This window comes from Bos grunniens, chromosome 1, assembly GCF_055505025.1.
Source record: "Bos grunniens cultivar Pamir isolate PY7600 chromosome 1, Bosgru_T2T1.0, whole genome shotgun sequence".
Lineage (NCBI taxonomy): Eukaryota > Metazoa > Chordata > Mammalia > Artiodactyla > Bovidae > Bos > Bos grunniens.
The window spans coordinates 156,388,494-156,600,000 of NC_141165.1; the positions used below are offsets into that span (position 1 = coordinate 156,388,494).

Below are 211,507 nucleotides of genomic sequence, written 5' to 3' on the forward strand. Positions count from 1 at the left end.
TAGAGTTCAGAACATCAAGTTCTTGAAGAGGAGACACAACATCATAACGATATCCATTTCCCCTAAGATAATCTATACAAATTAACATGATTGCAATAAAAACATCAATAGGATTTCTTTGTGAAATAAACAAGCTATGCATACTGAAAAAGCAACTGTCAAGACTAATTAGGAGACCTCTGAAAGGAAGAGTTGAAATGAGTGGAAATTAGTCTAGCAAGAAATCTAAAACTAGCTAGCCAGAAAAATAAGTTTACTGTTTTTTTGAACGAACAAGCGCTTTATTTGCCCACAGTCCAGCTGGGGCTTACTGGGCTTTGCAAAGGGCATGAGGGGCTCTTCCAAACCAGGTGCAACTTTTCCTTGAAAAGTCTTCCCTGTAAAACTACAATAACTCAAACAGTGCGACAAGATACATAGACTGGCAGAGCAAACAGAGTAAAACATCAGTAGAGTAGGAATCGGAATTTGGTAGATAAAGGGGCATTTGTGATCAGGAGAGAAAAGATGGAGTTTTCAATAAATAGCATTAAAACAAGATAATAATGAATCTACATCTCTCACCTCATCTCTCTCACCCAAAACAGTCCAGATAAATGAAAGATTTTAATATTTTAAAAATTTAATATTAAAAATAGTTTAAAAGTTTTAATAATAAAAACAATTTTAATACTAGAAAATAACATGGTAGATTTTTCCCCCTTATCATCTCTTGAGGGCTTCCTATGTAGCTCAGTTGGTAAAGCATATGCCCAGAGCGTGGGAGACCTGGGTTCAATTCCTAGTTAGGGAAGTCCCCCTGGAGAAGGAGATGGCAGCCCACTCCAGTACTCTTGCGTGGAGAATCCCATGGACAGAGGAGCCTGTTCACATGACAGCTCATGGGGTCGCAAGAGTCGGACACGACTGAGCACTAAGCTTATCATCTCAGAGTGGGACATCCCTTTCTAAGCATAACACAAAAATTCAGAGGTGGAAAAAAAGGAGAAAGAAAATGTTAACTCCAATTACACAAAAAAATTTAAATGATGGCATACAAAAGACAAATGACAAACTAGAAAAAATAGATACTTACGCCAGTGAACTTCTTCATAAGCTTCAGTTCTATAAGAAAAAGTACAAAACCTCAGTACAAAACTATGCAAAGGATATGGACAATTAGTTCAGGAAAAGAAATGGACCTTGAACATAAGAAAAGCTTCTCAGTAACACTCATAATAGGAGAAATGCAAATTAAAACTACAGCAAGGTAATATTTTGTTATTTATCAGGTTTGCAAATTCATGATGTCTCAGAAGACAGTCTAGATATGTCCATGGGGCTGTCAGGCTTTTGCTTAATGACTGGTGAGAGTGTAAATTTACACAACCAATATGGAGGGCACATTGACAAGATCTGTTGATATTAGTCGGAGAAGGCGATGGCACCCCACTCCAGCACTCTTGCCTGGAACATCCCATAGATGGAGGACCCTGGTGGGCTGCAGTCCATGGGGTCGCTAAGAGTCGGACACAACTGAGCGACTTCACTTTCATTTTTCACTTTTATGCACTGGGGAAGGAAATAGCAACCCACTCCGGTGTTCTTGCCTGGAGAATCCCAGGGACGGGGGAGCCTGGTGGGCTGCCGTCTATGGGGTCGCAGAGTCGGACACGACTGAAGCGACTTAGCATTGACATTAGTAACACGTTTACCTTTGACCCGGTGATTCTACCTGTAGAAATTTATCCTAAAAATATGCCAGAACAAGTCCAAAACAATGTATATTTACGATTAGTCCTTGTAGCACTCTTGTGATGACTAACGTTTTAAGAACAGCCTGAATAGAGTCAACTTGGAGATGGTTTAATCCATTTTGGAAATTCCATGCAATGGGATACAATGCAGCCAAAAAAAAAGTAACAAAGAGCTTTCTTGTGCTAAATTGTAACAAATGAAAAAAAATCCTACATATAAAGTGGGCTGTGCTATTTGCTTGAAACTTGAGCATATTTAAAATACCACTGGGAGAATACAGAAGGAATTGGTGTCTAGGGTTGCCCATGGGGAGGAGAACTGGGGGAAGGAGGTGTACATTTCACCGAAGCCCTTTCATACATTTTGTACCATGGGTATTTATTTTCAAAAAGAAATTAATTAAAAAATGGAAGCGTGCAAGTGGGCACTTTTCTGGTCTCCTTGGTGAAGTGCCCCTGGGTGAGGACACTGTGTGCCCTTCTAAGGCCAGAAGATTAAGATCTTAATTGCTGTTTACCTCAAAACTGTTTTCTCTACTAGGAGAGCTGGTGAAAATGCAATGATAAAGTCAGAGAAGTAGTACCTAATCCTGTGAGACATTTTCCAGCTGAGCTTTATAGGTTCACATTCTCATTTCTTGCTCTATGTGCATATAGATGTGTCCAGACATGTCATAGGATAAATCCCATCATCTGCTGAGGACCCCAAAGGCGCTGCATTAAGTGTTTTCTATTTCATATCTGCTTGTTAATTCATTTTGCTAATGCAAAGCTCAGGGAGACCAGTATTTTTTTTTATTATAATTAACTGTTGAATGAATGAATGATCTTATTACTTTGAGATTAGGGAGAACATTTAAAAATAACTGTGCAAACCACATGTGACAAAGTCCCAATTAACAAATTTCATTATATAAAATTGGTCACTCATAAGAAACAGTACAGTGATCAGGAATTTTCCTACTGCTGTTGATAACATGGTTTGAGAACTTAAATAAGGAAGAGAAAAATGTTCCCATAATTATTAAAAACAAATCAACTCAACAAGAACATCATAAACTTTAATTAGAGTAAGAGAACTTGCTTAAACTTGGAATACATGGATAAACTCATAGACCTTTCTGTGAATTGTTGCAGAATGACGTGCTATGTTCAAATATATATAAAACAAAGCCAAGAACAACAGAGCATAAAATTATTTGAAAACCAGTCCATTTGTCACATGAAAGGTTTTCACTATATTAATTAAGGCAGTACATTGTTCTTTACCTTTTAAAAAAACAGGGAAGAATAAATTAGATGGTATCTTCTATATCCTGTAGAAGAGACCAAGCTTTTCATCAATAATGTGAAACATGTAAGATATCCTAGAACTGCTCATCCTTGTGTCGGAGCAGAATACTCACATTCCATGAGGTGGTGTTTTTCTTGACCCTTAGGGAGGCAAGTTTAAACATCTGCCATGGAAAGAGGGCAACTTCTTTTTGCAAATGATCACAGTCTTTCTGAAGTCAACACTGAGGTTTCAAGAGCAGAGAGTAACTTGATATCCGAAGACTCTTGGGCAGCATCTAATAGAAGTTTAGCAGAGAGAAACTGGACTCATTTTGTCTCATTCGATGAATCAGAGAATCAAAAGTTGATCTGTCTTCTATCGGCACAGAATAAAAAGCACCTCCTGCTGTTGGCCTGTTGAGAAGATCTGTTTAGACACACGCTAGTACCAAGGACACGGCGGCTCCTGCAGGTCCCATCTGGGGCTGCGGGGGCAGGAAGCTCTCCGAGGCTGGCTTAGAGCCTGGATGGTTCCTGAAATTCCCTGTTCTGCACCTGTAGCCAGTATGCTCATGGCCAGGTGTGGCAGAGACCCACTGTCAAGGGCCAGAGGAAGTCACCAGCTTCCTCTTGGACTGTCCTGGATGCAGAAACCCAGACAGGAATGAGTCTGTGCAGGAGGACACAGCTGAGAGCCGGGGTTCCCTCAGGATCAGTGGGTGATGGACTCATGAGCCAGGCCATGAGGAATGGGGCTGCTCTTTCCCACACCCCTGAGTCATGGACCACTTTGAAATTAAAGTTAACTGGAAAAGAGGAGAAGTGTCTAGGAGAAACAGGAACACCAGGAGGAAAGGTTAAAAGACTTGGGCAGGTTCTCTGATGCTGCCACTGTTCCTGAATCCTCACTAACGTGGCCCTGACCTGCCTAATTCGTGAGGCTCGCTGGCTTTTAAGATGTAATTTTATCATATTTTCATCAATAGGGGACTAGATAAGTCAGTTTAGAAATAAGCCATGAAATGAAGTCGCTCAGTCGTGTCCGACTCTTTGCGACCCTGCGGACTGTAGCCCACCAGGCTCCTCCGTCCGTGGGTCCTCCAGGCAAGAATGCTGGAGTGGGTTGCCATTTCCTTCCCCAGAAATAAGCCATAGAACCCAGCAATTCCACTTCTAGGTGTATATTCAGGATAAACATAAATGTACATCCAGACAAAAAAAAAAACTTGCATATGGATGCACAAAGCAACATGACTCAAAATAGCTAAAAAGTGGAAACTGTCCAAATGTCCAACTGGTGAACAGAAAAATAAAATGTGATCTATCTGTGCCATGAAATATTATTTGGCAATAAAAAGGAACGAAGTACTGACACATGCTGCAACAGCAACGAACCGTGAAAGCACCACGCCAAATGAAGGAAAACAGCTACAAAGGACGGGTCACACAACTCTGTGCATCTGAAATGTCAAGAACAGGCAAATCTACAAAGGAAGAAAGGAGATTAGTGGTTGCCTTGGGTTGATGTAGGGGACTGCTGCTGCTGCTGCTAAGTCGCTTCAGTCCTGTCCGACTCTGTGAGACCCCATAGACAGCAGCCCACCAGGCTCCCCCGTCCCTGGGATTCTCCAGGCAAGAACAATGGAGTGGGTTGCCATTTCCTTCTCCAATGCATGAAAGTGAAAAGTGAAAGGGAAGTCGCTCAGTCATGTCCGACTCTTAGTAGACCCCATGGACTGCAGCCCACCAGGCTCTGCCGTCCATGGGATTTTCCAGGCAAGAGTACTGGAGTGGGGTGCCATCGCCTTCTCCGATGTAGGGGACTGGGGCATGATAATTAAGGGATAGCTTATTTGGGGGTGATAAAAGTGTTTTATAGTTGATTGTAGTGATATTTGTGAAAATCTGTAAACATACTAAAATCCACTGAACCCTGGACTTTAAGTGAGTGAATTTTGTGGGATATGAATTGCATTTTAATACTATAATATAGGTAAACAATGGAATACTATGCATCTGTGAAACAGAATGAGGAAGCTATTTGTGTTGTTGTTGTTGAGTCACTAAGTCATATCTGACTCTTTGAGATGCCCACGGACTGTAGCCCGCCAGGCTCCTCTGTCCAAGGGATTCTCCAGGCAAGAATACTGGAGTGGGTTGCCATTTCCTCCTCCAGGGGATCTTCCTGGCCCAGGAATCAAACCTGCATCTCCTGCATCTCCTGCATTTGCAGGCAGATTTTTTTTTTTTTAAACCACTGAGTCCCTGGGAAGCTGAAGCACTCCAAGATGCTTTGCTGAATGAAAACAGCCAAGAAGAGAGTATGTTACCACCTATGTAACAAAGTAGGAGGAAAAATCATGCAGTTTTTTTGTTGTTGTTCATATGGGCATTGAAGAGCCCCTTTAAGGATGCCTGAGAAAGTAAGAGCAGGAGGAAATTGCGGAGCTGAGAACTGGCTAGAGGGAGGGCAGGTTGGGAAGAATTCTTACTATATATTCCTTATGAATATAAAGAAGTTCAGGGGGCACAAGTGGTAAAGAATCCTGCCAATGAAGGAGACTCGGGTTTGATCCCTGGGCCAGGAAGAGCCCCTGGCAACCTACTTCAGTGTTTCTTGCCTGGAGAATTCCATGAACAGAGGAGCCTGGCAGGCTGCAGTCCATGGAGTCACAAAGAGTTGGACACAACTGAATGACTAAGCACACACACGCACTTTCCAACTGTGTTAAACACACCCATTCATGTAAATCTGAGGCTTCCCTCATAGCTCAGTTGGTAAAAGAATCCACCTGCAATGAGGGAGACTCCAGTTCAATTCCTGGGCCAGGAAGATCCGCTGAAGAACGAATGGGCTACCCAGTCCAGTATTCTTGGGCTTCCCTGGTGGTTCAGCTGGTAAAGAATCCACCTGCGATGCGGGAGACCCTGGGTTCGATCCCTGGGTTGGGAAGATCGCCTGGAGAAGGGAACGGCTACCCACTCCAGTCATTCTGGCCTGGAGAATCCCATGGACTATACAGTCCATGGGGTCACAAAGAGTCGGACACGACTGAGCGACTTTCATTTCAGTTCATGTAAATCTTGGTCAAAGTTCTGCTCTTGCTGTCCTGGCTGTGGGATGCCTGGACCCTGGCACCTCCAACTTTGCCCCAGAGTTCGGGGTTTTTAACACCGACCATGAGAGGTGAGAAGGGGCTGGAGATCCTTCATGATCAAGGGCTAATGGCAGTGACGAGGGATGTAAGTCAGTGCTCTGGTCCCCGATGCACCCTTGTGTAACCCTGGGCAAGTCCCCACCCACCCTGTAGATTACTCACCTGCAAGGTGGAGAATCAGCAGGATCAATAACCTCTGATCCCAGGGAGACAGGGAGGAAGCCCAGGGCGTAGGGAAGAGCTACTCCTCCTGGAGGTGTCTGAACAGGAAGGCTGCCAGCACCGGCTGCCCCAGGACAGGGAGGACACATCCAGGCCCCTGGAGCCCAAGAGGTGGAGGCTTGGGAGCGTGCATCAGCTGGGAAGTCAGAAGTTTTGGCAGGATGTCGGCATGGGATGTGGGAAGAAATGAACTCCGGAAAAATAGGGGAGGTGCAAGGAAAGGGGGGCTTTGGTCTCATCCATGCCATCAAGGGGCACTTACATTAGGAAACAGCTCTGTGCCAGGCAACTCATTGGAAAAGACCCTGATGCTAGGAAAGATTGAAGGCAAGAGGAGAAGGGGACAGCAGAGGATGAGATGGTTGGATGGCATCACCAACTCGACGGACATGAGTTTGAACAAACTCTGGGAGATAGTGAAGGACAGGGAGGCCTGGCCTGCTGCAGTCCATGGGGTTGCAAAGAACTGGACAGGATTGAGCAACTGAACAACATGCACTTTCCTCCTGAGTCCCCCTCTTAGAACCCATGAGAGGCAGGAGTACCATCCTCATTTAAAGGGGCTCAGAGAAGAGACCTGCCTGATGTTACACAGCTCCTGAGTGCCAGAGGTGGGTAGTCTGGCATCAAAGGAATCTCCTTCCACACCCTGAATCCCACCTTCAAGCTGGACCCAGAGTCCCAAGAATTCTCCTGATTGCTTGCCGTATAGGTTGAATTGTAGATGGTCCCTGCTGAGATATAACCATGACCTTGAAGCCCTCCCATAGTTAGCTGAAATTAAACTATGATGTTAAAAGTCAAGGTAATGTATATCCTTCAGTAAAGGTGACTAGAGGGGGCAGAAAGGGAGCTCTAAAGTGCTGGCCATGTCCTGGTTTCAGGGGTTTATTCGATTTGGGACACTTCCTAGAACTGAGTTCACTTTTCAGTATGTATGTTATATTGTTGTTGTTCAGTCACTCAGTCGTGTCCACCTCTTTGCAACCCCATGGACTGCAGCACGCCAGGCTTCCCTGTCCGTCATCATCTCCCGGAGTTTGCTCAAATTCATGTCCATGTTTGTTATACTTCATTGCAAACCTCACCTTGCTGTTTAACATGGAAAGCCTTTATAGGCGATGCGAAAATAAAGTTGAAAGTTTTGAAGGTTTACCTAGAAAAATGCAAATGCTGTTTTTTAAAAAGGGTTCTATATTCCATTATGGCTATGGGCACATGATACCATCTAAGGAAAAAGTGCCCTGTGCCTGGGGGCAGGGGGTGGTCAAGATCACGGTCACAGGGTCTGGGCAGTGTTTGTCATTCCCAAATGCTTACATAACAGCAAAACGTACCCCAACGTGGGCCAAGAATTTCCTTCCCTCTTGGGTCTGTCTCCTCTGGCCTTCTGGTTCAGTCTAGCTGAATACTGACCTCAAGGCAATCAAGTGAAACCACTCACCCAGTAAATGTTTATCTGAGCTACAGATCTGGGGAGAAGGACCCCGGTACCCTCTAGCTCTTTTGACATTAGAATCTGAACTCTCTCAGTGGGCCATGACTTTTTATTTTTGTCCCTCACAGAACCCGTCAGATCAGAGGATGGCTAAATTGGGAGCCAAGGTGGCGGTGACATGTATTTGACTCTCCAAAATAAAAAGAAAACAAACCAATGCTTTTGCATTTCAGGGGACCAGAAGGAGAATTTAAAAGTGTCATTAAATAAACACCCATATCCACACTTGACCTTCTTTCTGAGGAGTATTTTCTGAGGGTGTAAAGAAGAGCCCACCAACCAGTTCTGACATCCAGCACCACCAGAGAACATTAAAACTGATGCCTGAGTTCAATGGCCAAGAACACAGATTCCAGACGTGTCTGCCTTTTCAGGGGGTACAGCCTCCCAGAGAATTTTAAAAAGATGTTTTGCGTGTTTCTAAAAAATCTTGAATGTATAGGTCACTCCTGCATTTCCTTTCACCTTCACTGGTGTCTTCTAGCATGGAGGTCACTGCTGTGTCCAGGGAGATGCAGAGACGAGCTCAAAGCCTTTGGAATTGGAGGACCCAGGTTCTAGCTGGGGCTTTGTCACTTACTAACTGAGGGACTCCGGGCAAGTTACTTCATTGCCCTGAACCTCGGTTGTAAACAAAGGATGATAAATTGTGATGCCATGAGGGACTCCAAGGGGCAAATACAGTCCCATCTCATCTTCTCCCAGTTAATTCCTTCAGTCCTCAACTGCTTGGTTCACAGCAACTCCCATATTTCTTTCCCGCTTAAGGCCTCCCAGGTTGACCAGGAGTCCCAGGAACTTTGTCCAGAGTAGGGAGAGGGCAGCCTGACTTCCTCCACCAAGCCCAGAGGACCCGGAAACAACCTCTGCTGCTGTTGCCTCCAGCTGCCACATGGCGCCGCTGTTGAACACAGTCCTGGCATAGTTATAGAAGACCATGAGCAAATCTTCAAAGACAAAAAAAAAAATGAACCCAAGGGATTTCCTGGTGCTCCAATGGCTAAGACCTTGGGCTCAGAATGCAAGGGGGCCTGGGTTTGATCCCTGGTCAGGGAAACTGTGATAGAATCTACATGCCCCAACTAAGAGTTCACATGTACTAAGTCACTTCAGTCGTGTCCCACTCTTTATGACCCCAGGAGCCCACCAGGCTCCTCTGTCCATGGGATTCTCCAGGCAAGAATACTGGAGTGGGTTTCCATTTTCTTCTCCAGGGAAGAGTTCACACGCTGCAGCAAAAAAATGATCTGTCGTGCTCCAAATCCCACACCGGAAAACTGACACTTAAGACTGCTCTCCTCTGCTCCCACTCTTGTTCCTTAGCTTCAGGCCTGCTGAGGTCAGACGCCACCGTCACAAGCCGAGAAGAGAAGCGGAAGAGATGTGATGGGGGGAAGAAGGCCGCCCCACTTTCCCACCGCAGTTCTCCTGCGCCTGCAGCCTGAGCTGGAGCCGGGGGAGCCCCAACCTGAGAGCGAGCTCAGAATTTTGATTATGACATGAGACTGCACATCGTAATTACTGAATCAAGACTGTTTCCCCAACCTGAATACAGGGCAGGGAAATCAAGCCCCACCCTGCATTAGAGCTCACAGAGAAGAATTAAAGAAGAAAATAGGACAAATTTAAAAACAAAATGAAAAAACGACCCAGAGGGATGGTATGGGGAGGGAGGAGGGAGGAGGGTTCAGGATGGGGAACACATGTATACCTATGGCGGATTCATTTTGATATTTGGCAAAACTAATACAATTATGTAAAGTTTAAAAATAAAATAAAAGAAAAGAAAAAAAAAACATTAACAACAAAAAAGCATGATCTAAAACCAGATAATAAACCAAGACTAAATATACTTGTCCTATCTATATATTGCACATAGAAAAAAAAGAATCAACACAAACAATAGCCAATTATATTCCTATTCAGAGATACAAAAGGGCTTTGTTTTTATTTTTTATTTTTGGCAAACAATTGGCACTTGCTACATGCTAGGCATGTTCGCAGCCAGCTTCCAGTTATTAACTAATCTAAATCACTTAATTATATCAAAAGACAAAGAATGGGCATAGCCACACAAAGAAAATGCAAATGTAAAGGCAGAAATATCCCTGTTCATATCATTTGTATTGAATGCAATGCACAGAATTGTATAAACTTACCAATAAGTGTTGGTGAGGATGTGGAGAAAAGGAAACCTTTGTGAACTGTTGATGGGAATTAATTTGGTGCAGCCGCTGTGGAAAACAGTATGGAGGTTCCTCAAAAAATTACCATACAATCCAGCAATTCCACTGGATTTGGCCACAGGATACTTGGCCACCTGATGCGAAGAGCTGACTCTTTGGAAAAGACCCTGATGCTGGGAAAGACTGAAGGCAGGAGGAGAAGGGGACGACAGAGGATGAGATGGCTGGATGGCATCACCGACTCAATGGACATGAATTTGAGTAAGCTCCGGGAGTTGGTGATGGACAGGGAGGCCTGGCGTGCTGCAGTGCATGGGGTCACGAAGAGTCGGACACGACTGAGTGACTGAACTGAACAATCCAGCAATTCCACTGGATATTTATCCAAAGAAAATGAAAACACTAATTTGAAAGATATATGCACTTCTGTGTTCACTGTAGCACTGTTTACAACTGCCAAGATATGGAGGCAACCTAAGTGCACACTAACTGATGAGTGGATAAAGAAGATGTGATCACATACATACACAGAGGAGTATATTTGTGCCATAAAAGGGATGAAATCTTTCTATTTTTGTGACAAAATAGACAGACTTGTAGGGTATTATTCTAAGTAAAATAAGTCAGAGAAAGAAAAAACTGTATGATTTGATTATATGCAGAATCTAGGAAACAAAACAAATGAACAAACATAATAAAACAGAACCAGAGTCATAGATACAGAGGACAGACAAGTGTTTTCCAGAGGGGAGGGGGATACGGAGACGAGGGAATTGTGGACAGAAGATTAAGAGGTACAAACTTCCAATTACAAAATAAGCAAGTCATGGGTATGAAAACCACAGTGTGGGTAATAGAGTCAATAATACATAACAGCTTTGTATGGTGATAGATTGCAGCTAAACTTATCATGGTGATCATTTTGAAATATAGAGAAATTAAATCACTATTTTCTGGATCAGGAACTAAAATAGTCACAGGCCAATTATGCTTCAAGAACAAATTCAGAAAAAGAGATCAGATTTGTGATTACCAGAGGTGGGGGGGAAGGCAAAATGGATGAAGACAGTCAAAAGGTACAAAATTACAATTCTAAGGTAAGTAAGTACTATGAATGCAATGTACAATGTGATAAATATAATAAACACCGATACTTTAATATGTTGTATATGAAAGTTTAGAGTAAATCCTAAGAGTTTTCATCACAAGGAAAAATTTTTTCTTTTATTTTGAATTTATATAACATGATGGATGTTCCCTAAACTTACTGTGGTAATCATGTCATGATGTGAGTGAAATTTGCTCATTCGTGTCCAACTCTTTGCAACCCCATGGACTATGCAGTCCATGGAATTCTCCAGGCAGAATACTGGAGTGGGTAGCCTTTCCCTTCTCCAGGGGATCTTCCCAACCCAGGGATCAAACCCAGGTCTCCTGCATTGTAGGTGGATTCTTTACCAGCTGAGCCACAAGGGAAGCCCAAGAATACTGGAGTGGGTAGCCTATCCCTTCTCCAGGGGATTTTCCCAACACAGGAATTGAACCAGGGTCTCCTGCATTGCAGGCGGATTCTTTACCAACTGAGCTATCGGGAAGCCCATGATGATTTTATGATGTCAGTCTAATTATTACACTGTACACCTGAAACTTACATAATACATCAATTATACCTGAATAAAACTGAAAGGAGAAAAAGACATCAGTTCAGTCACTCAGTCATGTCCAAGTCTTTGTGACTCTGTGGGCTGCAGGATGCCAGGCCTCCCTGTCCATCACAAACTCCAGGAGCTTGCTCAAATGCATGTCCATTGAGTCAGTGATGCCATCCAACCATCTCAACCTCTGTTGTCCCCTCCTCCTGCCTTCAGTCTTTCCTAGCAGTAGGGTCTTTTCCAATGAGTCAGTTCTTCACATCAGATGGCCAAAGTATTGTAGCATCAGCTTCAGCATCATTCCTTCCAATGAATATTCAGGACTGATTTCCTTTAGGATGGACTAGTTGTATCTCCTTGCAGACCAAGGGACTCTCAAGAATCTTCTCCACCACCACAGTTTAAAAGCATCAATTCTTCAGTGCTCAGCTTTCTTTATGGTCCAATTCTTACATCTATTCATGACTACTGGAAAAAACATAGCTTTGACTATAGAGACCTTTGTCAGTAAAGTAATCTCTGCTTTTTTTTTTTAGATTTTGACATTTTAACTTCTTTTGAATACAAGTCACTTTTTGCAAGCTAGAAGGCAGATCAAGCTAAGGCAGTCCAGTCCTCCAGAGATCCAGGTCAATTCTTAAAATCTTCAGCAGAATTACATCATAAAACAAGGTGCTAAAATAGGGTTATAAACTCTAAATATTAACCATTCATCTACATTTTTTCCTTCAGATCAGATCAGTCGCTCAGTCATGTCCGACTCGTCGCAACCCCATGAATTGCAGCACGCCAGGCCTTCCTGTCCATCACCAACTCCCGGAGTTCACTCAGGCTCACATCCATCGAGTCAGTGATGCCATCCAGCCATCTCATCCTCTGGCGTCCCCTTCTCCTCTTGCCCCCAATCCCTCCCAGCATCAGAGTCTTTTCCAATGAGTCAACTCCTCGCATGAGGTGGCCAAAGTACTGGAGTTTCAGCTTTAGCATCATTCCTTCCAAAGAAATCCCAGGGCTGATCTCCTTCAGAATGGACTGGTTGGATCAGTCCAAGGGACTCTCAAGAGTCTTCTCCAACACCACAGTTCAAAAGCATCAATTCTTCGGCACTCAGCCTTCTTCACAGTCCAACTCTCACATCCATACATGACCACAGGAAAAACCTAGCCTTGACTAGACGAACCTTTGTTGGCAAAGTAATGTCTCTGCTTATTTTTTCCTTAGGAAACAGCTAAAAGTCTAGTCCGTAAAGGTATGATATATAGAACTTCTTGATCTACACAGGACAAAATGATCCAAATTATATGCTGGCCAACCTATCAGTGAGCCACATCAGAGCTGGCCAAGGATTGGTGAACAGAGAAAAGTGTTTACATTTTGAAAATTTGCTCTGAGGTTTAAAAAATTCCTGGTTGTTGTTATAAGAAAGCAAGTAGGAAATATTATAGATGCACCACTCTATATTTGATTGTGCCAAGGTCTTCCACTAGAACACAAAGTTAGAATATGGAGATAAGACACTTAGATATTTTCAAAATAAATTACTTAGTAATAAGAAATCTGGCATATTCATATGGAAAAACTTGTCAGGAGATTTTTCCAGGGCCAAGAAATTAAAAATAGAGAATGCCCTAATGACAGTTACTTGTGAGCTTAGTTAACATCTTTTAGGATGAACCCATAAAATCTGGCCACTGTTTCATTAAACATCTGCAAACTGGAGAACTCCTTAGCCCTTAGTCATAGTTTCTGCTCAATGTCTTAAAGCTGGGCTCAGTTCCATCTGTGACTCTTTTCTTCAGGGCTGGGGTGAATGCTAGTCATCAAAGTCTGGAACATCATTGTAGGAGTATCCCCAGTAGCAGGGGTAAAATCCTGGCAGGAACACCAGGATGCCAATGATCAGGACAGGAAAGGCCCAGTCTGCTCCCTCTTTGCCGATACACCCCGCCAGCAGGAGGGAGCCTATAATAATGAGAAAGGCACCAATGAAAAACAGCACTGTAGCAAGCGCAATGGCCTTATATGGGATCTTTGGCGGGCTTTTCTTAAACTGAAGGTCAATGTAGCCATCATCTGTACAAGAGAGTCTTGAGTATTTCACTTTGCTACTGGGAATTCCAGTAGCCAGGTTGGTGTGAGACGGCATCATAACACACTGACTCAGCTGGAGAATCCCCATGGACAGAGGAGCCTGGCAGGCTACAGTCCGTAGGGCTGCAAAGAGTGCAACACGACTGAAGTTACGGAGCGTGAATACACTGCTTCACCCCAAGCACTGAAAGGAGCAATTTCACTTTCCAGGTTACTTCTTCACCAGAGTCCGGGTGAAGCAGGCTGCTTGCCGACAGCTCGCTCATGGTTTTTTAATATGCTGCTGAGGTTGGTCATAGCTTTTCTTCCAAGGAGCAAGTGTCTTTTGATTTCATGGCTGCAGTCACCATCGGCAGTGATTTTGGAGCCCAAAAGATAACGTCCGCCACTGTTTCCATTGTTTCCCCATCTATTTGCCGTGAAGTGATGGGACAAGACGCCATGGTCTTTGTTTTTTGAATGTTGAGTTTTAAGCCAGCTTTCTCACTCTCATCTTTCATTTTCATCAAGAGGCTCTTTAGTTCCTCTTCGCTTTCTGCCATAAGGGTGGTGTCATCTGCATATCTGGGGTTATTGATATTTCTCCTGACAATTTTGATTCCAGCTTGTGCTTCATCCAGCTTGGCATTTCAAATGATGTACTCTGCATATATAGTCTGCCTGCAATGCGGGAGACCTGGGTTCAATCCCTGGGTCTGGAAGATCCCTTGGAGAAGGGAATGGCAACCCACTCCAATATTCTTGCCTGGAGAATCCCATGGACAGAAGAGCACTGTGGGCCACAGTCTATGGCCCACAAACAGTTGTGGACAAACAGTCAGACACGACTGAGATACTAACACACACACACTCTGCATGTAAGTTAAATAAGCAAGGTGACAATATACAGCCTTGATGTACTCCTTTCCAATCACCCATTATCACCACTGTCATTTAATATTATGCTGGAAGAATTATTCAATTCAATTAGATAAGAGGTACTAAAAGTGGAAAAGAAAAGACAAAAAATTATCATTGATTGTATGATTGGAAAAATAAAAAGAATCAATTGCAAAGCTGTTGGAAACAGGAGGATAATTCAATAAGTTGAGTGGGCATGAGATAAATTCTAAAATAGTCAATATCTGAGAGTTTATGTTAACAGCAGTAACTTTGTAAATATAACAGAAGAAAAGATTCTACTTACAATTGGAATCAAAAAAGATAAAACACCCATGAATAGAATGAATGTGGAAGATTCATACAGACAAAATCTTTGAAAAGAAAGACAAAAAGGAAGATTTGACTAAATGCAAATACTGCTTATCCTTAGAAAGACTGACGTGCAAAGATGACAATTCTTTTCTAATTCGTCTGTTGTTTTTGTTGTTCAGTCACTAAGTGGTGTCTGACTCTTGGCGACTCCATGAACTGCAGCATGTCAGACTTCCCTGTCCTTCACTACCTCCTGGAGTTTGCTCAAACTCATGTCCATCGAGTCGGTGATGCCAGCCAACCATCTCATCCTCTGTCATCCCCTTCTCTTCATGCCTTCAATCTTTCCCAGCATCAGGGTCTTTTCTAATGAGTCGACTCTTCTGTAGATTTAGTATAATCCCAGCAAAATATCAATGGACATTTCTGGGTTTTTGTTGTTCTTGTTTTGTTTTCCAGAACTAAACTGAATGCCAAGTTTTCAGAGCCCTACTTCCTTTGTTAATGATCTTTTTCTTCTCTTTTCTTTTCCAATGATATATTTCATGTTTTCAGGCCCATCATTTTTTTCAGCGTCAATGAATGGAATTTCAGCTTTTTGGCCTGAAAAAAATCACAGCAAAATCTCAGCAAAATCTAAAGGAGCAAACGGTCCTTCATCCCCTGCAGCTGGAGAGAACAGCAGAGAGCATCCTTCATCCTCAACACACATCCTTGCAGGGATCATTGCAACAAAGGAACAGACGAATCACCTGTATTCCCAAAGTTGCCTCTGTGCCCTGAGAAAAGTAAACTCGATTTCCCAAAGGCTATAATTCAAGCTGGTCATTTTACTTAACTTATGTCGACACTGGCAAAGATGAAAATGGATAACTGTTTCCTCAAAAGTGTCGCTATAAGCATTGTTATCTTTCTTTCTTTGGATTTCCTCTTCTTCCACCTGAAGCATAAGATAAACAAATCCACTAAATTTCTTATGTAAACAAAGACTTTGAGAGGCTTGCTACATTCAAATTCACGCAGATAAGTTAAGGCTAAATTTTATACAGAAAATTGAGCATGCTAGCATAGCCAAGAATTTTCTAGTGGAAAAAAAGTAATGAAACATCCCTGCAATATGTTAAAGCATATTGTGAGCTTGCAAGCTAAGTCCCTTCAGTCGTGTCCAACTCTTTGTGACCCCATGGACTATAGCCCGCCAGGCTCCTCCGTCCATGGGATTCTCCAGGCAAGAACACTGGAGTGGGTTGCCAGGCCCTTCTCCAGGGAATCTTCCTGACCCAGGGATCAAACCCACACGTCATATGTCTCCTGCATTGCAGGCGTGTTCTTTACCACATCTGCTACCTGGGAAAACAAAACAAATTGTAAAACCACAGAAATTAAAAGTGCTTGATTCTAGCACATAAACAGGCAGACAGACAAGAGGAATAGAAGAAATTCCAGAAACAGACTCAAAAACTTTCAGGAAAAGAGTATAAAATAGAGAGGAAGTTTCAGACCAGTGGAGAAGAGATCAGTTATTTCATAAATGCTTGGGATAACTGGGTAAACATCTGGGAAAGAGTAAAATTGGATCTTTAGTATATCAAAATAAATTCCAGATGGAGTTAAATTATGATTTTTAAAAATAAAGCTATAAAAGAGCTGGAACAAACATGGGAGATTTATTTTTGTAATCCCAGATTGTGACAATCTTTCCAAACATGACACAAAAGTCAAAATTCACAAAAGAAAAGACTGATAAATCCAACTACATAAGAACTGAAATTTTCTTTGTGGCTAAAAAAAAATACTATCAACCAAGTCAAGACAAAAAAGTAAATGATAAACTTGGGGGAAGCATTAGCAACATACAAGGTAATATATCAAACTTCTTAACATTTAAAAGGTTTCTCACATTAAAAACAGAGGTCAACAGTTCAACAGAAAGATGGTCAAAGGACACAGACAGCTATTCACAGAAAAAGAAATACAAAAAAAAAAAGATTTAAAAATATACAAAGAAAAACAAATGCAAATGACTTAGTAGAAAAAATATACTCGTTCTTACTTATAATAATATCGATGCAAATTCAAATTATAAAGTGATCTCATTTACCTCTAGTAGAAGAGGAAAGGGCTTCCCAGGGGTTGCTGGTGGTAAAGAACCTGGCTGCCAATGTCAGGAGATGTAAGAGATGCAGGTTCAACCTCTGGATCAGGAAGATCCCTTGGAGGAGGGCATGGTAACCCACTCCAGTATTCTTGCCTTGAGAATCCCATGGACAAGGGAGCCTGGCAGCTCATAGTGTTGCAAAGAGTTGGACATAACTGAAGCAACTTAGCACACAGGAGAGTAAAAACCACTTGTAAAGTGGGTCTATCCACAGTGTGTTCACTACAGTATACAAAACCGTCTGAATGGTGTCTGACTCCCAGTGACAGATCATAGAAGTCAGTTATTATTACTATCATTATTGAGGATAAAGGGTGCTATTCACATTTTATGACATAAATTTTATAAAATATAAATACAAAATTTTATAAACTTCTGACCACTCAGTTATCTTCCAGAAAGTTCGGGGGACTTAGGTGTGATTTGAGAGTATTTCCAGGACATACGTGCAGGTCTGGTCATTGCAAGCAAGAGACTGGGACCCATCTAAATGTCCACCAAGAGAGGAGGGGTAAAAATGGTACGGGCTGCGTTGTCGTACAGCAGAAACCAATGCAATACTGTAAAGCAATTTTCCCCCAATTAAAAATAAACTTAAAAAAAAGATGGTATGGAAATCCACACAATGGGGGATCCTAGTCAAGGAATGAGGCAGATGTTTGTATATGAAACATCTTGATATGTAGGAAGAAAATAAGCAAGAGGCTGATTGGCAGGCTGATTAGCTGTTCACCATTTGTATATAAAAGCTGGATATTCTTGTATATGCAAAGAATATTTCTGAAAAGACCTAAGAATCCTGGTATTGTCCTCTAGGCAGTTTCTTTTTAAAATACTTTTTTTTCCCCACTATGTTTCTATTATCGATTAAAAAGGCAAATCCATTTTTTAAGAGTGGAGAATTTTCAGTGAACATATTAACTCGTTACAGTGAAGCAGCCATTTCTGTGCTACAGATGTTTGAAATTCTAGCCTTCAAACATTTTAAAATCGAATGCCTTAGACGTCCATCTATGCCCTTGATTTCCATCTTCTTGTAGAAACATCCCACTGTGTAAGAGAAACAGCCTGCCTCACGGGAGGGAGACTCAGAAGAGGGATGAAAAGTCAGGTTGCCCTGACTTTATTGCAAAGGCCCTTTGAAATGCAGTAATTCATTCTCCCTCTGACTCGGCACCGTCAGTAACTGCTGATTCAGTAGTTCAGTGTCAGCTCTCCTGACCTGACCACCGCCAGCTCTCTCCAAGGGCACTCTTGGAGAGGCCCCTGAGGACTCTGGACTCAGGGGTTCTTGCGGGCCAGGGCTCCAGGGTACCCATGGATGCTCTGCCACCTTGTGCTGAGAGGCTGCTATAGCAACCAGACCATCCCCGCAAAGTGAAAGTGAAGTCGCTCAGTCATGTCCGACTCTTTGTGACCCCGTGGACTGTAACCCACCAGGCCCCTCCATCCACGGGATTCTCCAGGCAAGAATACCGGAGTGGGTTACCATTTCCTTCTCCAGGGGATCTTCTCAACCCAGGGATTGAACCTAGGTCTCCTGCATTGCTGGCAGACGCTTTAACCTCTGAGCCACCAGGGAAGCCCACCGTCCAAAAAGGATTCTCTGGGTGGCAGGCCCGAGGGTTTTCAACAGAGGCCACTGATGAGACAGCCCTGTTCACTGTGGGGCCTGCTCCATGCTTTCTAGAACAATGGTTAGATATGTGAATTTTACACATGACGTGTACAAAAGCACTCAAAAAAATTGTGAAGTGCATAATTCAACAGTCACTGTGTGTGTGTCCTTAGCTGCTCCTTGAATTCACACATCCCTAACAGGGAGGGGGTCAGTCCTGCCAGCTCTGAAGGGGTTGTTTAACAGCTGAAACTTTGGAGTTTTCTTTTCTTTTTTTCCTTTTGTCCACAAATATCAGAAGGGCCACCATTTACTTTAGTAAAGCAGGCAAGAAGTTTCACCTAGTATATATCCAGCATGGAGCCTCTGACATCCAAGGAATAGTCCCCATGTGGAGAAGGCAATGGCACCCCACTCCAGTACTCTTGCCTGGAAAATCCCATGGACGGAGGAGCCTGGTGGGCTGCAGTCCATGGGGTCGCCAAGAGTCAGACACGACTGAGCGACTTCACTTCCACTTTTCACTTTCATGCATTGGAGAAGGAAATGGCAACCCACTCCAGTGTTCTTGCCTGGAGAATCCTGGAGACGGGGGAGCCTGGTGGGCTGCCGTCTATGGGGTCGCACAGAGTTGGACGTGACTGAAGCCACTTAGCAGCAGCAGCAGCAGCAGCAGCAGTCCACATGGGTCAGTTTACATTTTAGCCCCAAATAATCAATCTTCCCTCCAATTCCCTGTGTCAGGCAGCCTGTGTGAGGATTGACAGGGCAATCACCTTCCAAGAAGAGACAGGGTACTCTTTCTGGTTGCTGGCTGCTGCGTGCTGTTAATACCTCCTTGTTTTCTCAGTCTCTTTTCCCATTTTCACCTTTTTCAGTTCTTCCACACCTGCTTAACCACTTCTTCCCATTAATTTCTCTGCCAAAACAAACAGTAGGGTTTCTCTTTTCCTGATTGGACCCTGACTGATCAGACACAAATAAGTGATAAGGCCCATGGTGGAGGAAGGAAAATATGCAGTGATAACATCACTGGACAAAAATCACACCTGGGTTTATAGTAGCACCTTTCAGCTGGTGAAAACAGGTGATACTGACACATGCTGAGAGTTTTTTATGTCCTAGGGCTGCCGTCTACGGGGTCGCACAGAGTCGGACACAACTGAAGTGACTTAGCAGCAGCAGCAGCAGCAGGCACTGTCTACACCCATGGCCTCGAATCACTGTGAAAGTGCAAAGTGAAAGTGTTAGTTGCTCAGTCGTGTCTGACTGTTTTCGACCCCACGGACTGTAGCTCACCAGGCTCTTCTGTCCATGGGATTCTCCAGGCAAGAATGGGTAGCCATTCCCTTCTCCAGGGGATCTACCCGACCTAGGGGTCAAACCTGAATCTCCTGCATTGCAGGCAGATTCTTTACCATCTGAGCCACCAGGGAAGCCCAGAATCACTACAGTGGATTGAGTAAAATGCATGTCTACCCAGAATCTCAAAATATGCCCTTATTTTGCAATCGGGTCATTACAGGTGTAATTAAGGTAAGGAACTAAATGAGATCATCTTGGAAGAAGGTGGTGTCCTTATAGGAGGAGGGGTGGGTACACACAGAGCAGAAGGCCAAGTGAGAGAGAGACAGAGGCTGGAGTGGTGTGACCACAAGCCAAGGACGCACCAGAACTGCAGGAGGCAGGAACGGTCCTCCCCGAGAGCCCCAGAGGGAGCAGGGCCCTGCCAACACCAGATTTTGGATTCTGGACTCTAGAACCATGAGGGGATACATTTATGTTGTTTCAAGATGCAATTCTGTGGCCATTGTTCACGGCAGCCACAGGAAGTTACATGACGGTTCCCTGAATTCTCCCAGAAAAGCTATCTTTAAAAAGCAGTGAGGGGGACTCCCCTGGCTGTCCAGTGGCTAAGACTCTGTGCTTCTACTGCAGGGGCTGTGGGTTCAGTCCCTGGTCAGGGGACTAAGGTCCTGCATGCTTTGCAGTGCAGACAAAAACATAAAAAATTAATTAATTTGCAAACAACTGTCTAATTGGAAAAGGCCCTGATGTGGGGAAAGATTGAGGGCAGGAGGAGAAGGGGACGACAGAGGATGAGAAGGTTGGATGGCATCATTGACACAAGTTTGACCGTTTGGACATGAGTTTGAGTGAACTCCGGGAGCTAGTGAAGGACAGGGAAGCCTGGCATGCTGCCGTCCATGGGGTCGCAAAGAGTTGGACACGACGGAGCGACTGAACAACAACAAAGTTTTAAAAATCAGTCAGGAGACCTGGGTTCCTTCCTATGGATCTCCTGGCTTGTCCCCAAAGAAGCCACATTCTCCATTCTTCATGCTTCCTTAAGGTCTTTCATCGCCAGGTTACCCCAGAGCTCTTCTCATCCTGGGGGAAGCCCCCTGCCCCGCCCCGGGGTGAGCCCAGCCCCCCAGACCCGACCTCCTCGCACTCCCTCCCAGTTTGTACTCTGAGAGGAGCTGCTTCTGGGGACTGTCGGGAGTGAGAGGATAATGCCCAGTGAGGGTAGCGGGGTGGGCGAGCAGTGCGGGGTCCTAGACAAGCAGCCACTTTCCCCGTCCCCCTCCCCCACCGTGAGAGTGTCTGAACCAGTCACCTGGGTGACTGGCACCCACATTTGCTCTGCATCTTTATCGAAGACCAGCGGCCACAGGCCTGGACCATTAAAAGGCCTTAGGTCTGGATGAGAGGTGGTTCCAAAGGGCTGGAAAAGACGTGATGTGATTGTGGGAGAGGAGGAGTGGGTGAAGTTCTAGCACCAAGGAAGGGAGAAGTGGGTCTTAGCGGCTTCTCAGGATTCTGGGTCCCCAGGCCCCTGCTCGGAAAGCCCTTCCAGAGGCTGGCTTCTGTCTCTCTCCCTCTTGTTTCATAATAATGACCACGGTGGGCCCGTCCCGCTGGACTTGACAAGTGAGTGGACATCTAGCTTCCTGCAGATGTCTAAAAGCCCACCTGGAGGACCTCAGCGGGCCCCAAGCTGGCCCCCAACCTGGCTCCCGGCGCTCAGGGATCCCGGTGCGTTGAGAAATTCTCAAGGCGTCCACCAGGGGGCAGCCACACCCAGAGCGCCCTCCTCCACGGCCCGCAGACAAAACCCAGCATTTCTGGAAATAACTGGGATACCTGTGGCCTTAAGTAGACACAACCAAGGAAACAGAGGGCCCAGTGACTCTAACTCCCTGACTCCTTTTGGTATTTGCATTTAGATTTGTATATCCAAGGAATCAGTTAAAGAATTTACCAGTTTACCCATTATTAATCCATCCTTCACTTTCGGTACGTTTCTTCTCTTCTCAAATCCTCATAGCCTTTGGTTACCTCCCTTAATCTGACTTAGTATTTATGTCTCATTTTTTTTTTTTTCCAGCATTTGTGCGCCCAGAGCGAACCCATCTACTGATGTGGATTTAAGACCTGGCGTCCCCCGGGAGAGAGTCACAGCCATTAACCTGTTCCCCACACAGCCTTGCCTGGAGATTCAAAGACTGTGGAATCCATAACAATTTTCTCTGCCTGTCAGCTTCTAATTCTTGTGATGGCTGCTATCGAATTACTATAGTATCCTCAGGGGAGGCTGAAGTTCAAAGCCAGTGCAAAGATAATATTTCAAGTCATATTATCAGAATTTGCAATTGCCTTCTTTGGGGCTCAGTCTGCTTTTTTTTTTTTTTTTAATGTCCCAACCCACATGCTGGACTATATTCTGTCTTGTCTAAGCAGACCTTTAGGTATACTGTACAGATGGTATTGGGGTTATTTTTGAGAGTAAATTGTCTCATATTACCAAATGATATCTCATAAAGAAATGATAGAGTAGAGTTAGTGTATATAAAAGAATAAAGTCAGAGGCTCCTCTTTCCTTCCGCATCTCACAGGCTCCTAGGAGCCCTTGACTGGTCAGCGAGGGCAGAAGTTAAGAAAGCACACACCTCCTGCTGGCCTTGGTGTGTCCTTGAACCTCGCTGAGGCTCGGTTTCCCCAGCATGGAAGTGAGAGCTGTGGTCCAGTTAAGCCCCAGGGAGCTTGTTCTCCGAAGCCGACTGTCCAGTGAACCACACGTCATACCTAATGTGGGGCCATTTGCCCAGCCAGACTGGGTGCCCCCTGCAGAGGTGAGATGCCCTGCCATTCTTTGAGTTGGCTAGTGCAGCCCAGCTCACGGTCAGTCCTCAGTCCTGTAGGAGGCTCACGAGCCTGAATTGTCTGCTCATAGAGTGGGTCCACTTCTTCAGGGCGAATTCCACAACTGGTTCCGAGTCTACAGAGCAAAGCTGGAGATCATGCCCTCTTCTATACAGAAGAGTGGAGAAGGAAATGGCCACCCACTCCAGTATGCTTTCCTGGAGAATCCCACGGACAGAGGAACCTGGCAGGTTACAGTCCATGGGGTCACAAGAGTCGGACATGACTTAGTGACTAAACCACCACCATATACCAAAGAGAGTGAGGGTCCTGGCATCCGAATGGGAGGTGTCAGTGAAGACAGCTCGATGCAGTGTCCCTCATCATGGGGACCGGGCTCTGAGGGTCCATGGCCAGGACCACGCCTCGTCAGCTGCCGCCAGTGATCCTGCCTGCCTCTGCCACCCAGGCGGGCAGCCCTGCAGAGGCAGGATAGTCTCCTTGACTCAGCTTTCTATCAAGTGTGCTGTGAGGCTGGCCTGGGGCTATTCTTGCTCCTCAAAGCAGAGGTTGTACGTCAGCGGGTCTTTGAGCAGAATCAGTTCAAGGGCACATTTTGTTCGGCCTACACATTTTTTTAAAAAAATTGAATTAGTTGCCAACCTTTACAAATCAGGAGATTTCAAATAGTATCCAGATTTCCAACTTCTCTTAAAAACCAGCTAGTCCACCAAGACTCTGCCCAAAACTCATACACAAAGCTATAATTCAAAAAGACCCATTCACCCCTGTGTTCATAACAGCTCTATTCACAAGAGCCAAGACATGGAAACAAGCTAAATGTCTACCAACAAATGAACAGATAAAGATTTGGTACATATATACAATGGAACACTACTCAATCACTAAAAAGAAATTAAGCGGCATTCTTTCATTCCATGTAGCAACACGGAGGTACCCAAAGATTATCATACTAAATGAAGTCAGGAAGAGAAAGACAAATACTCTGTGATATCACTTATTATATGAAATCTAAAAATGAAACTAATGAAGTTTTTTACAAAACAGAAGCAGACTCACAGATGTAGATATCAGACTTGTGGTTTTCAAGGGGCAAGGAGGGTGGGAGAGGGATGGACTGGGAGTTTGGGGTTAGCAGAGGCAAACTCTTATATATAGAATGGATAAGCAACAAGGCCCTACTATAGATGCAGGGAGCTATATTCAACATCCTGGGATAAACCATAATGGAAAACAACATGTGAACGAATGTCTGTGCTGTGCTGTGTTTAGTCGCTCAGTCGTGTCCAATTCTTTGCAACCACATGGACTACAGCCCACCAGGCTTCCCTGTCCATGGGATTCTCCAGGCCAGAAACTGGATTGGGTTGCCATGCCCTTCTCCAGGGGATCTTCCCAACCCAGGGATTGAACCCAGGTCTCCTGCATTGCAGGCGGATTCTTTACCAGCTGAGCTACCAGGGAAGTCCAAAAGAATGTCTATATGTATGTATGTATATATATATATATATATATATAAACACTGAATCACTTTGCTGTACAACAAAATTAACACAACATTATAAATCAACTACAATAAGAAAAGAAAGAGAGAGAGACTCTGCCTGAATTTCTGGCTGGCTGAGAATACCTGGGACCCAGTGACAGCCTCAACCCTCCCTTCAAAGGAGTCTTCCACCTGGGACTTTACTCCTTTGCTTTCTCGCTGTAGGATCAGGGGTGTCGATGGGAATTTATCCATAGGCAATCACACTTCCTTATTCCAGAGCCCCTGAGCTGCCTGGGCAGAGACCCCCAAGAACCCACATTGACTTTTTAAAAAGTATCAGAATGCTATTAACAGAACACACACCACAGATCATGCTAAAAGACTAATTTTTTTAAAAGATGTTGTTATCACAAAACACCTGTTGTCCTATCCAATGGACACATCAACTATTGCATATGAAACACTGAGATTCTGGTTTTAAAGAGCTCAGAACAGTGCCTGGCTCATAGTTAGCACTCCATGCATGTTAAAGCAAAATTTTAAATTTGGTAACAAGCATTTGAACACGGTGTGGCTTATAAGAGGTTTGATGGACATGGGGAAGTGAGTTAAACGCCTGGTCCTTCAAGGACGGGGAGGACTATAGCTCATGGGGTAGGAATCCTGCCTTAAATGGGGCAGGAATCTCAGTTGGGGAACGTGAACCGGTGATAAACAACTATTCTGTGTGCCTGGAATCCCCGAGTCTGCCTGCCGCTGAGGGTCACATTGTGGACCACGTGCGCTCTGGGTCCCTCTCCAAACCTGCACACTCAGCCTGCTTTCCTGCACTAGGGGTCATCTGTGTCTGTCACAGCAGGGCGGTCACATGGGGCTGGAGATACCAGCCATCACAGGTGGGCTTCCAGCAGCCCAAGAACCCCAAGATGGTGGGTAAAAATGTGTCTGTGTGCAACTTGGCGGGGGGGTGGGGAGGGGGGTGATCATGGTTTTCATTAGATTTTCAAAGTACTCTGATGCAAATAACCACTCCTCTTGGAGACTAGTAACCTTGCCAGGCTTCCGCCTCAGAGATGCTCCGTCAGGAACCCCACCTTCAAGCTCACGAAGAAATCACTGTCTATTACATGAAGCAAGGACTGGGTACCAATGGTCTATCTGAGGATGACCTGCAGTCCTTGGGTATTGCTTCGAATTTATACTATGTGCATTTATTTATTTTTATTATAACATAAATATTTATATTATTTTTATTATTTTATATGCAGGTTTCTAACAAGTATGTTTTCTGTAAGGATTCCATCCTCTTTATGCCCAGGCAGGCAAGTATTCAGGATGGGGCAGGTGACCCAGGACCTCTGGGGAAGAGGGCTGAGACCAAGGGTGTATGTCCTGTGAATTTCTCAGCTAGGCTCATGAGTATCTTTCTGCTGCCATGAGCAAGTCCCTGGAACCATCTGCCCCTACCCCTGAATTCCTTCCCTATCCTCCAGTTGGGAGGGAAGTGTCCAAGGGAATCTCTGTCTTGTGAAGAGCCAAGAGGAACACGCTATCCCGAGCTGGGGTGGCTGCTGGAACAAACTAACCCCACCTAAGGGGCTTCAATCAGTACAAACCCCTTGTTTTTGCAGTTCTGGAAGCCTGAAGTGTGAAAGCACAGTGTCTAGGGGCCACGTTTACCCTAGAAGCTGTCTGGGAGAGTCCTTCCATGCCCAGGTTCTGGGCATGACCCTCAGTCCTTGGCTGTCCTTGGTTTGCTGCTGCATCACCCAGTCTCTGCTTGAATTTCCCTCTTCTTATAAGGACATCGAAAACTTCCCTGGTGGCTCAGAGGGGAAAGCATCTGCCTACGATGCAGGAGACCCAGGTTCAATCTCTGGGTTGGGAAGATCTCCTGGAGAAGGAAATGGCAACCCACTCCAGTTCTCTTGCCTGGAAAATCCCATGGACGGAGGAGCCTGGTAGGCTACAGTCCATGGCGTTGCAAAGAGTCAGACATGACTGAGTGACTTCATTTCATTTCACTTTATAAGGCATCAGCCATATTGGATTAGGGTCCACCTGGTGGCTCTGCAGTAAAGAATCTGCCTCCCAATGCAGAGAGAAGGGTGCAATCCCTGGGTTGAGGAAGATTCTATAGAGAAAATAGCAACCCACTCGAGTATTCTTGCCTGGAAAAGCTCATGGACAGAGGAGCCTGGAAGGCTATAGTCTGTGGGGGTTGCAAAGCCATACACGACTTAGTGATGAAGCAACAATGACCATACCTTCCTTGATCACATCTGCAAAGGCCTTATTTCTAGGTACGGTCTCATTCACAGGTGCAGGGGTTATGACTTGAAGGTGTCTTTGGAGGGGGGAGGGGGACACAATTCAACTGTGGTGGGCACATCATCTCAAAAGGCCCTGCCACCCCAGTCCCCTGGGTTGCCCCCTGCCCACACCCACACCTTCCCCCGGGTCTTTTTTTTTTTTTCATTTCTTTATTTGGCTTCTCTGGGTCTTAGCTGTGGCATGTGGGATCTAGTTGCCTGACCAGGGAGTGAACTCCAGCCCCCTACCTTGGGAATGCAGAGTCTTAGCCACTGGATGACCAGGGAAGTCCCTCCCAGGGATCTTGAGGTGGTAGGTGCCACCATCCCTCCTACCATGATACCTGAGAACCTTCCCCCTTGGTACACATTCTGAAGTGGGATTATTTTTTTTCCTGCATCTCAATCCTGCAGCACTGAGATTGAGTTACGTGAGTAGGAAATGTGTGTGTGTGTGTGTCCTTATGTATCTGTGTGTGTTTCTGTGTGCATGTGTGTGCCTGTGGGTGTGAGCCTGTGTCTGTGTGTTTTGGAAGGGGGTTGTGTGCGTGTAGGATGGTCATAAGGGAGGAGTGGGAAGCAGGAAAGCATAGAGAGGATGGAGCCTCTGTAGTGAGGGTACAAGTAAAAAGGGAAAAGGATGTCCTGTAACAAGGGGGAAAGCATGCTTGTGACAAATATGGAAATGTTATGCCTTTGGTCTCAGTTCCATAAGAAAGGTGTGTTCATCAGGATGTTGATTCTGTTACTTGTGTGTGCATGCTAAGTTGCTTCAGTCATATCCCACTCTTTGCCATGGACTGTAGCCCACCAGGTTGCTCTGTCCATGGAATTTTCCAGGTAAGAATACTGTAGTGGATTTCCATGCCCTTCTCCAGGGGATCTTCCCAACCCAGGGACTAAACCTGCATCTCCTGAAGCTCCTGCACTGCAGGCAGATTCTTTACCACTGAACCACTAGGGAAGCTCATTCTGTTACTTTAACAGAAACCAAAATGACAGTGGCTAAGGAAGATCAGAGTTGGTTTCCCATTCTTGTGAAGTTTGAGCTGGTGATTGACCAGACCCTGGCCCATGCCATTACCCAGGGACCCAGACTCCTGTTGCTCTGCCATCTGTGAAAACACAGTCCTTTTCCAGACTCAAAGCTGGCTCACCACCTCATCCATGTCCCAGCCAGTGGTAAAGGAGAAAGGGGGCTGGGGGACATATCCTTTCCTTTTCAAGGCTCACCGGGAAACTGCACTCATCACTCCCCCTTCTGCTGGCCAGAATTTCATACACATGACCTTGCTAGCTGCAAGGGAGTCAGGGAAATATGGCTTTTATTCTCAGAGGCCATGATTGCAGGGATTTTGCTGCAATTAACAAGGCAGTCACGGATACTGGGGGATGACTGACAATCTATTATAGAAGGAATGTGATTTTAGAAATATAGTGACATTAAATCACCCTTTCACCCCTTATGATAGACAAAAACCCCAATTATACTCATACAATAAAGAAAAAAGGAACATGTGATTAGAAAAATCAGCTCATCAGGGAGGCTCTGTCCAGTTTTGACTGGTCCTGGGGTCAGGACGACCGCTTCATCTCGGGAAGGTATGCACTGGGTCGCTCCACAGCCAGCTGGTTCTCAATGACGTAACATGCCCTGCAGCTCTCCAGAATCCGGGCCTGAAAGTACGCCTTGTCCTGCTCCTGCCAAGTGTCGGACTCAATGTACACGTTGTATGGGTCATGGGAGTGCTCCAGTTTCTTGGAGCGGATGTAACTCAGCATGATGCCCAGGGTGAAGAAGCCGAAAAAGCCGAGGACCATGAGGATGTAGAGGGCTGCCAGCTTGCCGTCCTCATGGCCCGGGAACCTGCGGGCCAGCCCAGTCATGTTGCTGCCCTGTTGAACCGTCCCCTGCCATAACTTGGTCAGCACAGGTGTCACGGCTGTGGCGTTAGACAGGATCATCCTGAGAGTCAGGTTTCACTCCGGGAGGGTGAACTTCCCAGGAAAACTGTCTTAAAGAAAAGTGCAACCTGAAATCACAAAATATGGACTGGCCCCAAACCCACCCCACCAGCCACCACCACCACACACACACCACACAGATTTTTTAAAAATCCCAGTGACGGCGTACCCTAACCACACGCATCTGTTATGGGATGTGCCACCTGGGATCTGCACAGTGCCCTCTCTTGATGGGTCAAACGATTAATTGATTCACATTTATTTCTATTCACCATTTCCAGCCCCTGTCACTGCAGGTGATCAGCAGGAAGAGCTCCTTGAATGCACATATTTTGTGATAGGTGTATCTTTTAGTTTATGTGCTATGGACCAAACTGTGTCCCCCTCAATTCATATATTCAAGCTGCAACCCCTAATGTGGCTGGAGGTAGGGTCTTTAGGAGCTAATTAAGGTTGTGCATGTATGCTCAGTCACTCAGTTGTGTCCGACTCTTTGCAACCCCATGGACTACAGCTGGCCAGGCACCTCTGTCCATGAAATTTTCCAAGCAAGAATACTGGAGCGGGTTGCCATTTCCCACTCCAGGGGATTGTCCCAACCCAGGGGTCAAACTTGCGTCTCCTGGGTTTCTTGCATTGGCAGGTGGAATCTTTACCACTGAAGCACCTAGGTATGGTCCTGAAGGTAAGGCCCTAATCTGACAAGGCAGTGGCCTTGTAAAGAAGAGAAAGAGAGACCCTTGGCCTGGGTTCCTGTCTGGCACTGCGACTTTTCCAAACTTCCCAGGTGATCCTACTTGGTAGTCGTGACTGAGAACCCTAACCCTTAGGAAACTGACCAATCAGTGTATTGTGCTCCCTGAATACCTGGAAGAACTTTCTAAGAAGAGAAATAGAAATTTCATAGCATAATTTTCTAATCTTGTTTGCTTTTCAGATTTTCTTTTTCAGTCTTGTGCATCCATCATACAACCTGAACAGGAGTTTTGGAGAAAAATTCCTAAGTCATCACCGTGACCTCAGCTGCCCCCATCTGAACTCACGCTGGCATCTCTGCTGAGCCTGTCAGAACTTGGTGGCAAACCAGAAAAGCCAAGTGAATTAACTGCCTTTCAAATAACAATGCTGTTATTTTTAACGAAAAGTCTCTTCTGACTTTACACTTATTGTATCACTTTTGCTAAATGCATTCTGTGCCCCCAAGGCTTGCCTGCTGAGTCTCATGGTGTGTTTGCATAATGAGTCACACGATGAGCTTGGCAACATCCTCTAATAATCAGCACGGTACAAATGACACAGAACCTAATCTGCACGACAGCTGGGGGCTGTGGCCCATTCCCTAAGTTCACATCCATTATAATGCCAAAGCACTGCCTGGTGGCCACAGTTAAGACTGCTGGACTCCAGTGGATTTGGAGACCAGCTGATTCAACGACCTTAACTTTATAGAAAACTGGGCTGGATAGAGGTGAGCTGACTTGCTTGAAGTCATGTCTCCTATTAAAAATGCACCCATAAACTTTAATCTTTTAGCCATGGACTCACATTTTATTAGCACAGAAAAGGGAGTTATCCAGATCTTGCAGAGAGACGGTGGATCTGTATTTAGGCTCAAAGAAACTGAGAAGCCAGCCACTTGTATCAGATAAAACTGGGTCTACCCAAGTGGGGACTGGCTTCTGATCTAAATAGGCAACAGATGAACCCTCTCCTGGACCAGGGAGAACCACAGCTTTTTGTATCTCGCTCAGGGAATATGGGGCTGGAGGAGGCAGAAGCAGCAGGAAGCAGGAAGCAGGAAGCAGGAATCAACTCCAAACACAACCAGCTTGATGCTCAGCTTGTGCTGAACATTTTCAAACTGGCCTTATTGGGCCCAGAAAGAGGGGAGGGTTGGTTCCAGAAGTTTCTGCTTCTGCTTGGGTTTGAGACCTTTCATAGGGTCTCACTGCCCCTAATCAAGGTTTGTTGTTCAGTTGCTAAGTCATGTCTAACTCTTTGAGACCCCATGGACTACAGCATGTCAGCCTTCCCTGCCCATCACCATCTCCTGAAGTTTGCCCAAAGTCATGTCCATCGTGTCGGTGATGCCATCCAACATCCGATCCTGTCACCCCCTTCTCCTCCTGCCTTCAATCTTTCCCAGCATCAGGGTCTTTTCCAATGAGTCAGCTCTTCTCATTAGGTGCCAAAGTATTGGAGCTTCAGTTTCAGCATCAGTCCTTCCAATGAATATTCAGGGTTGATTTCCTTTAGGATGGACTGGCTGGATCTCCTTGCTGTCCAGTTAAGGTTAGTGCAATTTTTTTTTTCAAAGCTTAGTCCCAGGGCTTCTGGTCCACTGACTCACTCAGGATTCATGACTGTGGGCTGCTGGGATGAGCTGAACAGTTGCAAATGGAGACCAAGCAGGCCTCCGGCACTGCCCCCCTGTAGCAGGGGGAAGCGGGGGCAGCAAGTGATGTCACTGTATTCCCAGCACAGGCCTCACCTTCTGCATTTTTCCCTGGAGTTCCGGCTCTGTCACATATCAGCACTGATAACAGGCTTTTAGAGCAGTTTTCCCAGCACTGCACCTCTCACCCTTTCCTACGCGTTTACTGAAAGGGCTTTTGTGGCTGACTCCAAGCTCTCTGCTGAAAGGGCCAGATTCTGGGGTGGAGTCCAGGAAGGAGGAAGGTCAGGGATACAAATTCCAGCCCTGGCTCAGTTCTAGTGAAACCAGGAGGCTCCCGGGGACCATAGCGGTGGGATGGGGGTGACATTCCCGTCACGCTTGACAGCATTCCCTAAGCCTTTCCTAGAAAGAGCAACCAGTTTTGAAATCAATATTATTTGCTTCAGGAAGCAGAACTAGGGACAAACAATTATGGATAAGCTTCATTTGGGTGAACAGGATCTTACTGAGTCAAGAATTCGGTGAGAAATTTCCAATTTTCCTTGGAAGTAACTGTCAACTGTTTTCATCTTTATCACAACACTATGTTCAAGGAGATCAAACCAGTCCATCCTAAAGGAAATCAACCCTGCATATTCATTGGAAGGACTGATGCTGAAACTGAGGCTCCAATACTCTCGCCACTTGATGCGAAGAGCTGACTCATTGGAAAAGACCCTGATGCTGGGAAAGATTGAGGCCAGGAGGAGAAGAGGGTGGCAAAGGATGAGATGGTTAGATGGCATCACCAACTCAATGAACATGAATTTGAGCAAATTCCAGGAGATAGTGAAGGACAGAGAAGCCTGGCATTCTGGAGTCTATAGGGGTCACAAAGAGTCAGACATGACTGGGTGGCTGAACACGGAATGTCCAAATTGCCTCTCGGCAGCAAAGAAGCCAACAGGGGCTCAGACCCTTCCAGGCAGTCAGCTGGCTTTGTTTTGGGCTTTTTACCTCCTTCCCTCGCATAGTCTCAAAAAATCAGGATGAAACCTGTACAGAGGCATGACATCCGACTGCCCTCAAAGATCGGAAAAGGACTCCCTGCTGGCTCTTGAGTCTGGTCGTAGGACCAAGAGCTTCTCAGACCTCTCTGTGGGTTACAGAGAGGAACTCTGAGGTGTGAAGGGTGGAGATGGGAACCAGGGAGCTGATGAGAGGGACTGGGTCAAACTCTGTGTGTGAAAAAGACAAGCCTTTTGGCATGGAGAATGGAAGGGCATTCTCTGGGAGGACACATGAAGTCACAGAGAAGGAAGAATCTTACCTGCAGCAAATTAAATGAACTCGGGGAGCCCCAATTTCCTCATCTGAAAACTGAGGTTAATGGGATTCTCCCTGACTGTACTACAGGGTTTAAAGGAGGCATGGAATGAGCCCACAGCTTTCCTGTCTTTTACTTTTGCTGGTTTCTCTGCAAAAAAGGTGAGACCCCCGTGTTTGATTGTCAAAATTCCATGAGTCCACCATAAGCGCATGTCTGAGCCAACTGGTGAAGCCCCTTTAAGAAGTCCCCTCCTCTACTCTGGGCCCTTACAGTGCTCTGTCTCTACTGCCCAGATTCTAAGTTGTGTTGCAATCCTTTGTAGACATTTCTGTGCATTTCCAGGGGGCTCAGTAAGGTCAGAGACTGTCTTGTTTACCTTGACCTCACTCACATCTCCAGAATGACTCAGTAAGGGTTTGCTGAATTAAATAGGAAAGTGCAATCAACTACGACATGAATGTGAAGAGCAAATAATCAATAAAGTAGAATTCACACTGGAAAGAGCTTAGTGGGTAACCCAATGAAAACCTCTTTCAATGTAGTCTGTTTTTATGTAATAAAATTTAAATTATTTTTATGTATAGTTAGTTAGCATTATTTATTTTATATATTAAACTTTATGTTAATATAGTTGTATCTTATATTATATATGGCATGCATTATATATAATATTAATATAGCTTTATATATATATATATATGCAACTCTTCTTTTCCTAAAAAGGTTTAAGACCATCAGTAATTGTCAATACAGCAAAATTTTTACTCCTCCCTTCCATTTCCCGTAACTTACTCTGCCTTTTTCCATAGCACTTATCTACTGCACTCAGTATAGTTTTCTGGTTTCTTGTGTTCATTGTTCATCATTTGTCTTCCCTATCTTTGGAGGGCTTTGGAGGGCCAGGATCTTTGCCTGTCTTGTTCCCATGTACCCCAAAGACTAGAACGATGTCTGGCATACGGCAGGAACAGAGTAAATATTCACAGATGCAGGCATGCATGTGTGAATACCTGCGTAAGTAAATGTCACATTCAACTCCCAGAAAGCCCCAAACACACAGAAACTGTCTCACCAGCTCTGCCTTCAGAGACTTGAGATGACAAAAGCGAGTCCCTTAGAGGTCTTCACGGTGTACTTTATTTTCAAAACAATCCACTTCCTAAGAACCTATCAAAAGCCAGAGATAACCTGAATATTCTGGAAACCAAGGTTGACTTCCTCAGACCCAACCTCAGCTCATCTCTGATGGGCAGCATGAAACAGACCAGAGCAAGCCGAAGGGTTTTGCACCCCGGTTAGAAGCCCATAGATCAGAGTCCACTGCACCTGCTGGCAATTTATTGATCACATGATTTAAAGCAGTGGCCGACCACAGCAAAGTTCCCCATCATCCTGACCATAAGTAACAGCTGTGGTTATTGACAAGCCCTTCCTTTATGGAGCTGGAAGCTCTTTATTAACCTGAAAGGGGACTCAAACGGTCAGTTCAGGTACAGCAGTCTAAAAAAATCGAGGGTGGAGCTTGGGAGTGATGGGGATTGGGTGGGTGGGTTAGCACCTGATAGCCTGGGCACATAACAGGTGATTGGTACCAGGTCAACTTTCTTCTAAAAGTTCCAGGCTTCCCCCACTTAAAATCAAGATCAGATACCAGTAATGTTCTCCGTGTCCCATGCCTTTTCCCTGGGGACATGCCAAGGCCCAAGAACTTTTCTGGTCCCCCAAAAGGAAAAAGTCCCCTTTGAGGCCGGTGTGTATGCGTCTTGCCTGATCTGGAGGTCTCTGAACCCAAGCGGGGGCTAAGATCGTGGGCGGTTTTAGTTTTCTTTGGATGTCTTTAAGTATTTCCCCAACTTTCTACAGGAACGACTGTCATTTAATAATAACGGGGGAAAGTTGTTATTTGGCCCTGAGATGATTTTTCTCTGCATGCGTTCTAGAAGTGAAGAGGACAGAGGGGAAGAAGGCATGAGCCAGGGTCATCTACTCTGCCTTCCAAGGGGGTCGCTGTGCCCCCTGCCTGGGGCACCAGCAGCAGCCCAGAGGGGCTGAGACCCTGTGCCTGGACTCTCCCCTCAGGGTCGCCCGATTTAGGGCATCGCGCGCCGCCAGGCGAGAAATCGGGAGGCAAGAGCCCTTGACTTACCGGGTCTGGGGCGCGGAGAGAGCCGGGTCCGCAGCGGAGTCCGCGCAAGACGAGCGCAGGGCACAGAAAACCGCGCGGCAGGCAGCGCGCTCGGCCAGGGAGCGCGTGGCGGGGCGGGCGGGGCCTTCGGAGTCACAGGGCGCCCCGCCCCATCCCCCGAGCGTCCCGGCCAAGCCCGCGGCCCCCAGGACACCTCGGTCCAGCCCCGGGGTCACCCCGATTCTCCTCACCCTGCGTTTAGCCCCGGCAAATGCTCTGGCACTCGGAGTAGGCGCAGAGTCCGCCGAGAGTTTGTATTAGAACTGCCAGCCAGCAGGACAGCCAGACGGCTATACCTTCCTGGGGGTGGGAGGTTGGGGGTGGAGTTGGCAAACAAGAAACCAAGAAACCGCAGTGGCCAAGAGAAGTCAGTCCCAGAGACCCCCCCTACTCTCGGCCAGGCACTCACTAAACTCCTTTGCAAACAGCTCCAAACAATCACTTCAAGGACGCTTTTCAAAACTCCAGCTGATCCTTGTTAACTGTACCCAGTCAGTTCACTCAGTCGTGTCTGACTCTTTGCGACCCCATGGACTACAGCACGCTAAGCCTCCCTGTCCATCACAAACTCCCCAGAGCCTACTCAAACTCATGTCCATCGAGTCGGTGATGCCATCCAGCCATCTCATCCACTGTCATCCCCTTCTCCTCCTGCCTTCAATCTTTCCCAGCATCAGGGTCTTTTCCAAGGAGTCAGCTCTTCACATGAGGTGGCCAAAGTACTGGAGTTTCAGCTTTAGCATCATTCCTTCCAAAGAAATCCCAGGGCTGAGCTCCTTCAGAATGGACTGGTTGGATCTCCTTGCAGTCCAAGGGACTCTCAAGAGTCTTCTCCAACACCACAGTTCAAAAGCATCAGTTGAAACCCACTAGTGGCCATGCACCTATTCAGCAAGCTTTTATTGAGCACCCACTGACCAGGTGTCCTGTCCTGAGTTCGGGGTGCAGCTGTGGATCAGACAGATGGGAGGAGGGCAGTGTAGGAGGGTGCACAGGTGTGACTGGAGCCATCCATGCCTTGGCAGCCCAGACCCAAAGTTCCTGAGGTGGTGGGCAACAGACTTTAGGGCCATCAGGGGCAAAAACTAAGCCACGGCCCCAGTAACCTCCAGGCAAATCTTCCAGCAGCTGCCCACTAGCCTGGAGGTGGTGGGGGAGACCAGCTTGAGAGGGGCAGTTCCTAAATAACAGTCCCTTGAAAGTGCTAGGGAACAAGGTCCAGGCTTGCAGTCTGCAGGCAGGAAGCAGAGAAATTTGATTCTTGACCTAGAGATACAAGACATTTTCTCCTGCGCCTAAAGCCTTCAGGGATGCCAGTCACTTCTTGTGCCTCCACCTGGGAATTCTCTTGGGAAGGACCCCATTGAAGGCTCTGGTAAGCGGTCCAATGGGTGTGGCACCTTAGGATGCAGCCCAGTGGGTACAAGTGAAGCTGGCACTACCCTGCACCATGGTTGCTAGTCTAAACCCATACAGCCACTCTGGAAAGTCCTCAAGGGTCCATGGCCTTGATGTGCACTTATATTGTGTGAAATCTATTCTATGGTGGGAATCTGAATTGTAGAATAGCTTTATGCTTAGAAAAGTTCTTTGCAGTTTTACTTTAAATAACTAGAATCTAAATGTCTCAAAATAGAAAAGTGGTTGCATTATGGTAGGTATTTTAGAATGTTATCCTACACACTGGAATATTGTATGTGGTCATTAGCATAATACTTACAAATAGCTGGTAACAACGTGGGGGACAATGTTTACAAATAGTTTGTACTGTTAAGTGAAAAATGCAAACCCTAAATGGTACATTGAGCCCATCTTTGCATGAAATGTTCCTTTGGTATCTCCAGTTTTCTTAAAGAAATCTCTAGTCTTTCCCATTCTATTGTTTTCCTTTGTTTCTTTGCATTGTTCATTCAAGAAGGTTTTCTTATTTCTCCTTGATATTTCAGCTGGCCATATCTCTCTGTTTTTTCTTTGCCTTTCACTTGTCTTCATAGCTGTTTGTGAGGTCTCATCACAAATCCATTTTGCCTTCTTGAATTTCTTTTTCTATGAATGCTTTGGTCACCACCTCCTGTACAGTGTTACAAACCTCTGTCCATAGTCCTTCAGGCGCTCAGTCTACCAGATATAGTCCCTTGAATCTATTCATCACCTCCATGGTATAACCATAAAGGATTTGATTTAGGTCATACCTGAATGGTCTAGTGGTTTTCCCTACTTTCTTTGCATTATTTCAAAAGACTGTAAGATAGCATACCACAATCTTATTATCTGCTACTGATGGCTTCCATTGGATTCATTTTCATATTTATACCATTCTGTATTTTCCTTTCCTTTTTTTTTGTAGCAACTATATTCTTTAATATTTAGAAAAAAACATAAACTATATCTGAAAATTCCCTAGATTCTACTCCCTCAAGGTCATGCTGTATGTATGTAGTATTTTTTTTTTTTTTTTTGCTTACCTTTTCACAAAGAACTCCATACTAAGAAGGAAAAAAATGGATCATTGAAGCAAAACTCTTCGTCCTCTTGAACTTACATGCTCCCCTTTTCAGTAATAACCTGGGGACCAGGTAAGCATGCATGGATGGAGCACCCCAGAACATCTACAGAGACCCCTCCTTGTCAGGGATTGGGGTGATGTCTCAACCTTTGACAGTATTATCAGCAATAAAGTAATTCCTCACACGTGGGATGGAATCAGAGAGAGAAATAAGAACATCCCCACTCATTAGGACCCTGTGCTTGCTTCCACTGCAGGGAGCCCAAGTTCAATTCCTGGTGGAGGATCTAAGATCCTGCATGCTGAGAGTCGTGGGAAAAAAAATATTGCCATTCACAGAATACCTTTTTGAAGACACTTCCAAACATACAAATATAGAGTCTGCACAGTAGCTGGGTGATGGGTGAGTTCTCTCTGCTGCACAGTAGGCTCCGCTGTGTGTGGAGGCAAGCGCAGAGTTCTAATGAATGCTGACGTCCTTATTTCTCACTCCGATTCTCTCCATCCCACCTGTGATGAGTCATTTTATTGCTGGTGATGCTGTTGCTGTCATTTCCTGCTTGTAATGATAAAACATGATTATGGATGAGAAAGAGTGTCTTTTGTCGCCTTTGGCGAACTTGAAGTGGCTTCTTTTCTTTCCTTCTTCTTTTACGCTCTCATTTTTGCCTCTTCCCATTTAACAGGTGTGACTGGCCTTAAACAATCTTAACAACAGAGCTGCAGAGTCTTTGAGTCATTTCGTTATTTTTTTTCCTCTGGCTCTTCACCTCCTCCCTTCTTCTTGGTCTCAGGAAGAAGGTCTACAGACTTGAGCCTTCTCCTTTCAGTGGGTTTATTCCTCTTCTTCCTGCATTCCACCTCAATGCAGAGGACATCCGAGGCCAGAGCTCCGGCCACTTCTCATTCTTTCTGAGCAAGATCACAGCTTGGAGAGCCTGGTCACATTCCCAACACTTTCCACACACTGCCACCCTCACCAGAGAGGACCGTCTTCGTTGGAACTCACCCTGGATACACATATGGAGCCTGGCATCATGCAGACAGCTCTGTTCCCCCTGGCTGCAGTCCCATGGGCATCCAGATGCCCCGGCATTAACCTGGGGACATTCCCTCCCCTGAGGCCCCCTTCCTTCTTGCTTTTTGACCCTTCCCCCAGGGCTGCTACTATCCCCAGGTGCAGCTCTCACCTCTCAATAAGAACGCCTGGAAAGCCAGCAACTTTTCTTGAGCAGCTGCAGGGCATAACCTGGGTGCTGCATTGTGCTGAAATTGTAATACTTCCTCCCCCCAAGAAGGACAAGGAGGAGGAGGAGGACATTGAAGTCCCTCTCCTGCCTCTGGTGACAGGTGGGGAGATGCAGAATGGTGGAAGAGAGCCTGGTGATGCCATCTGGGACCTGACACCACCCCCCCCACCCACCCAGTGCTGCTCCAGCCATGTCAGCATCCCTCACAGATGAGTGAACCTGTTCGTGTCTCCTCTGCGGGCCACTAGACGCTCACATCTTATCTGTCCCTCTTCCTGTAGCCGACATCTCCCATCTGATTCATCTGGTCACAGGAGGCCAGCTTCAGTTTTCCCCTGGGGTTCCTCTTTGGGAGTCCTGCCCATAAGATGCATCTTTCCCAATGGCAGCATTTTCCTAACACCCTCTCAAGGGATGCTCCTGGTCCAAAAAGAAACCATCCCCAGCCTGCTTGGGGCCTACAGGCCATTGCAGCTCCCCAACCTCATGTCCCACATCTCTGCTCCTCTGAGCTCCTGGAGCAGCAGATGTGGCCCCTCTGTGCATGGCCCATCTTTTCCCCTGCCTCACACCCTTCCTCGGGTTCAGCCCTCTGCTTCCAGCTTCCCAAACCACAGGTCGATGATCATCCTCCAACTGGGGTTCAGGACTTGGTCAAATCCCAGATCTTCTGCAAAGGCCTTAGAGGAGGGAATGCAGGCCAGTTCAAGCCTCCAGGCAGAGGGTCTGTTTGTTTGCTTTAATTTTGAATTGGTTTTTCAAATTAAAAAAATTGAGAGCTCTTATACTAAAGATCTAGACGTTTGGCTTCTCTCATCAAACCCAATGGATCTAGAAACTTCATGCCCGTATTTATCAGAACCTCAAGTGACAGGAGTTAATGGCACAGCCCCTTTCCAGAAAAATGCAAACTCTGTGTTCTCCCTGAGGCTTCCTTGGTGGCTCAGACAGTAAAGAATCTGCCTGCAATGCAGGAGACCCGGGTTCGATCCCTAAGTCAGGAAGATCCACTGGAGAAGAGAATGGCTACCCACTCCAGTATTCTTGCCTGGAGAATTCCATGGACAGAGGTGCCTGGAGGGTTACAGTCCATGGGGTCTCAAGGAGTCAGACATGAACTGACTAACACTTTAACTAACAAGGACACTTAGCAGGCCTGCCTGCTTCCAGGACATTATGGAATGTCCTGCCTGGTTCTGTGGGTATTCAGTTTGTCTCTTCTGTTCTAGGTCCTTCCAGAACAAAGTTTCTGCAAAAGCCTTTTCTCTGGCTGTTCCTTGGAAAAGACCCTGATGCTGGGAAAGACTGAAGGCCGGAGGAGAAGGGGACGACAGAGGATGAGCTGGTTGGATGGCCTCATCGATGCGATGAACATGAGTTTGAGTAAACTCCGGGAGTTGGTGATGGACATGAGGCCTGGTGTGCTGCAGTCCATGGGGTTGCAGAGTTGGACACAACTGAGTGACTGAACTGAACTGAACTGATGTGTATGTTCTGTTTATCCTTTCAGAGCAATGGTTCTTGAATTTTCATGATTCTTTTGGGAATCTGAGAAAAGCTATGACTCTCCCCAACCCTCACCCCAAAGGCACACATGGGCAATATTTTCCCTATACCTCTGCAGACCTATGGACCCCTGATATGCTGGGTGATTCGTGGCTGTTACATTAGGATTTAGAGCAGGGACTGCCTCTCCCATAAAACAAATTCAATTCTATAGCATTAATTCTATGGGGTGGTACTGTGACTGGTTCCACTGAATGTTGCCTGATGGGTGGATGGCAAGATCGTCCACTAAAACACTCACTAAGCTGCAGCTGTCCAGGTCTTGGGGCACCTGCACTAATTTTTGTCACCCTTGAGTCATCCAAACAGGACGACACGTCTGGCTACAGACCCACGAATCCAGGCAGCACAGCTGCCCTTGCATTTGACAAATAATGACCTTCACCTCATTATGACAAGAACACAAGTCCAATTAAGAAAGCTTTTCCAAAAGAAATAACAGTATTGGTTTACCCCCCACCCCCACTCCGCCTTTCTCCACCCCTTTATGCCCTGGAATAATGCTGGGCTGATAGGAACATGGATAAATTAATTACAGCCTGGAATGTTATTTATGGCTAAGAAAGAGCACTAAATCGACACATAAAGTGTTTGACATTTGAATACAAACATTTCCCTCGTGTTTATTTTTTTTTAAGACTCCGTCCATCCAGTTTACACTGACATATGTCTAATCCTTTTAAATGTTGTGGATTTAAGATCACAAAGGTAGCAATGTGCTGGCTGCTTTACTCAGCCAAAGAACAAGGAGATGCAGGAGAGAGATTAGCATCTCTTCAGTTCTTTGCCTGTCAGAGATTATTTTGGTGTACCTCCAATTCCTGATAACACAGAAGCACTCTTGTGGCCAAAGTGCCTGAAATGGAAGGGCATTGGCAAGCCTGAATTTAAAATCAGCATAGGCAGCCTTTCTGGGGATGTGTGTGAAGGTCACTGTTTTAGAAGTGATCTGTCCTTTCTAACACAGCCATTGTCATGGTTTCTGTGTTATTTCAACCGGGACCTCAGCCTGGAAGTCTAGATTCATGTGGGTTTCTGTGGGTCCTCCATGGGAATTGAAGGAATAAGTGAAGAAGTCAAGAGTGGTATCTGGCATGACTCAAAGGGGAATGAGAGGGAAAATATTCAAAGGAAATCTTTAGAAAGGCAAATTCCAAAATACCTTTAAGTGCAAGCTTTGTAAACAGTGAAAAGATTTGGATAGCAATCTTTCATTTATTAACTTTTAAACTTTTTGTTCATTTTATTTAAAATATTTTTTATTGCAGTAAAGTCAATTTATATTATGCTAGTTTCAAGTATACAGCACAGTGATTCAGTTGTATTTATATATTATTTTTCAGATTCTTTTCTCTTTATAGGTTATTACAAAACATTGAGTATGGCTCCCTGTGGTGTATAGTAGGTCCTTGTTGGTTGATAACAATCTTGATCTTGAAACTGAATCATTATTCTAAGTTATGTCCTAGTCTGAACTCAGACTCCTTTCCTTACAATTTTTATCAATAACCAAATCTTCTCCTTGGATGACTAGTCAGTTCAATTCAGTATTTACTGAGTTCCTCTATGGGTAGGTTGAAGGGCATTCAGTCAACGGTATGTTCAGATCCACTCACCTTGCAGATTAGAGTGAAAATATCCTTTCTCTTGCTAACCTTCCCCACATCCCCCCCAAACACACAGAAAGACTTCCCAGCAGAAACAGTCTTCTCTCCTTGCTGAGGATGGCTTTGAAGGTTCCAGCAGCAACAGAGCATCACCTCTGACCATGGTCCTCCACCCTCTTAATGATCTCGGGACTGTTTTTTTCTCCTTTCATTTCTGAAGCCTCTACCAAAGGCCAGCCTGTATCAACTTTTACCGGGAATCTCGCAAGAGTTTCTGGGCTGATCTCCTGGTCGAATCTGACCCCTCTTCCTTTGTCCTTGCAAGGTCCACTTTGCCACTTGTCATTTTCTGCCTCACTCATCAGTAATCAATGACCTTACCAGTTCTCTTCCAGCAACAAGCTCCAGAAGGATGGGCTCTCCCGATGGACTTGCCTTTCTGTTCTCTACTGCAACCAGCAAGGAGCTTGGCATGTGGAAGAGGGATGCCTAGATAATTCTTGAATGGATAACTGGTTGCTCATCTATTTGTGGACTCGATATTCATCTATTCACGGGCTCAGTGGACATGAATTTGAGCAAATTCTGGGAGATGGTGAAGGACAGGGAAGCCCGGCGTGCTGCAGTCCATGGGGCCACAAAGAGTCGGACACCACTTAGTGACTGAACATCAACATCTATCCATGATTTGGGGGATGTCTCTTTCTGGGCCAGTCACAGACCAGACCATATCACCTGGTAGTATTTGAGCATGACAGAGCTTCAGTGAACATTTGCTGAATTGAATGGAATAGAAGAGAATTTTGGAGCGTGGAAATTCAGACAAGACAGATAAATGGGTGGAGTAAGTGGAAATGACAGTATCTAAATTAAAATCCAGTGCTGTGACAGCAGCTGGGATGTTTTCCCCTCTGATACTACTCTTGAAATCACAAAATGCTCAAGGTATCAAAGCTTTGAGAAATCGGTCAGGGGAGTTGTCTTTAATGAATGCCGTGATTGTTCAGTGTTCTCCTTCTCTTGGTAGCAAGAGTGATAGAAAGTATTGATAAAATGTGATGCACAGGCTCACAGGTAACCATCCGTTCACTCAACCTGAAGTGAAGCACTTGAACTCTGTTTCTTGCTTTGCTCATTTGTCATTCAAGGTGATAAGAATACCTGACTCATTGCATTGGTGTCATGAAATCAAATAGCTTCTTTAAATTCCTAGGCCACAAGACAGTAAATTGAAAGTAAGAAAGATAGGGAAGAGTGTTTTGAACAGGACAGCTCAATGAGCTCTTGCTTTGATCCATCCTTTTGCTCTGAACACAGAGCCATGACAGATAAGGTGTAAAAATAGAAAGCTAAAAAGAGATGTCTGGCTCAACAGAGGCAGAAGAAAACTGTCAGAAGCCTCTGACTCACTGGGCTCTTTGTCTAAAATCAACAAGACAAACTGATGGGGCAAACCCTGGGGGACAAACACAAGACAAACACACCCAAGAGGGCAGACAGGAACCAGGCACATGGCTTAAGTCAGGAACTCCGGGGAGCCCTGAAAAAAGAAATCATGGATTACACTCTCTGGAGCCCAAGATTTTAGAAGAATGAGGGTCTGGGGCAATGAGGCTGAAGACTCGAACCCTAGCTAAAAACTAAGCATAGTCATATACTGGTCTCACGATGGTGCAAATGTCTACAATCTCTTGGGTCAGAAACCCCAAACTACCTTGATAAAATCCAGGATGAAGTCCCAGAGTCCAGGGAAAAGCTATCACAGAATGATCATCAGGGAGAGCCTCGTTGGATGGGGTGGAGGCACGTGGGCAGAAAAATGAAAAGAATAAAAACAAACCTAAAAATCAAAACTCTGAAACATGTAAAGAAATCTCAAATGAAGAACAGTCAAAAATCCTCAACTCAACTCATTTTATGAACCTCGAATATTCTAATGCCAAACCACATGGAAAAAGGGACTAAAGGAAAAAAGAAAATCACAACCAATATTACTTCTGAAAATAGATGTAGAAATGCTAGGTGAAATATTAGCAAATGGAATCCAGCAATTCTAAAATAAGCACTGTATCATAATAGAGGTAGGTTTATTCCAGGAATGCCAGGTTGGTTTAACACAGTATAATATAAGAAAATCAGTGGGTATAATTAACATATTAGTATATATTAACATTATGATGTGGTGGTTAATTTTTTGCCTCTTAAATGCATATTGCTAAGTAAAGGAAGTCTGTATAAAAAGAGTGCACAGAGTATGCTTCCAGTTATATGGCATTCTGGAAAATGTAAAACTGTAGACACAGTAAGTGATCAGTGGGTACCAGGGTTCAGGAGCAAGAGGGGAAGGGTGAATACCATGGGGGGCGGTTTAGGGCAATAAAATTGTTGTAATGTAAGCTTTTAGGGCAATGGCACCCCACTCCAGTACTCTTGCCTGGAAAATCCCATGGACGGAGGAGCCTGGTGGGCTGCAGTCCATGGGGTCGCTAAGAGTTGGACACGACTGCGCGCCTTCACTTTCACTTTTCACTTTCATGCATTGGAGGAGGAAATGGCAACCCACTCCAGTGTTCTTGCCTGGAGAATCCCAGGGACGGCGGGGCCTGGTGGGCTGCCGTCTCTGGGGTCGCACAGAGTCGGACACGACTGAAGTGACTTAGCAGCAGCAGCAGCAAGCTTTTAGGGCAATAAAATGACTGTAATGGTGGATACAAGATAGTATGCATTTGTCAAAAGCTATGGAACAAAGAGAAATTTAATGACTGCAAGTTTTTAAAAAATCATTTTAGAAGTTGGGGGAAATCTAAAAGGAATGCAGACTGTGACAAGAGAAATTAACTGTATTCAAAACATATAAAACAACCTCACTGAAAGGGTTGGATGGATAGGTGAGGCAGGGGGAGGTGTAACCCTAAGTGTCTGTGGAAATGGGTGAGATCTCTAAGACGACAGGTGAAAGGAACTCTGTACCCTAGTTGATAAAGTTGTTTCCTTTGGGGTATTGGTTAACAATTCTGATACTGTTACATATATACCCTGGATTGGAACATTCACGCCAATGGATGGCCGGTGTCTCACTATTGGAGTGGGAGTTTATAACAAGGGTAGGATCTATGTAGTAATGGATTTGAGATATTCATATGAACTCATGTTTGGCTTAAAATAGATACAGATGGTTTACATATACACATGTTTATAGCTAAGTATATGTACACTGCTTAGTACAAACACATATATTTTTTGCTCTGTCATCTGAGAAGTCTTATAAAAAATGACACCCCAGTATCAACAAGCTTAGTCTAGTAGCCAGGTTTTTGTTTGTAACACCATTTTCTATTAAGACGAATGAATCAAGGCTCCTTGGAAAAATGGATGATTCTAAGACTGGGGCAGGAAATATACAAGATGAGCCTGGATAACCTCGTAGTCCCTGAAAGTAAGGAAGAGCTCAGAACAAAGCATTGATGGGTGTGTCAAAGGCCAAAGGACCACCAGAGACGATCGAAAGAGTTCCCAGGGGTCAAAGCTGGAACTTCTGGGCAACAAAATAAAATAGTATTGGATTGTAACCCAGAATATATAAAGTAAATGTCTACAAGTCCATATTGACGTGGATAAGTGATTGAATAAATTAATAAATGAGGAAGGAGACAGCTCTTCCATACAGAAGAATTCCAAGGAATTTATGTAGATATTCTGTTTCCAAGGAGAGGGAATGAACTCCTCACTCTGTAGGTGAAGGCTGTGCAGAATGACCTTCTTCCAAACCGTACAACACACAGGGAGAGAAAAGGAGTCACTTTACAAGTGAGAAACCTGACAAACGCTACTTCAGGCAGGAGACTAAAGCCACCATCCGCAGTCATCAGTCGTATTGGCAGTACGTGTGCTGGGTATGGTGTCACGAGAAGAGCACTTCACCTCCTGGTCTGCCTCCCAGCAACCTAGACCCCAGTCTTATCAGGAGAAAAACACAAGACAAATCCCAATAGTGAGGCACTCCACAAAATACCTGAGCAGTTCTCACAGAAACGCTCAAGAGCATCAAAAAAGGAAATGTCTGAGAAACTGCCACGCCAACCAGGAGCCTAAAGAGACCTGACAACTGAACGTCACACAGGACCCTGGAACAGGGAAAAAAAGGACATTAGGCAGAGACTAACAATATCTAAATAAATCACAAACTTTTAAAATAAGGTATCGATATGGCTTCATTGAATGTACATACTAATCTCAGAGGTTAGTAACAAGGGAAACTGAACCAGGTATATAGGGACTCTCTATACTATCTCTCCAATTTTTCTGACAGTCTAACATGGTTCTAAAAACAAACTCTACTAAAGGGAAAATTTTAAATGGACAAACTACTGCTATGCAAAAACATAGATGAATTTTTTAAATACAAAGTTGAGCCAAAGAAGTCACACACAAGGCTATATAGACTCTGATTCCTTCCATATAAAGTTCTTTTCAAAAAATATTTTATTTGGTTGCACTGGGTCTTAGTTGCATCACTTGGGATCTTTTAGTTGCAGCAATGCAGGGTCTTGTTCCATAACCAGGGATCAGACCTAGGTCCTTTATACTGGGAGCAAGGGGTCGTAGCCCCTGGACCACCAGGGAAGTCCCCAGATAGAGTTTTTGAACAGCTGACTCACTGGAAAAGACTCTGATGCGGGGAGGGATTGGGGGCAGGAGGAGAAGGGGAAGACAGAGGATGAGATGGCTGGATGGCATCACTGACTCAATGGACGTGAGTCTGGGCAAACTCCGGGAGTTGGTGATGGACAGGGAGGCCTGGCGTGCTGCGATTCATGGGGTCGCAAAGAGTCGGACACGACTGAGCGACTGATCTGATCTGATGGCATGAGAACTTAAAAATGTGTTTCCGTTGGGGAAGTTCAGCAGATGATGGCTACATGAGATCATGTGTGGGCTTCTGGGGTGCAATTAACATTTTATTTCTTCATCCAGTTTGTGGTTACATGGATATGTTCCCTTTACGTAAATTGATTGAGCTGGTGTTCATTATTTATCTACTTTTCTGTACAAGTCAATAAACCTCAATGATGGAAAGAAAACAGGGATGCATAAAGAATGACTCGGAATATATTTCCACATGGGTAAACATAAGAAACAATTTGAATTTGAAAAGTAATCTGCCAAATAATACCTAAAATATACCAATTTTAGAAATATACCAACAGTAAAACAAATTATATCTTACAGACATAAAATGTAATCTGAGTATACAAACACACATGAAATTATAAGTAGCAAACTCACGATAGCAGTTGCCTCTACAGAGAGAGGCAAGGAAATAGAATCAAGTTGGGGGTGTAGGGGGTTTTTATAATATTTTATAAATATGAAACATCAGGAATACATGTTGCAAGATGTAAAGTTGTCATATAGTTGGGTTCAGTTATGTGGTTAATCATAACTTTATTCTTTTTCCTAGTAACACACACATATATGTACATATGTATACAGAGAGAAAGTTCTATAAGAACAAGCAACCCATACCATATAGAACAATAATAACCTAGGAGAATTAATAAGTGTTTTATGATCAGTCCTTGGCCTTGGTGTTTCTACGGAGGAATGGATGCATAGAACCTTTGCAATATGGAAATTTTTGGCTTCTTTTTTATCGAGAGTTCCAACTCAAAGATTAGTTACCTTGACATTTCACCAACCCCTTGTTAATATCACATCTTTCATGAAATGTAATCACAAATTTTCCTGGAAGATAAATTACATCTGCTGACAAGGCTCTTTAGAACCCCTGGGGACAGTCAGATACTGGAGGTCAGTGAGAGACCAACCCGGTTACTTGTTCCTTCACTCAACACCATGGGCCATGTGAGATACGGTGAGGTCTGAACTGGGCTTGTAGCAGAGGAGACAGAGAAGGGTGGGGACACTAAATAAATAGAAACATTCCGAGGCTGACCTGCCAGAAGTCACTGAATGGTTCTAAATAAAGTGGCGGAGCCCAAGAGTCCAAGAAGTGAGAAAAGGAACTTAAGATAGTTGGGGTAGCAGCAAAGGCTGAGTGGCTGTGTCTCATTAACTGAGATGAGGAAGATGGGAAAGAATTTGTCTTTTGAACATGAGAGTTAGGGATGCCTTTCAAAGTCCAAGTCTAGAAGCGGGCACTTGTGTATTGAGTGTGGAGCTCAGAGATATACACTCTGGGATGTCATTAGTATTCCAACAATGCTTCATGTCAGGGGACTTGCTGAGACCGTCCCCGCCCCCGCCGCCCCCGGAGGAAGGGTAGCTAGAGAAGAGAGGTCTGCTGTTCAAGTCTGGAGACACTCCAGGGATTCGAGTTTCACAGTGTGTTAGTCAGTCATATCTGACTCGTTGGGACCCCCATGGACTATAGCCCTCCGGGTTCCTCTGTCCATGGAATTCTTCAGACAAGAATATTGGAATGGGTTGTCATTTCCTACTCCAGGGGCTCTTCCCAACCCAGGGGTTGAACCTGGGTATCCTGCATTGTAGGCAGATTCTTAACCATCTGAGCTACTCAGAGGAGTGTGGAAATGAATGAGGACCAACCAGATGAGAAAAGCAAAGGTTATTTACTCAGAGCTTTCTGCAGCAAGAGAGTTGGCCACCATCACTTGCACTTTGGCAGAGATTCAAAGGCAGGCCAAAGACCTCAAAAACCTCATAGTGGTAAAAATGAAGGCTTCAGTGTGCCCTAATCTGGGGCTATGGGCTTAGGAGAGCTATGGGGGCATGTGTGTGTGGGGGTAATTATTATTTTTAAAATATTTTATTCATTTATTTGACTGTGCTGGGTCTTAGTTGGGGTATGTGTGATCTTTTAGTTACAGCATGTGAGATCTAATTCCCTGACCAGGGATTGAACCTGGGACCCCTGCATTGGGAGCATGGAGTCTTAGCCACTGGGCCACCAAGGAAGTACCTGGTTATCATTGCTGTTTAGTCACTAAGTTGTGTCTGACTCCTTTGCGGCCTCACGGACTGTAGCCTCCCAGGCTCTGTCCATGGGATTCTTCAGGCAAGAATACTGGAGCGGATTGCCATTTCCTTCTCCTGGGGATCTTCCCAGCCCAGGGATCTATCAAACCCAAGTCTCGTACATTGGCAAGTGGATTGTTTACCTCTGAGCCACTAAGGACTTGATGGACAGGAGTTTGAGCAGACTCCAGGAGTTGGTGATGGACAGGGAGGCCTGATGTGCTGCAGTCCATGGGGTCGCAAAGAGTCGGACACAACTGAGCGACTGAACTAAACTGAGCCACTAAGGAAGCCAGAAGTACCTGGGCGGGGAATGGTGGTGATTACAGCAGGGCCTCCTATGTGAATGCTTAGGGTGTATACTTGGCTTTCTCTGGTTGACCTTAAGTTGGAAGTGGGGCAAAAATTGGAAAGCTGTCAGTTATTAAGTCCCAGCTATTTGGGGCCCATTGTTGCTGAAGTTATCAATGAGCTTACTGTATCGTTAGTGGAGATGGCCGTCTGACTGCCTACATGTCTGACCGACAGTGGGCTGGCTTCCTGGGCTGGTTACTGTAGACAAGGGGTTGGCTTTCTGGACAGGTTGCTCAGGCTGTGAATCAGGGTTCTCTTTTTATACGTGATCTGACTACTGTTCATTGTATATTCAGTCTCTCTGGAGGAGAAAGAGGAAAGCAAGAGAGGAGACTGAGAGGGAACCGCAAGAGGTAGGAGGAAGAGCGAGAAAGAGTACCATCCTCAGAGTCATGAAAATAAAACATCTCAAGACGGAGCAGGTGGTTAACTGGCAAGTGTTGCTAAAATGTCCGATAAGACAAAGATGCAAGAGTAAATCAAGGTTTTCCAGGTTAAAAAGAAATGCAACCATCATTCTTGCTGAATTCTCACACATGAGAAACATTTTTTATGGCAGTGGTTGGAAACAGAAAGTAGGAGGATGAATTAGAAAGAGAAGATACTGTCCATCCCTGCAGGGGGGCATCTCACATCCTAGTGGATGTAAGGATGCAAGGAGGACTGAGCAGCAAACACTTCCCCCTACTGGCCAGAAAAAAACTGGTATTGGAGAAGACTTGAGAGTCCCTTGGACTGCAAGGAGATCCAACCAGTACATCCTAAAGGAAATCAGTCCTGAGTGTTCATTGGAAGGACTGATGCTGAAGCTGAAACGTCAATCCTTTGGCCACCTGATGCGGAGAACTGACTCCTTGGAAAAGACCTCAATGCTGGGAAAGACTGAAGGCAGGAGGAGAAGGTGACGACAGAGGATGAGATGGTTGGATGGCATCACCGATTCAATGGATATGAGTTTGAGTAAGCTCCGGGAATTGGTGATGGACAGGGAGGCCTAGCGTGCTGCCGTCCATGGGGTCGCAAAGAGTTGGACATGACTGAGTGACTGGACTGAACTGAATTAGCCAGAAATAGTGATTGATTAGATTATACTTGCGATTTCCATGAACCTCAACAGGCACCCAAGACTTAAACACCACACTAAATGACAACTTACTCCAGGATTCTTGCCTGGAGAATTCCACGGACAGAAGAGCCTGGCGAACTACAGTCTCAGGGGTTACAAAGAGTTGGCCACGACTGAGGGACTGAGCACAAAGCCTCTATTATTCCATTTTAGAAAATTTCACTGACAAGTAGGTTGGGAAACTGGTCCTTTTCCTTCACAGACTGTTGGAAACAAGGTGAAGAAAACTGAAGACAGCAATCCTGGATTTGATTCCAAGCATCCCATCCCAGGAACTTCAAATCTGCCACAATAATGTTAACCACAAGCAGAAATAGTTTAATGATGCTCTTTACTGTCATAAATCTGGTTTTCCTTTAGCCACGTGATGTAACCATGTTACAAAAATGGGTACAGATAAAATTATCCAGAATCTCTCACTCCTACCATTGTGCTGTTAGAATCACCTTGTACTTGAATTTGATGGATGACCAAAGCAGATATTTCTGCCCTTTCTTGAGGGGACATTTGCCTCACCTCTTGATGTGCACGCTAACTCCTATTCTGGAAACTGACTTAGAGGCTGCAGAAATCTAAGAGTAGAAAGACAGGGTAAGAATGAGCTTGAGCAAGGTCAAAGCCCTCTTCAGTCCTTCTCTGACTCTTCCTCCTGGTCCTGCTGCTCCAACCCAAGCCCAGGCTCAGACAACTCTCACCAGGATCATCCACCAGTCTCCTACCTGGTCCCTGACCTGTTCTTCTCCTGGGTACCCTCCCCAGGATGCCCAGAGAGACAGATACTGCCGAGCGTCTTTTCAAGTCTCCAATCTACTATCCTTCTCCCTTCTCAAAGGGTCCAGTCTGCACTCCCTACTAATACACAAACATCCTTCCACGTTGTTTCTCCGTCAGTGGTTTTCAACTGACACTTTGGCTACACTTTAGAATCCTGGAGAGCTTTAAAAACCACCCAGTGATTGGTTTAATCAGCCTGGGCAGGGTCCCAGGTATCTGGATTTTAGTTCATTTCCCCAGGACCTGGTGACACTTTCTGGAATTTGCAGATGCCAGTGGCTCAAAAATAAGAAAGACTTTTGTGTTTCCAAGGTCACTCCATGTGGTCTACGGTATGTTTCAGATGAAGAGAAGAGAGTGGAGATGAGGAAAGGAAAATGTGGGAACGTGGATCGGTGAGGCAGTTGTGAGACAAGAGGTCCCAGGACTGGCCAGTGGCCTGAGAATGAAGGCAGCCAGCCAACAGGAAAAGGAGGGCCAGCCCACTGGAGCCCCCATGTCTAAGGGGCACTTCCAGCTGGGGAACCATCCTCCCAGGCAGCTGTGCCCCCTCAGTGGATCCTCTCTGCTCCTGACATCCCTGGGCAGCATAATCGTGACTACAAATGAAAGGAAAAGATTTTCCCTGATGCCAGAAGAGAAAGAGAACTCTCTCCCTCCCTCCCTTTCTTAGGGTATTTCCTTTAGAATCCTTTCTCTGGGGACTTCCCAAGTGGTCCAGTGGCTAAGACTCTGGGCTCCCAGTGCAGGAGGCCCAGGTTTGATCCCTGGTCAGGGAACAAGATTGTGCTATGCCACAGCTAAGACCCAGTGCAGACAAATAAAATACATAGATATAAAATAAAATAAAAAACTACAATACAATACAAATTTTATTTTATAAAATAAAATTTAAAAATAAAATAAAATACATAGATTTAAAAAAATAATAATCTTTTATCTGTCTCTTTGAGATGTATGTAATCTTTTTAAAAAAACTAAACAAGCTCTTTACCAATTTGGCATCCTGCAAGCATCTTTCTTGGGGACTTGGAAATGTGAACAGTGAAGTAGATGGTACCCAGAGTCTGGGTCTCTTTTGGAAGTGAGCCTGGGTGCCTGACTCCCAAGTTGTAACTTCCTGCTTTCACTAAGATATGAGAATTATAAGTTTCCTTAAAATGAGGTGTCACCTGCCAAATTGCCCTTTGGAGCAGATGAGGAAGGTGACATGCTATGGGACATGGCTCCAGGTCAGTTGACCACAGCCTAAAGCTACAGGACTCGCCTTGGTTGGTCACTGCTGAGTTTTGGAGACACGGACTGTAGACAAGGAGGAATACGCATGTGTGAATGCCAGGTAAGGAGCTGCACCACCATGGAAAGTGGATGGCCCAGGAAGCACACAGGAGCTGACCGATGGAGGCCACCCCAAATACAGAAGGGGGATTGGGAACTCATGTACATATCACAGTGGAGAGTGGGACTAGGCACATCAAAGTTATCTGATATAGTAAGTTGCTGCCCAAAGAAAAAGTGATCAAAAAAGGGTCCCCATATGCTGAAACACAGAAGTTGCCTGCTCCAAACAGAAGATATGAGCGACTACCATCAAGATAGAACTTGATGACTGCTGCTCATGGCTCTTCTGGGAATGGAGACAGGGTTCCTAGGATGGAAGTGGGGACAAGCATTTGTTGGTCTGGAAGGACGTGCCCAGGACTCCACTCTTGTTATTGTCCTGGAGGTAGATACTCAACCGTTTGAGAGAGATGAGGTCATGAGACCTTGCAGGTTTCAGGCCCTACAAAATAGGTTTCAGGACCCAGAGGGCTGGGTGGAGGTGAATGAGAAGGGTTAGACAGTCTTTGGGTCCAAGAGGTGTGGTCGGTGAGAACATGGGAGTATTAAAGAGTCATTAGAGCCTGAAGTGTAAAGGCAGGTACACAGAAGAAAGCTATGGGTTCATAGGCCCCATGCCAGTGCCCCAGGAACAAGCCCAGATAGGAGGACCCACCCCTGAATGATGAGCTCATTCCCAGCACTTGGAGTGTCCGTGATTTGTACAAGCTAATGACGGCCAGCACCCGTTACTCTCTGGTCAAGGTACATTTCAGCTGCACTCTGAACTCCAGAGACAGTGAGCTCAACAGTAACCCAGAACCTCTGTAAGCCTTGGGGTGCACTGGATCCCAAGGTGGGCTTTGACTTGGGGTTATCACCAATCACGGGTGTAGACCTGGAAGTCGCATACCTCAGTAAGGGTGTGAATGTTGATGTCCTGGGAACTGGGAACAGACAGGATTAAACACTCCACTGCTATGAGTTCGCTGTTGTGCCAACCATCTAAAATACCTTTCCTTTTTTTGATCCATATGGCAGTCCTTCCTATGTGCCAAGTGTCACCATTAGCATCAAGCCGCTGCAGGAATCTTTCCTGGGTCCTCTCAGGTCAAATGGACCAACCCTTCCTCTTGCATTCAGTCCTTGCTGATGAACCCAAGTTTGTGTGTCTGATGGACAGGGAGGCCAAACAAACCAAAACGTAGGAGTTTGAGGCAGAGAAAGGCTTATTGCTAGGTCGAGCAAGAATAGACAGATCATGCTTGAAAAGCCCAAAGTCCCCAACAATTTTGGAGGAAAAGACTTTTTTTTTTTCCTTTTTCTTGGCCATGCCACGCAGCATGTGGATCCTTGTCCTCTGATCAGGAATGGAATCCATGCCCCCTACACTGGAAGCATGGAGTCTTGACCACTGGACTGCTGGGGAAGTCCTGGGGGAAGAGTTTTAATAGGCAAAATTTGGGTGGGGGTGGTGAGCTGCAGGGTATGTGACCTTCCTCTGATTGGTGGGTGGTGAAGTAATAGGGTGATGTTCAGCGTTCTGATCCCAACCAGTTTGGAGTCCTCTTCCTATGTGGGGGCCTTGGTTCCTGTAGAAGAACTCAGAGATATATCATGAAGTATATCTTTCAGGAGGAACTAGGGCTGATACTGAAAACTCAGCTTCTCTGTACACCGGTGCCAAAGTGAATCTCAAAGACAGATTTTGGGTGAAGTGGAAAAGGACAACCTTGTTACTTTGCTAGGCAAAGGGGGTCACAGTGAGCTATTGACCTTAAAACCATGTGTCTCAACTTGGGGAAGAGAGTGAGAAGTTTTATAGTAATTGTTAAAAGAGGGTGTGATCAGCTCGTGGACGTTCTTCTGGGAGTTGGCAGTGAGGTAAGTAGGCAACCTTCAGGTCCAACTGGTCTACGGTCTACATCCTCGTGGGCAGCATACCACAAAACAGCTCAAAGACATTGTTGTGTGTATCCACTGATGGAAACAGAACCTTGCCCCAAGGCTGCTCTTAGCTGTTTCTTCCTGGTCTCTCATCCCCTCCCTTCCCTAATTAACAACTGCTTGAGTCTGCCCACTGGAACTCAGGGCAGGTCACAGAGGCTCAGTGAAGGCTGTTTCCTATGATCAAAGAGATGGGGGGCATGGAAAGGTTTGTGGAGCCCTGCTCAGCATCAGGACCCTGCCCTGTTGTTTCTTGATTGCCTATCTTTTGTTTCTGCCTTACCTCATTCCTCTAACCAGTAACCGTTTCAATCTGGCCTTTGGGACTCAGGGGAGGTCTAGGAGGCTGAAACCATTTTCCTACAGAGAAGAAATGGGGGACACAGAAAAGCTTTTGCACTCAGAAGAGCCCCACAGTGTCCTGGTTGGTTTCCTCCTGGCTAGATAGTAAGGATTTAGATTCATCGCTCTAGCTCCATCATTTTGCCCCGTATCAGGCACCAAGCAGGTGTCAATAGCTTCAGAGATGAATGACTGAATGAATTCAACAGGTGAAGAAACTGGCCTAAGGGTGGTTTGCCCATTTGAGCAAGTCACCCAGCTTGTTAGTTTCTCATCTCTTTGCACCAACCAGGAATAAACACCAAAACTCAGATTGACTTTTTCATTTCAGGGTGAAATATCATTTCATTTCATTATTCCATTTCATTTCAGGCCCTATCCTTCACACTGGTATAAACATACCATGGAGTTTTTGTTGGTGGTTACTCCTATTGTTAAATAGGAGTTTATTATTGAATAAACCCTAGTGCTTCCTGGATGGAGCTCATATTATTCGAAGAGAAGGAAAGCCCATGCCCCACCCCATCCCACCCCCTGCACTCAAGTCACCTGACCCCACCTGACAACTCTGTCTCTCCTTCAGTCAACAAGAGTGCATTGAGGACATGCTGTCGACTTTTTGCTACCAAGACAGGTGAAATGCTGAGTCGTTCAGGGCACAGGTCCGAGGCTGGGACAGAGCCAAAGCTCGTCAGATGAGCACGTGATCAGAGGCCACAATACTCCTTATTAAGCCACGGCTGTTTCTCTTAAGAGGCGCGGCTCTAGAATTTCTGAGCTTTCCACACAAATCTCACCATGGCCACCATCAGGCAGGGGTGAGTTCTTGTCTTCCAAAATCTCCTTCTTTAGAAAAACCACCTGCTTTACTCTAAGGGAAGTACATACTTAGGAAAAGCAAGTTCTTTGAGGGTCTAACATTTCAACATATGCCACCAAACTCTTTTCTTCCTTCTGACATTTTGGAATAGCTCCTCTCCTTGTGAACTAGTCACATTCCAACTTTATACATGCACACATTTGAGCCCATGTCAATACTAAGAGTTATCTCCTAGTGATCTCCCTCCCATAGTCTAGTTACACAGATACAAGAAAACGGAGGGATGTTCATCTAAGCCACGGATGTCAGGAGTCCTCCCTTTGTCAGGAGAGCCCACTGTGGCAGGCTCTGAGTCCTGGCCCTTGTGTTGACTGGAAAGGGGCTTTCAGAGGAAGAGGATGTCACTCCATGTAGTCTGGACCTAGGTGAGCATTTAGGGTGAGTGGGATTCAGGAGGATACAGGCTGAGGAAGGGGGCAGGGAGAGTGAGGTGGAAGATGAGGCCCTCCCACCTCCTCTCGAGTCAAAATGTATGGCCAATTAAGTACAGGAGAAGATGCTCAGCACCACTGGCCATCAGGGACAGGCAAACATGCCACGATGAGATGCCACTTCGTACCTGCCAGGATGACCAGAAGGAAAGAGTTAGGTAACAATAAACAATGCGTTTTGGCAAGGACTTGCAGACTCTGGAACGTTCACATGCTCCTGGTGGGTGTGTAGAATGGTTCAGCTGCTCTGGAACACAGAAAGGCAGCTCTTCAATGATTAAACATGGAGTGACCATATGACCTGGCCATTCTAGGCTTGGTATCTTTCCAAGAAAAATAAAAACTTTGTCCACGTAAAACTGAACGTTTTACTGCACGTTTTCACTTTGTCTGTGTAAAACTGCTACCATGTTCACAGCAATGAAACAGAGCAGGACCATATGGTCCTTGCCCCTCTCCCCCAACCACATCCTTTGCCTGCCTTTTGCCTGTGGAAAACCTTAGTCAAGGAGTAAGTTTAATCAGAGAAGTGAGAAACATGGAAACAACGGAAGCAGTCAAAGGAAACTAAATGATAACAATGTAGTCATTAAGCGCAGTCAAGGACCTTTAGTTCCCTCTCAAGGGCTGTAGATAATATTCTGTGCCACATCCTGGGAGCTGTATTATAGACACCAAAACACCAGGTGGGGAAGCTAACTACATGACCAGACGGTACCCAGGAGACGAGCTGCCGCGATTCTAGGAACTGATCGCATCGTAAAGAAATGGGGACAAGTGCACCCTGGAACTGAAGATTAACTGCACCTGAAACGAGCTGATGCTGGTGAGACCACTGGTGACCGATTTAAAGGTGACTGCTAGAGACGACTGTGTGTTTCTGCACGTAGCCCCCTGCCCCCTCTGTCTATAAGAGCTCTCGCTTCCTGCTTCTCAGGATGGGGGAGTGGGCCTTTGAACAGATGTCTGCCACTGTCTCCTGACCCCAGTTGCTGGCACTGGAAATAAAGCAAACTTTTCCTTTCACCAACCTGGCCTGTTTATGGGCTTTTGAGTAGCGAGCAGCAGGACCCCCACACACAGACTCTTTCAGTAGCAGCAACACTATTCATAAGAGCAGGAAAATAGCCCAAATGTCCATTAGCCAATGAACGGATGCACAGAATGCTATATATGCACACAATGAAATAGTCGTTGGCCATAAAAAGGAACAGAGTGCTGATACGTATTACAACGTGGGAGACTCATAAATATTACACTGTGTGAAAGAAGCTGGTCAGAAAGGACCACATATATGATTCTGTCCCTGTGAAGCTCCTGCATAGGGAAATCTGTACAAACAGAAAGTAGATCCCTGCTTGCTTGGGCTGGGCAGGGGGCAGGGCAGGGGAAGGATGAGATAAGGGAGGTGATATTAAAGGGCTTGGGATTTCTTTTTGAAGTGATGAAAATGCTCTAAAATTGACTGTGGTGATATGCCAAGAGCCACCGAACTGTACCCATTAAATGGGTGAATTGTACATCTGTATATCTCATAAAAGGGCTTCCCTGTGTCTCAGGTGGTAGAAAAATGTCTCAGGTGGTAAAGAATCCGCCTGCCAATGCAGGAGATGTGGGTTCGATTCCTGAGCCACGAAGATCTGGAGGAGGAAATGTCAACCCACTCCAGGATTCTTGCCTGGGAAATCCCATGGACAGAGGAGCTTGGTGGGCGACCGTCCATGACGTCACAAAAGTCAGACGCGACTGAGTGACTGATAGCAAACACATTTAAAACAAACAAGCAAAACAAAATCAAAGACCTTCTTTCCGCCCTTTTGGTTTCTTTGGGCAGCTGATGACTGAGGCACACTTTGTGACCTAGGAGGTGTGGATCCAAAGAGAGGCAGAGGTGGATGTGGAGAGAGTAAGACTGGAAGCCGCAGGCATCATGTAAGGCTCAGGGTTTCCTAAGTTATGGAGCTGGGGGTTGACCTCTCCGGGGTCTTAGAGATTCAAGCAGGACCAGTTGACATGTGAGGATGCAAACCTGTCCTCTAATCTACACCGCAACTCCTAGGAGCTGGGAGTGGACTGGTTTCCTTGTACTCATTTTGCTGATGTGTCCTGAGTACTACTCAGCATCACCATACAGATTCTTCATCTCCCCTCTGTTCTGATAAAAAGTCCAGTGCATGCAAACACTCGCACTGGTTACTCCAGCTTAAAAGAGGCCAGACTACACCCCTGCAAAGGCCCCGGCTTGGGGTGTCTCCTAGTCATTTCCACACCCAGTTTCCACCTCCAAGTTGGTAGAAATTCCCGTTTCTTGAGCTTCATGAGACAAGACAGAAGTTTCTAGGGGAAAGAAAAAAAGTTTTTAATGGGAGTAATTTTTTAATGGAACATTGTTTAGAAGTCATTTCAACATATACTCTTTGTCAGTTGAATTGTAGAATGATTGTATGTAAGATGCCTTATGCTTGGAGATTATTTTGTTTTCAGGTGCTACAGAGAATTCCTCAGGAATGAATCACTATTTTAGGTTCAGAATTATATGGTTGCAATGGTTCACCAACACAATGGACATGAATTTGGGCAAACTCTGGGAGACGGTGAAGGACAGGGGAGCCTGGCATGCTGCAGTCCATAGGGTCACAGAATTGGATGTGACCAATCAACTGAACAGTGGTTCCATATTGCAGGTCAGGATCAAAGATGCAGGGACATCCCTTCTGTCCCAACTCTTCATGGTTGGCTCTATAGATCCCAAGGGGAAAACCTTTCAGAAAACTGCTGAGCATCTAGACTAATCATGTTTTCTCATCACTCAGTGATTTCTTGCTTTAGCTTAACTCTGCTGGTTGGATCGATCGGGCAGATAATAATATGAACACAGCCACGGGGTGAGGAGATGGGAACTGGCCTCTCTTGGATACAGCTGGGGAAAGCCAGGCCTGTGTTTCCATGTTGGCACACAGGCTGCATTGAGAAAACACCTGTGTGAAATGTTCATATTCATTAGGTTCTACCCCCCAACATGGCTTTCTCAATTGTGTTTGCGGGACCTGCCTCCATTTAGAGTCCAAGAAAAAGGAATGCAGGACCACAAAGCCTTTGATCTGCTGCACTTAATTCTTTTCCTTTCCCTGTTAACAGCTGAGATGCTGTGGCCGTGCAGAACTACACCAACCGAAGCTCCAGCCTCCACTTCCTGGACCATGGCATCGCCTTGAGTTGCTGCATGAACAAGTAAAAAGTAACTGTTAGTTGCTCAGTCGTGTCTGACTCTTTGTGAACCCAAGGGCTGTGGCCTGCCGGGCTTCTCTATCCATGAGTTTCTCCAGGTAAGAACACTGGAGTGGGTTTCCATTTCCTTCTCCAGGGGATCTTCCTGACCCAGAGCTCGAACCCGGTTCTTCTACACTGCAGGCAGATTCTTTACTGTCTGAGCCACCAGGGGAGCCCTATGAACTGCTGTATGAACAAAATTGATTATAATCCCCAGCATCTACACAACCTCACCATGGCTGCCACTAACGTGAACCAGACGGTTGTTATGATTGGGTGACCAGTTTCCTGTAGACCAAGATGGGAATCATCGCTGAAGTGACTTTTGGAATCACATTCCTTCAGCGGATTGGCATGCTGCTGGCCTGCTGTCTGTTCCAGTTCCTCACAGCCAACCCTTATGAAACGGTGTAAAGGGTCTTTCAAGACTGATGGAATAAGGGACTTCCCTGGTGGTCCAGTGGCTGGGACTCTGCACTCCCAGTGCAGGGGGCCCAGGTTCAATCCCTTATCAGGAAACTAGATCCCACGTGCCTCAATGAAGACTGGAGATCTCGCATGCTGCAACTAAGACCCAGCGTGGCCAAATAAATAAATGTTTAAAATGGGTAAAAATTAAAAAGAAAAAAAAAAAACAAGAATGATGGAATAAGAAACTTGTTTTCATAAGGACCTGCAGTGATCTTTCAAAGACTTCCAAAGAATCTTAGAGCACAGTACATAACACGCCCATCCTCACCTCCCTCCCTGCCCACAGCTGGCACTCCTGCCTCTGCACCACCTTCAGCCTGCATTGCATGTAGCGTTCCACTGTGTGGAGCCCCGTTGTGCCAGAGTGTAGCCAGGTGGCTCGCATTTGTCCTAGGGGTCTCCCCTGCCCCGAGGCTCTGTGCCTGCCAGCTCCTCTCTTGGTATTTGCTGTCTCTTACCCAACAGCTGGCTGCCAAGAGGGCAGAAACAGAGGCTGCCAGGCCTTCTGAGGGTCAGAATGGGCAGAGGGTCACTCCCCCCATGTTCTGTTGGTTAAACCAAGTCTTGGGGGCCAGTGCAGACTCAGTGTGCGAGAGGACATCGCCAGAACACGGATGCTGGCAGCTGTGGCTCCTTGGGGGCCGGCTTTGCACACCGGCTGCCGTGGCTCACTGTGGAGGAGGGAAGTGCAGTGAGATGGTTAGAACTGCAGCTCTGGAGGCAGGTTAATATGGGTTGAAATCTTGACTTGACCACTTCTTGCTGAGAGTACCAGATGTGACCATGTGGTGTAAGACATAAAATGAGACTCGCGATTATGTGATCTTGCCATCTGATGAAACTAGAAGCCCTCTTATGACCCAAATGCAAATTCCCCTCCCCACTCTGCTCCTGTGGCTAAAGTCCCCCAACTAAACACCAGTCCCTCATCAAACAGACAGGGCTCAGTTTCTGCTTACCCCCTGAGCAGTGGGCTTCATTGCCCTCCAGGCTGGTAGAAGTACCAAACAAGGCCATTACATCTTCCCATGGGAACCAGGGGCCACTGCACTCTCATGTCACTACAGAGCCTGCATCCCACAGCCCAGCTTTTTCATCCTGTTCTGTGTGATCCCCACGTGCTCTTGCCTAGTAAGCAGTGATCCCCTCTCCTGGGCCGTGAGTGTAGTGTGTGTCAATCACTCAGTCATGTCCAACTCTTTTCGACCCTATGGACTATAGCCTCCCGGCTCTTCTGTCCTAGGGATTCTCCAGGCAAGAATACTGGAGTGGGTTGCCATGCCCTCTGCCCGGAGATCTTCCCAACCCAGGGATTGAACCTGGGTCTCCTGCATTGCAGGCAGATTCTTGACCATCTGAGCCACCAGGGAAGCCTGGGCTGTGAATTTTTGTGATTGATAAACCTCTTTTCATCTCATCTGTCCTATGTTGGGTGTGGTGTGTTTATCCATCGCCATAACCCTGGGGCAGGAATCTCTCCTTCGTGAATGGTGTGACGGGGAGGTGGTTAAAACAGATGATAAAAGCAAAGGGCTAGAGTAACACATATTATTGTCACTATATATTGTCACACTGCTTATTTAACTTATATGCAAAGTACATCATGGGAAATGAAGCACTGAATGAGCACAAGCTGGAATCAAGATTTCTGGGAGAAATATCGATAACCTCAGATACGTAGATGACACCAACCTTATGGCAGAAAGCAAAGAACTAAAGAGCCTCTTGATGAAAGTGAAAGAGGAGAGTGAAAAAGTTGGCTTAAAACTCAACATTCAGAAAACGAAGATCATGGCATCCGGTCCCATCACTTCATGGCAAATAGAAAAAGAAACAATGGAAACAGTGACAGATTTATTTTCTTGGACTCCAAAATCACTACAGATAGTGACTATAGCCATGAAATTAAAAGATGCTTGCTCCTTGGAAGAAAAGTTATGACCAACCTAGATAGCATGTTAAAAAGCAGAGACATTACTTTGCTGACAAAGGTCTGTCTAGTTAAAGCTATGGTTTTTCCAGGAGTCATGTATGGATGTGAGAGTTGGACAATAAAGAAAGCTGAGTGCTGAAGAATTGATGCTTTTGAACTGTGGTGTTGGTGAAGACTCTTGAGAGTCCCTTGGACTTCAAGGAGATCCAACCAGTCTATCCTAAAGGAAATCAGTCCTTTATATTCTTTGGAAGGGCTGATGCTAAAGCTGATGCTAAAGCCTTTGGCCAATCCTTTGGCCACCTGATGCGAAGAACTGACTCATTTGAAAAGACCCTGATGCTGGAAAAGATTGAAGGCGGGAGGAGAAGGGGATGACAGAGGGTGACATGGTTGGATGGCACCACCAACTCTATGGACATGAGTTTGAGTAAGCTCCAGGAGTTGGTGATGGACAGGGAAGCCTGGCGTGCTGCAGTCCTTGGGGTTGCAAGGAGTCGGACACGACTGAGTGCCTGAACTGAACTGAGAGTGACACAAAGAAGGGGTCATGAGCCAATGAATGCTGTTGGCCTCTGGAAGCTGAAGAAGGCGAGGATTCTCCTCTTGAACTTCCAGAAACAATGTAGTCCTGGGACACCTTGATTTTAGAAATCTGATCTCTAGAGCTGTAAGATAATAAGTTGGTGTGGTGTCAAGGGACTACATGCTCAGTTACTCAGTCATGTCCTACTCTTTGCAATCCTTTGGACTGAACACCTCCAAGCTCCTCTATCCATGGGATTTTTCAGGCAAGAATACTAGAGTGGGTTGTCATTTCCTTCTCCAGGAGATATTCCCAAACCAGGGATCAAGCCCGCATCTCCTGCATTGCAGGTGGATTCTTTACCAATGAGCCACCAGACTGCATTCGTGGTAATTTGTTACCAGCTGCCATAGAGAACAAAAATATCATGTTTATCTTCCAGGCATCTCTCCTATCTGGTTATTTAATTAATTTATTTATACATTTATTGTCTAGTTCCTCTTACCAAGTTCTGTGAGAGTGGGCTCTGTGTTTGGTCTCTATCACCTCATCTCCAGCGCCTGGAATATCTGGGTGCTGGATAAATCCCTGCTGAATGAGCCTTGAGTGAAACATGATAATAGTGCAACGGCCTGTGTGTGGCCTTCTCTGGGCTTTTACCCTTCCACTGGTTCTGATAATCATGGGAAGCTTGATTCTTAAGATCATAGTAGCATTATTTGGCACAGTTTATAACAATGCTTTGTACTGAGAATATTGTATTCTTGGGGAAAAAATTTTTTTTGCAAAATTGCTTAGAAAAGTGCTTAATGTAACTATTACAATATATTTACAAATGCATCATTATAAAGGAGACAAGAAGTCAGTGTTGAAGTCAACATGGGCTGCTGCATTCAGTGAGGGGATGGTCTGGGGAGAGTTCAGGTCCATAGCGGCTTCCAGCTCACAGGTCTCCCCCAGAGATGCCGGCCTTGAACATGCCGTGTGGCGCTGTGCATCTAGCCAAATGGAGACATCACACCTCATCTCTGAGGTTACATCCTACACCTCTGTATTAGCCTTCTATCACTGCACAATGCATTGCTACCAGCATGGACGTTTTAGACAACACATTCATCACCTTATGGTTTCAGTGGATCAGGATCCAGGACTGTAACAGCTGGGACCTCTGCTCAGGGCCTCTCCCCAGGTGAGACCCCCTTGGCGTGAAGGTGTTAGCCACGGCTGCCGTCTCACCTGAGGCTCAAGAGTCCTCCTCCAAACTCATGCAGTTGTTGGCAGAAGTCATCTCCTCGCAGCTGTAGAACTGACATCCCCTTTCCAGCTGGCTGTTGTTGGTCAGGGACTGCTCTCAGCTTCTAGAAGCTGTCCCCAGGTGCCTGGCACATGGCCCTCCTCTCACACCTTGCATCTTCCTGGCCAGTAGAAGAGCCCAGCTGAGGCTCTCGATGCCTTTCAGGACTCGCCCGATTAGGCCAGACCCACCTGGGAGGAGAATCTTCCTTTGGATTAACTCAAAGTCAACTGAGTTGGGTACTGAGTTCTAGCTGCGAAATCCCTTTTGCCATAACAAGTGATTATCATCATGGGGGTGATGGCCATCATAGTAAATATTTTGGGCCCTGTAAATGCACAGGCAAAAATAAGAACGTTGTGGAGGCAGTAATATAACAAAAGGAAAAAACAAATTTACACACTTTTTACAAAATTCAGAAACTACTGAGTATATTTTTTGTAATAGAGGTCTGCCAATGGAATTCTCTCCTTTTGAAGGAGGGATAACATTTCACTTAAGTGGAATTCAAAGTTAGTATACCCTACAATAAAAATCAGTTGCAAATGTTCATCTGTTAATGCTGATTTGTACTGAGATTTTACCAATTTCATCTTTAAAAATGCCCTTTCACATAGATAGATATTGTCAAGTACTGATACTAATTCATGGGCACATAATTTTAATTGTGGATATTCACCAATTGGAGGACATTTATAATGTCACAGGTCTTGCCCAGACTCATGGGGAGGGGGTTGTTCCCCTGGGGTGGGGGTGGGGGATGGGCTTGGACTCCTGCGGGCCGATTTGGCCAGTCTGCCAACCACAACCCCTCCACCCAGATTCATAGCTGCATTCTCACCGATTCCATTCTTTCTAAACCCAGGAGGCACAGTCTCTGCCGGACTTCTGCTAAGCTCCAGGAACTCTCTTCATGACTGGGACAAAGCAATGTCTCATCAGAGCAGAGGTGGCCTCTCTGATGAGGCCACCTGCCTGCCCGGGTTCCTTCTCTCCTCCCCTCCTCTCCTCCTTGTCAGTTCAGTTCAGTCGCTTAGTTGTGTCCGACTCTTTGCGACTCCATGGACTGCAGCACGCCAGGCCTCCCTGTCCATCACCAACCCCCAGAGTCCACCCAAACCCATGTCCATTGAGTCGGTGATGCCATCCAACCATCTCATCTTCTGTCGTTCCCTTCTCCTCCCGCCTTCAGTCTTTCCCAGCATCAGGGTCTTTTCATATGAGTAGGTTCTTTGCATCATGTGGCCAAAGTATTGGAGTTTCAGCTTGAGCATCAGTCCTTCCAATGAATATTCAGGACTTATTTCCTTTAGGACGGACTGGTTGGATCTCCTTGCAGTCCAAGGGACTCTCAAGAGTCTTCACCAACACCACAGTTCAAAAGCATCAATTCTTCGGCGCTCAGCTTTCCTTATAGTCCAACTCTCATATCCATACATGACCACTGGAAAAGCCACATCCTTGAAGGTCCTAGACGGACCTTTGTTGGCAAAGTAATGTCTCTGCTTTTTAATATGCTGTCTAGGTTGGTCATAACTTTTCTTCCAAGGAGCAAGTGTCTTTTAATTTCATGGCTGCAGTCACCATCTGCAGTGATTTTGGAGCCCCAGAATAAAGTCTCTCGCTGTTTCCACTGTTTCCCCATCTATTTGCCATGAAGTGATGGGACCGGATGCCATGATCTTAGTTTTCTGAATGCTGCGTTTTAAGCCAACTTCTGCTAAGCTCTGGGAACTCTCTTCACGACTGGGGACAATGCAGATGTCTCATCAGAGCAGGGGTGGCCTCTCGCTGGGCACCCTGCCTGCCTGGGTTCCTTCTCTGCCTCCGCTCCTCTCCTCGTCAGACCTCATCATTTCCTGTCCGCACTGGTTGTGGTCTCTCTGCTCCCTACTCCCGGAGTGTGTACAGCTCAATACGGGCAGCAGGGGGCGCTGCTGGCCTTGGCTGGAGGGCAGCTCCAGAAGTCGGGGGTGTCAGCCACCCAAGCCCACCGCATCTCGCTGAGTGCCACCTCCCGGCTCTCTGCGCAGAGAGGCGGGTTGTGCTCTGGGCCCGGGAGATAAGGAACACGGGAGGAGGGACAGGTCTAAGGGTTCTGTGTGGAAATTAAGAGAAAAAAATAAAGTGAAACTCTGGATTGGGGCACATTGTTGGATGGCATCACCAACTCAATGGACATGAGTTTGAGTAAACTCCGGGAGTTGGTGATGGACAGGGAAACCTGGCATGCTGCAGTCCATGGGGTTGCAAAGAGTCGGACACAACTGAATGACTGAAAATAATGGAAAAAACCCCAGACACCCCAAGAACAGGGTAAAAGGAAACTCACTCAGGACGTTGCCTTCAGAGGTTGGCTGGCACATCAGTGGAGGTCAGTGCTGGGGGCTCTTTGGGTGAACACAGGAAACCTGAGGCTCTGCCTACACCTACCCCATCCCTACCCCTGCCCGCTGTGCCATGGGAGAGTCTAGTCCTTTCTCTGCAGGGGCGACCCCTGCCCTTGCTCCTGGGCGTGCACAGCCCAGGTAAAGAAGAGGCTCCTAAAGTGGGAGCCGTCATTGACTCCCAGTCTTGCCAAGTTTAGCTTCACACTTGGAGCTAAAACCCTCACCAGGATGAGCCAAGCTCTTCCAGTGTCAGCTCTCTCCTTTTGTAGCCCCTTCTGTTTCTCCCACCCCAACTCCAACCAGTTGTGCCCCCTCCCAGCTCTGAGCACAGACTCTTCACTCTGGCTCTTTTCTCAGACACTGGAAGCTTGACCACCAGGAAGCCCTTGATCTTTCAGAGACGGGATCTCCAGACCCCAGGACCCCAGGAGATCCTGTTGACATCATCTAGGGGCTCATGGAGCCCAGGGTTAGGAGCACATTATCCTGGTTCAACACTTTGGAAGGGGAAATTCTTCCCATAGTTTTCCTAATAAGCCTACAGGGGTTTAAAAAAACAAGGAAAAAACATCCATGCAAAGGATAACTTCTCAATAGGTTATGACACTAGACTCAGTGAAGTTATATTGCATAACTTCGGGGAACATGTGACATCCGCTTTGGTGAGGCCACAAACAGTATGAGGGTTAAATCCATCAAGAATCTGGAATCAGGTCTCAACAAAACTGAAAGGCAAATCATTTATGAAATTCAGCAGAGAGAACTTGAAGTAACTGACTGGAAGCTGAAGCCACTTAGGGTCTAGATGCTGCCCAGTTAGAGTTAGGGAGACAGTAGATGGGCAGTCAGATCCAAATGAAAATACACCACATCTTGGGGTGGCTTTTAAGACCCCTTTCCTGTCTGTCCCTGGTGGCTCAGCTGGCAAGGAATCCGCCTGCAATGCAGGAGACCCCGGTTTGATTCCTGCGTCGGAAAGATCCTCTGGAGAAGGGATGGGCTACCCACTCCAGTATTCTTTGGTTTCCCTGGTGGCTCAGCTGGTAAAGAATCTGCCTGAAATGCTGGATATCTGGGTTTGATTCCTGGGTTGGGAAGATCCCCTGGAGAAGGGAATGGCTACCCACTCCAGTATTTTGGCCTGGAGAATTCCATGGACTGTATAGTCCGTGGGGTCGCAAAGAGTTGGAGACGACTGAGCGACTTTTGCTTCCTCTCTATCTATCTCCTGGATTTGGCAGGACTGTATGTATTCTGCTGGGTTTCCCAAATGGCCCCAGTGCTGAAGAACCTGCCTGCCAATGCAGGAGACATAAGAGACACTGGTTAGATTCCTGGGTTGGGAAGATCCCCTGGAGGAGGGCATGGCAACCCACTCCAGTATTCTTGCCTGGAGAATCCCCATGGACAAAGGAGCCTGGTGGGCTACAGTCCATGGGGTAACAAAGAGTTGAACACGACTGAAGCAAGTTAGCTGCACGTAGGCGTGTGGGCTTTCTGCTACAGACAGCACGTATGCACCTACTTGTTAGTACCTCTGCCACCAAAGAGCTGCTAGAAGGACAAAAAACTGAAGCTGGGACTAATTTTGCCTCATTAGTTGAAGCACACTTTCAAGTTAACACAGTTAAGAGAAGTGTTTTGGCATTTGGACTAATTTGCCTCATTAGTTGAAGCACACCTTCAAGTTAACACAGTTAAGAGGAGTTGTTTGGCAACTTATCCTATAATAAAACTGCATAATATGACAAAAGCCACTACTTGTAATGGTTGTTGAGGATCTTCTATAGCTTTTTAAAGTTATTTCTCTAATACTCACAGTGCTTAAAATTTTGTTAATGACAAATGGGCTTCTCAAGTTCACCAAGTATTTTTTTCTTTGTTTTGTAGTATTTATTTTTGTGAATTTGACTGCATGCAAACTCTTAGTTGCAGCTTGTGGGGTCTAATACCCTGATCAGGGATCGAACCCAGGCATAGGAAGTGCAGAGTCTTAGCCACTGGACCACCAAGGAAGTCTCGTGGTGCTTAACTGTTTTTATAAGAAGAAGAATGATGCACATTTTGTATAATTTGCAGGAGAAATGTTTTAGAAGCTTCAGAAAGAAAGTTGACCTTGCAGAAACATACTGGGTTTCGTTTTTGTTGTTGCTACTTTGCTTCTTTTTCTAATAGCTCATTATTTTCAGATGCATCATTGTGGAAGTATTTTCCTGGTCCAGTATGTCACTCCTACCTGAGGCCTGATGAGACTGTACACTGACATTCAGTTCAGTTCAGTTCAGTCGCTCAGTCGTGTCCAACTCTTTGCGACCCCATGAATGCAGGACGCCAGGCCTCCCTGTCCATCACCAACTCCAGAGTTCATTCAAACTCATGTCCATCGAGTCGGTGATGCCATCCAGCCATCTCATCCTCTGTCGTCCCCTTCTCCTCCTGCCCCCAATCCCTCCCAGCATCAGGGTCTTTTCCAGTGAGTCAACTCTTCTCATGAAGTGGCCAAAGTATTGGAGTTTCAGCTTTAGCATCAGTCCTTCCAATGAACACCCAGGACTGATCTCCTTTAGAATGGACTGGTTGGATCTCCTTGCAGTCTAAGGGACTCTCAAGAGTTTTCTCCAACACCACAGTTCAAAAGCATCAATTCTTCGGCACTCAGCTTTCTTCACAGTCCAACTCTCACATCCATACATGAATTAGAGACCTGCTAAAATGAATTTCGTATACCACTGGTTACTTGTGGATGCTTATATTCTTGAAGAAGCAATTGGTTGGTTCTGAACAGATGAAAAATTAGTCATTTATTAAACTTTAAGAAATATGACCCAAGTTGATTTTTAAAGTTAACAGATTGTCGTGGACATATCAAGTTCTTCTAGGAAAGCTTAATCAGAATGCACATACTCTAATTTGGGAAGCTGCTTTGCCTTGTTCTGTGTTTAAGAATGTTGCTGTTGTTGTTTAATTGCTAAGTTCTGTCCAACTTTGTGACCCCATGGGGTGTAATCCTCCAGTATCCTCTCTCCTTGGGATTTCCTAGGCAAGAATACTGGAGAGGGTTGCCATTTCCTTCTCCAGGGGATCTTCCTGACCCAGGGATCAAACCCATGTCTCTTGCATTGGCAGGCGGATTCTTTACCACTGAGCCACCAGGGAAGCCCTGAGTATGTTACCAAAGCATTACACACTTGAAAAATGACAAAGATATGGTGAACATTAAGGCCTTCCCCTAACTTTTGTCCGTTGTCTTAAGATTTAAAAATTTTTTCCTTAAGATTTTGTCTTAAGATTTAAAAATTTTTAAAAAGTAAATTAACTTTGAGACATGCTTTACATAAAACGAAACACACCCATTTTAAGTCTGCAGTTCTTGATGAGTTTTGGACAAATGCATGTACTTGCTTTACAACTACTGGGCTGTTGTTACTGCTTCTGTTGCTGCACTGCTCCATCCAGATAGAGATCCTTTTCATTGTCCTGAAAAGTTCTTTCATGATTCAGTCACTCACCCTATTTTGAAAAGAAATTTTAAAAACAATTTTTTTTCTTTTCTCATCTATGGATCTACCCCAACACACTTGTGTCTCCTTTTCTTTCCTTTTGATTATTGCTGCTCTAGCAGTCTGCCAGTTTGTTGGATTCAAACAGGGATCTGCTTATTGGCTCTACTGACTAGGCAGAGGGGAATATGCCTTATTATTTTTCTATTTTGTTCTCAGTGACCTCTCACACATCCTCTGAAATCTCCATCCATCCATCCATCCCACCTCCCACCAGCCACCTATCCATTGATCCCTCCCCTACACACTCAGCTATCCATCCATCCAACTTTTTGTTGAATGTCTACCATGAGCCATGGGTCACCAGGAATCCCACCTCCACTTAATTTCTGTTCTAACAGGGAAGCCAGACAATTTAACAACTATGCTGAGAAGGCCATACATTGGAAGTATGGGGCACAATGGGTGACATAGCAGGAATGGCTGGGAATGATTCTCGGAGAGAGGGAGACATTAATAATGGAGAGGAGGGCAAGGACGGTTGAGTTGGTTAATTATTTCAGGCCTATTTATTGAGCCCTGCAGGCTGGGCCTGGTGGTAGCTGCGAGAGACTCAGACACAGGTGAGTAGGGAAGACATGGGACCGGTCTCATGGGATTCACATCACTGTGGGGTTAGCCCAGGTGGGGCTGGGCCGTGGAGTGATGTTTTAGGAGACACACTCAGTGGAGCACAGGGAAGAGAGGAAGGACAGAGCAAGTTAGAAACACTGCAAATTCCACATGACCAGAGCATGAAAGTCAATCAGGAAGTACAACTTTGAGCAGGGGGTATAGCAATCACTGGGCTCTCAGTTGCTGTGTAGAACGGTATCTAATCTCTAATCAGAATCTTTAAACAGAGACGAGGACTGTAGGCGCCTCATCTCAATCACTTGCAAATAATCTTCTCTGTCTTTCACAAGCATAGTCATGATTAAAATGACCTTTCACGAACAGTGGGGAGGGAGTGCTGAAGAAAATGAGGTATGTGAGAATAAAATCCATCTACCTGATTGCCATGTAACGTTTGGTGAGTCACAAAAGTGAGAATTTCAGATGTGAATTAAGATTGCCAAAAGCACTGGCATATTTGAAATTCCCTGTGTCCTACTTTAGAATCAGAAGACAGGAGAACTGGGAAAGAAAAAAAAAATGTATTTCTTATTTGTATTCTAACTGCTCAAATCATTTTAATGTAAATTATTTATGTAGTTTCCATCTGAATTATTGACCTTTAGATGAACTTTATTTGATAGGCACTTGGAGCAAATATTCCACAGGATTCTTTAAATGCTATAAAATAGGACATACCCCAGCTGCTGATTCAATTTTGGTCATAACATGGCCATAGAGTGTATTTGATCCTTTGCAACATTTGAGAAGATGTATTTAGTTAGTGATGAGGTCTGTACAATTTCACGTAAAATTAAAGCTCTGCAAAAAAGCAAACCTCCTCTGGGCACTAAATCTCACAATATTCTGGAAATGACAAATCCTAAAATGCTCGCTGACTGCAAATCAATGTTTTTAGCCTGAGTATTAATAGCTGCATGAAATGTTATACTTCTCTCATCATTTACCACCCTTTGTTTGGATTTAGCACACATTTTGAGTATGCTGATTTTCTTTTCTGGGATGGATGGCTCTAAGCTACTTACCATCAGATGAGAAATGTATTCTATCAAAATCTATTTAAGGAACACATCCAATCAATGGCAAAGGATGCGCTCTGCACGACTCTGCCTGTTTGGTGTCTGTCCTTTTGCCTTTTACTGAGCCCACTCACTAGGAGGGCTACAGAGATGCTTGAGTCCTGGGCACGTTCATGATTTAGGGGCCTTTGCTGAAGAACTGATGCTTTTGAACTGTGGTGCTGGAGAAGACTCTTGAGAGTCCCTTGGACTGCATGGAGATCAAACCCATCCATCCTAAAGGAAATCAGTCCTGAATATTCCTTGGAAGGACTGATGCTGAAGCTGAAGCTCCAATACTTTGGCTACCTGATGCAAAGAGTCCATTCATTGGAAAAGATCGTGATGCTGGGAAAGATTGAGGGCAGGAGGAGAACGGGGTGGCACAGGATGAGACGGTTGGATGGCATCACCAACTCAATGGACATGAGGGTGAACAAACTCCGGGAGATAGTGGAGGACAGAGGAGCCTGGCGTGCTGCAGTTCATGGGGTCGCAAAGAGTTGGACACAACTTAGCGACTGAACAATAACAACATAGCCATCTGCCTGGAGACTAGACTGTGAGCACTCTTAGCTTTGGGATTTGAGCTGAGGCCACCACAGTTACCTGAACTCAGAACCATTCATCAGACATCGTCCATCAGAAGTGAGGCTCTTTGTTGATGTGTGGATTTCTACTCTAGGATCTGAAGGCTTCCCGGGCAATGGGACCAGCCACCCATATTTCTCCAGTTATATGTAAGGGGACCCACTGGAAATCTGAGTTAACTGACAACACAATTCGACTTTATTCCAGGGTTATTTATGAAACAGGACTCTGGACCAGCACACTTCCCAATCCAGTTCTGCTCTGCAGTGGCTCCTAGTTATTCAACAAGATGACAATAAACAGCCTCACCCTCCTTCCCTGGTGGTTAATTAGTGAATCTTCTCAACAGTCAGATTCAACCAACTTGATGCAAATGAGGATTTTCCTACACACTTAGACCTCTAACATACATAAATTTAAAATATGCACGTGCTCTTGAGGAATGACAGAATGAGGCTGCTCTTCAACGGAAAACAGAGGAGCACGTGAATTTCTATGGAAAAATGCCTGATGTTCATCTTGAAAAAGCAGATATCATTCGCAAATAAGAGTGTGAAAGTGGAATTCACTCTGTCGTGTCCGACTCTTTGCGACCCCATGGACTGTAGCCCGCCAGGCTCCTCTGTCCATGGAATTCTCTAGGGCAGAATACTGGAGTGGGTAGCCACTTCCTTCTCCAGGGGATCTTCCCAACCCAGGGATCAAACCCAGGTCTCTCGCATTGTTGATGGATTCTTTTACCGTCTGAGCCCAAAAGATATATATATGTATGTGTACACACACATATATATCATTTGCAAATAAACACGACATTATTTAGACCTTTGAGGGCTGGCCAGGAGCACACCACCATTTTTGATCAGACTTCCAGATGAAATTCAAATAGGAGGCTTACAGATAGACTTTCTGAACATAACTGGCCTTTGCAACTTAGTATGTTCCACAGGCATATTTTCTACAGGAAAGAAAATTCCTCAAATTAACAATCAGAAACATTGTTTAGAGGGGTGTGTGTATGTGTGTGTGGGCATGTACTCAGTCATGTCCGACTCTTTGCCACCATGTGGATTATGGACTGCCAGACTCCTCTGGTCGTGGAATCTTCCAGGCAAGAATACTGGAATGAGTTGCTATTTCCTACTCCAGGGGAATCTTCCCGACCCAGGGATGGAACCCGCCTGTGTCTCCTGTGCCTCCTGCATTGGCAGGTGGGTTCTTTACCACTCCCCCACCCAGGAAGCCATTGTTTAGCCGAGCTGATAGCAAAAGGGATGTTCATCTCAGCATCCTCTCCCTGGACAAAGGAAACACTCCAGACTTCTGATTTCAGTTTTATCCATTTTCCTCTCTGCTACGTGATGCCCCATTAGTGTGGCCGGCAGCCAGTGAACAGTGGCAAGGAACTGGGAGTTTTCAAACCCAGACTGATAAAGGACTGCATCCTTCTGAGACTGCAGAAGTCAAAGGGCTCACAGGCTGACCCTTAGAAATAAAACAACGGAAAGCTTTTCCATAAAGAGCATATTGTGTCGATTTATTAGAGAATGCAGTTAAAAAAAATATCTTGAGGTTAGCCTCTCCAGTTTAAAAGCACTGAACTAGGAACACTTGAACGGCTATGCAAGCGTCTCTTGCTCATTTGTCCCCTACGCCTCACCAGGTCCTGTAAACAGGGTTTGGAGACCGTTCAGTCAGTTTCTTGACAGAAACAGCCAAATGCCTTTGCTTCTTAAAGAAAGCCCTCTTCCCCTTTTCCAAAGCATGCACTGTCACTTGGCATTAGGTATTTCAAAAGGACAAACACTGTTACAGTATCGTAAGGCCAAAAGGGAGTACCCATCGACCAGACATACACAGGACACTAGAAAAAAATTACAAACGTTAACCTAGTGTGACGACTCCACCAGGAATTAATGGGAAAGGCACTGCACCCTTCTTATACCCACTATCCACTTCACGTGCTTTGAATTCAAGTCCCACCAAACATCTGAAAGGCGTTTTCTACAACATACAATTCACGGGGAGGTTAACACATCTGACACTAGTCTTCCATGGCCATATATGTCTCACCCAAGTGCACAACAGGTGTGAATATATACTATCGGCTTTATTTACAAGTTTATCTTGATTTTTTAGTGGGGGTAAAAAAATTAATGATCTCAACTGACTATTCCCCCCGAAAAGGGTTTTGGCTATGATTCATGTTATATAAACTACCACGTCAAAGAAAGAAATGAAACCCACGTATTGTCTGATCTAAAACATCTAAACTAAAATTTCTCACCCACTATAAGTTGGCAGTGAAAGTGCTATTTTCTGAATTTTATAAGCGAAATGCTACACAGGAATTTCAGATCGACTTCTTTTGCAAAAGCACAAGTTGTTGGTTGCATCGGACAGGATGTGGAATGGTGTGTGTATTCCGTGTAGAATCCCCTCCACCCTGTCGTGGGTGCCCTTCCAAAGACAGTCATGAATCTGGAAAGGTGACAGACTTCGCAGATGCCTTCTTATCTCCCCGAAAGATGTAAAACAGCAATGGCGCAACTCTACATAGGAACGAAGGTTAGTTCTGAGAAATCAGTAATATACATGCACAAACATCAGAACATGAAGGGGGAAAATGAAACGCTACAGTTTCCACGTTGCAGTGTTGCTCTCACAACCTTTCTGCACCAGATGCCTTGTGGCTTCGCGTGGTGCCTTTTCCCACCAGGAGAGAGAGTGAGTCTACCTTGTAGACTGATCAGACACAAAGACTCTCCCCGGGGCCCACGGATCAATCTGCCCCTGGCCAAGACAGAACCTACCAGAAGAGAACAAGTACAAAACACTATCGTTACTGGTTTTCTCTCGATGCTCCCAGATGTCCTTGTGCGATCACCCCAGACTCAGTGATTGGCTTGGGGCATGGCCAGGAGCCACGAACACTGACTGAGGCGCAGCGTTAGAACCAGGGGACGAAGCCTCGATTCTCTTCTGAGCAACGTGAACTGGAATTTCCGCCACAGCGGTCACGGCTGCCGCCTCCAAAGCTGTGACCGGCTGCTTCCACAGTAAAAGATGCCTTCTTGCGAGCATGGTTTGGAGCACGTCTTTGTCCGGGCGCCGGTTCAGCTTAAGTGGATGGGTGTGTACTCTGGCCTCCTGGTCTGGATAATTTTGGGCTTCGGTCTCTTCATTCTTTCCATCTCGTCTTCTTCCTCGTTCTCCTGATCACTCTCACAGACATGGACCACCACGCTGGGGGTGGTGTCGGTGGCTGCGTGCAGTTCATACTTTTCCCCTGGAGAAAGAGAATAATTGCAGGGTAACTCAGGCAAGGAGGTAAGGGCCAAAAAAAGCAAGAGCAAAGGGATGTGCAGGCAGGAGTCCGCTCGACCAAGCTTCTGTGCGACATCCACTGGGGACCAAAGGACACGGCTAGACACACTCTGGATTGGTATTTCTTTGGTGGCTCCTTGGCTCAGGGGTAAAGAAAGCATCTGCCTGCAGTGCAGGAGACCCGGGTTCAGTCCCTGAGTCAGGAAGATCCGCTGGAGAAGGAAATGGCAAACCACTCCAGTACTCTTGTCTGGAAAATTCCACGGACTGAGGAGCCTGGTAGGCTACAGTCCATGGGGTCTCAAAGAGTCGGACACGCCTGAGCGACTTCAATTTCACTTTCTTTACACATCTCAACACTGCAAATGACTCTGTTTTCAAACACTCTGAGTCCAGGCATATGAAAGGCATGGGAGGAATGTGTATTTAATTACTCTTTGCATGCATGGGCTTCCCTGGTGGCTCAGAGGGTAGAGAATCTCCCTGCAGTGCTGGAAACCCAGGTTCGATCCCTGAGTTGGGAAAATCCTCTAGAGAAGGAATGGTAACCCACTCCAGTATTCTTGCCTGGAGAATTCCATGGATAGAATTCCATGGATAGAGGAGCCTGGCAGGCCACAGTCCACGGGGTCGCAAAGAGTCGGACACAATCCAGCAACTAACACTTTCACTTTTTTTAGCGTGTACACTAGACTGCCTCTAAACTACCCAGGGGACTTCCCTGGTACGGTGAAAGTGGCACCTGTTCAGGAAAAGATGGTGTATGAATAAAGGCATCAGGTAAGGCCCTCTTGGGCATCTCTCCCCACCGAAGGCTTTCACTGAAGTTCACAGCCCAGGCTAGAGACGGGAAGCATGGGGAAGCCTCTTTGCCCAAAAGAAACAGATGCGAGTTCTGAGCCAGGTGCTCCAAAAGCATTTTTGATCACAGCATCCTTTTTCACACAATTATCAACCCCCTCAAACCAGGAGTGTTCTGCTGTTGTACGGCAGCCTGAAATTTATCAGGCTCAGTCAAGGGGCTTTTACTCATAAACAAAGTGTTGCCTCTTCTCAAGCCCACACGGGAGACTGGAATGTTATTGTAACTGCCCCTGAAAGGGCTTTCCTTGTGGCTCAGCTGGTAAAGAATTCTCCTGCAAGGCAGGAGACCTGGGTTCAATCCCGGGGTCAGGAAGATCCCCTGGAGAAGGGCATGGCTACCCACTCCAGTATTCTGGCCTGGAGAATTCCATGGACTGTATTAGTCCATGGGGTCACAAAGAGTCAGACACGACTGAGCAACTTTCATTTCACTGAATGGGTGAGGGCTTCCCGGATGGCCCAGTGGTAAGGAATCTGCCTGCCAATGCAGAAGACATAAGAGAGGGCTTCGATCCCTGGGTCAGGAAGACCCCTAAGAGAGGGCTTCGATCCCTGGGTCAGGAAGACCCCCTGGAGGAGGAAATGGCAACCCACTCTAGTATTGTTGCCTGGGGAATCCCATGGACAGAGGAGCCTGGTGGGCTACATACAGTCCATGGGGTTGCAAAGAGTTGAACGTGACTGAGTGACTGAGTACTGAAAGGGTGAACGAGCTTCAATATTCTCAGGGGGCAGAAAGTTAAAGCAGAGGGTCAGATATATCACTCAAAATCTTGGTCATGATCCTCTTTACAAATCTTTATCTCCTGCCAAGGAGGCATAATCCAGAAAGCAAGGGGACGGGATCACATTTGCAAAATCTTTGCAGTCTGGTTGGCTGAAAAGCACAGCTGAAATATGAATTACTATTCAAGCTCATTGTTGGGTAAACTGAAAGCAAATTGATGTCTATTCTCTAAAAGGGCTTCTCAAACAAGACGTCTGTAAAAAAAAGTGGTAGGTTCTAGAGTGTAAAGAATGTTCATTAACAGCACTTCCTGCCCCTGGGACAGTGTGAGTCCTTTCTCTAGGAGGACTTTTCCCCTCTCTAACATTCCAGAAGTTTCCAACCCTGGGCTCTGCTAATGCACCTTAGCCTGGAGCTGCTCTGAGGAACACTGGCACTTCCAACTTGAACTTAATGCCACGGTGAGCAGTGGGTAATGTGATCTTTGCTTCTACCATAGCGGGAGTTTTCTGTCTGAGAGGTGTTAACAGCAGTGTCACCTTTTTCATATGAAACTGCTGATGGTCCAGGAAAACAAAACTCTCCACTCAGAGGAACACCAGTCAGATTATTGGTCAAGGAGAAAGCTGATGGCCTCAGTGTTTATTGCATTTGCCCCATGGATAGGGCAGAAGTGGGGCTCAAACCTGGTCACCCCAAGACTCCTGCCTGCACCTTCCAGCTCACCCAAACCCTATCGATAGGATGGGAACCACCAACATTTTACTGTTTCCAGAAAACAGGTATTGAGCTCTGCCGATGAGCCAGGCATTGTATGAAGTGCTTTTTACATGATGATCTTGTATATTGCTCACAACTCTACCAGGGAATACCCATTTTCTGGATGAGAAGCCTGAGGCCAGAGTACCTTTCTTCCCAAATGCTCACGCCTTTGTCCCCTCAGAGGCACAGAATCTCTTCTCCACCTCCCCCCCGACCCCTCCCTCCCTGGCAAGCTCAGCGGGCGAGCACCCCTGACTATGGGCCTGTGTGTCTGGGGCTCCTTCTCCTCTTGTGACCTCTGGGTCTCTGACTGCTCACACCTTCAAATGGGCAGGTGAGGACCAGGTTGATGAACAAAATTCCCTTGACTAAAAAAAACTTAACGGAAGTGGGGAAAGGCCCATTTTCCCCTTTCCAAAGTCCAACAGCTCATCCCCGCTTGGAGCGACAGGACCTCTGAGGGGGGGTCATGGGCTGTGCTCGGTGGGTGAGGGGACGGAGTCACGTGATGAGATGCAGAGAGATTACGGTGATGGGTCCCCAGGGCCAGCTTGCCCCTCTTCCTAAGGGAAGAGGCCGGAGATGGGCGGGTGTGCACGCTCCCCGGCAATGGGTGACCCTGATGCAGAGGCCGAAAGCCAAACAGAGACAATTCACAGCACGCGCTGGCATCCATCTGGTGACGGGGTGAGAGGGGTGCTCTGATGGACGCCCTGGGCAAACCTCTGCATGTGTCCTCACCTCCCCCCACCCCCAGTCCTTACCCGAGGGCACGGCTTACCTGGCCCTAGCTTGGAGATAGCGTATAAAAGGTCATAGTTTATGACGGGAGTAGCGTCTTCCACTTGTTTCCAGCCGACCGGCGGCGAGGCGGGAGGAGAGATGAGGAACTGTTTGTCTGGATTCGGAGGGGCCAGGTGCGAGCTGCCTATGTGTAAAGTCTGGAAGAGAGAGGGAGGAGATGTTTCTCGAAGGGGGAAGGACTGAGGCAGCGTGAGGGCACCTCACGACCGCCTGCGGAAGACAGCGCTCAGGGACGCAACCGCGTCCACAGGCTCAGTCCGGGGTGAACCGCCAAACGGCTCACAAGCGGCGGAGAGAGGGAACTTAGATCACCGTGCAAACGTGAGCAGAGCGCCCTCCCGGGGTAGGGACTCATAGGCACCGTGGACCACGAGGAAGGATGCTTGACCTGGACTTACGGGAAAAGACCCTGATGCTGGGAAAGACTGAAGGCGGGAGAAGGGAACGACAGATGAGATGGTTGGATGGCATCACCGACTCAATGGACATGAGTTTGAGTAAACTCTGCGACTGGGTGATGGACAGGGAGGCCGGGCGTGCTTCAGTCCATGGGGTTGCAAAGAGCTGGACACACAACTGAGTGACTGAACTGAACTGAGACTGATAGAAAATATATACAGGTAATTTTAGTACAGATGGAAAAAAAATAAAGCGCTGTGGCCAAGATCAGAAGGGATCTCAGAACCAATTGCCTGCAGCTCCTCGTGTTACGGAGGCATTACAACATATCACAGACGCTCCAAAGGCTAAGCAACACCTCCAGGACCAACATCAGTTTTCAGGGGGACAAAGCAGGGATGGGGTCTTGCCATGCTCTCAGGCTTCCCTCCCCCTTTGGGGCTCTGAATCAGATGCCAAAAGGGAGGAAGGAAAAAATAAATGCACCTTCTAGGATGTGTGCGTGCCTGCTAAGGTGCATCAGCCGTGTATGACTCTTTGCGACCCCATGGACTATAGCCAGCCTGACTCCTGTGTCCATGGGGATTCTCCAGGGAAGAATACTGGAGTGGGTTGCCATGTCCACCTCCCGGGGAATCTTCCCGACCCAGGGATCAAATCATATCTCTTCTGTCTCCTGCATTGGTAGGCAGTTTCTTTACCACTAGCACCACCTGGGAAGCCCAGCTTCCAGGATACATATTTTAAGAAAAAAAATAATGATAAGGGACAATAACCAAGATCCTGGTTCTGGGGGCTTAAAAGTTATGCCAGTGAATGGAGGGCTGTTCGAGTCATCTTACATTCAAATCTGGCCACTTTGTATTTTCTTTGTTCTTTAGTATCCCGCCCCTCCTCCACCCCCCACCTAAAAATTTCACAATGAACATGTCTTTAATAAACCAGAAAAGGTCGTGGGAGGGTCTAAGCAATCACTTATATGGAATGGTACCAAATGCAGAAGGGCATTTGTTCCCAAGGATCCGAGGTCTAAGGCTTGGATCCACCAGGGGGCAGGGCATCCGGCTCCAATTTACCCAGGCAGGGCTGGCAAGTTCCCCTTCCCCGCAGGGTCCGGAAGCCCCTCCACACGGTCTGCCCCGAGAACTCAGGGCCCCCAAGGGGGTCTCTTTCACCAGGGAGCAGGAGCTGAAGGGCTTTTGCCCTCTTGCCAAGCTGTTAAGACGTCTATAACATCGTCAAGTGGAAATTTATGAGCTGCCTGGAAGATGGGTGGTCTACCATCAAGGAGGGGAGGGGGCAGGAAGGAGGTGATGGGCAGGAGGAAAAGCAAACCTGCTCTGGAGCCCCCCACCCCACCTGGGACTGCCCTGGCACGCAGACCCCCGCTTACCAGAAGGATTTCTTCCTAAAAGGATTTCTTACCATTTTGCTACCTGCCTAATGAACCCATTTCTTTCCCCTGTTTCAGACTGGACCTGGCAGCCCCCATGTTGATGTGCAGGGCGGGTTTGCAGATACAGGCTCTCCAGAAGTAAGTGGGCTACTGAGTCCTGCTCAGAACCTGCATAAAGCCAGAACCTCTCTAGTCTGGGGTTCTAGCAAAGTCACGTCTACCACCCTGTGGTCCTCTACCTTCCAGAGTCAGGAAAAGACTCTTTTTCCCATCATCACTCAACTCAAGAAGGTCATCTATGAGGTCAGGGATCAACTATACCCCGCTATCTCAAAATTGGGGATGTGATACATTTATAGTATGAATTTTGCCCCTCTGAAGACGATTTCTTGGCGTTTTCAATCAACATATAGGTAATGGGTGTCTAGGAACCTCCCTGGTGGCTCAGTGGTAAAGAATCCACCCACGATGCAGCACACCCAAGTTCGATCCCTGGGTCGGGAAGATTCTCTGGAAAAAGAAATGGCAACCCACTCCAGGATTCTTGCCTGGGAAATCCCATGGACAGAGGAGCCTGCTGGGCTACAGTCCATGGGGTCACAAAAGAGTCGGACACAACTTAGTGACGGTAACAACAACAATGGATATATACTCTGTTTTATGGGAAAGCTGGTGGCTCAGATGGTAAAGTGTCTGCCTGCAATGCGGGAGACTTGGGTTTGATCCCTGGGTCAGGAAGATCTCCTGGAGAAGGAAATGGCAACCAACTCCAGTATTCTTCCCTGGAAAATCCCATGGATGGAGGAACCTGGTAGGCTAAAGTCCACGGGGCTGCAAAGAGTCAGACACAACTGAGCGACTTCACTTTCTTTCACTTTAAGGGTGAGAGGGAGAAGGGGGAAGTGTGGGTATCAGTGAAATCCACTCACCTGAGCAAAATATAATTTCATTTCCTTTCCAAGAAATTCAGTCTTATGTAGCTGGAGTCTGGCATCTGCTGCAGATAAGGGGTTGCTGAAGTTTATTCTGACCCGTTTGAAGCTTTTAAAATACTGAAAGGTGATATCTTTGTCATAAGTCCTAAAGAGGGATTCAAATTTGGCCTGAAAAATAAAAAATGAAAGGAATTGGAATCTACCTGCACATGACCTTTGACTGGATGGCTTCATTACTATTCTTATGGAGAAACTGAATCATTCATTGTTTCAAGAACTTCCAACTTCAGATCTTATTGTTCCATGATCCTCCCCAATCCAGCGAACTTCAGTCCCACCACTCTGCTTAGGACAATGCCCTGTCCATCAAATATTACTTAGGGCTTTCAAACACTGGAGCTAGTTTGAAAAAAAAAATTTTTTTAATTGAATTGGGAAACAATAAAGTTAATTTTAAAAGGCTTGCATTTCTCATTTTTTTTTCTGCCCTATGGGTGGTAAAGGTACATTTTACCTATGGTTGTTTGCCTTTTTTTATGTTTTTTTTTTTTTTTAAATTAGAGGATAATTACTTAACAATATGCGATGTTTTTTGCCATACATCAACATGAATTGGCCGTAAATATGTTCCTTCCTTCTTGAAGCTCTTCCCACCTTCCTCCCCATCCCACCCCTCTAGGTTGTCACAGAGCACTGACTGTGGGCTCCCTGTGCCTTACATCAACCTCCCACTGGCTATCTAGTTTACATATGGTAATGTATAGGTTTCAATGCTGTTCCCTCAAATCATCACATCCTCTTCTTCCCCCACTATGTCCACAAGTCTGTTCTTTATGTCTGTGTCTCCTTTACTGCCCTGCAAATCGGATCGTCAGTACTATTTTTCTAGATTTTATACATATGCGTTAATATATGATATTTGTCTTTCTCTTTCTGACTTACTTCACTCTGTATAAAAAGGCCTTGCATTTCTTACCATAAAGGAAGCAGTTTAAAAAAAAAAAAATTCCCAGTGGTATTTTCTCAGTCTGTCATTTTTTAACTCTCTAAAATAATACTGGTTTTTAAAAATGAATGTACTGTCAAAGAACCTGTTTCTATACACTGGCTTTAATACACGTATGCATTTAGCTCGAGTGTTTAAGAACTAGTGAACATTGTGAAGCAGCATGAGATCTTAGAACTGAAATGCCTGAGTTCAATGATTAAAAGCCTAGATTCAGGAGAATGTTTCATCAGATCCTGGGAAAAGTTCTGCAGAAGCAACCCCCACCGCCACCACCACAGGGTTGGGTCCTGAATGGGGTGTGGTTTTGGGGAACTGGGAGACCACTGCCATCTTTTCCAACCAGAGGGGAAGGTGTTGATGGACAGTCTTGAAATTTGTAGGAAGATTGTGCAGGGGCTGTCAGTTACCAGATTTCTGAATCTTTTTTGCAGACTAAACTCTGGGGATGGTGAGAGGCCGATGGGGTTGGCTGAGAGCGGGGCTGGGACAGACAGCGTGTCCTCTACCCAGGTGACTGGCGAGATGAGGAGGCCTGGAAGGACCCTGGAAATCTATAGAGAGCATGCTGTTTCTGCAAAGTGGAGAGAGGATTCCAGCAGAAGAGGAGAACGTCCCTGAGACTTTTTGGTGCTAGGGAGTGGAGGAGAGGATGGTCCTCCGGATGGATGCATGGTTGGTCAGGGCCTGCCTTCCCTCCTGGCTGGCATCTCTACCAGGTGAGTGGGAAGAGCTCACAGAGTTTCTCTCTTCCAGTTCCTTGGCTTTTCTTTAGTTGATGTAAAAGCCTGTGACTTTCCCACGAGAGGTGTCGCAGAGAAACAGAAGGACAGCGAATGCGCAGCAGATGGTCCAGCTTCGAGTTTATCTGGCCGTGCAGTGACTTGGTTGGTCTCTGCCCCTCTGCGGAGCACGGGTAAGTCCGGGGCGTGAGGGTGTCTGTGCGGATTTGGAATTTCACACGACCTCATCTGTAGGCATTGTGACCAACTGTTTCGAGTTATGATTCATAACTTAAGAGATATGACTTTGATGGATATTTTTAGACGGCAAGTCAGGGCTGAGGACCAGAGTGCAAGAGAATCCACACTACCTTGTTAATTTCGTATTGCTCTCCTACCGTTCTTTTATAAAATAATCTTATTTGTTATTCCAGTTGTTGGGTGGCATCTCTACTGAAATGAGTAAAAAGTGATTTTACTCACATAAGGCTAATATTAAATACATAGATTTTGTAGAACGTTTACACATAGATTGGGCTTCCCAGGTGTGCTAGTGATAAAGAACCCATCTGCCAATGCAGGAGACTTAAGAGACGTTGGTTTGATCCCTGGGTCGGGAAGTTCCCCTGGAGGAGGGCATGGCAACCCACTCCAGTATTGTTGCCTGGAGAATCCCATGGACAGAGGAGCCTGGCAGGCTACATACAGTCCATAGGGTTGCAAAGAGTTGGACAAGACTGAAGCAACTTAACAAGCACCCACGTACACATAGACTATTCTCTAATATCTAGTTAAAAAACTACGATTCTGGCTTGTAAGCAGACTACATGATTAGGGAGTTAAATTTGATTTAAAAAAAAGAAAGAAAACTTCCCAAGACTCAGTATAGCTTTAGGCATAAGAATATAACATGATCACTGCCCCCTAAAGAGAACACACAGAATTCATTCATATACAGTCTTGTTTTAGAGATCAGTTAGATAGCTTCATAGCTACTGATGGAAATCTTGGCATTTTAATCAAATGAAGAAGTAAAGCATGGTAGTTAAAATCACTAGTTATATTAATAACCATTGATGACAGCTGCTTTCCAGGAGGTAGGATATTTAACTTATCTATTTATTATTTGCTATGGGTGCATTTTCTCCACCTGGAAAAACCTACAAAGTTGAAGATAGGCCCTTATAATTACTTCAAACATTCAAATATCTCTACAATAGTGATTTCCTAAGATACAATCAAAGTATCCTGAACTCGAGATGTCAAAGTGAAACATTCTGTGCACTGTAAGAAAAGTCCTCCCTCCAAAAGTTTACTTACAATCTACACAGAATGAAACAAACAAACAAACACCATGCTGAACCCTGCCTTACTAATTGGCCAAGAGACAGAGACATTTTTAAATACTGAGCTTTAAAAAATTCTTTCAGAGGTAATTCCTCAGGCAATACCTTTTGATTCTGAAGGCTCAAAGCATTCTGGATGCATTTCAAAAACCCCCCCAAACCCGCAGAGAACCACACATCCCCACCAACTATCTCAGCTAATAGTACCAAATAACATCATGCTTTGAAAACTCTCTAAAAAAAAAAAAAAATTACATTATATCAGAAGCCTTACCCTGGTTTCACTTTCGCTGAAGATCTCACTGTTTGCCACACAGGCAATCAGGGAGCTAAAACTGTAGTTAAAATTTCTAAAGTGCATCTTGCTTTCTTACAGTGACAGCTACAGCGACTCCCGCAGTCGAGCCCCAAGTGGATGGAGTTCCTTTACCAGAAGCTGTCAGGTTCTTTCTCGAGCTGGCGCTTATAAAGCAATGAGGTCTGGCTCCCCCCGCCCCTGCCCCAACCCTGGGGTAAAAAAAAGCACTGCTTCCAGGGCATCCTGTTTGGACACCAAATTCCTGAGTCAAGCCCTGCTTGACTTGCAGGCGGACAGGGACAGAGTGTAAGTTTCTACTGGAAATAGGTGACGTCAACACCTTAGTCATTTTCCCTATGCTAATTAACTTCGCTTGGGGAGGATGGAAAAAACGGCCGAGGTTTGCTTTGCAGCTGTTTTATCTCTCCCTCTTGCAGCATAGTTTCCACTGGTAGTAATTCCATTCAGCCACTCAGTCACCAGGCTCCGCCGCTGAATGGGACGACCCTTCTTAGGATGGAAAATGTTACAGACAGAAGCAGGAAGGGCTACAGCAGTAAATAGTAATTAGCCTGCAGGGAACTTTCAAGGCTTGGAGAAACCTGGAAACCGAAGTCTTGGGGAATGGTTTGATCCCTGTAATTTCCTGAACACTTAAATCAAAGTTTCATATACTGGGATATTAGAGAAAACATTTGGAAATCTGTCTTGGTCAATGACCTCTGTTTTTTTAAGAAAAAAAATAGAATTCGTTACGAAATGTGCCCCGTCCCCACCCCCCCTTTTTTTTTCTGATGAAACTTTATTGGATCAATGTCCTAATTCTCACTAGTATTTCATAGTGAGAATGTGGGAAGCGGTCCTAGGATTTTCGTTGGAAAACTTTGTAATTGGACAACTAGGAATAGGTAGCTCTTTGATCATTTCCTAACGCCTACTGAATTCGGAAAAAAGATACGAAAACATTTTAGAGTAATCTGAACCTCTGAAGCTGAGAAAGAAAACATTAAGAGGCTGTCTGCTTGGAGACTCAGAGGCTGTTTTTGGTTTTGTTTTAAATAGGAAAGGATGAAGAAATAGAAAGAATGGATAGCACAATTGAAAAGCTAGTTCAGTTGGCCTTTTTGCAGGTAAGAGGTCTGGTCTAGAAGCACACTGGAATAGCAGGGTACCAGTTTTTTGAAAAGGCTGCAACTTCCCCCAAGTTTTCATTTTACTATTATTTTTTTAATTGAAGTACAGTTGATTTACACTGTTGTGTAAGTTTCAGGTGTATAGCAAAGTGACTCAGTTATACGTGTATGTGTATCTATTCTTCTTCAGGTTCCTTTCTCATATCAGTTATTACAGGATGTTGACTATAGTTCCCTGTGCTATACAGCAGGTCCTTGTTGCTTATCTCTCTTAAATGTTATTGTTGTTTACTCACTAAGTTGTGTCCAACTCTTTGCAACCTCATGAACTGTAGCCCACCAGGCTCTTCTGTCCATGGGATTTCCCAGGGAAGAATACTGGAGTGGGGTGCCAGTTGTTTCTCCAGGGGAATCTTCCTGACCCAGGGACCAAACCCGAGTCTCCTACATTGACAGGCCAATTCTTTACCGCTGAGCCACCAGGGAAGCCCTTACTCCCATTAAAATGCTGCAACTCTTTGAACTCCAAGTACTTTGTCAGTTTAGGTCCCTATGGCGGTCTGAGTGCTAGGTTCTTCCCACTCTCTCCAATTTCATTATCGCCTAAACGCAGTCACGTTATTTATGAAAAACATTCTCTAGTCTAGAGGCACATGTGGACACCTCTTAAGCTTCCAAAAGTTAAGTGGAATCCTGCTGTTCACATGTAAAAATTAACTTCAAAGATTCATTAAAGTCAGCCAATAATGAAAAGAATATATGCAACAGGAAAGAGCAAGCTGAGTATTTATTCCTCCATAAAAGGAAACGCAAAGTCTTCCTGGATGAGTGAGGGTTGCTTAGTCTCCATGCGTGGTTCCCTGCTGCCAGTTGTAGGGTTATGTAAGAGACCAGTTATGGTGTTTGCTTTGCCAAATTACCTGTAACTCCCAACCCAGGAGATTTAAATGCAAAAGATCTAGAAATGTTTTGAATGCTGTAAAATTGTGTGTGTGTGTGTGTGTGTGTGTCTGCTCAGTTGTGTCCAACTCTTTGCCACCCCATGGACTATAGCCCACCAGGCTTCTCTGTCCATGGGATTTTCCAGGCAAGAATACTGGAGTGGATTGCCATCTCTTCCTCCAGGGGATCTTCCTAACCCAGGGATCAAATCTGTGTCTCCTGTGTCTCCTGCATTAGCAGGCAGGTTCTTTATGGGATGCATCAAACACCAAGAGGACAGGGCCACGTTGGGTGGCGCTTGGTTCCAGGGGCCGTGCACTTGGACTGGCTGCATTTTCAGCGCAGAGGCCGCAGGGGGGCCTGGGGGCACATGAAGGCTTTGGTGGCAGTGTGGGTATGGGAGGCGTTGGTGGAGGGAGGCAACGGGGAAAAGGGACAAGGAGGTAGAAGACACAGGTGCACTCTACTCTCCCAGTGCGCCTGTCCTTCCTCTCCTCTCTCTCCTGGAGTCTGCCTCGGTGAACAAGAGCTACAGGGGGATCAGAGGAGAAAGAAGAGGTTCATTTCTCCATCTCCTTCTCACTCGCCTCCCCGTCCTATTAAAAGTCATGACATGAAGCTCCAGCTCAATTGTGTGGGCAAACCTGGAACGTTTCTGTTCATCTGAGACAACAGCACTGAACTCACTCAAATTTATAACTGTGGTTTCACGGCATGCGTAGTCAGGGGTGTCTGACCCTTTGCAGCCTTTTGAATTGTAGCCCCGCCAGGCTCCTTTGTCAATGGGATTTTTCAGGCAAGAATACTGGAGTGGGTGGCCATGCCCTCCTCCAAGGGATCTTCCCCACCCTGGGATTGAACCCACATCTCCAGTGTCTCCTGCATTGCAGGGAAAAATTCCTTACCCTCTGAGCTATGGGGGTGGGGAGTGGGGGAAGTCCATGGTTTCATTATATGGATGGAAAAAAAAAGTTCTCGTGAGGTATTTGAAGATGGTAACTGTCTTTGCTCAAAGAAATCAGTGCTAAGTGATAGATTTTTCATTAGGCCGTCCCTAAAGTCTGTTAACACATGCCATTCTGTACCTGCCTTTGAATTGATAGTGAGCTCCATCTGAATTTCAGACAGTAAAGAAAGAATCTGCCTGCAATGCAGGAGACCCAGGTTTGATCCCTGGGTGGGGAAGGTCCCCTGGAGAAAGGAATGACTACCCACTCCAGGATTCTTGCCTGGAGAATTCCATGGACAGAGGAGCCTGGCAGGCTGCATATAGTCCATGAGGTCGCAAAGAGTTGGACATGCATGACTGAACGACCAACACTTTCACTTCCATCTGAATCATATTTAGGGAACTTGAGTGCTTCCATTCCTAGATCAGGGAAACGGGCTCAAAGTGGCACTGACTGTAGGAAGGCTGGACTGGATGCTGGCAAAAATCACGGGGTCACAAAGTGTCCCTGAGCCCTGACCCAGGAGAGAAGCCACCTAGAGTCCAGTAGCACAAGTGCCCCATGGTATGAGAGGTACAGAGCATGTACCCTCGTGCTGTTCTGAAGCCCCAGCTGGCACTTCATTTGCTCACCTGAAAGTTCTTGTTAGGAATGCCCATCTTGGACTGTATGTCTGTTACACACAAACTTGCATTTCTAAATGTCCTATGATATTTGTATGAGCTCCCTGTTGGTTCAGATAATAAAGAATCTGCCTGCAACACAGGAGACCTGGGTTTGATCCTTGGGTTGGGAAGATCCCCTGGAGAAGGGAATGGCAACCGACTCCAGTATTCTTGCCTGGACAATTCCATGGACAGAGGCTACAGTCCATGGGGTTGCAAAGCGTTGGACATGAGTGACTAATACACATGGTATTTGTATATTTCTTGTGGTTGGAAACTCAACTACCTTCTTAATTCTTGTTTTCAAGTTGGATGTAAGTGATTTGAAGTAAACAGTGCCCACTGAAATGTCTCATTAAAACTCTCGAAAAGCATGCTAAAAATTGCACTTAAAATAGTAAAACTGCAACCAGAAGTTAGAGAAGCACAATGAAATGCTTTTGTCTACTGAACGCTTTAGATGGTTTGCATTTCTTCCATTCATACCGTTCAAAATTTGAAATGAAGCTCTTCAACCTGCATTTCTGGCTCCAAGCAGTCAGAACATATTTTCATTAAGAAGTTTCTATTTTCAGCGAGGAAAAAAATGAGGTTTATGTTGAAATTCATCATTCCCATTACAGCACGCCTAAAGCCGAGTGAAAATGACCTCATCACACCTGTTACACACCCCAAGGGGTTCACAACCACGCCAAGAATGTACCACCTGCGAAGCCTTCCACGGGATGACCAGAGAGAGAAACTGAGTTCTGACTGTGTTTCACAAAGCAGAGCAGAGCAGAGGATGAAGACATTTGCCAAAGATCTCCTGGGAGAGAAAATGACACACCCAACTGAGATCAAAGATATCAGAGTGTATATCTTGAATGGCAAGGAAACTCACATTTTAGTGGCGCCTTCAGCTTCTGAGATAATGGACTAGTTCACTGTTTAATATTCACAGTCCTTCTGACTATGCTGTGAAGCATGGTTCCCCCAACTTAAGTTATTGGGCAAAACAAAAGCACAGCGGCCGGTGACTCATCTTAATCACTCCCCAGTCTAAGAGGTGTTATTCACCAAAGGGACGTTCTTGTGCTCACCTTGTCAACCAGGTTCATGTCAAACTCCAAGTGGCTGTGAAGACTGAACCGTGTGACATAGGCAGAGAGCCCAGGACAGTGCCCAAAACACTATCAGTGGCTGATGTGTTGAGCTTCTAGCTCCTGTCTCATCCACAATGATCCTGAGGTTCAGAGGGGCTCACTGTGCTGGGGAGAGTCAGGACTCGCCCTGATCCTCTGACAGCGGAGTCTCTGCTTGTTCATGGAACCACTCCTGCACTGCAGCCTTGCCCCTTGGTATTTCCCCATCTACGTTCTCTAAGTCTCTGGCATCTTGCATGGCTTCCTCTCCTAGGTGCCCTGCTGGCCAGGGGAGATTTCTCTAGGTTTTCTGGACCACCCCCTGCCCCAATTTGGCCCTCCTGCACCCCGCTTCAGGCAGCCCTCCTCAACCTCGGTAGCTTTCTAACTGGCCTCGCTGTGGCCAATTTCTTACTACTCCCAGATAGTGTGTAATTCCCACAACAAAAAACTTCCCGAAGCTGAGCTTGTTCACGTTCCTCTCCTACTAAGACTATAGAGATTTCAGTGACTTCCTGTTGCTCTGTAGGTTAAAGGTAAGATTTTCGCTTGGTATTCATCTGTTCCATCTACCAATATTTTATCCAAGCACAGTTCCAGGTACTGGGGGTTCAAAGGTGAAGACAGACAAAACTCTCTCCCCTCATGAAGCTTATATTCTAGATGAAAAAAAAGAGAAAGAAATGAGATAAAGGGGTAAAATACATAGTGTGTTTCGATAGTGGTAAGAGGAATAATTAAAGTTGAGAAAGGGAGAAAGAAAGTGAGGAGTGTGAAAGAAGTGGGGAGGATGGAAGGAAGGAAGGAAGGAAGGAAGAAAGAGAAAACAGACAGACTCCCCAGGAAAGGCATTCCTGAGAAGATGGCAGGTGGGTACATCAAGACTTAAAGGAAGTAGTGGAGTGAAGTGGTGGAATGCTTGGAGCAGTATTCCAGGCTGAGAGAACAGAAGGCACAAAGTCCCCTGACACATTCCAGACCCAGCAGGAGCCTCAGGGTGGGCCACAGAGGAGGAATGTGGACAAAGTGGTTGGGAGTGAGGCCACGTGAGAATTTAGGCACTGGAAGGTCTCTGGCTTGCATGGTGATATCAGAAGGATTTGAGCAGAGGAGAGGCATGAAGGGACTTCCGTGCCACAAAACCACTCCAGTGTCTGGGTTCAGAAAATGTAGGCTGGGGGGCAAAGTTGCCCCTAAGGCACGAGGCCTTCTCTGATTGCGGAGCTCATGACTCCTCTAGGCAGCCCTCAGCTTTGCCTGCTTTCCTCGGGTCCCTCAGTGAGCTCCTCCCTCGTCTCTTCTCTGCCTACCAATTCCTATTTATCCTTCAAAGCCCATCATTGAACACCCCTTCTCTAGGAGGTGCCCCTCCAGGGCTCATGTTCTCTCCCACCTTTAATCCTCGTGATGCCCCTGCCCCACAACAGGCACCCCATGCAGTCAGCCTGATACTCTAGTTATATTCTTACCTGGCAGCCCTACAAGACTTCACCAGGGATGGTCCATCTGAGACAAGCAAAGAGCCAGCATCCAGCAGCCATCAAAAAGCCACAGCCATCTGTGTTCCTAACTGGAGGGTGTCCCGTGTCTTTGGTTTAAACAAAGACCATGCCATCCCTTTTCACTGCAGGAGGTGGTAAAGGCACATTTGCTCAGTGGGTGTCGCTCACATTCTGGGGTGCTCTTCCTCCCTCCTTGCAGCTTAGTGGCTCGTGGGTGTCTGGGCTAGGGGCTGCACCACCAGCTCACCACCAGCTCTAGACTGAGGCCCCTGCATAGACACTCCCAGAGGCATGTGACTCTCCTTAGGGGTCTACAGACAGGGTCTCACCAACCCTTTGTCATTTGGGTGGAAAGTGAATAATTTAATAGATGTTCACTTGTCTTTTTTAAAATGTCAGTTTTTAGGGTGTGTTTTGTTAAGGTATACAGTGTAGAGTAGAATTTGTCTAGAATTTACAAATTAAATGCTTTTACTGGCAGTTGCACTCAAAAATTTTTATCAAAAAAAAATCTTTTATCTACAAGGTTCATGATCAAAAATGTTTGGAGACCTATTGTCTCCACGTAGTGTGGTTAAATTCCCAACCTGCTTTTTTTGTGATGATCACATGTGAAAAAGAGAACAAAAACTTCTCTTCTTTCCATTTTTGTTATCTCTGAGGGGTAATGGGGGGGATGGGTAGGGGAGGGGGGAGGAGCCAGATGCGGCTCAGAAATTTATTGCTCATGGAATTGCTTTGTGACTGGTAAGATCTGCTTGGCCACAGCGAGGGGCCTTTGCGTGAAAGGAAATGTAAGACAGAGCTGATACTGATAGCCTTTTTTGTGATGGACTTGGAAGGCTCTAACCAGAACCCCTTAGGCAAGAGAACTTACTCTATGGCTCACTGGGTAAAGAATCAGCCTGCAATGCGGGAGACATGGGAACATGGGTTTGATCCTTGAGTCAGGAAGATCCCCTGGAGAAGGAAATGGCACCCCGCTCCAGTGGTCTTGCTGGGGAAATCCCATGGACAGAGGAGCCCTGAGGGCTACAGTCCATGGGGTCACACAGAGTCGGACATGACTGAGTGACCGAGGACACACACACACACAGACAGAAACCCTTAGACCAGAGGGTGTGCTCGCCTCCCTCTGCAGAGGATGACACCTATGAATTCTAAATCTGGGCCAAGAAAACCCTCTTTAATGAAAATCATCTTCATGTTTCATAACCATTAATCTTCTGAATCTGTACGACAACACGAAGAAACAATAACACATTATTGACTGGAGATGCGTTCACACCACAGGTGTTAGTTTCTGCCAAAATCCCCCAGTCAGTAATGTGTTAAAACTAAATTTCAGCTTTGGTCATTTTTGATACTTTGGGAAAAAACTGGAAAAGCCTGAAATATCATTTGATGCTCTTCATAGATTAGTATAAGATAGTGTACAAATAAATTGTATTTCTGGGATGTCATAGAACTTCTTATTCTTTTTAGCCAAAAGTGACGGCTGCAGTGGTGAAAATGCTAGAGGTGTGTTTTAGCCAAACAGCAATCATGCTCTGTTAAAGTTTATGTGGAAATAAAGAAAAGCATGCAGTCACCCCTTCCCCAAAAAAAGAAAGAAAGGAAAGACATAAAGTAAAATAAAATAACCGAGGGGAAAAGTAGACAGAAGCATGTTCAAACCTATACCTTAAAAGACAGGTCACAGTTCATCCCAGATTTCATTTTGCTTGTTAAATTCCATGTGCACTTGAAATCCCATTAACTTTTTCCCTTATGACCTCAATCTTTCCTTAGCATTAAGACGTGAAGATTAACCACCCCTCTGTTATTTCTTGGAAACTTACTGTTTGCAATTCTTGAGATGGAGAAATAGCCATAGGCAAATCTAAACTACACTTGATGACTTGGATTAAGGGAGGTAGCGTTTATTTGGAGATGACTGGGGCCCAAGCCACACTAACTAATCATTCCTTATTTGCTCTCTTTAGTCTGTTCCTTTCCAGACACACCTTGCTTTAATGATTGATTTTCACTTTTGCTTTGAGGCTGTTCTCAAGCCAGGGCACAACCCCGTGGTGACAGAAACCTGGACAGAACAGTTGTGCAGGGGTGGGCTGGCGACAGGCTGCTCTTGTGTCCATCAGTCACCATGCGTGTGTGCTCAGTCGCTGAGTTGTGTCCGACTCTTTTGTGACCCCTTGGAATGCAGACTGCCAGGCTCCTCTGTCCAGGGGTTTTCCCAGCAAGAATACTGGAGTGGGTTGCTATTTCCTCCTCCAGGGGATGGATCTCCCTGACCCAGGGATCAAACTTGCATCTCCTGCATTTGCTGGTGGATTCTTTACCACTGAGCCACCCGGGAAGCCTTCTTCAGTCCCCAGGACCTGGTTTTTTTTTTTTTCCATTCCAGCTCCAAATGGCTTTTACAACCTTAGACTACTTCATTCCCACCCAGTAAATCCCTTTACATTCAAATGATGAGTTTGACGCTGTCGTGTGAATGCTGGTGGAAAAGCCTTGTTTGTCTCATTCTATGTTCCACACTCATCTTGGAAGAACTGACACAGCTCAAACTCTGGCTGGTAAGTACGCTGCCTCAAGGCCGGCCCGGATCCTGTTCTGGTTCTGGTAAGTTCTCCCAGGGTACCTGGCACAGGTCTGCGGGCCCACAGACACCCCATCAGTACTGGGTGATTGACTGGCTGAATCAAAGGTCAAGAGAGACTAAGGGGGAAGGAATGAGGTCAGACCGAAATCTGTCAATCTTTAACAACAGAGACAAAACTCAGTTTTCAATAACTTGGCTTCGCAGAACTTGTATCCGCACCTGGTTTTAAATCTCAGGATCTCAGCTCAGAAATCATGTTTTGCCAAGTGAGGGAGAAGAGAAAAGCATTATGTGTTCTTATCTACTCTTTCCATTACCACCCACAGGCCCCATTTCCACGACTTTGTTGGGAAGTTACCCAGGAGACCACAGAGCATGCTGTCTTTTCACACTTCGCATTTTCATCATCGAGGATTATTTTAAAATCTGACGATAAGTCGCCTGTGGAAGTCTATCCTGTCACCTCCGTGTGGGTATCACAATGATTCGAAACAGACTTCACAACAATAAACACAGGACAAACAAGACATCGCATCTTGGTTATTGCCAGTCACCATGAAAAAACAAGGACAGTCATGCCAACCTTGTTCATTAGGAAGGCTGGGGTGTTTATGTCAAGTGACTTGAAATGTGCACACCCCTCTACACCAGAGCATCTGAAAAGAGCTGCTTTTTCTCCTTCAGGTTAGTTTGCTGGTTGTGAACTGGCAGTGCCCTTCCCCCAAATAAAACTATTAGTTGCCAATATTAAAAAATTGGGAGTTTTCACAGAGATATATAATTTCTTTTTTGGGGGGGGATTAAAAAAAAAGAAAGATGGATACATGTATATGTATGTCTGATTCCCTTCACTGTTCACCTGAAACGATTACAACATTGTCAATTGGCTATACTCAACACAAAATGTTTTTGGTATTAAAAAAATAAAAAACAACATTTTTGTTTTTAAAAAAAGGAAGATGTGGCAATTCAGAGCCCAGACACTCATGCAGCAATGGCCGAACCCGTGGCAAAGCCCCTGCTCTTCAAATACCAATGGCTCCATGCTCCAGACCCCAGAGGCATGAGTTTTTGGCTTCTGGCTTAATTTAGTAAGTCATCAAAATAGATTAGTCACCTGCTTTGAGCCAGACACTGAGAGGTAGGGACACACAAAGCAGCTTACCCGTCCACATCCCCAGGCTCAAAATGTTCTATGTCAAATAATTACTCCAAATAATACACAGTGAGAACACGTCCCTTCCTCCTTATACAGCAATTCTTTATTTTTTACTGACACATATCGCATTTCTAGGCGTGACTCCCTGGGCATTTGCAGTATGTTCTCTTCACTCCTGAAATTATACTCTTATGCAAGTGAATGGTGGGGATGCTAGTATGGAGATGACCTAGATTCCGCGCAAACGTTTACAAACCACAGTTGGTTTCTTTAGCAATTGTTAGGGAAGACAGGATTGGGACATACCAGGGAGGTGCATGGCACAGCTGAGAATCAGCACTGATGGATTTCTACAGAACTGGTTTATAGATGAATGGAGACGGAAGGTTTTGGTTACCACCGATATTCGGCAACACGAGTTAGAAAGATCATCTAGAGGTAGCTTGAGATCCGGGTATTCTCAGGGTGAGGCTTTTAAAGATACGTTTCAAAAGATCCTTTTGAGAAGACAGTGTTTTAAAGTGGTCTTGTAAGATTCTCGGATACAGTTTGATCCATCTTCTTATGTGAAAAGGACTCTTAGTAAGAGGGAGCCTGACTTCATCCTTGAGTGTGAGCTGCCCCTGAGGCTGTGGTGTTGCTAGCGCTCCCCTTGTGGGGGTGAAATTCCATGAAACACTCAGCGATCTGTGGCCAGGGTTGGCTGAGCCCCTACTTCTGCTCCTGTAACCAACCCCCCCCGACAACCAACCAAAACCCCAACAGTCACTGGCTGCTCCTGGACTCTGAGACACAGGTTATCGTGCAGGAAGTTTGTTAGGGAGTATGATAGCTCAGCTGGTAAAGAATCCGGAGACCCTGGTTTGATTCCTGGGTTGGGAAGATCCGCTGGAGAAGGGATAGGCTACCCACTCCAGTATTCTTGGGCTTCCCTGGTGGCTCAGTTGGTAAAGAATCCGCCTGCAATGTGGGAGACCTGGGTTTGATCCCTGGGTCGGGAAGATCCCCTGGAGAAGGGAGAGGCAACCCACTCCAGTATTCTGGCCTGGAGAATTCCATGGACTGTATGTATAGTCCATGGGGTCACAAAGAGTAAGATAGGACAGAGCGGCTTTCACTTTCACTTTCTTTGGTGATCAACACCCAGGGAGAGGAAGGAGATGGGAGGGGTGGGAGGGGAGGGGAAAGGCAGGGGAGAAAGAGAGGCTGGGCAGAGGGAGGGTGGAGCTACCAGGTGGTCCCAGTGGAAGCCTTGCAGACCCTGTGGGGAGTTCTGAAGATGGGACGACCCTCACTGGAGCAGAAGGGCTGGGCCATGATACCCTCCGCATTGGTCAGCTCTGGGATGGGAGGTACCTTGAGAAGGAGGGGACTTAGGGAGGTGGCTCTCAGCTGAACTCAGCCCCAAAAGGGGGCAACTGACAAGGGCAGCTCGGGGACAAATCCATCACTCCTGAAGGGATCTGGGTGTGTAACTGCGTCCCTCAACCCACCAACAAACCAGGCTTCCCTGGTGGCTCAGTTGGTAAAGAATCTGCCTGCAATGCAGGAGACTCTGGTTCAATCCCTGGGTTGGGAAGGTCCCCTGGAGAAAGGAAAAGCTAGCAACTCCAGTGTACTGGCCTGGAGAATTCCATGGACTGTATAGTCCACAGGGTCACAAAGAGTCGGACATGACTGAGCAACTTTCACACTTCACATAAGTTAATCACCGGAAATTTCTCATAAATATGACTGACTTAAACTGGACACCATGAAAATACTACTGAGTCCACTCCAAATAATTAGCTCATCTCCCCAGGTAAAGAACTTCTGAAGGAATATGGTAGTGAACTGTATGAACTAAGTTGCTTCAGTCATGTCCAATGCTTTGCAACTCTACAGACTGTAGCCTGTCAGGCTCCCCTGTCTATGGGATTTTTCAGGCAAGAATATTGGAGTGGGCTGCCCTGCTCTCCTCTAGGGCATCTTCTGGACCTTGGGATTGAACCCTTATCTCGTATGCATCTCTGCTGCATTAGCAGGCAGGTTCTTTACCCCTAGCGCCACTTGGGAGGCCACAAGTAAACCCAACAGTTTAAACTTTGAGTATAAACCAGGTCAACCAAAACCCTGAATCCCTCCCGGGAGTTTGTCCTAATGAAATCCTCAGGGCTGTGGGAAAAAATTTCGATGAAAATACATTCTCTGCACTGTTCTTTATGCAAATAACACACTAGAGCAAACTAATTATTTGATCAGAAACCAGCTAATAAATATGCTGTATCAGTACACTACCGGAGAAGGCAATGGCACCCCACTCCAGTACTCCTGCCTGGAGAATCCCATGGATGGAGGAGCCCGGTAGGCTACAGTCCACGGGGTGGCAAAGAGTTGGACGTGACTGAGCGACTTCACTTTCACTTTTCACTTTCATGCATTGGAGAAGGAAATGGCAGCCCACTCCAGCACTCTTGCCTGGAGAATCCCAGGGACGGGGGAGCCTGGTGGGCTGCAGTCCATGGGGTCGCTAAGAGTTGGACACGACTGAGCAACTTCACTTTCACTTTCATGCATTGGAGAAGGAAATGGCAGCCCACTCCAGTGTTCTTGCCTGGAGAATCCCAGGGACGGGGGAGCCTGGTGGGCTGCAGTCTATGGGGTCACACAGAGTCGGACACGACTGAAGTGTCTTAGCAGCAGCCACAGCAGTACACTACAGAGCCACTCATACCTCACAGGAAGGAAGTGAAAACTATTTAACGACATAAAAAAGATGTTCACAACTTGCTATTTAGAGGGGGAAAAAAACCCAGTTTTCAAAGCAGTGTTTACTGTTGTGACTTCATCTTGATGAAAAGAAAGACTGCAGTGCTTTCTTTTATTCGCTTCTTCAGACTTATTAGAATTTCTACAATGCACATTTATTATTTTTGTAACAAAAAAAGGCTTTTCTCTTCCCCCACTCCCCACTATCTGTTCTATATCAATATTGGATCAAGGACCATGGTTAACAGATACACTAAGTAAGGCAGAAGGTTAGAGAGGAAATCTACTTTTATTTTTTTTAACATAGCAGTCTGGTGTCCTGGGACTTCCTAGGTGGCTCGGTGGTAAAGAACCTACCTGCCAATGCCGAAGATGCAGGAGATGCGGGTTCAATCCCTGGGTTGGAAAGATCCCCTGGAGGAGGATATGGCAACCCATTTTCTGGAAAATCCCATGGACAGAAGATCCTGGAGGGCTACAGTCCACAGCGTCACAAAAAGTTGGACACGACTGAGTGACTGAGCATGCATGCATGCACTGGTGTCATGACCTTTACTTCATTATTCCCAAGCCTTGTGTTTTTACCTCATTAATATTTGGAAGTTTCAACTGTGGGAAGAATCCCATTTCTAATCTAAATATCTTTAACAAACAGATTTCACCAGAAAATGTTCATTTTGTTTACCTTTGGTAAGGTCTCCAGCCAGCCCTCTTTAGCTGGTGAAATGTCCAAAGTGTGTGGACTGAGCCTGTCTCCCCGGAATCAAGGCCATGCACTGGCCAGAACAGGGTCCTGTGATTCTATTTGGCTCCACAGTGTGAGTCGCTGGGCTGAGCAGACCTCACACGTTCTGTAGGCTCCACAGTATGGTCAGCACAGAATATCTGATTGTGGGGCAAAGATCTCCCATCCAGGTCATTCAAATGTCCCCCAGGGCAATGTCTTCTCAGAGCAAAACTACAGAGCTCTTTCCTGTCCCTGCCAAGTCTCCACACCTATTGCTTCCTCAGCTGCGTTTTTGTTTTTTTTCCCCTCTGTCCTTTTGTTCCAGAATCACATCCAATCTTTTCCTTTCTTCTTGAGACAATCCTGCCTTCTGCATCTCCCTTCTAACAAGACTCAGTTCAGTTCAGTTGCTCAGTCATGTCCGACTGTTTGTGACCCCATGGACTACAGCACACCAGGTCTCCCTGTCCATCACCAACTCCTGGAGCTTACTCAGACTCATGTCCATTGAGTCGGTGATGCCATCCAACCATCTCATGCTCTGTCATCCCCTTTTCCTCCCACCTTCAATCTCTCCCAGCATCAGGGTATTTTCCAGTGAGTCAGTTCTTCATATCAGGTGGCCAAAGTACTGGAGTTTCAGCTTCAACATCAGTCCTTCCAATGAATATTCAGGACTGATTTCCTTTATGAATGACTGGTTGGATCTCCTTGCAGTCTAAGGGACCCTCAAGAGTCTTCTCCAACACCACAGTTCAAAAGCATCAGTTCTTCAGTGCTCAGCTTTCTTTATAGTCCAACTCTCACATCCATACATGATCACTGGAAAAACCATAGCCTTGACTGGAGTTACGTAATAAACCTTTCCCCGTGACTGTGTTCACAATGACAACTGTTTAATGTATAAGACCTGCCCGAGAATTTGGATTTAATCATCAACTTCTGAAGATCAAAGTCTCAGTCAGAAGTGAATGCATTACTAACAGGGAAATTCCAGGCAGCAAGTCAGTTACAGCGTAAAATTCCTTGGACAGGTGGGTTCTCCCAGAGCTAGGTGTTTCCCTGGAGAAGGCAATGGCAACCCACTCCAGTACTCTTGCCTGGAAAATCCCATGGATGGAGGAACCTGGTAGGCTGCAGTCCATGGGGTCGCTAAGAGTTGGGCACGACTGAGCGACTTCACTTTCACTTTTCACTTTCACGCATTGGAGAAGGAAATGGCAACCCACTCCAGTGTTCTTGTCTGGAGAATCCCAGGGACGGGGGAGCCTGGTGGGCTGCCGTCTATGGGGTCGCACAGAGTGGGACACGACTGAAGTGACTTAGCAGCAGCAGGTGTTTCCCTACCTGCAGATAAGACATTATTTTTCAAGCATCTTCGCTGAGCAGCATCTTGTGTGGGCTGTTTGGAGTTAAGAACAGATTTCCTTGTTTGAAGAAAACTCCTCATTTGTTGATCGTTCAACCACCATTTATTAAGGATCTGCTCTGAGCCTTCTCAGATTCCATGGCTGGGTTAAATTACACCTACCACATAGTCTCATAACACCGAGAACCTCCAGTGTTTAGTATTTATCACATATTCTTGACCGCACCTCACAGCTTCTGGTAGTTTATTTCCCTCACCAGGGATCAAACCCCAGGCCCTCGGCAGTGAGAGCTCGGAGTCCTACCGCTGGATTGCCAGGGAATTCACTTTATCACATTTTAGTTGATTTCCTCCACTAAACTATGGAGAAAGCAATGGCAACCCACTCCAGTACTCTTACCCGGGAAATCCCATGGTCAGAGGAGCCTGGTAGGCTGCAGTCCATGGAGTCACTAAGAGTCGGACACGACTGAGCGACTTCACTTTCCCTTTTCACTTTCACGCACTGGAGAAGGAAATGGCAACCCACTCCAGTGTTCTTGCCTGGAGAATCCCAGGGACGGGGGAGCCTAGTGGGCTACAGTCCATGGGGTCTCAAAGAGTCGGACACAACTAAGCGACCAACACACAGGCACACACACACACAGTACTCTGTGAGGGGTTCAGAAGCCTAAGACACAGTTCCTGCCATCACAGGGGCTTAATATTATAGCCTGTGAGATGAGACTGCAACTCTAGTGATGAGATAATATATATGAGCCATCTGTGTTTCGGGCAGTGAAAGCTCAGGATATTGGAGGTGGAGGTAGGGATCAGTGATGATCCTGTCTCAATACCCAATTAGCCCAGCTATGGAAAGTCCTGTGGGTTAAGGCCTTAAAAATAGGGTTAGATTTTTAAATGAGAAGGAAAAGGATATAGCCCTGTATTTTCTCATTACTACCTGAATATAAGGTACTGTTGTTGTTCAGTGGCTCAGTTGCATCCAAATCTCTGCGACCCCATGGACTACAGAACGTCAGGCTTCCCTGTCCTTCCCTGTCTCCTGGAGTTTGCTCAAACTCATGTCCGTTGAGTCGGTGATGCCATCCAACCATCTCATCCTCTGTCGTCCCCTTCTCCTCCAGCCCTCAATCTCTCCCAGCATCAGGGTCTTTTCCAGTGAGTCAGCTCTCTGCATCAGGTGGACAAAGTATTGGAGCTTCACCTTCAGCATCAGTCCCTCCTGTGAAGATTCAGGGCTGATTTCCTTTAGGATGGACTGGTTTGCTCTCCTTGCTGTCCAAGGGACTCTCAAGTCTTCTCCAGCACCACAGTTTGAAAGCATCAAAGGTATTAGGAAAGTTAACATTTTCTTCATCCACAATCATGCCAACTCAAAAAAGGAGTTGCTTTTTATTAAAGACATACACAGTGTGATTTTGAAGAAACTTGAATGCCTGTATTTTGGCATGGCATTGGTTAAGTGTTGGTATTTATTAGTCTGATGTCCTGGATTTCTCGGGAAATCCTACTTTTGTTAGTTTGATTTATTTCTAAAATACAAAACAACCATGCGGTACATGTGGCTACATTTTTAATATTTTGGTAAAAATATCAAAATAAATGAACTTATTAGACAAGATCTTCTGTTAGTTCACAGACCCAATCTGGGGTTTTTGAATACAGTATCCATCAATGTGGGGAGGATGCAGAGAGCTACTATAAAGACATTTTTGGCAGATGGAATTTTCTGAAGAGAGCTGTCACAAATCTTCCTTCCCACATGCTCTTGTAGAACCTTGTCATTCCCCCACCAAGAGGACAGTTACGTCTCTTCTGGCCTTGAACATGGGTGAGCCTTTGTGAGAGTCTCAACAGACACTAGGGGCTTCCCTAGTGGCTCAGATGGTGAAGAATCTGCCTGCAAAGAAGGAGATCTGGGTTCGATCCCTGGGTCAAGAAGATCCCCTGGAGAAGGGAATGGAAATCTGCTCCAGTATTCCTGCCTTGGAGAATCCCATGGACAGAGGAGCCTGGCAGGCTGCAGTCCGCTAAGAGATGGACACAACGTAGTGAATGAACACCAACCACAGACACGATAGGGTGGAAATGGCATCACATAACTTCTGAGGCTAGAGCATAAAAGGCCATGCACTCGTGCCTTGTTCTCTTGGAAACCAGTCACCATGCTGTCGGGAAGCCCAGGCAGCCCGTGGAGAGGAACTGAGGCCCCTGGCCCAAAGCCCTGGCTGAGCTACCAAACAAGAGCTGGCACAACTTGCCAACCGTGTGAGTGTGGCCTCTGGAGTGGCTTCCCTGGCATCCAGCCAGGCAAACCCAGCAGACGCCATGTGGAGGCGAGAAGAGTCACCTTGGCGGAACTGCAGAATCCTGAGCAAAATAAATGACTGCTGCTGTTTTCAGCTGCTGACTGCGGGGTGGTTTGTTTCCCAGAAATAGGAACTGGAAGAATGTTTCAGAGATGTGTGGAAATGGCCAGGTCTCTGTAATTGATTAGACTTGGATGGCAGGGAAGGAAAGACTGAACCGATGGACTGCTTTCCCACTGAGAGTAGGATCCTTCACAGGCAGAGGGAGAGGCAGAGGATGGATGGTTAGGTTAGGGGTTGAGGTTGGGAAGGTGACTCTGGTTTTTCGTCATTTATATAAAGTGGCCGCTTTTTACCTGGCCATGGACAGGAAGGATGTAACAGAGTGGGAAAGAGCATGGACTCTGGAGCCAGGCTGTCTGGGTTGGAGCCCTGGCATTGACATTTCTCAGCTGTGTGACCTTGGACAAGGTTCTTCACTCCCATGTGCTTCAGTTTCTTTGTCTGTAAAAGAAGGATCATAACAACAGAACCATCCTCATAAGTTGTGACGGTCATAACCTAATGTCTAAAAAGGGCTTGGCGCAGAGGAAGTTCTAGGAAAGTGTCTGCTGTTGTGATCCACGTAACTCTGGGCCTTGCATAGTGAGGCAGGCTGAAGACTGGCCTCTCAAAGACATCCACATCCTAATCCCTGGGACTCTGAACACAGGACCTTACAGAGCATAGAAGACCTTGCAGGTGTGACTAAACTGAGGACATGGGAGATGACCTTGAGATTGTCCGGGGACAGTAAGAAGGAGGCAGGAAGGTTGGAGTTGGACCCTGATATGATGATGGAAGAAGGTCGAAGTGATGTGAGCCTGTGAACCAATGCTTTCGACTCTAGAGCTTGAAAAAAGGCAGGGAAACCAACTCCTGATTTTAGCCCACTGAGTGATTTTGGCGTTTTGACCTCCAGCACTGTAAGATAATAAACCTGTGTGGTTGCAGGCACTAAAACTGTAGTAGTTTGTTACAGCAGAAATAGGAAACGAATCCAGATTTTAACCTTGAGGGAGATTATAGCACATGGAGTAGACAGAATGAAAAGAAGATGAATCAACTGAAGATGAATCGATTTTGGAATCAGTAAGACATCTCTTGATTCCTCTTTTCCTGTCTTAGCATTGTTGGGACATTTGCTCTTTAATCTTAGCTTGTGGAGTAGCCAGTCCCAGCTCTGATATAAGCACAGACCCCAGCCCTCGTTTGCTGGGAGGCTTCCATCAGTGGGTGCCACCCAGGAAGACCACAGTGGTTACACACCGACAGCGTCTGCCCTGACTGGTGGATATATTTTCTGACTGGTCAGTGCCCACAAGGTCCTAGTTGCTATAAATTTTGAATATTACCTCTAGATGTAAAACTGAATTTTCTCTTCTGTACCTTAGGCACAATCTAAGTCAAAGGTGACTGCTTCCATAAAATTAAAAGACACTTGCTCTTTGGAAGGAAAACTATGACCAACCTAGACAGCATATTGAAAAGCAGAGACATTACTTTGCCAACAAAGGTCCATCTAGTCAAAGCAATGGTTTCTCCATTGGTCATGTATGGATGTGAGAGTTGGACTATAAAGAAAGCTGAGTGCTGAAGAATTGATGCTTTTGAATTGTGGTGCTGGAGAAGACTCTTGAGAGTCCTTTGGACTGCAAGGAGGTCCAACCAGTCCATCCTAAAGGAGATCGGTCCTGAATATTCACTGGAAGGACTGATGCTGAAGCTGAAGCTCCACTACTTTGGCCACCTGATGCAAAGAACCCACACATTGGGAAAGACCCTGATGCTGGGAAAGATTGAAGGCCAAAGGAGAAGGGAGGTGGCAGAGGATAAGATGGTTGGATGGCATCACCGACTCAATGGACATGAGTCTGAGCAAACTCTGGGAGACAGTGAAGAAGAGGGGAGCCTGGTGTGCTACAGCCCATGGGGTCACAGAGTCAGACATGACTTAGTGACTGAACAACAACTACAAAAGTCAAAGGTGGTACAATTAGCCTAAGTAAGTAGCTCTCACAATGTACTTTCAAAGGAGCAGCGTCTCTTTGCCTGGGAATGTGTTAGAAGTGCACAGTTTTGCCCCACCTACTGTACCAGATAGAATTCTAAAATGGCCCACTGTCCCCCTTCCCCGGTGGACATGCCAGGCATAACATTGTCTCCAGGACCATGGCCACGATGGGTTTTACCCATGACTGGCTTATGACTCTTTGCAACCCCATGGACTGTAGCCTGTTGGGCTCCTCTGTCCATGGGATTCTCCAGGCAAGAATACCAGAGTGGGTTGCCATTTCCCTCTCCAGTGTCACACCACACAGTTTGTGAAAAGGCGATTAGCCAGGCTGAGCCCTTAGAAGAGACCAGGCTCTTTCTGAAGTCAGAGATTTGACATGTGAGAGAGATCTCTTGTCACTGGCTTGACAGAGGAAGGGGTCAGGATGTAAGTTGCCTCAAGAGGAGAGGGTGGCCTTGGAAGGAAATGGGGATCTGAGCATCTGCAGAAGCAGATTCTTCCCCAGACCTCCAAAGAGGAAGGCAGCCCCACCCGTGACTTGATGCTAGTCTTGCATGACCTGGAGCAGAGAAGCTGGCCACACCACACCCCGACTCTTGACTACACACCCTGACTTCTGACTCCAGACCTCCCAGCTAATAAGTGGGTGTTAAGTTGAGCCATTCCACTTGTGGTATTTCATTACACAGCGGAGAATATATTTACTGAATCAGAAGCTCTGGGTTTTAACAAGCCCTCCAGGTGACTGGAATGCACACGCAAGTTTGAGCACCTCTGGTGTCCACAAGGGGCCCACCCAGCAGAGATTGGGCAACTTCAGATGTGGTAAGCATCAGCTGCAGCTGTCCTAGCATATATTCCAAGAGTCTTTCTGCTCCTCTGCTGCATTTGAAAAAGTTTTAAAAAGCACACACACACAAACACACACAATGTTCCAGACTTGCCCTTTTCAGGTGGAACATCAGACAGATCATTAGACATTCTGCAAATACCAGACAAGGGGGGCCATGCAATCTTCCCTTTCCTCCTTCAACCTAACAGTTCAGGGCAGTTGGAGCTATTATCCATAAAACAGCCACAGAAGGAAAGTCCTAAGGGAAGTGGGGCCAGGGAAGGCAGGACCACACATCATCTTCCGAGGGGCTGCAAGCAGGGCCAGGTTGACCTGAGTTTCCAAAACTATAAAAGCAGGGCCTACCTCCTAGGGTGGCTGTGAGGCTGTTAAAGCCACACCCCAGGGCTCAGGAAAGGGCCTGGCACAGGGACACAGAGGTGGGGGCACCTGTCCTGCCTCTGTCCCTGGTTCCATCTTCCCCCAGTTCATCCTTCTGCACCCTTCTCACTTCTCCCAGCTTTTCTGATTTGTCTTTTTTTGATTAGTGTTCACATGGTTTATCTTTCTCTAACCTATTTATTTCATTTTGGCCATGTTGTAGATCAAACCAGTCCATCCTAAAGGAAACTGACTGAATATTCACTGGAAGAAGGACTGATGCTGAAGCTGAAGCTCCAATACTTTGGCCACCTGATGCAAAGAGCCGACTCATTGGAAAAGATCCTGATGCTGGGAAGGATGGAAGGCAGAAGGAAGAGGAGAAGGAGGAGGTGGCAGAGGATGAGATGGTTAGATAGCATCACTATTCAATGGAAGTGAATTTAAGAAATTCCAGGAGATAGCGAAGGGCAGTGGAGCCAGGCATGCTGCAGTCCATGGGGGTTGCAAAGAGTCAGATGCAACCGAGTGAGTGAACAATAAAAAGGGCAGCCTGCTTATCTGAAGGGATGGCTGGAAGCTCCGCCCAGTTCGCTGCAGGATGCTTTGCATATGGGACCTGGAGCACAGGGAGGAGGAAGCATGGGGGAAGGATGCTGGAAGGTGAGCCTCAGAGAACGCACCACGGCTCACTCTTCTTTGAGATGTTCCCAAGCCAGGTGTTAAGAACCCACCTGTCCTCTCCTTGTGAGCCCTCCTATGGCCTCCATTCACCCTCAGGAGAAAAACCCAGCGTCGTGACAAGTGGTTCCTGCCATCCCTTGGGGCAAGTCCCACCCGCGACGCAGGCCAGTTCCGGCCACTGCCCTGGTTCATGGTTGCTGCCCCGGCCGGGTCTTCACGTCTCAGGACCTTTATCCAGGCAGCTCTCTGCTGGGCCGCCTCCAGTGTCTGCTCCAAGTCTGAGTCCCACGTGAAAAACAACAGAAACACGACTCCTCAGAGCTGCTGCCCCTTGGACATGGCTGAGTCCTCTGTTAAGCACTCCTTTTCATTCCTAGCACACGTTGACAGCGGTAACTGGTCTGGAGTTTAGGACTGGAAAGTGATCTTCCTGCTGCCTGCCACATCCAGCCCAGGTCCCGGACCCCGGGAGACTGCTCAGATTCTCTGTGGACTGAGTGACTGAATGAATTCATGATCGTGTTCTCTGTAAACTCCAAAATATTGAACTGAAAAGAGGAATTCAGGGGGAAAAAAGGAAAGAAAAAGATCCCTGGCACTTTTAAAACTTGTAAATTAGTGGAGGAAAATCTGATTTGGGGTTCCTCTCCTCGGTCATTCATCAAGCTTTCTCGCTGAGCATCTTCTGAGGAGGAGCCATGCTCGTCCCTGAGAGAGAGCAAGTGAAGGAGATGCTGCCCTGCTCTCTGGAAACATCCACTTTCCATCAGAGCTTCCCTGGTGGCTCAGATAGTAAAGAGTCTGCCTGCAATGGTGGGAGACCTGAGTTCAACCCCTGGGTTGGGAAGATCCCCTGGAGAAGGGAAGGGCAATCCACTCCAGTATTCTTCCTTGGAGAATCTCATGGACAGAGGAGTCTGGTGGGTTATAGGCCATGGGGTCACAGAGAGTTGGACATGACTGAGCGACTAACACTTTGAATTTCACTTAGAACTGGGGGGCTTCCCAGCTGACTCTAGTGGTACAGAACCTGCCTGCCAATGCAGGAGACGTAAGGGACGCCAATTAGATCCCTGGGTCAGGAAGATCCACTGGAGGAGGGCACAGCAACCCACTCCAGTATTCTTGCCTGGAGAACCACATGGACAGAGGAGCCGGGAGGGCTACAGTCCATGGGGTCACAAAGGGTCAGACATGACTGAGGCGACTTAGCACTCACTGCCTGGGAACTATCCTTTACGTCTTAGCCAACAGCAGCACCAGTGACATGCGCAGAAGGCGAGCCCAGGGTACCACTGGGTGGGAGTGGGGAAGCCTCATAAGGCTGGGCCATGTGAACACCATGGCGCATCCCTGAAGGCCAGGGGTCAGTGAGATAAGATGGAGGCACTTGATATGTGGACGAAGCTTCTCCTCCGGTCCCCCGTCAATGGTGTGAGAGCTGCTGGGACCACCTTTCCCCTGCCCTGCACCTGCAACCGGGGTGCCTGCAATCTGGTTCAGCAGCACCCCCTGACTTCTCAGTGGAGCGCAAACTAAACCAGGAGGCAAGAGCTAAGCAAAGTCACAAGACCAGCACCCCTCCCCTACACCCTGGCTTTGTTTCACTGTCTCCTCAAGTTTGCTTCCTGCTCTGGGGTGGGGAGACCACAGCACTGCACGGTGGGCAGCAGGCCTGGTCAGCACGTGTCACCCACCCTTCCGAAGCCCAGCCGGAAGACTATCTGAACTGCAACTTCGTATTTTCCAACAAAAGGCTGGGCTGGTGACATATGTGAGTGTGGGTCCCCACTGAGAACCGATCTGAGTCCTGACTAAGAAGGTCATTTTGCAAATGAGGAAGTATATCTTGGGCTCCTTGTGGTTTCTGATGAAAGCTGCTGCAATGTGGGACACGGGTGAAAGAACACTGAGAAAAGAGATGAGGTCACTCAGTCTGCCCCCCTGTGAAGGACTGGGGGGGGGCGGGTGTTGAGTGGAAAGATCCTTTATGTCCTAAGAGTCAAGTGAGCCTATGGCTTGTCTCAGCATTTCTCAGGACTTTTACACTCATGTTTTTTTTTTTTAGTACAAAGCTATGGTTTTTCCAGTAGTCATGTATAGATGTGACAGTTGGTCCATGAAGAAGGCTGAGGGCTGAAGAACGGATGCCAAAGAATTGTATTGTGCTGGAGAAGACTCTTGAGAATCCCTTGGACAGCAAGATCAAACCAGTCCATCCTAAAGGAAATCAACCCTGAATTTTCACTGGAAGGACTGATGCTGAAGCTGAAGCTCCAACACTTCAGCCACCTGATGCAAAGAGCCACCTCTTGGAAAAGACTGATGCTGGGAAAGACTGAGGGCAGGAGGAGAAGAGGGTAACAGAGGATGAGAGGGTTGGATGGCATCGCTCGCTCAATGGACAGGAATTTGAGCAACCTCGGGAGATAGTGAAGGACAGGGAAGCTTGGCATGCTGCAGTCTGTGGGGCAGCAGAGTCAGACCCAACTGACCAACAACAATAAACAACTTTATTGACATATAATAAACTTCCCATCTTTGAAATGTACAATTTGACAAGTTTGACTAATGTATATGCCCATGAAACAGGGTGTTTTGGATGAAATGAATTTTCCCATGTGGTCCTGCTCTTTACATTCTAGACTGTTTCAGGAACTCCTCCTTGAAGGCCAGCAGCTCTCCCCGCCCCCGCCCCGCTGCCCGACACCTCTGCAACCCCGATGTCGCCCACGATTTACAAACGTTCCTGGAAGGATAATAACTCTGGGATCTAAACTCAAGCAGATTTGTTCTAACGTTCTAAGAACAGCCCCAGCAGGCCAAACACATTCATTTAATGTCTTGTCCAACAGGAAACAATGACCTCTTTTAACAGAGAGTTCCTTTGGAACATGTCATTTCAAATGGGTCCAAAGGAGATATTGTCCAAGGCTCAACAGCTTGGTTGAACACACGGAAAACTTGGGAGATTTCAGTGCATCTTGAATAAGATGACATCCCTCAGAGATACAACATGCTCTTGGATCATCGGAAGAGTGGTAAAAGAAAGTGACTTATAGAAATAAAACGGATAACAACAAACATTTCTGTGACTCAGAAAATGCCTAGAAATCACATCAGGCAAAAGTTTACTTTTTTCCATTCAAAAATCCCCCAACTCTGCCTAATAACAACCTCCAGCTCCAAACATTTGCTAGCAGGCGGAGAACTTACTAAATTTTGGCTCTAACAGGACATGACATAAAAATCCTGACTCAGTAACTTGTTCACTGTTTCTTCCTTTCCATTAGGTTTGGTTTTGCTTTAAACATAAAAACCATTTTATTTGCTTCAAACTAAGTACGCTTTCACTTACAAAGCACTTACTGCAATAATTGAGCATTAAAAGATTTGAAAAGAATCCCAATAATGCCAATATATTGTCTACAGTTCAGTTCAGTTCAGTCGCCCAGTCACGTCTGACTCTTTGTGACCCCATGGACTGCAGCACACCAGGCTTCCCTGTCCATCGCTAACTCCCGAGGCTTGCTCAAACTCATGTCCATTGAGTCTGTGATGCCATCCAACCATCTCATCCTCTGTTGTCCTTTCTCCTCCTGCCTTCAATCTTTCCCAGCATTAGGGTCTTTTCCAATGAGTCAGTTCTTCACAAATTGTCTGCAGGTGGCCCACACATGAACATGAAATAAAAACCACCTGTAGCTTAAAACTGTCTTTAAAGTTTGAAGATAAACACAGGGTCCTCAAACTCTAATAAGCAACTAAGTTATTGTAACCCACCACTTCAGTAAGTAGAAGTCAGGGGACATAAGCAACATCCACTGTTTCAGGAACTGAAGAATAGGAGGAAGCAGGTTCAAAATAGCAATGGGTTTTCCCTTGAGATGTACATGTTACAATAAGTGTTCGATTCCATTTTAGATATGGAAAGAGAGTGTCTTTTTTCCCACTGAGAGGGGAAACAGGAAGGGCATAAATCGTTTGTCCCATTACAATGTCCTATCTGGAAAATTGAAAAGGTGGAGAAATGATGAGTCACAAGTGCGTGACTTAGTAAAAATGGCCTTCTAGATTACAGGGACATGTCTGCATGAATGAACGCCTCCCACAGCCTTCTCTGTTGGGATCCTTGCTTCAAAACATCCACACAGTGAGCAGCACAGTGGGTTTGGGTGGTGTGTTTTGTTTGGAACCAAAAGGGTCACAGAAAGGCTGCCACCAGGCTGCAGGCAGGCCACTCCCAGAACCAAGGGGCCATGGTGTCAGGGAAGGACTAGGGTCCCTAGCAGCTGGCACCTCAGGACCTGAGCCAGGCACGAGGGACCCTGAGAGATCGGGACGTTTCCAGGGGAGCCAAAAGAAAAGCTTTCCTGGATGATCCATCATCTCCACACTTAGACCCTCACCTGCCATGTAGGCAAACACCCCAGCAGATACAGAAAATCTGGGAAAAGTCCCAGCAGAAAAGGTAAAAATTTGTCATGAAAGGGCCAGGAGAATGAGATAAAACTAAGTATCTCTCCCTCTGCTATGGACTGAATTGTATCTCCCCCGCCCCCCACCCCAATTTCATATATTGAAGACTTCAGCCTTCTTTTTGGTCCAACCCTCACATCCATACATGACAATTGGAAAAACCATGGCTTTGATTAGATGTACGAAATAGAGGAAAACAACAGAATGGGAAAGACTAGGGATCTCTTCAAGAAAATTAGAGATACCAAAGGAACATTTCATGCAAAGATGAGCTCGATAAAGGACAGAAATGGTATGGACCTAACAGAAGCAGAAGATATTAAGAAGAGATGGCAAGAATACACAGAAGAACTGTACTAAAAAGATCTTCACGACCCAGATAATCACGATGGTGTGATCACTGACCTAGAGCCAGACATCCTGGAATGTGAAGTCAAGTGGGCCTTAGAAAGCATCACTACGAACAAAGCTAGTGGAGGTGATGGAATTCCAGTTGAGCTATTTCAAATCCTGAAAGATGATGCTGTGAAAGTGCTGCACTCAATATGCCAGCAAATTTGGAAAACTCAGCAGTGGCCACAGGACTGTAAAAGGTCAGTTTTCATTCCAATCCCAAAGAAAGGCAATGCCAAAGAGTGCTCAAACTACCGCACAATTGCACTCATCTCACACGCTAGTAAAGTAATGCTCAAAATTCTCCAAGCCAGGCTTCAGCAATATGTGAACCATGAACTTCCTGATGTTCAAGCTGGTTTTAGAAAAGGCAGAGGAACCAGAGATCAAATTGCCAACATCCGCTGGATCATGGAAAAAGCAAGAGAGTTCCAGAAAAACATCTATTTCTGCTTTATTGACTATGCCAAAGCCTTTGACTGTGTGGATCACAATAAACTGTGGAAACTTCTGAAAGAGATGGGAATACCAGAACACCTGATCTGCCTCTTGAGAAATTTGTATGCAGGTCAGGAAGCAACAGTTAGAACTGGACATGGAACAACAGACCGGTTCCAAATAGGAAAAGGAGTACGTCAAGGCTCTATATTCTCACCCTGCTTATTTAACTTCTATGCAGAGGACATCATGAGAAACGCTGGACCGGAAGAAGCGCAAGCTGGAATCAAGATTGCCGGGAGAAATATCAATAACCTCAGATATGCAGATGACACCACCCTTATGGCAGAAAGTGAAGAGGAACTCAAAAGCCTCTTGATGAAGGTGAAAGTGGAGAGTGAAAAAGTTGGCTTAAAGCTCAACATTCAGAAACGAAGATCATGGCATCTGGTCCCACCACTTCATGGGAAATAGATGGGGAAACCATGGAAATGGTGTCAGAATTTATTTTTCTGGGCTCCAAAATTACTACAGATGGTGACTGCAGCCATGAAATGAAAAGACGCTTACTCCTTGGAAGGAAAGTTATGACCAACCTAGATAGCATATTCAAAAGCAGAGACATTACTTTGCCAACAAAGGTTCGTCTAGTCAAGGCTATGGTTTTTCCTGTGGTCATGTATGGATGTGAGAGTTGGACTGTGAAGAAGGCTGAGTGCCGAAGAATTGATGCTTTTGAACTGTGGTGTTGGAGAAGACTCTTCAGAGTCCCTTGGACTGCAAGGAGATCCAACCAGTCCATTCTGAAGGAGATCAGCCCTGGGATTTCTTTGGAAGGAATGATGCTAAAGCTGAAACTCCAGTACTTTGGCCACCTCATGCGAAGAGTTGACTCATTGGAAAAGACTCTGATCCTGACTCGATGGACGTGAGTCTGAGTGAACTCTGGGAGTTGGTGATGGACAGGGAGGCCTGGCATGCTGCAATTCATGGGGTTGCAAAGAGTCGGACACGACTGAGCGACTGATCTGATCTGACCTCTGTTGGTAAAGTGATGTCTCTGCTCTTTAATACTCTGTCTAGGTTGGTCATAACTTTTCTTCCAAGGGGCAAGCATATTTTAATTTTGTGGCTGCAGTCACCATCCACAGTGATTGTGGAGCCCAGGAAAATAAAATCTGCCACTGTTTCCAATTTTCCCCCATCTATTTGCCATGAAGTGATGGGACCGGAAGTCATGATCTTAGTTTTTTGAATGTTGAGCTTTAAGCCAGTTTTGTCACTCTCCTCTTCCACCTTCATCAAGAGGCCCTTTAGTTCCTCTTTGCTTTCTGCCATATGGGTGGTGTCATCTGCATATCTGAGGTTATTGATATTTCTCCTGGCAATCTTGATTCCAGCTTGGGATTCATCAGCCTTGTATTTTGCATGATGTACTCTGCATGTAAGTTAAATAAGCACAGTGACAATATATGTGGTGCAGCCAAAAAAGAAGAAAAAAAAAGCTATCAAGAGGAACAAAGACCAGAGTTTGCTGTCTCTTTGCCACCTGAGGACATGGCAAGAAGATAATCACCTTCAAGCCTCGCCAGCGGGCTTTCGGGAGTTCTCACCAGAACCTGCACCATGTGTGCACCTGACCCCAGACTCCCCAGAATTCAGAACTGTGAGAAATACATGTCTGTTATTTAAGGCATCCAGACTGTGGAATTTCATTTCAGCAGTATGATCTGCCAGTGCTGGAGACATGAAAGACACAGGATCAATCCCTGCGTCAGGATGATCCCCTGGAGGAGGGCATGGCAACCTACTCCAGTATTCTTGCCTGGAGAATCCCATGGACAGAGGAGCCTGGAGGGCCACAGTCCATAGGGTTGTAAAGACTTGAACACGACTGAAGCAAATTAGTACGTACAGTTCACTACCATATTCCTGTAGAAGTTCTTTACTTGGGGAGATGAGCTAATTATTTGGAGTGGACTCGGTAGCATTTTCATGGTGTCTAGTTTAAGTCAGTCATATTTGTGAGAAACTTCAGGTGATTAATTTATGTGAAGTGTGAAAGTCGCTCAGTCATGTCTGACTCTTTGCAACCTCATGGACCATACAGTCCATGGCATTCTCGAGGCGAGAATACTGGAGTGGGTAGCCTTTTCCTTCTCCAGGGGATCTTCCCAACCCAGGGATCAAACCTGGGTCTCCTGTATTGCAGGCAGATTCTTTATCAACTGAGCTAAGAAGACTCCCTATCTGTCAGCTTTGGAACCAGGATTGTGAACCGAAGTCTATGAGTTCTAAGCTCACGTTCCTAAGAACTACACTTTACCACTTTGTGAGAAACACTGGATTAAGACATTCGATGTGTTTTAATTACAGGGTACTGTTTGCTTTCAAAACTACATAGGAAACTTGTTTTGCAAGGTTAGATGTGAGCTGGATGATTCAGATTTCTGAAAAAACATACAATAGTCAAGTCAGTTCTCTTAATAAAATGACATCTGATTCCTGCAAAAGCTCTGAAATGACCTCTTAAGACTGGGAAAGCTGAGATTTCAAATGTAAACTTTGGAAAGTGCAGACTTCAAAAGGATAAAAGTGGTCAAACAGGTTAAGTCAGTACGTGCTCAGGATTTACATTTTATGCACTATTGAAACGTTTGAAATAGTAGCATAGTATTTTTTTTTAAAACTGAAGTATAGTTGCCGTACAATATTATATGTTACAGGTGTATAAGATAGTGATTCACAATTCTAAAGCTTATATCCCATTTATAGTTGTTATAAGATATTGGCTGTTTCCTGTGTTATACAATATATCCTTGTAGCTTACTTTATACCTAATAGTTTGTACCTCTTACTCCCCTACCTTTATATTGCCCCCTTCCCCTTCCCTCTCCCCCCGGTTACCACTAGCTCACGCTCTACATCAGCGAGTCAAGCACAGTACATCTGAACACAACATTTATGTATTTATAATTTAATTACTATTACGGCATCAAAATCTTTGTCTTTAACTATAGTGTGATACAATTGATATTTTGCTAAACATGATGAGAAATAAAAGTTTTCACTGAAAAATATTACTCATAATAATTTAAAAAGCTGTTATGAATGTCTGTATCTTTTAGTAAATCTACTAACGCTGTGGGCTGGCAGAAGAAAGTTAAATTCTGTCTTGTGTGTGTGCTAAGTCGCCTCAGTCCTATTCGACTCTTTGCAGCCCTATAGACTGTGGCCAGACAGGCTCCTCTGTCCATGGGATTTCCAGACAAGAATACTGGAGTGGGTTGCCATGCTCTCTTCCAGGGGATCTTCCTCACCCAGGGATCGAACCCACATCTCTTAGGTCTCCTGCATTAGCGGGCGGGTTCTTTACTAGCGCCACCTGGGAAGCCCCAAATTCTGTCTAGGTGTCATCTAAAGAAAACTTTCTTCCAAGTTTTATATTGTAAATTCAAGCAAAGGACTATCACAGGATAAAGCGATTGCAAAGAAATGCATGTTTTTTCCTCCCTGTGCTTATTCTGTGAGCTTGTTTCTTATTTCGTCTAGGTTCGGTGATTTTGCTGACAGGCACTGCCAAATGAACTGCCCTGTTGTCAACAGCCGGGAGGGGGACTGTGAGATTTCGTTTGCCGGATGCGGTGATATGACCTACTAGGTGTGTCTGACGCATCTCTTCTGTTACGCATGCGCGTTACGGTAACCATCCTATGTAATGAAAGGAAGCCGTGTTGGCCAGTGACTAATGCGCCGTGTTCATGCCTGCCCTGTTTGGGTCCTGGCGTTTTCTGACTCAGGCTGTCAGTGGCTGTTGAAGGTTCTGGGCAAAAGGCTAGAGTCAGGTGCCCAGCAGTCATGGTTTTGGTAGCCTATGTTCAAAACGGCGAAATCTGCCCCTATGGCACTTTCTCGGACAGCCTATAACTCAGTGTAATTATTATCTTCATTTCTTCAAAACAGTGTTCATTTTGGCACCTGGTGGTTTAGGTGGTTTAAAGATGTAACTGTTACAGGACGGGCTGTGGTTGCTGAAAATCAGTGTTAGTGGTGGGCAGCTAAACCCCCAGAGGACCAATTGTGGAAGTAGATTTGGAAAATGAATACTCTCTCCTCTAGCCCAGGTTGAAACAGGACTGCTCCATACTGCCTTGCTCCCAACTTACCCAAAGCAAAGGGTGATGGTTAACTCCACGAGTGGGATCCTCTGCCGCTAAACAGACTGGGCGGCGTGGAGGGCGTGACGGAGGACAAGGAGGTCAGTAGCCCCCATGGCTGACATGTTTCTCAAATTCACCCATTTGGGGAATATCTGCCACAGGCCAGGCACTGCCGGGGGCCCAGATATGACTCTCCTGTGGTTCTTGGAGGAGCTGGCAGGGCCCCCAGGGTAGACTTGACCCCCCGCACTGACCCCAAGAGCTCCTGGGCACAGAAGCCAGGGGTTCGTCTGAGGGCTGACCCCCAGAAGTCCTGCAGCCTCCATGGCGAGGTGGGCCAGGGAGCAGGGAGGAAGCACAGCTGGGACTCCGAAACGGCAGAGGTCCATGCTGTTACCCATGGGGCATTCAGGATGTCTCTCCTGATCCATTTCTCCTAGAGTAAAGCCCTCCTCAGGGACCAGAAGTATCACTTGGAGAACGAGGTTGCTGTTGCAATTCTTACTTCCATGGTAAAATCCCAGATCTGCCGTCCCCCTGCTGAGATGCTGATAGGACCATTCTTGAAAAGGAGTGGACAGAATACAAAAGAATCCAAGTTTAAGAAATAATTTTGCAGTTTCAAAGACCTTAGTTATGGGCTGAGTTGGATTCCCTCCCAAATCCCTGTGTTGATGTCCTAACCCCCCAGAACCTACAGAATGTGTCTGTATTTGGAGATGGGGCCTTCAGGGAGCTAGGGATATGGTGCGTGCGTGTGTGTGTGTGTGTGTGTGTGTTTGTATGTATGCTCAGTCATGTCTGACTCTGCGACCCCATGGACTGTAGGACCTCCATATTCCTCTCTCCATGAGATTTCCTAGGCAAGAATACTGGAGTGGGTAGCCATTCCCTTCTCTGGGGGATCTTCCTGACCCAGGGATTGATCTCTGGTCTCTCACATTGCAGGCAGATTCTTTACTGTCTGAGTCACCCAGGCCAGTGGTAAAGAATCCGCCCAGGAGACTCAGGAAATGTGGTTCGATCCCTGGGACAGGACGATCCCCTGGAGGAGGAAATGGCAACCCACTTCAGTATTCTTGCCTGGGAAGTTCCAAGGACAGAGGAGCCGGGTGGTCTCCAGTTCCAGGGGGTTGCAAAGAGTCAGACATGACTGAGCGTGCACACACAACCATATAACCACTCTTACCAAAAATCCTCATATAAAGTCTCTTTAGAAGCACAAATTCCTATCTACAGTTTGCCTGAATGTTTTCAAGGAAAAGGCACTGGAAGAAAACCATTTGGACAGGAATGTCACCACTGGAATGTACAGCCAGCTCTCTTCTGACACACTCAGTGGTGTGTGCAAAGCTCTGCTGTGTATCTGATGGAACTCACATCGTGCCATCATCCAGGACCAAGCCCCAAGTCAAGACATTCATACACGCAAAACCATAGAACTCTGTGATGTTGATAAAGTAAGACAGGCAACTTGATGACAGTGATTACACTTGCCTTTTCAAATGCCACATTTTTGGCAATCATTTGGAATGGGGCTTTTTTTTTTTTTCCTAAACAAAGATCCAAGGAAAACAGAGGCATGGCTTTCAAAGGCACCCACAACACCAAGGGAAGCCATCCATGAGGGTGCGAGCCAGCCAAGAGTAACTATTTTTACTCCTACATTCTGAACACTGTTTCTTTTCAAACGGGCTGTGTGAAAGGTTGCTGGCCGGCTTCTAACTGGAAAAGTCACAGAAATTTACCCTTGCAGAAAATATCTATAACAGTTTCTTCCTTGGAAAAAAATGACAAACCCTGAATCATATTTCCTAGGATCTTAAAATAATGATGTCGATTTGCTGGTTTATTTGAAAATTCCATGGTCATAAAATAACCAATGAAAGATTCAATCTATTTCCATCGGAGCAATCAAGGGAGAAAGAGGCAGCTGAAAGCAGCTCTGATACTTTGATTTAACGATTCCTCAGCAAGTCCAAAACACAAAACCCACCTTCTGACAATGGGTGGCTCTGAAATACAGCAAGCGCTTCAGGGCCTAGGGTGGGGGCCTCCCTGGAGACCATTCTTTCTTCTTTCTTTCTTAAATCAGCCTTAAGGAATTCTTACACCTCTCAAATCGTCACTGGTAGAATGTCCAGCGTTTCTCCCTTGGCCACTAAAGTTGAAATGCTTTCTCGTCCTTCTGAACTTTCTGAGCCCTGCACATTGGTGGATGAAGACAAGGCGGGTGTAATAAAAAAAAAAAAATCTTAGAATGAAGATTAAGAGTAGAGCTTGTGTTATACAGAGAGAAGTCAGAAAAATACTGTATATTAACGCATATATATGGAATCTAGAAAAATGGTACTGATGAACCTATTTTGCAGGGCAGCAAAGGAGACACAGACACAGGGAACAGACTCGTGGGCACAGTGGGGGAAGGAGAGGGTGAGATGAATCGAAAGAGGAGCACTGAAACATGTATATTACCATGTGTAAAGCAGCCAGTGGGAATTTGCTATACAATGCAAGGAGTTCCACCTGGTGCTCTGTGACAACCTAGAGGTGTGGGACAGGGTGGGTGGGAGGCAGGTTCAAGAGGGAGGGGACATAGGTATACCATATGTATACCATATACATATATATATGGCTCATTCATGCTTTTCACTTTCATGCATTGGAGAAGGAAAGGGCAGCCCACTCCAGTGTTCTTGCCTGGAGAATCCCAGGGACGGGGGAGCCTGGTGGGCTGCCGTCTATGGGGTTGCACAGAGTCGGACACGACTGAAGCGACTTAGCAGCAGCAGCATTCATGCTGATGTGCGCCAGAAACCAACACAACACTGTAAAGCATCCTCCAATTAAAAATAGATTAAAAAAAAAAAAAGAGTAGGGCTCATGGGTCCCATGAGAAGACTTAGACGACCAATTGTTCTAGAAATCTTCTTCATACTAAGAAAGAGTATGGTCACTGGAGAAAGGGAAGGAATTATCAGGCCTTTACAGGCAGAGTCTGGGGCAGACAACCATGCGTGTGGCTCAGAGGATGGCGCGCAGTACATGATGCTGGCTGAAGGGCCAGCAGGAAACACCTGCCACGTGCCTGTGAAGTTCCTCCATCCTGGGGTGTTTCCCAGTCCTGCAGGGGGAGGTATGAATGTCATGTCAAGAGACTTGAGGTCGTGGACACACAGGGCTCTGTAGGTATTAGCATCAGGGTATGACACCCTTCGGGGCTGGGCTTCTTGCTAACTCTGCAGACAGAGTTCATTTATGCAATGCTGCCCTGGATGGCCTGGATACTCACGGGGTGGCCCCGAGTGGGCAGCACTGGCCTCAGCTGTGACCCATGAGACATGCAGAACACCAGGCCCCACCTGAGACCCAGCAAAGCAGAGTCTGCCTGTTCACAAGGTCCCCGGGTGACACCCACACCTGCTGACTTAGTCTGTTCCGTTGCTAAAACAGAATACCATAGACTAGATGGCTTGGAAATTGCAGAAATTTATTTTCTGACAGTTCTGGAGACTGGGAAGTCCAAGATCGAGGTGCTGGCAGGTTTGGTGTCTGGTGGCAGCCCAATTCTTGGTTCATAGAGGGCTATCTTGTCAGTGTGTCCTCGTGGTAGACGGGGCAGGGAGCTCTTCTGGGGTCTCTCTTATAAGGGCACTAATCCCATTTGTGCTGCCCTGGTAGCTCAGGGTGGTAAAGAATCTGCTTGCCCATGCCTGCCAATGGAGGGAGATGTGAGCTTGATCCTTGGGGTCCGGAAGATCCCCTGGAGAAGGAAATGGCAAACCACTCCAGCATTCTTGCCTGGAGAACCCCATGGACAGAGGAGCCTGAGGGGTGAGAGTCCAGCATTCTTGCCTGGAGAACCCCATGGACAGAGGAGCCTGAGGGGTGAGAGTCCATGGGGTCCCAAAGAGTCAGACATGACTGAGCAGCAACAATACTTAATCCCATTCATGGGGGCTCTGCCTTCTGACCTGACCACCTCGTCAAGGGCCCCCCTTCCTAATCCTGTCACATGGGGGTGGGGTCTAGGATTTTCAAGTGTGAATTTCAGGGGAGATTGTTCAGTATCCATCTGTGGCACACAGCAAGGTCCAGGCTGGAAGGGGAGGGAGAGGGTTTGATTGTTACCAGCGATACCACATGACAGGGACATGGAGCCTTCCTGGAGTTAACGTGGGTCAGGTGATTCTCCACAGGAATCTTGCCAGGTGGCCACGCATGGCAAACAAGGCAAACCTGGTTAACAGGGTTTGTCCAGAGGAATGTTTATCATTCAGGTTGCCAAGGGCGACAGAGTCAACTGGACTCTCACTGATGTTCAATGGGAGCTGAGCAGTCAGGCGTAGGCTCTATTCTTAGTGAATTGTTCCACTAGATCAGCTGATTAAAATATATGTACATATATCTGGAGAAGGAAATGGCAGCTCACTGCAGTATTCTTGCCTGGAGAACCCATGGACAGAGGAGCCTGGCGGGCTACAGTCCACGGGGTCGCAAGAGTCGAATATGAATGAGCAACTAATGGAGGATACAGATATCTCTATTTCTCTCTGAATCTCTATCTCTCTATATATCTATCTCCCAAGCTGTAATTACTGAATGTTATTTGTACCTACCAAGCCTAACAGAGAGGACAGAGGTGACTTGATTACTCTCGACTGTCTTTAACTGACTTCTAGTCGGACACGACTGAGCGACTGATCTGATCTGATTGCCAATAAAACCACAAACTGACTTCTCTCTGTGTTTAGTTTTACTGGTTGACTCCGTTTTCAACAGTTTCCTCTAGCGAGGTAGTTTTACGAAACTTACAAGATCCAAACTTTTAATCCACTCCATTTCCTCAAGGTTCCCTTTGCCCTTAAATAGGATGACTGAAGGCCAGATCACACCGCCTGGTTCTGAACCTCAGAGCACCCTTCCAAAACACAGAACAGCACCGGGAGAGCAACTCTCCTGCTGACCATGAATGACGTTGCTTAATAACCAGCTATACTAAGTATGAAAAAAAGTATCAGAGACAAAAGGACAGAGGTTACCCCTCAGTAGCAGTGACTCTGTCAAGACTGACTGCTTTTCTGACTTGACCCAAAAGGGCTTCACCCAAAGGGCTTCCAGGTGGATGTCTGTAACCCCCACGGAGTGGGACTGGGGTGGAAACCCATTCGAGCTGTCAGTAGGGAGGCCCAATTACTGAAGGGCTGTGCTTTCACTCCAGGGTATTTTTCAATTTTATCTCAAAACTTATGGCTTAAAAAAAAAAAAAAGATTCCAGGTGTCTGGAGCATTATGCCACGTGATTTGCAGAACATAAAATCATGGAAAGTCACGCCACTTCCTGATAGCACACAGCTCATGTTGGCCACTGAAACCCTTCTTCTGACTAATTCATTCCATGCTGTAGTTTTCCAAGGTTGACTCATAACCATATCCTACTTTTCTCATTTCCTGAAATGATTCTGATGAAGGTTATTCCACATAAAAAGTGGAATAATATATAAAATCCAGAGACCTAGGTACAACTTAATAATTTTAAGTCTAAGACCCAGATGAACTTCTGGTCATAAATTCATCAGATGGACCCATGTTTCTGGGCTTCACAAGGACACCACACACTCCAGGAGATGAGGCTGTAACACAGTCCTGGGCTCGTGATCAAAAGTTCCTGAATTCAATTTAGAATCGGATCTACTTTCTATGAAACAAGTAAGCTATAAAGCAGAAATATTTTCACACCAAAAAGAGGTCTGAAATCAAGATGAAGATGTAAAAGAATGAGAAGGAGTATAGTGTTAGTTGCTCAGTTGTGTCAGACTCTGCAACCTTATGGACTGCAGCCCACCAGGCCCCTCTGTCCATGGAATTCTCCAGGCAAGAATACTGGAGTGGGTAGCCATTCCCTCCTCCAGGGCATTGTCCTGACCCAAGGATTGAAGCCGGGTCTCCTGCACTGCAAGTAGATCCTTTACCATCTGACCCACCTGGGAAGCCCATGTTTTTCAGTCACTAAGTTGTGTCTGACTCTTTGTGACCCCATGGACTGCAGCATGCCAGGCTTCCCTGTCCTTCAGTATCTCCCAGAGTTTGCTCAAACTCATGTCCATTGAGTCAGTGATGCCATCCAACCATCTCATCCTCTGTCGCCCCTTCTTCTGCCTTCAATCCTTCCCAGTAACAGGGTCTTTTCCAATGAGTCAGCTCTTAGAAGGAGTATAGACCCTTATGTTTTGTAAAATGGGATCACCATTATGCTTTGTTTAAAGAAAACTTCACTATTTAATCATTAATTTTTTTTTTTTTTACATTATTAACAGAAGGAACATGGGGTACTTTATTTTTTATTCCTTTAGTGTGGAGAACTTTATTTTTTATTTTTATTTTTTTGGCACTTAGAACTTTTTAAGGATAATTACAATATTGTGTTGGTGTTTGCCATACATCAACATGAATGTGGAGTACTTTAAATTGATTTCCTTGTGTTTTAAGGAAGATAAATGCTTTAAAATCACTTGTGTTCTCTAAAAAAAAAAACAAAACCCTCAGAAACAATGGACATTTCAACTCTTTAATTGGAGTTTATGGCTTGTACTACATAAGCCAACTCTTTACTAATTATTTCTCAGGCCCCATGCTGTGCTCAGTTGCTTCAGTCACATTTGACTCTTTGCGATCCCTGCAGCCCACCAGGCTCCTCTGTCCATGGGATTTTCCCAGCAAGAATACACGAGTGAGTTACCATTTCCTTCTCCAGGGGATCTTCCCGACCCAGGGATTGAACCCAAGTCTCTTGCGTTTCCTGCATATGCAGGTGGGAATCTTTACCACTGAGCCACTGGGGAAGCTCATACTCATCTCCTATCTTTGAGACTTAGAATTATTTTTATTTTTCTAGCTAACAACCCGAAAAATATGTGTGTTTCTATATAAAGATGTGAAAACATTTTGAATCAGGCAATCACTTTTTATTTTTTTTATTTTTTAATTTTTTTACAGGGGCCTCATTTGTTCCCTGCTAGGCCCGGCCTGCGCGATGGTTCTCGGGAGAGAAGTGCCCAATCACTTTTTCTTTAAAAAAATCATGTTGACAATCATTAAGTGTGTCTAATACCCACTGAAGGACACATTTGGAAAAATCTTTCAAAGTTATGTACTGGGTGCTGAAGCGCTAATGAAACGATGACTCAGGAGGCCAGGGTCAAGAATGGCAGCTAAAACCAGGAGGTGAAAAGCTGACGGGGAATTTTAGAAGCTGGATCAGACTGACCACACAGCGATTCAGGGATGGACTGATCTGACACACAAAAGGGGAGACAGCAAGACAGTGCGCGCCTCTTGACGGGCAGCAGTAACAGGACAGCTCACGTAAATGAAAGTGGAACTAACAAAACACTCTAACTTGAGCACTTTTCAGATCTATGAGTTCACGATAAATAGGTGTATAAAGGGATGTGCTGACAGTGTGCTATTGCCAAGAAGTGTCTAAAAAGGGACTTTCTACCAGACAAACAACCCAGATATTAACAGATGTTACGAAGTATCAACCAAGTGAATGGGTCTGTATTATCTGAATTGTGATCCAAACACGATAAGTACAAAAACAGATTCTTGAGGCAGTTTGGGAAATTCGAATACAGAATCGATATTTGATATTAAGAAAGAACTTTTATGACTCCTTATGTCTTAGAGATGCATATCCTTGAAATGATAGACACTAGGGGGTGTGTTTAAAACTACCCCAAGGTGTAAGGATGGGAAGAGGGGATTCCATGTGTTGATCACTGCTGAAACTGGGTGATGAGTTGAGTCCTTGGGGTTCATTAGACTATTTACTCTGTTTCTGCACGTGTTTGAAAATCTTCATAAATACAAAGTTATTTTTAGAAAGTAGCAAAGAACTGGTAAGAGATTTAAGATAAGGACACATTACCTGGGGCTTCCCTGGTGGCTCAGATGGTAAAGAACCTGCCAGTCAATGCAGATTCGATCCCTGGGTCAGGAAGATCCCCTGGAGGAGGGCATGACAACCCATTTCAGTACTCTTGTCTGGAGAATCCCAAGGACAGAGGAGCCTGGTGGGCTACAGTCCAGGGTATTGCAAAGAGTCGGGCAGGACTGAGCGATTAAGCACACATGCACTCACTGTAAACTGACACGGTATAAGATGGCTTTCGTAATAAAATGTATAATTCATACAAATTGAAAATACATAATTTTACATTTTTAGCAATTTTTCAAGATAGTGAGGTCTCCAGTGAAAATTTTCAGACTCTGACACAAAGTATACAACAGAACTTTCTTGGACACAACTTGACCTAGCAGCCCCAAACAGACAATAGGGTAAAGATTTAGAGCAATTTTCAAAATGCTGGAAAATAGGCACCTGGGAATATCTCAGCCCATTTTTTGAAGTAGGACATAACAGAACCAAAGTTTTTGTTTCTTACTGTGTAGGAACTGGGTTCAATCAGAACTGGGTCAGGTCAGCCATGTGACCCAAAAGGTCTCAGGTCAATGCTGAGAAGGATGCTATTACTGCACAGTTGGTCAAACACTGGATGCTTTATGGTACTTCAAAGCTGTGAGGACCAAACCAGAGCCACGGGTAAGGGCGACATCCCTTTGACCATCAAGCCACGTGGACACCTCATACCTGCATGGCTCATTCCAGCCACCCACTGCAAAGACATTAACTCATAACCTCCACAACAATCCAATGAGGTAAGCAGGGGCAACCTGCTTTTATATCACCTATGGAAAGACTGATGCAGATCATGTGATTGCCCAAGTCAGAGAGAGACTCACGAAGAGACCTGGAAATAAAACCCAACCCAGGGACTTCCCTGGTGGCCCACTGGCTAAGATTCTGAACCCCAAATGCAGGGGCCCTGGGTTCGATCCCCGGGATGGATCAGGGAACAAGACCCCACTCGCCACATGCTACAAAAAAGACTGACGATCCCGAGTGCCACAACTAAGACTGGCACAGCCAAAGAGATAAACAAATAACTATTAAAAAAAACAAACAAACCCAACACTCGGAAAGCCCGGCACACAGCTTTAAAAATCACAATAAATTTTGTTCCAAGCTTGGAGAAGATACTGAACTGAGCGACATATTAAGATGCGTATTAGAATGGATCAAGTGGTGAGTTTTTTAATTTCCGGAATAATTTTTTAAAAGAAAAAACACTAAAACAACTTTCACGTTGGATGTATTTTCACACTGGATTCCCTGGGGGCTCAGACAGTAAAGAATCTACCTGTAATGCAGGAGACCTGGGTTCAATCCCTGGGTTGGGACGATCCCCTGGAGAAGGGAACTGGGTACTTCTTGTCAACACAGCAAACCATGTTGACAAAGAATACTGGGTACTAAAGTATTCTTGCTTGGAGAATCCCAGGGACAGAGGAGCCTGTTGGGCTACAGTCCATGGGGTTGAAGAGAGTGGGACATGACTGAGCGACTGACACTTGGATGTACTTAAAAGGTGAGAAAGGCGGTGTCTGGTTTTCACAGGAGAAGATGATGCTGATCACCTTGGCACCCATCAGCGACCGTGGTGATGATGAAGAGGCGGGAAAACAGCAGCTCCTGTAAGTTGCAGCTTCCTACCGACCAGATTTAGTGGGCAGGTACTTGGCCCCTGCTCTCCTCAGGCTTCTCCAGGACAGAAAGCGAGATTGCTTTCTCACAGATGAGGAACCGAGGCTACAACGTCAGGCGTAATTCTCTTGGGTATTTGACTTGGAATCAGGATCCGAAGCAAAGTGACAATGAAATCTTACCCGGCCTGACACGAATTCTTAAAATAGTGGAGACTGATCCATTATACCCGGCGGCAGACCATGTTGACAAGATCAAGCCATCAAGGAGATGCCTGTGGCCCCACTAACTACTGACGGAAAAAGCCTAATTCTCTTAATGCCACTGACAGTTCACCAAGACACCTGGCCACTCCAGGGCAGATGTTATCCCATGCTGGCTCCCTGCCCTGACAGAATAACAAAGGAACATGCTCAAAAAAAAAAAAATCATCAAAAAGTTTGCAAGGCCAGTGACCTTCTATAAGAAAGCAGGCCTCGGGCTTGCTATTTTTTATCTTATAAAAGATAAAATTTATATATCTTATATAAAATTTTATATCTTATCACCTCCACCTACGGCAACACACAGTAAATAAATCTCAGACTGATTGATGAGCTGGAGTCAGCTAGGAAAGGCATTATCAAGAATTGTTGAGAAAAGGGGCTTCCCTGGTGGCTCAGTGGCAAATAATTCACCTACAAATACAGGAGACATGAGTTCCATCCCTGGTCTGGGAAGATCCCACATGCTGCGGAGCAATTAAGCCCACGTGCCACAGACTAAGCCTGCACTGTAGAGCCTAGGAACCGAAGCTGCTATAGCCTGCACACCCTAGAGCTCAAGCTCCATAGCAAGAGAAGCCACGATGAAAGCCTGCATGCTGCAACCAGGGAGCAGCCTCCACTCTGCGCAACTCAAGAAAGCCTGCACGGTAGCAACAAAGACCAGCTCAGACAAAAAACAAATATATATATTTTTTTAAAAGAAGAATTACCAAGAAAGGAAATTCTCAAAAACAAACAAAAAAAAATCCTTTCATCTCTATTTAAGATTAAGGCAGGACGGACTGTGAAACATTAGACACTAATCTTCAAATGGCTGTCGCTTAGTCACTCAGTCGTACCCAACTCTTTGCAACACCATAGACTGCGCCGAGCCAGGCTTCCTATCCTTCACCATGAATAGGTGAACTTGAAGCAAACATTGAAGCAAACTTCACCTGGAGTTTGCTCAAACTCATAGCCACTGATGCCATCAATCCTTCAGGGTTGCTTTCCTTTAGGATCTCCAAATAGTTAAACATCAAACTTCTAACAATCAGAATGTTATATCCTTTTCCTACAGAAAACCTGGCTGTTGTAAGGATTTTGAAGAGCCGAGGTCTTACTCTGGTTTTCCAGGGAGCTGTGAAGACTCTTGAGAGTCCCTTGGACAACAAGGAGATCAAACCAGTCCATCCTAAAGGAAAACGGCCCTGAATATTCATTGGAAGGACTGATGTTGAAGCTGAAACTCCAATACTTTGGCCACCTAATGCAAAGAACTGACTCATTTGAAAAGACCCTGATGCTGGGAAAGACTGAGGGCAGGAGGAGAAGGGGATGACAGAGGATGAGATGGTTGTATGGCATCACTGACTGTACGGACATGAGTTTGAGTAAGCTCCAGGAGTTGGTGATGGACAGGGAGGCCTGGTGTGCTGCAGTCCATGGGGTTGCAAAGAGTTGGACACTGAACTGAACTGATGGCATCTTAGGACACTGGTCCAGGAGTCACTTTCAGTCTTTGGCCCCAGCTTTGGCAAAAACAAGCTATGCCACGCTGGGGAGCACATTTCACCTCCTTGGATCTGGCCCACCTGTTGCAAAATCAATGGTAAAGGAGCTCCAGGGGGATGATAGCAGGGACAGGAAAGATCATCCATCACCTGGAACATAATTCAGCTTATAGAACAGGACAAACTGTGGGGAAGTGAAGCAGAGACATTAACACTCAAGTGTATTAATAGCTATGCTAATGGAGCACTGTAAAACCATTTCACCTGAATACTAAAAATAGGCTTCCGAGTAATCATCATTGTTTTTTTAAAAAAAGAACATAAGTTACTGTCAGCCTAGCTGCATGAAATTTCTACTGAGAGTCACTGGAAATTGTGAGGATGCAAAGATGGATGAATGTAGCCTTCTTATTCCAGGAACCATTGGAAAATTCATCCAAGGTCAGGATAAGGGGGTGGGGGAAGAAGAAAGAAAACTTGCCTGAAAAATTAAGTAGTGTCAGGAAGTTTAACGTGATCTGTGTTTGATTCACAGCACAGGATTCTTTCGTAAGAACTCTTTATCTGACCCTGTTTGCTCTAGATAGGGGCGGGTAGGCTTGTGAACATAAGTTCAGACAAGTTCAAGCTAATAAGCTCCACACTGAATCCTATTATGTACGCAGTTCTATAACTTCCGTAGGCAGGGAGAAGATAAAGAACTTGTTTGTAAGGTGCACAAAGGTCCTGCTGGTAATGGTCTAGTTAGCTTAATGCTTCAGATGCCACTCTGTCAAATATTCCCTTGTTCCACGGATTAAGCCAGTTGAAACATCCAGAACCGGGTCCCATAGAAGGGCCTGACCACCTTCTGAGAACACAGTTCCCCACTTCCAGTTTATTATGCCGGCTCTGAATAATAACAATTTTAAGTTACATTCAACCCACGCTTGGCGTTTCACAAGTCTCGCCACAGGTACCAACTCATCTGAGTTGCCTGAAATCCTCCAGTGATACAGAGGAGGATTTTATTATTCTTGCTTTTGCAGAAACGAGGCTCAGTGAGCTCAGATCGGTTGCCTAAGGTCATGAAGCTCCTACTGGCAACATGTAACATGCACGTTCATGCCCTCTGACTGTTATTACCCAGGATGGCTGTAACCAAAGACACGTTCTTGTAAATCCTTAAGACAGTACCAAAAAAGGCCTAGTTGAGGTATATACACATGTCCTCAGATTTCTGTGGTGAGTCAGTAAACATGTCTTAAAGGTGACGTTGGTTGGTGAGCTCATTCATGTCAGGTTCTGAACTGAGGTAAGAGTTAAGACCATTAAAACATTTTCCTTAAATTTATTTTAGAATCCAAGATGTCAGGTTCTAGGCATTCTGAGCACTCTAGCACAAACCCCAAATCATTCTAAACTGTTAACAGAGGTGCGTGATTTGTGATCCTGACAAGCATGCTTTAGTCTGAAGGTGTTGGCTCATCAAAGGCACGTGTCAGCACAGATGCAAGCTGCCCATGAAGGGGCTAGTGAGGAAGCACCCACACTGGAAGGGGCTGGAAGTTTCTGTGATGAAGGCTGGTTTTAAAACTCCTCTGTGGACATGTGTGTCTCTGATTCATGTCAATGTATGGCAAAAACCACCACAATATTGTAAAGTAATTAGCCTCCAATTAAAATAAATAAATTAAAAACAAAACAACTCCTCTATGGAGAAATGCAAATCAAAACTACAACATGGTATCACCTCACACCAGACAGTGAGATCTCACAGCATCATCAGAAAGGCTACAAACAATACATGCTGGAGAGGGTGTGCAGAAAAGGGAACCCTCCCTACACTGTTGGTGGGAATGTAATTTGGTGCAGCCACTGTGAAGAACAGTGGAGGTTCCTTCAAAACTGAAAATAGAGATACCATGTGATCCAGTGATCCCACTTCTGGGCATAAAGCCCGAGAAAACTCTAATTCGAAAAGATACACGTGACCCCAACGTTCGTAGCAGCACTAATTACAATAGCCAAGACACATGAGCAACCTAAGCGTCCACTGGTAGATGTATGGATAAGGATGTGGTATACATGCACAAAGGAATGTTCCTTGGCCACAAAAAAGAATGAAATAGTGCCATTTGTAGCACATGGATGGACCTAGAGATGACCATACTAAGTGAATTAAGTCAGAGAGAAAGACAAATACATGGTATCACTTATATATGGAATCTAAAAAAAATTATATAAATGAACTTATTTACAAAACAGAAGTAGACTCAGAGACATAGAAAACAAATTTACAATTACGAAAGAGGATAAATTAGGAGTTTGTGATTAAAATACACATACTACTACACAGAAAATAGATAACCAACTACTGTAGAGTATAGGAAATGATACTCAACATCTTGTAATAACCTACAATGGAAAAGAATCTAAAAAGGAATATATATATATTCCTTTATAAAAATAAAAATTTAAATAAAAATTTAAAAAACCTCTGTGAACTACTTGATATAAGGATTACAACCTAGAATTATGTAGGAATTCAAAAAGTCCTTACCATTTCTCCATCTTTCGTACTTAGAAGAGACACGTAATAGTGAATAAGAATAAAAACTGATGAGCAAGAACAGCTGCAGGCAGACAAGGTCCATATTGATATTCATCTCAAGGCTGTTGATTTTCACAGGACATACACTTACTAAAAACCATCTTTCCATAAGGAAGGTTGTCGAATAGTTTTAAATAATGAAAACAAGGTTTTATAATGGAAACTATTTTGCAATTCCTTAATAATTTTAATACTTAATGTAATAATTTGAAATGTACCAGAAGAAAATCTGGTTGAAGTGACAACAAAAACAAGATGTCCGAAAAATCAGAAAAACTGACATCATTTCCCAAAGACATCAGAAGGATACATCTGTTTAGGGAGCACAGGGAGAGCCTGGGTGAAGTTACATGGAGAATAAGAATGGTGAAATGATGAAACAAAAAAGAGTAATATCCAGCAAAGCCTCTCTGAGGATACTTCTAAATGAATGCTGTGCTGAAATCATGATCGGTGTAAATATGGGATAAAACGTATGCCATTTTCTCCAGCACCAAGAAACTCTTCTCGGTTACTTTAAAACTTTTATTTTTAGTACCAAAAAAAAAAAAAATCCCTAAAGTATATTTGTAAGTCATGGCTGGACTATTTTTGATGTCAACAATAATGATCTAGGGACTACCCTGGCACTCCAGTTAAGGCTTTATATTTCCAATGCACGGGGCATGGATTTGATCCCTCATCAGGGAACTAAGATCCCACATGCCACTCAGTAAGAAAAAAAAAAAAAACTAAAAAAGTTACAAAAAGAAGAAAGAAAGAAAACAGTGATCTGCCTGTGTATCCTATTTGAGTACCGTTCTGATGCTCTGTATGTAAACAAAATGCATTGGACTAGTTTTCCTTTCCTCTAGGAGTATAATAAAATACTGTTGCTAGTGCTTCGTGGCTAGTTTGAATATTTGACAGCAGAACTTCAAGAATGAGCTCTCTCTGGAAAATGTTTACCTCTTCCTGGATTAGGTTACATAAAAGTTAGTTACTTGAGTCATCTATTTATGAAAAGAAGCTAAACAGGAATTCATACAGTGTCGACACCAATAAAAGCTGAATTTTAACTCGGAACTATTCTGTTAACATTGGCCCCACGTTGGTGGTGGGTGGGGAGGGGTACAATGGTCTTACTGTTCAAACTAGCTGGGGCACACCGGACTGGCTCCTGGCCCACTGAATTTTCCACAGGCTCAGGGTTTGGTTCCTTCACAGGCTCAAGATCCTATCTTCTTCAATTCAAGGATCTACCCAGAAAATTCCACACCGTGTGTCATTCCAGTACACTAGTGTTACACTCCATTACATCCTCTTAAATGTGACTGCATTAACCAAAGCGGGCCACTCCCAGATCGGCCTCATATTTTCTGTGATGTCAGGCAGAACCAGCGCTTCAGGAAAATCTTGAGCGCTCTGTGAATTCCATTATGAAGTCACATAAAACAACCGTCTTGCTCTGTTTCCCACTGGGGTAACCTCTGAAGGTCACATGTTAGCTGTAAATCAATAAAGACTTCCTGGAGCCCTGATCACGTCCGCAGCGACAGCAGTCTGGGAACATGCTCGTGCTTCTGAACAATCCAATGGCTCTATACGCCATAATTACCCCCGAGCATTCTGAATATTTGGCCATCACTGAACGAATGCTTACTATGGGCCAGGCATTCCTAGGAAAGCATACTTTCTAGGGGAGGCTAGACAACCGGGTGGCACAGGAAGAAAGGCCCAGGGTAGGCCCTGGGGAGGCCCACGGAGCTCAGAGGGAGCGAATCTTTGGGAGAGCAGGCCGGGGGGACGGTGGTGCCAGCACAGCCCGCACCCTCCTGCAGGGTTCTTACACCTGAAATGTCTAGGACAGCAGTGTCTCTGCACAGCGACGTCAGTATATTGAACACTGCTGAGCTGTACTTAAAAGAAAGCCCAAAACAGAGATATGAGACCTGAAATCTAATCATGAGGAAACATGACACTGATGGCAATTCAATGAAATGACAAATCAAAAGTGTCCAGGTCCTGAGAGTCCAGGAAAGATGGGAGAGCCGTTCTAAACCGAAGTGGACTCAAGACTTCAGACAACCAACTGGGCACATGTGAGCTCCACCAGGATCCAAAGGCTGCCACGGGGGACCAGTGCAGAACTCTGAACAGAGTCTCAGGATTACACGGCAGCAATATATCAGTGTTTATGTCCTGATCCCTACAGTTTCATTGTGATAATTCGGCAGCATGTCCTTGTTTTAGGGGATATTCTACTGTAGGCAGGGATGGTGGACGTGGTTGGCAACTATTTTCAAATGGCTCAGAAAAAAAAGCTGCCTGTATTGAATTTGTGACTTTCCTATAAGAATAACAGCAACAACAATAATAAACACAAAAAAGAATGACAAGGCAGACATATGGAGAAGTTCAACACAGCGTTGTCTCAGGGTAGTGTTGGGGCCACCCAGGATTGAACCCCAGCTTCACTCTCGGGACTGTGCACCTGCCACCTCAGGCAAGCGGGTTCACCTCTATGCGCTTGAGTTTCTCATTGATAAAAAGGTATGCTAGTTCACACAGTTGTTGTGGGGATTCAATAGGAGATGTGTAAAGTGCTCACAGTGCTGGAACTATTATCATGAGCACACACATTAATCTGATATTCTTAACCCAAACAATCAAAGATGCTGCTGATGGCGCATCCTTGTCAACCTTCTGGCACCAGCATGCCCGGCTACCTTTGTTACTTTCCAGCTTCACCTCTGCTGGACACATAGGGAAGGGCATTTTTCTTCAACAAACCCTTTATCTTAACCTCTACTCACTTCAGCCTCAGACTCGGTCATCACCACTGCCATCATGTATTGACTGGGTGTCCACTGTTTTCAGGGGAAAAGAAAGCTGGAGTACAGGCTCCTGCCTTTTCAGAACTAACAGCCAAAGCAGAAAGGCACTCCATTTGACATGAGCTACTAGAAACCTAAGACTTCTCTGTGGCTCAAATGGTAAAGAATCTGCCTGCAACGCAGGAGACCCAGGCTAATCCCTGGAGAAGGGAGTGACAACCCACTCCAGTGTTCTTGCCTGGAGAATTCCATGGACAGAGAAGCCTGGCAGACTGTAGTCCATGGGGTCACAGAGAGTCAGACACGACTGAGTGACAAACACACACACAAACAGTCGGACACAACTGAGCGACTAACACTTCACACTTCACTAGAAACCTAAGAACACACTATACGCTCTGGTGTGAAACTTAATTTGGTGCCAATATTGGCCCCACCTTTTTGAGTTGAAATTCAGGATGCATGGTGTTTTCGCTGAAAAGGGGCTCAGCCTTTCTGGAAAACAAGTTGGCAATATGAAACCAACTGTGTTTATAAGGTCCACGATCTTGGACTCTATGGTTTCATTTGGGAGAAATAATTAGTATATTGGGCTTCCCTGGTGGCTCAGATGGTTAAGAATTCGCCTTTAATGAGGGAGACCCAGGTTCAGTCCCTGGGTTGGGAAGATCCCCTGGAGAAGAGAATGGCAACCCACTCCGGTATTCTTGCCTAGAGAATCCCATGGACAGAGGAGCCTGGTGGGCTACAGCCCATGGGCTCTCAAAGCATCAGACACAACTACGCACAATTAGTGTATTTAAAAAAAAAAGACAAATGGTATGAAGATGTTTAGGTCAGAGCTGTTCATGATAGAGAAATGTCTAAGGAAATGAAGCTGGAGAGGCAAGAGGGGGCCAGATCAGGCCTTGGAGGGATGTAGACACCATCCTAAAAGAACTGGGAGGCCACTAGAAGGAACAAGATGAGGCCTGAGACTTGGGAAGACCACTCCAGGCACCTCGCAGAGCTTGACCTGAACGGGGAACAGGGGTCAGAGGGGAGAGCCGCGTGGAGGTTAGGACAGCCACCAGGTGGGAGGCGAGGAGGGCCAGGACCCAAGCAGCAGTGCCGGGCACACACACGTGAGAAAATGGCCAGTGAATAAAAGCAGAACAAAAACCCAGTTAAGGATCACAACTATGTAAAACGCTGCCTTTTTTCATCGGAAAAGATTTTCAATGAAATTTATAGAGTAATGCAAATTGAATATGATACTCATTGATTTTCTTTTTTCTGAGAAGCTTATGAAAACCTCGTAATGATAAATACACGTTTACAATTTTGAGTCCAAGCTTTGACCCCTGCTTGCCATTTAGGATAGTGCAACCCAAGTGTGGTCAGCACCCATCTGCCATGAGGTCAGAATAGAAACTGAGAGTGTTTAGAAACTTTTAAAGCAACTTATCAGAAAAACTGCCCATCTGTTGCATCTACCAATAAAACATTATGGCTTGTGTTTTGTCTATCTTCCCATGCATAATTCTAGTAATTCATTTTTATTATATTCTATTTATTAGTTGGCAAAAGGTTGAAACAAAGCAGGTCATCCTCAGAGACAGTTTGAGAAACGCTGATTGAAAAACACTGCACAGCTGGGGTCTCCCAGAGGCGGCTAGCAGTGCCTCTCGGCCTAGCCCCCGCCCCAAATCTGTACGGATGTTCCATTTACATGGTGACTGGGATGCTGGGGCTTAGCAGCTGAGAAACAACCATATTATTCAGTTAGACAGTCATAGTTGGGGAAAGACACTCTGATAGTGATCACTTACATGAGTGTGTGTGTGTGTCACATATTACAACAGATCAGAAAACACTGCCTAAGACTTCCCTAGTCCTTAAGATTCCACATGTCTCAGGGCAACAAAGCCTACCAACTGCGACTAGGACCTGATGCAGCCAAATAAATTAATTTTAAAAAAAGAAAACACTGTCTGCACTAGAAAGGACCCCATCACATAGCACTAGGACCTCTTCCTGGCTGACACCTTAACTTTTGCCATTTGAAGAAAGGGCACCGCTAGATGAATCCGATGGTCTTTCCTCTACGTGCTCTCTGAAAGTTTTGCCACTTATGTTTAATAAATCTTAGCCGCAGAGAGATGACAGGACTTTTTACTCCAAGGGCTTCACTGTGTCTCCCTCCACAATGCCTGTGTACTCGCATGCGACTGATGCTCCGTAAGGGCGGGCTCGTGTCTAGATTTTTGCTCACTGTTGTACATGCATGCATGGCACTGATCAGGACCACAGAGTGAGTGACATGACCTCATGTTGACTGGCATGTGTGGTCTGTGGACAGCGCACGTCTGCAATGAGGTCACAACAGAAACTGAGAGCGTTCACAAACTTTTAAAGCAATTTATCAGAAAAATTGCATGCTGCATCTAACAACAAAACGTTAAAGCTTATGTTTTGTATGTCTTCCTGTTCCACTTCATTCTCCTAGCAATTTATTTTTAAGGCTTTCCAAGCTTATTGTCTCAGGGGAGCTGCAACCTGTCTCCTGGGCAGCGAAGGCTGATTACTGCATTCATTGGGGAGCTTTCCGTTTCTTGCCTAACCTTCCACCTTTCTGGAATGTTCTAGATAATTCCACAGTGTAAATGGGGAGAGCTGGCTTCAAAGATGGGGAAACTTTCAGAGCTGTGTAAAGATGAAACGAGAAGCCTGGGGACAGAGGAAGCTGCCCTTTCCCAGGTGCAGAGGCCGGGCAGCCATGTGGCATAGACATGGGTGGGCCTGGGCACAGCAAGGTGGCACGCACAGATGGCTCCTGGACACGGAAAGTCCTTCGCAGACCCTAGCCTCCAAATCCTGTGTGAATTCCAGAGCAGCCCAAGATTAACAGTGCAGGGGTTTGAAGCAGGCTGCCTCCATGAATAAATGCTGGCCCACATACCATGTATCTACACGGCCAGAAATTATACATCAATAATAAATTTTAAATACTTTCCATCTTCTCACTGAGAGAGTTAATTCTTAGGTAGGTTGATGAGAAATCCAGTGCCCCTGAGGAGGAGGAGAAAGGGGTCTGGGGCTCTCAAAGAGGAGAAAGTGACAAACTTTTTTTTTCTACATTCCCACATCTCAGTCATATGCAACATCATTTTCTTTAAGCAGAGCTAATGATTACACAACAAAACAACTCATCTTACTCCAGGATATGATTTTCCTTAAACTCTGAACCAATGATTATGTAACAACACTGTATCCTGCTCCAGGACATGAACCTTAAGAATCTTCAGACTAATCCTGCCATCTTAAAGTGTATTTTGTGGGAGTGGGTCCGGTAAGATCTTGCTATTGCTAGTTCTAATCCTATGATCTTAAAATGTATGTTGTGGGAGTGGGTCTGGTAGTTCAGTTCAGTTCAGTCGCTCAGACATGTCAGACTCTTTGCAAACCTATGAATTGCAGCACATCAAGCCTCCCTGTCCATCACCAACTTGTGGAGTTCACTCAAACTCATGTCCATCGAGTTGATGATGCCATCCAGCCATCTCATCCTCTGTCATCCCCTTCTCCTCCTGTCCCTAATCCCTCCCAGCATCAGGGTCTTTTCAGATGAGTCAACACTTCGTATGAGGTGGCCAAAATACTGGAGTTTCAGCCTCAGCATCAGTCCTTCCAATGAGCACCCAGCACTGGTCTCCTTTAGAATGGATTGGTTGAATCTCCTTGCAGTCCAAGGGACTCTCAAGAGTCTTCTCCAACACCACAGTTCAAAAGCATCAATTCTTCTGCATTCAGCTTTCTTCACAGTCTAACTCTCACATCCATACATGACCAGTGGAAAAACCATAGCCTTGGCTAGACGGACCTTTGTTGGCAAAGTAATATCTCTGCTTTTTAATATGCTATCTAGGTTGGTCATAGCTTTCCTTCCAAGGAGTAAGCGCCTTTTAATTTCATGGCTGCAATCACCATCTGCAGTGATTTTGGAGCCCCCCAAAATAAAGTCTCTCACTGTTTAGACTGTTTCCCCATCTATTTGCCATGAAGTGATGGGAACAGATGCCATGATCTTAGTTTTCCGAATGTTGAGCTTTAAGCCAACTTTTTCACTCTCCTCTTTCACTTTCATCAAGAGGCTTTTGAGTTCCTCTTCACTTTCTGCCATAAGGGTGGTGTCATCTGCATATCTGAGGTTACTGATATTTCTCCTGGCAATCTTGATTCCAGCTTGTGCTTCTTCCAGCCCAGCGTTTCTCATGATGTCCTCTGCATAGAAGTTAAATAAGCAGGGTGACAATATACAGCCGTGACGTACTCCTTTTCCTATTTGGAACCAGTCTGTTGTTCCATGTCCAGTTCTAACTGTTGCTTCCTAACCTCTATATAGGTTTCTCAAGAGGCAGGTCAGGTGGTCTGATATTCCTATCTCTTTCAGAATTTTCCACAGTTTATTGTGATCCACACAGTCAAAGGCTTTGACATAGTCAATAAAACAGAAATAGATGTTTTTCTGGAACTTTCTTGCTTTTTCCATGATCCAGCAGATGTTGGCAATTTGATCTCTGGTTCCTCTGCCTTTTCTAAAACCAGCTTGAATATCTGGAAGTTCACAGTTCACGTATTGCTGAAGCCTGGCTTGGAGAATTTTGAGCAATACTTTACTAGTGTGTGAGATAAGTGCAATTGTGTGGTAGTTTGAGTATTCTTTGGCATTGTTTTTCTTTGGGATTGGAATGAAAACTGTCCTTTTCCAGTCCTGTGGCCACTGCTGAGTTTTCCAAATTTGCTGGCATATTGGGTGCAGCACTTTCACAGCATCATCTTTCAGGATTTGGAATAGCTCAACTGGAATTCCATCACCTCCACTAGCTTTGTTCGTAGTGATGCTTTCTAAGGCCCACTTGACTTCACATTCCAGGATGTCTGGCTCTAGGTGAGTGATCACACCATCGTGATTATCTGGGTCGTGAAGATCTTTTTTGTACGGTCTTCTGTGTATTCTTGCCACCTCTTCTTAATATCTTCTGCTTCTGTTAGGTCCATACCATTTCTGTCCTTTATCGAGCCCATCTTTGCATGAAATGTTCCCTTGGTATCTCTAATTTTCTTGAAGAGATCTCTAGTCTTTCCCATTCTATTGTTTTCCTCTATTTCTTTGCACTGATCACTGAGGAAGGCTTTTTATCTCTTCTTGCTATTCTTTGGAACTCTGCATTCACAGGCTTATATCTTTCCTTTTCTCCTTTGCTTTTCACTTCTCTTTTCTCAGCTATCTGTAAGGCTTCCCCAGACCGCCATTTTGCTTTTTTGCATTTCTTTTCCATGGGGATGGTCTTGATCCCTGTCTCCTATACACTGTCACGAACCCCTGTCTATAGTTCATCAGGCACTCAATCAGATCTAGTCCCTTAAATCTATTCCTCACTTCCACTGTATAATCATAAGGGATTTGATTTAGGTCATACCTGAATGGTCTAGTGGTTTTCCCTACTTTCTTCAATTTAAGTCTGAATTTGGCAATAAGGAGTTCATGATCTGAGCCACAGTCAGCTCCTGGTCTTGTTTTTGCTGACCGTATAGAGCTTCTCCATCTTTGGCTGCAAAGAATATAATCAATCTGATGTCTGTGTTGACCATCTGGTGATGTCCATATGTAGAGTCTTCTCTTGTGTTGTTGGAAGAGGGTGTTTGCTATGACCAGTGCATTCTCTTGGCAAAACTCTATTAGCCTTTGCCCTGCTTCATTCTGTACTCCAAGGCCAAATTTGCCTGTTACTCCAGGTGTTTCTTGACTTCCTACTTTTGCATTCCAGTCCCCTATAGTGAAAAAGACATCTTTTGGGGGTGTTAGTTCTATAAGGTCTTGTAGGTCTTCATAGAACTGTTCAACTTCAGCTTATTCAATGTTACTGATTGGGGCATAGGCTTGGATTACCATGACATTGAATGGTTTGCCTTGGAAATGAACAGAGATCATTCTGTTGTTTTTGAGATTGCATCCAAGTACTGCATTTCAGACTCTTTTGTTGACCATGATGGCTACTCCATTTCTTCTAAGGGATTCCTGCCCACAGCAGTAGATATAATGGTCATCTGAGTTAAATTCACCCATTCCAGTCCATTTTAGTTCGCTGATTCCTAGAATGTCAACATTCACTCTTGCCATCTCCTGTTTGACCACTTCCAATTTGCCTTGATTCATGGACCTAACATTCCAGGTTCCTATGCAATATTGCTCTTTAAAGCATCGGACCTTGCTTCTATCACCAGTCACATCCACAACTGGGTATTGTTTTTGCTTTGGCTCCATCCCTTCATTCTTTCTGGAGTTATTTCTCCACTGATCTCCAGTAGCATATTGGGCACTTACCAACCTGGGGAGCTCCTCTTTCAGTATCCTATCATTTTGCCTTTTCATACTGTTCATGGGGTTCTCAAGGCAAGAATACTGAAGTGGTTTGCCATTCCCTTCTCCAGTGGACCACATTCTGTCAGACCTCTCCACCATGACCCATCTGTCTTGGGTGGCCCTACATGGCATGGCTTAGTTTCAATGAGCTAAGGTTTCATTTACAACCTTGAGACATTCTTCTGATTTACTGTAATAACCAATTGAGAAGGACCCAACCCTGGAGAAGGAAACAACAGCGCACTCCAGTACTGTTGTCTGGAAAATCCCATGGACAGAGGAGCCTGGTGGGCTACAGTCCATGGGGTCACAAAGAGTCAGACACGACTCAGCAACTTCACTTTCACTTAATAACCAACTGCATATAGCTCCCTTGCTAAGACTAGTGAGGGGGCAGTCTCCATCCCCCTTCTGATGTCTGTGTCAGAAGCTTGCTCTGTCCCTTTTTATACTTTAATAAAACTCTGCTACACAAACACTCTTGAGGGATCAAACCTGGTCCCTGGTCCTGAAGCTAAATCTTCTTTGGAGATCAGGAATTCGACATCATTCACCATAAGCTATCACCCTGAAGCTAAATCTTCTTTGGAGATCAGGAATCCGACATCATTCACCATAAGCTATCACTGCCTTGAAAAAAAAAATTGCAATGCACAGAATGTTCTTCCTGAAATTCAGATGTGGAAGCCCTAATCCCAGTGTGATGGTATTTGGAGGTGGGGCCTTAAGGAAGTGATTAGGTCAAGAGGGTGGAACCCTCATCATAGGGTTAGTGCACTCATGAGAAGAGGTAAGAGGTCACTCAGTCTTTCTACCACGTAAGGATAACAGCCAGCAACCCACAAGAGGGCCCTCACCAGAACCTAACCTTTCTGGCACTCTGATCTCATACTTCTATCCTCTGGGGCTGTGAGAAATACCTCTCTGATGTTTATAAGATACCCAGCCTATGGGGTTGTGTTATTGCAACTTGAGTCGACAGAGAGAGTCACAGAGTTCAGGAGTACTTGGCTCAAATTTAAGATCTCAGACTCCTTGGTGTCCCTCACTGGAATCTGACAGAATATTGACCTCTCCTACCATTGCCTGCTCCCCACACCCTGGGGTGACACCTCAAGGGGACTTCCCCATGCCAGTTGGGAATTGAAGATGACGTGGTGAAGCTCTGTCCACAGCCCTGGAGACTGGGTCTCCCAGCCACCCTCCGGCCCAGCAGGGCATCACCTGTGGCTCAGTCCACGGTCTGGGGAAAGAGGCTCACACAGAGCTTGGAAGTGGATTTGGGTCACTTGGGGAGGGAACTGCAGGGTCCTGAGTTCCCTTTTGAACTGTGGTGTTGGAGAAGACTCTTGAGAGTCCCTTGGACTGCAAGGAGATCCAACCAGTCCATCCTAAAGGAGATCAGTCCTGAATATTCACTGGAAGGACTGATGCTGAAGCTGAAACTCCAATACTTTGGCCATCTGATGCAAACAGCTGACTCATTGGAAAAGACCCTGATGCTGGGAAAGATTGAAGGTGGGAGGAGAAGGGAACGAGAGAGGATGAGATGGTTAGATGGCATCACTGACTCAGTGGACATTAGTTTGAGTAAACTCTGGGAGCTGGTGATGGACAGGGAAGCCTGGCATGCTGCAGTCCATGGGGTTTCAAAGAGTTGGACACGACTGAGCGACTGAACTGAACCGAGTACCCAGAATGTGGCATTAATGGAGGGGTGAAGGGTCTGGGTGACATGTCCCCTTGCGGGGCGTGTGGATGTGGATGAAGGAGAGCTACTGTGGGAAAGCCCTGGGCCCAGGGCCAGTGCCCACTGCCGGGGTCTGCGGAGGTCCTGATTACGAGACAAGCAGTGCCAGGTTGCCTCCGCACCCCACTCCCAAACCAACACGGTTCCTTTGTCCTCTAGCTTCTCAGTTACAAGGAACCAAACCCTCCTTGCCTCTGCTTCCCTGTTCCTTTTCCTTTTTCCCTTCCCAGTGTGTGCACACATGTGCACAAGGCACACACAGACATCTTGCACATGTGCACATGCCAGGCACTCATGTGCATGAGGGCACGCACACAGATCTGGGCCAAGAGGTAAGAGTGCATCAGGCCCCGAGGAGATATCCAGGACCATTGAGCCTCGTCCTCACCTGGAAGGGGAGCTGAGGAGAGGTCAGAGTCACACCAGGCACCCTCACGTCAGTGTTCTTTGACTTGAAGGCTTTAAACTAAAAATCTGATAAACGGTATAGCTTTGCCATCTTCCCACTCCCGTGCAACCCCCAAGCCCCGTTATGGTTCTGCCTGTTTCTGCAATTTGAGGCTGTGTGGGCACAAACCAAGGGCTTTAAAGCAAAAGGAAACCCTGAATACTTGAAAGATGGAGAACACAAGCTCTAGGAGGTATCCCTCTCTTCGATAAAGGTAACCAGCCATTCGGACTAATTTTAAATCAACTTTGAAATGGAAAACTTCAGCCCAATTACTGACAGAGAAAATGCTTAGGGAAATCATTGCAGGATATAAACTTAACAACCAGAGACATGTCTAGCAAGTATGGGCTCCACTGGAATTTCCTACTTCTTGCTGCTCTTGCTGGTGTAATGGAATAGTAATGTAACAGGAAAAGGGGGAGGGGAGGGAAAGCAGCTCTCTCTTTTGTCTATATTCCAGACTTCCGTCTGCTACTGGGCAGAAGATAATCAGAGTGAACTAGATAGTGGCCTGTCTCGCGTGCATTCGGTTGGTCTCACGGTCAGGACCAAATTTCTCATGATGGATAAAAGGGGCTTGGCTCTGAAAACAGGAGAGGGGTTGCCGATTTGTGTGGCCATGCTCTTATGCAGCGTCCACGCGGACGTGAGCCTTCCACTCAGGACCAGAGCCCCAGCTTTGCAAGCACACCGAGGTCCTATTGTTGGAAGTCTGAGATGCACACTGAAAGCTGACTCCTGCTTCAGCACATCCGCTGGCTGCTGACGCCTTATCTAATGCCTCATCGTCCCCCTACCCCCACCCCCAAAGTCCGAATTCTGTCCTGAAACCTAGACACTTTTCTGTGCTTCTGTTAGGCAGGAGAAAGGCACTCTAGACTGGATGCACTTCCTCCCCGACACCAAATCCATGGAGAGACCTTGCCAACATAATCCGATTGGCTGTTAAAAGGTTGACCTTGAGTAGAGTGTGTTTTAGCCTTAAGGTTAATTTTGAGAATTCTGTTTTCCATCTTTACAATGATGTGAAGTTGCAATTGAGTCTAAAATGTGCATCTGATGGTGGGAAATGGCAGGAATGCCAGGGAGCAAAGGTGTGTTGGTGCCATCTTAGTTCCTTGATGTTTATGGTACACGGAGCTCCTTAGATGGATCTCCTTACCTTAATGGGATGGGGGGTGGGAGGTGGGCTTCCCTGATCGCTCAGTTGGTAAAGAATACGCCTGCAATGTGGGAGATCTGGGTTCGCTCTGTGGATTGGGAAGATCCCCTGGAGAAGGGAACGGCTGGCTACCCACTCCAGTATTCTGGCCTGGAGAATTCCATGGACTGCATAGTCCATGGAGTCATTAAGAGTCGGACATGACTGAGCGACTTTCACTTTTCACCTTAATGGGAGGAATCCCATACTGATGGCCTGTTAAGGATGAGGGGGTCTAGGCAGAAGGGAGCTTTGCTTCTCTAAGTTACTATGCTCATGGACAGCTGGAATGGAACCCACAGAATAGAACATGTTTGCACCTGCCTTTTCAGGGGCACATGGGAAAATATCTTCCAAATCCCAAGCGGGACTTATAATCTTCTGGAATAAAACTGATTTTTGAAGCTGGGAGAATTGCTGTGTAAGAATTTCCCTTAATCCTGAAAGACTGAGAGCCCAGTCAAAAAAGAGAGCCCATTTCCCTGAAGTCGTCGTTTTAAATGTTGTAGTTGTTCAGTCACTAAGTCATGTCTGTTTGCGACCCCATGGACAGCAGTACACCAGACTTCCCTGTCCTTCACCATCTCCCAGAGTTTACTCAAACTCACATCCATTGAGTCGGTAAAAAAAATGACTGTTGCCTTTATTTTGTGGTGACTCTGTGCACGCTAATATATCTTGGATTAGAAACCCAATCTGACCATGATCTGGGGGGAAAGAACTTCCTGGGCTGCAGACAGAAGGCAGGGACCCCCCCTTGCTCCCCACCCCAGAGCGCCTCCTGCTGTGTGCCCTCTGGGCACTGCTTGGAGCAGGGGCGTCTCAAGGCCGAGCCTCCGGGATGGAACACGAAGGCATGGGAGTGGAGGGGTTAGCTGGAGGGAAAAGGAAAGAAAAGGAAGGGAAAGCAACCAACAATGTAAGCACATCCTATGCGCTGGCAACGGTGTGTCAGTGCTCGTACATATTATCTTTTAAAACTTCTTATCTGGGTACATGTTAATTCCATTTACATGGGAAGAAACAATCTCATAGAGGTGACAGCCTTGTCTGGGTTCATCAGTTAGTTCCTTTCTGGAGCCAAAGGTCACTGGGCTCAGGGCACGTTCTCTAAGGGAGTTTGAGGGCGTGGAGGAGATGGGAGGCAGGTCCCCACTGCTTCTCCGGGAGTGCACGGCACGGTCCAACCACAGACCGAGCCTGGGGGAGAGGACACAGGGCAGGGAGGGCCTGTGTCCTCCAGGCCCCACCAGGAGAACCACGTGCCCCCATCTGAGTGGAATTTCAGGAAGTGTGCTGCCTGTTGTTGCTGTTCCGTCGCTGAGTCGTGTCTGACTCTTTGCGACCCCATGGACCACAGCAGGCCAGGCTCCCCTGTCCTCCACTGTCTCCTGGAGTTTTCTCAAACTCAGGTCCATGGAGTCGGTGATGCCATCCAACCATCTCATCCTCTGTCGTCCCCTTCTCCTTTTGCCCTCCGTCTTTCCCAGGGTCTTTTCCAAGGAGTCAGCTCTTCATCTCAGGTGACTGAGGAGATTTTAAAAAAAACCCATCAGGCTAGAGGATCCCAGACCATGAAAAAGACCTCTTCCTTTCTAAACATGAAGAGTTAAAAAAAAAGAAAAAGGTGGTATAGGTAAATTATGCTCTGGAGAAGATAAATGACAATAAATCAAGTACAGAAATAATAATTTAAAGAAGGAAAAAGAAGGAATAAACAAAGAACAAAGAAAGGAAGAAGGAAAGAAAGTAAGAGGTTCGGGAGAGAGGAAGTTGGGGGAGGGAGGGAGGGAAATCCAGCCAGCTCTTCTTGGGCTCAAGAATTCTCCAAAAGACTAGGTGATTTGCTTCTTCCATTAACTACATTCCATTCCACACATAATTTCCATTAATTTAAGTACCAGTGGTGTAAGAGCCCTTGTGAAAATAGACAAAAATATTCTAAGAACAGGATGAGAAGGATGCAAATGACAACTTCTCAAACAATAAGTTTAGACTGCAGAGCAGCCTGGCTGGCTTGGATCTTGAATCAACACTCTGCTACTGAAATATGTAAAGCACATTGTCCACGTACTTCGTGCTTTATGGCTCAAAACTCTTTTGGAAATCACTTTCCATATTGCTTGTATCATCCATAACACATTTTCTACATCATCTGTAACACATCTTTCTGATGACACATCTCTACCCTTTAAGGGTAGTGGATTTGGTTTCTTTTCTTTCTGTTTTTGAACACTTGAAACCGAAATTTGGTATGGTGAAGTACATTATCAACCTAATAACACTATTATAACCCCAAAATAGAATGTGATTGCGGGTGTGTATGTTACTCGCTCAGTCCTGTCCAACCCTTTGCAACCCCATGGACTGTAGCCCTCCAGGCTTCTCGGCCCATGGGATTCTCCAGGCAAGAATATAGGAGTGGGTGGCCATTTCCTTCTCCAGGGGATCTTTCCTACCCAGAGATCGAACCCAGATCTCCTGCATTGCAGGCAGATCCTTTACTGTCTGAGCAACCAGGGACACCCTTAGAATGTGATCACAATCCTCTCTAATTTTCTCATGTACTCAGTGAACTTGCTCCAAACACAATTTGAAAAGAAGACCTACAAATTACTTTTAGCAAAGCACTAGAAAATGCCTGTTTATAGAGATCTACATGGGTTTATATAAAACTATGTATATTTTCAAAAATCCTTTTCCCCATCACAGACTCAAGCAAGTTGCAAACTTTGACAGAGACCCACAAAAATTAACCATGATTTTGAAGTGTTCTCAGAGGGAAGTTGCTTTATAAATGACTGAAATGTGTTTAAACATTTCATTAAAACTATGCTAAAACATAGTTTGATTTTCTGACAAAATTCTCCTCAAAAAATAAAAATAAATCACCACTTAAAAAGTGATTAATGTATTCTATAAAAATTAAGCACACATCTACTTAACAATAAGTATTATGTCAAACTCAAATGCACTTTTAATTTATGAAATCAAATGTTGCCAACCAATTCATTTTAAGTTAAAACTACACAGAGCATCACCAACTCAATGGACATGAGTTTGAGCAGACTCTGGGAGATAGTGAAGGACAGGGAAGGCTGGTGTGCTACAGTCCATGGGGTTGCAAAGAGTCGGACATGACTGAGTGACTGAACAATGAGAGCAACAGAGAATACAGATAAAATTTTTAACATTTATTATTTTAATTTATTTATTTGACTGCACCAGGTCTTAGCTGTGGCACACAGGATCTTTAGTTGAGGGATGTGGGGTCTAGTTCCCTGACCACAGATGGAAACTGGGTCCTCCACGTTGGGGGTGTGGAGTCCGAGCCGGAGTCTGACCCACCGGACCACCAGGGAAGTCCCGGCTGATACAATTTTTAAATGACTTTATGGTTAATCATTAAGACACTTTATTTAATTTGGTAAATTACAACAAACTGCTTTTACTGGCAGGCCTATCAAAGACCTAATTTAATGATCATTAACACAATTGGTGACCAAGGAAAGGCAGAGAACCATCACCCTATTGCAAGAAGAGCTCTCGTTATCATAAGGAGAATATGGCACCCCATGTTGCTGTGGATGAGAGGCTGGAAAATCTTCAGGGTGAGCTTGCCCTTTATCTGAAGGGCATATAGGCATCTGTGGGGCCAGAACACGAGCAGTTAACACCCCTCTAAACAAGGGATTTCATAAGAGGCTGCAGTAAAAGAACCTCGGATTAAAAGTCTCCCGAGATATCTATCTCCTTTCATCCCTGTGAGGCTAGAATGTCAAAGATCTGGATCTGTCCACGGCCCTTTCAGGTCCAGAACCTGCTGCTTCTCGGTGGCAGGAAGACAGCCCAGAGAAGAGAACACAGGGGGCCCGCGGGCAAGCTCTGACCTTGCCTGCCCTTTCATCAATTATAATATAAGGGGAAATTCAGCGGGTCTGTGGCCACAGTGCCCCATGAGGGGGGCAGCTGCACTTCGTTCTGTGTTCAGTGGAAGAGTCCATCTTAAGAAAACATTTCATTAAAAACAACACCACCCCCGCAAAAATGAGACAAGTATAAAACCACTGAGCTTGATCTCTTGAATCTGCCTGCAAGGCAGGAGACCCTGGTTCGATTCCTGGGTGGGGAAGATCCCCTGGAGAAGGGATAGACTACCCACACCAGTATTCTTGGGCTTCCCTGATAGCTCAGTTGGTAAAGAATCCGCCTGCAATGAGGGTGATCCCAGTTCAATTCCTAGGTTGGGAAGATCTGCTGGAGAAGGGACAAAGCTACCCACTCCAGTATTCTGGCCCGGAGAACTCCCTGGACTGTATAGTCCATGGAGTCGCAAAGAGTCATTTTTCTTCTTGGAGGAGGAAATGGCAACCCGATACAGTATTCTTGCCTGGAAAATTCCATGGACAGAGGAGTCTGGTGGGCTACAGTCCCCAGGGTCCCAAGGAGTCAGACACGACAGAGTGACTAACACACTTCATCTCTAAGGTTTTTCCCTGCTTCAACATTCTAAAGGCCATGAAAGAGCTTTCTTGGTGGCTCAGTGGTAAAGAATCTGCCTGCCAATGCAGGACAAAGGTGTTTTCACTCTCTGATCTGGGAGGATCCCACATGCTGGGAGCAACTAAGTCTGTGCACCACAATACTGAGCCTGTGCTCTAGAACCCAGGGGCCGCAACTGCTGACGCCCCAACACCCAGAGCCTGTGCTCCCTAACAAGAGAAGCCACTGCAATGAGAAGCTTGCGCACGGCAACTGGAGAGTAGATCCCACTTGCTGCAACAGAGAAAAGTCCACGCGTCAAACGAAGACCCAGCACGGCCAAAAACATAATTAAAAAAAAAAAAAGTTTTTTTTAAAATAAATAAAGTCCATGAAAGTGGGTGCATTTGGCTTATCTGGACTCCACCCCTATATCCAAGCTGAAAATTCTGTGGGCAAACAGAAATGGCTGGTCTTATGATGGGGATCCAAGGATAATGTTTGAACTTGATATAAATGGAAAGACGGTAGCAGAGACCCTCAGATTTGGGGACTGAAAGTTCCCAGCTTCCTCTGGGTCTCTGTTCTTCCTGGGACGAACTCTGGCATGGTGATGGGGATGGGGATTGGGGGAGGGACACAGAGAACACTGGGACTCAGATAAAGTCAGGATTACTGAGCTCATCTCTTGATTAACAGCACTGATGAAAATATTTTGCCTCGATCAAGTTCTCTCATCAAAGTCCTGTTACCATGCTTGCCACCAAACATCAGTCTCCCTCCTGCTCACAGCCCTGGATGTTACAAAACCTGGCCAACCGGTCCCACCACAAATACATCCTGTGTACCTCAGCTGGATCTTCAAGGCCTCTAGGTCAAACTTCACTGGATGTTGCCTCCGCTGATGTCTCATCCCTTTTTGTACTCTTGAGTGTTCCATCTAAGTAGATACCCTCCACTTCCACTTTATATGCTTATCAAGTCCAAGACACTTGGATCAACTTCTCCCCTCTGTACTGCAACATTTTTCTGTGTCTTGACTTGGCTTCTTTGCTATCATGTCAATAAGAAGCATCCTTCCTTCTTCCCAAACAGAAAGCCTTCATTCATTCCCTCAATTTTGTCCCCTCCTGTCTCCTCTGAGGCCTGAGTACATCTTATAACTGCTGCTGCTTGTAATTTTCTTTGTTCCTGTTATGACAGACATTGTATATTATAATTCTCCAACTAATAGAAAATTGCCAAAATTACTTATGTCATAAAAACATATAAAGATATCATCCATAAACGGAATGAAAATTTGCCATCTGCAACAACATGGATGGACTTGGTGTGTGCTAAGACAAACACACACACACACACACACACAGATAAACATATGAGCTATGGTCTTTCCAGTAGTCATGTACGGATATGAGAGTTGGACCATAAAGAAGGCTAAACACAAAAGAATTGATGCATTCAGAATGTGGTGCTGGAGAAGACTCTTGAGAGTCCCTTGGACTGCAAGGAGATCAAACCAGTCAATCCTAAAGGAAATCAGTCCTGAATATTCATTGGAAGGACTGATGCTGAAGCTGAAGCTCCAATACTTTGGCCATCTGATGCAAAGAGTCAACTCATTGGAAAAGACCCTGATGATGGGAAAGACTGAGGGCAGGAGAAGGGGGAAACAGAGGATGAGATGGTTGGATGCATCACCGACTTGATGGACAGGAGTTTGAGCAATCTCCAGGAGATAATGAAGGACAGGGAAGCCCGGCGTGCTGCAGTCCATGGGGTTGCAAACAGTCAGACACAGCTGAGTGACTGAAAAACAACAAAGCATAACTCCATGAACCCAGGACATGCCCCCCAAAATCACCAACTGAGACCCAGAAGGGTAGATGAGACAGCAGCCACTATGTGACCCTCAAATGAGCCAGCTCACTCATCCTTGGGACAGTTCTCTGAGGTCTGCTTTACTGGTGAAGAAACAAGCTCAGAGGACTTGAATTGGCCCTACAAGGCTTGTATAGCACCTGAGCTGCGGTTTTCTCCACGGCGCTCTTGGCGATGGTTAAGTCTTGGTTATTTTGGGTGAGTGAGTGAGCCAAGGCCCTCCAGACATTTCCACAATCCTGCATCCCAGATGGGATGACTAGAGGAGAAAAGACAGAATGTGTAGGAGAGCTTGAGGAAGACTTTGATTTATGTCCATGAACTCAGCAGCGTAGACATCCACAGGGAAAGTGAAAGTCGCTCAGTCGTGTCCAGCTCTTTGCGACTCCATGGACTATACAGTACATGGAATTCTCCAGGCCAGAATACTGGAGTGGGTAGCCTTTCCCTTCTCCAGGGGATTTTCCCAGCCCAGGGATCGAACCCAGGTGTCCTGCGTTGAAGGAGGATTCTTTACCAGCTGAGCCACAAGGGAAGCCCAGACATCCCTAGGAATCACCCAAAGATAAAAAACATGATTTCGAGTACATGGCCCCAGGTTCTTCCTTCTGTTGCTCAGTGTTCCTCCTTCTGCACCACTTTGTCCGAGAAGGATGATGCCCAAGACCACAAGCTCCGCAGGCTCACATGTGCACCCCTAGCCTCAACCGTGCCCTCTCCCTGACCCGTTCTTTCCAGCAACAGGGCCTCTCCAAGGGCAGGGGTCTGGCCACCTTCCAGACGAGCCCGTGACAAGGAGAAAAAGAGCCCCTGGGCCACCATCCAGTTCCAAATCAGACAGTGGCGGCGGGTGGGCGGCTGTTAGGGGTTCAGTCTTCTTACTTTAACTCTGTCTCTGACTGCCTTTTGTGCTCTTAAACTGAGCCTTCCTTTTAAAGGAAGAATAATACATTTTATTACAAACAAAACCCAAACCAGCCAGCAAGTATCATCTTTAGAAGAAAGACATTAGGGCAGCTTGAGAATAATGCAGAAACACTAAAGAAATCTGCACATTTTGGTAAATGCACATGAATGTTTTAAAATTTAAACTGGGCAGATTTCCACGAAGTCTAATTGCTGCTCGGCAGGAAATCTACTGCAGTTGGATGATTTTTTATCATACTCAAGAGCATCGTGGGAGAAGACAATGCAGAGATACTTAATGAACCATGCTTTCCCTTTTGGGTCACTTCTATGACTCAGTTTTTAAGTGACTTGTTAACACTCATTCATTTGTTAAATACTTGTTAATAATACACAACATGGCAGGAAACTGTGCTAGGCACTGGCAATGCTAGGCAGTTTCTTTGTTAAGAAGATCAGAGGTTACTTGGGAGGAGAAAGCCTATTTGGGAGGAATAAGCAGAGCACAGAGGATTTTTAGGGAGTGAGACTACTCTATCTGATACCATCATGGTGGATACACGTCATTATCCATTTGTCCAAATTCATAGAATGACTGCAGCCATGAAACTAAAAGACGTTTGCTCTTTGGAAGGAAAGCTATGGCAAACCTAGACAGCATATTAAAAAGCGCAGACATCACTTTGCCGACAAAAGTCCACATAGTAAAGCTATGGTTTTTCCAGTAGTTTCGTACGGATCTGAGAGTTGGACTGTAAAGAACACCAAACGCTGAAGAAGTGATGCTTTCGAATTGTGGTGCTGGAGAAGACTCTTGAGAGTCCCTTGGACTGCAAGGAGATCAAACCAGGAAATCATAAAGGAAATCAACACTGAATATTCACTGGAAGGACTGATGCTGAAGCTGAATCTCCAATACTTTGGCCACCTGATGCAAAGAGTCAGCTCATTGGAAAAGATCCTGATGATGGGAAAGATTGAGGGCAGGAGGAGAAGGGGGCTATAGAGAATGAGATGGTTAGACAGCATCACTGACCCAATGGACACGAATCTGAGCAAACTCCAGGAGATGGTGAAGGACAGAGGATCCTGGAGTGCTGCAGTCCCATGGGGTTGCAAACAGCTGGACATGTCTTAGCAACAGAACAACAATAGAGTGTACAACACCAAGAGTGAACCCTTCAGTCAGACAGACAAAGACAAATATCACATGATATCACTTTTATGTGTAATCTTAAAAAATGATACAAATTATCTTATTTACAAAAGAGAAACAACTCAGATTTAGAAAACAAACCTATGGTTACCAAACGGGAAAGGCGGCGGAAGGTGGGGGGAGGAGGGATAAATTAGGAGGTTGAGATTAACATTAACTACTATATAGAAATTAGATAATCAACAAGAATCTACTGTATAGCACAGGAAATGCTACTCAATGATCTGTAATATCATATATGGGAAAAGAATCTGAAAAACAATATATATATATACACAACATATATATCCATGGGGTCCCAAAGAGTCGGACATGACTGAGCAACTGACCGACAACAAAATGTGCTGTGCTGTGCTTAGTTGCTCAGTCGTGTCTGACTCTTTGCGATCTCCATGGACTGTAGCCACCAGGCTCCTCTGTCCATGGGGATTCTCCAGGCAAGAATACTGGAGTGGGCTGCCATTTTCCTTCTCCAGGGATCCTTCCGACCCCAGGGATCGAACCCAGGTCTCCCGCATTGCAAGCAGATTCTTTACCGTTTGAGCTACCAGGGAAGCCCAATAAGTGTAGAAGAGTTGGTAAAAGCAGATGAAAAAAAAAAAAAAAGAGATGATGGAATGGGTCTTAGAACAAGCTCTTGGGAAACAGACTAGAGGTAGACTGGAGGTTGCTGGAGCAGGACAGGAAGGCTAGATAGGAGGTTGTGTGTGCATGCTAAGTCACTCTGTCATACCCAACTCTGTGTGAGCCCATGGACTGTTGTCTGCCAAGCTCCTCTGTCCATGGGATTCTCCAGGCAAGAATGCTGGAGTGGGTAGCCATTCCCTTCTCCAGGAAATCTTCCTGACCCAGGGATCAAACCCACACATCTTATGTCTCCTGCATTGGCAGGTGGGTTCTTTACCACTAGTGCCACCTGGTAGTGCCAACCCAGGTAGGAGGCTGATGCAGTAACTAAGGCAAGAGGTGTTCTGAGAACCAAGACAGTTTGCAGGTAAAATGGGAAAGTGGAAACAGATGGAAAGCATGAGATGTGAAATCTACAAACCTTTTGGCTGAATAAACGACGATGAAAGAAAAGGCGGAAGCATTTTTCCTGTTGCTGGCTCAAACAACTGAGTGGTTGGGAGGGAACCAAGGAGAGGTGGTAAGTTCAGGAGTAAAGACCGTGAACAAGGTTCGGACCCATAGAGCTTGCAATGTCTGTGAGTGTTGGAGTGGAAGGTCCCCTAGGAAGGTGGCAAGCCTGGTCTGCAGCCCTCCAGACAGGTCCAGACATACCAATGAGCAGACCACCAGGAGTGGCAAGTAGGGTAAGGAAGCTGAGCCAGCTAAGGTCAGAGTGCTGAGGACAACCAACATGGAGCTGAGGATTCAAAGAGGCAGAAGAGTAAGATGTATGCTGTGGAGATTTAAATATCAGGAAACTGAACAGAAAAGTCTGGATTTCTGACTTCTCTTGGATGACAAGGCGACTTGCACTTCGACGGGGCGACTTGCATTCCTGCAGGAGACCAGAGCTAAGCTGCCTTCTTTAGACAGGGCATGTGCTCCTTGGTCCCTAAAAATGCTTGTTCATGGTTGGCTTCACCTATTTATATGCAAGCTTGTCACCTGTAGACATTTGAGTTGGCAATTTCCAACAGACAATTGTAAACACATATCTCTGGATTTGATTTCATTGTCTTATTACTGGAATGGGCAATTTTCTTTTTACAATTGAATGGGAATTGAAAGTGTGTGTGGTTTTCTTTTTGCAGTGTTGTCTGCATCATTAGAGAGATGCAACTATCAAATGCTAGAGTAGGAGGAAATCTTAGCAGTTGCTTAATTAGCCATTCATGCCACATATGGAGAATTTAAAATCCAGAGAAGGGCAGGGGCAAAGGCTAACTGAGAGTTGGCAGTAAGCTCACACAGTGGTAAGGATAGAGTTCAGGTCACATGGTTCCTACACCTTGGACTCTTCTGTTATGAACATATACTGACATGTTTGCTCTTAATTAAACAGAAAAAATGCATTTATATCTGGATGGGAATAAAGAGACACCAAAAATTAAAAAAAGATGTGTGCGGTGGAAACAGACAATTTTACATTGCCCTTGACCCTGTATCTCTCTGTCTACTTACCTCATGATCCTCCGTCCTCAATATATATATAATTTAGGTAAGCTCAATATGGACATCATACTGGAATCCATGTTAAATGAGTACCATCTGGAAAATAAATTTCCCCCTAATAGGGAAAGGAGTACGTCAAGGCTGTATATTGTCACCCTGCTTATTTAACTTATATCATGAGAAACACTGGGTTGGATGAAGCACAAGCTGGAATCAAGGTTGCCGGGAGAAATATCAATAACCTCAGATACGCAGATGACACCACCCTTATGGCAGAAAGTGAACAAGAACTAAAGAGCCTCTTGATGAAAGTGAAAGAGGAGAGTGAAAATGTTGGCTTAACACTCAACATTCAGAAAACTAAGATCACGGCATGCGGTCCCATCACTTCATGGCAAATAGATGGGGAAGCAATGGAAACAGTGACGGACTTTATATTTTTGGCTCCAAAATCACTGCAGATGGAGACTGCAGCCATGAAATTAAGACACTTGCTCCTCGGAAGAAAAGTTATGACCAACCTAGACAGCATATTAAAAAGCAGAGACATTACTTTACCAACAAAGGTCCGTCTAGTCAGAGCTATGGTTTTTCCAGTAGTCATGTATGAACGTGAGAGTTGGACTACAAAGAAAGCTGAGCACTGAAGAATTGATGCTTTTGAACTGTGGTGTTGGAGAAGACTCTTGAGAGTCCCTTGGACTATAAGGAGATCCAACCAGTCAATCCTAAAGGAAATCAGTCCTGAATACTCATTGGAAGGACTGATGCTGAAGCTGAAACTCCAATACTTTGGCCACCTGATGTGAAGAACTGACTCATCTGAAAAGACCCTGATGCTGGGAAAGATTGAAGGAGGGAGAAGGGGATGACAGAGGATGAGATGGTTGGATGGCATCACCGACTCAACGGACATGAGTTCGAGTCAACCTCAGGAGTTGGTGATGGACAGGGAAGCCTGGCGTGCTGCAGTCCATGGGGTCTCAAAGAGTCGGACACAACTGAGCAACTGAACTGAACTGCACTGATTTGATCTGGAAATAAGTTAGAATATTAGACTGAGAAACTCCAGGAAGGAAGAGGGATGGGAGAAAGACATCAGAATTCTCTTGCAGGAGGAAATTAAGAAATGTATTACATCATAGGTTAGGAGGTCTCCCGCTGTGAGTAACAATTAGCCAGACCCCCTAGAAATCTGAGACAGACCACACTATGTATTCTTATCACCTCTCCACTGAGCCACAAAAGCAATTAGATAGCCAGTGCCCTATCTGAAGTCTCCTGGACAATCATTTACACGTGGGCCATTTCAAGTACAATGCAATGCACAACATGATTAATATAATCCATACTGTCTCGTGTTATATATGAAGAGTAAATCCTAAGAGTTCTCATCACAAGCGGGAAAAAATGTTTTTTTTTTTCTTTTATTTTGTATCTGTATGAGATGATGGATGGTCACTAAACATTCTGGTGATCATGTCATGATGTATTAAGTCAAATCATGATGCTGTACAGCTGAAACTTAAGACAGTGCTGTGTGCCAATTACATCTCAACAAAGTAGAGAGGGAACTCAAACCAGGGCTCTGGAACAACCTAGAGGGGTGGGATGGTGAGGGAGGTGGGAGGGAGGGGACATAGGTATATACCTGTGGCTGATTGATGTTGATGTTTGGCAGACACCAACACAATATTGTAAAGCAATTATCCTTCAGTTTAAAATAAATGCATTTAATTATTTTTAAAAAGTGTGGGAAAGACAACCTAATAATGTATATTGATGATTTTTAATAATCTCACCATCATAGACAGCTAGGTCTTAATTATTTATGGAAATGGGCTTTGGTAGAATTAAATACCATGAGAAAATAAAAATGTAGATCTATCTATTTTAAAAAAATTGGAAGAAAAAAAGTTTTTAATAAAATAAAATGGGCCATATAATGGAAACCACCAACAAGTGATACTCATGGTCTACGACAGGTGAACGGACTGTGTAACAGGAGGGTTCCCAGGCAGGCTGCTATCACAGGGCAGCAGGTGAACTGGGCAGACCAGCTCTGTTTCCAGGCGAAGCCCCGGCACCTGCTCTGGTCTTGGTGGGTCCCGTCTGAGCCGTAGGGAGGTGGGCTTGCCAGGAGACAGAGAAGGCTTTCTGGACAGCCCCACAAGCAACGCTCCTAGAGGGATGGGGAGGAATCTCCTGAACCCACTGAGTCCTCTGAGAGGCCTGTCCTGGCCAGAGTGACTCTGCAGGAGCCTGGGCACATGTCACCAGAAGAGGTCCGGGTGGCTCTGCAGACAGTGCCCTGGCCACCTGCCCTGGGCAAGCCATGCTGTCGGGCCATGTTTATGCTCATGCCCTGGGGATGACACAACAGGGTTTCCAGTCCCAACTCTGACACTTGCCTAGTCGTGTGACCCCAAGCAAGGTTGCTTAGCTTTTGGGCCCTGGATTCCTTACCTGAAGGACAGCAAAAACAGATGAGCAGAAAAATAAACAGGCAAATGTGAAAAAGAAAGATTTGTACTCAGTGATTCTCAAAGGTGGGTTCTTTAGTGACTTTCAGGCTGGCTGTTTAGGAAGCACTTGGGGAGTTTGTTAGAAACGCAGTGCTGGGACTTCGCTGGGGGTCCAGGAGGGCTCAGGGTGGATCCCTGGTTGAGGAATTAAGATCCTGTATGCCTCAAGGTGCAGCAAAAAAGTAAAAAAAAAAAAGAAAAGAAAAAAATAGACAAGCAAAAGAAATTCAGTGCTAAAGACAGAGGGCAAGTTACTGACCCAGGCCCTGAGTAGTTCTGGGGCATCTCTATGTTTGATAAGCCCTCTAGATGATTCTAGCAAGCAGCCTGATTTGGAAGCCAGTGGATTAGATGATTACCAAGTCCCTCCCAGCTCTTAAAACATATCACTCAATGCATATATTTAACAAATGCTCATGACCAATTCAACAACCGTGACCCCAGGCCTAACAGTGGTCTTGCATTACTCAGATGTCGCTTAATGCTTGCCGATGAATAACTCTTTGCTTTTCAGAAAATGGAATGAAATGAAATTTAATCAGGGGTCCTAAAATAGACCCATCTCTCATTTCCCTTGAAGAAATTTTCTAAAACTGAAATAGAATGTCCGCAATGAATGTCCCTGGGCTCGGAGCAGGAAGGTGAGGGTTTGGCAAGTCCAGGGCTGTAAACTCTAATTCCACTCGGGCCTACTGGTTTGCAGTGATGACCCCGAGCAAGCAGGAGAATGTTTTTTCCCTTTTTTTTTTCCTTTTAAACTGCCTTTCTACTCTGTAAGATAGAAATAACAGTCATCCATCTATCTCCCAGGGCTCTTGGGAAGAATCCATATGGAATTTGCTATCAAGCTCATTCTTTACAACTAACACCACAGGACACGGGGTGAAATGTCACATTGCATTATTGTCAGACCCAAAGTGTCGATGGCTCAAAATGAAAGCTCCTGACTGAGAATTCCCAAGGAGCAAGGAGAAGGCCTTGATCATTTCCCAGGTAAGGCAGAGTCCAGCTTTAGAACAACCAGAGATAGCTTATCTCTCTTTAAGTGTGCTGGACACGGTGGGGGCCGGTCAGCCCGACCCAGGTCAGCAGATGCAACTTCCTCTGGCCGAACGTGCTGGCATTCGCCTCGACAGCAGGCCGGGTCAGCGGGGATGGAAAGAATGACAGCGTGTCCTTCCGTCTTCTTGAGGCTCCAGCTGATATGGAAACCGGCTGGCGCAGGCGGCAGTGGAAAGTATGAATCCATTCTTGCCTGGGGTTGAATGACTGAGGAATAATCAGATCGGGGCTCATGTTCAAATATCACTGCAGCTCACTTGACGGGCTCCCATCCAGACACGTCCTCCTGGGCTGCAGGAATTATGGGCTGCGGCTCGAGGCAGCTGGAGGGACAGTGCTTGCAAAGGCAGGCAGCGGGGGGAGGGGGCGAGCTCCCAACAACTGAGGTCGGGGAGGTGAGGGGTGCAGGGTGGGGATGAGGGTGACCGCCTGTGCTCCTCATGGTCCCAAGCACCCAGCTAGGCTCTGGAGTCTTCTCTAAGGCCGCTCACCATTGTGAGAGCCTCACTGTGATCCTAAGAGATGTAATGTATTTGCCCCACTCCCTGAATATTTACTGGAGAAGGGAAAGGCTACCCACTCCAGTATTGTGGCCTGGAGAATTCCATAGACTATATAGTCCATGGGGTCGCAAAGAGTCGGACACCACTGAATGACTTTCACTTTCACTGAATATTCATTGGAAGAACTGGTGCTGAAACTGAAGCTCCAACACTCTGGCCACCTGATAGGAAGAGCCAACTCATTGGAAAAGACCCTGATGCTGGGAAAGATTGAAGGTGGGAGGAGAAGCAGATGACAGGATGAGATGGTTGGATGGCATCACCAACTCGATGGATATGAGTTTGAGCAAACTCTGGGAGATGGTGAAGGACAGGGAAACCTGGCATGCTGCAAGTCCATGGTGCTGCAAAGAGTCGGACACGACTGAGCAACTGAACAACAGATGAGAGAATCCAACCGCACAGAGACTACATGTCTTGACTGAGGTTGTACAGAGCAGAGACCCCCAAGCCTTGGCCTTTTGGGTCTGAAGCCTGAGACCTGGGAGCTTCCCACCACCCTGCTAGCATCACCTTTACACGGGTCTAAAACATCACTGTGAGCCATGGAAGAGCAGAGAAAGGCCAGCGACACAGGGGACATTTGTGAACAGGACAGGGAAGGAGGACGGAGGGGAGTGTTAGGCTAGAACTTCAAATACAGCTTTTAAGCCAGTACTAGAAGGACAGAGAAAAAAAAAAAAAAAAACACTGAGCAGTGAGTCTGGAGTTCTCGACCCTTCTGGAGACATTCTTGTCCTAGAGCTCTCCCAGAGTTGTCTCGGTCTCTGTGGGAAACAGCAACTAGACATGCACCCGGGCTGGAGAGTCTAAGGAACCAGTGTGTTTGTGCCTCCCATGTCATTTTGTCGGGCTGCCCTGGTGGCTCAGACGGTAAAGAATCTGCCTGCAGTGCAGGAGAACCCAAGTTCGATCCCTGGGCCTGGAAGGTCCCCTGGAGGAGGAAATGGCAATCCACTCCAGTATTCTTGCCTGGAGAATTCCATGGACAGAGAAGCCTGGTGGGCTACAGTCCACGGGGTCGCAAAGAGTCGGACACGACTGAGCGACTAATACTTTCACCATTTCGTCACAGCATCTTAGAACTGAAAGGTGCCGGTGGTTTTAATGTCCCACTCAAATCAGGGTGCTGTTTCTAGGATCCCAACTGCCTCTGCTCGGAGAGCTCGGGACTGGGGTGGAGCAAGGGAGGCAGGGAATAAAGACTTCTTAAAAACAGAACGAAATAAAAATGAATATCTCGGAAAGTCAAAAGATGCATTGGTATCATCCCTTAAAAGATCTTGTCAATCTGAGAAAGGATACCCCCTTCTTCTCTCTTACTTGAAAAGTTTCCTCAAAAGGAAAAAGAAAAATAAGAGGAACAAGCAGGAAGAGGAGGAAAGAGGAAATTCCCTCCCCTGCCAGTCCCTGCTTCTCCCCCGATTCTCGCCAGTTGCTAAATTCTGAACCTAGAAGCCAAGAGCCCCAAAGAAAATGAGCAGTCGTTCCCAGATGGCAATCCCGTTACACGTGACAAAGATCACTGAAAATGAAGTCTGTTAACACATCCATCACGTCACAGAGTTACCCTCTCCCCTTTCATGTGTTTGATGAGAACACTTAAGGTCTACTTTCTTAGCACATTTCAAAAAATACAGGAGTATCAACCACAGTCACCATCCTGTGCGTTAGGTCCCCAGAACTCACTCATCTCATAACTGAAACTGTGTACATTTGACCAACATCTCCCCATTTCTTCCACAGCCTCCAACCACCATCCTACTCTCTGTTTCAGCTGGAGACTAAAGATTACAATAACAGTGTGTGTGGGTGCTTAGTTGCTCAGTCGTGTCCAAGTCTTTGCGACCCCATGGACAGTAGCCCACCAAGCTCCTCTGCCCATGGAATTTCCCAGGCAAGAATACTGGAGCAGGTTGCCATTTCCTTCTCCAGAGGATCTTCCTGACCCAGGGAGCGAACCCTCATCTCTTGTGTCTCCTGCGTTGCCGGCTGATTCTTTACCACTTAGTCATCGGGGAAATATACACACACACACACACACACACACACTAATAGCGTTATTGGCTCAACTGTGACTTACCTCCCAGATTCATATGTTGAAATCTTAGCTCCCAGTACCTCTGAATGTAACTATCTTTGGAGATAGGGCCTTTAAAGAGGTAATTATGGTAAAATGAGACCTTTGGGATGGGCCCTAACCCAATCTGACTGGTGTCCTTATCAGAAGAGGAAATTAGGACATAGACCATGCACAAGGCCAAGCCATGTGAAGGTACAGCCATCTACAAGCCACGGAGAGCGTCCTCGGGAGAAACCAAAGCTGCTGGCACCTTGAGCTTGGACTTCCGGCCTCCAGAGCTGTGAGACAGTAAGCGCCTATTGTTTAAGCTGCCTAGTCTGTGGCACTTGGATACAGCAGCCCTGGCAAATACCCAGAGCCTCTGTGTCGTTTGAATCTCTGTAGGTTGATAAACTTAACCACACTTTATAGACAGTGACCGGGTCAGCCACTGTGGAGACCTGAAGGCTGACTATTAAAAAACCAAACTACAGGGACTTCCCAGGGACTTAACTAGGAGTTAAGACTCTGAACTTCTACTGCGGGGGTCACAGGTTCGATCCCTGGTCGGGGAACTAAGATCTTGCATGGGGCTTGGTGCAAACAAACAAACAAAACAAGTACACATACACACACAAAGCTAAACAGATTAAGAAGTCTAACCAAGAGCTACCTGTTTATTCCCAATTACCTCAGGACAACTTTTCTTTGAACTTCCTGCTGAGGGGGGCAGTGGCCCCAGTTCCTGTATGGATTCCCAAGGACAGGGCTGCTCTGAGACAGCTTGCAAGAATCCTCTGGAATGCCCAGCCTGCTGCCCACCCCTAGGCAACAGTTTATTGAGTTTCACCTTTGCCAAGTGAAAAAGCTGGCTTAAAACTCAACATTCAAAAAACGAAGATCATGGTATCCAGTCCCATCACTTCATGGCAAATAGATGGGGAAAACATGGAAACAGTTACAGACTATATTTGGGCTCCAAAATCACTGCAGATGGTGACTGCAGCCATGAAAAAAGACACATGCTCCTTGGAAGAAAAGCTATGACAAACCTAGACAGTATATTAGAAAGCAGGCACATCACTTTGCCGACAAAGGTCCGTCTAGTCAAAGTTATGGTTTTTCCAGTAGTCATTTATGGATGTGAGAGTTGGACTGTAAAGAAGGCTGAGCACCGAAGAATTGATGTTATTCAATTGTGGTGTTGGAGAAGACCCTTGAGAGTCCCTTGGACTGCAAGGAGATCAAACCAGTGAATCCTAAAGGAAATCAGTCCTGAATATTCATTGGAAGGACTGATGCTGAAGCTGAAGCTCCAACACTTGGGCCACCTGATGTGAAGAGCCGACTCATTGGAAAAGACTCTGATGCTGGGAAAGATTGAGAGCAGGAGGAGAAGGTGACGACAGGATGAGATGGTTGGATGGCGTCACCGACTGAATGGACATGAGTTTGAGTAAACTCTGGGAGTGGGTAAAGGACAGGGAAGGCTGGCATGCTACAGTCCATGGGGTCGAAAAGAGTCAGACATGACTTAGCAACTGAGCAACATCACCTTTGCACAAATTCTAGATGTAGAAAAGTCATACCTTATTTCAAGAAATCTCAATTTATATTCCTGCTGGGCTCTCAGAGGACATTAAGAACCTAAAGAGAAATCAGAAACTCACTTAGCCTGAAATATCCCAAATGTCTCTCTTGTTCAGGATGAATGCACCAAAAAAACCTCACAGCAAAATAATGATGAAAAACAAGCCTTTCAATACCAAAAGTATTTCTCTTTCCTGATGCTTCTACCAAATCTAAGAAAACAGACATTGTTTTTTTAAAAAAATTATACTCAGTAAAAATAAAACTTCATAATTATAGTGTGTTCTTCTGAAAAACTCCTCAAATACATCCTTCTTGTAAAAGGTTTTCTTTTACTGACCTCCTCTTCTTTCATCGCTGACTGCAGTGGAAAATTACATTCCCCTACGAAATATAATCCCGTTGATATGAACACCCGTTAAGATGTTCATCAAATTGCTAGGTGAGCTGGCGTAATTAGGGACAGGCAGGGGGAAAATTACAAAGGATGCAGAGGACATCAGCCCAGAGGAGGTAAATACTGAAAAGATCATAAGTTGTTTTTAGCTTTGGATCATGTGCTTAGAAATTTTTAAAAATGCTCACAGGCCAAGCTTCCTCAAACCACTGCAGAAGCAAGTACCTGCCTGCCTGGGGATACAGTCTGTTTTGAAAAGAAACCTCTATGATTTCTAAGCCCAACTTTCACCAGAGACTTCATAAGAGCATCCGGAATGCCAATGACAAAAATCAAACACACACCAAGCATGAGTCCCCAGAGCCTCGTGTAGATATGTGACATTAGGTCTTATCTGAGGGTCATGCTTTGATATGCCTTTAGTGAATACCAGTGGTGTGACCTGAAAGGGCAATGGTTTAGACTCTTATACAGTTGTTTGAAGACAACTGTGAGGACAGATGGGAAGGGGCAGGGGGACTGTGTGCTGCTTTACCTAGAGATTCAAGGAAGCTCTCTGTGGAGTTGACATCTGGGCATGGCTAGCTATAACTATGGAGAAGGCAATGGCAACGCACTACAGTACTCTTGCCTTGAAAATCCCATGGACAGAGGAGCCTAGTAGGCTGCAGTCCATGGGGTTGCTAAGAGTTGGACATGACTGAGTGGCTTCACTTTCACTTTTCAGTTTCATGCATTGGAGAAGGAAATGGCAACCTACTCCAGTGTTCTTGCCTGGAGAATCCCAGGGATGGGGGAGCCTGGTGGGCTGCAGTCTATGGGGTCGCACAGAGTCGGACACGACTGAAGCGACTTTGCAGCAGCAGTAGCTATAACTATGAATATGCAAATTAGTTTGCTTCTATTCACATACAGACATAAGCTACATACAGGAGCAGGGAGACCTCATTTTACTTCACGTTGAAGCGACTGCACTTTTTTTTTTTGTGGGGGGAGGGCTTCTCTGGTGGCTAAGATGGTAAAGAATCCGCCTGCAATGCAGGAGACCTGGGTTTGATCCCTGGGTCACGAAGGTCCCCTGGAGGAGGGCATGGCAATTCACTCCAGTATGCTTGCCTGGAGAATCCGGTGGACAGAGGAGCCTGGCGGGCTACAGTCCACAGGGTCACAAAGAACGGGACAAGACTGAGCTCCTCAGCACAGCACAGCACTTTTTCAGAAATGGCAGGTTTGTGGCAGCCCTGCCTTCAGCAAGCTACTGGTGCCATTTTTCCAACAGCATTTGCCCACTTTGTGTCTCTGTGTCACATTTTGGGAATTCTTGAAATATTGCCAACTTTTCATTATTATTATGTTTGTTATAGTATCTGTGATGGGTGACCTGCATTGTTACAACTATGATTCACCAAAGGCTCAGATGATGGTTAGCATTTTTTAGCAAAAAAGTATTTTTTCATTAGGGTATGATTTTTTTTTAGATATAATGGTATTGCACGGTTATTACCATTATTACCACTACAAAGAAATGTGAACATTACTTTTACATGCTCCAGGAAACCAAAACATTCATGTGACTTGCTTTACTGCAATAATTCACTTTACATCTAAGGGTCTGGAATGGGACCCACACTGTCTGAGGTCTTCCTATAGATACTGATCTCTCCTCTGAGTTCTGCTTCTCTGCAGAGCCCTAAATAATACAGAAGTCCAGCAAACACTTTTCAATACTCTGTTGTTCAATGGCTCAGTTGTGTCCGACTATTTGCGACCCCATGGATTGCAGCAAGCCAGGCTTCCCTGTCCATCACCAACTCCCAGAGCTTGCTTAAACTCATGTAAATTGAGTCGGTGATCCACCCAACCATCTCATCCTCTGTCGTCCCCTTCTCCTCCCACCTTCAATCCTCCAGCATCAGGGCCTTTTTTAATGAGTTGGCTCTTTTCATCAAGTGGCCAAAGTATTGGAGATTCAGCTTCAGCATCGGTCCTTCCAATGAGTATTCAGGATTTCAATACTTAACCATTTTCCTTTGCTTACCACTTTCTGTTCACACCCGCTTCCTGTGTGAAGGTCCCCCGTTCTTTCTGCTGAGGCCTCCACACCGGCCACCCCCCTGCCTGGAACTATTTGCACCCTCAGACCTCAGTTTAGACATCATCTCCTCAGAGAACTTTCTGGGCCCCCATTAAATCCTTCCTGTCCCTGCTCCTCACAGCTCCCCATTTGCTTTACTTGTAGCAGAAATCATAATCTATAACCAAGACATTTTAAAATGATCTGAGGACTTCCCCTGGTAGTCCAATGGTTAAGAATCCGCCTTGAGATGCAGAGGACGCAGGTTCGACCCCTGGTCAGGGAACTAAGATCCTACATGCAGTGGAGCAACTAAGCCCATGTGCCACAACTACTGTGCCTGCGTGCTCTGAAGCCTCCAGCCACAGTGAGAGAACCCGTGCGCTACAATGAACGATCCTGCATGATGCAACTGAGAACTGATACAGCCAAATAAATGACTTTTAGAATACTTAATAAATAAAAAAGAAGAGCTGTCTCTGCCATGCAAAGGTCCATCCCCTGATGGCCAAAGCATGGCTCAGTTTTCCCTTGGGTCTGAGGATATGGCCAGAAGAGTTGAGAAAATATTGGCTGGGCGAATGAATAAATGAATGTCTGATGAGCATGCCACACAGGAGAGCAACCTGAGGACTCTGATCTAAAAGAGGCTGAGAACTCAAACCCAGGAAAAATGTTCTCAATTCCCTTTCTAAACTGTACCCTTCGACGGAGTCTTTTCTCCACATTTTCCTGACACATGCTTTATCAGGTTAACAAACCTCCCCCTACCCAGCATCTGACCAGTACCTAGTACCCGAAAGCATTCTGGTGTGCCAGGACCACAGGATTTTAGCCAACGCTTCCTCCAATGGCAGAGCCAGGGCCTAAGGCTGGTCTGTCCCTGTGGGCAAGTCCTCGAGGAGGGTTACAAAAGGACCAGAGGCCTCATCTCCTACACTTGAGAAGCTAGGAACCTCATGGATAAGAAAAACTGAGTCCTCATGAGGACATAAAGCCTATCTAGCCAATTACAGCTGTGTAATACAGTGATCAGGACCATTGGATTTGGATGGTCTAGAAATTTCTGGGCACAATAATATTCTTTGTTATGATCTGGGTGGGAGGTGATGATAAAGATTTGCTTATTTAGTAAAAAACTCATCAAGCTACATGCTTACAATGTGTGTCCAGGTGACACCTGTGCAGGCTCAGAAGAAGAAACCAGGACACACAGAAGCTATCTCCTTATGAACAAGTGAAAGTGAAGTTGCTCAGTCGTGTCCGACTCTTTGCGACCCCATGGACTGTAGCCCATCAGGCTCCTCTGTTCATGGGATTTTCCAGGCAAGAATACTGGAGTGGGCTGCCATTCCCTCCTCCAGGGGATCTTACCAACCAAGGGATTGAACCCAGGTCTCCTGCACTTCAGGAAGACTTTTCACCATCTGAGCCACCAGGGAAGCTCCTTACGATGCGCAGGGTATCAATAGTGAGTCGAGCCCAGGGCTTACCTCCTGGACGCTGCCCAGCCGACACCAGGCAGAGGAAATCTGTCTGGAGGATTCCTTTCCTCATTTGATATGTACTGATGTAGGCACCTACAGTGTACCTTGCACAGCTCTCTAGGAGCAAGGGACACAGACATAGTGGTGAACCACCTGAAACAAACCTCCATCCACGCGCAGTTCACAGGCAGGTAGGAAGAAGTAGACGATAAATAATAAGTAAGACACATGGCGTGTGAGAAGCAGGACAAAAGAAAACCAAGTGAGGGGAACAGAAGATGTGCAGAGGAGGGGGGGTTGTGCAGTTGAAATAGGATGGACAGGGACCTGCTCTCTGAGATGATGACAGGTAAGCCAAGACCCAGAGGACGTGAGAAGCCAGCTGTGCTTTCTGAAAGAAAACTCCTCCAAGAGGAGGGAAGAGCGAGAGCAAAGACCTGGTGACCCATGGAGCAGCAGAGATGGACCGGTCAACGCAGGGACGCCCCTGGACGCTGGGGACAAGGGGAACCCTGGAGGGTGTGAAGAAAGGGATGGAAATCAAAGTTGAGCTTCAAACACAAACTACTTGGAGACCAAACAGAGTTTTAAGTCATTTAAATGCTGCTGAATTCCAATTCAGTTAATTAATCTACTTAAAGGGTTCAAGATCCCACAACTTGGATCTTAACGATGGTCAGGTCAGGTCAGTTCAGTTCACTCGCTCAGTCGTGTCCGACTCTTCACAACCCCATGGAGCACAGCATGCCAGGCCTCCCTGTCCATCACAAACTCCCAGTTACTCAAACTCATGTCCGTTGACTCGGTGATGCCGTCCAACCATCTTATCCTCTGTTGTCCCCTTCTCCTCCTGCCCTCAATCTTTCCCAGCATCAGGGTCTTTAATGAAAACCCAAATGGCCCTCAGTGGACACAAGTTGGTAGAAAAAGCCACCATCTCATCTAACCCACCTGCTCCCCTTCATCCCCACTACAACACAGGTGGTTTACACAGCAAGCTGCAGCAGACCAGGATTCTAGATGTAAAAATACCATCAAGAGTGGGGAACACTCTCTCTGACCCCCTTGCTCCCTCTGCCAGGCTTTCAGAGCTCATCATCTTGACCTAATCTTCCTGTGTCAACAGATGAAAGAAAAATGATGGGGAGTCGGGAAACCCAAGAAAAACAACCCAGTTCACCCAAATGTCTCAACTTTCATCCAGAAGAGAAGTGCTGCTTATCGGGGCCAGGGAGCGGGGTGGGCACGGAGGGAGGTGGGACGAAATGCCAGGCTGGCATGGCACCTGGGTGTCAGGAGGAGCCAGGACCCCACCCCTGCCAGCCCCATCTGCAGGTAGCTCTCTCCCGCTCAGCCACTCAGCACGGGCTTCCCTCCCCAAGAAGCCCCACCTTCATTAGTGCAGGGTGATGGCTTAAAGCTCAACATTCAGAAAACTAAGATCATGGCATCCGGTCCCATCACTTCATGGCAAATAGATGGGGAAACAGTGGCTGACTTTATTTTTTTGGGCTCCCAAATCACTGCAGATGCTGATTGCAGCCATGAAATTAAAAGACACTTACTCCTTGGCAGGAAATTTATGACCAGCCTAGACAGCATATTAAAAACCAGAGACATTGCTTTGCCAACAAAGGTCCATCTAGTCGGGCTATGATTTTTCCAGTAGTCATGTATGGATACGAGAGTTGGACTATAGAGAAAGCTGAGCGCTGAAGAATTGATGCTTTTGAACTGTGGTGTTGGAAAAGACTCTTGAGAGTCCCTTGGACAGCAAGGAGATCCAACCAGTCCATCCTAAAGGAGATCAGTTCTAAATATTCATTGGAAGGACTGATGCTGAAGCTGAAATTCCAGTACTTTGGCCACCTGATGGGAAGAGCTGACTCATTTGAAAAGACCCTGATGCAGGGAAAGATTAAAGGTGGGAGGAGAAGGGGATGACAGAGGATGAGATGGTTAGATGACATCACTGACTCAATGGACATGAGTTTAAGTAAGCTCCAGGAGTTGGTGATGGACAGGGAGGCCTGGTGTGCTGCAGTCCATGGGGTTGCAACTGAGTGACTGAACTGAACTGAACTGATAATACCCAAGCACATGGCCACACCCAGCTGGCACTGTCCCCCGATTGAGGGGCTAAAAAAAGATTTGATAAAACCCAAGGATCAGTCTTTAGGCTGCTGTTCTTCTGCATGCAACACCGCATTAGAAGGTGATGAACATTTGGGGTCGGGAGGAGGGGAGGGGTAAGTCCCATTTTCCCAGCTCCAGGATTAGTTGGCAGGTCAACACAATGCTGGGGGGGTGCGGGTGGCACAGATGGTAAAGAATCTGCCTGCAGTGCAGGAGACCGGGGTCAGGAAGATCCCCTGGAGAAGGAAATTGCAACCTACTCCAGTACTCTTGTCTGGAGAATCCCATGGGATGCAGTCTGTGGGGTCGCAAAGAGTCAGACACGACTGAGAGACTTCACTTTCAACACAGTGGGACAGTTTGTTCCCACACCCATCCACCAGATCCCCAACCAGCTTTTTCTATCTGAGCTGTCTTTCTGGGGCCATCCAGAGCCTTAAAAATGAACAGAACCCAACCCAATCGTCTCTTCCTTGTGTTTCCTGATCCCAAGTAGGAACGTTCTCTGGGCTGAGGCCGTCTTGTCCCTGACCAGTTTTTCCTATGTGACTTCTATGCACTTAGCGATCACTAGGCAACGTCAGTCTTCAATCGCAGGAAAACCTCACTGGCCTGACTTGACTGGGAGCCAGGAAGACCTGGGAAGGGGCTGTGGTGCTGCTCCTTTTAAGGGCATCTGGGAGCATGAAGAGCGGCTTCCCTGGTGGCCCTAGTGGTTAAAGAACCCGCCTGCCAACGCAGGAGATGCAGGTTCGATCCCTGGGCCAGGAAGATCCCCTGGAGGAGGAAATGACAACCCACTCCAGTATTCTTGCCTGGAGAATCCCGTGGACAGAGGAGCCTGGTGGGCTACCGTCCATGGGGCTGGAAAGAGTCAGACAGACTGAGGGACTGAGCACACACTTTACAGGAGCATGAAGACAGGATCGAGCCCTGGGTTCTAAGCAGAGGGGCCTTCGGCACACAGGGGGCCCACAAGCACAGTCACGTGACAGGGCTGGATGCGCTGGCCTTCTCTCCAAAATGAGCTAAATTTTCCCTCACCTAGATTTCAATAAAACGTAACTCGAGTTTATATGGACCGGGTCTTCATATGAGGACCTCGATCCTGCTCCAGTTTCAGAGAAGGTCACTGAGACGGTTTCATACGAGAAACCTGATCCTAGAGGGAGGTGTGACATCAACAATTTTAGATTAAAAAAAAATGCTCAGATACTGGCGATTTCGTGTGTTTCGACACAAAGCGAATGAACCCTCCACCCGTCAACTGTGTGCTTGCAGAGTGCCTATGGCTATTGGACAAGGCACAACCTGTGTTTACCACATGCAAAGCTCACCCTCGCTGGACAGATCCCTGGATGCATCATCACAGATTATAAAACACTTATTATGAATAATATTCAGCTGGTGACATGGGCTGAGGAGCGACCTCAAATCACGAGCTTCCTTTCAGGGAAGTTCTGAAGGGATGCTAAGCAAGCTGGTGTTACTGCTCTCTTGTATAGATGGGAAGGTCCCCGTGCGTGAACCCACTTGGCTTTTCTCTTAGACAAGGGATGCGGGGAGAGGCGGCCTGAACTGGAATAACTGTGTGGGTTTTGTAGGCATGGACACAGAGCCTCCCAGAGACTGGAGGAACTGGGCCTCAGTGAGATGTACCCAGAGAACAGGTGTGCATGGTTTTCAGAACAGGAGATAGGGTTCAGTGAATACAGAAATGGGGAAATGTCTGGGAAACCGTGAAGAAAACTGCTGTGGGTGTTCTCTCTTGTGGAAGTTCTGGGAAGTTTCTGTTTTCCTGGGTCTTCCCATCTAATACATGGGAGCTGCCCAGTTGTCCCCTTGATGGATGCCTGTGGAAGGTTCCTGCATGCCAGGCCCCAGACAGGAGGAACCAGGTGCAGCCTCGCCCTCCATGCAAGGAAAACACTGCCACTCTACTCTTGTTTTTTTGTTTGTTGTTGCCTTTTTTTTGGCTGCACCACGTGGAATACAGAATCTTAGCTCCCCAACCAGCGATTGAACCTGCACTCCCTGCAGTAGAAGCATGGAGTCTTAACCACTGCACCACCAGGGAAGTTCCTACCCTTGGTTTTTGATTGAGGCTGGATGGCTGGGGGATGGACATGGTCCATCTCATCCCCTTACTCAGCGCCAAGGATACGTGATTGTTTTCAGAGTCACTGCAGGCCAGAAGAGGGGCAGAGATGTTATGTATCAACTGATGGACTCAGGTGAATTTCGGTCCTGACCCTTGAGTCGGACAGTGGGCCTGCCTAAAACAAACAGTCCAGCAGCTGAACAGGCAAACGATAAGAGCTGTCCAGAGGCAATAAGCTAGAGGAAACATGACCAGCCAACACACGTGTGGGAGACAGAACAATTTTGTAGTCAGAGATGCGGCTAAAGAAAAAAAGAAAGAATATGAGAATGTTCTGTGGGATAGAGGAGCGGAGAGGCACTCCCTTTAGGAGAGCCTGGAGCCCCTTGAAGTCACTCGGCTTGATGGGTGATGTGAAGGGGCAGGAGGGCAGAGTCCAGGGGCTGGGACTGGCAAAGCCTCTAGGCACCAGGGAGGAGTGGGCTTTGCAGTCAGGGCCTTGGGTGTGGTGTCCGAACCCCAGGCAGGCTACTGGCCCGTACACTGACTCTCCAGGCCTCAGCATCTTCACACAAAAAAAGTACTCACAGCAAGTGAGTACTACCCAGGGATGCTGGCTTCAGCCAAAGTGAGGAACCAGAGCGGACAGGCAGTCAGGGTAAGGGGGGAGTGGTTAAGAACCCAGACTCTGGGTTCAAGTCCTGCCCCCACCCCAACTTAGCTGTGCAGTGATGAGCAGGCTCCTTGGCCTCAGCAACTGCATCCATCAAATGGGAACAAGAACAGCATCTCCTGCCTGGGTCTGTGTGAGGATGAAATCCATCCATTTTGCTAAGCATGTACGACAGCGCCTGGCATGGAATACACACCACACAAGCATTTGCTTCAGCGCCCCCAGGTGTGCCCCTTGCCCTGGGCATTGGCATAGAGTAGGTGCTGCATAGACAGTGGAGCTCAAGTCACTGGAGCTCCATTTCCCTTCTCTGGATGGTGCTGAGAGGCAGGGGAAAAGATCATCCCAGAGGGAGGAAAAGTTACCCAGATTTTAAGAGAGTTCTCCAAGATTTTTCCTTGATCATGGGGGAAAAAAAATGTAGCAACATCCACAGAAGGACTAGAATCCTAGATATGCTGTGTTCTGATCAAGCTGAGTTTGACCTTTTAGCAAATTACTGACTCTGCGATGAGTGTACACAAGCCATGTATTCATCACAAATTCCAGCATGTGGGGGCCAGGCTCTGCGGGTGGGTGCCGTCATCGGAGCCACCATGGAAGCCTGGGCCAAGAAAGAGAAACATGGTGGGGGGGTGTGATCAGGCTTCCGGGAGGCAGGCCCTCCTCCCGCCTGAGGAGCTGACACCCCAACAACTCCAACGGGGGTCATGGGGGCAGGACAAACCACCCCAAGGGGCCTGGGACCCACGGTCAAATACACCAGCCAACCCCTCTGCCAAGCCAGGTTGTATGTGTGATGCAACCAGGAAAGGAGCCACGGGGTTCAGCCATCCATGTACATCCAGGCAGCGCTCCCCAAATCTGTCGGCATCTAGAGCTTCCCTGAGGGGCAGAGGAGGACCAGGCCTGGGGGGGTGTCACCTGCCCTCAGGATGGGGACAGCTGTCATGTCTTTCTGTGGAGGGTGTCCTGGCAAGGCAGGCTCTCTGAGTTCGCTCCATCTAGGGACTCACACGCTCCTCACTGGGATCCCTGGGAGGGGCCCTGAGGGTGACCACCCCCATTTTCCAGGCAGGCAAGTCGAGGCACAGACCGGGTGGAGCGTGGCCCGGCCTCGTGGAAGGAGGGGCGGAGCTGGGCTGTCCCCCAGGCAGTCCTGCACTCTTAACGGCTAAGCTGACCATGACCAGAGAAAGGGGAGAATTCCTTCCAGTGACCCCAAGACTATACAGTCCATGGAACTCTCCAGGCCAGAATATAAAGGAGTGGGTGGCCTTTCCCTTCTCCGGGGGATCTTCCCAACCCAGGGATCGAACCCAGGTCTCCCACATTTGCAGGAGGATTCTTTACCAGCTGAGCCACCAGGGAAGCCTTTCTAAGATGATAATATATATACATGTGAAGGGAAAGTCGCTCAGTTGTGTCTGACTCTTTGCAACCCCATGGACTATACACAGTTCATGAAATTCTCCAGGTCAGAATACTGGAGTGGGTAGCCTTTCCCTTCTCCAGGGGATCTTCCCAACCCAGAGATCGAACCCAGGTCTCCCACATTGCAGGCGACTCTTTACTGTCTGAGCCACCAGGGGGAAGCCCAGTAAAGGGGCAGGGAGAAATAAACTGGAACATTTGGGATCAACACGTACACGCTACTACAAGTAAAGGAGGTACCTAATAAGGACCTGCTGTAGAGCACAGGGAACGCTACTCAATACTCTGTAATGGCCTATATGAGAAAAGAATCTAAGAAAAAAAAAAAAGAGTAGATATATGTGTATGTATGGGCTTCCCCGGGGGCTCAGCGGTAAAGAATCCACCTGTAGCCCCTCGGGTGTGATTGGAGCTTGAAGCTCTCAGGGCCGGAGACACCGCAGACCCGGGACCTGGAGCAGCTCAGAGGCAGTGAATAATAGCTCTTCAAGTCTGCAATTTAAAAAATGGCCTCCAACAAAACTACATTGCAAAAAATGGGAAAGAAGCAAAATGGAAAGAGTAAAACAGTTGAAGAGGCAGAACCTGAAGAATTTGTAGTAGAAAAAGCACTGGACCACCGTGTCGTGAACGGGAAGGAGGAGTATTTCCTTAAGTGGAAGGGGTTTACAGATGCAGACAGTATTCGGGAACCTGAAGAAAATTTAGATTGTCCAGAGTTAACTGAAGCATTTAATCCTCAAAAAGCTGGTAAAGAAAAAGATGGAACAAAAAGAAAATCTTTGTCTGACAGTGAATCTCATGATAGCAAATCAAAGAAAAGAGATGCTGCTGATAAACCGAGAGGTTTTGTCAGAGGTCTTGATCCAGAACGAATAATTGGTGCCACAGACGGCAGTGGAGAATTAATGTTCCTCATGAAATGGAAAGATTCTGATGAGGCAGACTTGGTACTGGCAAAAGAGGCAAATATGAAGTGTCCTCAAATTGTAATTGCTTTTTATGAAGAGAGACTAACTTGGCATTCTTGTCCAGAAGATGAGGCTCAATAATTGTTTGCATTGCCATATATATATATATATATATATATATATATATATAAAATGTGGGTCTTGGTTTTTTTATTTATTAGTGTGAAGAAATAACTACATTCTAATGCGATTCATGGGGTCGCAAAGAGTCGGACACTGCTGAGCGACTGAACTGAACTGAACTGAACTGAATGAAAATCAGGTTTGATATGTTTGCTTTGAAGTAATATTGGGGAAGTTACATTGGGTTTTTTTTTTTTTTCCATCTGTAGCACTGGTTACTTTGAACAAATAAAAGCTTTCTGTAGTTGCCTCCTTCAGTAGGAAAGAATTTGATACCATGGTATATTATTTCCTCAGCATTACAGAACAGTTTTTCTAAATGTTGGAGGAAATCTCCATAGTCATTACTCAATCAGAATTTAGAATTTGCATTTAACTCACATATGCCTGAGGACCATTCTAAGTTTTTTATATGTGTATACATAAAAGACATATGTAAATGGTTTGGGAGTTAATTTTTTGTTGTGGTTTTTGTTTTGGTAAATATATTTAAACAACAGCCTTTCATAACCATGGATAAGCCCATGTTCTGGAATTACATCATTTTGAGCAATATAAGAAATAACTTCAACTTAGATTGAAAATTTAAGTCTTAACCTTTCAAGTTAAATAATTTTGTAATTAATTAGACAAATTAAGGAGTTTAAATTCGGTAATTTTTTAAAGCATCCCTATCAGAATCTGCATCCATATCTGCATATAAATGCAGTTTTATATGCAGAAACCCTGGAAGGGAAATTTTTATCACTATCAACAACCTTCCCAACCAAATGAAAAAAGTAGAAAAATTCTGGTATGTTTTAATATAGCAAAGCAAAATTTAGTTAAATGGACACTTGATGTCTCCTTTTGGTGAACCATTGTTTTACAAGAAATTGAAGTCTCTGTGCTATATTTAGGAAAGGTTGTGATACATGGGATGTCTCAGATTTGTTCTTGGAAACCTAATCAGATAGTTTTAAAATATTGGCAGTTTACGATCTACAGGAATAAATGAGTGAACCAACTTTTCTAAAAAAAAGAAAAGAATCTGCCTGTAATATAGGACACATGGGGTTTGATCTCTGGGTCGGGAAGATCCCCTGGAGGAGGAAATGGCAACCCACTCCAAGATTCTTGCCTGGGAAATTCCATGGACAGAGGAATGTGGTGGGCTACAGTCGAAGGGGTTGCAAGAGTCAGACATGACTTAGTGACTAAACTGCCACTTCCATGTATGTATATAATATATATAGCTTTGTATATAATATAATATGATTCGCTTTGCTATATACCTGAAACTAACACATCACTGTAAATCAACTATGTCAACAATTTTTTTTTTTTAAAGAGTTCCTTCCTGGGTGGGTCCCTCCTGCCTCTGTTGAAGAGTGGCTAGAGGGGCCATCTAAGGAGGACCCCAGCAGTGAGCCTGAGTGACTGACCAGGAACCCCCAGGGAAAAGAAAAGGCTGGCAGAGGCGGGAAGAATTCCAAGGGCCTCAAGAGCAAGGCCGTGGGGTCCTTCAAGACTCAGGGTCCTCCCTCTACCCTGGTGTCCCCAGTTGAGGGCCTTCTCTAAGGCTCTGCTTTCTTTATCCCCTTCCCTGACTTGCAGGACCTGAGTTCTCTTAAGGTTTAGATTAGCCAAGGGGCAAGAAGCAATGCCCTGCTGTCATGCTGGAAGCACCAATGTTTACAGTCGTTTAAGGATGGGACCAGAAGACAACGTGAACTGAAAGGGCACAGAACGAGTGTTCCTGAGGATGCTGGAGCATCTTAGACATCCTCAGGTGTTTAAGGATATTCTGATCCCACTGGCAGAGAGGCCAGACACAACGCCTGGACCCACTGCACCTGCCCTTCTCACAAGAGAGCCTTGGCCCTGCAGGGCAAGACCACACAGCTGAAAATTCTACATCTGCACCAGCCCCAAAGCCAGACTTCTCCAGACTTAGTGGAGAAGTCAGTGGGTTAAGACGTGTTTATCAAAGGTGCGTAAGTTGGTACACACCTGGACTTCGGCTGTCATTTGAAGAAGGGACGTGGGAAGTGAGGAGTTAAGAGGAGGGTCAAGCACAGTGAGAAAAGCCAGAGACAAGAAGAGGGAGCCTGGCTTCTTCTGTTTAATCATGAACTTGCCGTGCGAGGATGTGAGGCCAGCCTCCACCTCTCTGGGCACAGCGGGAGCCGCCAGGTCCTTTCTGTGTTCACGTCCTAGGCTTTCATGTTATTTAGGGCTGAAGAGCCAGTGCTGCCCAGTGCTGGAGCTAATAGCTACATGTGGCTACTTCAACTAAACTAAGGGACTTCCCTGGTGGTCCCGTCATTAAGACCCTGTGCTTCCACTGCAAGGAGCACAGGTTCAATCTCCGGTCGAGGAACTAGGAACCCATGTGCCATGCAGCATAGTCTTAACATAAAAAAAATAAAAAAATAAACTTATGCAAAATTAAGAACTCAGTTCCTTAGCAGCACTAGCTGCATTTTAAGTGCTCAATAGTTGATCATGATTTAAATTAATTTTAATTAAATTAATTAATTTAAATGAAATAAAATTTAGCTTCACAGGCACACCCACGTCTCAAATGCTCAGCGGCTATCACGTGGGACAGAGCAGACACGGAAGATTTCCATCAACACAGGGCGCTCCATCAGCAGCATCCAGACTGTGCAGACAGAGACACAGGGTTCAGAGAGTGTTCTTGAAAGATGTGGTGCGTGTGTATACAACAGAATACTACTCAGTCATAAGAAGGAAGGAAATTTTTGCCATCTGCAACAACACAGATGAACTCGCAGGGTAAGTCACTTAGCACTAAGTGAATTAAGTCAGACAGAAATACTTGTGTATCACTTACATGTGGAATCTGAAAGTTAAACTAGTGAATATAACAGAACGGAAACCGATCCCAGATAGAGAACAAACTAGTGGTTACAGCAGGGAGAGGGACAGAGGCAGAAGAAGTAAAGGTATAGGGGATTAAGAGGCACAAACTATTGTGTGTAAAAGTAATAAGCTATGAGGATATACTGGACAACATGAGGAATATAGAAATATAGGAATACAACATGAAAAATTACAATGTTTTATAGTAAGTACAACTGGAGTATAATCATCAAAAATTGTGAATCACTACATTGTACACTTACATAATATTGTACATCAACAATACTACAATAAAAATGCTTTTAATGTTCTTGAAGTCACTTCTTTTTCTTTGTTTTTTATAGTCCAGAGACCTTTATTTTTTCACACCTATTAAGCCATGAATTCATAGCAAATAGGTTCCTGCAGCTCAAGCTCCTTTTTTGCAGGTTTCTACAAAGTGTGTTTCTCCGGGTGGAACCAGCTGGAGCTTCAGTTGAACCCAAGTACGTTCCCCTTTGGCTTTCTTCTTTTTCCAGTCATTTCCCTTCCCATGTTTCAGGAAGCTATCTAGACTCTTAGGAAGCCTAATATGCTCAGTGTGGGCATAAATTGTCCTGGTAGGAACCATACCCACAGCTTGCTTGTTTGCCACGATCCCAACAGTGCGCCAGGTCACACTGTGGGCTCGTCCAGTCTTGCCGTGGGAACAGTTGGGGGCACTCCATTGTCAACAGTGCCCACAAGTATCAAGTTCCCTGATGTCTACAATATTACCTTTTTTGTAAACTGGCACATGTGTGGCCAAAGGAACGGATCCATGTTTTCTAAGAGACCTAGAGAACACAAAGCTGGTGCCTTTCCTCTTCTCCTTTGCATTGTTGGTCAGTCTGGTGAACTACTTGAAGATGTTGACTTTGGCCAAAAGGCTGAAGTCACTTCTTTAGAAGGAGAACCGAGTGCTAGGTAAGAGAAAAGCAATGAGACAGCTGGGTGTGTCTGTTGCGTGTAACCAGGTCTAGGACAGGCAAGTATTTGTCAGAGATACCAGAGGTGAGTTAAAATACCACACTGCCTGGCCAAGGTTAAGGTCAATGGTGGAACACCAGCACATTTCCCACAAGGGCTGGCCACAAGACAAAGATGACACCTGCTGCTCCTGTAATCTAGTGTCTAAGTGCCGTGTGGATAAGAGAATAAAACACAAGTATTATGAAGAGGATGGCAAGACTGTCACTATTTACAGATGATGTGATTTAACACCTGCAAAATGCAGAAGAAACCGTAAGAGGCTTTAGTATGGCAGATGGTTACAAAATCAATATGCAGGAAACAACAATCCCTTTACATGAAAGGAAAAGGAAGTATAATGGAAAAGGAGATCTCATATTTTAATATATTTCTTAAGCTTACATGAAAATATTTACACTGAAAAACCTAAAACATAAAAACAAACTAAAGAAATATATAGGCGCTCTATGTGAAGAACATATACATGCATATGGAAAATGCCAAACCTGCACGTATGGCATAAAAGATGGCTTCGGGAAGTAGAACCACACTGTGTGTCAGTCACTCTGTCAACCCCATGGACTGTAGCCTGCCAGGCTTCCTGTCCATGGAATTCTTAGGCAAGAATAGTGGAGTGGGGTGCCATTTCGTCCTCCAGGGGATCTTCCCAACCCAGGGATCAAACCTGGGTCTCCCACATTGCAGACAGATTCTTTACCATCTGAGCCATCCGTGAAGCCCAGTACAACATTATAACAACATAATATATAAAGATGTCAATTATCCCAAAGTAACTATCAACCCAAAGGAATCACTCAAAATACCAACAAGGTTTGGTCGTTGCGTTTTGGTTTCATTCTTTATAGGGGCTTTCCTGGTGGCTCAGAGGGTAAAGAATCCTCCTGCCAGTGCAGGAGACCCAGGTTCGACCCCTGGGTTGGAAGATCCCCTGAAGAAGAAAAGAGCAACCCACCCCAGTACTCTCCTTATTCTCATCAGAATCTCATGGAATGAGGAGCCTGGCGAGCTACAGTCCAAAGGGTTGCAAAGAGTTGGACACGACTGAGTGACTAAGTATGCACGCATGCACAGAGCATGTAAACTGCGAAGGTTACATGCAAATATGATGTCATTTACCATAAGAGACTCGAGCTTCTGTAGATTTTGGTAACCATACGTCCTGGAATGGGTCCCCCTTGGACACTCAGGGAGGTCTGTGTAAGGATGCTCCTCATAATAAGAAAAAACAAAAACAAAACATCCAACCTAGAAACAAACTAAATGTCTATCAGTAGGAACTGCTGGGACTTCCTGAGGGCTCTAGCGGCTAAGACTCTGAACCCTCACTGCAGGGGGCATGGGTTTGATCCTTGGTCAGGCCACATGGCATGGCCAAAAGTCTAACAAAAAAAGAAAAAAGAATTGCTGGTTAAATTACATTGCATTCTTACTAAGAAATGGCAGTTATCAAAAGAAATGCATTGAGTCTATTGAAAGATGTCCAATATTTTAAGAAAGCAAGTAGCAAAAGAGTGTATATAATATGATATTTATAAATACAGACACATGGTGTATATAGACTATATATGAAAGAGTACAATAAAACCTAGAGGTTATTTCTAAGAAACAGAATGAGAGAAAAGGATGAGATATTTTCAATTAATGCTTTTAATGACCAAATGTAAATTTTATAAAGAATTAATCTGGCACCCCACTCCAGTACTATTGCCTGGAAAATCCCATGGAAGGAGGAGCCTGGAAGGCTGCAGTCCATGGGGTCGCTGAGGGTCAGACATGACTGAGCGACTTCACTTTCACTTTTCACTTTCATGCATTGGAGAAGGAAATGGCAACCCACTCCAGTGTTCTTGCCTGGAGAATCCTAGGGACGGGGGAGCCTGGTGGGCTGCCGTCTATGGGGTCACACAGAGTCGGACACGACTGAAGTGACTTAGCAGCAGCAGTCTTCAAAGCACAAAGAAGAACTGATGCAAAGAACTGACTCATTGGAAAAGACCCTGATGCTGGGAAAGATTGAAGGTGGGAAGAGAAGGGGATGACAGAGGATGAGATGGTTGGATGGCATCACTGACTCGATGGACATGAGTCTAAGCAAACTCCAGGAGATGGTAAAGGACAGGGAAGCCTGACATTCTGCAGTCCATGGGGGCAGGGGGCAGGGGCAAAGAGTGAGACACGCCTTAGCAACTGAACAACAACACCCAGGCACAGGTGTAGACGTAAATACAATGGTGAGTAACTTCTTGCTAAAGTCTGACTGGAAGGCTGGATGAAGGCTGAGTTATCCTGGACTGAAAGCACAAAGAAAGCGCTCCAAGAACTATGAGCCCAGATCACACCATGCTACAGCCCTTCGATCCAATCTTCAGTCCCCACGGGTGCCGCTCTCTGATGTAACCATCTGGAACGGCTGACCTGGGGACAGACTGTGGGTGCCATGCTGCTCCGGGGATAAGACTCAAGTTTTTAAAGACTGGTTCATTTAATTAAAAGCACAGCAGGCTACTGAGTACTAAGCAGACAGCATGCATTTCATTAAGGAAGGTCATCTTTCCTGGCACAGTCTGATGGAAACCAGGGCAGCAGCGTTCAGAGATAAGAAGCTCACAAGTTGACTTTGCCCCCTTCGGACAAGATTTGGCAAAGAATGACCTGCTCCCTTCTATCAAGGAGGCCAGAGGCTGGCTAGCACATGGGATTCAGCAGATGACAATGAATTTCTGAAAAGATCTATGTGTCCTCAAAAAGGCATTCTATGAACAAGGAGAGAGAAGGGAGGGGAGGGAAGCAGAGAGAAAGAGAGAAAGAAGAAGGGAGGGATGGTGGGAGGGGGGAAAACCTCACCAGCAAAGATGACAATATATTTTTCAATTACAGGATTGTATGTGTGTGTGTGGAGAAGCCTAGGATTTCTTTTCATCATCAATGATTTTGTTTCAGATAAAATTGATGGTTTTTATGTCCAGTATCTTACTGACTTATTTTTTTAAGTGTTTATAGTTTTCTTTGTTTTCAACATTGTGGCGACACTCATTCACGTTAAAACATAGTTTCCTAAGCATTACAAGTGATAACAAGCCAGGGTAGTCTTCTAGTGTAATACATTTCAGAACAGTAGCCTAAATGTTGAGGAAAATCTAAGCTTGTCAATTTCATACAGGCGTGGGTGTGTATGCACACACACAAGCACATGCACACGTGCGCGTGCAACAATTTTAAAGCTGCAGAGCCTCTGTGCTCAGTCTGCTCAGTCATGTCTGACTCTCTGAGACCCCGTGGACTGTAGCCTGCCAGGCTCCTCGATCCATGGAATTTTCCGGGCAAGAATACTGGAGTGGGTTGCTATTTCCTACTCCAGGGGATCTTCCTGACCCAGGGATCGAACTTGAGTCTCCTGCATGGAAGGCAGATTCTTTACCACTGAGCTACCTGGGAAGCCCAGCAGAGTCTACTGGGCTAAAATAATGTAGGCAGCATCTGGAGGTGCCTAAAATTACTCCTGGGAAAATAAGGCTTAACATTTAATGAACTTAAAAGAGCAATACTTTCCTTATAATGTTAATGTCTTATTTTCACTGCTGCACAAATATTTATTGGGGCTTCCCTGGTGGCTCAGAGGGTAAAGCGTCTGCCTGCAATGCAGGAGACCTGGTGGCAGACACTGTCCTGGGCACAGGGTTACAGCAGTGAGCAATCTCAGATACAATAGTCTTTGCATTTTAGTAATCATTGAAATAAAACTGCTAACAGTTAGAAGGTATTATTCTTAGCCCTTTATTTATATGCTCTTTTCATCTTATATTTTTATTACCCCATTTCACAAAGGGACTGAAGCACGGGGAAGATAACTTCCTTGACCAAGTTCTCACAATTCAGACCTACTTACTCTGGAGTCCACCCTTGTAACTACTGAATCTTACTGCTTCTGTAACATGTCTGTGCTGTGCTCAGTTGCTCAATTGTGTCTGACTCTTCGTGGTTTTTTTTAACACACACAACACCAAAGTAAAGTAGGTTGTTGTCATGCCCGACTCTTTTGCGACCCCGTGGACTGCAGCCCAGCAGGCTCTTCTGTCCATGGGATTTCCCGGGCAAGAATATTGGAGTGGGGTGCCATTTCTTTCTCCAGGGGATCTTCCCGACCCAGGGATTGAACCTGTGTCTCCTGCATTGGCAGGAGGATTCTTTACCACTGAGCTACCAGAGAAGCCCTAAAGGAACATAGGCATTTGTCCATAAAGAAGGTGGGCATTCTCGGGGTAATGCGTGCATTCTCTTTTACACACTTTCACTCTGGGCTAAGCCATTAAAATAAAGTGAACAACAGGCAAGAAGAAAGCCTGCAAGTAGGTGATCCTGCCAGTGTGGTCCCTGTGCTGTCTAGGAGAGAAAACAGAGGAGGAAAAGAAAGGAAAATGAAATAAAAATGAAATGGCTATTCAATACATTGGCATCACCGACTCAATGGACATGAGTTTGAGTAAGCTCCGGGAATTGGTGATGGACAGGGAGGCCTGGCGTGCTGCAGTCCATGGGGTCGCAAAGAGTTGCACACGACTGACCAACTGAACTGAACTGAACTGATTCAATACAAAACCTCTATCATAAAGTAAGTAATAAAGTCCTTGATAAAGACTAAATAGATCATTTCAGGGTATGTTCTGCCTTCAAGTATTATCACAAACATGGCCTTGCTGTATTTCATTCTCACCGTATCCTAGTAGGGTAAAGGATCACCCAGACCTTGTTTTACGATATAAGATAAAGAATGTGCTCACAATCTCAGCCACAGGCTGGCTGTTACTGCTTCATTCCAAGCCACGGATATACGCACATTGGACTCTGTTTGGTCCTCTGCATAGCTAGCTACCCTCCAAAAAATGTAGGAAGTCACCCCCCAAACATATAACCTCTCTACGCCCAGCCAACTCATCTATGCCACTGTCTCAGGCATGTTCACAGTAGTGAGAACTAGGTCATTATCTTAAATGTGTTCCAAATAATGGGACTACTCTGAACGTGGAGGTTACAGACTTCCTGACCATTCAATGATGGTATTTCCCAAGTTATATCAAGGAAATTACAAGTAACAGAGCACACTGGGGTCCAAGCGTGCCCTGAAAACCTATAAATCATTGGGAAGAAATACACAAATTCAGAGTTGATGTGAAACATGAGAACAGCTCCGGAAATGCTGTGTCAGGGTCAAACAGGTGGTTAAGTTTGAAGGATACATCTACACTGGGGCTGTTCCAGAGAGGGAGAGATGTTGCCAGACGTCTGCAAGGGTTTCCTGGCCAGTTCATGAACTGTAACCCAGTGAGTTTTGCTGGTGAGTGGTCTGTTTTTAGGAGTTTACAGTCAGTTGGACCATAAAGAAGGCTGAGTGCTGAAGAATTGATGCTTTCGAACTGTGATGCTGGAGATGATTCTTGAGAGTCCTTTGAACAGCAAGGAGATCAAACCAGTCAACCCAAAGGGAAATCAACCCTGAATACTCACTGGAAGGATTGATGCTGAAACTGAACTCCAGTACTCTGGCCACCTGATGGGAAGAGCCGACGCACTGGAAAAGACCCTGATGCTGGGAAAGATTGAGGGCAGGAGAACTGGGTGATAGAGGATGAGATGGTTGGATGGCATCACAGACGCAATGGACGTGAGTCTGAGCAAACTCTTGGAGACAGTGAAAGACAGGGAAACATGGCATGCTGCAGTCCATGGGGTCACAAAGAGTTGGACACGACTCAGCGACTGAACAACAACAGCTGACTCCGACCTGAGGGTTCTCCATCACCATCTGAGATCTGCACCTTAGGATGGAAAGGTGGTTGAGTGAGCAGAGCTGAGATCTACCCAAACTGTCCCAAATCCTGACTTCAGCCCAGAACAATACTGTCACCCTGTCGCCTGGGCAGCAGATAATTCCTCGGAGGACAGGGGTCACCACAGGGGTCTGGCAACCTATGCAGCAGCTCGAGCTTTGCTTTGAAAATGAATCTCTGTAGCAACCTAATGGCAGAAGCCAGCTCAGAAAATTGCCCTTATCTTTGCAGTGAAGTGCCTGCTTCATCTGAGTGAGCTCTCTTTGTATTTCTTTACGCTGATAGTTTGAGTCACCGTCTGAACAAGTAACCACAGATCAGAGGAGGGGGCGGAGGACGTCACAGCGTGTACTCGGGGCAGCTGGAAGAGGAGGGTCACTCCTTGAGGCACAGCATCCTTGTTCCCTGTTGGAACCAAAGGGGGTCCCATTACCCAGCAGCAGGGAGGGTCTCCTCCCCTGGCCAGCTTTCAATTACACACCGATGATTACGATAGCTTCTTCTGCAGCACAAGGAGGGAGTTCCCCCTCTGAAAATGCACTTTCAATCTTTGATGCCAGAAATAAAGTCTAAGGCAACCACCAGTCTCTATGGCAGAACTTATGTGAGGTGACCTCCCCCTGGTGGTGGGCGCTGGTGTTCGAACAGCCCAGGGACTAGTTCTCAGGACACCATCTCCTCTGTCCCTCCACCAGGACCGGCCACAGATACCTTGCTCTTTGGGGGCCCCTAACGGTGGCGCGGTGACAGTTCTTCTTGTTCCTGCTGATGAGACTCTGGATGTCCACCTCATTATCCACATACCCTGGGTGCCCCCTGAAGCAGGAGATGGCAACCCACTCCCATATTTGTGCCTGGAAAATCCCATGGAACAGAGGAGCCTGGCGGGCTACAGTCCAGGGGGTCACAAAAGATTCTGACACGACTCAGCCGACTAAACAACAGCTCTGCGTGCTCAGTGAGAGCTGGGGGATGGAGCAGGGGAGGACATCACTGCACAGGAAATCAGACAAGCGTTGTAACTGGCAGGCTGGGAGAAAATTCTAGTTCTGCCAGTATGTAGTGAGTTCCCCCTTAGGAAACCTCAGCACCTCTCTGAGCCTTGATTCCTCCCTGCAGAAATGAAGAAAGCTTGAGCCCAAGGTTCTTTCTGCCATGGTTCTGTAGCTGTGCCCAGAATCTGATACCCAGTTGCCACAGGATTCTATGTGCTGATTAGCTTCACAAAGGCAGCAGAAAGATGTTGTCATCTATAAAATGGGCAAATACAGTATCTATCACAGAAGGTTGTAAGAAGGATGAGTAGGCTTCCCTGGTGGCTCAGACAGTAAAGAATCCACCTGCAATGTTGGGTTGGGAAGATTCCCCTGGAGAAAGGGATGGCTATCCACTCCAGTATTCTTGCCTGGAGAATCCCACAAACAGAGAAGCCTGGAAGGCTACAGGACATAGGGCTGCAAAGAGTCAGACACAACTGAGCAACTAGGCTCAAGAAGGATGAAATTTAACGATGTACATAAAATATTTGGCCAACAGTAAGCACTAACAGGGTGTTTATCACAAACTGTATAATTACTAAGTACGTATATAATAGATCACTCAAACTTCAGATGAAAGAAGGGACTACTAGTAACCTTCCTGGGATGAGATGGGCAAACTGGAGCATACGGTCACCCTGTCAATAATAAATGACTATCAGGGGATCTGGAAAAGCCCCTAGTAATGGATAAACTTTTAAAAAAAGAAAAGTTCCACTCAAGTGTTCTGGCTTTGTAAGGATAAACCTTTGGCAAACTCTCAAATGGCAACTGGACAGAATTGGCTGTGGGGTCAAGTAGAGTGTCTCTGACACAGGTTCCTCTTGGAGCAATGAAATTTCCAAGACCAATTACAGACACAAGCCTTAAGTGACTGAAATTGACCTTCTCTCTTCCACAAACCGGCAGACAGGCTTCCCAGGGACCACTGCAGGGTAAGGCAGGAGTGTGGGGATGGGGAAGCCAGAATGTCACCCCCTAAGTATGCCTCTTCAACATAAAAGTTATTTGGGGCTGAAGGCAGTTACGAAACACATATGCCGGAAACCTCCATCTTCCCTCTCTTTCCTGCCTGAAGGTAGGACATAAATGACCCTCTTAATGGAGATGTTCCAGACTTTCATGGAGGAGTGTGCCAACGTGCCCATCAGCTTCCTCCCATGAACTGACTTCCCTGCAGTGAGCTGGAAGCCTGAAACGGCTTCCCTCCCTCCTACCGTTTCTCTTATCAATTTATTCTTTGTTGAAGAGGCTGTACAAGCCGAGTTCTAAGTCTCTACGTTGTCGTGCTGAGGGTTCTCCCCCCTGATGCATGCTGCACTCATTAATAACTGTTTTTCTCTTGAAATCCATCTTTTTCTTAAAGAGTCACAGCTGAAAACCTAGGACAGGCAGAGGCAGGGTTCTGTCTCCCCTACAGGCGCGAGGCTGGAAAGCCAGATGGAAGAGAAGTAGAGTCACGGTCACACGAGGGAACATTCTGTTGCTGAGCCAGTTCCTGCTGGGGAAATCCTACGGGGCAGCAAGGGGCAAAGGGGCCGCACTCCACCGACGGAAGAGCTGGAAGCAACCTCACTGAGCTGGTCCAGCTCAACCTGCTCACTTCATAGATGAAGCGGCGGAGGTCTGGGTGCACATCTTGCCCAAGGGCAGGTGGTTTGTTATGGATCTGTTAAGCCCTTGCATGTGTGTGTGTGTATGTGTGCTCAGTTGTGCCCAGCTCTTTGCGAGCACATGGGCTGTAGCCCGCCACGCTCGTCTCTCCATGGGATTCTCCAGGCAAGGATAATGGAGTGGGTTGCCATTTCCTTCTCCAATGCATGAAAGTGAAAAAATGAAAGTGAAGTCGCTCAGTCGTGTCTGACTCTTAGCGACCCCATGGACTGCAGCCTACCAGGCCCCTCCGTCCATGGGGTTTTCCAGGCAAGAGCACTGGAGTGGGGTGCCATCACCTTCTCCGACTTACAGAGCATATACAATTAAAAAAAACAATCACGTGTCCTCCCTTGCTGGCCTGTGAGCACCAGGAGGAAGGCTGCTATCTGTCATTCACCGACAGCTGTGACCTCTCACACTGACCTCACCGAGACTATGGGGGTGGGGTTACTGTCCTCCTTCTGCAACTGGGCAGACTGGGGGCCTGGGGATGTTGACTGACTCATCTAGGGTCCTATACAGGGCCCTGCCACCAGCACAGTGCTCAGAACACAGCAGGCCCTGAGAAACACGTGTTAAAATGAATATGCCCTTTGACTAGACGAATTCTCTGCCACCCATCTGAAGTGACTCATGGAAAAGTCATGCGTAACAGGAAAAATAAGGAAACAAACCAAATATCTACCAATAGGGGCTGGTTAAACAAAGTATAGTATGTGTGCAATGGAATACTATGCAGCAGGAAAAAATGAGACCTTTCTGTGTACCATTATAGAAACATCTCCGAGCTATACCGTTATGTGGGGAAAACATAAAGATACAGAACAGTAAGCAAATATGCAACTTTAGTGTGTCAAGGAGAAAGAGATGAAAGTCTAGTGAAATACCTATGTTATATTCAAATATGCATATAGAAACTCTGGAAGCAGAAAATTTACCAAAAATCATAGTTAATTTTTAGAGGACTGGCTATCAAGATTGGAGAAAGACTTTTCACTATATACCTTTTAATACTTTCTGGGTTTTGAACAATGTGAATGTATTACTACATTCAAAAAATTTTTTTAAATGTATTAAAATGTATAAACTCAATGACAATAATAAAAATAAAATTCAAACAATATATTACCTAAAAAAATACTTGTTGAACGAGTGAATGAATGAATGACTGAAGGAAGGAGTGAATGAGTTGAATGAATGAATAAATGAGTGAAGTGATGGAGCCAGGATTTAAATCCAGGTCTGTCTGGCTCCAGCACCCAGGTACTGCCTTCTGCTTGAACTCATGAATGTCATCAGGACTGCAACTGATGTACCAAAAGCACTCAAATATATCTGTTAAACATAAATGGCTGAGAGAATAATAGAGTTGTAATTCATCGGAACCTCAGTTTCCTGTGGATAAAAGAACTTTACTCATAGAGCTATCCTAGGGATGAAATAAGATGTGAAAGATATGAAAAATTCACGTGCATTACTGCATACTGTAAGATGATTCCAGAACAGGCTTTGGAGTTGGCTAAAACCAGTTTTGTGCAATGTAGGAGACTGGGATTTGATCCCTGGGCCAGGAAGATCCCCTGAAAAAGGGGATCTATTCCAGTATTCTTGCCTGGAGAATTCCATGGACAGGAGTTTGGTGAGCTACAGTCCATGGGGTCGCAAAGAGTCTGAAATGATTGAGCAATTAACACGAAAGCAGGTTTGCATCACAGGGCCAGCACTTACTATGTGACCTGGGACAGGTTACTTGGCCTCTCCTGGCCTCAGTTTTCACATCTGTAGAATGGGAATAATAGTACCAATTTCATAGAGTTCTTGTAAAATGATGAAATGGTATATATTACACAGAAAGCAATTCACGTAAATGAACAGAAACTATTTTATTATCAGTAAGGTAAAGCAGAAAATTTAACAAAAATGATAAAGGTGACAAAGTAAAACAAGCTATTGTTGAATTAAAAAAAAAAAAAAAACTCCAATATTAGCTTTCTGAATCCAATAACATTTTTGTCTTTTAATTCTGAATTCAGGCCAACCTCAAACACCTTGTTCTCTGGTGTTAATTATGATTACACATGGGAACTACATATTGCACCTGCTGAAATCAGTAATGAAAGGAAAAGTACTGAGCCTTCCCAATGTTTAAAAAAAAAAGCTTTAGTTTCCTGAACATTCAGTTCAGAAGTATATGGACTGACAGCTGTTGCTGTAAACCTATCAATCAGGTATTTTATTTACATTAAGTAGTGCAGTCTAAAATCGCATTCTTTTATAGTATTATAGGTTCGATCCCTGGATCAGGAAGATTCCCCTGAAGAAGGGAATGGCATCCCACTCCGGTATGGCCATGGTAGAGCCCATCACTGCTCAGAGCGACTTCCCTTTCACTTTTCACTTTCATGCACTGGAGAAGGAAATGGCAACCCACTCCAGTGTTCTTGCCTGGAGAATCCCAGGGACAGGGGAGCCTGGTGGGCTACTGTCTATGGGGTCACACAGAGTTGGACACGACTGAAGTAACTTAGCAGCAGCAGCAGCAGCTCAGAGGACAGAGCAGAGTCACTTACAGTTTCATTAAGTGCCAGCGTCTCCATGTGCTGATTAGTATTTACAAAGGACAAAATTCTCTGTCGCAACTGAATTGTATTTTGAATGACTAGCACTCCTCAGCCCTTGAAACGGGTCCTAACAATTGTGTGCAGAAAACATACACCGAGGAGGTGACTCCCCAGCCCACCCCCAACACACACTGACGTGCACAAGCACCATCACCGTGACAGGAGAGGGGCCGGCACAGAACAGGGGGTGGCCTGTAGGCAAAAAGAATGGACCGTGTCATCTGCTGGCCTTTTTAAAAGGAGTAGAGCCTGAAATATAAACACTGGAATCAAACAGCCTCTGCTTCAGCTGTTCTATCACAAAGCCTTTTTTTTTTCCGGTTCTCTTACGTAATTGTCTTGGGGCTTGAAATGTCTGTAGTTGCTGACAAGAGTCCTGAAAACGACTGCACTGAAGAAGACGTGCTTTGAGCACTGAATGAAGGGTGCTGACGGGTTGAGCTGAAAAGGGGATCGAATGCTTGTGAGGGAGGGGAACAGGGAGGAGAGATCAAAAGAACCTTGTGGATGTTAATATACTCTCTGTTTGTTTATACATGAGCCAGAAATTCTGAAATTAGGGAAACGGTGGATAACTGTAAACTTTGCACGTATGTAATAGGTGGGCTTTTCTTAAACTTAGAACATTCTGAACTTTCCCAAATAAACTAAAGCATACAATATTGGCTTAAGATCTCTCCACACTTGAGGAGGTTTACGGGGAAAGGTGAGGTCGGTTCAAGTCTGAGAAAGCCGATGACACTAGGCTGAGAAGTGCCAATGGTCTGTGCAGGTGGGGGTGCCACACTGCAACGGAGCCCAACTGTCAACTCTGCTTCCGGAGTGTCACATTTGACAGCACGCTGCCACAAACTGACTCGGGACAGGCACAGACAGCTACATGGCCAAGCACATAACAGCCGCACAAGTGGAAACCACGCACTTCAGCTGTGCCACTTGGGATCTCCCCAACGTTTCAATCATCAGATCACTGCTGAGTGACAACTTGTTTACTACCAAACTACAGGCTTCGGGAGGACAAGTCTGGGATCTGATGTCTGGTGGAGAGAATCCTGTGGACAGAGGAGCCTGGTGGGCTGCCCTCTATGGGGTCGCACGGAGTCGGACACGACTGAAGTGACTTAGCAGCAGCAGGAGAGCGAGCAGCAGCACAAGTGGATGAGGACGGCGGCCAGGCAAGGCAAGCCCATGTTCAAGGAGGTGTTCTTGTTCTTGTCCCAAAGGCTGGGCTCCTTGTCCCAAAGGCTGGGCTCTCGGGCTGATGACCAGTCACCCTGCTTTACAGCCACGAGGTCAAATGGCGCTTAGGAGAAGGGAGGCCCCAGAGCATGGCCCTGACTCTCATTTTGGACTGGAGGAGACCAAGCACAGATCTGGCTGAGAGTGGAACCAGTGATCAATGACTCAAGGATATGTTCATGATATGACAACGATTCTGGTCAGGCTAGACCCCTTTTGGCTAGACAATGATCCTCAATCTTGTCTCCCAATTAGAATCACCTTGGGGAGTCTCCCAGGCCAAGACTCCCAGGATGAGACTGGAGTTGGTCTGGAGGGGCTTGGGCACAGGCGTTTCGCGAGCTGCTCAGGGGCTTTCACTAATAAAAAGAATTTAAGGACACCACTCCAACTCCTTTCATGACCATCAGGATATTTCATGTTTTTAAAGGAAAGTTATGGCAGTATCCGGAGAAGGCAATGGCAACCCACTCCAGTACTCTTTCCTGGAAGATCCCATGGACAGAGGAGCCTGGTGGGCTACAGTCCATGGGGTCGCTGGGAGTCGGACACGACTGAGCGACTTCACTTTGACTTTTCACTTTCATGCATTGGAGAAGGAAATGGCAACCCACTCCAGTGTTCTTGCCTTGAGAATCCCAGGGACAGAGCAGCCTGGTGGGCTTCCATCTATGGGGTCGCACAGAGTCAGACATGACTGGGGTGACTTAGCAGCAGCAGCAGCAGCATGGCAGTATCACAAATCTTACATGGGCATTTGTTTTAAGAAAGGTGAGTTTATTCACTAGGAGAGTGAATTTTTCTATGATTAGCATTATCCAAATTAGCCTTTCGATCAAATATACATTCATGGCTCAGACAACATGGTGTTCGTTTCCATTACTCTATGGAACCATCTCTACTGCCTGGAAACTAACAATATTATGTGAGAACTCTAAACCTCTGGTTAGCTTGGTGACAACTAACTGAACTCTTATTCCAGGGAACCAGCCAACCGCTGCCAACAATCCAAAGCACAGGTAATTACTGGTGCAAAGCACAGCTCTGCTTTCTCAGTAAAAAGCAAAAAGGTTCACAAAAAGAATACGGCAGTGGAATATGCTAAGCAAACATTTGTACAACAGAAAAATAATCTTATTTTAATAAAAGTTTTCATTTATTTGTAATGGTGTGAATCTCTCTAATATATTACTTGAAGTGACTAATATTATTTGAAATTAATGATGATATGGCTTCATTTTTTAGATAAACAATTAATGAACATGTTGATTATAAATAATTTACAATACTGGATGATGATCCAGCTAACAAAAATACATTTTACACATCAGATCCAACTGTGATAGCTAGAAAATGGGCTTCCAATATTAACTCGCTAATGAAATGATGTTAGTTGCTCAGTCCTGTCTGACAATTTGCAACCCCATGGACTGTCGCCTGCCAGTCTCCTCAGTCCAGGGAATTCTCCAGGCAAGAATACTGGAGTGGGTTGCCATTCCCTTCTTCAGGGGACCTTCCCAACCCAGGGATTGAACCCTGGATCTCCTGCATCGCAGGTGGTTTCTTTACTGTCTGTGCCACCAGGAAATGAACTGATAGTTCAGGTCAATTTCTTTCTTTCCTTTAAGATGAAGGTCAGAGAATGACATGAACACATGGGAAAAACACTGACACAGCCTTTTTCCTTCACATCACCTGCCACCCTCTGGATGCCTGTTTCCCCCAAATTCATAGATTGATGTCCTCCTCCTCGAAGATGATGGTATCAGCTATTGAGAGGTCATTAAGGATCATGAGGGTGGGGCCCTCATAATGGGATTAGTGCCCTTGTAAGAGACCCCACAGAGCTCTCTCCTCCCTTCCACCGCATGAAGGCACCAAGGTGCCTACAACCCACAAGAGGGCCCTCAGCCAGCCATGCTGGCCTCCACAACTGTGTGAAATAAGTTCCTGTTGTTTAGAAGCCACCAGTCTGTGGTATTTTGTTACAGTAGCTTTAACGGGTTAAGACACTGTCACTCACCCAGGTGACCCTCCAACAGACTAGGTAAAGATACCCATGTGGCCAGACTACCAGCACAAAGGGGACCTCTGTGGGCAACACAGTTAACAGTCTGCCTACTCAAGGGTCAGACACCGCCGACCTCAAGTAGAATCACATTTTCACTACAGCACCCCAAGGTGACATTCCAAAATGATAAAGTTGTCCAACTGAAATCTCAGAAGCCGCATCTTCCCACCTGGAGGGGTGGTGTTGGCTAAATGAGAGACTAGCTTTCTACTGCAAGGCTCTCCAGTGGTCTGAAGGACCCTGTAGATGGGCAACCAAGGCACAGAGCTCCCCCAGCCCACATTCGGAGGCTCCTGAGCCCCGAATGGAGAAGAGAGCAAGGTTTCCAACCCCACCAACCTAGTGCAAACACCTGGCCAGCTCTCCTGACAACCCAAGCTAAGATCCTCACAAGGGGCCTCCTTGCTGCCTCTCCTGCCCACCCAACCTTCTTCCCCAAAGCCATTCTCCAGCTAGCTTTTAATTAGAACAGGACCCGAAACCCTCCCAGGGCTTCCCAGGCTCCCAAAGAACAGTTCCCTGGCTGCATCCAACCTCGGCCACCACCACCACCCTCACTGGGCCCTGGAAAGGCCTTCGTTCATCCCTGCACTGGAACTTTCACATCTGCTATGCCCGCTGCCTGGATGCCCACCACACAACATCTACATGAGGAGCTTCTTCCTGCCAGCCACATCCAAGCAGTGCAGAGTGGCCTTCTGGGGCCACTCGGTGAAAAATGGGCTGCAGGCTGACTCTCTGCAGGTCCTCTTTACCGGCACTGATCCCAGAGCTGTGTTCTGCCCCCTCCACCTTCTCTGAGCCTGACCCCACCTACCAGCTGCATTGCTTGGAGTCCCCAGCCTCCTGGCTGCCAGCTTGGTTCTGCCAATGATATCAGAAAGCTGGGGCAAGCTGAGGTACTTCTTAACCTGCAGCTCGCTGCTTCACCACCTCAGTTCCATCCCTCTATGTCTGTAGCTCCTGCCAGAAGGTTCCTCCCCTAAGGTCCCAGCAACAGGACTTCCCTCCATCCAACACTCTCTGCTGATTGCCTCAGTCCTGCCCCCACCAACCGGTTCTTCATTACACCTCCGGAACCACCGCAGTGTCCCTGCTAGGCTCTGGTTGGCACGGCCTCCCTGTCCTCTCCTCGGCCACTCCCTATCACATCAGCCTGATTCCCACCTGTGCACCCCCTTTTTAAAACTGTCTCCCCCTTCCTCAGCCTCTGCTAGAACATAAGCAGAAAGCTCATCGTGTTCGCCACTCTGTACACTAGGCCTAAAACAGCACCTGAAGCACAGGAAGCATTCGCTAAACAGTAAAAGAATAAATGAATGGTGTCTCTGCTCAAAACAGTACCTTGTGAGTGAGCCTTTCTCCAATTGTTTTCTGGTAAACGATCTCCCCTCCCCATCTCCTAAGGCCAATTTTTTTCCTATAGTACCATCACCTCCTGACCTATTTCATATATATTTGTTTATTGTCTTGTTTTCCCAACAAAAATGCCAGTCCTGAAGGCAGGAAGGCTCTTTTCTTCACTGCTGTGCCCTCAGAGCCTAGAACAGTGAGTGCCTGGCTCAAAGCAGAATCTCTACCCATTTGTTAAAGTGAAGAGCTTGCAAGGTGGGCAACATTTCAGATGCAGCAATTTGAGGATGGTCTCTGACACAGGGAAGACTGCAAAACTATGAGACTGCTAGGCACACAAGCGGCATCTTGTATGATCTAATCTTGCTCCTTTGGCATGACAGCCTAGAACCGGTAAGAAAGAGACTCCATATGCTGACAGACCTCAGCCTCAAGAGAAAAGGTTTTAGAGTAAAAGGAGTTAGACCCTGTATTTGTGCCAACTGTAGCTTTAGAAACCATGCATGGACCCTTATCTAAGCACATAACACTGGACATCCTTTCTGAGAGTAGATGGGCCTGTACCTGATAAACACATGGGTCTTAAGGGCACCATTCTCTGTTCCAATGGTGTCCCTCTTGGCAGCCGCCTTCAACTCCAGCTCACTGACAGTTAACTGCGGACTCAGAGCCAAGCATCCGAAAGCAGCACTTTCTTTGATAGCTGCTCCCCTAATGGGGCATCTCTCTCAAAGGCAGACTTTATCCTGCAACGCTGGCCGAGGTACACATTTTATTCTGCACATTGATTGCAGATCAGAAATAAATCCCTCCTCCCTACCACCATCTGTTACTCATACCTGCCCCCTCACTCTCCAACGTGTCTAAAATGTGGGGATCTGGAGGGGAAAATAAAAACAGAGAACAAAATCCAATTCCCCCTTTACTGACTGTCCCCTGCCCGCCCCCCACCCCCTTTCAGGGAGCGGGATTCCAGACTAACTATCCTCAAGGCCTAGCAAATGGCCCCTTCCCCCCAACACCATTCGGCCAAAACTGGCCAAGCGCTGGATAAAGAGCCACCGCGGCTCCTCACCCAAACATTGGCTTTCCTTCCTAGGCGTACAGATTGAGAATGCGGAGACACCTTCCTATTTATGTATAGTGAGTCAACGACGCGCGGATAAATGTCTCTGTTTCCTCCTCCCTATGAATGAAGCGACCCCTCCTCAAAGGAGTTAAGTAAAGTGCCCGGAACGACCCCAGCCTCAGGGTGAGGGTACGCGCATCCCCGGCCATCTGGGCAGCTAATTCATGCTCCGATCGTCTCCTGCTATGTCGCCCCTCTAACTCACCCCAGTTCACACCCGGGGGCGAAGGGCAGGGGCGTCGCTGGGAGGTGGTTACCAGCCAGCCTAGGTGAAAGGCAAACCCCTATGAAGATCCCCACCTTGGGCGGGCAGCGCGCGGCCCGGCAGGTGCTAGGGGACCCGGGATCTCGGGGAGGGCGCTCCCACCCCAGCCGGGACAGAGAGGGACCGAGGCAGGGTGGCCGGGGACATCGCTGCGTTCTTCCGCCGGCGACCCGGCTTGGAAGAGGCTGCCCCGGGCCGGCCCCGGACCTCGGCGCCGCCTCGTCCCGGCAACAAGTGTCCGCCCTCCGCCCGACGGGCCGCCGCGCCCGGCCCTCACCCGGCACAGGCCGTCCACGAACACGCGCGGGTCCAGGTGGCAGGCGATGGTGGCGCTGGGCAGGTCTTGCAGGTCCACCTCCTCCATCATCTCGCAGTCAATGAAGCTCCAGTCGCTGCCGCCCTCGTCGGGCCCGGCCGCCCCCGAGAACGCCGCGAAGGGCCGCAGCGCGTACCCTGGTTGCGCTCGCGCCTCGGCCGCCGCCCCGAGCCGGGGCCCGGTGGAGCTGTCCTCCATGACCCCGCGCCCGCGCGGCCCCACGCGGGATCCTCGCGCGCCTCTCTGGTCCGCCGCCTCGGGGCTCGCGTCGCAGCCGGCGGTGCTCACCGCGGCTCCAGGAGAGCGCCCGGCCCCGCCCGCCGCCTTTCCTTTCGGGGGCCCCGGCCACCGAGGGCAGAGCTACGGCGGAGACAGCCGCGGGCCCTTTAAGGCCGGCCCACGTGGGTTATTGTCCCGGTGGCCGTCCAGCAGAGGAAGCCAATAGAAGAGCGCGATTTCCCTCACGTGATCTGCAGGCTGCCGCCCTCAGTCTGAAGCCTCAGAGAGGCCATGTTGGTTAGGGGCCAAGAGCTCCTTCCCCAGTTCCGCTTTTCTGACAGCGGACGCCAGCCCAAGGCGCCGGGCAGTGTCTTGCGCACAGGGATGACAGCTAGAGCGGCAGCGCTTCTGTGGGTCCCATCTGGTGACGTTTTTGAGGCTCAGAGGCCAACTTTGGGGGATTTAAGCGAGATATAGCCCTGGCTGCTGCCGTTGGCAAGTGGTTAAATGCTTACCGTATATTGTCAGATATAGGCGCAATAAGGTATTGAACCAGACCCCGATTAACAATACCCTCCTTTTAGATTTTTAGCTTATTAGTCATTATATCATTGTTCACAGAAGTAGTCTTTGAATTACTGCTATGAACCGAGTTCCTGCGTGCGTGCTAAGTCGCTTCAGTGGTGTCTGACTGCATCCCTATGGACTGCCAGCCTCCTCTGTCCAAGGGATTGGCCAGGCAAGAATACCGGGAATACCGGAGTGAGTTGCCCTGCCCTCCTCCAGGGGACCTTCCCCAACCAGGGATGGAACCCAAATCTCTTTGCGTCTCCAGAATTGGCAGGCAGGTTCTTTACTGCTAGCGCCACCTGAGAAGCCAGGTGTACAGTAGGAGATAACAAAAGCAACAAAATCTTGGTCCTTGCCTTTGGGGAGTTTATGGACGCGGGAAAAAAAGGTCTTTAAATAAGTCTCTTTCTCCCTCTCCCCCCGCCCCCTCCCCCTTTATTACAAAATAGGTAGAATTTCTTCACCGTAAAGGGCAATGTGGTTCAGTGAAAATTTGGGTCTAAAGAAAATCCCATGGACGGAGGAGCCTGGGAGGCTGCAGTCCATGAGGTCGCTAAAAGTCGGACACGACTGAGCGACTTCACTTTGACTTTTCACTTTCGTGCATTGGAGAAGGAAATGGCAACCCACTCCAGTATTCTTGCCTGGAGAATCCCAGGGACGGCGGAGCCTGGTGGGCTGCCCTCTGTGGGGTTGCACAGAGTTGGACACGACTGAAGCGACTTAGTAGTAGCAGCAGCAGCAGCAGCAAAGTCTAGCTTTGCCCTTAATTACTTGGAAGAGTAGCCTGGATTTCAGTTTCCTCATCTGAAAAATAAGATCATATATGGCAAGTATCCTGTAAGGGCGCAATAAGTGGGATTTCTGTCTAGAGGTCTTTGGAAGATGTGAAATTAGACCTGTACTTTCTCCTAAAGCAAGCCTACCCTCTAGTTTGAAACTGTAAGTGATTATAATAAAAAAAGTTCATCCAACTGACAAGTGAGATTTGTTCAGAACCTGGCCTGTGCTGTGATTGCTATTTTTACAGCCTCAGTGCAGTTCATGCCCTCTAGGAGTTTAAATCCAAGAGGAACAGTGATACACATGGCAGAGACAGCTTATAAAATAGAATGTCATTTGAAGGTCTCCAGAAATTGGACCGATCACATATTGCTGGTGAGAATGTAAAATGATGTAGCCATTTTAGAAAAAAAATTGGCAGTTACTCAAAAACTTAAACACACAGTTGTCACCTGACTGAGTAGTTGCTCTCTTGTGTATAGACCCATGAAAAATGGGAGTATGTGTCCACACAGAAGTTTACACAGGAAGGTTCATAGCCCTATTATTCACAATAGCAAAAAAAGTAGAAATAACCCGAATGTTCATCAAATGATGAATGGGTAAACCAGATGTAGATCCATGCAATGGAATATTATTCAACCATAAAAAGAGATGTACTGATTCATGTACATTCATGTACAACATGAATGAACATTGAAAACATGATAATGAAAGAAGCCAGTCACAAAAGTCCAGCTACTCTATGTTTCCCTTAATATGAAGTGTCCATGCATGCGTACTAAGTCACTTCAGTGGTGTCCAACTCTTTGTGACCCCGTGGACTGTGGCTCGCCAGGCTGCTCTGTCCATGGGATTCTCCAGGCAAGAATACTGGAATGGGTTGCCATTTCCTTCTCCAGGGGATTTTCCCAACCCAGGGATTGAACTCATGTTTCCTGCATTGGCAGGCAGATTCTTTACCACTAGCACCACCAGGGAAGCCCATAAAATGTCCAAAATAGCCTAACTGACAGAGACAGAAAGTACGTAGCAGTTGCCAGGGAATGGGAGAATAAAGAAGGGGAAGTGATAAATAGAATATTACCTGCCAGATTAGTAAACAAAGAATGTCACAGTCATCAGGAATGCAACCACCACCTGCAAGTGAATTGGTGAGTCCTGAGCAAAATAGAGGAAAACAACAGAATGGGAAAAACTAAAGATTTCTTCAAGAAAATTAGAGAGATCAAGGGAACTTTTCATGCAAAGATGGGCACAATAAAGGACAGAAATGGTATGAGCCTAACAAGCAGAAGATATTAACAACAGTAGCAAGAATACACAGAAGATCTTCATGAACCAGAATACAAAAAAGATCTTCATGACCCAGATAATCACAATGGTGTGATCACTCACCTAGAGCTAGACATCCTGGAATGCAAAGTCAAGTGGACCTTAGGGAGCATCACTATGAACAAAGCTAGTGGAGGTGATGGAATTCCAGTGGAGCTATTTCAAATCCTAAAAGATGATGCTGTGAAAGTGCTGCACTCAATATGCCAGCAAATTTGGAAAACTCAGCAGTGGCCAAAGGACTGGAAAAGGTCAGTTTTCATTCCAATCCCAAAGAAAGGCAATGCCAAAGAATGCTCAAACTACCACACAATTGCACTCATCTCACACACTAACAAAGGAATGCTCAAAATTCTCCAAACCAGGCTTCAGGAATACATGAACTGTGAACTTCCAGATGTTCAAGCTGGTTTTAGAACAGGCAGAGCAACCAGAAATCAAATTGCCAACATCCATTGGATCATCAAAAAAGCAAGAGATTTCCAGAAAACCATCTGATTCTGATTTATTCACTATGCCAAAGCCTTTGACTGTGTGGATCACAACAAACTGTGGAAAATTCTGAAAGAGATGGGAATACCAGACCACCTGACCTGCCTTTTGAGAAACCTATATGCAGGTCAGGAAGCAACAGTTAGAACTGGACATGGAACAACAGACTGGTTCCAAATTGAGAAAGAAGTACATCAAGGCTGTATATTGTCACCCTGCTTATTTAACTTCTATGCAGGGTACATCATGAGAAATGCTGGACTGGATGAAGCACAAGCTGGAATCAAGATTGCTGGGAGAGATATCAATAACCTCAGATATGCAGATGACACCACCCTTATGGCAGAAAGAGAAGAACTAACAGCCTCTTGATGAAAGTGAAAGAGGAGAGTGAAAAAGTTGGCTTAAAACAACATTCAGAAAACTAAGATCATGTCATCTGGTCCCATCACTTCATGGCAAATAGATGGAGAAACAATGGAAGCAGTGACAGACTTTATTTTCTTGGGCTCCAAAATCACTGCAGATAGTGACTGCAGCCATGAAATTAAAAGACACTTCTCCTTGAAAGAAAAGTTATGACCAACCTAGAAAGCATATTAAAAAGCAGAGACATTACTTTGCCAATGAAGGTCCATCCAGTCAAAGCTATGGTTTTTTCCAGTAGTCATATATGGATGTGAGAGTTTGACTATAAAGAAAGCTGAGCACCAAAGAATTGATGCTTTTGAACTGTAGTGTTGGAGAAGACTCTTGAGAGTCCCTTGGACTGCAAGGAGATCCAACCAGTCCATCCTAAAGGAAATCAGTCCTGAATATTCATTGGAAGGACTGATGCTGAAGCTGAAACTCCAGTAGTTTGGCCACCTGATGGGAAGAAGTGACTCATTGGAAAAGACCCTGATGCTGGGAAAGATTGAAGGTGGGAGAAGGGGATGACAGAGGATGAGATGGTTGGATGGCATCACTGACTCAAAGGACATGAGTTTGAGTAAGCTCCAGGAGTTGGTGATGGAGGTAGGCCTGGCGTGCTGCAGGCCATGGGATCGCCAAGAGTGGAACACAACTGAGTGACTGAACTGAACTGAGGGAACTCAGAAAAGAAAGAATACCTGCCGTCTAACAGCCACCAGACTGCAGCCACTCCTTACACTGAGCCCTGAGGAAACTCGGGGTGTGAAAACACAAGGGGCTGGCCTCGGAGAATTGAAGTGCATGTCAAAGGAATGATTTCAGTGAGCCCAGACTCTTGGTCTTCTCATATATTAAAAAATGCTAAATTCCTTAACTTGATATATCTGGTTTTCTTTAATTAGCAGTAATGTTTTGATGTTTAGACTACCTACCCTTTGTTGCAAATCTCTGGCTTCCTGACTTCACCTCCTTGGATGAGTTCTCCAAGAAATACATGAGGTGCTGCCTCCCAGGCTTGAAGTTGTAAAAATTCCTGCTGTATAAAGATTCTCAACTTTTAGGCTGTGGATAACTTTCAGTTGTGAATATTTTTTAAGTCGACAGAAGTCTGCTAAAGGGCACAAGTTTTCTTTGTGGGGTGAAGAAAATGCTCTAGAGTTGGATTGTGATGATGTGTGTACAACTTCATGAATATACCACCCATCACTGAATTATACTTGAAAGGGAGAATTTTATGGTACATAAATTATATTTCAATAAAGCTGATATTTACAAAATGAGACTGTGATAAAGGCCATGAGGGAAGAGATGGAGTGTCACAGAGTGGGTGACATCACAGTGAAAAACCCACTGAAAACTCAGCCAGATATGAGGAAAAAGGTAACAAAGTGGCTGAGACACCAGTTTTGAAAAATTACACCCAGCTAAGTTGTGGTTAGGTCTGTGTGGTCATTACCCTTAGGACAGCAAGCTCCTTCAATCCTGCCTTACCTGGACCACTGACGGCAAGCAAACTGGACCTTCTGGACAACAAGTGCAAAGGAAAGAAACTAAAAGAGGAAACATTACTGAATTCAAGCTCTGACAGCTTACCACACAATAATCGAGAGATGAGATATTGAGGCAAGGAATAGCCACTTTATTTAGAAAGCCAGGTGTCTGAGAAGATGGCACTCTAGAGTACCATCTTATTGGGGTCTGGATACCAGTTTCTTTTATAGAACAGAGAGCAGGAGGAGGTGAGGAAGTAAAGTAAAAAGACCATTAGTCTTGCAAAATATCTCCTGGCTTGGCCAGCATTGGGATGAGGATCTGTTAATTCCTTCTTTTCTGTAGCCATTCACAGGTGGGCAGGTTCCCTCCCACCCACACAGGCCATTGTGAGTGTTTGCAGCTATAGACAGCATCCTTCCATTGATTATAATAAAAGCAAGGAAAAGCAAGGTTTAAAGTAAGAGAAATAGAACCAACCTGGAGTCAGATTTCACTCTTCCCTGTTACAAAAAGAGCAAGTTCCACCTCAGGCAAGTGGTGAAGACAAAGTTACCTGTAGTTGACTATGGAATGTGGTGAATCATCACTAAGATATGATGTCACCCAATCCTTCAGTGATTTTAGATTCCTGTCTTTCTCTCTCTCCTCTCCCTTGTAAAGAGGGTATCACTGTGGAGTTGTTTATATGACTCCAGTAATGACATCAATTTATTTGGGTGGATCTTAAATAGTTAATGAGATGAACCTAAGCCAGTTCACCAGGTTCTCACAAACAGTTTTTATTACTCCAGGTTCGTAGAACTGGGGCTCAAAGAAATGGAATGACCTTCCCACAAGCAAACACACAGCAAATGGCAAATCAGGACACGAGCTTCTTTTCTCCCATCCCAGCACTGCCTCTGCCTTTTGGGACTATCAGTTCAGTTCAGTTGCTCAGTTGTGTCTGACTCTTTGCGACCCCATGGACTGCAGCACACCAGGCCTCCCTGTCCATCACCAACTCCCGGAGCTTGCTCAAACTCATGCCCTTTGAGTCAGTGATGCCGTCCAACCATCTGATCCTCTGTCGTCCCCTTCTCCTCCCACCTTCAATCTTTCCCAGCATCAGGGTCTTTTCCAATGAGTCACTTCTTCCCATCAGGTGGCCAAAGTACTGGAGTTTCAGCGTCAGCATCAGTCCTTCCAATGAATATTCAGGACTGATTTCCTTTAGGATGGATCTCCTTGCAGTCCAAGGGACTCTCAAGAGTCTTCTCCAACACCACAGTTCAAAAGCATCAGTTCTTCAGCACTCAGCTTTCTTTATAGTTGAACTCTCACATCTATACATGACTACTGGAAAAACCAAAGCTTTGTCTAAATGGACCTTTGTTGGCAAAGTAGTGTCTCTGCTTTTTAATATGCTTTCTAGGTTGGTCATAACTGTTCTTCCAAGAAGAAATGTCTTTTAATTTCATGGCTGCGGTCACTATCTACAGTGATTTTGGAGCCCCCCAAAATAAAGTCTGTCACTGTTTCTATTGTTTCCCCGTGTATTTGCCATGAAGTGATGGGATCAGATGCCATGATCTTAATTATCTAAATGTTGAGTTTTAAGCCAACTTTTTCACTCTCCTCTTTCACTTTCATCAAAAGGCTCTTTAGTTCTTCTTCTCTTTCTGCCATAAGGGTGGCGTCATCTGCATGTCTGAAGTTATTGATATTTCTCCCGGCAATCTTGATTTCAGCTTGTGCTGTAGGGACTACAGAAAAAGGAAAGGAACCAAAGAAACATGGCAGAGAAAAGTAGAGGACATGGAAAATAAAGAGAAGGACAGAGAAAAAGAAGGGGAAAGAGAGAGGAAAGGAGGTTGAGAATAGAAAGTAAGAGGTGGTGTCAGTTCAAAGTAATGATGCCAGAGAGAGCTGGCCAGGCAGGGCCCATTCTCACAGATGCAGGGCCAGCACTGGGAGAGCTGGTTGAGGCAAGAAGTTGTTCTTATTGTTTTTCAGTCGCTAAGTCATGTCTGACCTCTTTGTGATCCCATGGACTGCAGCACACCAGGCTTCCCTGACCTTCACTATCTCCTGGAGTTTGCTCAAACTCATGTCCATTGAGAGAGCTGTCGATATATCAGAGAAATAATGGAAGGTCTGTGTTACTGGGCGGGGCAGGCGGGGGGAGGGGGCTGGCGGGAGGGAAGCACAGCCTAAAACTTGAGAATTACGTTTTATTCAGTGAACACACTAAGGATTTCAGCCAGGGAGACAGCCTCTCAGATTGCTCTGAGAGACTGTTTTGATGAGAGATAAGGGAGGAGCCAGAATATAAAGGAGTCTTTGAAAAAAAAGATCAGAGAGATATGATCTCAAGTGGCCTCCACTTGCAATGACTTGGAGCAGGGCTTGGGTTCCCAGCCAGAGATTGAGCTGGGTCACAGTGGGGAAAGCACAGATTCAGGTTCTGGCCTTCAACTTCCACACTCTTATGTAAGCAGTGCTGTTGGCAGCTCACGTTTTCTGTTTTTTTCCCTCCTTGGGAGAGACCATTGATCACTGTTAATTTTTAGAGTTGGTGGTGAAGGGACAGGCACAGTGTCTACCTTTCTTAAAGATGTAAGATACTTTAAATTTTTATTTTCTAGTTTCCACAGAGAAGAGTTTCCACAAAGACAGAAAGTAGTGAAGCAGGTAAAGTATTCATTAAGAGGAAAAGAGTACAGTACATGTGGATAGACACATGGGCAGACTCAGAGGGCGAGTTCCTGAGTTGCTGAGTCTTGCCTTTGTGGCAGTTTGGGTTACTCTCATGGGGCATTTCCTCCGAGTTTTCCTTTGGTCAATCATTATAATTAACCTGGTTCACAGTCCATATTTGGTATGTCTCAGGGTCCTTCCATGTGTGCACACACGTCTCTTAGCCAAGATGGATTTTACCGAAAAGGCATCTGAATAGAACACCCCTTGACATAACTTCCCTTTGACCTGCAAGGAGGCTTTTCTGCCCATGTGTGGTCAGGGAGGTCTCCTGACTTCGAGAACAAGAAATAAGTGGTCCGAGTAGGGCCCAGCCTTCTCTCCTTAACTGTCCTACTATTCTCATCTTGGAGTTTTGATCCACAGGGAATGACTCTCCAATTGCTTTACCCTGGGTTGGGGGTGGGGGGCATCTACCTCCTTCCTCAGTTGAAACATCAAAAGATTACTGCTGTTGAAGAAAGAAAACCAGACCTCTTAAGTTAATGAGCTGAGCATTTTTCTGTGTATGAGAAGATGCAAGTGACTCTGGGCTCCCTAAGATCATACCTTTGATATGCACTTTAGCTATCTGGGGCCAGTGTACTGTGCTTTCTCATCCTGAGTCTCCTCAGGGCTCACCTTTGGGGTGGGTGTCAGCTGGTGGCTTGGTGGTTGCAGCATCCTTTGTTTACTGATATGACAGGCAACTTTTTTTCATTGACACTCTCCACAAATAGGATTACTGTCATGCCTTCCACATCTGGGTACCCAAGGTTCTTGCAGGTGACATCTTTAGTAATAAAAGGTCAAATACTTCTTTCTGTCTAGAAAATAAAAATTTATAGTATCTTACATCTTTAAGAAAGGTAGACACTGCCTGTCCCTTCACCACCAACTCTAAAAATTAACAGTGATCAATGGTCTCTCCCAAGGAGGGAAAAAAACAGAAAACGTGAGCTGCCAACAGCACAGGGAGAAACTAAGCAAAACAGGCTGCTTACATATGAGTGTGGATGTTTATAAGGATGAAATCAATTAAATTTGAGAGTGATCTTTTAAAAGCTATTTCACCATAAAGCCAGTATGAAATTCCTAATGTATCCTTTGGGAATTCATTGCTGTGTCTCTTTTTTGAGCAGTGGCAGTGGAATCTAGGATCTATCCTTGCCTCCTGCTTTGGACTGTAACTAGGGAGACTTCCCTCCTCATTGGTTCAAAGTGTTAGGGCAAACACTGACTGAAACCACCCACCTTGACCATGTACCATGGTAACCATTCCCATGAGTTATTATACATCAGGAGGTCCTGATAATGAAAACAGAATGAATGAGCCACCATCAACTGGAGTAGTTCAGAAAATGTCAAATGGAGACACCAAGTGTCCTACCACCTCTCAGAATCCTCCTCACTGACATCCATTTTGGCTGAGCAATACACACACCACCAGGAGGGACCCTGAGTCAGAATGATTGGCCAGAGGCAGCCTAGAAACTAATCCTGTCACCATAAAAGCCAAGACTGTGAGCCACGTGGCACAGCAGTCCTCCTGGATGCCCTGACCCTCCTGCTCTCCCTCCTGCCCCTTCCCAATAATGTCTCTTGCTTTGTCAGCATGTGTGTCTCCTCAGGCAGTTCATTTCCGAGTGTTAATCAGGAGGCCCCCTTTGGGCCCTGGAAGAGGTTCCCCTTTCCTGCAACAGAAGGAGCAGATTTGATCTAAATCTTCAGATACCCAGAGAGGAAGGTGTCGACTAAAAAGTATTTTCACAACCGAAAAGTTGAGTTCTGTTTCATTTGGCAGGAATTTTTAGGACTTCAAGCCTGGGAGGCAGCATCTCAAGTAACCCTGAGAGAACTGCTCCGAGGATGTGAGGGAAGGAGCCAGGTTATATAGAATTTTTGCAACAAATGGCAGGTAGTCTGAGCATCAAAAAGATGATTGTGAGTTAAAGAAAACCAGATATCCCAAGTTAAGGAATTGAGCAGTTTTCTATGTGTGGGCTCACTGAAATCCCCTTTGATAAGCACTTCAGCTCTCTAGGGCCAACATCCTGTGTTTTTACATCCTGAGTTTCATCAGAGCTCACCGTTGGGAGTGGCTGCAGTCTGATGGCTGCTAGATGGCAGGTATTCCTTCCTTCCTGAGTTCCCTCAGGGCTCACCAGCTCGTCCAGGGGTGGCTGCAATCACTGCTAACTGTGACGTCCTTTGTTTACTGATCTGGCAGGCAATATTCCATTTCTCAAGGAGAACCAACATGAGTAAAGAGTTGTTTTTAGTGATTTTTGTCTTTTTGAAATGGGTGCACGTTTCAATGAGTGTATCCCACCACCTCTCACTCATGTTTCTCCCCTCACACTTCCTTCATGTCAGCCTTCACAATTACAAAACACAGAGAAGATGAAGAGGTGCTGAGAAATCCACCTTTGGTTCTTTGTGTTCTTAGTACCTGTCTCTTATCTCTGATTGCAGACTGGTTACACAAAGATGCCTGTGTTTATAGGCAGATAGAGCAGCCTATTCATTTGCCATGTGGGAAAGTTTAGCTGTAGGACACTTGCTTGAGATGGCTTCTATACTGTTCTGGAAATTGAAGGGGGCTCTGTGCAGGAGGCACCTGCTGAATGCTTATTAAATGAACCAAAGGCATTTCTGCACATTCTGGGAAATTACATACAGGTACTTAAAAGAGTAAAGGTGAAAGTTGCTCCATAATGTCTGACTCTTGGCGACCCCATGGGCTATAGCCTGCCAGGCTCCTCTGTCCATGGAATTCTCTAGGCCAGAATACTGGAGTGGGTAGCTGTTCCCTTCTCCAGGGATCTTCTCAACTCAGGGATTGAATTCAGGTCTCCCACATTGCAGGCAGATTCTTTACCATGTGAGCCACCAGGAAAGCCCTTCAAAACTTAAGATAGAAGGCAAATAGCTGACTTTCTGAGTGTTTGCTTTTACAAAAAATACAATTTTCCAAAGACTGCTCAAACGAGTAAGCACTTTAAATAACCCAACTGAAAGTGTCTGTTTTATTATTATGTCTTGTCAAATGAATGAAAATACATATGTTGTTGTTGTTTATTTCAGAGAAATGAATGTTTTTCCTACTCAAGGTTCATTCTTAAAATCCCCTCTTAAAAATATGTTATTTTTTAAATTATTGGTTATGTGCACCTGGTTTGTACAATATATCCTTGTAGCTTATTTTGTACAAGATAGTTTGTACTTCTTAATCCCTTAAAAATCCTTATTTTTTAAATGGTCTTCTAAGTGCCTTTTAAATCAGAAAGCCAGAGTTATAAATCATGTTTTGGAGAAAGGAATTTGGTTACTTTGCCTTTCCAAGCTTAGAAAGAAATTTCAGTGGACTTTCAGTTCAATTCAGTTCAGTCGCTCAGTCATGTCTGACTCTTTGTGACCCCATGAATCGCAGCACGCCAGGCCTCCCTGTCCATCACCAACTCCTAGAGTTCACCCAGACTCTCGTTCATCGAGTCAGTGATGCCATCCAGCCATCTCATCCTCTGTTGTCCCCTTCTCCCCCTGCCCCCAATCCCTCCCAGCATCAGAGTCTTTTCCAATGAGTCAACTTTTCGCATGAGGTGGCCAAAGTACTGGAGTTTCAGCTTCAGCATCATTCCTTCCAAAGAAATCCCAGGGCTGATCTCCTTCAGAATGGACTGGTTGGATCTCCTTGCAGTCCAAGGGACTCTCAAGAGTCTAAGTTCTCTTTTAGAAGTACTGACACTCGTATGCCTTTTATGTGAATTAGGATTCTTGTGGTTGCAACTAACCAAAACCCATGGAGCTGGTTTAAATTCAGGATGTTGGGCATCTTAGGGTAGCCAAAGGCAAGAATGCAGCCAGGCCCTGGGAAGGTCCTGGAAACCAGACCTCAGTGGTTATCCAGTAACCAGGCTGCCATTGGGGGCCATCTTGAGGCCATCAGAGATGGGGGATGGACACTTAAGCAAATGTGTGTCCACTTTTGAAAGTTCACATGTTGTGTATTTTCAGTGAGCACTCATGGTTCAAAATGTCTCCCTTTGTGTTGATGTAAAATGACCACTCCTGTAATAATATCACACAGTCTCCTCTATAGCTCCAGACACCAGGTAGATCTGGTCTAAATTCCAGTTCTGTCCTTTATTTATTATCTCCATGGTGCTGGGGAAGTCACCTGACTTGTTAGAGTCTCTGAATTCTCTGGTATAGAAAAGCAATGGAAATTGCTTCCTTTCAGAAGTGTTGCATGGGTTAGATATCTTGTGCAGCCTCTTCCTGACACATGGAAAGATCATCGTTTTACCCTTGATCTCCCACTTGGAGACCCCTTTCTCTTCTGGGTTAAAATCTTTTAACAAAGGGCTAACAGGTAAATCACTCTTCCCCTCTGGCCAGCTTCTAGGGTATGAAATCAGGGCAGGGGCTGGGTCTAGGGACAAGTTACCTGTTATGATTGATATGAGTCCTTCTTTAGACCATGAACTGGATGGAACCGGATGGTACATTAACGATTTGTTCCACTTCATGCCCAGTCTATCGAGAGCCTGTCCTGGTGATCTTGGAGAGGCAGCTATGAGCCGTGGCTTGAAGTGAGATCTTAATTCCCTGCTTAGAAATTGAACCTGGGTAGCCTGGATGAAAACCAGGAATCCTAGCCACTAGACCACCAGGGGTTAGAGGCTAGAAGCAAACTCCCCCTGACCCTTGTCCTCATTGAAAAATGCATTTCTTAAGGAGGCAAAAACTGTAAAAGCAGGTACAAAGTTTATTATTAGAGACACAGCACAAGTGGGAGAGCACACAGAGAAACAGTTAAGACAGAAACAAGACAGAGATGCACACCCAGAGAGAAAGGGTATGGGCCTCCCCGCTAATGAGGAGAGCAGTAAAGAGGCGATTAAGTCGTTTATATAGGGCAGTTTTTCTGGCTCTTTGTTTACCTTTGGCCAATTCTGTGGTTTCTTTTTCCATACCTGCTGGCCCTAGGACCCTCCCCAACATGTGTGTACAACTTTTTCCTGAGATGAATGCCAGCCCACAGGCCTATGGGATGGCCCTAGCATCACATATTATGGGATGGTGCCCCCTCCTTTTTGACCCCCAAGGAGCCTTTCCTGTACCTGTGCAGTGTCTCCCTTGCCCCAAGGAGGGGAAATATGTGACCACTTTATCTTCTACTCAGACAGGGTTTAGCCTCTCTGTCTCCGCTAAGACTGTTATCGTCAAGTGTCCTCAGGAGACAAAGCCTGGCTATTCACCCTGTTCCTGTTGTTATTTCTATTTTGAAATTCAAAACAGTTAGCTGATTGTAAACACCCAGCCTCGAGCCCACCTGCCTCCTTCCTCAGGAAATGTAAACAGGAGGCTGATTATAAATGCCTCGCCTGGAGCCCATCTGCCCCCTGCCTTACTGGGAAGCCACCTGTGTGCGCAAGCCTGTCCTGAGATCTAGCTGGCATCATCATTTTTTGTTTTAGCAGTGGGGGTAGGACATCACTGTTGTCTCTCCCCAGTGCCCTTTCTCTGGGCTGGTCTGTTAGGTAGTTAGAATAAGAAAAAGAAGTTCAGAATGGCTTGGCTAAAAGACAAAGAAGGGAAAAGCCTGGGAGAATAGAACAAAGGAAGGTCCGAGGACTGGAGTGAGGACCTCAGGTAAAACATACAGCCTCCTGGCTAGCCCAATTTACATAGGGCAGGCCGAGGGAGAGAAGAAAAGAACATATAAGAAGAGGAGCCAAAATTGGGCTGGGGGGCTTCTCTTCTCTTCCCAGCTCTTGGGTCAGCCCCTCTCCCCTCACCACGAAAATGTATTTTCCTTTACTTTCTTTTTTTTTTTTTTTAAATTTTATTTTATTTTTAAACTTTACATAATTGTATTAGTTTTGCCAAATATCAAAATGAATCCACCACAGGTATACATGTGTTCCCCATCCTGAACCCTCCTCCCTCCTCCCTCCCCATACCATCCCTCTGGGTCGTCCCAGTGCACTAGCCCCAAGCGTCCAGTATCGTGCATCGAACCTGGACTGGCATCTCGTTTCATACATGATATTTTACATGTTTCAATGCCATTCTCCCAAATCTTCCCACCCTCTCCCTCTCCCACAGAGTCCATAAGACTGTTCTATACATCAGTGTCTCTTTTGCTGTCTCGTTCACAGGGTTATTGTTACCATCTTTCTAAATTCCATATATATGCGTTAGTATACTGTATTGGTGTTTTTCCTTCTGGCTCACTTCACTCTGTATAATAGGCTCCAGTTTCATCCACCTCATTAGAACTGATTCAAATGTATTCTTTTTAATGGCTGAGTAATACTCCATTGTGTATATGTACTACAGCTTTCTTATCCATTCATCTGCTGATGGGCATCTAGGTTGCTTCCATGTCCTGGCTATTATAAACAGTGCTGCGATGAACATTGGGGTACACGTATCTCTTTCCCTTCTGGTTTCCTCAGTGTGTATGCCTAGCAGTGGGATTGCTGGATCATAAGGCAGTTCTATTTCCAGTTTTTTAAGGAATCTCCACACTGTTCTCCATAGTGGCTGTACTAGTTTGCATTCCCACCAACAGTGTAAGAGGGTTCCCTTTTCTCCACACCCTCTCCAGCATTTATTATTTGTAGACTTTTGGATCGCAGCCATTCCGACTGGTGTGAAATGGTACCTCATAGTGGTTTTGATTTGCATTTCTCTGATAATGAGTGATGTTGAGCATCTTTTCATGTGTTTGTTAGCCATCTGTATGTCTTCTTTGGAGAAATGTCTATTTAGTTCTTTGGCCCATTTTTTGATTGGGTCATTTATTTTTCTGGAGTTGAGCTGTAGGAGTTGCTTGTATATTTTTGAGATTAGTTGTTTGTCAGTTGCTTCATTTGCTATTATTTTCTCCCATTCTGAAGGCTGTCTTTTCACCTTGCTAATAGTTTCCTTTGATGTGCAGAAGCTTTTAAGGTTAATTAGGTCCCATTTGTTTATTTTTGCTTTTATTTCCAATATTTTGGGAGGTGGGTCATAGAGGATCCTGCTGTGATGTATGTCAGAGTGTTTTGCCTATGTTCTCCTCTAGGAGTTTTATAGTTTCTGGTCTTACGTTTAGATCTTTAATCCATTTTGAGTTTATTTTTGTGTATGGTGTTAGAAAGTGTTCTAGTTTCATTCTTTTACAAGTGGTTGACCAGATTTCCCAGCACCACTTGTTAAAGAGGTTGTCTTTAATCCATTGTATATTCTTGCCTCCTTTGTCAAAGATAAGGTGTCCATATGTGCATGGATTTATCTCTGGGCTTTCAATTTTGTTCCATTGATTTATATTTCTGTCTTTGTGCCAGTACCATACTGTCTTGATAACTGTGGCTTTGTAGTAGAGCCTGAAGTCAGGTAGGTTGATTCCTCCAGTTCCATTCTTCTTTCTCAGGATCGCTTTGGCTATTCGAACTGATGAACATAGATGCAAAAATCCTTAACAAAATTCTAGCAATCAGAATCCAACAACATATTAAAAAGATCATACACCATGACCAAGTGGGCTTTATCCCAGGGGTGCAAGGATTCTTCAATATCCGCAAATCAATCAATGTAATACACCACATTAACAAATTGAAAAATAAAAACCACATGATTATCTCAATAGATGCAGAGAAAGCCTTTGACAAAATTCAACACCCATTTATGATAAAAACTCTCCAGAAAGCAGGAATAGAAGGAACATACCTCAACATAATAAAAGCTATATATGACAAACCCACAGCAAACATTATCCTCAGTGGTGAAAAATTGAAAGCATTTCCTCTAAAGTCAGGAACAAGACAAGGGTGCCCACTTTCATCATTACTATTCAACATAGTTTTGGAAGTTTTGGCCACAGCAATCAGAGCAGAAAAAGAAATAAAAGGAATCCAAATTGGAAAAGAAGAAGTACAACTCTCACTATTTGCAGATGACATGATCCTCTACATAGAAAACCCTAAAGATTCCCCCAGAAAATTACTAGAACTAATCAATGACTATAGTAAAGTTGCAGGATATAAAATCAACACACAGAAATCCCTTGCATTCCTGTACACTAATAATGAGAAAACAGAAAGAGAAATTAAGGAAACAATTCCATTCACCATTGCAACGGAAAGAATTAAATACTTAGGAATATATCTACCTAAAGAAACTAAAGACCTATATATAGAAAACTATAAAACACTGGTGAAAGAAATCAAAGAGGACACTAATAGATGGAGAAATATACCATGTTCATGGATTGGAAGAATCAATATAGTGAAAATGAGTATACTACCCAAAGCAATTTATAGATTCAGTGCAATCCCTATCAAGCTACCAACAGTATTTTTCCTTAACTTTCTAAATAAAACTGAGCTGTAACACGGGGCTGTAACACTGCTCCGTCCATCACTTCAAATTTTTGTTGCGATGGGACAAAACCAAGGAAATTACAAACTTCCCCAACAGTTTTAACCACTGTGATGGGTTCCCTGTACTGTAGGAGCCATATGATATTTGCCTGTGACATCTAACAGTGCCTGGAGTGTAGCATAAAGCAACTGAGTGTTCAGGATTCAGGAGCTCACCAGGAGGAGGGCTAGAGGGACAGCACCAAGCCATCTTTGTTCAGGCCCAGTCCCACCCTTACTTTGACTCTGGGGGCTCCCATTCTCATTGGGGTGCACACAGCACAGACAAAAAACCCCTCTGCCCTCATGAAATGTACTTTCTAGTGGTGATCTTTTTTTTTTTAGGGGGAGGGGTGGGCAGTAAAGAAGATATGTAGAGAAAACATGTAGTTGTTGGTTATAAATATAACACGTAAGCCATCCAATGATAAGTACTAAGAAGCAAACAATGCAGCAGGAAGAGGGGTCAGAAACTGTGTGTAGAGATGGGGGACGGAGGAAAGGACCTCAGCTAGGTCAGCCAGGGAAAACCATGAGTAAAGAAAGGGAGAGGGTGTGTTGATGGCCGAAATCTTGGCTTTCTCTGCCTACTGAAGAGGAATAAAAAATTCAGAGAGAGTTTGGAGGAAATAGAAAGGTGACTTTAATTCTCAGCCAGCAGAGAGGGGAATACAGTAGGCTCATGCCTCAAGAACTGTGCCCCCCCCCCCACACACACACACCGCCCATTAGGAGTCTACAGGCTTATTTAAGAAGAGGGCTCACAGTCAGGAGTCGGTGATAAGGAACAAAGGTGATAGGATCTTGATTTCTTCCTCTTGCATAGTTTCAAAGACAGTCATAGACTGGCATCAGCAACCCGGTCATGGAGTCTGGCAGTTCAGTGGCTCTGCAGCCTTCTTTCTGATCTGTAACTACAAGGAGAAGGGTAATGTAAGGGTAAACACCAGATAGGGGATGTATTTAGCATAGAGTCAAAGGAAAATAGGTGTGAAGTGTAGCTCCTGCAGAGTTAGGCGGCAGAAAAGTAAACTTCATTACAGACATGCTGAGTTAGGAGCAGTTAAAGTAAAAAAAAGTACAAAAAAGATCTTCATGACCAAGATAATCACAATGGTGTGATCACTCACCTAGAGCCAGACATCATGGAATGTGAAGTCAAGTGGGCCTTAAAAGCATCACTACAAACAAAGCTAGTGGAGGTGATGGAATTCCAGTTGAGCTATTTCAAATCCTGGAAGATGATGCTGTGAAAGTGACACACTCAATATGCCAGCAAATTTGGAAAACTCAGCAGTGGCCACAGGACTGGAAAAGGTCAGTTTTCATTCCAATCCCAAAGAAAGGCAATGCCAAAGAATGCTCAAACTATCACACAATTGCACTCATCTCACACACTAGTAAAGTAAATTTACTAGTTCAAAATTCTCCAAGCCAGGCTTCAGCAATATGTGAACCGTGAACTTCCAGATGTTCAAGCTGGTTTTAGAAAAGGCAGAGGAACCAGAGATCAAATTGCCAACATCCACTGGATCATTGAAAAAGCAAGAGAGTTCCAGAAAAACATCTATTTCTGCTTTATTGACTATGCCAAAGCCTTTGACTGTGTGAATCACAATAAACTGTGGAAACTTCTGAAAGAGATGGGAATACCAGACCACCTGACCTGCCTCTTGAGAAACCTATATGCAGGTCAGGAAGCAACAGTTAGAACTGGACATGAAACAACAGACTGGTTCCAAATTGAGAAAGGAGTACGTCAAGGCTGTATATTGTCACCCTGCTTATTTAACTTCTATGTCTACATACATCATGAGAAATGCTGGGCTGGAAGAAACATAAGCTGGAATCTCAGATATGCAGATGACACCACCCTTATGGCAGAAAGTGAAGAGGAACTCAAAAGCCTCTTGATGAAAGTGGAAGTGGAGAGTGAAAAAGTTGGCTTAAAGCTCAACATTCAGAAAACAAAGATCATGGCATCTGGTCCCATCACTTCATGGCAAATAGATGGGGAAACAGTGTCAGACTTTATTTTTCTGGGCTCCAAAATCACTGCAGGTGATGATTGCAGCCATGAAATTAAAAGATGTTTACTCCTTGGAAGGAAAGTTATGACCAACCTAGATAGCATATTCAAAAGCAGAGACATTACTTTGCCAACAAAGGTCCGTCTAGTCAAGGCTATGGTTTTTCCAGTGGTCGTGTATGGATGTGAGAGTTGGACTGTGAAGAAATCTGAGCACCAAAGAATTGATGCTTTTGAACTGTGGTGTTGGAGAAGACTCTTGAGAGTCCCTTGGACTGCAAGGAGATCCAACCAGTCTATTCTAAAGGAGACCAGTCCTGGGTGTTCTTTGGAAGGACTGATGCTGAAGCTGAAACTCCAATACTTTGGCCACCTCATGCAAAGAGTTGACTCATTGGAAAAGACTCTGATGCTGGGAGGGATTGGGGGCAGGAGGAGAAGGGGATGACAGAGGATGAGATGGCTGAATGGCATCACCGACTCGATGCACATGAGTTTGGGTGAACTCCGGAAGTTGGTGATGGACAGGGAGGCCTGGCATGCTGCAATTCATGGAGTCGCAAAGAGTCAGACATGACTGAGTGACTGAACTGAACTGA

At 45.8% G+C, this 211,507-nt stretch overlaps 2 protein-coding genes, 2 long non-coding RNA genes and 2 pseudogenes across 8 annotated transcripts; 2 read left to right on the top strand and 4 right to left on the bottom strand.

Moving 5' to 3' along the window:
* Window positions 1-13,540: 13,540 nt before the first annotated feature.
* LOC147380386 (transmembrane protein 230 pseudogene) lies at window positions 13,541-13,873 on the bottom strand (annotated as a pseudogene).
* A 14,191-nt stretch (window positions 13,874-28,064) lies between these two features.
* On the bottom strand, window positions 28,065-34,881 carry KCNE1 (potassium voltage-gated channel subfamily E regulatory subunit 1). Of its 4 annotated transcripts, none has more exons than XM_086414060.1 (3): window positions 34,575-34,710; window positions 33,501-33,595; window positions 28,065-28,767 (listed from the first exon to the last, which is right to left on the bottom strand). In XM_086414060.1, the coding sequence occupies exon 3, from the start codon at window positions 28,719-28,721 to the stop codon at window positions 28,332-28,334; it is 390 nt and encodes a 129-aa protein (XP_086270186.1). In that variant the 5' UTR covers window positions 28,722-28,767; window positions 33,501-33,595; window positions 34,575-34,710; the 3' UTR covers window positions 28,065-28,331. The 4 variants fall into 4 exon arrangements, with proteins under 4 accessions (XP_086270186.1, XP_086270177.1, XP_086270192.1 ...); XM_086414051.1 differs by having other exon boundaries at window positions 28,065-28,771; XM_086414066.1 differs by lacking the exon at window positions 33,501-33,595 and having other exon boundaries at window positions 28,065-28,771; window positions 34,575-34,881.
* A 38,048-nt stretch (window positions 34,882-72,929) lies between these two features.
* Window positions 72,930-192,824, bottom strand: RCAN1 (regulator of calcineurin 1). Of its 2 annotated transcripts, none has more exons than XM_086414090.1 (4): window positions 192,405-192,824; window positions 80,629-80,802; window positions 77,882-78,041; window positions 72,930-74,709 (listed from the first exon to the last, which is right to left on the bottom strand). In XM_086414090.1, the coding sequence occupies exons 1-4, from the start codon at window positions 192,639-192,641 to the stop codon at window positions 74,537-74,539; spliced, it is 744 nt and encodes a 247-aa protein (XP_086270216.1). In that variant the 5' UTR covers window positions 192,642-192,824; the 3' UTR covers window positions 72,930-74,536. The 2 variants fall into 2 exon arrangements, with proteins under 2 accessions (XP_086270216.1, XP_086270226.1); XM_086414100.1 differs by lacking the exon at window positions 192,405-192,824 and adding an exon at window positions 83,983-84,149.
* LOC147380389 (uncharacterized) lies at window positions 92,726-93,699 on the top strand. The gene is made up of 2 exons (XR_015168813.1): window positions 92,726-92,901; window positions 93,254-93,699. It is a non-coding gene; the product is annotated as an uncharacterized LOC147380389 (long non-coding RNA).
* Window positions 160,011-163,728, bottom strand: LOC147380390 (uncharacterized). The gene is made up of 2 exons (XR_015168814.1): window positions 162,569-163,728; window positions 160,011-161,711 (listed from the first exon to the last, which is right to left on the bottom strand). It is a non-coding gene; the product is annotated as an uncharacterized LOC147380390 (long non-coding RNA).
* LOC147380391 (chromobox protein homolog 3 pseudogene) lies at window positions 170,386-171,058 on the top strand (annotated as a pseudogene).
* Window positions 192,825-211,507: the final 18,683 nt, after the last annotated feature.

What these genes read in the sequence shown, in the direction of transcription:
- KCNE1 (XM_086414066.1), bottom strand. Translation starts at nt 28,721, where the DNA reads ATGATCCTGTCTAACGCCACAGCCGTGACACCTGTGCTGACCAAGTTA.
- RCAN1 (XM_086414090.1), bottom strand. Translation starts at nt 192,641, where the DNA reads ATGGAGGACAGCTCCACCGGGCCCCGGCTCGGGGCGGCGGCCGAGGCG. An exon ending in TCGTGGACGGCCTGTGCCGG is followed by an intron (nt 80,803 to 192,404) that starts GTGAGGGCCGGG and finishes TTTATTTTTCAG; the next exon opens with GCCAAATTTGAATCCCTCTT. An exon ending in TATCTCCAAGCTAGGGCCAG is followed by an intron (nt 74,710 to 77,881) that starts GTAAGCCGTGCC and finishes CTCTTTCTCCAG; the next exon opens with GGGAAAAGTATGAACTGCAC.